General features: G+C 42.4%; 1 protein-coding gene across 1 annotated transcript; it reads left to right on the top strand.

Annotated features, from left to right (window-relative positions):
- Positions 1-66,224: 66,224 nt before the first annotated feature.
- On the top strand, positions 66,225-275,759 carry LOC146811157 (uncharacterized). The gene is made up of 9 exons (XM_085618219.1): positions 66,225-66,339; positions 69,337-69,422; positions 83,690-83,755; positions 93,544-93,603; positions 137,991-138,041; positions 146,749-146,802; positions 176,408-176,470; positions 219,921-219,990; positions 275,564-275,759. The coding sequence occupies exons 1-8, from the start codon at positions 66,291-66,293 to the stop codon at positions 219,945-219,947; spliced, it is 456 nt and encodes a 151-aa protein (XP_085474345.1). The 5' UTR covers positions 66,225-66,290; the 3' UTR covers positions 219,948-219,990; positions 275,564-275,759.
- The last annotated feature ends 12,599 nt before the right edge of the window (positions 275,760-288,358 follow it).

Raw genomic sequence — 288,358 nt, 5'->3', positions numbered from 1 at the left:
TCAGAGATCACCAAGTGAATCCCCATCATATCCTTCTCACAGGCAGTCTTCACCTGATGGCCTGGCAGGTTACAGGCAACATTGGAAGGTGTCAGGCCTATCGGCAGATGCTGCCTCGCTACTTGCGAAGTCTTGGGCAAACAGCACTTACAAGAGATACCGCTCAGCTTGGTCTAGATGAGGGAGTTGGTGTCTTCGATAACAGGTGGATCCGATGGGGGCCGAGGTTGTCTATGTCCTAAATCTTTTAGCCTCCCTGGCAAACGAGGGCTTGGCCTACAGAACAATCAACACCTTCCGATCGGCAATATCGGCAGGTCATATGCCAGAGGATGGTCATCCAGTAGGGGAACATCTACTAGTCTGTAGCTACTGAGAGGCATCTGGCTATCCATTTCCCCGGAACCTCAGTATTCCCCTCTTTGGGATGTTAACAAGGTTTTAACCCTGTTCCGATCTAGGCCATCAAATAAGTATCTTTCCAGAAAGCAAATGTCAGAGAAACTGGTGACTCTCCTAGGTTTGATATCCTGCCGCAGGGTGTCCGATGTATGGGCTTTAGATCTCACACGCCGAGTCTTTACTCCAGAAGGAGTTACATTTCATATTTCCAGAAGAACTAAATGCCATTCAAAGTTAGTGTCCTATCCTGCATTTCTGAATGTCCCCAAAAATGTATGGTCAGAGCACTTTAAGCCTGTGAAGTGGCAACGGGCGAGAGAGGTCCTCAGGGCATCAGGCAATTATTTATTGCTTTTACTAAGCCACACGAGGCAGTTACTTTCCATACCATTGTGAGATGAGTTTGATGGGCTATGCAGGAAGAAGGGATAGAAACCTCTCATTCTGGAGCTCATTCTGTCCAGGGTAGAATGGCAATAAAAGCCTTTTCTCTAGGGGCGCAGCTGGAGGATATCCTTAATGATGCAGACTTGTCTTCAAACTTCACCTTCAAGAGATTCTATTTCAAGCCAGTGCTATCACTGGCCTCCCTGGTGGTAGACAAGCTATAAACTAGCCAAATCTGAAGCCTACGGTCCTGACATAGAATATAAAATGTCCTAGTTATAGTAAAGGATAGTTTAAATTCTATTAAGGATGCGGAGGCAAGGATTAGCCCTCCCGATTTGAAAACCTCCCAGAACACCTACGTAGGCATGGTGAGTAGCTTGTTTTCAATTCCTATGGTTATTCTTGGTTAACCTGCTTGTTTTCTTGATTTGCGCTGGTTGTGAATATCACCGCTGTTTAATGATGTATATGTTGTACCATATTCTGGTATTACAACACATCCTTATTTGATTTAGGTTTGTACGCCAACAGCAAGGAATAACTCAAAGACTTGCAGGCTGAGGTAGCACGAATAACGAGGAGGATAGAGCGTCCTCAAGGGGAAGTCATAGGTGATCCTGGACACTTCTGTTGGACTTTTTTCTCTCTCCATTGTCCGTGGCATCATGGGAAATGTAGTTTTGTTTATGTTATTTATAATGGCTGCTGAAATGAATAAAGTAGAGAAAGAGCAGCCTAATCCTCGCCTCCGCGTCCTTAATAGAATTGAAACTTTCCTTTACGATAGCAAGGACATTTTTTATAGTGGTCTTGAAACCAATATTATGGCCTACAATAACAATATGATTTCCTCTGAAACATAAAGAAGCATGAGTTAGTCTCATGACAGTCTGGGGATTGATTGTGCTATCTACCCAAATGAAATCAGAAATATTTTCATCCTGGATATGTGATCATTTCCCTATTGCTTCTTGACTAACATCAGAACCTTTCCATAAAGACATAACCCTGCAGGAATTTTCAAAATTGGGATGCCATAAGTCATTGGGAAAGACTGGCCAGGTGACTCTAAATCCTGGCCTGTGAACACATCTGGGAGCAAAGGGTTCACAAAATACTTGTCACACTCGATGGACAGACTTGTCACTCCTTTTCAGTTTGGAAACATCATTATATGCTCGTAAGGAGAAAATATTTTGGAAAAGAGGGGAGCAAGTATGGGATCATCCCTTTAAATGGAAACGGGGACAGCAATAATTAGGCAAGGAATAAATCATTGTGAGTTGCTAAGAGAGGGTCATTGATGTCATTGAGACGGGTGTAACTAGTAGGGTTTAAAGGAAGGCATTACACTTTGTTATTGCTGTATTACGATGGTATAAAATGGCACCTTTGAGGGTATATTTATTGTTTAGGTAATGATACTCCAATGATTTATTTAAATAACAATATGGATGTTCATTCTTAAAGGAAACTTTTCTCTCTGTGTAACAGGGGAGGGGGTTCGGGACAGGGGGGAACTCTTGTCAATTTTAATAAAATAGATTTACATCAATAAAGGAAGCACAAAAAGCATGCAAGTGATCCTATGTGCTAAAACCATAAATATTTTTATACTTGCTAAACATGAGTTAGCTTTCAACTGAAAACACGTTCAGTTATTTATTCCACTGTGTCCACTAGTGACCTTTTCATCTTACCCTTTTCAGCGCAAGGCATGGGCTTAAACTGTTCTCTCCCCATGTACCGTTGTGTATTTTCTACTGGTGTCCTTTGTTGTGCTATGTTTTCACTGTTTACATTTTCTTAATTGTGTTCATGTTTTACCTTTCCTACACCATTCCCTAGTTGACATTTTAACTACTTCATGCAAACCCTGGTCTGTTCTTGGCACTAGGTGATACAAGTTGCCCTGGGAATCTACTACTTGTGTTGGTGTCCTAACTGAAAACATCCCTCTCACGTTTGCACTTATTTCCTAAAACATGCTAGGATTATTATAAAACAATGTTTCAGCAATAAGACCATAATTGTTGGAATCAAGGCTCCCAAGATTTACAAAAATCTGGATGGCAGTGATAAAACACAACCACGAAACCAATTGTCTTGAGCACCTGGTTTATCTGCCATTTTCCATTGTAGATTATGCAATATCTGTATAGCCTCTGACAAATTTCCATTATCTGCATTAGATAAAAGTGCAGCACACTTTTCCAATTTTCTTGAATACTACTCCTGCAATTACCACCGCAAGTTTAAGTACATAATGGTGCTGCGTTATCATAATTCTTATGGCACACAGTTTTTCCTTTGTGACAGTAAATCAATTGTTGGTAGTGTTGAGGACCTTACTTGTTTTGGTATTCACAGAAGGCATTTAGTAGTAATAAAGTTAGTTTTCTACTACTAAATGCCTTCTGTGAATAACAAAATTAGTACGATTAACCAAAAGTAGTAAGTTTAACCAAAAGTAGAAAGTGTAACCAAAAGTAGTAAGTGCATTCTGTGAATACCAAGAGTAGTAAGTTAAGGATTTTGTCTCAGATTAGTTCTGTGAACCGGGCCCCTTCTCCTTGGTTACCTGTTTAGAGATAAGTCTTGCACATTTCATGAGTTCACAAAGCTACATATGCATGTCATTGTTTAGGACCTCAGCAAAGCGTTCTCACTGTACATTACGTCTAGCGGTAGGGACTTGAGTATTTATGGATCTCCTTTCACTATTTGATGGAGTGTCAAGTGATGGTCAGATCTAGGTGTATGCCTAAGTGAAAAAAGTGCTATTGGTATGCAGTACAACCATTTCTAGTGCAATGTCGCACATAACTTACTGTTGTTATTCTTCAAGAGGCAATTCAGACACTCATAGATGTCATTACGTTGAGGATGGCACACAGAGGACAGTTTATGTTTTATCCCTAACAGTGTTGTGATATGCATAAATATTGTGTTTACAAAATGAGTTCCGTTGTCTTTTTTGGTATTCCCCATTTTCAAATTACTATTTAGAAATGTAACTACTGCTTTAACATCACAATAAATGCATGGTCCTGCTTCAATCCGTTTAGGAAAAGGACAAACCACATCTATGAGGTACCTGTAGTTACTGCACCTACCTATTGTATCTACAAATTCCATGTGAAGTAACTAAAAAGGGATCTTGTTGTCGTGGGATGGTAACACTTATTACTTCCAATGTGGGGTTACAGGAAAATTGCTGAAAAACAATGCAGTTATGAATAATATTATCAAAAATAATAATAGTAATAATAATAATAACAATAATATTTTCATATTGGTAAAGCGCAAACTTATCACCCTTAAGGATATCCAGGCACTGGTGGTGGTCAGAGATATTAAGAAAGCTATTGCCCAGAATCACATGATGCTGAACTGTGCTGCCACCGGTGATTGAACCGTGAGCCCTGCACTCCGGAGTCAGCCGCTCTGGCTGCTGCACCATGGTAGGTGTTCCGTGTAAATTGGGAATAAGACAGTTCTGTTCTATTTGCATAGACATTTTCTTGAAGTATGAGCTGGTAAATGGAACTGATCAAGAGCTCTCGTAAGCAAAGCCTGTGGCATCACTGGTTTACCGTTAGATTGTCGTCTATACGTAAAGTCATTCCCTGACTAGGCACACCCTCTATCCTCCCATAACTGTTTTTCATGTGGGGGAGCAGCTTTTTGCAATTCTTGCAGATGTAAGCACGTTGTCTCGGCGAAATTAGATGTGTCATTGTCTATGGTAGTTTTGGGCTCAGAATCAGGTGGTGAGGCAATCTTGGCCAGTAGAACAGGGACATGTTCTGAACTAGATTGCACAGACGGAGGTGTGCACCTCACTGCATCTTTAGCTGCCTAATCTGCAAGTGCATTAACCTGAGAAACCAAATCCTGTCCACTTCTATGTGCTGCACAGTCAGTCATTCAAAATCACTATATTCGGTTAATTAAAACCATAAAAGCATACTAAAAATATTTGTTTTCAAACTGTAATGAAGCATAGATAAAAAATGAAATATAAAAAAGACATTCATAGTACATCAAATAGACCAACAGTTCAGCATTGCAATAATTTTAAATATATTAAAAATGAGATTTATTAAATTATTCCAGATCAAGGTATCCTTCTCTTCCTTTTCCTTATTCTCACAGCCGCAGTTAAAAAACTAGCTATGTTAAAAATTTCTAAAATATTGGTCATCATCTGTAAATATATGAGCTGGCCTCACCTTTAAAAACCTTTGCCCATTAAAATTGGAAGTATAAAACGTTTTTGAATGTACTAAAAATGCTCTCAGAGCAAAACAAAGTGCAATGTGTCCTGGGTGGAGACATCATTGCATGTACAGGGACCTAAATCCTCCACCTTACTCCATCCCAGGTGTTCAGCAAGTAGAAAGTGCAACTGATGCAATCTAAATCTTACCAGAAGGAAGCGATGATGCGATTTGGTAACTATGTTTAAATAGGGTTCAATGGTATCTGTGGTTTTTAATAATTGATGGGCTCGCATCATGGGTTTCATCAGCTCCCTGGCCTCTCTGTCTGTATGTGTCATCTGTTGGTAAGATTTCTTGGTTAACAACTGTTCTTCCTTCCGCAGCTTTTCTGGAGAGTTAAATAGCTTGGGCGTCCTGATTGCACTGCTAACCTTTTGACATAACTCAGCCAGGGGATACTATTTGCTCTGTCAAGCGCTATGCAATCACACATAAATTTATGGTTAATTTCTAATTCTGGATTTATCCAGGTCGCTATCCATTTAAGTAGGGGTGCCATTCCAATTAAATTAGACACAAAACCTCTGCCAGTTTTTTTGGTGAATAATATAGGAAGATGTTGATTGTGGCACCGATATCAAATTTCTTTAAAAAAGACTCCACCACTTGGATGTCTTTAACATCTCTATATCCCCATATATTAGAACCATAGTTAGAGATAGCAACACATTTGGCTCTATGTATTTTTAACATGGCTTGTATTGACTTTGCCCCTAACCTGCATGCAAAGTCAAGAAAAGCTACAGTAGATTTGGCCATAACATTTCTTTTGGCCTTCCTTTGCGGGCCCCACATGCCCCTCTCATGAAATAGGACACCTAGGTAAGAAGATGTTGTCACCCTAGCTAATTCATTCCCTTCACAGTACTGCATCTTGATTCTTCTGGGTTCAATACCCAAAATCATTATATGAGTTTTACAAAAGTTTACATTTTAGTCCAATGATTTCATAAAATTGACAAAGGTGCTTCAAAGACACTTTAGGCCAATCACTGTTCTAGCTAACAAAGCATCATCATCAGCGTATAGGAGAGCTGGGATCAACCATTCCCCCACACGTCGAATGTCCTTGCTAGCACCCCCTAAGACTGAATCCAAGTTTTTAATATATAGAGTGAACAATAGGGGGGCTATAATACATCCCTGTCTAACTCCTTTTATGATGCGTATTCTCTGAGCGTGGTTAGCCCTTTGATCAATTCTCACTGTAGCTGTTAAATACTTATGAAGGTCAGCCAGGAAGTTTACAATATTCTTATCCATGCCAAGATTTAATAATAATGCCCATAGCTTAGATCTGTTTACCTGATCAAAAGCCGAGCGCAGATCCATGAGCGCCAAATGTAGCTTCCCTTTCTTGGCGATGGTATATTTCCCTACTAACAGATGCAAGTTGAGAAACTGATCCGTTGTGTCCCTCCCTTTCCTGAACCCATATTGTAGGCCTGAAAGTATGTTATACTCATTGAGCCAATCAGTGAGTTTACTGAGGACCACTCTACCTAGCACGTTAACTGCTGAATCAATCATCAAAATTGGCCTATAGCATCGAGGATCTCCTCTCTCCCCTTTTTTAAAAACTGGGATGATGGTTGACTGAGACCATGATCTGGGCGGGCCATATTTACAGGCCATGTTCAAAACATAGGCTAGTAATTTTTACCACAATGTAACATTCCATTTAAAAAGGTCTGACTGAACGCCATCCGGCCCTGGGGCCTTGTTACTAGTCATTTGTGTAATGGCCATGGATACTTCTTTAACAGTAAAGGCCAGGGTATAATCCTCGACTACAAACGGAGTACCTGGATCTCCTTGGTCTTCCTGGATACCATATATACGTTTAAAATAGTTTACCCACTGTTCCTCAGGGATATTACATTCCAATATTCTACCCTTGGTATCAGAAAAGAAAGATTTGTTTACTATTTCCCAAAATGTTGCACTGTCTTTAATAACATCTATGGACAATAGATTGTTCCAGGCATCATGTTTAATTTCAGATTTACGTGTATGTATAGCCAATTTATATGATTTCCTAAGGGCGGCTATTAACATTTTATCTTGTATTTTTTGCTTCAATGCAATAAGTAGCTTGTGGTGGTCAACTGTAAAGGCATCAACTGACAGGTTGCTCCTGTTGAAATATAACAGGAAGGTATTTGAGATCACACTTGAAACATGTCCTAATTTTTCTTTCTACAGCACTAACCATAATTCCTATGACACAATGAACCCCATCATTATGTTCCTTTTTAAATTAAATGTTTTAAGTGTTACCAGTTTATTCCAATCAAGATGGCTTCAGGTGTGCCATACTTTTGTCATAGGTAAGTCTGTTATCGCTCTAGTTGTTCTTTAGAACACTCTGAGAAGCTGCAGTAGAATACAAAGGAATCAACTGACAGTCTCTGCCCTTGTTGGATGTACATGATTTACTGAGAATGACAGACTTCATTCTCACATGACTGAGAAAGATAATGTGAATTTACAGAAAATATGCTCTCATTTTAGCTTCAGTTTTATCTCAAATATTATTCATGATATCCCAGCAGAAGTTTTTTCACAGGGAATAATCACCTTAGAACGCACCACAATTCCTGAAATTAGTATGGTACCATCAACAAATGAATTCTAATGTAACTAAAGTCTGTTATCACCCTTTATATTTCTCCTTTTGGTAACACTCAAAATCTTCGATTCACCACAATGCCTTTCAATGGGATACTGTCATGTATATCGGTCCCAAGATGGCTGCCAGCAATTCCAGGATGAAGTGCTGACAGCCAATCAGATCTCACAAAGAGATGTGTCATTAGGCTCCGCCCAGATATTGAAACCTTTTCTTTTTCTAATTTCTCATGAACTACTGAACGGATTTACACCATTTAACAAAAATGGATCTTTCTGAACCCCAGGGCTATCTTCTCGCCAAATTTGGTGTAATTCCGTTCAGCAGTTCGGGCTGTAGCTGTGTCTAAAGTTTCCTATGGGAATTAACATGGAGAAAACTCTTTTTGGGACCCCCCTTTTTATTGGCCCCTGCTTGCGGAATCACCCTGAAACTTTTAAGATAGGAGATGACCGGAGCGCCACACGAGTTTTGAAAATTTTGCGAGGATTTGTCAACCTACGCCAAAGTTATTGGGAAAAGAATGTTACGATTTTCCTATGGCTAATAGGTCCTAACTATAACTACCTTCTGGCGACCGCCAGTAGGTAATATATATATATATATATATATATATATATATATATATATATATATATCCACAGACAAAAAATGCACCTTCTGGAAATGCTGGGACCCGGGAGAGGTGGCGCACACGCCGGCGGAGCACGCCGGCAAAGACGATATTCACGTGAACAAGGTTCTGTACCGAAACGCGTTGTGTGAATTAAACACTCAGATTTATACTACCTCGCTGGCTGCCTGAGTCTCACTGAGAGTGCACGTTCTATTTGCTTTCTCGTTTGGATATATATATATACATTTCAGAAAGCTGCTGATCCAGCCTGCTACTGACGAGTGTCCATAGATAGTTATAGTTAGGACCGTGTTTCCATAGGAAATCTGAAAATTCTATTTTGAATAACTTTGGCGCCGGTTGACGAATCCTCACAACATTTTCAAAACTAATGGGGCGCTCCGCTCAGCTCCTACCCTGAAAGTCTTGGGGTGATTCGTCAAGCGGGAGTTGAGAAAAAAGGGGAGTCCTAAAACGCGTTTTCCCCATGCATTTTCCCATAGGACCTTTAGTCGAAGGTACAGCCCGAACGGCTGAACAGAATTACTTGAAATTTGGCAAAGAGGTAGTCCTCAGGTCAGGCATGTGCCTTTTGCATATATGGTGTCAATCTGTTCAGTAGTTCCTGAGAAAATTGCAGTTAAAAGCACATAAATATCTATAGCCGCGCACCATGCGCGCACCGTACGCACACGGTGCCGTGCGCGAGCGTAATTCTGATTGGTGGATTCATGTCAGTCAACATTCGAATCGGTCGAAATCGGGAAATATCGACCGCCATTGTGTGTTTGACTGTGAAAATGAATGGTTGAGAACGTGAAAAGGGGGCAGGGTACAGAGTTCCTGACCCCTTAGCTTTTGTCAGGTGGTCACTGAAGGACCATGAAGGGTAAAAAAAACATTTTTTTTTTTTTTAAACGCGAGGTGTGCGTACGGTGTGTCATCAGTGATGTCATTTGAGATGTCATCAGTGATGTCATGAGTGATGTCACTGACCATGTCATGAGTGATGTAATATGTGACGTCATCAGCAGTGGATTGCGGGCGTGCGAGTTATAGTTAGCTGAACTAACTATAATGGGGGAATTTCATTAGTTTTTTACGAGTGAAATGTCCAGCTAACTATAACATGTGTGAAACCTAGCTCACACTTCTCCATCAAAAAAGAAGATACTGCACTCTCGGGTGTTTATTCAACAAAAAGTGGGAAACGTTTCGGCTTGTGTCTTTTTCGACCACAATGATTACCTTAATGGGTTGCGCCATTTTTATTTTACATTAGCGCATGTGCTATATATATATATTCACTGAAAAAACCATGGGTTTCACACACGTTATAGTTAGGAATTAGCATTTTAAAAACCTTAGAAATTCAATGAAAAAAACAAAGGTTTCACACATGTTATAGTTAGCTGGACATTTCACTCGTAAAAAACCAATGAAATTCCCCCGTTATAGTTAGTTCAGCTAACTATAACTCGCGCGCCCGCAATGCACTACTGATGACATCACATATTACATCACTCATGACATGGTCACTGACATCACTGATGACATCACTGATGACATCATCCAGTGAATGTGTATTTTTCTGAAAATTAAATATGTTTTATATATGTATATCTCAAGGTCAATGGAAGAATAAATGGGTATATAAGTGTCTAAATGGATGATTTGTTTTTGAAAAATTGATTGTGTAACTGACTGATTAAGTGTTTCATAGTGAATACATGGCTTACTGAGTAATGTTTATATATGTAAAAATCTGTATTAGTCTCTCACTTTGTGTATAAGTGGCTGCATGGGTTGGTGAGTAGCTTCATGGGTGTCTATATAGGTTATTAGTTGTTTTTTTAAGTATCAGTCTGAGTGTCTGTATGGTTCGGTGGGGGGTATTATGTAGTGCATAGGTGCATGAATGAGTGACTCACTCTTTGTATGTGTTGAAGACAGCATGTGTGCAGGACTGTATGGGTGGATGAGTGTGTGTATGGGTGTATTAGTGAGTGAATGACTGTCTCAATAGTGTCTTTATGAGTAACTACATATCTATTTAACTAGTAAATGTGACTATTGGTGTATATAAGTGAGTATATGTAAGAGTGAGAGATTGGAAGAGTTCCTGTATGAATAAGTATGTGTTTCTATAAGTTATTGTTTAAAAGAGTAAGTATATGTAAGTTTCTGTAGAAGTAAGTGTGGTGGTGTGTGTATAACTGTATAAGCTAATAAATGGATGTTTGATTCTTTATTAGCATGAGTGACTATGTGTGTGAGTAACTCTATGGATGAGTGGCGTTGTGTAACAGGATGTATAGGTGTATGAATACATATGATGAGTGAGTACATGTATGAGTGACTGTTGAGGACTGTTGGTGAATGACTGTATGTGTATGTGGTTCTTAGAATTACTGAATAGGTTGTTGTAACTGATATTGATATGTTCATTATTTTGAACATTTTAGTTTATATTTTTGAATGTGTGTTTCAATGGTTATATTAGGGGAAGAGGAGGTCTGCCACTCTATCACAAGGATGATGTCATCAGTGATGTCATCAGTGATGTCATTTGAGATGTCATCAGTGATGTCATGAGTGATGTCAGTGACCATGTCATGAGTGATGTAATATGTGACGTCATCAGTAGTGCATTGCGGGCGCGCGAGTTATAGTTAGCTGAACTAACTATAACGGGGGAATTTCATTGGTTTTTTACGAGTGAAATGTCCAGCTAACTATAACATGTGTGAAACCTTTGTTTTTTTCATTGAATTTCTAAGGTTTTTAAAATGCTAATTCCTAACTATAACGTGTGTGAAACCCATGGTTTTTTCAGTGAATTTGCAAGGTTTTTTAAATGCTAATTCCTAACTATAACGTGAGTGAAACCCATGGTTTTTTCAGTGAATTTGCAAGGTTTTTTAAATGGTATTTTTTTTTTTCTTCTTTTTTTTTTACATATTTTTATTTTAATTGTCTATTCTTTTTTAAAGACTATGGTTAAATTTTAAAAATTCTACAATATGTTTTTATTTTACAATTTTTTTAAAATAAACAGGTAAAATTTATTAGCAATACGTTTTTTTTTTTTTTACCGTGCGCGTACCGTAAGCGCACGTCGTGCCGTAATTACGCTAGTTTTCTACGCTGTTTGCGTTTAATTTGCGTAGACGCGCGTCACGCGCGCACAGCGCGTAACGCGTACGCTGCACGCGCACGTTACGCGGAAGTGAAGGGGCGTGCCAGTTTTGCGCATGTGCGCGTGAGCGTGTCTTTTTTACGCGCATGTGTACTTTTTGCCGTAAGCGCACCGTAAGCGTACCGTAAGCATACGGTAGGTATTGTGATCATGAAACACAACTTTTGATTGGTTGAAACTACTTTCAGTTCTAGAACTCTCCTACACCACACCCATTCCCCTCATTTCTGCTTGTGATCCCTTAGGAGAAGGAGCTGGGTTGTCTTTGTGATACGATGGCAGAACAGCAGAGCTCTTCTGAGAGTGAGGCTAGCAGCACTACCTTGAGGCAGAGAGCGAGGAAACAAAAGACCTCTTATGTATGGGAGTATTTTACTTTTCCAGAAGGCCAGCAAAAGGTAAATGCACCCTTAGTGACTTGTAAGCTGTGTAAGCGTGTACTTTCAAGAGGGAATCCTGACAGGAAGTATTCCTTTGGGAATCATACCATGATGAGACACCTTAAGGATGTACACAGAAGGACACATGCTCGACTTACTGGAGGTAACCCTTCAGTAAATCAACCAAGCACATCCACAGCAGCTCAGCCTGGACCATCATCTGCAGGGCCGAGTCCTTCTTCTGCAGGTCATGTGAGCCCTTCATCTGTGGGGGGAGCATCTCCTTTTTCTGGCCCTCTGGAAATTAACCCTCGGTTTCTGAGGGTTGATATACGGTGCGCCACTTGTCATGATCTAATTTGTCATAGGGAGACCAGTATTTCCCTAGTGAACAATAAAATAGATCAGCACATTTGTCGTAGAGACTAATATTCCCAATCTTTCTTTCCTCTGTCCCTGCATGAACACAACGGCTCTTTTAGGAGCCAACCTTACCTTTCATCTATTTTTTATATATGTTTTTTAAAACTTTTTTTAATTTTTTTTTTACCGTACGCGTACGGTACGCGTAATTTTTTTTTTTTTTTTTTAAAAAACACTAAAAATCAATTATCACATTACAAGGTCCTTGAGAGACTACAATTAAAAACTGAAAATGTGATTTTAGAGAAGTAGAAAAAAAGGAACCATGATATTATTGACTTACCATACCCACTCAAAAAAATATTTATTCATTCATTTTTTTTTAAATTGCTTTAAAAATGGTTCTAGTTTTCGAAAATTTTCTATATCAATCTGAAAAAAAAGAAAAAAGTATTAATATTTTTTAAAACATTTTATAATACAGTACACATATTTACATATTTATCAAAAAATATTTTTGCCTTATTTTTGCTGTTTTCAGAATATATTGCATTTCACTATAAATTGTGAAAGCAATTGCATTCATCATTTAACAGCGGGCAAAAAAAAAATAACAATCTCAAAGATTGTATTAAAAAAGCCCAGAATCTCTTTTTACTTAAACATAACATTATAGAAATGCATAATATTCTAAAAAAATATCATCTGATATCAATACTTATTTCTTTAAAATACCGTCTGATATTTTTGTTTCAGAAGTATAATCACAATAATATATCTCAAATAACTCCACAATACATCTGGTTCCATTTCCTTTAGGCCAAATAGTAATTTTAAAATTCTTTTTTGATTAAATTTCCAATGGTAATCCAATAAAATTCTAAAGTTTAAATTGTACAGATCTCACCGATTCTCTGTAACATTTTGGTTTCCGAAAAATGTATTAATAATTAAATAAGTCCACAATAGAATTGTTTACTTTTCCTCATGGCCAAATAGTAATTTTAAAAATCTTTTTTGAAAAAATTTCCAAAGGCAATCCAATAACATTCCAAAATTTTAATTGTGCAGATGTTACCGTTTTTTTCTAAATTTTTGGTTTTCCAAAGTTTCCTTAAAAAATGGAAAAATTCCACATTACAATTGGTTACCTTTCCATTAGGCCAAATGATAATTTGTTAAATCGTTTTATTTGTAAATTCCAAATGGTAATCCAATAAAATGGTAAAATTGTTTTGTCCAGATGTTGCCAAGTCTCTCTAAAATTTAGGTTTCAGGAAGATTAGATAGGAATTTGCTAAATCAAAAGGCAAACGTTGCTTAAAAATCAATTGGGAATCATTACACAGTGTCCAGCCTTTTTCACATTTAAGATAAACTGTGTAATGACCAGAAGCTACAGTAGGTCCATCATGGAAAATTATTGCAACTGTTACAAAAGTTTTTCCTGAAATTGATAATTGCTGTCCTGTAAACTTCTTTATTAAAGTATCCAATTTTGAACCATCAGCTCTACATCGTTGCATCATTAAAATTACATACTGTCCGTATTCCTTTAAAATTAACGTTGAAAACATTTCAGATTTACACTCACCGCATTGCATGCTATGATTAGCATCTTTAACTAATTTAGCAAAAGTGACTGTTTTACTCTCTGGCAATGTTAAATAAATAAACCTTTCATTATCAACATTAGAGCCACATATATTATAACAGTTTTCACAACTATGTACCCATTTATAAGAGAGACCAAAAACATTTTCAATGGGAACCCCTTCTTCTTCCAGTACCTGAAGAAAATACATCAAGAATTCCTGTGCGTCTTGCTGTACATTTTGAGAAAACTGTGTTCGTCCTGAACATACATCTAAAAGTTTTCTAATTTCAGTAGCACTTTCTATTTGAGTTTTATCATTACTCAGCTTTTGAAAAAGGAGACTCAGCACAGAACACAATCTTTTTCCCTGATTTACTATTATCTGCTCTTGCAAACTTTCCAGATAAAATGCAACATTCAGCACTACATTAGCGTAGCAGTTGACACCAGAGCTATTTTCAAAATGACATCCTACAACCTGTTCTTCATTTTCCTTATTCTTTTTGCTTGCAATTACATCACTCCTCTTTTTTTTCCTCCTCTCTACATCTTCATTACAGATATTCTCATTTCTCCTTTTACGAGAAACTACACGTTTCTCCAACACAGGATACTGACCTAAATGAGGAGCATAGCTTCTTCTTAATCTATTATACTCCTTTACACACTCCAGCAGGGGCAACCAGCCTTAGTGATGCTGAATGTATTTGCATTACTGACTGAAACCTCAAACCCCAATCGCTTGTGAATACTGTGCATGATTCCACATGGTAACCAGCTGGGTGTGTGCTAAGAGTCTGCTTCTGCACCAAATAATGGCTCCCCCTTTCCTTCTAATGCAACTGTGAAATCACCATAGCAATACGCAATAAATCTCTGCCTGTAATTTCTCTTTGCACACAGAGTCATGTTTTCACATTAGTCACAAAACGTAATTTCTTTGCCAATTTGAAAGCACACTTACTACTCTTTTTTTTGGCAAGTGATAATCACTTTTACAGACTGACACATTATGAATCCACTTTTCAGTTTTTAAAAAAGCACATGTCCAAACTGCTTTTTCACACCAGTACCATTTGTAACCTGGGTGACTGCCTACACTCCAGCAGGGGCAACCAGCCTTAATGCTGAATGTATTTGCATTACTGACTGAAACCTCAAACCCCACTCGCTTGTGAATACTGTGCATGATTCCACATGGTAACCAGCTAGGTGTGTGCTAAGAGTCTGCTTCTGCACCAAAAAATGGCTCCCCCTTTCCTTCTAATGCAACTGTGAAATCACCAGAGCAATACGCAATAAATCTCTGCCTGTAATTTCTCTTTGCACACAGAGTCATGTTTTCACATTAGTCACAAAACGAAATTTCTTTGCCAATTTGAAAGCACACTTACTACTCTTTTTTTTGGCAAGTGATAATCACTTTTACAGACTGACACATTATGAATCCACTTTTCAGATTCCTAAAAAAGCACATGTCCAAACTGCTTTTTCACACCAGTACCATTTGTAACCTGGGTGACTGCCTACACTCCAGCAAGGGCAACCAGCCTTAGTGATGCTGAATGTATTTGCATTACTGACTGAAACCTCAAACCCCACTCACTTGTGAATACTGTGCATGATTCCACATTCTAAGCAGCTGGGTGTGTGCTAAGAGTCTGCTTCTGCACCAAAAAATGGCTCCCCCTTCCCATCTAATGCAACTGTGAAATCACCATAGCAATACGCAATAAATCTCTGCCTGTAATTCCTCTTTGCACACAGAGTCATGTTTTCACATTAGTCACAAAACGTAATTTCTTTGCCAATTTGAAAGCACACTTACTACTCTTTTTTTTGGCAAGTGATAATCACTTTTACAGACTGACACATTATGAATCCACTTTTCAGATTCTTAAAAAAGCACATGTCCAAACTGCTTTTTCACACCAGTACCATTTGTATCCTGGGTGACTGCCTACACTCCAGCAAGGGCAACCAGCCTTAGTGATGCTGAATGTATTTGCATTACTGACTGAAACCTCAAACCCCACTCGCTTGTGAATACTGTGCATGATTCCACATTCTAAGCAGCTGGGTGTGTGCTAAGAGTCTGCTTCTGCACCAAAAAATGGCTCCCCCTTTCCATCTAATGCAACTGTGAAATCACCATAGCAATACGCAATAAATCTCTGCCTGTAATTCCTCTTTGCACACAGAGTCATGTTTTCACATTAGTCACAAAACGTAATTTCTTTGCCAATTTGAAAGCACACTTACTACTCTTTTTTTTGGCAAGTGATAATCACTTTTACAGACTGACACATTATGAATCCACTTTTCAGATTTTTAAAAAAGCACATGTCCAAACTGCTTTTTCACACCAGTACCATTTGTTACCTGGGTGACTGCCTACACTCCAGCAAGGGCAACCAGCCTTAGTGATGCTAAATGTATTTGCATTACTGAGTCCAACCTCAAACCCTTAAACTATTCTTTTTTTATACCAGTACACCTTAATTTATCATGAAAACATAGTCCATATTATTTTACATGTTCCTCACATTTAAATTTCTCCCAAAACAGAAAATAATAAACACAACTTCAACAAAAGGAAATCCATTTCTATTATTCATTTCTTAATTTACCATATACATCCCCTCTCAAACTCTTAACTCACCTTTAAAATTAGTTAGTTGTGAAAGAAATGTGGCACTCAAACAGCAGATTATCAGAGCCAGGATCTCTGTTCTTTACACCTCTCTCCTCTCAGCAGAACCAGATAATGGCAAACTTTCCCTCTCTTTTTCCACACTTATACATGTTAATTTCAAATCTCAGTGCTTCCCCCTTTTTTTCAAATGTAATCACACATTTCTATTGGTTGAAAACCAACCCTTTTCCAAAAGTACCCTTCCCCCAACTTGACTTCTGCCTAGTACCCTTCCCCCAACTTGACTTCTGCCTGCTACCATAGCAACAGCTCATGGAACACTGCTGTGTGGAGTTAGGTCAGAAGTTCGCCAAACAATGTTTCAATTCCACAGAGCAAGAGTGCTTGACTTTTCAAACCTAACAGCAAATCCATAGTACTGTTCTTTGGTAACACATTTTTCTGTACCAATACAAAACATGCTTCTATAAATTTACACATACAGCCTAGTTTTTATTCTAGAATGGTATGAAACAGCCAATCGGTTCTTTTTTTTATGAAAAAAATATGTATGCCTCCATTTCCAAACTGTCTTTCATTTCTTTTTACCATTCTACTGAAATACACCTCCTGAGTGCATCCAGATCTCCTTGAAAGATGTTCACAGTGTGGATTGTAGGGCACAGCTATGTCTTCTGGAGTGAAAAGTACACAGAGAAAACAGGTATGGTGAGAGACCTTGCTTTGCCAAATGTAGACATTAAATGGATTGGTCAGAGAGGGTTAAAGTGGCACCAATTGGTGAAATCCTTCATGCAAAACCAACACCCTGACCTCATAATAGTGCACTGCGGTGGCAATGACCTAGGCACTTTGACTGGGGTAGGTCTGGAAATGCTTATGAAGGACACCTTTGCACAACTGTTTTCACTTTTCCCTAAAACCGCCTTTGTGTTTTCTAACATATGCCAAAGGCAAAAATGGAACTGGTCCAATCTTTTCTGTCCACAGATTGACAAAGCAAGAAAGCACGTCAAAAAATCTGTTTCTGCTTTCCTCCGTGACTATGGTATGGGTTCCATTTACCACAACAACTTGCGTTACGACATGCAAGACATTTATAGAGGAGATGGTGTGCACTTCAATGATGAAGGGAACAGAGTCTTCCTCTTGAACCTTAGACTCTGCATCGGTACTTACTTGTAGGTACCACTAAAAAATAACTTCATAAACACAACGGCTCTTTTTAGAGCCACATAATATATAAACTCTTAAATCTGCATTTCATTTCATTTTTTTTATTTTTTTTTACCGTACGCTTACCGTACGCGTACCCCGTGATTTTTTTTAAAATCAATAAATGTTTTCTTTGTACTTTTCTGTCCTTCTTTGACCCCCTTACAAATGTTAGGGGGTCTGTAACTCTCCTCCTTGCCCCCTTTTCTTGTTATCACTCTTTTTTTTCTGAGTGAAACACACGAAATGGCGGCCGCCACTTCCTGGTTTCGGCCGATTCGAATGTTTACTAAGATCTAAGAGCCAATCAGAATCGCGCTCGCGCACGCCACCGTAAGCGTACGGTAAGCGTACCATAAGCGTACCGTAAGCTGGCTCAGATATATATATTGATTTAAAGGCTATTTTCTCTGAATCTACTGAACATATTTACACCAAACCTACAAAGGGCACTTCCTTGACCTGAGGACTACCTCTCTGCCAAATTTCAAGTAATTCTGTTCAGCCGTTCGGGCTGTAGCCCTGTCTAAAGGTCCTATGGAAAAATGCATGGGAAAAACGCGTTTTGGGACCCTCCTTTTATCTCAGCCCCCGCTTGACGAATCCCCCCGAGACCTTCAGGGTAGGAGCGGAGCGTAGCGCCCCACCTATTTTGAAAAATTCGCGAGGATTCGTCGACCGGCGCCAAAGTTATTCAAAATAGAATGTTGCGGATTTCCTATGGAAATGTGGTCCTAACTATAACTACCTACTGGCGACCGCCAGTAGGTAATATATATATATTATCTACTGGCGGTCGCTAGTAGATAGTTATAGTTACAACCTAGTTTCCATAGGAAATTTCAAAATTCTATGTTGAATAACTTTGGCGCCGGTTGACGAATCCTCGCGACATTTTCAAAACTAATGGGGCGCTCCGTTCAGCTCCTACCCTGAAAGTCTCGGGGTGATTCATCAAGCAGGGGCAGAGAAAAAAGAGGGGTCCCAAAACGCGTTTTCCCCATGCATTTTTCCATTGGACCTTTAGACACAGCTACAGCCCGAACGGCTGAACACAATTACTTGAAATTTGGCAGAGAGGTAGCCATAAGCTCAAGGAAATGCCTTTTGCAGGTCTGGTGTAAATCTGTTCAGTATTTCCTGAGAAAATAGCATTTAAAAGCATATATATATGTGGGCGGAGCCTAACCACACATCTCATCCTGAGATCTGATTGGCTGTCAGCACTTCATCCAAGAAGTGTTGGCAGCCATCTTGGGACCAATATACATGATAGCACCTCATTAAAAAGCATTGCAGTTAATAGAAGGTTTTAAGACTTTAGTTACATTATAAATCATTTGTTGATGGTACCATACTCATTTTAGGAATTGTGGTATGTTCTAAGGTGATTTCACCATGTGAAAAAGCCTTCTGCTGGGATATCATGATTGAGAGAAAAATATTTTCTCATGCTTTTACCACAGAGGTTTGGAAGGTGATCTATAAGCTAAACTGAGTGCTTATTTTCTGTAAATTCACATTATCTTTCTCAGTCATGTGAGAATGAAGTCTGACATACTCAGTAAAACATGGACATCCAACAAGGGCAGAGACTGTCAGTTGATTCCTTTGTGTTCTACTGCAGCTTCCCAGAGTGTTCCAAAGAACTACTAGAGCGCTAACAGTCCTACTTATGATAAACGTATGGCACACCTGAAGCCATCTTGCTTGGATTAAAGTGGTAACACTTAAAACATTTAATTTAAAAAGGAACAAAATGAGGGGGTTCATTTTTCCATAAAAAGTATGATTAGTGCTGCAGAAAGAAAAATTAGGGCACATTTTGAGTGACTTCTCAAATCCTCTTCTATTTAATTAAAACATTCTGACATGCAGACTGAAACATGCACTTTCAATACCAGCAGCAGTTTTCGCTGGTGAGCAGTAGCTTTACTACAGTGATCTAATGAGCAAAAAGAGTGCTAACATTCTGAATTTATGGCAAATGTGTGACACATCTGAATGCCTTCTTGATGGAATCAAAGTAAAAAACTGAAAGTATTTCCTACTGAGGAGACTGCAGTAAATGAGGAAATTAGGAGACTTCATAACAAATAAGTCTCCCAAGATGGCCACCAGAGACAAAAGAGCCCAAATGTAGCCCAAATATCACCCAGCTGTAGCCCAAGTATAGCCCAATGACAGAATGTCCCAGAATGTTCTTAAAAACCACCAGAGCGCTTACTGTCTTCATTGTGACAAAAGTATGGCACACCTGAAGCCATCTTGATTGGAATAAACTGGTAACACTTAAAACATTTAATTTAAAAAGGAACACAATGAGGGGGTTCATTTTGCCATACAAATAATGATTAATGCTGAAGAAAGAAAATGAGGGCACATTTTGAGTGACTTCTCAAATCCTCTTCTATTTCATTAAAAAATTCTGACATGCAGACTGAAACATGCACTTTCAATACCAGCAGCAGTTTTCCCTGGTGAGCAGTAGCTTTACTACAGTGATCTAATGAGCAAAAAGAGTGCTAACATTCTGAATTTATGGCAAATGTGTGACACATCTGAATACCTTCATGATGGAATCAAAGTAAAAAACTAAAAGCATTTCCTACTGAGGAGACTGCAGTACATGAGGAAATTAGGAAACTTCATAGCAAATAAATCTCCTAAGATGGCCACCGGAGACAAAAGAGCCCAAATGTAGCCCAAAATCACACAAGAACAAATTCATTTTGGTTGTAGACATGGGGAGACTAAGTGATTTGACCAGAATCACAGAATGTCGAGCTGAAGCAGAAACTTCAACCTGGTTCCCCAGATGCAAAGTCTGCAGTTCTGGAAGTAACACCACATCCTCTCCCCTAAGTGCAACATTTAATCAAGTGGTCAACTGGATAAAAAAAACATAAAGATAACAAATAATTTAAAAGTGCTTTGTCGCTATTTGAAAACTCAGAAAATCTGTCCTTATTTTAGTCTTTTAGAGCACTAACCATAATTGTGATGCCAATAAGACCTTCTCATATATGTAATTTCTAAAGGAAATGCTCTAGGTATTACAGTTTTGATTACATCAAGATGATGTCAGGCGTTCCACACTGTTGTAATAAATATAGAATGTTAGCAATCTAGTTGTTCATTAGGATACTGTTGAGAGGCAGAGGCCAGGGGCACAGACTCTGAAAATTGAAGGCAGGTAGGAGGGTGCAAAGGCAACAATTTAACCACACTGAGCAGGCAGGAAGGACCGTGGAAGCACAACAGACTATGGAGGGCAATGGAAAGGGGGGCAGGGGCAACAAACCAACAATACAGGACTTACAAGAGAGGCTGTGGCAATGTAATAGTTTGGGCAGAAGGAAGAGGCAATGGTAGTACAACCATACATGCCAACAGACCCGATTCAGCCAGGAAACGTCCAATGTTTTTAAGCTCAAATGGGCTTTATTTGATCTGTCTCCTGTCAACAATCTCCTCTTTTTCAATGTAACTCAAAGGGGAAAATCAATACGCCAGTTTTTTTTCACAATCTCCCTCTTACCAAGTTCAAAATGTTCGCAAGTATGGTACATTGGATCATGGAAGGAAATGGGGTAAGGACATGGACTTGGATAACAGAGGACAGGAGGGACATGGAGAGGTGCACCAAACTGACCCTGCAGGGCAGGCATCAGGGTTTGCTGCAGCACAATACACCACACAGGGCATGCAGGACGGGAGTGCAGCACAACAATCCATAGAAAGCAAGAGGGAGGGGACAGGCCCATGCACATGGACAACAGAGAACAGAGGGGCAAGAGGCAATGGTAGCTAGCTGACCATAATGGACAGACAGGAGAGAAAGCTGCAGCATAACAGACCATAAAGGGCAGGAGGGACGGATCAGGGGCATTACAATGGAACTGACAAGCCAGGAGGGAGGGAGTAGGGGTCTGCACATGTAAACAGAGGGCTGGGGGCAAGAAGGCAGGGCAGGAGCAGCAAGATAGCCATGGAGGTCAGGCAGGATGGGCACTAGAAGCAAGACACACCATGAAGAGCAACAGTGAGACTGTGATGGCATACACACAGACCATGGAGGGAAGGTGGGAGGGGGTCAGGGGCAGCTAACTGACCACACAGGGAAGGTGGGAGGGGCCATGTCAGCACAGAAGACCATGCATGGCAAGTGGGAGGGTTAGTGGCAGCACAATGGCTATGATGGGCAAGAAGGAGGGTGCAGGGGCATGCACAAAGGACGATGGAGGATAGAAGGGAGGGTCAGGACCTGTGCACAGACAAGAAAGTTCAGGGGAAGGGGCCTCACAACAGACCACACGGGGCAGGCAGGAGGAGGAGTTGCAGCACAACAGACCAGGGAGAGCAGAAGGGTGTGGCAGTACAATGGACCATGTAGGACAGGAGGAAGAGGATAGGGGCATGGCATGTGGACAGGCAGGATGGAGGTGGCAGGGACAGGTTACAGTCATCTGACAATGCTAGGCAGGTGGGAGGGGAGTGGCAGCTCAACAGAACACTCAGAGTAGATAGGAGTGGCAGGTCCATGGAACATGGTGGGCAAAAAGGATGGAGCAGGGGCATGCACAAAGACATCGGAGGGCAGGGGGAAGGAGAATAGGGGCAGCAAGGTAAGCTCAGAGTTTAAGCAGGAGGTCAATGATTGGGCATAGAATTGGGCAATGGAGGGCAGGAGGAATGGACTGGTACATCATACTAAATTGAGGGCAGTGGCAGCACATCAGACCATGCATGGCAGGAGGGAGGAGGCTAGTCCATGGATTCACACAACAGAGGATAGGGAGGAGGGGGATGGGGCAGCAAGCTAACTGTTCAGAGAAGGCGGGTATTAGGAACTTTATTGTTTTTAAAACATTGTGTCTGTGCGAACTACTTAAAATATGAACAAGTATGCAGCATAATCTCACTTTTATTCAGGAAGAAGAGGACGTTTGTGACTGTGACTCTGGGCTCACTTGGCAGAAACACCCCCTGACCCTCCACCCCCTATCGCAAAATGTAATGTCCGTGAAAAGGGTAGGTGAACACAGTGTTATATAGAACATAGTCCTGAGAGCACGATTGAAAATGAAATCTAGATATAGTGTATGGTATAAACTATGCACCAAAAAGGGTGATATAAGATGAACCGGGCGTGAAATATAATATGCAATACATTGTGCGCAATGACAGATTCATTGGAGAGTGCGAGATAGCACAGGCACTAGCGCGTGCTATGCGATATGCGCCTTGGAGTGTAATATGCACAGGGCAGTGTTGTGTAACCTAACTAGTCTCTAAAGTTGTAATATAAAATATGTGCTGGGGAGTGTAAACGTTACATATGCACTGTGACAAAGATATGGATCCCAGATTGTAATATGTATGGCATAGCACTGTGCGTTATAACATAGGCATCGAGGAAGGGCAATATAACCCGTGCGAAGACAAGTGTGGCATGACATATTCACGGGGTGGTGTTAAAGTGCACATGGGCTAGAGAGTGTCATAGCATATGCACTAGCTAGTGGAATACAACACAGAGGTGTGTGGCACTCGGCAGGCAATGGCGGGTGTAACACAGCATTGGGCTCTGTCAGGAGCGCGCTGTGACTCTCAAGTGATGTTCGTCCCCTTTCCAGAGAGTAAAATAAAAAGTATTACACATCCGGCAGTGAATGTGTGTTTTATTAACCGTGAGGAGGGTTTCTTGCGTAGTTTTGGTCGAATTTTTTTCGAATCCCCTTTGAATGTCTTGGTGTGCATGTGTATTAAATGTGCCCGTCAATAGCTACCCATGTTTGTATAAATAAACGACAAGGGTGTCTACCGGGATAAGGAACGGTATGGCATCAGACATGTCAGAGCTTCACTAGTGGTGTAAATACATTCCACGTGGATTCATTGTATGCATAGTCGCCTTTTAATGAATATCACGCAAATCGTCATGGTGATAGGTACGTACGGTTTGTCCAGCATGTCCTAGGTGTGTCTATAAATATATATTTTTTAAAAATAATAAAAAACAGTGGCCGGCCCTGGGGATTGGGGTCAAAAAAATATAATTAGGAGACAGGCCCTGGGGGATGGGGTCATCAGGGCCAATACATTAGAATAAGAAGGGGAACCGCACAGCCCCCCTTCTTAAAAAATTCAAATAAATAAAAGACTGGCATCGTGCCGGAGGCCATGCCCCCTCCGTGCAGCACTCTGCAAACGCGCCCCCAACAGGCATCTCCAGTATGCGCCAGGGAGCTGCGCTGCAGACAGGTGTTCTGAGGCCAAGCTCCTTTTTACACCTCTCTGCAACGCAGCTCTGTGGCGCTTACTGGAGGTACCTAGTGGTCTAGTTTGACCCTAGGGACCCTTAGGATGCAAGAGGACTTAATCTCTCAACTTAGAACAGCCACAGGGCGCGTTTACACAGTGGTGAAGGGAGGGGACGGGGCCTGAGGTGACGTGTGCAAACACGCACTATGGCACATTTTGAATTGGGGATATAATTTCCCTTCAATACTGAGGGCCCCTGGGGGCTAACTAGCCCACCAAGTGCTTCCAATAAGCGCCACTGAGCTGCATTGCAGAGAGGTGGTCCAGGCCGTGCCACTTTTTACACCTCTCTGCAACGCAGCTCTGTGGCACTTACTGGAGGTACCTAGTGGGCTAGTTGGACCCTAGGGACCCTCAGGATTCAAATGAACGTAATCTCCCAACTAAAAACGGACACAGGGCGTGTTTACACAGTGGTGAAGGGAGGGGACGGGGCCTGAGTTAACGTGTGCAAAAACGCCCTGTGGCCTGTTTTAAGAGGTAGTTTTAATCCCCATGCCCTATTATATACTAGGGGCTTACAGAGGAGGTCATGCTAATCAGAGGGGGACCCCAACGCATAATGTTCCCTAGTGTATGTAGGTGTTTTCACTGTAGTCTAAGTGTCTTTTAACATAGCACTGGCTCTAGGACTGGTTAGTCAGACTCAGTTACCACCAGTATCCGTCTGAAAAAGTTGAGGGTACAGGATGAGTTTGCAACAAGGCTTCGTTCTGCTCTTCTTTTTGTTCTTTCTGCACGTTATCCTTCTTCCTGCACTTTTCTTCATCTTTGAGGACTTCTGTTGCTTCTTTCTGCACTTCTTTTGTTTCTTTCTGTGCATTTTTTCTTCTTTCTTCACATGTCCTATCTCTGTAGGCATAGTTAGAAATTAGCATTTAAAAAACCTTTGAAATTCACAGAAAAAACCAAAGGTTTTAGGCACGTTATAGTTAGGAATTAGCATTTAAAAAACCTCAGAAATTCACTGAAAAAAACATAGGTTTCAGGGGTGTTATAGTTAGCTGGACTTTTCACTTGTACAATACCATTGAAATTCCCCCGTTATAGTTAGTTCAGCTAACTATAACTCGCGCGCCCACAATGCACTGCTGATGACGTCACATATTACATCACTCATGACATGGTCAGTGACATCACTCATGACATCACTGATGACATCTCAAATGACATCACTGATGACATCATCCTTGTGATAGAGTGGCAGACCTCCTCTCACCCTAATATAACCTTTGATACACACATTCAAAAATAGAGACTAACATTTTCAAAACAATGGACATACCAATACCAGTTACAACAACCTCTTCAGTAATTCTAAGATCCACATACACATCCACTCATTCACCAACAGTCCTATACAGTCACTCATACATGTACTCACTCATCATATGTACTCATACACCTATACATCCTGTTACACAATGCCACTCATCCATAGAGTTACTCACACACATAGTCACTCATGCTAATAAAGAATCAAACATACATACTTGCATATACAGTTATACACACACCACCACACTTACTTCTACGGAAACTTACACATACTTAGTCTTTTAAACAATCACTTATAGAAACACATACTTATTCATACAGGAACTCTTTCAATCTCTCACTCTCACATATACTCACATATATACACCAATAGTCACATATACTAGTTTAAAACATATGTAGTTACTCATAAAGACACTATTGAGACAGTCATTCACTCACTAACACACCCATACACACACTCATCCACCCATACAGTCCTGCACACATGCTGTGTTCAACACATACAAACAGTGAGTCACTCATTCATGCACCTATGCACTACGTAATACCCCCCACCGAACCATGCAGACACTCAGACTGATACTCAAAAAACCAACTAATAACCTATATAGACACCCATGTAGCTACTCACCAACCCATGCAGCCACTTATACACAAAGTGAGAGACTGATACAGATATTTACATATTTAAACATTACTCACTAAATATATTCACTTAAAAAACCATAGGTTTCACACATGTTATAGTTAGCTGTACATTTCACTCGTAAAAAACCAATGAAATTCCACGTTATAGTTAGATCAGGTAACTATAACTTGCGCGCCCACAATAAACTGCTGATGACGTCACATATTACATCACTCATGACATGGTCAGTGACATCACTCATGACATCAATGATGACATCTGAAATTACACATTGTGGATTGCGGTCGCGCAAGTTATAGTTACCTGATCTAACTATAACGTGGAATTTCATTGGTTTTTTACGAGTGAAATGTACAGCTAACTATAACATGTGTGAAACCTATGGTTTTTTAAGTGAATTTGCAAGGTTTTGTAAATGATAATTCCTAACTATAACGTGTGTGAAACCTATGGTTTTTTCAGTGAATTTGTACGGTTTTTTAAATGCTAAGTTATGTATTTTTTTTTTTTTCTGGTTTTCACCGAGCACCCACGTTGCGCAGTCCATGCTGTGCGCGCCTCGCCTTTTTTTACAAAGTAACATTTGTTTTTTTCTCCCTTGTGGGTCCTTTAATTTATTTAATAAATGTGATTGTTACTTCTTTATTTATTTTTTTATTTTTTTTTGCCGTGCGCGTACGGTAAGCTTACCGTACGCGCACTCCGCGATTTTTTTTTTAATTATTAAATGTATTTTTCGTACTTTTGGGTCCTTCTTGGACCCCCTGACAAACACTAGGTTTGTCCCCTTTTCACGTTCCCCACCTTTGTTTCTCAGTGCGAGAGACAGAAAATGGCGTCCGACACTTCCTGATTTCGACCGATTCGAATGTTTACAGTTATGTAACCACCAATCAGAATTGAGCTCGCGCACGGCACCGTACGCGTACGGTAAGCTTACGGTAAGCGCTCGGAGCGCGCCCATAGATATATATATTGATTTAAATGCTATTTTCTCAGGACCTACTGAACAGATTTACACCAGACCTACAAAATGCACATCCTTGACCTGAGGACTACCTCTCTGCCAAATTTCAAGTAATTCTGTTCAGCCGTTCGGGCTGTAGCTCGGACTAAAGGTCCTATGGGAAAATGCATGGGGAAAACGCGTTTTGTGACCCCCCTTTTTTCTCAGCCCCCGCTTGACGAATCCCCCCGAGACTTTCAGGGTAGGAGCGGAGCGTAACGCTCCATTAGTTTTGAAAATTTCGCGAGGATTCGTCGACCGGCGCCAAAGTTATTCCAAATAGAATGTTGCGGATTTCCTATGGAAACACGGTCCTAACTATAACTATCTACTGGCGACCGCCAGTAGATAATATATATATATATATATGTATACCAGGATACCAGGGGAGTATTAGAAAAGATGTGCTGATCCAGCTGAATTTCTTTTTTGGGGGGCCTCTGAGACCCCCCCTAAGATTCCTATGGGTTCATGGTATTCCTGCCCTGACCACTTCTAATTTTTTTACTGTTTGTTGTGGGACTCGGCTCAAGCCAATTCCTAAGATGTCTGACTGCACATCCTGGTTTGAAGTGTTGGCAGCCAATCAGATTTAGGCACGGGGACTGTGGGTCTCCAGAGGATTCACATTCCTCTACATAGAAATTTGGATTTTGCTTAATATTTCCAAAATTACTGGACGGATTTACTCCAATTGATAAAATGTTCGCTTTCAGGTGATGTAATTCCATTCAGCGGTTTGGGCTGTAGTTGTGTCTAAATTTCCTATGGGAATTTTTTTATCCCACACCCTTTTTCTCGTGCCCTGGTTGACGGATCACCACAAAGCGTTCCTTGCAAAAAAGAATCACAAGTGCACTTTTTGGTGAAAAATGTATCCACACGAAAACTCCTGTCGGCCACTAGATCTGACAGAACCACCAGGCATGGACCTAAGGCATCCTCAATGAAATTGCGATTTACAACGCAACGTTGGTGGATAGGGCAGTGAATTTATTGGTAAATAGTCCACAAAGATAAAACAGGCATAATGCCTGCCATGACACGTTTCACTCGACACTGCAAGCTTGGTCACATATAAATATATATATATATATATATATATATATTGTAACAAATCCTCCCTACGGAAGAAGTAGGTCGCACTCCAACAGCTTTTCCTCCTTGCCATTCCATACAATTAAAAGGTCGTCTATGAACCGAACCCATGTAACTATGTGTTTGGTATATCGATGGTGTTACTGGCAAAAGAAACAGAAGGACAATAACTAACAAAAAAATTAAATGTTAAAATGTATCTCTGTTGAATGTTCTAATGCGAACCACAAGACCCATAAACCTGTGGGGTATCACAAGGGTGGGAACAGGAAATTGGTGTCATGGGACTTCCTTCAAATATCTTTATTTAAAACAGTTTGTTTAACATTTGTAAAAACGACGACCGTGAGCAAGGTAGCGGAGCTTACCGAACCGCGTTGGTCAATCTATTGGTTTTGCTAAACTATGGATTTTTGGAAATAAAGAAAAGTAAATTGGAAAGCTGTTGGAGTGCGACCTACTTCTTCCGTAGGGAGGATTTGTTACAATATTGGCGGTTTGGTTCAACCGCGAGGCAACGCACCCGCCGAGTAGCGCCCGGAGCAAAGTAAAACGGAACCACCTGTGAGGATATATATATATATATATGCAAATCCCTTACGTCTTGCAACAATAAGGTAAAGCCGCACCCAGGATTGAATTGTAGAGAGAAGTTTTATTGACTGACGCATTTCAACCACACGGTCTTTGTCAAAGTCACTTCCAAAACCGGAAGCGGCTGTATTTAAGTGTTTCCAAAAAACAATGCATGTCCTAGCATATATATATATAGACATAAAAGAAATACACCAAAGTTAGAGTCCAAAATAACATGAAGACAGACTCCAGTCACGTTATTCCTGCAAATGTAATAAGTATTAACAGAGACCTTAATGCAACATATATATGTATATAACGTAAAACAGCAATTCAGAACATTTTTAAAATTAAAAGTAAAATATACAAATTGAGAATGATAATGAACCATCTGTAAAGCGCAGGCATTGACTGATAAACTCAAAAGACGCCTCCCAGGAGTACTAAAAAACCAAGTGGTACTAAATAAAGGTGTAGGTTGATAAAGCCATCCACATGCAGTAGCAGCGGCAAGTGGCTGTGAGTATCAAAGATAAGGGGAAACAAAAGGTTTCACCCCTAATTATATGGCATTTATTAAAAGTAATAGCCTGTAGGTAAAGCAGTACTCTACTGGTAACGGCTGCCTCGGTATGTCTGCTTTACAGTCCTGCTACAAGATGGAACAAATAAAATAAAATAACAGTGTGAATAAAGAATAAGGAAAACAAAAATATTACTGGCCTACACTTTGAAAATCCACACCCGGTGCTATACATATAGAACCTGATGATGTGTACACTACTGGTCCAAGGAGCCGCTTGAAAAGAATTGCAGTCCCATAGTGTTAGAAAAAGTCTATAAACAAACGGGGGTAAGGAAGGGAATTACAGGGATACACTGAGGGTAAAACAGAGACTAATACTAAAGATATCAGTATAAACAGTGTCCAAGGGGGTGTTAGGGCATCATTTGTATATAGTATCTTCTCTATCCTAGATGGACATGAAGGTCTTCCTCACGATTGAGGTCTCCGGGAGCCTTGCTTTGCAGGTGAATGATGTACTCTGATTCCAGGCATCGCAGGTGGCATTCACGGTCACCTCGACGGGGATGCACTGCAATCCTGTCAATTCCAAAATAAGAGATTTTAGAGCTGATATCAGTAGTTTCCCCATGCTCCAGCGTGCAATGCTCAGCAACTGTGTAAGTCAAATACCTGTTCCTAATGGCGCACAGGAGTTGTAGTATACGATTTTCTCAGAGGAAACACAGTGCTACCAACATAGTTCAAGCCACAGATCCAGATCAGGACATAAACAACAAATTCAATGTTGCAGTTGATAAATGGAAGTATTTTCTCGCTTCTTCCAAGGGGCAGTTGATAGCTTTTCAGATTGTGACTGTTGGCGCAGGCCTTTCACAGGCCACATTTGTGAAAGCCAGGGAGTTCTCTTAGCCATGTGCCTGTTCTGCTGCACTGTTGCGTGAAATGACTGTGCACTAGTGGATCTTGTAAGGATTTGCATCTGCGGTATGTGATATGAGGTTTTGGACTGAATAACCTACCTATGACCACATCTTGTCTAACTAGGTGCCAATGTTTGCTCACAATTTTGTGGAGTGCCTGAGAAGCGTTGGAAAAAGTGGTGATGAGTCTCACTTCCTGTTTGCTCTTGTTATGTGTCTTGGGGGTCAGGAGACTATCCCTGTCCCTTGTGGAGGCCTTCCGTATTGCCATTCTAATGGTTTTCCCTGAATAGCCTCATGCTTTAAAGTGGCCAATCATGTTCCCTTGCTCCCTAGATAGTGTCTGTGATGAATTGCAATTGTGTTTGGCTCTGAGGAGTTCTTCATAAGGGATACTCCTCTTAAGTCCATCTGAGTGATGGCTCGGTGCATGTAACAGGCTGTTCACGGCTGTAGCCTTTCTGAACAGACTTTCGAACCTCCACTAAGACATCCAGGAATTCAATTGTTGTTGTATGTACTGCGCTCATGAATCTAAGATTTAAATCATTGGTAGATAGTCCTGCAATGAAATTGTGTAGCGAATCCTGTGGGCCATCCCAAATCAGAAAAATTTCATCAATGTAGCGAGTCCACAGGATGAGGTTATCTGAATAACACTCATTGCCTTGATGTCAGAGGTGCTCCGCCTCCCAACACCCCATAAATATACAGGTGTAGCTGGGGGCGAAGCAACTCCTTATTACAGTACCTGTGTACTGTTTGTACCATGTATCTCCAAAGAGAAAACAGTTGTTGTGCAGGCAGAAATGTAGCATATCTAGCAGTAACACAGTGTGGTCAAACATAGAAATAGATCAGTCACAGCTAAAGTATTTACATGCCTCCAAGCCTAAGTCATGTTTGATGCAGGTGTACAGGTACACCACATCTACTGTTGCAAGGACATATGAGGCTTTCCATGGAATGCCCTGTATTTTTTTTTTAATCCATGGTGTCCCTGCAATAAGAAGGTAAGTTAAAAACATAATCACAGATGAAGTAGTCAAGGTATATGGAAGAATTTTCTAGAAGGCTTTGGTTGGCTACGATGATCGGTCTTCCTGGTGGTTCAGTGACACTTTTGTGCACTTTGGGGAGCATGGAAAACACAGGGGCAACCAGCTTTTTCACCATCAGTAACAGAAATTCGTTGTGTCTCAGTGTCCCTTGCCTGTGCCACGTCTCTAAAAGTTGGTGATTCTGGTCAATGGTTCTGCTGTATTCCTCTTGGCTAGACCTCAGATAGCTACCTGAGTATTCTAGCTGCCGTGTGGCTTCCACCCTGTATTTATCAATATCCCATAGGACAACATTGTCCCCTTTGTCGGAGGGCTTTACAATAAAGGTCTGTTGGAGAGATTGTAAGCCCACTCTCTGTGCAGGTGTCAAGTTGCTAGCAAAATAATTGTTTTGTTTCTCCCAGAGTTCCATTAACTCAGTTAATACTGTCTCATGGTATGTGTCTATGCCATCATGTAGTGTGACAGGACTGAACCTGGATTTAGGTTTGAAGTCATTTCTAGACTTCTGATTGGTAGTAATCCCCATAATTGTCAGAAGTTTGCGATCCGTGCCCCAGTCCTTGCTACCCTGCTCAATCTCTCTGATTGTAGTGAGTGTCTCAATGTCACACATAGTCAAAGGGTTGTCATCCCCACTCACGGCACTGGGTTGTGGGGTCACCATATGGGTGATACCACCTTGTTTCAGAGTGTGCACTTTGAGGAGCTTTAGTTTCCTTGTAAACGAGAATATATCAATATGGGCTCTTGGAAAGTTAAAATTGGCAGTGGGGCAAAAAGACAAACCAAGTTCTAAAACTGCGCGCTCCTCAGTCGTGATGTTGTGTGAGGAAATGTTAATAATAGAATTTTTTTTATTGTTTTGCTCACCCATTATTTGTTGCGCTTGGATTGCCATTGTCCTATCCCATAAGGCGTCTCGTTGTCTTTGGCTTTTGCCTCCTCTCCTGGTTTGTCTTTTTCTTGTGCGTTGCTTACGCCTCTTCCTCTTCCCCGGGGTGGTTTCTTTTTGCCACTCACGGTTTCCCATAAAAAATTGTATAAAAGCGGCACCCTGCCCCTCGTCCAGGTCGGGTGGGGCATCTGAGCTGGACACCAAGGTTTCAGACTCCTGCATTCATGCTGTCTTGGTTTGTAGGAAATCCATCCTCATACTTCCGACCAAAGGTCAATATGTGTCCCTGCGCATAGTTGTTGCGGTCCCTGATAAATTTGCAGCATTTCTTGGACTTGATGCCTTCTTCCTACTTCAGTAGTCTTGCATCCATATCCTTTAAGAAGGATGTGATCTCACTCTGGGACTCATGCTTGTCTAGCATCTCATGGAGCACTTTGATCTCTGATTCGACCTGTTCCAACTCGAGAGATGCATATTTGGCCAAGAGATCCAACATCTGTCTGCACATGGATGCCATAACAGCTGGCCATTCCTCAAGGATCTTAGGGTTCAGATTTTGGTAGGTAGGTGTTATCAGGATACCAAGCCCTCGTGGGACCCGCTCAACCTTGATGTAATTATTGAGCAAAATAACTTCCCAACTCCTGTTAATTTCCTTCTTATACAGCTTTTCCAGCCTGTATAAGTCTTGCATTAATGTTGTTGTACCTCCGCTGGCTGAAATGCCTCCTCCGCTCCCACTTTGGTTTGTTTCACCGTTGGTCACAGTGAAGAGCCATTTTCTAATTGCCTCACACTTGGTTGGCAAGTCGTTGTATAGTCTGCTTTGGTAGTGACAAAACCAGCCACGTTCTCATAAATCAAAAACTCTGTCATGCAATCCTCCTCCGTAATCACGCCTCTGCCCAGTCAAACACAACTGAGCCGGACAATGAACAGAGCACCCCTGCCGCTTTCAAATGTAGACACGGGACATACCAGACGTGTTTGTGCTTGTGTAACAGGAGAGCCAGCAGCCGCTACTTCCGGATTTCCTTTGCTTCCACAAAACGCCCCTGTAGCAAGCTCCTCACATTGCCTGGCAACCAGTGCCGGTGCCTCAGTTCAAATATATATAATATACTTGTGGTCGCCAGTAGGTAGTTATAGTTAGGAACTAGTTTCCATAGGAAAAGCATTTTTTGTTTTCCCAATAACTTTGGCGCCGGTTGACGAAACTTTGCAAAATTTTGAAAACTAGTGGGGCGCTCCGTTCAGCTCCTGTCTTGAAAGTTTTGGAGTGATTCGGCATGTGGGGGCCGAGAAAAAAGTGGGGTCCCAAAACGTGTTTTTCCCCTGTAATTTTCCATAGGAAACTTTAGACAAAGCTACAGCCCGAACCGCTGAACTGAATTACACCAAATTTGGCGAAAAGGTAGCCCTTGGTTCAGAAAGAGTCCTTTTTGTCAAATGGTGTAAATCAGTTCAGTAGTTGTTGAGAAATTTGAAAAAAAAAAGTTTTGATATCTGGGGCAGCAGTGGGTTCACCTTCCGAGCACAAGCTTCACTGTGATTGGCTGCCAACACTCCAAACCAGGCTGTGTTGGCAGCCATCTTGTGACTCGGTGGAACCGAGTCACAAGAAAACAGTGAAATAACTGTTTACAAACAAGAAAAGGGGGCAGGGTAGAAACACCCTGACTCTCTAGACCTGCTCAGGGGGTCCAACAAGTACCCCCAGGGCCACAAAAAGCATTTTTTTAAAATAATTTCTGGGGTCACGAATACCGCCAAAGTTATTTTTAAAAAATGAAGCACGGGCTCCCGCGCTTCATTTAAACGGGGCCCTGGGTGGGCCGGGTCCCGAGGGCAAAGCCAAAATGAAATAGCTGGGCTATGATAATTATGACAGGGCCGCAAGGAGAGACAATATGGTGCCTGTAGCTCTGAAATAAACTCCCAGAGTGGGAGTTACGGATAGACCCCTAGGCAGAGAACAGTCAGCGGGGACGGAGTCGGACCGCGGGCCGGTCAGTGGAGCCCCGAGAATCAGTGCACGGGCTAGAGGAACATGCCTGCAGTGTGTCGAGTTGAGGAGTGTTGGGCGACAGCGGCGGCGATAGCCAGAGTGCTGTAAAAGTACCGGAAGACAGCAAAGGTGCAGGTATAGATCTCACACAGAGACAGTGCAAGGAGCAACAAGATGGCACTAGCGCCAGTGAGGTGAGCATGGAGTGCAGCCCCTAAGGCCCCCGGGCAGTGGCCAAGTGCAATCCACCAGAGATCCACAATCAGGCTCCAATGCCAAAGACTATATGGAAATCTTACCATGTTATAATGATGCATCATTTACATCCCATTTAAGAGACAAGTGCCTCTGATTGTTTGCTACTTGCTTATCGTTATTATGATTGCAAGGATAAGGCATACTTATATGACGATCTTCTCGAGGGACAATGAGCTTCATATTGAAAACCTGAGCATCACTAATGTTAATGTTTGGAAACACTTTAACACTTCAAGGGATGTTTCATGGATTATTAGGGAAATATATCTCAGAATTTCTAAAGTTAGTATATGAACTTTAGGCAAAGTAAATCGGAAACGGTGAGCAGAGATTGGGTCTCTCTCTGTCTGTAATGTCTAAAGTTCATGCATTAACTCGTAGATATTCTGAGGTATATTTGTGAACTTTAGACACCTCAGACTTCAAAAATGGGCATTTGACTCTGTGCTGAGCCGGCGCATCTCATCATGATCGGGCCCCAGGTTGTGGCATAGTTATACTTACGTACTATATGTAATTGACTTTTTAATTCTCTGCTCGATTATTGCATTGGTGAGTGGATAGAATGGAATAAATATGGTTAATTCATGTATTTCCAAGGGTTAAAATATTTGTCATTTGAATTCATAAATGTATATCTGCGTCTTTCAAAGTAGGACTCTGCAATCTGGTGTCAACAGTGAATCTAATTTAAATGTACCTCTGCAAGTATGGTAAGAGATATTCCAGACTTAGCTACCAAAAAGGAGTAGCAATAGTATTATTGTTGTATTTCCCTTGCCGAGCTCTTTGTTTCATGGTGTTAAGAACATCCCTATCTACAGTGCATCCAAAAGGCATCTCCAGGGAAAGAGACCTTGAAAGACAGAACCTCTGGGAGCCTGAAGGGAATGTGCTCTTTCGCTCAGAGTGAGATAGATTTGGTAATCGTTACTCCTTGGAGGATGTGTTTTTCATTTCAGTTTTAAAACAGGATTGCTGCATAGAAAAAAAGTTCAGTATGTTTATTATACAGACATACTTTTAATAAACCTCAGGTATAATATATGCATGTAATTAAGGAATGTGTGTACACAATGGAATTAAATTTAAATTGCATGCTATTACCTGAAATTGCCTTTAACAGCAAAACTGCTTTCCTGCACATACATTCAGACATCTCCTGCCTTATATTCATCCTACTTTAAATGGAATACCTCCAAATCTGGCAAATCGCACTTGACGATTTAGCCAGCACCAAGGAGCAGATATAAAGTGCATTACTTGTTCTGTTTTCAAGGAACCACGTGGCCTAATTTCACCATTTGGAGCCTGATGTTTGAATGTGACTTCACCCGCACAAGTCTCTATTGAACCAAGTGGCATATTTTGTCATGGTTAAAACACAAAATGTACCAAACAGACATTGCGAGTTGCAAACACGTTTTCAACTTACAATGTCAATATTTAGTTTCCTTGAGAATCTCAACGAAAAGGTGACAGCAAAGGCATGTGCCCCTCACTTCGCAATTCACAAGGAAATGTGTTAAGTAATGATATGCAATGGTTCTGCCCCTAGCAAAGCAGTGTAACTCTGTGACCATAGTCACAGCGGAAGCTGTCTGTGAGGGAGAACAAATGCCTCGGTGTGGGCACACAGAGGAAGCGATGGAGCATGACCAAAGCCTCTTGGCCATTAAGGCCTTCATTTTGAAACGTTGCAGAAGCAGAGCAGTCAAGAATTTGAGTAGCTCGGGTTGAAACGTGGTGGGATTTCTCTGACCCATTGTGTTCAAGGTGCTGTGCATGGAATCCTAAATCATTTTATGGAAATATTTCTCTTCCAGGTTTATCGTTTCAGTTTGTCTCCCAGACCCTCCATGCTCCTTCGTGCATTGCAATTCTTCAAAGCCCCCTTCTTTCGCTGTTGCACCTTCCCTTCGAACCTGGATAGCTCTCTTTCCTACACTTGCACACCTCACACTACAGCTGGAGGTCTTCAAACTGTGGGGCGCGCCAGCCCCTGCAGGGTTGTAGGTGTATTTCCGAAGGGGCACAAATGCCTCAGCAATGCCTAAAACTAAAGAGGCCTGGAAGCGCGACCTTGTTTATTTGCATGTTTCCAGGCAGTCTTCATGTACAAGCAGAGCTGAAGTTTATGTAATAGGGTAATGGAACTGTGACCCTCAGTTCAATGGGGGTTAGTTCAGTGCATTTGATGATGGGATCAAAAGAACAGAATTTTTTGTGACTATTTTGTTGCTAACACACACACCTTAAACAAAAAATAAATGCACGTTAAATTAATGTTTAGGAAATTAACTCCTATCTTAGAAAACCTCAATTGGCTCATGCGATCACTGCAGATGTCTGTGTGTGTGACCAGAGAGTCACCGAAGTGAATCCAGAATTGCTCTTTGGGAAACCGTGACTTGGATATTTGTTACAGAAAGCACTATGAATTTGAAAGTCATCGTTTTGAAATTTTATTATACACAGTTTAAGATGGGGTGCTACAATATGATGTAGTGTTTAGGATACAAGTGTTTTCAATAAATATGTTGTAGTAAAACACAATCAGGCTGCACCTAGTGCAAACATTTTCATGAGTGCCCATTAAAAGGACACACTCCGGAATTCTGCTGGTAGCACACTTGCATTACCTCTAAAAAGGAATAAATCTTTGTGATCATGAAGCTAAAGTGACTCCATCAATTGAACCTCTATAAGCTCATTAGCAGACTTTGCATTTGCTGATTAATAAATTGCACACACATACATTTCTTTTAGGCAGCAAGCAAACTGGTGAGGTCTGTCTTTTTTTTTGGTCTCTACCCCTTCCACACAGCCAGGAGCCCCTCTCTCCTTTCACTTTCAGGCAGAGGCACTACAAGGTGAGGCCCGGCTGTATTTTTCACAAAAAATACAGGGAACTGTTTTTGGAAAATTACAAAAGCATGGACTTGGGTCCGCCCAATATAATCTCTATTTATATGCAGATTTCCTTTCAGGTGATTAGAGTGGGTGGCAGGGAGGAGAAGTAGTGGTATGGAGGATGGCAGCAGGGTTGATATTGCGGACAATTTATGTTTTTTTTATGCATGTGCTCTTTTATAAGTCTCATGTTTAGTGTGGATTATGAGCTACATGAAATTAACTCCTGAAATTATCTGAAAAAACCCATTCCTACACTCAGCACTGTCCCTTCCGCTTCCACAATCCTTTCCATAAAGCTTTGAAGGAGGCTTTACATAAAAAAGAAAATATATATATATATATATATTCACTGAAAAAAACATCGTTTTCACGGACGTTATACTTAGAAATTAACATTTAAAAAAACATTGAAATTCACTAGAAAAAACCATAGGTTTCAGGCACATTATAGTTAGAAATAAGCATTTAAAAAACATTGAAATTCACAGAAAAAACCATAGGTTTCAGGCACATAATAGTTAGAAATTAGCATTTAAAAAACCCTAGAAATTCACTTAAAAAAAACATAGGTTTCAGGGAAAATTATCGTTAGTTGGACATTTCACTCCCATCCGATAACTTATCTTCCAGCGATTCCGAGGAACACAATATTGAAAGTCTGTTCAGTGGGACTCCATTTGCAGGTTAGACCAACACAGAGTGCAGGCAAATGCCACAACAAGCACAGATGGAGTTCTCTCTTGGCAGCCCACCAATTTCGTACTCCCCAAACTTTATCTTTCACTGGCGACACTTTATGTAGGGCTGATACACCCAACAATTTGCTAATTGACAATGTCCATCTCTTTTGGGAAGTTGACTTCCTTGAGCAAACTGTGTATCAAACAAATCTGCGTGCAGAACAATTTTTGAAGGAGTGTAGAGGCATTCTAGGACCTCGTTCTGGGGATCATCAGTTGACTCTACTTCGCTTGAGGTGTTAACGATTTTTTGAGGTCTTACACTCAAAATAAGATTAGTGCAAAAACCAACCTTGCAGTCCTACTCATATACTTGCATGGTTTGGGTAAGCCCCATCTTTGCACCGTACATGAGCAGAGATTGGTTTTTTGCTATTGCAGTGCATGCTGCATTTCAATGACAATTCTGCTGCATTACCCCAGTACCTATAAACCATGACAGGTTGTTCAAAATCTGACTAGTCGTGGAACTTTTGTATAACTGGTTTCCAGAGATTTATATTCCTGGAAAGACTATAGCCATTATTGAGTCCTTGATTATGTACAAAAGGTTGGCTACTATTCAGGCAGTACACTGCAAGCAAAAGAGCTCACTATAGCATCAATCTGTACAAGCTGTGTTAGAGCTCTACTGGGTATGTGTTAAACTTTCAGAGTGAGTTCAGGGAAGGACTCCACTCTAAACCCTGTAGAATAAAGATCTTTAAACTTAAAAATAAAAAAAAACTGTAGGTTGCCCTTCCAGTCTAGGAGTGAAAGGTAAGATTTGATGGTGCTGTCCAGTCACTCCTTCACAAAGGTTATAGCATTTATGGGGATGATTTCTATATGGGGTTAGAGCTGTTCGGTGAGCTGTACAAGTTGGCACTGTGGCCTGTGGTACAGTTCATTGTCACTGCAAAGCATTTCCACAGCAGCTTGTTTGTAAGAAGCTCCATAAATCCCAGAACACTGTGTTGTGCTCCAACAAACGACATGCAGTCAAGTTCTTGGATAGGCGTGATGTGTACATGTTCGCTACAATTCATGATGAAAGCACTTCCCCTGTCACAGTTTGGGGTCAGGTGGCTGAAGTTCACATGCCCACCCATATGCTTGATTGCAACAAGTGCATGGACAGAGTGGATAAGAACAACCAGATTCTTTAGCCATAAAATGCAAGTCGTAAAGTTTGACTTGGTACAAGACACTGTTTATCCACCTGATCCAGATGGCAACACATAATGCATATGTTGTTTATCATCAGAATACCACAGGAAGACTCATGTATTTTTTTTTACTTTAAATTGTCTTATATTGAAAGTTGTACTTGTATAGAAGCAGCAGCCGCCACTTCATGTGTTCTGGAGGATGTGGAAAGGCTACAGGAGTGACACTTTGCTGATTGCCTTCCTGCAACACCAAAAAAGGTTCAACCATGTCATCATTGTAAAGTCTGCTCTAAGCAGCGAAAGAGGCAGGAGATTCATGTTTACTGTCCCTAGTGCCCATCTTAGCCAGCCATGTGTTTTTCTGCTTGTATTATGGGGTATCATACTAAAGTGAAGTACTGGGAAATTGATTGAGGTGGAGCTGCCATTAGGTAAACCGTTCAATGGCTGTGAATGGATACCTACCATCCATAGACAACTACTTTTTCTAAACAAGCATCCACGGAATTTTAGTTCCTCTACTGCAGGAAATCACAGATTTCCTTATGGCCTGCTAGACACCTTTACCTGCTGTCAGAACGTGGTAGGTGTTCTGTTAGCCAGTTGACAATTGCATAAAGTCCACACACTGGACACATAGGTGGACAGAACATATGGCACTTTGTCAGGGAGTAACCTGCGTGGCAAAGTGTTAAAGTCTTGAATAGATTTTTATGTGCTTGTTAGGGAAGTTATGTATTCATTCACGATTTGTGCCATGTACCCCTTTTCAATAACATTGGTTATGATACAAGTTACTAATTGAGTGTGCACACTTTCAAAGCAAGTATACATCTTAGTGAATAAGTCCCACAGGACCTTTGTTTGACACATTACACTTACATGATTGTTTTCACATCTTTAGGATAAGATGTGAAGAAAATTATCAAATAATATATTGTGTCCTGTACACTTTTTCAATAACATTGGGCATGATACATGTTTGTAATAGAGTTTTCACACTGTCAAAGCAAAAGTAGAAGTGTCACCTGAAAGAGTCCCACAGGACATTTGTTTGCCTTATTCCTCTAGGGTACTTATGCAGTATTTCCCAGCATGTTTGCCTTAGTTTCAATGGTATATATACACACTCAGTTTGAGGAATGAGGCCTCAATTTGCATCCACAGACTGTAAGGAGTTGGATTTAGCACAGTAAGAGCACTAATAGTGCATGAAAGACACGGTTTCCTGCGCTTCAAGGAGCTGGGGCGGAAGGCATTAGTATAGGTTCACTTGGCAATTATACAGGATTCCTCTGGACTCTGATGAGGACAGAGACATGAACCAGTAGGAAAAGCTTATGGTAGGTGTGCTTTGCCAAGGTTACTGCATAGGTAGAAAGCAGATAGTAAAGGTGGTACAGATACCCATGCCATGACTTCATCTATAAATTCAAACCCATAGGTGCCTCTCTCACCCCGATACTGAATTACTATGAGACATATGGGTAAATGCCTGGCCCACTTGCCATGTTCATCCTCTGTCAGAACTTAGTAGATGTTCAGTTTGCTGTATGATTGTATTTCTTTTCCACAAACTTATTTGCATTTTTAAATTGCACACATTCAACATCATGCAATAAACATCAATAGATTATAACAGTTTATGAAATAGGTAGGATAATGGTCACAATAGTTGTCTTTCTTTACAGTAGAAAGCATGACATACTAGAATATAGTAGATTATTTACCTTTAGTAAGCATGTTATGCAAACTGTGACTGTATGAGAACTAATTAGACCCCAAATATCCTTCCCTGAACTGGACATCATCACTGTGGGCAGTAATTATGTCATATTCTGTAGATGTGCCTTGGTATTGTTGCCAAAAAACAAGAAAGGGCTTGATAAAAAACTTGGACCAGTCCTTAGCTTCAGTTCCACAATTTGCTTTTAAAAAAGATAGAAGCATTTCAAATCAAGTGGTAAGAGCTGCAATACCTTAAACAAGGAAGAGCACAGTACGGGATTTTGTAGGCTTGCCTCCAGTCTCTGGACACCATAAATGTGGTACCTGTGTATGTTACAAATCTACGCAAGAGGGCTCGTTGTTCACCCATAATTCCATTAATTAGAAACATGATTCTTTTACAAACTGTAAATCCAAAAATGTTGTCTATGGCATATTATGCCCTTGTATGAAATTATACATAGGCAAAACAAATCAAGAAGTGCGATATAGAATCTCTCAACACAAATCGAGGATACGTAAAAATGTCCAGACGACACCGTTAGTGAACTATTGGAGATTGAACGTACACTCTGATAAGGAATTAAAATGGACAGTTATCTCGAAAGTGGAACAAGACTGCCGAGGAGCGGATTTGGATGCAAAACTGATTCGGAGAGAGGTTACGTTGAATTCAATACAGCGGTTGATGGATTGAAACAAATTGTCAGAGATTTTTAAATTATGATTTGTAGACTTCTGCCACATATGAGATTAATCATATTATGATTCAAACCATCTTACTGTTCCAACCCGCATTTTGACATCGGAGAGAATAATATAGATTCCAGCATTTGCAAAGTAGGGCTTATAAGAATGCATCCACCTATGCATGTCATTGGAACCTTTGCATGTTACTTTGCATGAAGGAATATCTTTATGTGAAACATTGGCTTACAAACTAAGAGGCACTAGGGGTTTCACTAATAGAATGGATGACTTCATCATCCAGAATGCAGTGTGAAATCGCAGAACCTCATTTCCAGCGCTTCCGCAAAAAATCATCGAGTATTGCTCATGATTATTTATTGACCTCCTGATCTTAATGGTACCTACAAACCATGACAGGTTGTTCAAAATCTGACTGGTCGCGAACTTTTGTATACCTGGTTTCCGAAGATTTATACTCCTGGAAAAACTAAAGCCATTAATGAGTCCTTGATTATGTACAAAAGGTTGGCTACTCTTGAGGCAGTACACTGCATGCAAAAGAGCTCACTATGGCATCAATCTGTACAAGCTGTGTGAGAGCTCTACTGGGTATGTGTTAAACTTTCAGAGTGTGTCCAGGGAAGGACTCCACTCTAAACCCTGTAGAATAAAGATCTTTAAACTTAAAAATAAAAAAAAACGGTATGTTGACCTTCCAGTCTAGGAGAGAAAGGTAAGATTTGATGGTGCTGTCCAGTCACTCCTTCACAAAGGATATAGCATTTATGGGGGAAATTTCTATATGGGGTTAGAGCTGTTCGGTGAGCTGTACAAAGTTGGCACCATGGCCTGTGGTACAGTTCATTGTCACTGCAAAGCATTTCCACAGCAGCTTTTTTTGTAAGAAGCTCCAGAAATCCCAGGACACTGTGTTGTGCTCCAACAAACTACTTGCAGTCAAGTTCTTGGATAGGCGTGAAGTGTACATGTTTGCTACAATTCATGATGAGAGCACTTCCCCTGTCACAGTTTGGGGTCAGGTAGCTGAAGTTCACATGGCCACCTGTATACTTGATTGCAACAAGTGCATGGACAGAGTGGATATGAACAACCAGATTCTTCAGCCATAAAATGCAAGTCGTAAAGTTTGCACTTGGTTCAAAACACTGTTTATCCACCTGATCCAGATGGCAACATATAATGCATATGTTGTTTATCATCAAACTACCACAAGAAGACTCATGTATTTTTTTAACTTTAAATTGTCTGTTATTGAAAGTTTTACTTGTAAAGAAGCAGCAGCCACTACTTAATATGTTCTGGAGGACGTGGAAAGGCTACAGGAGTGACACTTTGCTGATTGCCTTCCTACAACACCAAAAAAGGTTCAACCATGTCATCATTGTAAAGTCTGCTCTAAGCAGCGAAAGAGGCAGGAGATTCATGTTTACTGTCCCCAGTGCCCATCTTAGCCAGCCATGTGTTTTTCTGCTTGTATTATGGTGTATCATTCTAAAGTGAAGTACTGGGAAATTGATTGAGGTGGAGCTGCCATTAGGTAAACCGCTCAATGGCTGTGAATGGATACCTACGATCCATAGACCACTACTTTTTCTAAGCAAGAAGCCACAGAATTTTAGTTCCTCTACTGCAAGAAATCATGGATTTCCTTATGGCTTGATAGACACCTTTACCTGCTGTCAGAATGTGGTAGGTGTTCTGTTAGCCAGTTGACAATTGCATAAAGTCCACACACTGGACATATAGGTGGACAGCACATATGCCACTTTTTCAGGGAGTACCCTGTGTGGAAAAGTGTTAAGGACTTGAATAGATTTTTAAGTGCTTGTTAGGGAAGTTATGTATTCATTCACAATTTGTGTCATGCACCCCTTTTCAATAACATTGGTTATGATACAAGTTACTAATTGAGTGTGCACACTTTCAAAGCAAGTATAAATCTTGGTGAATAAGTCCCACAGGACCTCTGTTTGACATATTACACTTCATGGTTGTTTTCACATCTTTAGGATAAGATGTGAAGAAAATTATCAAATAATATATTGTGTCCTGTACACTTTTTCAATACCATTGGGCATGATACATGTTTGTAATAGAGTTTTCACACTGTCAAAGCAAAAGTCAAAGCAAAAGTAGAAGTGTCACCTGAATGAGTCCCACAGGACATTTGTTTGCCTTATTCCTCTAGGGTACTTATGCAGTATTTCCCAGCATGTTTGCCTTATATATACACACTCAGTTTGAGGAATGAGGCCTCAATTTGCATCCACAGACTGTAAGGAGTTGGATTTAGCACAGTAAGTGCACTAATAGTGCATGAAAGACACGGTTTCCTGCGCTTCAAGGAGCTGGGGTGGAAGGCATTAGTATAGGTTCACTTGGCAATTATACAGGATTCCTCTGGACTCTGATGAGGACAGAGACATGAACCCGTAGGAAAAGCTTATGGTAGGTGTGCTTTGCCAAGGTTACTGCATAGGTAGAAAATCATATAGTGAAGTTAGTACAGGTACCCATGCCATGACTTCATCTATAAATTCAAACCCATAGGTGCCTCTCTCACCTAGATACTGAATTACTATGAGACATATGGGTAAATGCCTGGCCCACTTGCCATGTTCATCCTCTGTCAGAACGTAGTAGATGTTCAGTTTGCTGTATGATTGCAATTTTGTCCACAAACTTAATTGCATTTTTAAATTGAACACATTCAACATCATGCAATAAACATCAATAGATTATAACAGTTTATGAAATAGGTAGGACAATGGTCACAGTAGTTGTCTTTCTTTACAGTAGACAGTATGACATACTAGAATATAGTAGATTATTTTCCTTTAGTAATGAAGTTATGCAAACTGTGACTGTATGAGAACTAATTAGAACCCAACCATCCTTCCCTGAACTGGACATCATCACTGTGGGCAGTAATTATGTCATATTCTGTAGATGTGCCTTGGTATTGTTGCCAAAAAACAAGAAAGGGCTTGATAAAAAACTTGGACCAGTCCTTAGCTTCAGTTCCACTATTTGCTTTTAAAAAAGATAGAAGCATTTCAAATCAAGTGGTAAGAGCTGCAATACCTTAAACAAGGAAGAGCACAGTATGGGATTTTGTAGGCTTGCCTCCAGTCCCCGGACACCATAAATGTGGTACCTGTGAATGTTGCGAATCTACGCAAGAGGGCTCGTTGTTCACCCATAATTTCATTAATTGGAAACATGATTCTTTTACGAACAGTAAATCCCAAAATTTTGTCTATGGCATATTATGCCCTTGTATGAAATTATACATAGGCAAAACAAATCAAGAAATGCGATATAGAATCTCTCAACACAAATCGAGGATACCTAAAAATGTCCAGACAGCACTGTTAGTGAACCATTGGAGATTGAATGCACACTCTGATAAGGAATTAAAATGGACAGTTATCTTGAAAGTGGAACAAGACTGCCGAGGAGGGGATTTGGATGCAAAACTGATTCGGAGAGATGTTACGTTGATTATTAAATTCAATACGGCGGTTGATGGATTGAACAAATTGTCAGAGATTTTTAAATTATGATTTGTAGACTACTGCCACATATGAGATAAATCATATTATGATTCAAACCATCTTACTGTTCCAACCCGCATTTTGACATCTGAGAGAATAATATAGATTCCAGCATTGGCAAAGTAGGGCTTATAAGAATGCATCCACCTATGCATGTCATTGGAACCTTTGCATGTTACTTTGCATGAAGGAATATCATTATGTGAAACATTGGCTCACAAACTAAGAGGCACTAGGGGTTTCACTAATAGAATGGATGACTTCATCATCCAGAATGCAGTGTGAAATCACAGAACCTCATTTCCAGCGCTTCCGCAAAAAATCATTGAGTATTGCTCGTGATTATTTATTGACCTCCTGATTTTAATGGCCACCTCTTTAGGTCCCCATAACAGAAGGCACATTTGTATTATGTGTCATTAGAGGCTCCGCTTTACAGAGCCAACTCTCTGTCCCAGCATGCATTGCGACTAATGCTGAAGCCTGAGCGTAGATAATTACCGGCTTCCGCTTCCATGTCAAGTTATCACCAAACTTTCTGGTGATCCGCGGAGAGGTTTGGGGTGGATTGATTTGCGTTTAAGGTATGTGTGTCCGAGAGAAAAAGCGTTTTAGATCACATGATAGATTTCTGTGCATGACAAGCTAAGTGTGCTGTTAAAGACAGAGTGCCCTTGTATAATTCTAGCAGTTAGCATCAAGCAAGATGATGATTTTAAAACTGCAGGTGCCCAGTTTATGTGTTAATATAGGGCTCTGTCCTTTTTCTCCTTCACAGGAAAAGGGACGCGAGCCACACCCAACTCTAAAAAAAGTAACCCAGGCGTCTACGGGCGTTTTCAACTGAAAAGGTAGAGTAGTCTCTTTAAAAGTCTGGTTCCTTTCCATCCCGGCTGATGTGAATCCTAAATTCGTAAATATTCTTGTTCCTTTTCCCCTGGGTCAAATGAAGGATTCCTAGTTGAAAACAATTTACACAATGTATCGGGAAGAACAACTTGCGGTTTATGACCGACCGCTGTGAATAATGTAAGACCCTTTGGTTTTTTTAAAGATTGTTTATTAACACATTATGACCAACATACTTATTGGAGACATATTGTTGTTTTTTCAGACAAAGTTTGGTTTGTTTTGAAGCTTAGATCGGTTGATCTAGCGATTTGATTGAGGTAAGCTGATGGTGGGAAACGGGGCAGGGCAGAAGAGAGGGGCCATTGATGTTATTTAGTAACAACGAAGGTAAATGTTGTGTGTGTTTTGTTGCAGCTTTCTGGTCCTGAGGAGAACCCCGGATTTGGGGGGTTCGAAACACGTCAACCTTCGTGTGGCCAATTGAGTGTATCTAATATGTAAAGAATTGAAAAATGTATAGGAGTTCTTCAAACCTTTTCTTTTTTGGCCTTTAATTTAATTGTATTTTTCATTGGGTATTGTTTTGTTATTGTGTAAAGAGGGCAGGGTGTAGGGCTGCTGTAATGTGTGGGGAGTGCAAGTAGTGGATGTTTGTGAAAGTATGCTAGAAAAGGTTGGATGGAATGGGTGTGCAAGTGATGTGACGCTGGGTTGATGAATGCTGTAGTAAGGAGATTTTTGTGATGTGGTGAGAATTTTTTTATGTGATTTAATTGTGTCCTTGGAATTCATACATGTGATGATGTTTATGAATACATTCTGATTAATTTGTATGAAAACAGAGGTTTTGTGCCTACATTGTTTCATTTCATTGTGTGGCCATTGTGAGATGAAATTGTATATCAGTATTGGCATTCTGTTGTTTATTGATATTTTTGTAGCACAGTAACCAATGGGTGCAAGGAGTTAGCCAGATGCCTGCAGAAGTTTCAATGTGTGTTAGTGATCCTAGCTCAGTCCCAGGGACATTATAACAGGGTGTGCTTTCAGGAGGGGTGTAGGCACCTCTATAATTAAAATTAAAGAGCTTATCTGAAGGAAGGGTAGGTAGTGTAGTCTAAGTATCTGTGTTATCTAGGGCCTTGAAGTATTCCAACAATGTATCCCATTCCAGTGCTATAGGTTTCTTCCGAAGGGCCCAGTACTCTTCTCGGCGCAGTGCACCACTCTCCAATAATACCCATTTATCCACTTCCTCCTGCTGTTAGGAAACCATGGGCACCGTTAGGAATTTTCACCTCCTCATCAAGAGGCATTTTGCCAATAAGAGCGCTAAGTCTACAAAGCTAGACACCATTTTATTTCCCTTGAGCCTAAGGAACAAACCTAAAATACAATGATCCACCAACTGAATATGATTTTGCACAGTGAGTTTCAACAGGGTTGCATTGATTTGATTTCAGTAAGAGGATAATACTGGGCAGTCCCATAAGATATGTAGGCGGATAGTGTTAGGGGTGTAACAATGGAGACATGTGGAAGGGCCTGTGAGGAACATTGTGTTGAGTCGATGCAGTGTGAGGGAAGCCCAATGTAATATGGAGAATTGAATACATTTGAAGTGGGAGCTGCGTGAAATTTTATGGGGCTATTCTATAGGGAAGGCCCATTCCTCATCATGAAGACTGCCGGCCAGGTAATCCTTCCCTTAAGCCTACAAGGGTTCAGAATGACTATTGGGTGTGCACGGAGGCCACGGTATAACCAACGGACTAAGTGTCTGCCATGATGATTGTATACATTGCCTAAACTAACTCATGTGTGGGAGGTTCGGTGCCTCACAGTGATAGTTACATAGCATGTGACGCTAGTATGGGTTAAAACTAGTATATCTGATAGGCCCTGTGTATGTATAAAATCTGTATGATTCAGAAGACATCACCAACAGTGGTGAGCCCTCCCTGCATCCAGGGGTGTATCCTGTTTGCCATTAGAATCCCATGTGTTATGGGGAGGTTGAGTAGAGGTTTTTTTGGTGGCATAAAGAGCTTGAAGGTCAGTATAGCTTAAAGCCATCTTCCAATATGCAAGGGTGATCTGTAGTAAAGGAGGCTATCAGTAGGCAAGGCAGAGCCCAGGCAGATCAAAATGTGGAGTTTGACTCAATTAAGCATAGCATTTCTATTGCCAATCTCTGTCAGATTTCATCCATCTAGCCAAGAGGATAGCCTTTTCACTTGCCCTGCCAGCCAATAATTTAGAAACCTGGAGCACCCATCCCTCTCTTGCTGGCTGGTAATTTTAGTTTGAATAGTCTAACCCTGTGGTGTCTGCTGCCCCAACTTGAATCAATCAATAGGCTATTAAGTAGTTTAAAGATACAAACAGAGATAATAACTGGTATCTTTACAAAGTGGTAGAGGCACAGTAACATACCCATCCTGGTGGGGGCCAGTCAGTCCGATCCAGAAGTGGCAAAGTAACCCAGAAAACTAATCTGTGACTTGAGGGTTGTTATAGTTTTTGGGAGAATAACTTCCAGTATATCCACAGCATCTTAGTAAACTTGTATTCTCAAGTAAAGGACTGTCCGGGGAATGACTTGGATCCTCAGTTCACTGAAGGTTAAAAATGGTCTGTCATAGATGTCATCGAACGAGAATGCATAGGATTTTTCAACATTAATATATAGACCAGATATTGTTGGAAATGTAGTAAACAGTCGGGCCATTTCCGCCAGGTCTGTGTGAAGGTCTTTCATATACAGTGTGATATCATCGGCATATAATGATATTGCATGGGTCATGGGTCTTACAGGAATCCCTCAATCCTGCACATCCTGCCTTATTTGTTGTGCTAAGGTTTCTAGTACTAATACAAAAAGAAGCTGTGATAGCGGACAGCCCGGTCTGGTGCCGCAATTTACCAACTATGAATCGAGATATGTTGGCCTGTCTGCACCCTCAATGTGGGAGAGGCCAAAAATAATTGCACTGAGCAGATATAAGTAGAATGTGAATAGAAGCACTTGAGAGCAGCAATCATAAAATATCAGCTTAATGTGTCAAAGATCTGTCTAATGTCCAAAGAGAGACAACCTACCCACTAGAATCGCCCCCTGAAGCTGTATCCATCTCCAATTGGGTGGTGACCTGACTATTCTGTGGTGTAGTTATAGTGAGGATTGATTTAGACGGTTGTGTTGGCCTGATAATTCGAGCCAGTAATGCACTCAATTTATAGGCTCAGGTGTGGGTCTTCTGCAGATATGTTCTATAATCAATGATTTATAAGTGTTCCAAAAGCTCACCATATTCAACGCTGGCTTCTTGTAGCTTTGGGGCACTTGACCCACCCACAAAAGTGAGTTAGCATTTATACTAGAAGACTTGGAGGAATGCTGGGTTGTAGGAAATTCATGGCAGACCAGTGACCCCACAACTTTCCTACACAGAAATATGGAGAAAATGTGACTTTTTAGCTAAAGTTGAGGTTTGCACTGGATTCTGGGTAAGCAAATAATAGAGGATCCACGCAAGCCACATCTCCCTGAGCTCCCCCACGTATCTCGTTTTCAGAATTGTCTGTGTTTGGTAGATTTCCCTAGATGGCCTTCAAAAAGGGAAGTGTCCCCCTTGCAAAGACAGGTCCTTCCCTGCCTTGGACACTTGGCTTACCCACAAAATTGAGGAAGCATTTTTATTGGGAGACTTGCAGGGAACGCTGGGTTGTAGGAAATGTGTGGCTGCCTGCCGATTCCAGGATTTATCCTCACAGAAATGCAAGGAGAATAGGTTTAGGCAAATTTTTAGCTTTGCAGGGAATTCTGGGTGAACAAAACCTGTTGAGGGGCATGCAAGTCACCCTACACTAGACTTCCCTTGCTATCTAGGTTTCCCTAGGAGTTGGCTGAGCTAGGGTTCAAAGCTACCCACATTGGAAACAAGCGCTTGCAAGGCAATAGGTCTCACAATTGTGAGATTTTGAGCTATTGGCACTGTAGATGACAATGCATTTTTTGTGTTTAAAAAGCCTGCAATAATAAAAGGCATTATCATTTACAATACCAATAGGTCAAAGTTTCTAAAGTGCTAGGCCTATTGCATTGCAAATGCTTGTTGTGTGCAAGTGCCCCATGCTGCGCTTTCACATTAATGGAAGCCATGCCCCTTTATTTGGATGAGCCATCTCAAAAGAAAGGTCTGTGTCTGTTATTAAAATGAAAGCATGGTATGGGGTGCTTTTACCAAAAACATAATTTTTTCCAAAAGTGCCCTGCAAAAGTGCGCATGGCAAGCTGAATGTTGCAGGAAAGCATGTTGTGCCTGCAGTAGGAGAAACTCATTAAAGAAAATAGTGCCTACAGACGAAATAAGACATATCGTGTAACAACCAAAGTAAAAGGGCCAGTCCTCATGGGGGTTACAAATGAAGACAAAGCGGTACTAAGAAGGGACTAACAAGCCTACTAACGAATCAGAAGCCAGCATTTATGAAGGACAATGACTCAAGCCAATGACAAATATGGGTGGAGAGTGGAAGGGGCCTTAAGTCCATACTCCAACACAACATGCCAAGCAGAGCAACGCATGCGATGGCCAGGCTCAACCTAAAAAAGGGTCAATTTTCGGGAGAAAAATTAGATGCGTCCTTGATGCATTTTGGACCGTTTTCTGTTGCAGGCACTATTCCTACCCACACAAGTGAGGTGGCATTTGTATTGGGAGACCTGAAGGTACGCAAGGTGGAAGGCAGTTTGTGTCCTCCCGCAGTTTTCAGAACTTTCCACCACGGAAATGTAAGAATAATGTGTCTTCTTCGTCAAAGGTTGAGGTTTGCAAGGGATTCTAGGTAAAAAAAACATGGTGAGAGCCATGCAAGTCAGCCCACACTGGATACTCCTCGTTGTCTACTTTTCTAAAGTGTGCAGGTTGTATAGATTTCCCTAGGTGCCGGCTGAGCTAGGGTTCAAAATCTAGAGCTGTCCACATTGAAAAAAAATGGTGGGTTTTGGGAGGAAAAATATGATGCGTCCATGTTGCTTTTTGGGCTGTTTCCTCACGCTGGCACTAGGTCTACCCACACAAGTGAGGTACCATTTTTATTTCAAGACATTTGGAAGTTCTGGGTGGAAGGAAGTTTGTGGCTCCCTACAGATTTCAGACCTTTCCAGCAGAGAACTTTGAGGATAATCTGTTTTTGGAGTTTGCAATGGATTCTTGGTTAAAAAATAAAGGGGTAAGAGCCTTGCAAGTCAGTCTTCCCTGGATACCCCTAGGTTTCTAGTTTAAAAAAATGTACAGGTTGGCCAGGTTTTCCTAGGTGATGGCTGAGCTAGGGTGCAAAGTCTAGAGCTACCTACATAACAAAAGCATCTGTTTTCAGTAGAAAAATGAGATGCATCCATGTTGCATTTTTGGCAATTTTTGTTCCACCACTAGGTCTGCCTACACAAGTGAGGTACCATTTTTATTGGAAGACATGTGGGAGCTGTAGAACAGTTGTTACTACCATTTGGAATTTGCTGCATTTGTGATTTTCAAATGTAAGACTGTGTATAAAAAAGAAGAAATGTAGAAAAATACACACTACATCATATGCTAGTACTGGTACCAACAAGTTCAGAGAAGCACAAATAAACACGCTTCCTAAACTCCAGGTCTTGTGCCTATTTCAGAAATACATAGCTTTCCTATTTACCTGATGTTCACTCTGCCTATGTTGTTATATGAATTGCTCTATACCCAGTACTCATTGAAAAACCATTGTAAAGTGCAGCTCAGTTGTGGCTCTGTGCACCTTAGGTTCCTGGAGATTCTACAAACACTATATATCCCCCCAAAATTGAAGGGACATGGGGAAAAAATGGAATATAGATTTTTCAAATTACTAATTGTTACAAATGTTACAGATGAAAATGTTATCAAAAATACCTTTATTTCCTTCTCATTTTCAATATTTCTTAATTTCAACTATTAATTGCCCTAGAAAACCTTAAGGGATCTACACATATGACACCTTGATGTATTGGGTATTTTGTCTACTAAAAATCTATAGTTTGTCTAGATCACTCATGGATTTCACACTGGTTTCTACAGCAAAGTGGAAGTGGGTTGAGAGCAGCAAAAAATTAGAAAATAGACTACCTCTTAAAAATGCCTTATCTGGAACACTTTTTCCTATTTTTTTCAATAAACTCAATATTTGTTATTACTTTGCCTTTTCTCTCAGACAAACCCTGAGTACCTTTAGAATCCACAGGGTGTTGGAAAAAAGAACACAAATTTGGCGAGGAAAGCTTATGTGGAAAAGTTATGGAAGTCAGAACTACCCCAAATAGCCAAAAAAGGGCTCAACTGTGGGTGGGAAGGTCCAGCAGCTAAGGGGATAAGTATAAATCCTTTGAGCGAAACACGGGCATTTGTCAGAGATGCCAGCTGATAGAAGCTGGCTTTTTATGTAGCATACCAAAACGAGGTGTGTAGAAAGTCCAGATGACCCTTAATGGCTTACAAGGTTTACATTAATAATCCCAAATGCTCTCTTTTGTGGTAGTGTGGGCAGACAGTTTAGGCTTATCAGAGGGTAGTTCTAATGCAATTGTTGAACACACACAGAGTAAGTGGAGTTAAGGGTGTAGGGGGCCAAGGTAAAATGTACCACCCTGTATTTCAAGTTTACCTGCCCTGCAGTACCTGAGTGCAGACGTTCTGGATGGGTTGGTAGCCTTGCATACTACACTGTAAGAAAGAAGGGGGCACCTATAAACAGGCTGCAGAGGGGGACTTGGGGACAAGTCAGTGTGCTCCAAATGGGGGGGCTCTGTTTGTCGGGTCCAAGAAGCACGATGACCTCTACCTGGGAAGCTACTGTGTCTGTGAACTTAATGATAAGCAGAACGGTGAACCGGATATTGCAATTGTTTTCTGCAGCTTGGAAAAGTGCTGGAGGCCCTCTGAGTCTGTTGGAGGAAGCACAAATGCAGGAAGAGTCAGATTGTTGCAATTATAGGAACAGAAGCAGGTAGGCAGACAGGATTAGGCACCAAAGTCCACCAGTAGTCTGCAGTTCTCACTTTTTTGGCTCCTTTGTCCTCTTATATCTTCCGTCAGATGAATCTAAGGTCCTGGTGTCAAGGGGCCACCTAAATACTGTATTTAGGGTCACTAAGGGGAGTGCAGGGACTTGCCCTTGGAGTCAATATGCCACCTATATGACCACTTCCAGTGGGGAGTGGGCATAATCCTGGCCCAGAGCTCCTATTTCCACCAACATCAAGGTGGCGGACTCCTTATTTCATGGGGCACATCAGGCAGCTCACCTTAGGGGTATGACTGTCCTGGCAGGCTGGAAGATACCAGTCAGTCAGCGCACTAAGAGGTTGGAAGGTTTCAGGGGGCAACTTCAAGGTGCCCCCTCATACACGTTTTGATGAATCCACTATTGGCATCAGTATGAATGACAAGGTAGTTGATAATAAACATGTTCCCTTTGGATGCGATCCTATATCACACTATTCACACCTGATATAACAATATTCACACTTCACTCATACCTCACTTATCTTTTTGTTCAGAATGAATTAAGTCACTTATAAGTCTACGAATTCTTTAAAATATATATATGTATTTTAATCAATGTGAAACTGTACAGTACAGTGGCATATCTGCTCATGCAGATATGTCCTCACATAACCTGTAATGCACTCTGCCTTAGGGCTCCTAAGTACTGCTGTAGGGGTGACTTACATATAGTTCATGCAGTGTTAAGGCATTGCACACAGGCAGTGTGCACTGTTGTATTTTCAGAAGTGGTTGCACCCTTTCATGCATCGTGAAATGGTAGTTTTCATGTAGGTTTTGAGGGGGTCCCTGTGGTTTGCATAAGACATGCTGAAGCCCATAGGGAGCCGCTTTAGTACCCATGCACTGGCTACCACAGGTACCATTTGCTAGGGACTTACAAGGGTGCTAATGTTCTTGCCAATTGGGTTACAATTAGACATTTAGGTGCCGATTACGATCCGGTAAAAACCGGGTACGAACCGTCGGTCGGAGCGTTTTCCCCGTCCGACTCGTACCCGGTCGTAAAACTTTACAAACATGGAATTACGATTCGCACGGAAACACCATTTCCGTACGAATCGTAAAAAACACCGACCGACGAAAATATACATACGAATGTGATCCGGGAATGCTGTGACGTGACGTCGGGACGCTTTCAGGCAGCGATTCACGACCCAGGAATTACGATTCGAACCGACAGCAGTCCGGACGGCAATATTTTCACGGCACCCAAAAAGTGCCGCAAAAGCGAAGTACGGCGCGAATCGACCAGAGTAGGTGGCCCGGTACGCACCGTACCCCCCCCAGCCCCCGTACGTACGCGCCGACCCCCCCCAGCACCCGTACGTACGCGCCGACCCCCCAGCCCCCGTACGTACACGCCGACCCCCCCCAGCCCCCGTACGTACGCGCTGACCCCCCCAGCCCCCGTACGTACGCGCCGAACCCCCCCCAGCCCCCGTACGTACGCGCCGACCCCCCCCCAGCCCCCGTACGTACGTGCCGACCCCCCCCAGCCCCCTTACGTACGCGCCGAACCCCCCTGTATGTACACCCGTGTACGTTCGAGTCGAACCCCCCCGTGTACGTTCGAGTCGTACCCCCACCCGTGTACGTTCGAGTACACGGGGGGGTTCGACTCGAACGAACATGGGGGGTACGACTCGAACGTACACGGGGGGGTACGACTCGAATGTACACGGGGGGGGTACGACTCGAACGTACACGGGGGGGGTTCGACTCGAACATACACGGGGGGGTACGACTCAAACGTACACGGGGGGGTTGGACTCGAACGTACACGGGGGGGTACGACTCGAACGTACACGGGGGGGTTCGACACGTACACGGGTGTACATACAGGGGGGTTCGGCGCGTACCTACGGGGGCTGGTGGGGGTCGGCACGTACCTACGGGGGCTGGGGAGGGGGTCGGCGCGTACCTATGGGCGCTGGGGAGGGGGTCGGTGCGTACCTACGGGGGCTGGGGGGGGTCGGCGCGTATGCGGGCACGTCTCCATGGTTGCTATGGGAGTTCGGTGCGGACGGTGATTTTTCCATCCGGTTGTAACCTCAGACGCACGGGATGGATCGTGATTCCTCGGTCGGACTTCACCTTTCACGTTTGTACGGTAAATCGTACGAGGACGTGTCAGACACATTTTCCGACCCGAGGACGTGTGGGGAATGATTCCCTATGCGGTTCGTATGGACTTTTTACCATGCGAATCGTGATTGCCAGTTCGTACGGCACTTGTACGATTCGTACGGTAAAAAGACCGGATACGAGTCGCACGGGGATATTTTTTACCGGATCGTGATCGGCACCTGTGTTTTTAATGGCAAGAAAACTGGCACTGGAGCACTTTGAAACTGTCAGAATCCAAATCCATCTAGAAGTTCAGATAGGGGCAATGAGTGGGGGGACATCTGCAAAGGTGTCCAGCTTTCTACACCCCACCAGTTAAAAACTACAACCTCAAACTTTTTCAAAACACAAAGCTTAGCGAACATGGGGCTCCAGTCACCAGGGACATGGAGAGCTACTTCTCCTAAGTAGCCAGTGTGACCGCTGTATCATGTCCAGCCATGAGGGGTTCAAATGCAGCAGGGACTTGATTACAAGTGTGCATGAGAACCAGCAATGTTCTGGCAACACAGACAGGAGAAAAATGTTCTGTCCAAGGTATGATCCTGAAAAAACAGTGCACTCAAGTGCCCTTTCTTTACTGGCAGAGCAATCAGCTGAATATTTTCTCTTATGTTTGTTTTTGTCTCCCCGCCATGTGCAAAGGCTGATTTCAGAGCGCTACAATTAAAGAACCATGAGCATGCACAGCAATAGCCTCAGGTGATAAAATATGATAGGACAGGAAAGATTTACATATGTTTATGTGTGGCATCACCCCTGGCTCCAACTAGCATGCACTGTTATGCATTATATCATTGTAGAGGCTGTAAACAGGAAACATTGGAAAAGGGGGCCTCTACACCAGGGCTCAATATAACAGCATTTTTTAAGAAGATAAGCCACTTTGTCCATGAAGTAAGATACACTTGACCACCTCTGAGTTTATTTACCACACTAGAACAAAGGTCACAAATTAACTATTTGCCCACCTGTTCTTTCCTCCTTTCTCACCTCTCCAGAAGCTGTTCTTTAAAGGCGGAGTACCCTATCAACCCATCAAACAACCCAGAATGTAACTATCTCCACAGGGGAGATAACCATTGAGTGTTGACCTATATGATCCCAGACCAAAAGGAATGTGAACTTCTAGGACTACCTGTCTGAATTCTGAGGTGTACACAATTAAGAGGTTTCCCACTCATTTTCAAAATGTGACACACGTTTCTTGATTTTTGTTTTATATGTAGTGTCCTCCATAAAAGCCTGTAAGCCCTGAAGAAGACCTTCATCAAGTAAATGTCTGGCACACCTAGAAGGATGAAACGCGTTGGCATCAAAGGTTTGTTATGAGTGCACATACACCCTCACAAGGTAATTAAGTGGCAAAGGACAGTAATTAAGAGGCCTCATACATCTCTTACAACTGACTAAGAGTAAGTTACTGTGTCCCACCCACATAGGGCCACCTGTTGTTCTTACAACAACACACCAGGAGGATACTGTTGTATCTCCGCTGTCCAAATATTATTTATGTTGGACACTTTTCTATGTTTATATGAAAGTATTTAAATAATATTTTTGTAAATATGCAAATGCATATGTTTTATATTCATGTCTGTTGTTTGACTGTGGAGTCAATTGTCATTTTGATATGTATATTTAGTTGAATACACATTGTGGACAGTCTATATGCGCACAAGAAAGAACACCCACCTCTTGTCTATTGTTTTGTGTTTTGATCAATTTAGTATGCATCCAGTATAAGGTTGTAGCGCAGATATAGATATGTGGGATATGTGAAAACCCTTTTAAAAATTCAGGTAACATAGGTCTAAAAGAATAAGGCGGGTAACAGTAATGCTGCCTTGGTAATTTCTTAACAAATCCATGTTATGGGGTCCTCTCTTTTATATATTGACTGCTTATGGATCCCACCTCTATCTCCTTAACAGTATGTCTCTCTGTCAGGTTATAAACTTTCTGAAAGTGACATTTTCAGAACTACAACTTAAAATCGGACATTACCATTTAGGAGGAGGTTAAATTATGAGTTATTTGAGTCCAAACTTGACATTCATATCTGCTCCCAAAAAAAAGATAGCACTTCTTAAATGTAATAAGTTAATCCAATATTATTCACTGGGAGAGATAGTCCTTACAACAGTGAAAAACGAATTTAGGAGTTTTTGACTACCAGGACATGTAAAACTTAAGAACACGTGTCATGTATTTTAAATGCAATGCACCCTACCCGATGGGCTTGTAATTCCTACCTTAGGGGTGACATATGTATTAAAAAAGGGAAGGTTTAGGACTGGTAAAAGGTTTTGCTTAAGTGGTAGATTTATCAGTTTAAAACCACACTAAAGACTGCAATAGCAGGTCTGAGACATTTACAGTGCTACTCTAGTGGGAGGCACAATGGTTTCTGTAGGCCCACTAGTAGCATTTAATTTACAGGATCTGTGTACATGTAATATCACATACTATCATATCATATACTAGGGACTTACAAGTACATTAAATGTGTCAATAAGGTCAATTTCACCAAGTTTTAGGGAGAGAACAGTGGTAAAATGCAGAGACCTAAAGCCAACTAAAACTAATTAAAAAAACAGGATGGATGAAGGTAAAAGGTTTTGGGGAAGACCACACAAATGATGTCCCGTCTGAAAGAGACGTTTCTGGAAAGCCCAACAGCCTTTCTCCAAATTCAAATTTATGTAAATTCATTGTGACTTATCCTTGCCTAGATAGTAGGGGCACTAACTAAAGAATACATTGCCTAAAGTTAAAAAGCAACTAAAGAACGCATTACCCAAAAGCTAACTGACACTTCCTACAATCCTAGTTGCAGCCAGTAGAGCAGATGGTGATTTACGTGAGCATAACATGCACCTACAGTTGCTTGTAAATTTACCACTAATTTATCATGCGTCCTGTCCTCAAAATCTTTAAATGCCTGATGTTTCACCAGGGTGTTTTGTTTATTTGTTTCCTGTTTCAAACTTTGAACTAAATGTTTGATACCAGTCTTCATGCCAAAAGTCTACTTTTCATTGATTTCTTTGTTGCGCACTTTTTTACCTGTGGCCGGGCCCTTTAAGGGAACCTTTATGTGACACATGAAGGTTTAACAGTCACATCTCAACCAATGTCATAGAAGCTGTGAATCCCCTGTGCCTGGACCTCTCTGGTTGTAAATTGAGCGTTGGAGCTGTTTACAAGTGCCCACTCCTTGCGTGGCTGCTACGGGAGGGCATGTTGGCTGTTTCTTCCCCTCTCACACTCCGTTTCATTTACAGTGATTTCCTCTTCCTTTGGGTTAGAGACAGTAGCGGCTGGTGGAGGGAGTGCTGCGTAGCGGTGGGGTAGGGCGGGGAGGAGCAAGGTGGGGAGTAGTAAACAACAGAATAGGGCTGAACAGAGGTAAGTAAACAAATAAATAAATCAAACAAATTTCGTTGCGCATGCTGCATCGCATTTGGCATTGCAGCGTGCGCAATGAAATTCATTTTATTTATTTATTTGCTTACTTACCTCTGTTTGCCCGTATTTCGTAGTTTACTACCCCCCACCCTGCTCCTCCACCGCCCTACCACACCACTCCACAGCACTCTGTCCACCAGCCAGTGGCGGTGCGTCCATTAGGGCGTGGGGGCGTAGCCCCCCCCACCCGCACCGTCGCCCGCAGCATCGGCGTCTTCTTTGATCTTAAGTAAACTGAATCAGTTTACTTAAGTTCAAAGAGGAGAACTGACAATCATGTCGTTGCCCGCCCACCCGGGGGTGGGCGGACCGACGTCATGTTGACTGACATGATTGTCAGACAGACCAGGCAGGGGCAACAGGCAGCAGCACAAGTGCGCATGATTGGGGAAGGTGAGCAAATTTTCGCTCTGTGCCCAGTCATGCGCACTTGTGTCTGCTCTGGTTGGCGCATGCCCATTAGGAGACTGAGGGTTGAGCAAAGGCTCAAACCTCGGTCTCCTAATGGGCAGGCGGGCGAGCCGTAACCATGCCCTAAGCCAATCCTGGCGCTGCTGGCAGTGCCAGGATTGGCTGAGAGCCTGAGAGGGGCTGTACCGCTGTAGGCGCCAACGGACGGACCCGAGGCGGCGCGGACGTGCTCAGGAGTCAGACCTCAGGTAGGATAAGGATTTTTAAAAATGTATTTGCACCCCCCCACGCGCGATACCCCCCGCAAGACACATACCCCCCGCGCGACACATACACCACCCCCCTTCCCCCCCCCGCCGCAAGCCGCAACTGGGTGCACGTAGTGATTGATGGTCGAGAAAACTCAACTCTACTTCTCTGCCTCAATTTAAATGGCTGTGGTATGCAGTTTGAAATGAATGTTAGCGAGTTTTCCTGTATTAAAATAGCGGCACTTTTCCGCTCATTCACACCTTTGCTTTGCTGAAGATAACAAGACCGAGAGTGGGCGTTAGTGGTCCTGTCCTCCCAAAGTTCAGCCCCTCTCTTGGGAGCGCAGCGCGCTAAAGATAGAAGCCCAGCATGCATGGCTCCATCCTGTAACAATGGGCACCGACACGCGCTCCGGCACGCGCGCCTCCCGGCTGGCGCCTGCACGCAGGAAGCCCTCGGACGTGGAGAGCGGTCAGCATACATCACAGGCACCGTAGGTATCGGTGGAGAGCAGACTGCTGCAGTCTGACACGTTCACTACTGAGGAACACACGACGTAAACTGTGTAGGTAGGGAGGAAATGGGCCTTTTTTGGTATGTTTAGCTCCTTAGCCTCTCGGATGTGGCTGAGAGGACTCTGGCAGTTGGCACCACTCGGTCTGAGCATTATCATTGCTTGCGGTGGGTTACTTGGTGTTTTAATCTCAAGGTTTCAGAGCTGGCCGAAATACAGAGAGCGTGTGTTTATTTATATTGCCCTCCCCCCGTCCAGCCACTGATTCCCACTGGTGAGTAAATGTTGGTGGTAACTATATGAAAATCTATTCTGATAGCACATATGCAAGAGTATGTTCAGTTAATGGCACACTGCTGTATATAACTGCCAGGTATAAGCAGTTTGTAATAGGCAGCGCAGCCCGATACACAACTCTACACACCATGGAGTGCAGACGGCGCTAGACCTACAATTCTGTGCCTATACTACTTAATAGCCCTTGCTGGGTATAACGTTCTTCTGGGTACACACAGGTCAGCCCTTTACACGCTGCCGGTGCACAGCGCTGGATACACACACCTGTGGTAACAATTACTAATTAATCAGGATATTAAACATCTCTCCTGCTCAGCGCCTCATACTTTGTTATAAATGACAGCGCTATATCAATAATCAGGAGTGCACGCACCTGGAGAAGCGGATGGACTGCGGTATTGTGTTTAAACAAAGCCTTCTGAGATTTGCTCTGCTTTATTTAATCCTGTTGGTGCTACTGGCGGCGGGCACTTTAAAAGCATAAATAGTTAAGCAATGCACATGGCTGGAAGTCATGAAGCGCTGCAGCTGACTGCTGCCTTAGCTATGATCCAAGCAGGATATCTATATTCGATTTTATGATGTTGCACATGTAAATTATTTTTTGTCTGTTTCCTGTTTCACATAAGTTTATTTTTTTAAATAATTATTTTCCATAAAACCAACATTGGAATGACTGAATTTTTGGAGGACCGAATCAGAATGATATAAGGGTGTTATCATTTCCACTGTTGTTTTAATGCTTTGTCTATATGGCACATTATGGTCACCGTGAGCAATGTAATTGAAGGAATTCTCTGTATACTGTTAAAAAAATTTTTTTTTTTTTAAATAGTATCACAAATACCTAGACTGTAATAAATTAAACCTATTGAGTGCAGTGCAGAGAAGGGTGAGTGATGTCTATGTGAGTGCAGGTTGAGCAGTGTGCCTGTGAGAGTCCAGGGTGAGTGATGTGGATGGGTGAATGCAGGCTTAGTGATGTCAGGGAAGGGTGAGTAATGGGTCTATGAGTGTAGGGTGAGTAGTGTGCCTATGTGAATGCAGGGAGAGTAATGTATCTGTGCAAGTGCAAAGAGACTTGTCTGGTTACTCCCAGAAATGTGTTCGCCAAGCCACCTCCTTCTCAAATTTGCTTTAGAATGCAACATTTGCCCCCCACTTTTTTCAATATTTTCTCGGGGGAGACCCCCTGAAACCCACCGTAGGTGGTTCGGGCTCGCTCGCCCGCCACAGTATTTACGCCGCACCACTTTCAAATGTCACCAGCCGCCCCTGCCACCAGCCACTGCTGGTTAGAGAGCGTGGGCAGACAATGGTGCGGGGGTGCCAATCCCCGCTATAGTAAGCCACATCTGAGCGCATGGACTCTCTCTTGCCTGAGGGTGTCCCTTGGCTTATTTTTTGTGTCACTAAACGCAGGGTCAGACTGGGACTGAAAACAGGCCCCGGGCACCAAAATAAAAGTGGCCCCTTTAGCGAATCATACAGCGAAAGAGTGACCCACATTTGAAGATCAGGCCAGTTCTGAACTTGTAAAGACACGCTGGTTAAGTGTTTTGCAAGGTATGGTGAACTGCATGCATGTGTACTTGCTGTAGGCACTGTTTGTGGCAATTTCAGCGAGATCAAAGTAAAAACTGCCTCACAACACCACAAAATATGCCCGAAAGACTCAGAAAACGGGCGCTCACACTGACCGGTCAGAGAAGCCCTTCAGGCATTGCCAGATCGCCGGACAGGCCAGTCCATAAGAATTGGGCGCCTGTCCAGAGCTGAATGTGAGATGGAGGGCTGTGCTGTATGTGGCCTCAGAAGCGCATTCCCCGTTCGCTCCCTTCACTAGCTTTTGATCGCACGGGGACACTTCTGGCTTGTTGGTGCAGTACAAAACCATAGCTGACTGAAGCTACCCTGCATGTAGAAATAAATACAGTTGAAGCAGATTACGGAAAACATGTTGACAGTATGAGAGAAGGCAGATACTTTGCCACTTGTGTTGGCTTCTTCAGTTTGTTATTGTTCGCATTATTCTTTGCAAGTGTCTCATAAAGAAACGGGAAACTATGCTTTTGCGAGTATTCATTTCTCTGTAACCTTGGCCAGCAGCCGCCGTAATGCTGCAGCAGCGATCCTCACTATGCCAGCGCCATCTAGTGGATCCACGGCAAAAGTTGTCTCTTGAATTCTTCCTGAGGGTAAGTTATACATCAACATTGGCCCTCCTTGAAAATACTGCAAACAACGTGATCAAAAGATCCCGGATTCCTGTAAAATCAGTTTATAGCATCCTTTCTCAGACCAGATGAAAAGTGAGGATGCAGGGCAAAGTCAGAGATACAGCAACTGGTGTCAAAGGAGGCCTGTCACTAACAGCCCGTTTCTTTTAGGGGAAAAGGACTAGTTACAAATGTAAAGAGAGTAATCTGGTCCCTGGGGTCCATCAATTAAAAGGCCTCGGTTCAGAGCAAGAGGCCCTGGGCTCTTGCAGTGTGATTCCTATGAAAGGTGGGCATGCAGGATTTATACCTCCATGTCCAAAGCGCCCATCTCCTCCGAATAACCTGCGGCTTCAAGGCACAATGGGCAGACTACAGGTTTTCTGTCCTATTGTTACATCTAGAAAGGACTTATCGTTGAATTTCACAAGGGTACCGGCATTCCCGGGATCCCAGTCTCTTCTCCGGTGTCATTCCTCCTCGGTAACTCCGTGGTTGAGGAAACACGGAAACAAGGCCAACTCTCTCCATGTCACCCCATCAGCCAACCTCCATGGAAGGCCACTGTGCGTCATCCGATATATGAGGGCAGCAGGTCAAATGGCCATAGCTGACACGTGGAGTCACCTTGAAACCTCTTTAAATACTGACAAGTTCAGCTCAGCCAGATCATCAATGCGTCTGGGCAAAGTAACACGATTTATTTGATATAAAAATCTATATGAAGTTAGGTGTTATTAAGCACAATTTCCGTCCGTCATCTTGTCGTACTTTTATGAATGAAATGCATCCTCTCGTCCATTTTGGACACGAGAATGTATTTCACGGTGTTACCAACAGCTGCTCACATTGATTCATTTGTGTTGCTCCCCTGCAATAGTATGTTTCCCAAACAACATTCCAAATATGTGACTTTATTTATTATGACATTTTGCATAATATTCATAACGTAAGATTATGCGAAATTACACGAGTTTAAACAACAGTTCACCAAGCCTAATCAATCATTGAGTACGTGTAAACTGGGCAATTTGAATCACTGTTAATTACTGTAGTAAGAAATGTCAAAGAGCTATTTATTCATTGCTATGAAAAACAAATATGAGTGGCGAACTGAAGTGCCTGCGATCCAGATTCCAGAACCACACTCCATGTGTGCATTACCGTCTGATGATACTAGTGAGAGTCAACAACATACAGACTGGAGATTATGTCAAGAGAAGATGGGACATTTGCTATTATATATAACATTTCTCTAGATTTTTGGGTCCCAAATATAAGGTAGTGTGCATAAAGAACACTATGAGAAAGTGGATTATTAGTTGGAGTGGATGCTAGTCCAACATAAGTGACAATGTCCTTATTCTTGCTAGGTTCAGTAAAGGTTTCCGTAATTTAAACCTCAATCAACCCTTGTTAGCTAGAGCATACAGGCGTAAAGTAAGAAAATGTGTAAGTTAAAAAAATAAATAAAGCATTTAGTAGTACCTAAACAGTTTAAAAAGTATATTTTAATGACCAAAATGACAGAAATTCAAAAAGGGGAACCAAAGATATGACACTTTAAAGTTTTCAATAAAAACAGTGCCAACAAGTTTGCTACTTCTGCCCCTCTGCTTACGAAAAACAGGCTAGCCATCAGAACTAGAATGACCAGACTCCATTGCTAGAGCCAAGAAGGCCACACAACATGCAAGCATGAAAGAAATCACCACCTACAAAAGCTACAACACAAAAACACACCAACGAGCTTGGGCACATATGTTTGGGAAGAAAACTCAACGTTTAGACTGCTTTACCAGTCCATGGACTCCTGGGAAATGAGCAAACTAGGAGGGTCAAGATTTGATAACAGATTATTCTGAGCTACATATGACAAACAAAAAGGACATGCAGGAAAACTCAAAAGGAGATGCAGTCATGAGGAAAAAAATAGGTCATCTGGATATATTCCCGGAAAACTCCTATGCAAAAAGACTATTAAAAGCAATGCTAGGATAAGTAATGTTGAGAAAATCAATGTAGGCACAGCCTTCTTCCAAGTTTGAATCTCTCCAATGAAAAGATGGAGGACACTCTGGGAAAGACTGAAGCCCTTGCAGAGGTGTGTGGTACAGTAGTGGGCAGAGTTACTTAGTTCAAAGATATTGTGAACAGTGACTTACCATGAGGGGAGACATAAGACTGTTAAAAAGAGGCATGCAGATTGAGAAACTAGATCTGGATGCACAAACCTCTGCAGAGCTGGGATCCAGAGAGGTCTGATTGGCTTGACCCAGGACTAGAAGAGAGAGTGTGGTCATTTATTTGGTAGGGAGAGATGAAATGGGAGATGAGAAATCAAAATTTCTGCATTACTTCATTGCCTGTGTGCACCCAGTACCACTAAAAGCACCGAGAAACTGTTGACCTCCAAGAACATGTATTGTCTTTTCCATTATTTTTAATAGAGCTGTTAGCTAAAGCACAGGAATAAAGTCATTCAATTGTCCTTGCGCGTTACACCTTCCCTATAGTCGCAGACTTAGTATTCTGCACTGCCAAGAAGTTAAAAGACATGACACTGTTAATTTTGGAATGTGAACATTTTGTTTAGAGTTTCTGTTTCGATAGTTGTAATATCAAGCTAAAAGTCCAGTGAAAAGGTTCCTTCCCTCTAAAGCCAAAACTAGAAGAAAAGCTTAATCTTCTAAGGCAGATCCTAAAGCCCGGGTCTATAGGAGAACAGCACATTGAAGGGGAACAAACGCCCTCCATAACTCATCCTCTTCCTTCCCTCCCTCTTTGGCTCTCTTTGCCTTTCCCGATATTGCTTTCTAGAATTTGTAACTTTGGCATGGAGTGCAATTGAATAGGGAAAGGAGAAGATGTTAAATTGCCAGCAAGGTCTATTTAGACATGTGTAGCACATCGGGTGCAAGGGAATAAACCAGCTAACCACATAATTCCCAAGGAATGCAAAAAAACACTAGTAGGTTTTCTTTACTGGCAAACATTTGATAGAGAAACTTAACAATTAGAGTGGTTTTTACTTGGCTCCTGAAGGTGATTGAAGATCCTTTTGCATGAGGGTGACAGCAAGCTGACTTACACCATTTTAGGAACTAAAGCCTGAATATTTTTTTTGACTTTGGTTTGGCCATGCATGGCGTGCACTCACTTGGAGAGAGGATGTGGTCCGTCGGCTAGACTGCCGACCTTGGTGCTGGAAACCAGGGTTCGAGCCTCGGGGTCGCGTCCACATCCTGTGATTCTGGGCAAATCACTTAATCTCCCCGTGCCTGAATGTGTAATGTGAATACGGTGCTCATGTAAAGCGCTCCAATACCTTCGGGTCAAGTTGGCGCTATATAAATATGCAACAAAAAAACCTCACTGTACTGTCTTCTTTTCTGAAGCTCTGCATTAAGATTTCAAGTCCCAGGGGGTGTGCACTTCCGAAAGTGCAAACTTGTAGAACCTTTGCAATCAGGGATAGTGTTTAGCCCGGTAAACCATGGTTATGCATCCTTCCCACTGCAATGATGATATAAAGAAAATTGCAAAAAAGAAGAAAATTAAACAACATGCAAAGGAGATCGTTTGTTGGTGTAAATATAAATGTCCGCCTAGGCTTACGTGTCCTGTTCTTTAGAACAAAAAACAGAGACCTGACAATTAGAGTTTTTAGCTCCTCCCTTTAGATGGAACATGAGAAGGAAGGTGGCACCTGTTGAGTCAACATTGATTGATGCCACGGCCAAGAATCAAACTGGTTCAATTGTCACGTGACCTGACATCAGACCTGCTGGGAGGAGACTGACTGGTCGCTTCCAGTATAAAGAGAGGAGCTCTGGGCTGAGAGAGACACCTTGAGATTGAACCTTGTGTACTCCAGATCGCATCTCGATACCCAGCCATCTCTCAGCCATGAAGATCGCTCTCGCTTTTCTGTTGGTGGCAGTCAGCTGCCCCCTTGGTGAGTGTCCATTCTATGCTCAGGGAGTGGGGTGAGAGAATGTGGTTTTGAATGGAACTGTATTTAAAAAAAATAACTTCTATAAAATTCTTAAGCACACCTCCAGGACTCAATAATATCTGTGAAAGCGGGGGTCATCGAGAGCCCCACAGTTAGAATAATATATACAATGTCTGCTTGGAGCAGTCTATACACCACTATAACTGAATACCAACTGCAGAGGTCCAACTTCAGCTCAGAACTGACTCATTGTTGGAAGTTCCCCGAGTATTTCAAGAAGGACCATAATACTACTTCACTCTCCTCATTCGAAGCCTTAGGCTCGCATCACACTCTTTACGGACACTATTTGAGGCACCTTTTGTTGGGGCGGCTATTATACCTCTGCTGTGGGGCGGAAACCAGGTTGTCTGTCACTTCTTAGTGCAGAGGCCCCTGCTGAGAGAAATGCTCCGTTTCTGGAAGGCCAGCCGGTCCTCCTGTTTAACCCAATGACACACGCTTTTTCTTAGTTGTTTTTTGACACATTACTTTCCTTATAGCCTCCAGCTCCTAGCTGTCACTTCTGTGACACACAGAGTATTAGTGCTGCAAGAGCGTTGAAGCAACTTGTGCTGACACGGGCGCTTTTCACCTTAAAATTATACTTTGTGAGGAACTGGTGTCCCGTGTTGTGGCAACGGCTTTCAACTCCCTCACAAGGGTGGTTATTCCAGTAATTGCAGTGTCATGATTACATCGAGTCATCCAAGATTTACTTTTACTTCTCCTTCGTTTCATAATAAGCCACTGCTTCTTATATTCTTATTTATAATGATCAATAAATCCGACCCTTCTTTCTTTATTTTTCCCAACAAACACATACAGACATACCATGTTTGCTTGATGGCTTTATTTTTAAAAGTAAATAGGAAGCTCGTTAGTTTCTTCTCTTATATGTTTCTTTACATGTTGGAGTTCTCGTGTTTAATGTTCCATACCCTCTGGACTTTACGTTATCATAACTGATAGGGGAGTGTGGCAGGAGGGTGAGAGTTAGGGTGGGGATTGTGAAAGTGCATTGTTATTTAACCCTCTCTTTATACGTTTGCTGAACATTCTCAAGTGATTTTTTTTAACAATTTGGTAAACAAAATTGATGACAGTATTCTAAATCTAGTTTCAAAATCCACTCTGGAATCATTCCTTCTCAATCACTCTTTTAGGCGTTTGCCAAGCACACGCTAAAACGATTAGACTTTTTATGATCCAGAGATACATTGATTGCTTCAGGACTTTCCAGCAAACCGATTGTAATCAAGAGTCGCCAAGAAAACATACAATACGCTTCATTTAAGAAATAAGCAACAATGTAAGCAAGATAGCTTCCCACAAGCCCAAGCAAATAAAAATCATGAGGCAGGTTGGCAGTCTATTCCTGGAAGTCACCAAAACTATGTCTGAGGCCAGCTAACAGGTTTGAAATGAAAGACAGTGGAAAGCTCAGAGGGTTTGCTGTGGAGGAGGTATCTCGGTAGCTACATCCTAGGTTCTCATGGAGGCCAAACATGAGGTACTGGTTGAGCCGATAGGAAGACTTTTTCGAGGTACCTTTACAGATGGTTAAAGTGCTGGAGAGGACACATATGGGGCCTGATGGAAAATGTAATGGTATACAAGTGAATATGCAAATTAGTAACAATAGGTTTGCCTTGAATGGAAAGTTAAATATTAGAAGATAAAAAGGAGGATTATATTGTAGAACGTGCAACCAGTTACGTCATTAAGCAGGAGCTGCAATTGACTGATAAAAACACACAACAAACAAATGTGATTGCTGCCATAATAAAAACACGTAGATAGATTGCAATTTCTTTTTCTTTCGACAGCCTTAAAATAGTTGCTGACGGGTCGTCAGAGTAACAAACAGAAAGCATTTTCGTTACAACTTCCTTAGGAGTGGTTAAAGTGTGTTAGGCGGCCAGAATTGAAGAGCAATGCCAACATATCAGGGTCAAGCACGAGGCAACAGAATCATGAAAACTCCGATTCCTGGGTTTGCCACTAGCAACAATAGTGTTTAGCCTATGTAGCATGTGCTATCTAGGGTGGGACGCATTACACACCTCGTTTAGTTTGGGGTGCCAAGGCATGCAATCACTACTATAGGCATTTTATTGACCTTCCTTGAGGCATGTCCTTCAATGGTAACTGGGCACTGTCGCTCTCCTATTGGAGAACTTTGGGACACGTTTTTGCCACGGCTCCTCCTCCTTCTCCTCACCTCCATCATTAATCACTCCAGCAAAGCAGCCCCAGCAGGTGGCGCCTTTCTAGCCCGTCTCCTCAAGCACAAATCCAATCGCCCAAAGAGCCCTGAGTAAGACGAAATGGCAAGGTTGATATTTTTCCTAATGTATTCTCCCATAGTACATTATGTCTTTTTACGCAATTGTGAGTTGCCCCATCTAAGTATATTAATCATTGTAATGCTCCATTTTTGATTATTTCAAAATCATCCAATGGTGTGGGCTGCATAATAAACAGCAAATTTAGTGAAACGCAGATTATAATTTCAAGCCTCCTTTACATTAAAAACATTTTACATGGAATGACGGTGCCAAATACATTTGTTACCCCCCCCCCCCTTCGTAATCTCTGCCCTAAAATCTTCCTAAAACCTTTCATGCATTGGTCACCCTTTAGAAGCATTACATGCAAGGTGGACAGACACATCTTCAGGCCCCAGACACATAGAACAACCAGACCCATGTACAGCACCCCACAGAGCCGCCACTTATGAAGAATACACAGCACTTCAACACAGGGCCCCAAATGTAAAACACATTCTCACTCATGAAACATTGCAGTCATTTTGGCACCTCGAATAAGACATGTGGTAATTACAGGTGAGAAAGAGGAAACCACAGAAGGAAACACATTCTTCATTGTTATTTGTAAAACGGATTTCTGTTTGTGATTGCGCTAATTATGTGTTTTCCCTCTCTGTTATTCTAGATGTGTCTTCTCAATTAATTGGTGGTCTGGAGATACCTGTTGTCGGTGACCTCCTCGGTAAAATCAATGAATGTCTCAGTTTATTGGTATGAAATTTTAATTAAAATTTTATTTTAAAAAACATTCTTCTACTTTTAAACTGTTGACCTACATTTTTGGAAATGAAATATTTATTACTTTTTTGACAACCTGAAGTATTCCTGCAAGTGTTTGGGGATGGGTGCGGGGATAAGTACCTGATTGGCCTTCACGACAGGTGCACTGGAGGAATATCCTTTGGGAGGGGGGTGCTATACTGCTCTGGGCCGTATGAGTATTCTAGTAGTTTGGACTGGGAAATTACTGGTGCCACCAATACGGGACCTAGTAATCCTCGATTTGCAAACTCAGGGTGAGTTTAAAATAAGACAGGAGGCACCTGGAGAAGAGAGACGTGGCAGGTCTCTGTCTGCTAGCAATAGCAACAAATAGGTCCACACATCTACTGCAATAGTACGGGAACTAGTCATGCTCCCTCCTGCCTCCTCTCAATAGATGTCATTTAGGGGTCACCATGGGTAGCAACTGCAACTCCTGGCTTGCCACTTGCAACTCCTGGCACTGTCTTTGTGATCCCTGGCCTCAGACGTGACAAAGTCAGTGGCAAGAATTCCTACATTCCTTATTTTCTGTCCATTAATAGTTAATAATATTCTATTATTTACTATTAGTTTAATAAAAAATGGTGCACACTCTGGACCTTTGGTGGTAGCTGTGGGAAGTGCAAAATGGTTTTAAATGTATGTTGTGTGAGTGCTTGCGAATGAGAGTATTCTTAAGGGAGATAGTTTGTGTGAGAGTGCGTGTGTATGTGTAAGTGCGTGTGGATGTGTAAGCATGTGAGTGTGAGTAAATATGAGTGAAAATCATTGATTAGGTGAAACTGATGGCCAGATTTACTATTCTTTGACAAAAGGCAACTCTGCACCAGAGTTTCTCGATGCCTTGCGTCAAAGGGTGAGAGAAAAATTGTGCCCTATCTATTGAGATATGGTGCCTTTTTACTCTCCAACACACACACCCTTGCACCAAAATGCATGGGTGTGTGTTCTCTGAAACATAGGTTTTATACTGAAAGGTGACCCTTCCAGTACAAAACTATGCTTTAAGGCTTGTCACACTTTGTATGTATGCTGTACAGTGTAGCACATATAAAATATTTCTCCTTCTTAAAACTGCCTCAAGGAGGAATACGTGTTTGGTGCAAGTTCCTGTCTGTTTATAGATAAGGGTTTGTGTCAAACCTATTTCAATGCCCTCTTGATGCAAAATAATGCAAAGAAGCGTAACATTGTGTTACTTTGGGATATTACCCATCACAAATCCAGGATTCTGTTGGATAATACATCCTCCCCAACAATTTGTTCTATATTTGTGTCACAATCCTGACACAAAAGATCATATACCTGCCCCTGACTGTATGAGTGAGAGAGAAAGAGTGAGATTAAAATGTAATACAAGTGAGTGACCATAAATAAAAATGAGGGTAAAGGAGTGTAAGAGAGGGTGCGTGAGGATGAATGAGTGTAAGTGAGAGAATGGGTATGAACGTGCGAATGAGTGTGGAAGACAAGGCAAAATACTGTTCCTAGCACACTTGCAGCAATTCGTAGCGTGGCAGACACCCTTGACAAAATACTTCCACTGGCACACTGTGGGGGTAATTCTTGGTATAAAGGGCACGAATGGAAAATTTGCTGGTACTAGAAATGATTCATGGCACTGGGGCATCCATTGAAAAGTACTAGCATACTTGAGGAAATGCTTGGCATATGTACACCAGTTGCATAATGCTGGTACTAGCACACTGAGGGGACATTTGGCATAATGGTGGACAACCTGACATATGGAAGGGTGACAAAAGCTGGTTCTGACATACTGAGGACTTTTTTTACATAAGGGTTATCTATGGTATTTGGACGGCATACATTACTTAATTTTAGCACTGGCATATTTTATGTTATTTTTTATATAAGGGGGGTAGTCATTGAATATGGGGCATCAATGACAAAATGCTGGCCTGGGCACAATGGAGGTCATTTTTTACTTATAGGGGGCACCCATACTATATTTGGGATTTGCCAACAATGAAAGAATTTGAATATTTTGTATGGGCCCTTTCTGCACCTATGGCATTTTAGCAAACTTATGTGGAAATTGTTTTTAAAAAAGCGTGGTTTTACCTATGCTTTTCAAAATGTTCTAAGAGGGAGAAGCCTGCTAGAAACGGACTGCATTATTCACTTTCCTCGCTCGCTCTAAGTTAGGGCTAGTATCATGCCCCAGAACTTTCAAAGATAGATCAAGCCATCAGCATCATAAATATAGGTGGTATCTAAAATAGACATTTATCGTTATTCTGTTAAACTAATAATCCAATTATAATGGCACTTCCACGAGGTCACGTGTTGTGATGTTAGTATCACATGACATGTCTTCCTGGAAATAATCAGGGTCAAGGGTCATATAATGTCACTTCCTGTGATTTCATTAAGAGCAAAGGGGATGTGATGTCACTTCTGCTATCCCTAGCATTTTGATAAATCAACACGCATGCTCCTTTCCCTCATATATCCCCTGCACCAAATCCTCCATCCCCTTCAGCAACATTCCCAGGTACTGCCAAAGCCCAGGGATGAACAATGTCTTCCCTAACATGTGCCTCGTGCAGTGGCAGAGCCCAAGCCTGACACAAGACTATCTACTCCCTAAATGCTGTGCCTATGCCACCCTCCCCAGTCTGCAGGAACAGCTGAGTGCTGCAAACAGAAACCTTTTTTTTTGAGTTTAAAGAAAATGTTATTGGGTAGGAGCTTAGGATACATCAGTAATACAATACATTATATAATAATAGGAAAATGGAAAATATGTTGTAGACAACAAAGAAAAGAAAATAGGCAGGAAGGGAGGTAAAAGCAGGAAATAAACATATCTTATATTGATACAACTAAAATAATATACAAATATAACTTATATAAAATATTCAACTCACTGCTACAAATCCAATCCTATATTGATAATAAGAACAGACTGTAATAATAGTTAATTAACAATACTCTAAGGAGGTTTGGAAACTTCTTCTATACTTGGAATATGGGACGGTATTGATTGAGCAGACATATTTAGAAAATTAGTCACAGGTAACCATAACAAGTCACGCTTAATGGCAAGAGTAATCGGGTGAACATAAGCTCTATCCAATCTGTGATTATAACAAACACCATACCACCAGGCTTGAAAAGAGACATTTGAAGCATTTTTCCATGATTTAGTAATTTGTTGAAAGGCAACAGCAAGAAGCAAGTCAATGATAAGGGTATTAAGGGAAGTGGAAGAGGACCAAACTTCCGCAACACTACCTAGAAAAATATGAGAAAAAGAAGAAAGGATATGCGTGTGATAAATGTTGTTAATTTGACGCCATACTGTAAACCAAAACTGGTGTATAACTGGACATGTAAATAACATATGTTTAAGATCTGCAACAGGAGCTGGACAGGACCAGCAGGTAGAGGAAATGAGAGGGTTAATCTGATGCAATTTGGCCGGAGTGATTAAAAGTCTATTATATATGAAGAATAACGTTTGAGTAATAGTTGCTGCCCTAGAAGACTTCCTTATTTTGATCCAAATTTTATCCCACACTGACACGGAGAAGGATGTGCCTAAGTCAGACTCCCAGCTGAATTCTACAATGGACTTATCACAATTGTGACCAATGGTTCTCAATTTATTATACATTTGAGAAGCTGAAGTGGATAATTTCAAAAACGAAATTTGTACAGAAGAAGGGTTAATCTGCGTGGAAGAAGCCATAAGCTTATCATAAGAACTTTGAGCAGCTAGGGTTAATAATGTATATTTAGAATGATAAGAAGAGGGAAGTGAATATCGCATTTGCATTGTTGAAAAGGGATACAAGTATCACCTAGAAAGAGTTGATGAGTCCACTTAAGACCAAGATTGAACCAATCTTTCCAAAAAAGAGTCCTATTTTTAAACTTAATGTGGTTATTATACCAAATTGGGGATTGTAGAAAGCGATCTCGGTCATCTAGACCATCCAGCATAAGAGGGTGAAGAATTTTGCGAGAATGTTTAAGAATAGGGAGAGAAAATTTTTGAGGGGTATTGGATATGGAGAAAAATTCCTCAAAAGAAAGAGGGTGAATGAGATAAGATTCAATGTCTACCCACAAAGGTAAAGATAATGAGTCCGTCGCATTCTGTGATAGTAATGAAGAGGAGTTCTTAAGAAAGAAGGAAGTATGTTATGACGCAAAATAAAATTATAGGAACCAACATCATTTTTACAGAATCTAGCCTACCCCACCAAGATAAAAATAAAGGATGCCATTGGGATGTAGAATTAAATAAAGTTGACTGGAGGTTCTTAAGATTGAGTGATACAGTATCTTTAATAGAATGAGTAAACCATAGGCCTAAATATTTAATCTTAGTAGGGCTCCAGTGAAAAGAAGAAGACACAAAATCAGCATGAAAACAATATTTATTTAACGGTAGAATTTCACATTTGTCTACATTGAGTTTGTATCCTGAAACTGAAGAAAAAGTAGAGACCTCTGAAAGAAAAGCCGGTAGAGAGGTCTGAGGATTAGAAATAAATAAAAGTATGTCATCGGCATATGCCCAGAGTTTTAGATGCTTATCGCCATTAAAAAAAACAGTAATATTTTTGTTAGTTCGGATTTTGGATAAGAAAGGTACTAAAGCCAAAATAAATAAAAGAGGAGAAAGGGGACATCCTTGCCTAACACCTCTGGGAAGTGGGAATGAAGAGGAAACAAGGCCATTAGCTAAAATAAATGACCTTGGAAAAGAGTAAAGAAGTGAAATATAGGAACGGAATTTAGGGCCAAAACCAAACCAAGAAAGTGTTGAAAAAATAAACTGCCAATTGACCCTGTCAAAAGCTTTTTCAGCATCCAAAGCAACAGCTGCTAATGAGAAACCATGGCAGTGGGATTTACTGTGTACGTTGAAAAAGAGACGAGTGTTATCAGAGAGGTGACGACCCTTAATGAATCCACATTGTTCTCTACCTATTAATTGTGGTAAAATATTGTTTAGACGGAGCGCAAGAATCTTCGCAAAAATCTTATAATCCAGATTGATTAAGGAAAAAGGCCTGTAATTTTTGCATAAAGTATGGTCCTTATTCTCTTTAGGGAGGAGACAAATCAAAGCCTCCTGAAATGAACCCTCAGACCTCTGGGAAGATATAAAAAACAAGAATAGTTTATGCAATTTGGGAACAAGTAAGTTAGAAAAATGAGTATAAAATTCTATAGTAAAACCATCAGGTCCGGGAGCTTTCCCTTTTTTAAGTGATTGAATAGCTTTGATAATGTCTTTAGTGGATATATCACTTTCTAGAGAAGAGAAATCTACATCCAAAGGGGGAGGCGGGGTAATAGAAGCTAAATATCGATCAATGACAGATAAAGGGGGTTGAGATTCAGGAGTATATGTGTATGTATGTATGTATGTATTAGATTCTTGTTGAGCGCGACTGTCACCCCAAGGGTATCCTGGCACTGGACCATAGGTGAGTCATCAGATAACGATTTGTAAAAATTGGAGAATTCTAAAAGAATGTCCTCGTCTTTGTGGAGAGTAATATTAGAGGAGGATAAAATAGACTCAATTCTAGTACGTTCTTTTTTGACTTTGAGATATTTAGCAAGAAGGTTGCCAGATTTATTTTGTGCACTATAGAATTTAGCACTGGATTTAAGTAAACATAAATTCGCAGAATTAGTAGAAATTTTATTAAAAGAAAGTTTGGCGTTAATAAGCTCCTCTAAGGTAGATTGGCTTTTTGTTAGATAATAAAGATGTTCTAGTTTTTTAATTTGCAAGTTAAGTGACAGGGATGAATGAGAGGCTGCACGCCGCTTTTGAGCAACAAAGGAGATAATAAAGTCCCTAGAGGCAGCTTTAAAGGAGTCCCAGACAAGTTGAGGAGACACCTGAGGAGATTCATTTTCTACTAAAAATAAGGTAGCAAAATCAAGAAAGTCCGGTGTGAACTTAGGGTCTAATAAAAGGGAATTATTAAATCTCCAGCATCTAGTGCCTTTAACGGGAGGAAGTAGATCTAAGCTTAAGGAAGCTGGGGCATGAGCAGAAATTAGAATAGATCCGATGTCTGAGTGAGCAATATGCTGAAGTAGAGCTTTGGAAATAAAAAGGTAATCTAATCGGGATTGCGAAGAATGAGCAGTTGAATAATAAGTGTATTCCTGTAATGTGGGGTGACAGAGCCTCCATGAGTCCACAAGAGACCTTTGAGAGATAGTGGAAGTAAATTGAGAATGCATGAGGGAAGGGACGAATCTGGAATTGGAATTCCTGTCAATAAAGGGGTCTATGATCATATTACAGTCACTACCGAAAACCAAATATTCATCATTGCATTGCATTAAAAGGGAAAGGATTTGGGGCCAAAACAGCTTATCTTGAGTAGTGGGAGCATAAATATTAAAAATTGTAATGGGAATCTTATTAATCAATAAGGAAATAACAACCCATCTACCCTCAGAATCGTTATCCTGTCGTATGAGCTGGAAATCCAAACGTTTATGACAGAGAATAGCAACGCCATTGCGTTTACCTGAACCTGGTGATGCAAAAACATGGCCTACCCAATTCCATCTTAACTTAGCTACTTCAGTAACTGGTATATGAATTTCCTGTAGTAAAGCAATGTCTCCTTTTAGGTTTGCAACATGTGACAGAACTCGCTGACGTTTGATAGGAGAACCCAAACCTTTAACATTCCAAGTTATAATATTTAACAACATTTAAATCTTATAGAAAATTAATCACAACATTTCTTTAAAAAATGCGCCATGTTTAAAAGCAAAAACAGTGTGAAATATTCAATAAAATATGAAGAAGAAAGCTGGATTGTAGAGAAATAACAGTGAGAGAGATATAAAATCATAGAATAGAGAGAATAATGAGGGAGAGAGAGAAGATGATAGAAAAAAGAAGCATAAAGAAAATTTGGAGATTGAGATGAAACCGAAAAGTGGGGAGAGAAAGAAGGAAGAAGTGAGGATAACAAGAAAAAACAAGACAGACAAAACAAAATTAGCAATCGATAAAACAGTACAATACTAGAAAAACATACCACAAAAGAACGAAAATTCTGGGGTAGGTGGAGCCACATAGGAAAGGCCAAACACCGGGCGGGAGAACGCAGGATGAGAGGCACACAGAAAGAACATCATCCAGGCGAAATGAGAACACTGAGAGTAAGGGAGCAAAGAAACCACGACCTAGTAAAAAGGAAAAAAGAAGGTAATAGTTAATGGGAAAAATTACGATAACACCAAAACTTACAATATGACTGAGACAGAAGAAATTCACAATTGTGGGGAAACAAATAACAGACATGGAACGTTTGAAACAAAAATAGTCATGACATGTTTATGATTTAGAAATGTCCATAGAGACTCCTTTACAAGAGTCCAAAAATCTTTGAAGCACAGCAGGATCTTCATAGTTGGTTGTTCTGTTGTTATAAGTCACCTTGAAAAGGCAGGGGTGAAATAAGCCATAACGAGCGTTCATGTTACGAAGGGACGGTCTCATCTGGAAAAATTTCTTCCGACGCTCAGCAGTTATTTTGGCATAGTCTTGAGCAAAAAATAGATTGGAACCATTCCAAGAAATCCTTCCTCGCTGTTTTGCTGCCTGCAAGACTTTAAGTAGATCTGTGTATTCTAGGAAATACAGAATTACACCTCTGGGTTTTGTTGAGGAAGAAGAAGAACGGGGACTCTGGCCCAAACGGTGCGCACGTTGAATATTTAATGGCGGAGATGCTGGAAGACAAAGAAGGGTTGGAAGAAAGGATTGAAAATAGGAAATTGCGTTAGTTCCTTCAAGACCTTCTGCCAGACCATAAATGCATAGATTATTATGCCTATTACGGTTTTCTAACTGTTCAACTTGTTGCTTAAGATGTTCAACTTCTTTATGGAGAAGGGGAACTTGAACAGCGACCTCCTGAACAGACTCAACACGCCTTTCCAGACCATCAACCCTCTGCTCAGTGTGAGACCAATTATCCTCCAAGCTCTGCAAACGTAGGTTGGTTTCTTCCATATACGGTTTGAGGGCACGAATCTCTTCAAGAATAAGTTCTAACGAAAGGGGCGATGAGGAGTCAGTAGGAGAGGGCGGATTTGTTTTCCCTCGCTTTCCAGGTGTAAAGGGAGCTGAAGCTGGTATCTTGGACCCCTGCTTGGAGCCCAATCGAGACGTGGAGGGAGAGGAGCCCTTTATAGCCACAGAGTCACTGGGGATATCCTCTGCACCTTCCTGTAGAAGATTAAAGGGATTGAAATCTTCTAAAGATGCACCCTGAGGTTGTAAAGCTTCTTTACGATTAGTCCAAGATGCTGCCATGGTCTAAATCGAGAAAAAATAATCTTCAGCAGAAGTTCTAGAGAGCACAGTATAACTATATGAAGTTACTAAAGGCAGGCCAGTACACAACGCCACTTTATGAAATACACATGAGAGGATGAGACGTTGCTGACGGTTCCAAAAATTCTGCGTGGTGGCAACAGTATAAAGTCCTGGAAGACTGGTGCTATGACGAATAAGACACTTCCCTAATATAGAAGACGCAAGTGTGAGGAGAGCAAATGACAAAAATTGTGACCACGAGGTTGAAAAATAATCCAATATAATAAGTCAGACAAAAACAGTTCAAAAAGGAGGTAAAAAAAAACATTTTAAGGCAGGCCCTCCATTAAAACAGCGTCCCCTGAGGTAAAAGTGGCAGCAAACGCGAGGAGCTCGCTAAAAATGGAAACAAAATGGCGGCCGCTAGTACATTGCAGCCGATATAGAGCCAAAAGACATCCTTGAGCTCACCCTTCACCAAAAGTTGAAGTGCGTTAGATGGAGCAACACTTCATACAGCATTAGAGGCGGTTTCCGCATCCCAAGAGAAACGGAGAAAGCCTGGAAAGATGCCGCTGCCTCACGTCGCCGCAGAGCTCCCGTAAACGGCGGCCATTTCCGAAGGCGCCTAAGCCACGCCCCTGCAAACAGAAACCTGATGCTAACAAGGCTCCCATTCGAAGGCAGGACAAGATGGGCATTGCAGACAAATCTCCCCCAAGATGACTCCTATCCTGCTCTCCATCCTCCCATCTACCCACCTGCCACCACTGACCCAGATATTTACCCAAAGGCCCTGCACCTATACACCACCTGCCCCACAGGTGGCACATATATGCAGATTTGTGCTTGGTATACAAACTGTTAGGGGGTAAAACATGGATTTAGATCCTGTATTCCTGAGCCTGCATGATGTTCCCCTTTGCAGAGGAATATCTCATGTGCACAGGACATAGATGCAAGCATACTGTCCGACATTAGAGATTCCCACCCTCCTTCCCACACATCAGTTCCCTCACAGCTGAAACCATGGATGCCATAAGGATGCCTTGTGTGTTCTTCTTTAATATATCATCAGCACCATGTAAATGACAGTTTTCTTTCGACCCATTTACATCTGTTTTACTTTGGGAGCCTTATTCAAGGGCGCTGCTGCTTCCCATTTGGCTTCCTCTTCACATCTTTTGGTCCACACTTGCTTCCTATTTTGACTTTGGATGTAATGTATTTACATTACCTTATAGAATGTAGATTGTAGGGGTCTATATACCTTGGTCCTGATTCACAAAAGTAAACTTACACATCTTGTGTAACTTTACGCTTGTTTGAAGTTCATAAAAATGCATTTTATTCATAAGTTTACACGTGGTGGGGCTCCACAGTCAGGGCAGAGAACTCAGCACATAAAATGAATGTGTGTCTTATCTTTTTATGTGTGGAGTTCTCCGCCCCGAATGTGGAGTCTCCGCACTCATAAACGTATGACTAAAATATAGTTTTGGGAATTTTAAACAAACTTAAACTTACACAAGAGTGCAAGTTTAACTTTGTGAATCAGGCCTTGCATTCTTTACAAAACTAAGTAGTGGTAATGTGAAATAGTTATTTAATAAGAGAAGTAGTAAGAGATGTGCTGTGGTGAATATCCTTGTCCACAGTTGTGTAGGTATCAATAGTGCAGCTTATGCAGTTGAACCAAGGCCTTTAGATTTGATGGGCTTGAGCTACCACAATTAATGACAGGGGCATCTCAATTCTTACCACAAAGCCAGGGGATGAGGGGTGCCATTTTCTTACTTTCATTAGGGCCCCTGGAAACCTCACCACTGCTTGTCTATATGTGCTGCAGGCTGAAATTAATGACCTGGAAGGGAATCCAGTGTGTTGCCTTAAAGGCCGTCAGGCAAGTTCTCTGGGGGCTATTGCAACTTAGCAAAAATGCAGATCACGTGACAATGACAAGCAATGCCTGTTTACCTTAAGAATACAGGAGCAAGATGCAACCTGGATAACAATATACAGGAGCTTAGTTTGCATTTCTTATCTCACCTACATACACAAATGAAAACTGTTTCATTGCTAGCACAGAGTGGGAACCAGCTGGACTTCATTTCTGGTAGGCATTCTGATGACAGCACCAACTCATTGATGCCCCCAGCAATTCTTGCTCCAGTGGCATCCCAAGGCAGTGTACCAGCATCACTTTGGGTTGGCTTTGAATTCTACAATTTCTTTTTGTGAAATCTGTTTCCTTTTTCTGAGAGCTGGTTTTAGGATTCAAATTGAGCATCCCATCTTCAAAAGCTAAGCAACGGAAAACAAGATATGTCACTTAACAAATTGCCAGAAAAATTGAAATTCCAAAATGTTTTAGAATTTCTCAAGCTCTGTTTTCTGTGAAATGTGTACCCTAGAGCTGCCGGCACCTAGGCAAACCTATCAACCCTGTACATTTTTTAAAACTAGACACTAGGAGGAATCCAGGATGGGTTGACTTTTGTGGCTCTCACCAGGATATAATACCCAGAATCCCTTTCAGAGCTCAAACTTTGTCAAATATAGCACATTTTCTTCACATTTCTGTGATGGCAAGTTCTGAAATCTGCATGGATCCACAAAATTCCATGCACCTCACATTCCCCAAAGTCTCTCAATAAAAATGGGACCTCACTTGAGTGGGTAGGCAAGGTGCCCGCGGCAGGAAACAGCCAAAATGCAACGTGGACACATCACATATTTCGAGTGAACTCTTTTTTGGCTATGTGCCTAGCTGTGGATTTTGAAGCCTAACTCAGCCAGCACCTAGGGAAACCAAGCAAATCTTTATATTTTTGAAAACTAGCCACCCAGGGAAATCCAATATGGGGTGACTTGTGTGAATTTCACCAGGTTCTGTTACCCGGAATCCCTTGCAAATCTCAAACTTTGTAAAAACAAAAACAAAGTTTTCTGTGATAGAAAGTTCTGGAATCGGCATGGATCTGCAAACTTCCACACACCCCACATTACACACATTCTCCCGATAAAATTGGTACCTCACTTGTGTGGGTAGGCCTAGAGCCCGTGGCAGAAAACGGCCCAAAATGCAACATATACATATCACATTTTTCCACTGAAAACCAACCCTTTTTTGCAATGTGCCTAGCTGTGGATTATGAACCCTAGCTCAGCCAGCACCTAGAAAAAACTAGCAAACCTTTACATTTTTAAAAATTTGACACCCAGGAGAAAAACTGATGGGGTGATGTACGTGGCTTTCAGCAGGTTCTGTTACCCAAAATTCCTTACAAACCTAAAACTTTGTGAAAAAAAACACATTTTCCTCACATTTCTGTGATAGAAAGTTCTGGAATCTTCATGGATCCACAAACTTACACACACCTAACATTTCCCAATGTCTCTCAATAATAGTGATACATCACTTGAGTGGGTAGGCCTAGGGCCCGCAACAGGAAACGCCCCAAAACACAACGTGGACACAACACATTTTTCCAGTGAAACTGACCCATTTTTTGCAATGTGCTTAGCTGTGGATTTTGTACTCTTGCACCCGCGACACCTAGGGAAACCTTTCAAACCTATACATTTTTTAAGACTAGACACCCATGGGAATCCAGGATGGGGTGACTTGTGTGACTCTCACCAGGTTCTGTTACCCAGAATACCGTGCAAACCTTAAAATGTGTCAAAAATAGCACATTTTCCTCATATTTCTGTGATGGAAAGTTCTGGAATCTGCATGGATCTACAAACTTCCATGCTTCCCTTATTCCCAACATTCTCTCCATAAAAATGGTACCTCACTTGTGTGGATAGACCTAGTGCCCATGGCTGGAAACAGCCCAAAAAGCAACATGGAGACATCACATTTTTCCACTTAAAATGGAACCTCTTTTTGCACCCCCAGGTGCTGCAGCACCTGGGGGAAACCTAGCAAACCTATACATTTTTGCAAACTAGACACCTAGGCGAATCCAGGATGGGGTGACTTGTGTGACTTTCACTAGATTATGTTACCCTGAAACCCTTGCAAACCTCAAACTATGTCAAAAATAACACACTTTCCTCACATTACTATGATGGAACGTTCTGAAATCTGCGTGCATCCTTACATTTTCACCTACCCCGCATTCCCCAAAGTCATTCCACGGCAGGGAAGGAGACATCAAAATTACCTATCACAAAACGCCATGGTTTTACAAGGGGGCCACAGCCACCTGGATTTTTTTCCACGGCTTGGTGGTCATCTAGGGAATCTTACCAAACCCAGAAATTTCTGAAAACTAGATACCCAAGGGAGTCCAGGGAGGTATGGCTTGTATGGATCTTCCAACATTTTCTTCCCAGAATCTACTGCAAACCTCAAATTTTGCTAAAAAAAATCTCATATTCGTCACATTTCTGGTATGGAAAGTTCTGGATCTGTGTGCATCCACAAACATCTGCCCACCCGGCATTCCCAAAAGTGTCCCAATACAAATGGTACCTCATTTGTGTAGGTGGGCTAAGTGCCCATGGCAGGGAAGGGCCCAAAGCTTATTGTGGAGACATCAAAGTAGCCTATTACAAAGCAACCTAGTTTTGCAAGGGGTTCACCTGAGTTTGTCTGCCATCTAGGGAAACCTACCAACCCCAGAAATCTCTGAAAACCAGATACTAAGGGTAGTCCAGGGAAGTATGGCTTGCAAAAATCCCCCAACATTTTTTCTACCCAGAATCCCCTGCAATCCTCAAATTTAGCTGAATAAATCTCAGGAACATTCTTGCGTTGCAGATTTACTTTTCATGGTCACAGGTCATCATACCAGAGAACAGAGAGATGTATCTGAATGGGTCCCATCTAATTCCCAACTCTACAGAAATGCATGCGACAATAAGGGATCGACGCCTCTAGATCTCTGACAGAATTGTTTATAGGTGGGAACAGAAATGCTCTTTCAGTATTATTATTTAGAGAAAACTGCATACAAAGTGGTTTATGGGCAATTCACCTTCCTATTAATCAGATGTTGTTTCGATTTTCTGGTCATGGTAAACTTTTCCTGCAGTCTAAATCATTCAGGATCTTCTCTTACATCATGAATTTTGAGAAAGGTTCAGAAGTGTTCTGGCAGTTTCAGATATAGATCCTCATTTTGAGGTAGACTTACACAATTTTGACAAAATACAGAGCAGCACATAAAGCTGCTGACCAGTGTTGCGGCAATGGGAAAGGCAAAAACAGTGCTTGATCTTTCCAGCACCATAGTGAAAAAGTGTGCGTGTTCCTTGAAGCATTTGTTTTGTACTGGAAGGCGATTGTTTCAGAAGAAAATCATGCTTTAATACGTTTCCCTCTTTGTAGTTGTGCAGTACTTTCCAGCACACAAGCAAAGTTTGAAAAGTATCGAGAAAAGTAAACTTTTCTCTTACCTTACACTTACTTTAAGAGGCATACGTTTTTATCTCAAAACATAGTCTACCACTGTAAGTAGATAGGTTTTTACATCAAAACTCATGGCTGGTTAATTGTAAATGTATATGTACCATCCATTTGAATGAATTTAACAGAAAGTCGCCCAAAGTAGCTTTATACTGCTAATTTGCGTTACTTTAGCCACATTTCAAACACAAATTAGGAATTCATGGTGGTCTTGGGAGTCAAATACTAGGAGCAAACCCAACATGCAGGCAGCAAAATCTGTGCTCATCAAAAGCAAAAAACACTTTAAGTACCTGTTTCTGAAATAAAAAAAAAAAAGGTTTTGCAAAACATGAAGAATAAAAAGTACCAATAATGTTGCAAGGTAAAGTCATTGAACAAACAAACTGTTTCATATAATGTTTGGAGAATTCTTCTGACCACTTTGTTTCTTCATCTCTTTTGTAGTTAGGCCCTACCCTCCAACAGTTATTGTGCAAGCTCAGCGAGCTCGGCTGCGCACTTGAGGAGAAAGTAAGTTTGATTTTTATTTACTTCTATTTACGTACAGTCTCTAACTTTATTTGAAATGGTGCCTCAGATCATAGCGATTAGAAATCAAGCATGACAGGGATAATAAAATTAATGGATGGCCTTTACACAAATGTATGTTTTTTATACTTTTAACAAAAGAAGGGATTGATTTGGGATTGCACAGGTTGCTGACCCCCCCACCCTGGTAGAGGAGTGCCCTTCATGCCACATGTTGTTGGAGATCTCTTCAAATAAATTGCTTCTGCTAATGTGATGGAAGTACTTTTTGCAAGCCTGAATCTGGATGGCTGCCATAATTTGGCAAAATCCCAGCATTTTGTTCTTTAGAAATAAACCCAGCACATGCGTTTATTTCTGCAAAATAACAAAACAATGGGCCTGATGTACAAAGGACTTTCTACCTATTAAATTGTTATAGTTGATTTCTGTGCCCACGTCAACTATACTTTGCCAGGCCATAGCAATCACTCTGATTCATGCTAGTGGCAGGACTTGTTCTGTTAAATCTGAAGCAGGTCTTTGTACAGCAGTTTTTGCTTTGACATTCTGCTTGAGGTGCTATGTACCCTTTGACTTTCCCTGCTTTCCCCCCACTATCCAAACTTTTGCCAGTTATCATTATCTTCTTTTTCACTTTTTAAATACAAGACAATAGTCTGTCTTTGAATCTTGTAGTGAGTGCTTTGACAACATAAAAAAACATACTCTGTTTTTTTCTGAGCACACTGTCTTAAATCTTGTAATCACATCTTCAAAACTATCAACTGTAGTACCTGTGTCCTGTTCTGCAGCTCCTCCTATTATCAACTCTTAATTTTCCCTAGTGTCCTGTTCTGGACCAAAGAAACAAAACTGGGCATCATCACAAACCTTTCTCACCTCTGCCACATTACCATGCAAAAGTGCCCTCTTCAATTCTTCTAAACATAAAGCAGGAGTTTTCACAAAGTACAGCCTCCTAACAAAAGGTTGCATTGTTGAGTGGTGTATAGCTATCATCCTGAAAAGATAAAAGGTGCTTTGGCACACTTTCCTTGATAAACATGCAAGGTACTGTCCCTGTAAATTTGTAAGCTGTATAACCTTACAAGGATCCAATACTTGTAAAGTACTTATTTTGTGTTTGAAACTTCACCTTTGAAAGATAAGTAGAAATATTCTTAATATATCAATGGACTGCTGTCAAATACTACAAACAGTACTACAATTCCATTTGTATATAGGGGTCTTATTGTGCGATCCCTGTACCTCTTCTGCAATAACTTGTGTTACATTTCTAGGTACAATCACCTCTTTCACTATAGGAGTGCCATTCTTCATTTCATAATATTGTCCTGTTTTATCAATAGCATGAACTAATGTGTTATCCTGGAGATAGCTTGCTTCATCAAATAAATGCTCTATGCTAGAAGTATGTATATATTCCCCACTAAAACCTATACAAAAGTTGTTTATATTCACTAATCTTTTCTTCTGGTTTTGTCTCCTCATACACAACACAATTTTAACAAGTCTTCATTCTATTTATAATCCAAATATAAAGATTTCTCTTCAAAGCTAAGGCCTTATCACTTTTCCCTCAAATATTTCTTTCTGCTTCAGTGCCTCTCTCCTTCTACTGAACTTCTTCATATTTTTCAGTAGATTTACAACCATTCCAATACAAAACATCCTGGTTCTTATTTCCTTAAACTGATTCTGTCTCTTGGTTAAGATTTGTCCACCTTTGTTACATTATTTCCTGTCCTTGCACCATACAATTTTTCCACTCTTATTCTTTATCATAGTTTGGTTTTTACTTTCATTATTTTGTAATCTTAGCAAATGGCTGCGTACATTTTAAAGAAATGTCTTTGTTCTCTTACTAGTAGATCTTTTTTCTTTCACCACTTATTCTACATTTTGCCCCTTTTGTGTCTTGGTTCTGCATAGACCCTCTAGTTGCTTGTGTTGCTTTTCACTCCAAGTTTTTGTAGGCATTCTAACTGTTTGTAGTTATGTAGATATTGTTCTGTAAAAAAAGGATATTTACAATTTTATTCTAGCCAACACACCAACTACTTTACTCCTGACTTACACATAATACAAAAACAGTTTTTATGTTATCCTGCAGTTTTAAATATGCAGTTAAGCTAGCTATATAACTACATACGCTTACTTCAATATACCAAACACAAACCAAAACACAAAACTCAGGGGTATTTGTACAAGAACAGCCGCTAACTAACGCTAACGCTAGTTAGCAGAAGTTTTCTTAACGCGGCCTATCACCAAAAACTATCACCCTGTTAGTGATGTATTTACAATATGTCGCTAAATGGAGATAGTTTCAGGTAGCCACGGTGAAAACTGCCACTATTACTAGTGTGAAGGCGATACAAATTCTGATGTTAGTGGGTGAAAACTGACGAAAGGCCCAATAGCAGCAAAAAAACTCACGTTAGGCAGCCCAATGTGACTTTTTTTTTGCTTCTAAAGGCAAAAATAGCCTATAAGTCCACCTCCAAGTAAAAATAGGAAACAATAACAATGGAATGCAGAATGCAGCAGCTAGGACCAAGTGCAGCACAGATCAACAATCCCCCAAAGTCCACCAGCAGCCAGGATCACCAGCCAGAGTCCCAGAGGAAGAGGAAATGCAGGGCTACAATCATGGAAAGAGGTGCATCGCTGGGGAAAACACATGATGCATCACTTAATATTGCGCACTCCTTGCAACACCATAGCATCTAAAACCTTGAAAGGCCAGCCAGTCTCTGGGGTCCGGAGGCCTCGCTGGGCCTGCACATGGGACCTGGAGTAGGATGCAGAGGTGCTGTGGATTTGCTGGGCCATGGCGGTAGACATTGAGGCATAGGCAATCAACCTTACCTGGTGGTGAAGTCTGCCAGGTCTCACGGAGACACATTGCTGACCTGTGTGAGAAGACTGCCTGGTGCCTATTTGAGCTGTGATTGGTAGAGGTGCTCCTACGTACCAACATAGGGAGGTCTGCATCTCATACCACGCACCACCACCACACTGGGATGCATGGAGGAGATTACCAATGGTGGCCCGTGCCTCTCTGCATCACAGGCCGGAGTATGTTGCACTGGCTGGACGCTGGGGAGGGTGAGGCCACTGAGCTGCACCAAAAATGTGTGGCAGGAGCGCTGCAATTTCACACCTAATGGGGCCCTCTTGCATCACCTGCATTGGGAGGTTCCCCAGTGGACTTGGTGGTGACTGCTATACCGAGGCTTGTGAAATACCACCTGGCTGAGGCTCTTGCTGGGTGAGTCCTGCTGGCTGTTGGAGAGAGTGCTGCAGATTGCGCAACGATGCCAATGTCCAGGTGAGGAGAAGGCGGGACATGTAGTGGAGAAGGTCCGGGTGTCGAATCGGCCCCAGGCCAAGCACCTGTGGGTGACCACCCCCTGTGGCGGGTCCTCCCCTGTGGCAGAAAAGCGTCACCCCACTGCTTTCAAGCAGTGCAAGAAGAGAAAACATAACATGATTTTCTGATGTACTCATGCTATATTTACTTTGCTGGCAGGAGGGTGTGTGGGGCTGCTCTACTCACGGAGCAGGTCAAGGGCGGGGTGGTATGCCCACTCAAGTGTGCAATGACTGTTTGGTTGGCCCTCTCAAGCCGCCCAAAGCAGTCATGCACACTTCCCTGTTTGCAATGCAGGCTGCATTACAACTAGGCCTGGGCGGTAAATTCCGTTCCGCTCGTGGAATTTGCGGAATTTCGGTAATTTTGCGTTCCGCGGAGAACGCGAAATTGCCCAAAATTCTACTTTCCGCGACTTCGCGAAATTTTTTCTTGTTCGCGTTCTCAAAATGCGTGTTCGCGAGATATTTCTCCCCGAGCACGCAAACAGCAACTGTGAACAGGAAAAAAGCATCGCGAACAAGCAATTCCGCGTGTTCGCGGAATTTCTGCAACTATAAATACAGAGTACAGCTACAGCTATTTGCCACACTACATTAACTATTACTCGCCTCTCTACCATGCACTGTGTTCTGGCTAGAAATATAATTTCTCATGTCATAAGTGTTTTATGTTCTCCAATAACTTCACAGGCTATAACTTAGGTAATATCCAAGGGTGTAGGTAGTGCATGGAGAAGGGGTGAGCTATAGTTCATGTAGTGTGGCGAGTGAGGTGACAAGACTGTGTACGGAAGTGCGTGAATGATATTACCTGAAAGGTGGTGTGTAAGTATACATTTGAGTGGAAAGTATGGTGTACAGTAATATGAACATGGTGTGTAAATGCTAATTTCAACATTTGGTTGTGCATTGTAAGATGTGTCGGTTAGAAAGGAGTGCTGTGTCAAGTGAAAGTGCCTTTTCAACTCACTCATTTGTCCATATGAATTCTGCAATACCCCTTTATAACAGGTTTGCAACACTACGAAATCTGGAAGCATGCGACTGACTAAACAATTCCTTAAAAACACCATCTGATCCAGATAATACCAACAACATAGCAATAAATAGTTAATGATTTAAACTACTTAAAAATTATGTCCTGGAATAAAGCGGACTATAATCAGAAAAGAGCTGACCCTGATTAGCTAGCATTGGTACTACAGCATGATATCAAATGCTTCCAAGAAACATGGGAAATTGGTGACATCCATATAGATGGCTAGTCCTTCTACCTCACCCTTACACCACCCTCTGCTGCTGGTCGACACAGTGGGGGACTATTAACCCTTGTGTCTAATGCAGTGAGACCTAAGATAAAGATGTTTGTAGCCACCTCACCGTACTATCAACTACTATTATGTGAAGTATCTAAAGAGCAGGACTGGTGCTATTGGATTATTATCAATTTCTACAACAACAACAACTTAGGTATTAATATGCCAACATTATTTTCCCCCCTGGAAAGGGATATTAACCTGCTCATTAATTCCCATCCCAAAAACCTTGAAATAAACCGGGTGTGTGATTTTATTTCCCATAACTGTAGGCAGATGGCCACTACAGCCTGCAATATGATTGATAATTATGGGGAGAGGCCTCTTCATTTTAAACATAATGAGTATGGATATTGTCTTAATAAACTACTAATAACCCTCAATCTTGAGATTATTAACCCCCACAACGATACCACAGGCCAGTTACATTCTACGTTCTCTTCTGGGTCCTACTACTCAGTATAGGACTATTTACTGACCTCTGCGATTATTAGAGCATGTTTCTTGCATACAAAAATAACTTTTTATGCTTTTATTGACCATACGGCGATCACTACATATATCCAATTTGCCCAATGACCAAAATCCACTCAGAATCCTTTACCTCGACCCCTTATTGGTAAGAAAAATTGAGTCACTCTAAAATTGGAAAACGTTAATACCCAACATTTTATTGGAGTTGTTCTGTTTAAAATGAAAGAAGACATTTATTAGTGCTTTTGATTTAAATCCATTTGATATAACAACACTTTTAGCCTTTAATCACATTTTAGTGGAAATCAAATGAAAGTATTTTTTGTCCAAAAACACACAACCCACAAAGGTAGGCAAGGTAGTTTATTGGTGTTTGTTCAAAAGCCCTAAGATTACTCCATACGGCTTTGCGATCGATCTCACGAGACATCACCCTGGTGAGATCCCTTTGCTATAAATACAAATCGGCAAGATCAGCAAGAGTACGGGCATTGAAAAAGGAGGAATGGGAGAAATTACGAAAAACAGCCGTAATGCTAGATAGCAAAGGGTTCTGGAGTGTAATCAATGCAAATTTTGTAATAGTAAATACAGACATTACCCTAGATATGCATGTACCGAAAGATATCTTGGTGGCCCACTTCAAAACAGTATTTAGAAATGATGGTGAGGTACCCACTTTGCCTACACCTCTTACAAAGCCTCCTACCATTTAATCTTGAATTAATAAATCATGCCTTGACACAGTGCACTAGGCTAAAAGCACCGGGCCCTGATTGAGTCCCAGTAGATTTCTTCCTAGATAACCAGGAACTTTGGGACCCACTCCTTACTAATGTTTTAATGTCATAATAAGGATGGGTGTATTACCCTCTTGGAAGAAGACAGGTATAATACCTATTTTTTTTAAACGGGATATGGCCACCCCAAAAATCTACAGACCAATCTTGTTATTGGATTCTACGGCCAAATTATTGGGCTGGCTTCTTTTTAAACAGATTGGAGGACTGGGCTTCTGAAAGGAATATCATAATTCCCTCAAAATATAGGGTCAGACAAGGAAAGGGAACATTCGACCAATGTCTAAATCTTAATTTGATCATAGCTAAATATATCACAATCAAGACCGGCCATTTGTACATGGCCTTAGTGGACCAGTTGGCCTCCTTCGATTTTGTTGTCCATTCCAAGTTGTGAAGTGTTATGGAAGAAATGGAAGCCGAAGTAACAATATGCAATGTTATCCATGGTATGTATGCTGACACTACTGCTTGCATCAGATATGGTAGAGAGGGTGAGTGCATGAGACACTTTTAACATTACCCGAGGAGTAAGACAGGGATGCGTTCTTGCCCCATTTTTATTTGCCTTACACATGAAGACCCTGAAGGGATCCACTAGGGACGTCCCCACTGTAACTCATCCCCTATTTGCATCCTGCATTATGCAGATGACTTGGTGCACATACCGGCAGTGCAGTTAAAAAACTTATAGGGGATTATACAAACTTTATTGGGAACCTGGCCCTAAAATATAATGAATCAAAGTCTTTTGTTCTTGTTGCAGGCAAAAAGTTTAAGAATTATCCCAAAATGTGTATCAAAGGGGAAACGCTTGAGGTTGTGGACTCTTTTTAATTACCTGGGGGTGACGTTTGACCAGGAGAATAATTGGCAAAGTATGGTAATCAACAGGGGCCTGCAAATGGAAAGAACCATTGGAGGGCTCTTCAGCTTTATACAAAGACTTGGTTCAAAACCAACTGACACTATAAAAAAGATTTACCAGGCAAAGGTAGTGTCAGTTGCAACATATGGGGCAGCTATATTGGGCCTATGTGATATATCTAAACTCCAAATTTTAGAGGATAACTTTTTGCGGAGACTAGGTTCTCTTCCACAACCCTGCTCTTCATATAATATAAACTGCAAATGTAATTTCGCCTATATTACAGACCGGATTCGAATTGTCCCTATCTTACTTTGGCATTCAGTCTGGAAAAAAGAAAAACTCAATCTAACCAGGGACATTGTAAAAGATTGCCTGAAACCAATACCTTTTAACACAGAGGATAGATGATTTCATATTTTCATATTTAACATCAGTCTCCAACTATCAGCATAGATACATACTGCTGCAAATCCGGTTGCAATGTATTCCCTTGATGCTAGGCAATTCTGCCAACACATATTCTAGTAATGCACTGCCACCTTGTCTATGTGATGGTCAATCCTCCCAGAATGACCTCAATTTCCTGTTCTTTTGTGACTTATACGTGGATGAAAGGAAAAGATATATTCTACCACTCATGCGTAATCTCAATTTTAGCCAAAGACACCCAGCGTTGTATTATCTTCAACTATTGTCACACCCTTTTGTTTGATATTGTGTAGCCTCATTCCTCCTGTCTGCCATAAGAAGAAGAAATATAATAGCACATTAATTGAACATGGATGATTGTTTGTTTACATAGAGAGAGGGGCGATGCAAAGGATGAATGTCATAATTATGAGATACATTTTACAATTTGTACAATTTTAACATTGCTAACGCTCTGCACATCATTCGATATTTTAATATTCATATTGTAATTGCTCAATTGTTCTTAAAATACTTTTTATGCCATATTTAGGTGCCGATTCCGATCCTGGAGAAACCGGGTACGAACCATCGGACGGAGCATTTTCTCCGTCCGACTCGTACCCGATTGTAACACTTTACAAATATGCAAGTACGATTCGCACGGAAATACTATTTTCGTACGAATCGTACAAAACACCGACCGACGAAAATTAACATACAAATGTGATCCGGGAAAGCGCCGACGTGACGTCGGGATGCATGCAGCCTGCGTTTCACGAACCAGGAAGTACGATTCGTACCCACAGCAGTCCGGACGGCAATATTTTTACGGCACCCAAAAAGTGCCGGGAAAGCGAAGTACCCCGCGAAACGACCAGAATAGGGGGCCCGGTACGCGCCGTACCCCCCCCAGCCCCCGTAAGTACACGCCGAACCCCCCCAGCCCCCGTAAGTACGCGCCAAAGCCCCCCAAGCCCCCGTAAGTACGCGCCGAGCCCCCACCCGTGTATGTACACCCCCGTACGTATGCACCGTACCCCCACCCGTGTATGTACACCCCCGTACGTACGCACCGTACCCCCACCCGTGTTTGTACACCAGTGTACGTACGCACCGTACCCCCACCCGTGTATGTGCACTGGGGGTTTGTGCCGTACATACACGGGTGGGGGTACGGTGCATACGTACACTGGTGTACATACACGGGTGGGGGTACGGGCGTACGTACACTGGTGTACATACACGGGTGGGGGTACGGTCCGTACGTATGGGGGTGTACATACACGAGTGGGGGTTCGGCGCGTACTTACGGGGGCTGGGGGGGGTTGAGCGCGTACTTACGGGGGCTGGGGGGGTTTGGCGCGTACTTATGGGGGCTGGGGGGGTTCGGCGCGTACTTACAGGGGCTGGGGGGGTTCAGCACGTATACGGGCACATGTCTCCATGGTTGCTATGGGAGTTCGGTCCGTACGGTGTTTTTTCCATACGGTTGTAACATCGGACGCACGGGACGGATCGTACTTGCGCGCTCGGACTTCACTTTTCACATTTGTACGGTAAATCGTCCGGGGACATGTCGGACACATTTTCCGACCCGAGGACGTGTGGGGAAATGTTCCCAATGCGATTCGTATGGACTTTTTCCCATACGAATCTTACTTGGCAGTTTGTACGGCACTTGTACGATTCGTACGGAAAAAAATCCGGATACGATTCATACGGGGACATTTTTTCCAGGATTGGAATCGGCCCCTCGGTGTCAAATTAAAGTTATAATGACTGACCGACTGACTGACTGAGTGTGTACGTATTGCATAAATAATTCATTTAAGAGGCAAGTATAACTATTGAATTTTTAATGTTTGTGTAGCTTAATTTAGGTTTGTACACCCAACCTAACAAAAGCTTCACTAACTATAACTGATGTGTAATTTAGTTTTTTTGTGTGTGAAATGCGTGTGTGTGTGTGTAAAAACAAATTCCATGGTGGTACAGACATTTATATCCTATGAAGTATTTCAGCTCCACCGAATCTTAATCACATGGAGCCATGTCTGATTTCAAATGCTTAAATGATACATTAAACTACCACAGTAGAACAAATAGAGTACCATTTTCTCATAGATAAACAACACTGATTAGTGAATAAAGAACTAAAAAAAAATATCCCAGTGATATTGAAGCTTATAATAAAGTGATGCAAGTTAAATTCACATATATAAATAGAAATTGAAATACTCGCATAAATTATTCACAAAGAAAACAATGATATCAGCTCCACAATCCATATTGGAACATGTCTAGTACCCCAATCAGGATGAAGTATTCATATAAAGGCAAATGCATAAATCACCAAAACTCTCTCAGAAAATACGTATCTGATTACTTTTTATCTTTCCTGGTATCTCTCCCTCTTCCCTCTTTATAATATTATGTATAAGTATAGCTATGCATTGCAAAAATGTAATTTTATTCTTTATTTTCTGGATAGTCAACTCTCTTATCTTTCTCTTTAAGGATCCGGAAAAAGCAAAGGAAAGGACAATAGCAGTTTTGGAATCAATACAGGCCTTGATTGTAAGTCATCAATATTTTATTATCCATTCTTAAAGATTCAGTGTGCATATATGTCAATTGAAGGAATGACTCCAAGAGTCAGGATTCTCATCCAGACAATACTCACACCGTATTATGACTTTGATATCATTGAAATCTTGGAATTCTAAATGTTAGCTCTATTAAATGGAAAAGTACAATATTGTGCATTGGCCATTCGTATGATTTGTAATGCCATCCCATGCAAGTACTTTCACTAGATGTCATTACTGTAGCATATGTCTTTCTACTTTCATGATGTTCCATTCGTCTGCGTATTGCAGCAATACACACAGACTTTAAACAACCATTGCAATGCAGTCATTACAACACACTACCTTTACAACATGACTGCATTTACATTGCATGCCATTACAACGCAGGCATTACAATGCATGTCACTACAACGCATGCCATTACATTGCATACCATTACAACGCATGCGATTACAATGCATACCAATACCAGGCATGCCATTACAACGCTTTATAAGGTAAGTAATGGTGATTGTTTTTGTTTTAGGGTGGGTATGGGCTTGGGGGTATATGGGAATAGTGATTTTTACCCCTAAACTATCCAACACTTACCCTACTGTTACACGCACTCGAGTGGGAATAGTAATTTTTACCCCTGCACTATCCAACACTTACCCTACTATTGCACTCACTGGAGTGGGAAAAGTATTTTTTACCCCTACACTATCCAACACTTACCCTACTGTTACCCTAAAAGTATTATGCTTTGTAATGGTATACATTGTAATTGAATGCGTTGTAAAGGTAGTTTCTAAAAATGCGTAGTATGGCATGCGTTGTAAAAACATGCAATGTAATGGTAGTTGCAATGTAAAAACTGCATTGTAAAAGCATGCGTTGTAAATGTTTGCGTTGTAATGTCATATGTTCTACCCAGACACAAGCAAGCACAGTCACACATATTCACGGATGCACTTTTACACATTAATACATGTATTCACACAAATGCTGAATGAAAGGGTGAGTTACTAAATACTTAAATTGACAACCACTTGAAGAGTGGGTGATTTGTGTATGATTTCAGTAATTTTCTGAAAACACATGGCACATGGGTGTCATAACACCTTTCAGAGGGCTGGGGGCAAGCAGGAGCTACTGGGACCATCCATATGGGTTAAGGCCTTTTACTCCTGATGTCCTGGAGCTCGGGTTTCTATTGATCCTGATCAGCTAAGCCTAGTACCCCTTCAGCACTTGTCTGTCAATAGTAGTGTAGGTCGAGCCGCCCAAGGCTTTTCAGGGGCTAGGTAGATGCATCAGGTGAACACAGTCTAACAACTCAAAATATGTTCAATAGCAGCAATAAATGATTGTCCATACAAATCCTTGCATTTATATACAATCACAAAGTATAACATGGCATACACAAATAATACACACAGTCTCATGAAGTTAGGGCTCTAGTGTTCAAAAATGGGTCCTTGAGTCCACTTACCTCTCACTACTGGTAGTTGCTATTCCCCATTCGCTATAGGTGACATTCAAGTGAAGCCCCCATAGTAATCAGAGTCTCAGGAGTCCCACTCCGACTCTTCCAAAAGTCAAACATGTTCCAGCACCCAAAGCACTATGTAGCAGAACAAAGTTCTCTGGCGCCTTACGAATTAGTCTTCTAAGCTCCTACAGGGGTTGCTCTACTGGAGTCCTTAGAAGCATTTCTGCATCATACGTTGCAGAGGGCTGCAGCAGATGCTGATGGTGAGTAGAACTCAGCTCTGCATGGACAGAGGAAAGGCTTCCATGGTGCTTCCTCCGGTGAGGCAGTAAGTTCCTCTGATCCTCCTGGTGGGGGAGACAGTCACTTGGCTTTTGATCCTCTGTTGGAGCTCAAGCCCGCACATGTCAGCACAGCACCCTCTCACCTCGACAATAGCTCAACTAGGCAACGTCCCTTGTTCTTCGCAGTTTCCCCATCCGGTGTATGGTGTCAATGACCTTAATCCACACACTGGCAACAGCTCGATCAGCATGGCAGTACATTTGTTTTCACGGAAATCACTATAGCAAACAGGGTCCCTGGCTTCACTTAGCACATGGACTATGGCCCCATCGGCGTGACAGTAATCATCATGATAGCGCCCTCTGACAAACGGGGTCACTGACTTCACTCTGAACATAGGCTAAAGCCGCGATTGGCATGACAGTAATGTTCACAGCGGCCCCTTATGACATACGGAGTCACCAACTTCACTCTGCACATGGGCTACGGCCCAATTATTGCAGCAACTATTTACTCACTTCTCACTGTGGTGATCGCCTTGCCAGGATCCCGTCTGAAACACTCTCCCTCCAAGCACTCTCCTGATCTTCATTGGGCACATTGATCTTGCAAAACAGACATTGAAGGGTGCTCCAAGCTCCAGGGGTAAGTGGTCTTGGATTCCTTTAGTGATGTCCCAATACCCAGTTGGGAGGCTGGCAGGCCTTATCCTCCATCACAGGCAGAAGTATTACAGAGCTACCCTCCTCCACAGCCCAACTGACTGTTTGACATTTGACAATTTTGGGGGCATCAAGCTCCCCTTCCTATAGTCCATTTACAAACACAAAATGTGATTTAGAGGCTTTGAAGTTAGTATTGGAGGAGTGCTTCCCCAATATCTATCCTGCTTTTTCACCAGAAAGCAATCTATCACATCAGGAGTGACTCCAAATCTAATAGCAGCACAACACAGGCCATTGGAGTGACTAGAGGGTCATATCTGGATGTCGGCCAGAGTGGTATGTTCATCACAATGCTACACCAAGCCACAGCGTTACTTTTTATGATTCTTTTATCTACACCAGCTCCTCCCTCAGATGTGCCCAGGCCACTTTCCAGTCACATATCCCTGAACCAAAAGCTGTTTGAAGTGTACTAAAGAGCCTGGCTCTTCTTCTTCCAGGGTGTGTTTCTCCCAGCTCTCAGGAATGCAGTAATATACAAATCTGTCGGGGAAAATACTTCTATTTCTACATGCTTCTCCAGTCAGTCCTGGGTCTCTCAAATTTGAATCCAGTTTGTATCCTTGGCAATAAAGGGAAAGCTGAAGGTGACAAACAGTGGGGTTCCTACTACTCAGGGTATAAAACGTACCACCGTTGGTCACTCTTATTTGACATTGTTACATTTTTACAATGCTCAATACCACCCAAACAATCTAAGCACATTCAGGTTATGGGGTTGTTACTAAGAAAATTGCAGGGTACTAACATACTATCAGTGGACATTGTGGTGGCTAGAGACTTTAATGTCCTTTTGTGTGGGGATCTCAGGGTGAGGGGGAACAGGAGGTGGCTACAGCCTGTATGTTACTATCAAGCCATCAATTTGAACATACACCCCATGAATTGTAAATATTTCTTTATATTGTGAAACGTTTATGGTTCTTTGAAACAAAATAAAGGTATTTCTGACTTGACTTGAACATATACTTCAAGTTTTTTTGCTGAACAGATTGTTGATTGAGTTTAATCTAGTATTTATCCTGGAGAAGATTGTCCCTACTGTGAGAGCCTTATATACAACATTTATAGGGCAGGGCTGTGAGATATTTATTGACTGTTTGTACTTTGCTCTTCCCACTAATTACTAAGACAGAGATACCTATGAGCCCCTTCAGTGACAATAAACCAGTGTGTATGTGTTTAGGTCAGCCCACCTTGCTTCAAAAATGCCCAGTGGGATCAGGTGGTATTACTGCCATTATTTGGCAGGGGAGGAGATTGACATGGTCTCAGTTGGACCCTGATATTCTATAGGGCATTATATACTCGCTTTTAACTCAGTGTTTTTCTAGAGGATAGCAGTTTGCCTGGGGATGTTTTGGGGTATTTGCCTTTATTTCCAAAGTGACGTCTAGTTTTCTGGAGGCCCAGTTATCTTGTGGCACCAAGGAAGGGGCCAGATGGTTTGATAATGGGTCTATCCAAGCACAAAAGTGGCTTATAAATGCTTTGAGTACCAACCCTGGAGATCCCACCCTTGTGAAAAATAGTCATTTCCAATATAGAGAAGAGCTTGTGCAGAGGAAGAATGTCTTAAGGGACATGGGATGGGAAGAACTGCTTAATGCCAGTACCCTAAGAAACATTTTCAAATTCTGGAAAATTTGTAAATAGCGCATTCATGGCCTCTGATTTCTGGGGTTACATATCACAGAGGACAGTTGGGTTTCCTTTTATGAGTAGTGTTTTGTATCTAAGATGTGTCTGAAGGAATGGAGGAGGGGATGTTAGTTGGGACTTCCAAATTGGTATTCTCCCTTTAGGAAGTGAAGACGGGAATAGCAGGGTTAACTAGGAGGAAGGCCCTTGGTCCCAATGACATCTCGCATATGTACATTGAGGATGCCGAAGTATGGGCCCCGGTTTTAGCCGCACTGGCTAATGTGGCAGTGAGGGAGAGACGGCCGCCATCATGGGCTTGTTCTCTTACTATCCCATTCTTTAAAAAGGGAGATAGGGACAACTCGGTGTGTTACAGACTTATTTCTTTCCTTGATTCTGTTGTGAAGATAGTTGGGTGTATGCTCTTGGACAGATAGGGGAAGTGGGCTGAGGACAATGATGCCCTACCAGATGTGCAGTTTGGTTGTCGCACTAGGAGTTCATTAGTTGACCAGTATTTAAATATTTTTATGATCTTAACTAAATACACTATGATTCACCCAGATTCTATCCATTTAGATTGAGTTAATTGACGGAAATTATGTCGGTTTATATTGTCCAAGGGATTGGACCACGATATTGTCCTTGTCTTAAGAGATTTACATATGAATACCGCTGCTTCGGGTCATTATGTTAGTGATTTCAAATGTTCCCATAGATGTTTTATCAAAAGGGGGGTTAGCCTGGGCTGCATTTTGGCCTTATTTCCTTTTAATTTATATATCAATAGTTTGGAATAGGCCTTGATCGACACTGTTGCAATTGCCTGCATGTGGGAGCCCTGTGTTTGCAGGTGCTCTTATAATTCAGATGATACTATGCTCATGGTAAAAACAGCAAAGGGGTCATAGCCCCTGTTGGAATCATTTGCCAACTTCATGGAAGACATGGATTTGACAGTGAACATTCAAAAATCCTATATGATGGTGGTAGGTCCACGTAAGACTAAGACATGCTTCTTTATGTTGGGGTACAGTGCTATCCCAAAGACTGGAGTTCTTTCCTATTTAAGATTGCTCTTTGACTCCTAAATCGTTGGCACCCATTGGTGAACAGAAAAAAGGAAGATTTCATAAGGGCAAACTCAGCAGTGTGCAATTTTGCCTCTATACTTGGGAGGAGACCAATTCAGGCCCTATTACAATTGTATTTGGCTAAGAGTATCTCTAGTAGTTTAGGGAAGTGAAGTGTGAGAGTTTGTCGATCAGGCTGACTTGCAGTCTCTGGGAAATTCTTTTAAAAGATGTCTCCTATGTGTTCAGCACAGTGTTCTGCCATTTTCAGTTCATGAAGAATTAGGGTTGGGCTATATACAGACTTTGCGCCCACTTTCGTTGTGGTTAGACCCATGGCAAAACTAAACTAGGAGATTTTAAAAGACTCCATGTCCATTGATAGGTCTTTTCAAATTCATTGGCTCCAATATATTAAGGATCTTTCTCAGAGTTTAGGAAAGTGTGAGCTGTATAGCTCACTGTAGGGAATCATAAAGATGGAACGCAAATGGACCAAATCATTTGTTTTTTTCCATAAGTCTTCGGCTAGAGAAGAGGGCGCTCCTATGAAACCTTGTATACGCAACAATATTTTATTAAAGTCTACCCTTGTTATTAATCCTTATCTTTCTATTGGCACATACAAGTGATTTTTATTGACTAGATTTAAGTTTGGGCTTTTACATTTTTGTGTTGACATATCCCCGGTGGAAGAATTAGGGTCACTCCCTTGACCTCTGTGACTGTGACGGGTTGTCTCCACAGGATACCCTGCATTTTAAAATATTTTGTCATTTTTATGAGGTTCCAAAGAAGGCATTAATCATACCATTGTTAAAAGAAACGGAATTTCTGACAAGTGTGTACCACTTTCTTGTATTTACAATTGTTACCCGAAGTATTCATTTCTGTTGTGGTATGTTTTCTGAATGGCGCTATGAGATTGAGGAAAACTTTATCATCAATAGATTTTTATGAGCTTCTTTATTTATTTGTTTATATAAACATGTATTTTATTTGAAGTATTTTAATGTCTATGTTTGTGCATTTTTATGGATCTACTGTTGATTTAAGCTTTTATGGTTTTCTGCAAAGAACCGTATAAGGCGTGTTTTGATTTGATTTGAAATACAGTGTCTTCCATGTGTTGTACCATTCACAAGCATACATACAAACTGGCACATCCATGCAACCATGCAGCACTACACACTAAGTTGAAATAGGCTAAGGGTAAGTTAAGCATAGGGACGAGGAAATTTACATGAGAGAGCATGGAGGACTCTCTCCAGTGACACAGATAAAATGTCTTATTCACTTCTGGTGATCATTACAATCTTTGATGCATGGACTGCTTGTCTGTTCATTTTGTTTAAACTTAGCTGCACAGACTTAAAGTATCAAGCTTTTTAGTGTCAGAGAGAATGGGAGGATCAGGGGAAGTGGTATTATGGTTCCTGATGCATTTCAAGATACCGCTGGTGTTGATTTAGGTTGTTCTGAAGCATCCTGTTGGGATAGTAATGTCCCTACATAGTATATGAATATATGGGTGAGTACCTATGACCTGAAGGCCTCTTGCATCTCTACCTAGCACCCTAACTTCTACTTTAGACCCTGGCATCATGCTAATCTACTGGGTGTGCAGTGGCCTAGTCCAGTCATTGAAAAAGTGAGCTACTGTGCTGTGGTCCAATGAGCCACACTACCCGTACCCTCAAAGTGAACAGAGAAATTCTGTGCCTGTTTGGATTATAGCATGTAGGAAGTTGGTTGCATAATTTAATGTTTAGTAGTCTTATATCCTTGACCAGCTCTATATATCTGAGTAAAAGTCTGATCCAATCCCTCTAATGCAAATTTCTGCTGAAATGTTAAAACAAGCAGCCTTGCATTGACATCCTGTGTGTATGTCATTGTGTGTGTGATTAAGTAGTATGTGTGCAGTAGGATTTAACATAGCTTAAATGACGGAACAGTACAACATTCTCAGAGAGTGGAAGTGTATTGCATATTTTGCTGTGGCTCTGAATGGATATCCAGACATCAAAATAAGGAGGAATGAAACAGCGCTACCTTTCAAAAAGTCAATGAAGACTTTATTATCAAAGAGCTGCTCATTAGTTCTTCCTAAGCAATGCCATTTGGTAGATTGTTTGAATGAAGAGTGGACTGAAGTTTCTGCTGTTAAAAGCAAGTAAGTCTCTAGATCAGGTGTGCCTTTTTGTCTGTTCCTTATTGCTGCTCAGAGGGGCTGATCAAAGCAAGATGCAGAAACCTTATAGTTCTGTGTGCCTGTTTTCGGATTGAAGACCACCCCAATACAACCTGCTGTGAAAAACATTACTTTACATTAGATTGCGTCTGGAGAGTTGACTTAGTAGAACACTTTCAAGATAACCACCTCAAAACAGTTCAGAAGTTTGATATAGTGGATCCACATTGTGCTCAAGAAAAGGCATATGAAAAATGGAACCCAGACCACTGCACTTTGTTCTAGTTCCATATTCTCAGAGACCAAGAAAAGAAGGGATCTGCAGAGTATTCGAAAGGCTATCGTGAGATGAAGGTTGCTATTTGACTACTAGCAAGTATCCAAGAGGTGAGGATCATAGTCTGCTCATTTTTTGGATGATCTAGGTGTCTGCCTAAAGCCTAGGAACTTGGTTGACGATTGAGAGGGAGAAGGAATGTGCATGGCCTTGCAAGAAGAGAGACTGCCCAGTTGGACTAGCCCAGCATGTTTCTGCCTGGCAAACCCCATAGAAAGTAGACTGACTGAGAAAACAAAGCCAGGAGTGACCTGTGCTGTAGAGGGTCTCCTAGTTTCTCTCTATAGTTCCTGGTGAGAACTGTGGAAGTCTACGTACATCAACATATCAGCTGGAGGTAGCCAGTATCAGACCAGATCAGGGCTGCATCTACCTTGCTGTATATATTGGCTGGCTTCTATCCTTTCTCTGCTCACTTTTAGGGATACATTTTTGCCTTTTAGTCTAAGCACTAAGAGTGGGTGTGTTTTCCAGCTTTCTTTTTCTCCCCTCATCTTTCCCTCTCATTGTCTCACTCCCAACTCTTCTGTAGTATATTATTCTCTTCCATTCTTTTCTACTCATCTTCATCCTCTCTTTGCCTCTCACCTCTTCTTGTATCTCTCCTTTGTTCTCAACCTCATATTTTGTTTTTCTTTTTTTCCACTCAGCAGTTTTCTTATTTTGCCCCTCGCTTTCTTCTCCCTTCCTCTTTATTATACTCTCCCCATCTCTATTTTCTGTCTCTCATCTTCTTCCGTCTCTGCCTTCCCATTACCCGTCTTTCTGTATCTCCCCATCCCATCACCTTCTGATTTTTACTTCTGCACACCTCTACTTTCCTTGCTCTTTTCATACATACATCTGTACTCAATCCAAAAATATCCCCTTAAACACATGCCAAACATCATATATATATATATATATATATATATTTTTTTTTTTTCCTTTCTATCTCTAAACCAATCTCAGTAAATGCAAATAATTACACGTGACATGCTTAAGTTCTGACCATTGTAACATATCCCCCTATTTCCTTTCCATCTAAATATAGCACCTTCCATGTTTCATCATTTCCATCTTGTTACCTCCCAACTCCGCCCTCATCACCGAAATCCACCACAGTACCTCACATGGCAATAAAATCTACAACATACAATATCAGCACAATATATACCTCATCCAGATAGCACACATCTCTGACAATTCCACACATACCCCAATACCAGAGGGTATATTTACTAATGTTTCATGCAACGGATCACTGACAGAATATCAGAAACCAAAATATTGTGTGGACAGAAAATGGTGTCAAAAATATTGAGGACCAAACTATCAAGAAGGTAAGTGCAAATAAGTAAGTATAGATTTACTATTCTGAACTCTATGTACATAGAGTTGACTTTTCTGTGCAATATAAACAGAAAGGTTGCACATATCGTAACAATAGCTGCTACGAACCATGCTTGAGATACATACCCTCTATTTGGTTTAAGACAAGCCTAAACATTATATCTTACAAGATTGCCACCATAGGATCCCTTCTAGGACTCTGACTTTCAACTCCTTCACTTTCACTGTCACTGATTTCCATTTACAAACATTATTTAAATAAGGACTGAAATTAATGTATTGTTGACACTGAGGAAGGCGACCGAGCCGAAACATGTCCATCATCCTGGCTGTAGTGGAATAAACTATTGGAAGTTATAGTTGCTCCAGAGTGCGCTCAGTTCTTTCCTATTGTCAGGATGGACGATAGTGTTTTATATTATCTACTGGCGGTCGCCAGTAGATAGTTATAGTTAGGACCGTGTGTCCATAGGAAATCCGCAACATTCTATTTGGAATAACTTTGGCGCCGATTGACGAACCCTTGCAAATTTTTCAAAATAGGTGGGGCGCTCCGCTCTGCTCGTACCCTAAAAGTCTTGGGGGGATTCGTCAAGTGGGGGCTGAGAAAAAAGGGGGGTCCCAAAACGCGTTTTTCCCATGCAATTTTCCATAGGGACCTTTAGTCCAAGGTACAGCACAAACGGCTGAACAGAATTACTTTAAATTTGGCAAAGAGGTAGTCCTCAGGTCAGGGATGTGCCTTTTGCATATCTGGAGTGAATCTGTTCAGTAGTTCCTGAAAAATCAAAAGTAAAATCATATACATATCTGGGCGGAGCCTAACCACACATCTCATCGTGAGATCTGATTGGCTGTCAGCACTTCATCCAAGAAGTGTTGGCAGCCATCTTGGGACCAATATACATGATAGCACCTCATTAAAAAGCCTTGCAGTTAATAGAAGGTTTTAAGACTTTAGTTACATTATAAATCATTTGTTGATGGTACCATACTCATTTTAGGAATTGTGGTGTGTTCTAAGGGGATTTTACCATGTGAAAAAGCCTTCTGCTGTGATATGAATCATGTTTGAGAGAAAACTATTTTATCATGCTTTTGATGAATACAAGCCCCAGCTAGGCCCGCAGGACACAAGGGTTCGCTCTCCTGCAATGGAATCTATAAGGAAGTTGGCACGGAAACTGCAAAGTACAAAGACAAGGTTTATTAACCCTTAAGGGTGGTCCTACAATCCATACAATACTCTTCAGTATTGCATAGAGTAGCACAAAGAACTTACATACATGGTCCCCTTTTATACACAACAGAGGGGCTCATAAGTGGGTGGATACAACATAAGACAGAGAATATTACCTTTTATGGTCATTTTCGATACTGAATCAATATATGGGCGGAGCTGACACACTCCTTGAGCCCGCGAAAACATGGTCAAGCAAGGCTAACTGGTAACAGATGTGGTCAAGTCTGGGCATGCGCCAGATGGACAAAGGAGCTATTTATAGACTGTTACTAGGCAGATTACAAAAGCAACTAACACGGAGGTAGGATTTTTCTCGTGTTGAACACGTGGAGACATGACAATACAAAATGGAGTCCGAACTTCAGTCAACATAACAGAAGAGACATACGCTAAAGAAGGGGGAATTCATGTCTTTAGTAAATGCTTAATCACATCGTTGTTTCAATTTACAACAGACGACCCTTTCAGCATTTACTGAAGACATCCGGTTTGTTAGGATAATCATCATATATGTCAATTGTCATCATTTCTTCGACTTCTTTAGCTAAACGTTTCTGATAAGCGACATCGGCAATAGCTTTCTTATCGGGAATACAGAATGATACACATAAGGAACAGAGCAAGGGACCACATTGGACACAGATACAACAAGAAAACAAAACTGCTACAATGATACAGAGACCAGTTAAGACCTTCCATCCCCAGGCAGTGATCAATGCCCAGAACCATCCAGAAAAGGACCAAGTGCCGTTTTCTGTATGGATTTCAGCTGCAATTTTATGCAGCCTGTTAATAGCATTATAGACTGATGGCGCGTGATCAGGGATAAACACACAACAGCTACTTCCGATAATTTTACAAGCTCCACCTCGGTCGGCTAACATAACATCTAGCACCATGCGATTCTGCAATGCAACAATTCTAGTAATTTGCAATTCTTCCGTAAGATTCCCAAGAGCAGCAGCAGTTTGGTTTGTCACAGCCTCTACCACTCTTGTTAACCTTCGAACCTTCCTACTGTTTAGGGCAGCTCCAACAAAGAAAAACAATCCTAAATTAAAATCAATATACTGTTGCAGACTGGTGTCAGTCTGATCTACATCATCAATTGATAGAGTACGTTTATACCTATTTACAGTCACATTATTCAACAATTTCAGATCTTTATGATAGGATGCTGGTGCTAAGAATACAGGAGGTAATAGGAATGCCACATAGCATACCCCAGACCAACCAGCTGGCAAGCGGTAATAACCTTTATTTCCACATACAAAGTATGTATTATGGGAGGCTAAGAAGGTACTATTGTTCAACCCATCGATGTTCAAAACGGTAATACAATCACTAACGCTAACAGGAATAAAACCCACACTCTGGACACACAGGTTCGCTTGAGCTTGTGCCACTTGAATCACAAATTTGTCCTTTCCCACAGTGTCTCTGGTGTTCGTAAAAATATAGGGAATCGATTCATTGTCTGGTCGGTACTCTTCCCATTCCCAAATTGTCCCATTCGCTTGCGGATACCCGTTTTTATCCTGGTGACATTCTTTGTTGAGTCTGAAGAGTAATCGTCCCACTGTGGGTTTCCGAGTGGCAAAAAGCAAAGTGTACCATGCTCTACAAGAGCCATTATGAGAGAAAGGAAGTGGTATGAATGGCGTTCCTCCTTTCTTCTGATGAGCTGGCATCATCCCACATATCCAACAGTTCGTAGCGTTTGTAGCAATGTGGGTATGATGCAACATCTGGATGAAAGTGTTATTCAAATAAGACTGTCGATGCTTCAACTCTTGATACGGTAATGTATAAAAGTAGTGCACCTCAGGCACCGGGGTTGTCAACACAAGTAGTTTTCGAGCGGGAGTCACGTCCTCCACAAACCATGTGGTTATCCCAACAATAGCTACTGTCAGCATAAACCCTGACGCACAAAGGATTTTCTTTCTCTCCATGGCAGAATAAAAAGTCAATATCTTCCTGAAACTAAAAGTTTGTCAGAACTCTTCCCCTTGGGCAGCGGTCGATTTCTTCACCAGCGGGCCAAGACGGGTGTCGCTACACTAATGCAGGGCTGATCCCCCCCCCTTGCCTCATTGGCTCTCCGTTTCACTAACCCAAGGGCCGTTCTGACAACATGTCCCGGTACTAAAGAACTCACTTCCTTGGCCTGCCTGAGATGATATCGCTTTCCTCCAGGAGTCTCGTGGTCCGGGAAGAGCTCCTCAGTGGCGTTTGGCTCCGTAGCACGGCCTGTCTCTGCAGCCAGAATTTCTCGTTGATCGGTCAATACAGCGGGTTCCACCAATCCAGGCGGTACTTTCCGACAGTGCAGGGAATGGATCCAATTCTTTCTGTTGGAAACTCGCACAGCCGTCCTCGTTGCAAGGAGAACCTGCTCAGGACCCACCCATCTTGGTTCCAAGCTGTTCGTCCTGTCGAAAATCTTCACCATAACATAATCGCCAGGTCGGAGACTATGTCCTTCACCGGTAGACCGATCAGGGAGCGCCTCCCGGACCTGTTGATGAATAGAAACCAAGTTATCCGTTAACTGTGCCAGATAATCATTCATCATTACACAAGGTACATCGTACACAGTCTTAGGTTTTGGTGGACCCCAAATATTCATTGGGCGTCCAAAGACAATCTCATACGGTGTAAGACCGGATCGAGAGTGTGGTACCGATCTAATTGACAATAACACCAGCGGTAAAGCATCTGGCCAAGTCAAAGACGTTGAAGCTTGAATTTTAGCGATCTTGAGCTTCAGTGTACCATTATACTTCTCGACTAGTCCCGCAGATTGAGGGTGAAACACTGCGTGGAACTTCTGGGTGATGCCCAGGCCCTTCAAAACATACTTTATAACATCCGCTATAAAGTGGGGTCCATTGTCACTCCACAGAAGTCTACAAACACCATATCGAGGGAAGAACTCCTTCAATAGCAGCTTAGCGGTAGTCATTGCAGTATTGTCTTTCGTAGGGTACGCTTCAACCCATTTAATGAAGGCGCAAACCACTACCAGAACATACTTCAAATTATTACAGCGCTCAAGCTGGATGTAATCCATCTGCAAAACCTCGAAGGGTGCAGTAGGTGTCGCAAATCCTCCTGCTGGAGTTCGAGTACCTTTCCCTGGATTATACCTCAGGCAGATCATACAGGTCTGCACCACCCTCTTTGCCGTGCTAGAAATCTCTGGATGCTCCCAAACTTGAGTAAGCAATTTCACAATTGCGGAAGCTCCAACCTGTGCTAGCCCATGTGCCATCTGAACCATAGGTTGTACAAAAGCTGTGGGTAATTTCCATCTATCCATCTGCTTATTTCTCCAGCAGCCCTCATCATCCAATTCTCCCTCGCTGGACCATTGCTCCCGTTCTTTATCAGAAGCGGTCCTTTGCATTTCTCGCACTTCTTCCTTCGCCTCATGCCATCTTTCCACCTGTGACTTCACTACATACATGGCAGTAGCACCGGGCTGCATCGCAGTCTCCCGTGCCACTCGGTCTGCTAACGCATTCCCTTCTCCAACTTTATCGACTACTTTCCTATGGGCGCTACATTTAACGATGGCAATTTTCTTCGGATATGTCAATGCAGTTAAAAGGTTGTGAACTAACTCTCCATGCATTATTTGTACTCCATGTGACGTTAAAAACCCTCTCTCCTTCCAGAGCAGGTCAAAGTCATGCGCTACTCCGAAGGCATAGCGGCTATCTGTATAAACATTCACACACAATCCTGTACTGAGCTCACATGCTCGTGTTAATGCTATCAGTTCCGCTGCTTGAGCTGATTTCTGTGGTATGCGTGCTGTCTCTACTATCGTTTGCAATGTGGTAATTGCATACGCTGCTGAAGTCGTACCATCTGGTAGCTTCAGGCATGATCCGTCCACCCACAGTTCTCCATCTACATCTGGAAAGGGCGTATCCTGGAGATCAATACGACCCTTTGTTTGTTCCTCAGTCACAAGAATACAATCATGTGCTTTCCGTGCTTCAGACTGAGTCTCGGGGTATGGCAACAATGTGGCCGGATTTAACGTTACGCACCTCTTCAACTTAATATGAGGAGCCAAAAGCGTCAACTCATATCCCGTTACACGGGCACTGGTCAAATGCTGCGTCTTTCTTTGATTAAGCAGGGCATCAACAGCGTGGGGGACTAATACCAACAACTTATGAGATAACACAATTCCCTCGCGTTGGCGTATTGACACAGCTGTCGCCGCAACCGAGCGAAAACACCCTGGTAATGCTCGGGCAACAGGATCAAGTACAGCCGAAAAATATGCACAAGGGCGCTGCTTATCGCCGTGCATCTGCACTAAAACTGATAACGCACATCCATCTTTCTCATGCACATACAACGAAAAGGGTTTTGTATAGTCAGGGGTCCCTAACACTGGTGCTGAACAAAGGGCCTGTCGTAATTGCTGAAAAGCAGCGTCACACTCATTTGACCAAGGGATCGGGATAGGCGTGTCTTTTGTCAAAAGGGCTAATAATGGCTTAGCTATGTGTGAAAACCCCAATATCCACTGCCTACAAAAAGAAACAAGACCCAAAAACGCACGCACGTCCTTCTGCGTGGACGGCGTCGGCGTGTCCAGAATTACTTGGATACGATCTGGTGTGAGTGCACGCCCCTCCTTAGACAAAAGGTGACCCAGATAAGTCACCTTTGGTCTACAGAACTGTAATTTCTTCCGAGATACTTTATGATTGTGGGATGCCAAAAAGGAAAGCAAGGATAACGTACTCTTTTCACACAACTCCGGGGTGTCGGCCGCCAGCAAGATGTCATCGACATATTGAATGAGGGCGACCCCCTCGAGCAGAACAAAGGAATCCAATTGTCTTTTCAAAGCTTGACTGTAAATGCTAGGGCTTTCTGTATAGCCCTGAGGGATCCTACAAAATCGGTAAGACCTATTATTTAAAGTGAACCCAAAGAGGTATCGACTATCGGGATGAATGGGAATGGAAAAGAAGGCATTTTTCAAATCAATAACTGAGAACGAGGTCGCCGTAGGCGGGACCAAAGTAAGCAACGTCGTGATATCAGAAACCACTGGGTACTGAGGTATCACGATCTTGTTCACTTCTCTCAAATCAATTATAAACCGATAAACTTTGGCATCCGTATCCTTTTTCAAAATGGGGAGAATCGGAATATTACAGACGTTGTAGGGAACTTCCTTCACTACTCCCACCTTAATCAAATCCTGCACAATCTGTATAAGAGCCTCCTCCCCCTCCTGGGAAATACGATACTGTGGGAGGCGTGGTAACACCGCCCCCTCCTGAACACTAACGTGAACCGGCGGAATCACCATCTGTCCCACATCAGTATCCGAAGTGGCCCACAAAGCACGAGGGAGAGTAGCTAACAGAGCATCCTCTGCGACCACACACATCCGTTCAGACCGGGGGTAATTGTCATTCAATATCACCCGCACACCAGCAGGGGAGCAGCGGATCGTAGCTCTGAAATGCTTTAACATATCAAGGCCCATAATGTTGTCCGGCGTGTGCGGGGCAAGCAAAAACGGGCAGGGTGCAGAAAAAGAATCAACCTGAAATGTGAGGGGCCGCGAAAGAGGGCTTCGGGAGAGTGTACCATCAAACCCTACCGATGTAACCATTAAGCCAGATGGGGGAGCCCTCGGAACCAATTGTTTAGACAGCGCACTACGTGTTGCTCCTGTATCCACTAGGAACTGATCAGTAGAGCCCAAAACCTCAGCTGATACATAAGGACCCTTCCGATCAACCGGCACCTCAAGTGATTCTAACCCCCATCCAAAGCATTCCTATGCATGCTGAGAATCATGGTACCCAGAACGGTCAATCCCCGACATTTGATACTGGTTCTGTCGATCGAAAGCATTAGGTCTATCTCGTTGTTGCCTGGCAGGGTCAAAACGAGCGTGATCGTTAGAATTCCCTCTAAAATTCGAGAAACCGCCTCTACCTCTCGGGCCACCCTGACTATGCCCCTGACGCGAAGCATGCAACGCCGGGCAATCCCTAGCCCAATGTCCCGATTGCTTGCAATACGCACATTGATTCCTATTCAAATCAGATCGGCCCGAGGGAGGACCATAAAATCTTCCCCTACCTCTATTAACACCCCGTCGGGGCGGGCCATATACTTGTGCCAACATCACCTTTGTTTTTAAATCCTTCGATTTCTTCTCCTCCTGGCCCTTCGCTTCTTGCTCCTGACGTTCATAATACTGAGCTATAGTCAGAAGGGCTGTCGGGGTCGCAGAGGACCAAGAACTCTCACTCGCCTTTAGACGGGCCGCAACTGCCGGCAGTAAATTCGCCACATATTTATCAGCAAAAAGGTGTCGACCCGTATCATCCGTAAGCGACTGGCCACTAAAGTCATGAAACGTCTCCTCAAAGCGCGTAAAGAAGTCTGCAACTGACTCGTCAACTTTCTGCTTACATGAAGCTAACATATTCCAGTCAATCTTTTTAGGGGGGATGATTGTCTTCAGCTTAGTCAGAATAGCAGCAGGGAGATCTAAGATAATCTGTGGTGGTTTCTGCGCGGGCTTCCGCTCCCTATCCTCATCCTCAAGCTCAGACCACCGAGCCTTAAAAGCGGCTGGATCATCCACCTTCCGGACAGATCGCCACATATCCGGTGGTAGAATAAGGCCAAAGAACAGATCTATATCCGCTAAGGTCATAACGCAAGAATTCAAGGCCCCTTCGACTTCTTCGTAAAAGGCCGCTGGATTCTTGCGGGGGTCAGGTAATGCATTCTTTAATGCCATAACATCAGCTCTATGCCAGGGAGTATAAACCCAATTATACACAAAATATCCCTTAGCATCGGCGGAGGTAATGTCCGGACTAGTCCCCGCTCCTTTAGGAGGAACATACAAAGGCGCCGCCTCTCGCATTGGTTTAACATGCACTATATCACTCTTATCTGACTGGGAGGTGGATGAGTGGCCATCTGCGGTACACGAATCCGACTGCTTCTCCTCCCCAGCTTGTTGGCGCGCTTTTTCTTTAAGGCTCCTCACCGCGTCCCGCAATGCAAACAGCCGCCGAGCCGCATCAGGCGCCTTAGAGGGAGAGAAAACACCGTTACGCAATGCTTTAGCATCTAATACCACATCATCCGGCTCAAAGACACTGGAATATTTCCGGAAAGCAGTAATCACTTCCTCAGAAAAGTGGCCCAAAAAATATAATTTTTCTCTATCCTGCCACAGCTCCCAAGAGCGCAACAATTCATCCAGGGACACCTTGCCCTTGAGTGCACGGAAAGAAACTTGCCGAAGCTCACCCATTCGGTCAGTCATTAGCATGGACCGCGTGTCTACCTTACCCGGAACCGATTCAGAATCTTGTGGCCTCGGGGCAGACGCGCCAACATAAGGGGGCGGAGAGCGATCTAATAAATAAAAATCATCATCAAGATTATTAAGGACAGGATAAAGTGGCTGACGAACAGCATATTGACCCGAGACTTGCAGCCTACGCTCTTTCTCTTGTCTCTCCGTCTGTTCTCTTTCCTCCGACGCTTCGCTTCCTGTGCTCGCACATGATCATTCTTCCGCTGCTCTTTATCAAACAGCGCTTTCTCACGTTTCTCTCGCTCACGTACTTCCTTCACCCACAACCGCACACACTCAAACATATCCTGACGAGCACGCCATTTACACATACACTGTTCCACATACTCAATCTTACGCATATCAAACGATCCATACAAGGGCCATCGTAACTCAGGATCCTTCTTAGTATATTTCCTCCATACTGTGCTGTACATTATGGAAGAAAGACCATGCTTCACATACATATCCCTATTAGGAGTCCCCTCTGGGGGAGCCGGAGCAGATTCCTCGAGGTTCAACCGGTTTCCAAAGCAGCAGCACCACTTACGGAGTGCGCTAAAAGCAGGCATGCTCAGAAATAATGCAAAATATGCAATATTATAAAGAAAATGGCACTTAATCGTTGCGCCGTTCAAAGTTACAAAGCTCCGGAGAAATCTCTCCACATTACCTGCCTATATGTGTTGCAACGCATATATTTTCACAATAACCAATACAAGATATGACCAGTCATCACAAATCAAACTCAAATAGCCAGACCAGGCTTCAAAAACTCGGAGCAAGTACCGTACAACGGTTCTTACCAATCAAGAGTCCAGATTCCAACTGCCAAGCTCCAAAATTCGCCCAAACGGCTTTCACGGCAGGACCGACAGAAGAGGTCTCAGTCGAGGACCGGCGCCACCCAGACGGTCAGCTCGGAAGGGAAGGAAGAAAAACCTCGGGATGCCAGGGCTAAAAGACGCCGCTGGCAGTGATCACATCCTCGGCCAAATTCCTCACCTTCGTTGCGACCAGTCCTTCGAGCATCCGAGTCGCCGATGAGCCCCACGTGACGGGCGCCAATTGATGAATACAAGCCCCAGCTAGGCCCGCAGGACACAAGGGTTCGCTCTCCTGCAATGGAATCTATAAGGAAGTTGGCACGGAAACTGCAAAGTACAAAGACAAGGTTTATTAACCCTTAAGGGTGGTCCTACAATCCATACAACACTCTTCAGTATTGCATAGAGTAGCACAAAGAACTTACATACATGGTCCCCTTTTATACACAACAGAGGGGCTCATAAGTGGGTGGATACAACATAAGACAGAGAATATTACCTTTTATGGTCATTTTCGATACTGAATCAATATATGGGCAGAGCTGACACACTCCTTGAGCCCGCAAAAACATGGTCAAGCAAGGCTAACTGGTAACAGATGTGGTCAAGTCTGGGCATGCGCCAGATGGACAAAGGAGCTATTTATAGACTGTTACTAGGCAGATTACAAAAGCAACTAACACGGAGGTAGGACTTTTCTCGTGTTGAACACGTGGAGACATGACAATACAAAATGGAGTCCGAACTTCAGTCAACATAACAGAAGAGACATGCGCTAAAGAAGGGGGAATTCATGTCTTTAGTAAATGCTTAATCACATCGTTGTTTCAATTTACAACACTTTTCCCACAGAGGTTTTGAAGGTGATCTATAAGCTAAACTGAGAGCATATTTTCTGTAAATTCACATTATCTTTCTCAGTCATGGGAGAATGAAGTCTGACAGTCTCAGTAAAACATGTACATCCAACAAGGTCAGAGACTGTCAGTTGATTCCTTTGTGTTCTACTGCAGCTTCCCAGAGTGTTCTAAAGAACAACTAGAGTACTAACAGTCCTACTTATCACAAAAGTATGGCACACCTGAAGCCATCTTGCTTGGAATAAAGTGGTAACTCTTAAAACATTTAATTTAAAAAGGAACAAAATGAGGGGGCTCATTTTGCCATAGAAAGTATGATTAGTGCTGCAGAAAGAAAAATTAGGGCACATTTTGAGTGACTTCTTAAATCCTCTTCTATTTCATTAAAATATTCTGACATGCAGACTGAAACATGCACTTTCAATACCAGCAGCAGACGTCCCTGGTGAGCAGTAGCTTTACTACAGTGATCTAATAAGCAACTAGAGTGCTAACATTCTGAATTTATGGCAAATGTGTGACACATCTGAATGCCTTCTTGATGGAATCAAAGTAAAAAACTGAAAGCTTTTCCTACTGAGGAGACTGTAGTAAATGAGGAAATTAGGAAACATCATAACAAATAAGTCTCCCAAAATGGCCACCAGAGACAAAAGAGCCCAAATGTAGCCCAAATATCACCGAGATGTAACCCAAGTATAGCCCAATGACAGAATGTCCCAGAGTGTTCTAACAAACAACTAGAGTGCTAACAGTCCTACTTATCACAAAAGTATGGCACACCTGAAGCCATCTTGATTGGAATAAAGTGGTAACACTTAAAACATTTAATTTACAAAGGAACAAACTGAGGGGTTCATTTTGCCATAGCAATTATGATTAGTGCTGCAGAAAGAAAAATTAGGGCACATTTTGACTTCTCAAATCCTCCTCTATTTCATACAAATATTCTGACATGCAGACTGAAACATGCACTTTGAATACCAGCAGCAGACTTCCCTGGTGAGCAGTAGCTTTACTACAGTGATCTAATAAGCAACTAGAGTCCTAACATTCTGAATGTATGGCAAATGTGTGACACATCTGAATGCCTTCTTGATGGAATCAAAGTAAAAAACTGAAAGTTTTTCCTACTGAGGAGACTGTAGTAAATGAGGAAATTAGGAAACATCATAACAAAGAAGTCTCCCAAAATGGCCACCAGAGACAAAAGAGCCCAAATGTAGCCCAAATATCACCGAGATGTAGCCCAAGTATAGCCCAATGACAGAATGTCCCAGAGTGTTCTAACGAACAACTAGAGCGCTAACAGTCTTACTTATGACAAAAGTATGGCACACCTGAAGCCATCTTGATTGGAATAAAGTGGTAACACTTAAAACATTTAATTTACAATGGAACAAAATGAGGGGGTTCATTTTCCCATAGAAATTATGAATAGTTCTGCAGAAAGAAAAATTAGGGCACATTTTGACTTCTCAAATTCTCTTCTATTTCATAAAAATATTCTGACATGCAGACTGAAACATACACTTTTAATACCAGCAGCAGACTTCCGTGGTGAGCAGTAGCGTTACTACAGTGATCTAATGAGCAACTGGAGTGCTAACATTCAGAATTTATGGCAAATGTGGGACATATCTGAATACCTTCTTGATGGAATCAAAGTAAAAAACTGAAAGCATTTCCTACTGAGGAGACTGCAGTAAATGAGGAAATTAGGAAACTTCATAACAAATAAATCTCCCTAGATAGCCACCAGAGACAAAAGAGCCCAAATGCAGCACAAATATCACCCAGATGTAGCCCACATGTAGCCCAATGACAGAAGTGTGCAAAACACTTATTTTATGTGTATGTGCAGTTTTATATAGTGCAGACTTGTCAGGTATTGGAGTGCTTTACATGAGCATTGGTTACATCACACAAGATCAAATTAATTTTGGTTGTAGACATGGGGAGATTAAGTGATTTGACCAGAATCACAGAATGTTGAACTGAAGCAGAAACTCCAACCTTGTTCCCCAGTTGCAAAGTCTGCAGCTCTGGAAGTAACACCACCTCCTCTCCCCTAGGTGCAACATTTAATCAAGTGGTCAACTGGATAAAAAAACATAAAGATTACAAACAATTTAAAAGTTCTTTGTTGCTATTTGAAAACTCAGAAAATATGTCCTCATTTTAGTTTTTTAGAGCACTAACCATAATTTTGATGCAAATAAGACCCTCTCATATATGTAATTTCTAAAGGAAATACTCTAGGTATTACAGTTTTGATTACATCAAGATGACGTCAGGCGTTCCACACTTTTGTAATAAATATAGAATGTTAGCAATCTAGTTGTTCATTGGGATACTGTTGAGAGGCAGAGGCCAGGGGCACAGACTCTGAAAATTGAAGGCAGGTAGGAGAGTGCAGAGGCAACAATTTGACCACACTGGGCAGGCAGGAAGGGCAGTGGCAGCACAACAGACTATGGAGGGCAGTGGAAAGGGGGGCTGGGGCAACAAACCAACAATACAGGACTGGCAAGAGAGGCTGTGGCAATATAATAGACCATTGTGGGCAGAAGGAAGAGGCAGTGGTAGTACAACCATACATGCCAACAGACCCGTTTCAGCCAGGAAACGTCCAATGTTTTTAAGCTCAAATGGGCTTTACTTGATCTGTCTCCTGTCTACAATCTCCTCTTTTTTAATGTAACTCAAAGGGGAAAATCAATACCCCAGTTTTTTTTCAAAATCTCCCTCTTACCAAGTTCAAAATGTTTGCAAGTATGGTACATTAGATCATGGTAGGCAGGATGAATTGGGGTAGGGACATGGACTCGGATAACAGACGACATGAGGGACATGGAGAGGTGCACCAAACTGACCCTACAGGGCAGGCATCAGGGAGTGCAGCACAACAATCCATGGAAAGCAATAGGGAGGGGACAGGACCATGCACATGGACAACAGAGAACAGAGGGGAAAGAGGCAATGGTAGCTAGCTGACCATAATGGACAGATAGGAGAGAAAGCTGCAGCATAACAGACCATAAAGGGCAGGAGAGACGGATCAGAGGCATTACAATGGAACAGGCAAGCCAGGAGGGACGGAATAGGGGTCTGCACATGGAAACAGAGGGCTGGGGGCAAGGGGGCAGGGCAGGAGAAGCAAGATGACCATGGAGGTCAGGCAGGATGGGCGTTAGAAACACGACACACCATGGAGAGCAACAATGAGACTATGATGTCATACACACAGACCATGGAGGGAAGGTGGGAGGGGGTCAGGGGCAGCTAGCTGACCACACAGGGAAGGTGGGAGGGGCCATGGCAGCACAGAAGACCATGCATGGTAAGCAGGAGGGTTAGTGGCAGCACAATGGCTATGATTGGCAAGAAGGAGGGTGCAGGGGCATGCACAAAGGACCATGGAGGATAGAAGGGAGGGTCAGGACCCGGGCACAGACAAGAGAGTTCAGGGGAAGGGGCCTCACAACAGACCGCACGGGGCAGGCAGGAGGAGCAGTTGCAGCACAACAGACCAGGGAGGGCAGAAGGGTGTGGCAGTAAAATGGACCATGGAGGACAGGAGGAAGGGGATAGGGGCATGGCATGTGGACAGGCAGGGTGGAGGTGGCAGGGACAGGTTACAGTCATCTGACAATGCTAGGCAGGTGGGAGGGAAGTGGCAGCTCAACAGAACACTCAGAGTAGATAGGAGTGGCAGGTCCATGAAACATGGTGGGCAATAAGGATGGAGCAGGGGCATGCACAAAGACATCGGAGGGCAGGGGGGAGGAGAATAGGGGCAGCAAGCTAAGCACAGAGACTAAGCAGGAGGTCAATGATGGGCCATAGAATTGGGCAATGGAGGGCAGGAGGAGTGGACTGGTACATCATGCTGAATGGAGGGCAGTGGCAGCACATCAGACCATGCATGGCAGTAGGGAGGAGGCTAGTCGATGGATTCAGACAACAGAGGATAGGGAGGAGGTGGATGGGGCAGCAAGCTAACTGTTCAGAGAAGGTGGGTATTAGGAACTTTATTGTTTTTAAAATGTGTGTCTGTGCGAACTACTTAAAATATGCACAAGTATGCAGCATAATCTCACTTTTATTCAGGAAGAAGAGGACGTCTGTGACTGTGACTCCTGGCTCACTTGGCAGAAACACCCCCTGACCCTCCACCCCCCCATCGCAAAACGTAATGTCCGTGAAAAGGGTAGGTGGACGCAGTGTTATATAGAACATAGTCCTGAGAGCACGATTGAAAATGAAAACTAGATATAGTATATGGTATAAACTATGCACCAAAAAGTGTGATATAAGATGAACCGGGGCGTGAAATATAATATGCAATACATTGTGCGCAATGATAGATTCATTGGAGAGCACGAGATAGCACAGGCACTAGCTCGTGCTATGTGATATGCGCCTTGGAGTGTAATATGCACAGGGCAGTGTTGTGTAACCTAACTAGTCTCTAAAGTTGTAATATAAAATATGTGCTGGGGAGTGTAACGTTGCATATGCACTGTGACAACGATATGGATCCCAGATTGTAATATGTATGGCATAGCGCTGTGCGTTATAACATAGGCATCGAGGAAGGCACGTTAGATGGGGCAATATAAGCCGTGCGAAGGCAAGTGTGGTACGACATATTCACGGGGTGGTGTTACAGTGCACATGGGCTAGAGAGTGTCATAGCATACGCACTAGCTGGTGGAATACAACACAGAGGTGTGAGGCACTCAGCGGGCAATGGTGGGTGTAACACAGCATTGGGCTCAGCCAGGAGCACGCTGTGACTCTCAAGTAAGGTTTGTCTCCTTTCCAGAGAGTAAAATAAAAAGTATTACACATGCAGCGGTGGATGTGTGTTTTATTAACTGTGAGGGGGGTTTCTTGCATAGTTTGGTTGAATTTTTGTTGAATCCCCTTTGAATGGCTTGGTGTGCGTGTATATTAAATGTGCCCGTCAATAGCTACCCATGCTCGTATAAATAAACGACAAGGGTGTCTACTTGGAGACTACCCACCGGTGGGGGCGCCTGGATTAGGCACGGTAGGGCGTCAGACACGTCAGAGCTTCACTAGCTGTGTAAATACATTCCATGTGGATTCATTCTATGCATAGTTGCCTTTTAATGATTATCACGCAAATCGTCATGGTGATAGGTACATACGGTTTGTCCAGCATGTGCTAAGTGTTTCTATAAATATATAATAATAAAAAACAAAGGCCGGCCCCGGGGGATGGGGTCCCCTGGGCCATAAGTGGCCTGAGGAGGGGGGCAACGCAGCCCCCTCCTAAAGATTTTTTTTTAAAAAGGCCATGACCCGGGGGTTGGGGTCCCCTGGGCCGATTAAGGCCTTGGGAGGGCCGAATTTTTATTTTTTATTTTTTTTTAAATTAGGGTGCAGGCCCTGGGGGATGGGGTCCCCAGGGCCAGTAAATTAGAAAAAGAAGGGGGGCAACACAGCCCTCCTTCTTAAAAAAATAAAATAAATAAAAGACTGGCATTGCGCCGGAGGCCACGCCCCATCCTAGCAGCACTCTGCAAACGCACCCCCTGGCCAGTTGTAAGTTGGGGAATTAATTCCCCTTCAACACTGAGGGTCCCTGAGGGCCAACTAGCCCAACAGGTATCTCCAGTATGCGCCAGGGAGCTGCGTTGCAGACAGGTGTTCTGAGGCCACGCCCCTTTTTATACCTCTCTGCAATGCAGCTCTGTGGCGCTTACTGGAGGTACCTAGTGGTCTAGTTGGACCCTAGGGACCCTCGGGATTCAAGGGGACTTAATCTCCCAACTTAAAACGGCCACAGGACGTGTTTACACAGTGGGGAAGTGAGGGGACGGGACCTGAAGTGACTTGTGGAAACACGCCCTGTGGCGCGTTTCAAGAGGTAGTTTTAATCACCTGCCCTATTATATACTGGGGGCTTACAGAGGAGGTCATGCTGATCACAGGGGGACCCCAACGCATAGTGTTCCCTAGTGTATGTAGGTGTTTTCACTGTATTCTGAGTGTCTTTTAACATAGCACTGGCTCTAGGACTGGTTAGTCAGACTCAGTTAACACCAGTATCCGTCTGAAAAAGTTGAGGGTACAGGATGATTTTGCAACAAGGCTTCTTTCTGTGTTTCTGTTTGTTCTTTCTCCTCGTTGTCTTTCTTCCTGCACTTTTCTTCGTCTTTGAGGACTTCTGTTGCTTCTTTCTGCATTTCTTTTTTTTCTTTCTGTGCGTTTTTCTTCTTTCTTCACATGTCCTATATCTCTAGCCATAGTTAGAAATGAGCATTTAAAAAACCTTTGGAATTCACTGAAAAAACCATAGGTTTCAGGCACGTTATAGTTAGGAATTAGCATTTAAAAAACCTTAGAAATTCACTGAAAAAACCATAGGTTTCAGGGGCGTTATAGTTAGCTGGACTTTTCACTCTTACAAAACCATTGAAATTCCCCCGTTATAGTTAGTTCAGCTAACTATAACTCGCGCGCCCGCAATGCACTGCTGATGACGTCACATATTACATCACTCATGACATGGTCAGTGACATCACTCATGACATCACTGATGACATCTCAAATGACATCACTGATGACATCATCTGTGTGATAGAGTGGCAAACCTCCTCTTCCCCTAATATAACCTTTGATCCACACATTCAAAAATATTCCACATAACTAGTTGCATAGTAATACTACATTCATAATGCAGAGTGCAGATTTGTAAAATAAGGCAATAAGCACTAGCCCAAAACATTCTTTACATCAGGAGAGGGTAACGCAAACAAAACGTTTTGCCCCTAAGATGAAGAATACCAACCTTTGTCTCTCTAATATGCTCCAATAGTGCCCACCATTGGTAACCTGTGAGGGGGTACAGATGCCTTCCATTTGATGGCAAAACATAAGCGAGCTATGACTATTGCAATAGAGATAGCTACAGTAGTATGTTGACCTATATCTTCTTTTCTGTCCAGCATAATATCTCTAACAGTTAGCAGTACCTCAACCTGAAACAGCTGAGACAATTGTAATGCTGCATCACTTTAATACTGAACTAATCGCAAGGAGCCAACAAAAAAATGAACTATATCAGCAGCACATAGTCCATACCTTAGGAAGCTACAATTACTGTCAGTCTTGTTCGAAGCCCATTTAACTACCCTTTTCAGCATATAGTACAACATACAGGGGTTCTAAATTGTTGGAACTTCAAGTTGACCAAATCCACAGACAAGTAGATAGTTTTGAAGGAGCCCTTAATATCCGATACTTGGATAGGCAAACCATTCTTGGAACTCTATTTTTTCCAAGGGTATGAAGTTCCTCCTCCTTATATACAGTCATTAGATGATAAAGTATCCTTATAGTGAGTTTGTTATCACTTAAATATATATATGAGAGAAGCGCCAAATCATTATTAATGATCTTACTTACAACATTATGTTGGAAATAATTCCAAATCTTAGGATATTTAAAAAAATAATTATAAGAAAATCTATATTCTTGCTAAAGGGAAGCAAAATTGTTAAAACCGACTGTTCAAATACCTGCCCTAGGATGTTGATGTCATGGGTGTGCCAAGATCTAGCAAAATAATTTTAAAAGATAGACAGTAGATATAGCTTGCCCAAAGAGGTGCAAAGAAATGTAAAGAAGTGATTTGAAAAGAAGAACAGATATCTCCCCATATCCAATGGTCATCAATTGTCACCTTAAAAAGTCCTTTTTTTAAATAATTGTGGTTGGAGTGTCGACACAGGTAAACTTTCCAGTAAGACCCAGCCCCTAATTCATATACGAACGAGTTGCGGTCTATTTGACAATTAGTAAGCAGCAAGAAGATATCTAATACAAGAGACACAGACTGCCCAAAAACACATCTTAACATCCAGTAACAACAACCCCCCCTGATTGGGAGGAGTTTCAAGAGCCTGAGAGTTCACTGGGCCCATTTATACCCCCATAGGAATCTAGATATTCCTCCCTTGACCCAACTAAAAAATCTATTAGGTACACAAAGCAGAATGGCACAGAAAAGCTATAAGAACAGGAAGAATGTTCATTTTCATAATGTTGCATTGGCCGATAAGTCTGATGGGATGTTAATTCCATCAGTGCATCTTGATTATAGCCTATGTAAGTAACTGATCATAATTTAGTTTTTTGAATATCCTTGTAACAGCAAAGTGATCTTGACTCCTAAATAGGTAAAAATGGACATAACACTTTTGGAGCGGAAGTAAAGTTAAGAATGGTTTAGAGTCTTTTGATGATTCAAACAGTACCTAGAAACTGCACATATCTCGCACCCTCCTTAGCAATAGATTGAATTGCCTGAACTAGTTCTGAAGAATACACCCCTATATAGTCTACATAGGAAATAATCTTGATCTCAGGATTTGGTGCAGTGGCCTGAGCTGAAAGCTGGGGATCCAGGTATGAGTCTCTGTGTCAGAACAACATCATGTGATTCTGGGCAAATTGCTTAATCTTGGACAGCGCCTGGATACCCTTATGGCTGATAAGTTGCGGTATATAAATCTACAAACCTTACAAAATTTAATGCCATTCAAAGCTGCAGGCTTTATCGGAGGACTATGAATAAGAGACCTTAAGTAATGTTCAATATAAGAGCAAATACGAGCATAGATAATGGGCAGCCCTGGCTTGTACCACATATGATCTTAAAGACAAAAGAACTATGTCCAGCCAGAACTACATAAGTGAATGAGTATCGATATAAACACTGGTCACTATTGACATATCTATCTGCAAAGCATGTTAACTACAGAGTTCCCCCCAAAAAAGACCATGAGACCTAGTCATACGCCTTCTCAGCATCTAATAATATCATTCCAATATGGCTACATAGGATTTTTGTGGCATCAAATAATGCTATAGCAGCATTGATTTGATTAGTAGTGTCTTTTCTTGGGATAAAGTCACGTCAATGTGAACATACCAAATATTCACTACACGAGGCGAGAGTTTAGCCAATAATTATGCATATATCTTGGCATCTGCTTTAATTAATGAAATAGGGAAATATGACTAGGGTAAGCAAAAAGGTCCGCTCCACCAGCAGAGTTGCTCCATTGCTCCATTATATGTCCAAAATCTGGGAAAGTCTTGTCAATACCCAACTCAACTCCTTTCTGGAAGATAACAACTTGCTGGAGCCATCCCAGACAGGATTCAGAGCTAAAAACAGCACAGCACAGAGGGGCATATTTACAAAGAAAGTGGCAAAGCGATCCGTAAAGCCTATAAGGCTAACAACACACTCCATTACTTTAGAAACTCAGGGCTGCAACATATTTACTAGAATGTGCTGCAGCTCTGGATTTCCCCCTGTGCCGGTGCTAAATGTTGCTGCCTAGCACCAACGCAGGCTCCCTTGCACCATAGTGCAAGGATGCCTGCATTGTCTGAGGGGAGTGATTGTTTATGTGCAGGAAGGTGTCCCTTCCTGCACATAAACAATCTTTAAATGGTGTTTTGTAGCTTAATGCAGCACACATCAAAGTTGCAAAACATCATTTTTAAAAAAATTATTGTTTATGTGGAAAAAGGGACATCTTCCTGCACATAAACAATCATTGGCGTTTTGCTTTTTCCATGTATGCTGCACAACAAAGCACACATTAAAACAGCAAAAAGTGATGAAAAATGTAAAAATTCTCCTCATTGGGACAGGGTAAGACCAGGTTTTCCCTGGTCTTAATTTTGCCGCTGCCAGATATTTACGCCACCCTTTTAAATATGGGGCAGCATCCAATTCAATGGGTGCTGCTGTGCAACGCCCACTGAACCACCGATTGCCCTCCCGATTCAGGCCAGTTATAGCGTGAAAGGGTGCCCCTATTTATAAGGCAACGTTAAGCCAAGTTAAGTGGCTTAATACTGCCTGATAATAATGTGAAGTCCTTATCACCAGCACAACATCGTTGAAAGTAATGTCGCGGTGACAACAAGGTTTGTAAATATGCCCCAGAGTCTTCTCCCCTCACAGTTCTGGACAACATTAGACTAGAAGTAGATCAGGGCAAGGCCATTCCCCTGATTCTACTTGACCTTTCTGTTGCATTCAATATCGTCTCACATAGTCTAATGATTACTACACTGCATGAAACTGGACTACACTTAAAGCCCTACAATGGTTTGGTTACTTTTTAAGTAACAGAACTCAGCCTGTTTACCTAAAAACGTCTCAATCGTCCTCTCAGGGATGTAAATGTCGCTCCCCCTCAACTCTCGTCTGAACCTGACACGTTTTAATGTGCTTATTTCTTCCCTCACTAATCTGGTCAGATTTGAGTTTTACTCATATGCCGATGACACCCAACTAATTGATCCCACTGTACTGGCCGAGTCTGATTCTTAAATAAGCAGTTACAGTGCTCACCTTGTGTGAAATGGCCCAAAGAGTGATTTGTGAGCAACCCAGCTAGAAGTTGCATGTAGATAAGTGAAGCGAGTTGGAGAGAGCGTCAACAGAAGGGTCGGGGGAGTTAATAGATAAGGTCTCAATAAGCCAGCTTCAATCATCCTTACAAAAAGGCCCCATTCACTTTTTAACAATTTCATTGACCCAGGGCACTCCTTTCTAACTCTTACAGTCTCACAGCAGGGTATTGCCCACCTTGCCAAACAAAGGAGAAATAAGGATCAGTTTACCGAACTCCACACTGATGGTTTGTCTTCTGTCTTTCTTTACTAGTATCCTACTAATTAACATATATTGGATGTTTGCTTTTTGAAATTGAGTTTTTGTAACGAGGATAATATTGACTTTTCCTCCCTTGGTATCAATTCCTCACTTTTAGGTTGAGCCTACCAGACAGTGCAGATGTCTGGTTGAGCAAAACATATTGTGGACTAGAGAGGCCCACCCATTATATACCATTGGGTGGCTTTACTGTGAACCTCATTTGCCTGCTCCTTATCCGGAGGTTTGTCTTGCTCATTTTATGTTTCGCTTCCCTGGATCATTGAATATAGAATATTCCACAGTAATAACATTTCCATAAAAGAAAATATATAGAGAGTATATATATTTTAAAAACATAATCAATATAAAGCAATATAATTGTTGTATTAAATGGAGACATTTAATTTATAGCAGCTTACCCAATCAACTGTTCGTGTATCAAAATAACCCTCTGCAAAAATTTGGAGAAAGCAAAATGGACTTTATGGGAATGCAGTTGCAAAAAGAGCATTGCAGGTCTGCACTGTCTAAAATAAAATTTCTGTAATAGCGAAACACCATCACACTGAGTTATAAATCAATTTGGATGACCAATCATTTACTCGAGAGATAGAGTTAAAACAGTGAATAATATAATGTCTAAGAGGGTCAGCACAATCTGTGCTGCAGGTTGTAAACTTGTTTCAATTAAACTGGGTATTTTTATTTGTACACAACAAATTATAATCAACACTCGCCTTTGCACATTCCTTGGCAGACCTGTCCTCCTCGAAATTATTCATTGCTAGTTGTTTAATCTCAGCCTTGGAAATACCAAGGATGGATCGGTAAAAAGAGGGGGTCTTCCCAAACTATAAAGAAAGCCTTGAAATATTTCAAATATGGTATTCTTAAGGCATAATCCTGTTATAGGCAGTCTGCAATTTTTAGCCTATTTAGAAGTGCCTCAGGTTGTGACCAAATTCTTTGCCACAATAATATAGGGGCGAGTCCTAATGAGATCTTCTAAAAAAGGGAGTCCCAGCTCTTTATGGCAAACATACACAAATACAAAATTCAGAACTGCAAGGTACTTCCTTAAGCATGCATTTTCCGTGAGTTGACATATCCCAACACAACAGCCCCATATTGTGCCAAATGAGGTACATTTTGCTTCATAATTAGTGCAGAGTTCTTTGAGTGTTCCCCTCAATCTGGCTGCAAATCTATGAGCCCTGAAGCAGATCTGTTCATCAGCAAGGTTCTAGATGAAACAAGCTGTTTCCATGAGCCATGGGCCTCAACAATAAGCCCAGGTAACAGATGGTGGAAGATACCGCAAGCTTATTTTCTCCTATCCTAAATTGCTAATATTTGTCAGCCGTACACCCATATTTCATATGGAAAGATTTAGACAAGTTAACTCTTGGATCTATCTCGGCCACATATTCCACAAAATTATTCATCAAGTTCTGTAATTCGTTTGGGGTGCGTGCCATAATTACTACATCGTCCGCATACAATAATATGATTATGGCTTTTTGGTTGATATGTGGAACATCATGACCTTTCTCTCTAAGAACCTGCTAAGATTATTAATGAAAGGGTGAATAAAAAAGGGTCCGGACCATAGCCCTGCCATATCCCCAGTTTAACATACATTTTTCAATGCATTCTCCAAAGATTCCGAACCTGAGTCCGGCCTTACCATTTACATAAATATGCATACTGAAATTCAGTAAAGAGAAATCAACACCCATCTTGATCATTAAAGTCTATAGTTTATCAGAATTTACCCATTCAAAGGTACCGCAGAGGTCCATAAGTGGCAAATAGATTAGAGTGAGTGAAAGATTCTGCTCCGCTTGCGGAGTTTGTAATGTTTTACCCTTGGAGTGTGAAGTTTCGGCAACACTCCGCTAACCAACAGAGTTTTTCCTCGCACGTGGCTCACAAACATTAAGTTGGCGAGTGCACCCTAGAATTTACATCCTCTAGCTTGATTTTTGAGTGCTAGAATGCCTCCCACAAGATTCCTTAATGTAGGCAGTCACAGCAGGTCGCTACCTATCACGTTGAGAGAGCTACTGTTCAAGTAGAAAATCTTTGGTGCTCTGTTTGGTTCCCTTCACTAAAAATAAGTGTGAGAAGCTCAACATGGAAAAACTCCACAGCACCTCACAAATGTTTTAATTGGAATAAAACTTCACAAGTTCCACCCACCCATAAAACATCTCTTTGCTATTGCATATTTAACAATAAGTAAACTAAAATTAAGAGACTGTTCTAGAGTACCCACCCCCTTTCTAAAACCATGTTGATTAATTTGCATGAAAGAGTTTTCCTTTGCCCAATCCTCCAATTGTCTTAGTATTATTCTCCCAGCCACATTTATTAGTGAATACAACAGGGAAATTTGCTGATAACAAGTTGGAGCTCCCCTTATCTCCTTTTTTTGAAAAATTGAGTTATCATGAAGGAAGAACAAGATTCAAAAGGACCTATTCTGCAGATCAATCCTAAAACATTAATCAATTCAGTTCCGTTCAAAACTCTTCATTTCGGCCACCAGTGCCATTAAAGAACAATTCATCACATAGCCACATACGTGATAAAACATAATTTAAAACAAGTAATTTTCTTAAAAACATATAGGTTATGAATCTATATACAGTTATAAATGGATAAATATAAATAGGGCATATCAAAAAATAAAATGGGGTATTGCAAAAGATAACCCAAGTAGAGCACATATAAGACAAACTGAATGGTGGTTTGCTAGGCAGATAAGTGACCTAGGGCTTTCTTATGGAGAATCCACATTGTACCCAAAAACGTTGCGAGAGTGATGACCAGTTGTATGGAAGGGTCTGATCTGAGGCTGCAAAGGGCATCTTGGTTGTTCTGCATGCCTAGTAGCCTACATATCAGTGCCAGCCATTTTTTCTGGGGAATGAATAACCTGGACAAGTATACATAGCATGTGAAACACATTCCATCAGATGATCACATGAAGGGAAGGAGCTACCTCCTTCACCCTTCGAACCAGCAGTGAATGACCTAAGGGGCAGGGTGCCTATACAAAACTGGAAATAAAATTTCCTATGCAGTGGGACCAGTATTACATCCCAGAATAATTCCCGCCCACACCATAACTTGATGTCCATGTGGTCGCTTGCCAGCTTGGCACTAGCTGACTTCCGAACGACCTTGTCATTTCCAAGCGACTGGTATCTCTTTTTGAGCTCATCTTTGGATGTATTAGGTTGATGCCACAAATCATGATAGTCTAATTATTGCAAGGCTGACTTCATATTTGAAAGCCATGGAATTTAGGTGAATTGGTCATCCTTCATTACATTCCTCAGGCTGTCAGTATATTGTGCCAGCTCTGGAGTACGCCACAAGCACCTCCAATACAACAATGGCTGTAAACTGATTTTGTATCAGGCCCTTGTAACACCTAGGTCTTTAAACAATGGGAGTAACAGGAACTAGTTGGGAGGGAAGTCAGGTTCCTTAAAAAGACTATTCTCGTATCTTGTGATCTCATTTTGTTTGGCAAATCCCCACAGCTCAGCCCCATACAGGATTGTGCCCAGACCCTTGGCATCATAAATATTAAGTGCAGGAGTAATGGGTTTGGAAAAGGATGTCGAAAACTCCTTGAGTATTATGCCAGAGATCTGCTTTAGCCTAGTTGTGGCCTTGCTAATGTGTGGTTGCCAAGGCATACCCTTGACAATGATAACCCCTAGGTATGTAAAAGTATTGACTTGTTCAAGAGAAGAGTCACCCAGGATTAGGTAGCCCTTAAAAGATTTATGCTGTCTGAAAGACATCACATTATTCTTTGAAGTGTTAATTCCCAAGACTTGATCATCACAAAATTTATTGAGATGATCCAAAAGTTTTTGGAGTCCTGACGGAGTCTTGGAAATCAGCAAGTTGTTGTCAGCAAACAAAAGAACTGGAGTTTTAAGACCTGCCAACAATGGGGCATCTGCCTCCAGTTCAACCCAGAAGGAAGCTATGTACTTAATAAAAAGTGGGAACAGGATGGGTGTCAGCAAACATCGCTGTCAAACAACTTTGCAGACTGGTACTTTTTCTGTCAACTGAGTCTGGTTACCTCCCCATCTTACTTGCATAGTGGCCTTTGTGTAAGCAGATTAAGAAGGATAACATCCTGGGGGACATGTGCAAGTCGGACAAAATACTCCACAGTTTCGGTCTAGAAATCATATCGAAGGCCAATTTTAGGTCGACAAACACAACACAAAAGATGCCACCATGGATCAATACAGTTCTCCAGTATATTAACATGAATCGAAAAACCTGATCAATAGTTGAAACCTTGATGCAGAAACAAGCTTGAAAGTGACTTAGAATATTATTCTCGTATATCATTAGTCTCTAATGACCCTCACAAATCCAAATTACTTTTAAAGAGATTGATTGCATCCCATTTGGTCCCTGGGCCTTTCCTTAGCGTGATCCGCTTATAGCATCCAAAACGTCCTTTAAAGTAAAAACAAGGAGTGGTGTTCCCTTAGTATCCATGGATTCCTGGGCATAAATACTAGAAAAGTTTCTCACCCAGTCTTCTTGGTGTATGACAACTTCAACTGTTGGAATATCAGAATCTTTAAAATGGATTATTACAATTTGATACAAAGCACAGCTATCTTTACAAGTGCTGGCATTAATTAATGCTTTCCCGGCCACAGAATAAATGTATTGCTTCCTGTGTGCCAATGCAGTCTTTTTTGCCCACCTTCATGATACTCTTTCATTACTTACTCAAGGTAATCTGTTTAGTGCCTCTTTCAGTTTTTTTTATAGCTTTTGTACATTTGGAGTCAAACTATCCGTTATGGTTTGCAATTGATCTCAGTGGGTTGTGCGTCAGACTGGCTGTAACAAGCCTGCCATTTGAGAGGAAAGCATTTATAATATCCCCATCCTCAGCATTATCATCAAGGCATATATTCACTTGAGCATGATTTGCACAGAATAAATTTAAAAGAAAATCCTCAGTGATGACATTGCTCCATTTAATCCATATATAATTTCATGTAGCCACCTTGATATCATTGGTGCAAACTACGCTGCTAGTCTTTGCCTTGTTATCCGGACAAGTAATATCTATACATTGTGGATTAGGATTACTAAAACCATTTAGCTGTGTCCTGAAATTCATAATGAAAAATCTAAAAGCACATGTGACTAAGCTAATATCAATAGTTGAACTACAGTCTCCACTCATAAAAGTGCACCCAAAAGGAGTGTGCAGGTCAGAGATCTCATTAGCAAAAGCCAAATCAACATTTTTAAAATGCACTTTTTAGTTGCTCGCCATATGCATCATGACCACCTTGAGATAGACCCTGATGGTCTACATAGTCATATATTTCCCTACCAGTGATGGGACAGAAGCAGTTGTTTAAATTCCCCCCAGCCCCCAAGCCAGCAGATTATCCCTACCTTTCACATAGCAAACTGTCTCAAATTCTCTCACAATACTATCAATTGCAAAAGCTTTCTCTGGAGTAAAATTTTTATTATAATGATTAGAAATATAAAAATGTATGCTACTGCAAATTTTAAGACCAACAACATGATAGTAAGATCAATGCAGCCTTTTTTTTAAAAACGTTCCCTTATAGCACAGTGGTAATATACATTGAGAGGCCTCCCTTTGGTCTCCCTGCTAAGAAGGCAACTGCTGGTGTTTGAAAAGTGGTATAGCCATTTGATATGGTAATCAACAGTGGCCCATGATTCCTGAAAACACAGGATTCCAAAATGCTTAATAAAGGAAAGAAAAACATGGTTCTGGATTTTGTTCTTAATACCACCTACATTCCTAAAATAAAAGTCTCAATTTTTGTGTTGAAATCTCTTTTATTACTATTGAATGACTTTGCACACTTTTATCACACATACATCATTTTGATCAATTGTGCAGTAAGTTAATAACTTAGCGGATCCTGTCAGCATGCTTCTAGTGGCCCACAATGCGACCAAGTGTTCTTAGCACAGTGCACTGCTTATACACATATAATTATTTCCCTTGGGCTCATACAGATGCTCCATGTTACAAAGAGTTATGAATATAAATCAAAGCGTTACACAGTATAAGCATAAATTGTCGTCACCCCATCTTGACTAAAGAGGGGCCTGCAATCTAGAGACAGGTATCCGATTATGCCACTTAAAACAAAAGGAAGAGGGATGGAGGAAGGAGGGAAGAAAAGGGGAGGGGCCCAAGGAAGTCATTGTGTAAAGACTAAGGATCCTTAATTTATGTTAGAGGGGCCGGTGCATTATGAGGGGTCAACCACTCACAGAAGGAGGAAATTGTCAAATAGTTGTACAGCTCGGAGGTGGGGGTAAAGCTAAAGTGTTCTAGTGTCGAGAGGTGGGCAAGCAGTGGTTGCCATACAAGTGTAACATTTGTTTCAGAGTGCGTGATATGACAGGTTAGGAGGTCCACTGTCATAGTGCGCCATAGACGGGTGAACCATAGTGAGGTAGGTAGGGTCGTGGGCTTTTCCACAGCAAGGCTATAGTTTGTTTTGCTGACCCCACCATATGCAAGATCAGGCGCCAGTCAGTGTGCGTCACAACTATGAGAGATTGGGGCCGGATCCCTAGGATGGTTAACTGTGGTGTACTTGGTATGGGAAACCCCACCGTGTCCTTGAAGTGACTCAGTACCTCCCTCCGAAACAAGTGGACAGGACCACCAAATATGGAAGAAGGAGCCAGTAGTAAAGTTGCATCGGCAACACAAAGGTGAGGATGCAGGAAACATTCTCTGAAGCTGGACAGGCATATAGTACCAGTGGGTCATAACTTTATAGGCAGTTTCAAGTTGAGAAGTGCTTCGATAGGTCCTCAGAATGTCGTGCCATAACTGTTCCCACTGCTCCGTGGGGATGGCATCTGGAATGTCTGAGTGCCGGTGGGTCTGGTAAGGATGGAGGGGCAAAGGGTGCTTTAGGACCAGATACATATGCGAAATAAGCCCTTGTGAGACATCATAGGAGCGCACAAGTGTTTCGAAGGAGGTAAGCTGACATGTGGCCCCATGTGTATTGATGGGAGTGCAGCCAATGTCTGTGCTGGAAGTATTGTAGCCATGTGTAGCTGGGAGGCAATAGTCTCTTGTGCATTGGTTGAAAGTCTTAAAGGTTCCTCCCTCAAAAAGATCGCTGATTATGTGGCATTTTTCATTCCCCTGGTCCAAGAAGGAGTGACGCTGCAGTGTCGGCGGGAAGTCAGGATTCTGAAACAGTGGGGTGTTGGGAGGTGAGGTCCCATATGTCCACAACTGTTATTATTGGGGTGACAATGGTGGCACTGCGTGGTCCAAGCCGTTTAGGCAATCAGGCCAGATCTCAAAGTGGTCTGCATGCCATCACCCTGCCCATAAAAAAAACAATGATTTTTCTCTCGCGAACCACCCATTCTGGGATATATTGGATGGGGCATGCAAGTTTGCCCAATCTCGGGTTAGCATGAGTATCTTGTTGGAGAACCGTTGATGACCTTTTCTCTAGATAAAGGAGTTCACCTTCCTCTGGAGGCCTGTGATAGACATTTGGGGAAGGGGCGTAGGTAGTGTCTGAAAAAGATAGACCACTTTTGGCAGTAGTGACATCTTTACGTCGTTTAGGCAACCAAGTCACAATATAGGGAGGGTCCTTCATCGCCTCAGGTACTTTAAGACAGAGCGCCAACACTCCGGACAATTATTGGACCGAATGGGTTGGCCATTGGAACAAGGTGAGTGACTGCAACTGCAAAGCCTCCTGTGGTGGAAGTGTTAAGTTCAATGCTTGTGATTTGTTTGTGTTGATCGTAAGGCTCAAGATTTATTTGAATGCATGAAGGAGCAAGAGCAGGGTGGGAAATTAATCATTGGGGTTGGTCAAAGTAAGCAAAAGATCCTCCGCAAATAGCATTACTTTGTGCTCATTGGATCCTAAGGAGATACCTTTAATGTCGGGCGCCCGACGAATGGCTTTCTCCAGAGGTTCCATTGCGAGGGTGAAGAGTAGGGGGGAGAGTGTGCATCCCTGTCGGGTCCCCCTACGGATGTGCAGTAGGCGGGAGAGAAGACCACTGACCCGGCTTTGCATGGTAAGAGCGACATTGGCTGCCATTATTCAGGATATCATGATAGGTCTAATCACAATTTTCAGGAGTACCGATCTGAGAAAGGCACTGTCCACCCTATCAAAAGCTTTCTCAGCATTCAGGTAGAGGAGGCACGCAAGGATGTCTTGTTGCTGGACCTTCTCCACCAGATGGGCCAGGCGCTAGATGTTGTCTGCCCCGTGGCACTGCCAAATGAACACAACCTGGTTTGGGTCGAAGAGACCCAGTAGATAGGGCTCCAACCAGTTTGCCAGGAGGTTGGTGTATATCTTGGCATCTGGATTAAGGAGGGCGATAAGGCAGTACGATATGTAGAGCAACGGGTCTTTGCCCAGCTTGGGTATTCAAACTATCTCAGCCATGGTCAGTGTAGGCATCAAGCTAGTAGTGTCAGAGAAGGAACTGTAAGTTGGGGCACAAACAAGTGGTAGAAAGACACTGTAAGCCCGTCTAGGCCTGGGGCTCTGCCCACCAGAAGGTCTTTCAGTGCCCGACACACTTCATATAGTGTAAACGGTGCCTCTAGACTGTGCTTGTGGACCCACTCCAGAGGTGGCCAAGGGCACGAAGCATGGAAGGGGCCCACCTCTCCCCTTGGCTATATAGGACAGAATAGAATACGTGGAATGCCCGCTGTTTGTCGTTTGTGGAGATGGCCCACGTGCCATCCTCATTTTTGACCTTAGCGATGTGGGAGCGGTAAATTCAGGTATGAAACCAGCAGGCTAGAAGGGAGTGGACCTTGTTCCCACCTTCATAGTATTTTTGTTTCAATATAAGGAAATGAGCGCTCTGCTTTGTTTACCATCAATGCCCACAATTGACCACGTAGCAAGGCCAGCTGCTTCTTTTGCAGCCTCAAAGGTGCAGTATGGTCCACGTGCCCCAGGCCCTTTATGTCCCTAGCTAGCCCGTTTTCTAACAGCCGGGCCTCCCTGGTATGGGCAATTATGATTGAAGTGACAGTGCCGCAGATAGCCGCCTTAAAGTATGCTCATCAGTGTTGGTGAGGGCATTTGTCTCAAAATAGGCTTGAATCTCTCTCCAAATTTCTGCAATGTTCCCCGGGTAACTTAAGATGTGAGAGGGGAGCCGCAAATGCGGTGCAGAGCAGGGTGCCACCCCAACACCCGTCAGGGTTTTCTCAAGGTGTGCATAGGCTGAGATAGAGATATCGAAGATGCTCGCTGCTTCAAGGAACCAGACAAGTGAATGTGATAAGAAGAAATAGTTGATGCGTGAGTACGAGCGGTGGACATGGGGAAAAAAAAGTGTAGTCCTCTCCATCAGGGGACTTATAGCATTATGCATCTACCAGGCCTAGGGTCATAATGTCCTTCTTCAAAGCGGCCGACATCGCCCTCAAGCCCTGAAAGGAGTTCTCGCTACGGTTCAGCTCATGATCCTAAACCAGATTGAAGTCCCCCCTTAAGAGCAGCTGTCTATCTTCTTTTGCAGCTAAGTCCTTGAGGAGTGTCCTGAGATATGTGTCCTGAGATTGCTTGGGGCATAGATATTTATCAAGGTAAGGGATATGGTGTTATGCTGAGCTCTAATTTTAAGGCAACGGACCAATTTAGCAACCTGTAATTTGAAACCCACCTTAAACAGAATAGCAACTCCTGCCATCCTGGATGTAAAAGTCGTCCAGTATTGAGTTGGGTGCTTTGGATGTGCCATGCGGTGTGTATCTGAGCGCAAGAGGTGCATTTCATGTAAGAAAATAACCTCAGGGTCTTGCAGCAAGAGTTATCATCAAACCTGCCTGTGCTTATTGGGGGAATTGAGACCTTTCACATTAAGTGAAAGAAATCTGACCTGTATCATTGGTATTTGTGTGGGGTGTGTCAGAGTGGAGTGTAGTTTGCCAATTATTGGCCGACAAGAGAAAGCACTGCCACCCGCAGAGGTAAGGATAGGAGAAAGATCCTAATATGTTTTATCCCACTTATTTAGCAGGAGGCAGTCTGACAGGCCCCCATGACAAAAGAAAGTAGCAAGAAAAAGTTGCAGTAACCTTCTAGTTCACGTAGTAGCGCTACGCGTAGCTACGCGAAGTGCACTACGCGAGATACGCATAGCACTATGCGAACTGCAGAGTGCTCTGTTCGCGATGATTGCACAGTGCCGGATGCTTGTCCGCACTGTGCAATCATTGAAAATGGCATCTTGCACAGTGTGATCTGTCATTCTCTGCCGCTCTAGTAGATTTTTACTCGAGCGGCAGCTTTCTCAACGCAGACTGGTAGTTTCTCAGCGCGAGCAGTCGCGAGCATACGCGACCACTCGCAATGAGAAACCTGACCTCCCCGCATTGAGAATCTCGCCCGGAGGTTTATTTTCTATGCTTGCGATCGGCAACTTGATGTTGCTGATCACGAACGAGGAAAAAGTCTCGCTGGGATGTTGTTTTGTTTGCTCTCTGTCGCCAATTTGATGTTGAGGACCGCGAGCAAGCAAAAATTGTCAACTACGCCACGCTGTGTGATTTTTCACTGTGCTATGTGCAAATCGTGTAGCGCAAAGTAGCACAAACTACGCAAACTTAGTTGTCCGCCCAGGGTTACTTCTAATCCCAGGGCTTCAGGGACAAAATGGAGAGGAAAAAGAGGAGTAAGACAGCAAGAACAAATTCAATAATGCCAACAGGGCCATAACGAGCCATTCAAGTCCTGGAATGTTCCATTGGTGGAAACCAGGTCTATTCTGAGGAAGTCACTCCCCATGGGGACAAGTTGAACAGGGGCTGAGAAAATCTTCTTTGCAAGTCCCAGCCTCTTGTCCTGGCGGCTGACCACATAACACAGGAGTCCTTTCTTGGACCCAGGAGAGCATTGGGTCAGCTCCAAACATGAACCGCTCTAAAGATGGGAAGTGGAGGCAGAGGGAAAGCTACTGAGGCAGACCTGAAACCAATCAGGGGACAGCCCTGTCAGGTTAGGCCCAGGAATTCCAGCTTGTGCATCACTTGTCTGCATATCAAGATGACGAGGCCACCAGGGCAGACACCAAGGGCCAGGTGGAGCATGTTAGTTGGCTGCAACTGTACTCAAGGTGTTTGTAGGAAAGTTGCCACAGAGGCCAGAGGAGAATGAGTGGGAGATTGAGCGCCATCTATGGAACGGAGATGCTGTATGATGTCTTATTTAGCCTGGGAGGTCGACTTTTCCTTGGACTGGGACATGTGCCTTGAGCGCGGTACAGCTGTCCATTCCGGGCATATAGAGATCCTGGGTAGAGCAGTGCGCAGGTCAGGGCTGCTGGGGCAGGAGTCCATCATGAGGTAGAGCAGTTCCCGAGCCTCTGGCACCAACTATAGAGATCTGTCCTGAGCAGCAGGCCTCAGCTCCTTCGGTCACTCAGGAGGAGGCGGTGGGAACACCTGCCATCCAATAAGGCAGCCAATCACACCGCCAGGCACTGCAAGTCCTATGCCGCAAGCAGGTGCACAGATGACATGTCAAGGAAGTCTCTCACCTTAATGCTGGAACCCCAGTCCCAATATCAGACCCAGGGGTGGGACATCTTCAGACCCCGACACCAGCACACTCAAGGGGGCCCACAGGCTCACCACCGCTCCCTCACTGTACCCTGCAGTCAGGCCCAGACACCTTGGGGAAAGCCGAAGCATGGGCCGCCCACCCAGAGCTTTCCTATGCGAGCAACAGGGGGTCCGATGTGTGCCCAATCCTGGCCGGATGGGCCCCTCCTGAGCCCAACCTGGCCAGCTTCTTCCTGCCGAGACCAGGGGATCGAGGCTCCAAGCCCCATGGAGTCAGACACCCAAGGTCTCCATCAAACAACAGTCCCCCAAGATGGTGGTATCGCTCTCCGGCGGGCGGGCTACATCTGCATCTTAGGGTGGCCACAGCAGAGGGCCCGATGCACTTTAAAGATTGGCCCCTGGCCCTCAAGAGCCCCTTGCCCCTGCCTCAGCCTGGTTTCAAGATGTCAAACCCAGGCTTTTCTGGCTCCCAGGCCTCGATGTTTCAGGTCAGCAATTCACCCCCAGGGGCTCCAGGCACTCACAATGGGCAGCAGGCAACTAGTAGCTGGTCAGCACTAGTCCCGCTATCCCCTCCCAGGTCCCAATGCCATCAGATAAGTATAGTCCGGCCACAGGGAAACGGAGACACAGTGAGGTGCGTCCTATTTCATCGCCAGCCAAAGGCGCCATTTTTTATTTTGGTTAGAAATTGGTTCAGTGGTTCTGGAAGCTAACTGATTCAAATTACTTAAACCACAAGTAGCAGTTTTCTGACAGATAACCTTTTGCAATGCTATTGAAATCGGTTCAGTAATACTTGGAGCTAACTGATTACAATTGCTTTGATCACAAGTAAAAGTGTTCTGGCAGGTAGTGTTTTGTGATTGATGTTACTTAATCATGGCTAATACACTTGTAATTATTACACATGAACCTTTCCATTTCTTTGTTCCTAAGGCTCAACATAAGTACATCAAGGTCAGTTTGTTGGATCATTGAGGCAATCGTTTGCATCCAAATACCCCAGACCAGCAAATCGATTCATAATAGTGACATTGTATAGGGAGTAATCATGCCTCTGATCAACCATCTGCTTGTTGGCAAAATCACTTATCTCTGGAGTTTTATAAATGAAGCCCACAGGTAAGGCACTACCCTTGAATTTACCAGTAATGCCCCTCTGAGATAAGGAAAAACATGCCTGACCATATAACGTTTGTGCTGAAAATAGAGACCCTTGCCCCCGGCGACCACTCCACCCTGTTTTCCATGGTGTGGCTCATCAATGAAAGCACGTCAACTGACTGGCCCATTCTTTTGTGTATTTGTGTGAACCTTACCCTGAAAGCCCAGCATATGCTTAACTTTCTGGATCACTGTGAGACAGGTACTAGCAGCGTTTTCAACCACCTGGGTTTGTTGATACCGTCTCAGTCACAGCCTTCTTGCTACCAGGTAGATTTGGAATAGAGTTTATTGATGGAGTTTCGAACATTTCTTCAGTTGAGTTTTGCATTGTAGGTTTGCGCTCTTCAGTACTGCTAATTTCTCTTTCAATCACACCCTTAACATTACTTGAATTATTATTCATAAACTTAGATGCTTTGCAAAGGATGCTAGCATGGTACACATTAATTTTCCTTTTGCCCATTTTGAAGTTTTTGGGGGACTGTAGGCAAAGCTGGATACTGTAGTCAAGAGAGGGGGCCCAGTCTCTTCCAAGCTCCATTGGTGCAGGCGTGTCCCACGCTGTGGGTGTCACAGAGCGGGACAGAGCACAAAAGATAGCTGGCGCCCTTCCTCCTGTCTGTGGGCTGCTGGGTTATGTAGTCCCACTGCAACAGCAGCAATGCTGCTAGAAATGCATCCCCTGGATCATTGTCAATTTACTTGTGCCCATGTAGTACTCACTTTCTGGGCCCTACTTTTGCATTAAGCACTCCATGAGAATGCATGGAGTGCTTAAGTATATTTGACTTCCTCCTACATGCTGCATATTATTCTTACTTGCTAATGTACTTGTCCCCTTTATTCACTCTGTGATGTGCTTATCCTTATGTGGTTCTCCCCATATTACTTTCTTGCCCTGGTCCTTTTCCCCCTGCTTTCCACATTGCTCTCTACCTCTCCCTCTCACCCGTTTGCTTTGCATTGCCTCCTAACTATGGCCTCTGTGTTGCTTCCCACACTCGCTTTAAAAGTTAAAACTCTATCACATATTCTGTTTTTTTTTAGCGATTCAACTTGGATTAGCAAATGAAAAAAACAAGGCTATTGTAATTTTGTAGGCACATACGTGTTCTGCTTGCCTTTAAAATAAGTTGAGCTACAGCATCACAGGCTTTTAAAAATATTCTGCCTTAGCCATATTGAAAAGTATTGGGGAATGCTCTACAGCTTTGCTAAAACAGCTTGCATAGCCAATAGGTCCCAAAGACGGGAACTATTGGCTTTCCCAAACCTTGTTGCTATATTATCTACATGCCAATGATTTATCATACAATGTTTCATGCCCCCTTTCAGTTAGAGGTAAGAGGTATGTATCTAAAAAAATTAACACTGTTTTTGAAAACTGAAATGGTATCTTACACAAATGAAGTTGTCCTTTTTGTTCTTTCTTGTAACTATTTATTTTACATTGTCTTTTAGAAAGATGTGGGTTGTCTTCTTCCGGTTCTTGAAGCAGTAACTGAAGCTTTGGTAAGTGTATTTTTGTCAACTCCATAATGTAGTCCTTCATCTTTATTTAATCTAAGACCCTGGTCTTTTTTCAAACACATGGTATTTTTTCCAATAGATAGTGTAGTTTGTGTATGGCCTGCTTGATCTACAGATCCAACTGCCAAAACAATGAGCTTATGCGTTCTATCCTGGCAGTGCATTTGTGCATAATATACTTCACCCTCTCTCACTGGGTCTTCACAGATCATAGGAATCTATGTAAGTGTTGCTGCTATAAAACTGCTCTCCTCTGTTACCCATTTCTCACTTAGCTACCCATAGATGACTAACTGTACTGCACTGTGAAGTCAAAACCTTGTCCTGGAAAACATGACAATCTTTTTGACTAACCAGCAAAGTAAATTACACTATTAGATGTACATTTATGGTGATGAATAATCTTCCCCTATTTTGAGAGTCTCTCTGCGGTCTCTAAGGACTTAAGGTAAGTGGTAGATGGTAGAAAAGTGCAAGTGTACCCTTATAGTGTTCAACTCATTTCCACAGACTTGTTGGATATCAATGGAAGCATGAATCTCTGCTACCCTCTGTTTCTTCTCTATGTCAGAAGAAGGCTGTATGAAAGCATAGAGAAGGAACACCATTAGAATAATTTATCAATAGTCTACTTTAATTCAGGAAAGGCAGAGCTCACAATTAAAAGCACCCCCAGCATTTAGGCATTGAAGAGAATACAACCATAATCAGCAAGTAAAGTAACACATATGTATTTGAATATCTCCTCCCACTCCCCAGACAAATAACTCTTTTTCTTTCGGTTGGAAAGCACCCCCCATTATATTTAGGAATATGCCCAGGATCCTATTTTTTCATCTCTATGATCTCCAATTCTTTAAAACAAGCTTGGACTAACCAATTTGATGTCACTGACCAAAACACACACTCTGTTCATCTCCTATCGTGCAATATTGATAACCAATGTCTTCTCAGACACTCTCCATACCAATCTCAGTATTAGCTGTTTCAAGATCATTGGTGCTCCTATCGAACAAGTTTTTTTATCTTAAATTGCCCTTATTTAGTCTCAATAGTCAGTTTCAGTCCTGCCTTCTGTATCCATTTGATTTAAACTAGATGTACAGCTATCAAAAACAACTGTATTTTTAACTTCTCATTGTAATTCCACATCTTCAAGGTACCACATTGTCTCTTTCCCGTAATTCAGTTTGTCTGCATGTTCCCATGACCACCTAATAATCACACGGTCATATGTACATATTTCCAGCTTTCCCTTGCTAGTACACGTCTTCTCTAGTCAATGACGGAAAATAATAATCTAATAAACACGGAGGTGGGAAAGTACTCCTCCCTACAATTCATTGTCCCCTTCATATACTCCTAAATCTTTCTACCTTACTGACCAAACCACACATGCAGGCAAAGCGCTTTCACCTATCGAATATGGAACCTGAGGTATTTATGCCTTAACCTAGGCATTTTGATATTATTTTCCTTGACTTCCTCAGTCCTGAGAAGGCATTTAATTGCATTGCCTGAAACATGTCAACCTTTCTTGTTGGAAGGAGTCCTGTGAATTTTTGATTTAGATTCAAACAGCAATAGGAGGAACATGTAGTTTCTTTTGACTCTTGTCAAGTTAAGATATTCGATGTTATACATGCTTCCTGTGCATTATATCCTCATAGGCTTGCACTATATGGCCAGCCTTTGTGTAGTGTGTTTAGGGTGCAGTATAGTACATACTTTGTTATAGTTCTACTTTTCTTTTTCCTGTTGAAATAATAGACTGAGTAGGCTATTCACAAAGGTAGTTCCATTTGTGAGTAAGATATAAGAGTCATTTTACTGGTACCATTTTGAGAACATTACTACTTTTAGATATTCACAAAATTCTAGTGTAAAATAGTGGTTGCTTTGGCATATGGAGCACGGCCGCATCAACTCATACATATAATAATAGAGAAGTTGCCTCTCACAGCTAAAGGAGCAAACATTAATACAAGTGAACGGACAGACCTGTTCATTTGAGTGCTTTCATTTCTGTTGTCTCTGTGCTGACAGCATTAAGGGCCATCAGCAATGGGAAAGGAGTATGAATATAGTATTGTGAATTGAGAGCCATGCTACATGTGAGCTCCCCTCAAACATTTACAAGCCATGAACATACAATGCATGTCCAAATCAGTGCAGCATGCCTGAAGCTAGAGACCGGCTCAGGAGGTGATGCTTTTTAGATAGCACAGGTTGGAATTTGGTGAAGCAATGTCAGCCCCATTCCTATACTAAATTCTGATTGGGCTTTCAACAGACCCATTTTCAGTTGGGTTTGTTGCGCATTGTCCCTTTAGACTCCTGCAGCGAATATCCATGGAGGGCATGTTCAGCGGTAAAGGTAAACAGTACGAGTCGCTCAACAGTAAGAGATGTGAATGAATGGCATAAACATTATAACTGGAAAAACAAGAAGAGGGCGAGGGAAAGAAAAGGGGGTACGTCCTGATCCCCAATGTAATGCTAGACTTAAATAATGTGGATGAGCCCACTATGCATGTGTGTTGCAATCACTATGTGTGGTAAGTACATATACCCATTAGGTGTACTTAAAAGACCCCTCACACACCAACCTAGTTGGAGTCATGCATCATCATTGAGGTCCCAACCGGTTTGCCGAATGTCCCCGGGGTCGTGCTATAATGCCTGGTTACAGCGGAGCTGGTGCGGTGCAGATATGTGATGTGACGTGAATTGATTATGTTAAAAATATCTCTGAGAATCCTTGCCTTTAGACTTTAATATTGGCGGCTCAGTATATGGTTAAAAGATATATATGTGATGCAGCTATCAGGAGATTATTATCGTTAGTTGACTATTTGTTTAGGTATACATGTTTCAGCCCATTAAAGACGTGTGATAGGGCTTTATTCAGGACCAGGTGAGTGAGAGTAGTGAGTGGCAAAGGTGAAAAATGCCACATGAATCCAGTGAGGTACCTACACATGCGCTAAGGTGTGTGGTGTAAGTGTCAGCGTACTTAATGACACTTGTCAAAAAAACCTGTCGGGGGAGAAAAAGGACAAGACACATAGATTATAGCAACATAAAATGCAATCTTAAAAGGTGCTGTAGTCATTGTCTTGGTGACTACCACAGTTATTGTTATGCTAAAATGCGGCACATGCTGGCAACGACGTGCAATGACTCGTGGCATGCTGCACCTGCAAAAGAGTGGTTGATGGCTTCCTGTGCCACCTCGGTGAGTGAGAGCACGCATATGTCTAGACAGATGGTGGCCGCATTGAAGTAAGCGTTCAAGTGGCTATGCGCTCTAATGTGATATATTAATGGGGCCACCAAAGCTGACTTAATGTTGAAAAGTAGACTAACTATCCCTTGTTTCACAAAGGATTGAGGAAAGAGAAGAATTCATTTAAAATAAAAAATATATTTTCATTAAATATAACATAATGATACTAGTAAATTCAGATTTTTGCAACATATTTACTAGTGGCTATCATTACTAGATGGTTTCTTTTCATCATCTGCAACATATTTCAAACTAATTGTAGATAATTGGCACATATTTGAGTTGTAATTCCACATCATAAAGAGTTTTCTGTCACTAGAAGGTAACCAGCAGGAAGGGCAGATCTTTGGTGTAATTTAAATTTTACTCAAGTCTCCCGTCAACTGACATATTGGGCCACATGTGTTTATAATGCTCAGGAACATAATGTTTACACCCAGTATCTTTCATCTACACTCATCTCATTTTCTATCATGTGTGCGTTATCTACAGCACAAGATACATGCATCGCCAAGTAGTCCGATTACATCATGAGTACAAAATCTGTTTGAAGGGGAGACTTATTATTAAAAATACTTTACAGTTGAAAGATAAAGGAAATCAAAACCGCATTACAAAATAAATATGAATTTCTGTTAGTCCTGCCTGCCTCATTGTGGGCTTCCCTCCAACATTTTTCCTATCTCCTCTACTTTTTCTGACCTCGCTTTTGCTGGCTTTAGGACTCTGTTCACTTTATTACTAGTAACCAGTGCTAATGTGCCTGTGCTCTCTCCTGTAAACATGTTAACATTGGTTCTACTTGAAAGTCCTTCGTAAAGCGCACTACATGTGCCCAGGACCTGTAAATTAAATGCTACTAGTGGTCCTGCAGCAATTATTGTGCCACCCACTTAAGTAGCCCTCTAACTATGGCTCAGGCCTGATGTAGCAGGGCTTGTGTGTGCAATGTAAATTGCTATTTCGACCTGACAAGATAAACATCTTGCCAGGTATAATCCCTTCCCTTTTTAAGAATATTAGTCACCCCTATGGTAGGCTGTGGACAACCCAGGGGGCAGGATGCAATGTATTGTACCTTTAAGTTTAGCATTTCCTAGTAGGGAAAAGCTCTCAAATTCGTTTTTTACTAATGCAAGGCCTATCTATCATAACATTGGGATCACCTTATTACATTTTTAAGTGTAATTTTCAATTGCTAAGAGAAATACTTTTTGATTGGCGTGTCTCTGGACTCACAATTTAAAATCATAACTTATGGTAAAGTTGATTTTAAATTGCTAGTCTGAAAATGTCACTTTTAGAAAGTTGGCCTTTTCCTACTTTAGCAATTTGGTTGCTGGTGCCTGTCTCTGATAGATGTTCGGGGAGGGTGACAGCTGGGCTTTGTGTATTTTCCCTGGACAGCCATATGTAATGGGAGCTTAAGTGTGACTTGATGGGCCATCCTCGGAGATGGGAGAGAGGAACTGAGCAAAGCCTTACACGTACACCTGAACAGGATGTGTCCTGTCCCCACACAAAGGTCAATATACCCTCCTGTAGTGTGTCTGGAGCCAGGGCAGGAAAGGAGGACCTCTGTGCATTTCATACAAATCTCCTTGAAGTCTCCCCCACTTCAATGGAACAACTGCGCACAAGTACTGGAATTCTTACACCATGACTTGAGTACTCTTCTGGACCTGTGACCACTCTGCCAGGAAGAAGAACTACTGTGCTGCTAAAGGAAAGCCATTCTGCTGGACTGCTGTTTGCTCAATTCCTGCCTTGCTGTGTTGACCGGCTGCCTGCTGATCTCTCTTACCTGGGTGAGAAGGACTGGAGCTGCATCACTTGAATGCAGAGTCAGTCAAGGGCTAGCTGGCTGGCCTCCTAATCTGAAGTCTCGGGGATATAAAAAACTTTAAACCAGTCTCCGACGACATTTCGACAGTGCCCTGCCAAGGTGTGGCACCCCAGTCCTGGACCCTTTGAAGTGGGCCTAAAGTGACCATTGCATCGAGAGCAGAATCAATGCATCACCGCTGTTGCAGAAGCAGGATTGATGTATCATACATGGATCCTGAGTATCACCTTCAGTACAGCTGCTTCAGAACTGCTGCATTGCCACCACTGTGTGGAAAAGATCAATATATCACCCCTACTGCATGGAGAAACACAGTACATCACCTCCAGAACTGCCCCGTCTCAGAACCGGTACATCACCCTCAGCTCAGAACTGACGCATTGCTGCCCTCGCATGGAGCGCGGAAGCCGCCATCAGCGAGAGGCAGCACTGGAGCTACAGCCACAGCCAGCAGCACAATCCAGGGGGGACTGCAAGCCCCACAAGTTAAGCGCCGGGAGGTGCTGACATCACTGTGTTCACGCCCGAAGGTGTGTAAAAGCCCATCGCAGCTCCCGCAGCGCAGGAGCCACCAGCAGCGAGAGGCAGCACCAGAGCTACAGCCACAGCCAGCACCACAATCCAGGGGCGACTCCAAGCCCCACAAGCCAAGTGCCAGAAGGCACTGACATCACTGTGTCTGTGTCAGGCGGTGCGGAAAAGTACATCGCCGCTCCAGCAGTGCAGGACATGCGCGGGCGTGCCCGGGCCACACCCAGGGTGGGCCCATCTGCGTCCTTCAGCGACAGGAAGAGGCAGGGCAGTGCCACCCCCTTACGAGGCCTTCAGATGCAATGAGGTGAGTGCCCCCAAGTTCAAGTTTAAATTCCTGGCTTACCCTGACAGCTGCAAACTGTTTTATTTGTTTTAAAACATATCATGGGGAAGCGCATCGGGCAAACAAATGCACGCCCTGTCACCAGTAGCATCAATAGCATGCTTAAAACGGTGGTCACCATTGTGTCAGGGGAAATCAAACTCACCGAGTGTCATTTGTCTCTTGGTAATGATTAACTTACACACCAGAGGGGCCCCATCTGACCCTGACCCTTTACTTGAACTGGGCCCAGCTACCGCATAGGACCCCCGCAGCCCCACTTTTAAGGCACTAATAACAATAATAACACTCTGGGACATTCTGTCATTGGGCTATACTTGGGCTACATCTGGGTGATATTTGGGCTACATTTGGGCTCTTTGTCTCTGGTGGCCATCTTGGGAGATTTATTTGTTATGAAGTTTCCTAATTTCCTCATTTACTGCAGTCTCCTCAGTAGGAAATACTTTCAGTTTTTTACTTTAGTTCCATCAAGAAGGCATTCAGATGTGTCACACATTTGCCTTAAATTCTGAATGTTAGCACTCTAGTTAGTTGCTCATTAGATCGCTGTAGTAAAGCTACTGCTCACCAGGGAAGTCTGCTGCTGGTATTCAAAGTGCATGTTTCAGTCTGCATGTCAGAATTTTTTTATGAAATAGAAGAGGATTTGAGAAGTCAAAATGTGCCCTAATTTTTCTTTCTGCAGCACTAATCTTAACTTCTATGGCAAAATTAACCCCCTCATTTTGTTCCTTTGTAAATTAAATGTTTTAAGTGTTACCACTTTATTCCAATCAAGATGGCTTCAGGTGTGCCATACTTTTGTCATAAGTAAGACTGTTAGCGCTCTAGTTGTTCGTTAGAACACTCTGGGACATTCTGTCATTGGGCTATACTTGGGCTACATCTGGGTGATATTTGTGCTACATTTGGGCTCTTTTGTCTCTGGTGGCCATTTTGGGAGACTTATTTGTTATGAAGTTTCCTAATTTCCTCATTTACTACAGTCTCCCCAGTAAGAAATACTTTCAGTTTTTTATAGGCCTGGGCGGTAAATTCCGTTCCGTTCGCGGAATTTGCGAAATTTGGGTAATTTCGCGTTCCGCGGAGAACGCGAAATTGCAAAAAAATCTACGTTCCGCAACTTCGCCAAATTTTTTGCTTGTTCGCGTTCTCAATATGCGTGTTCGCGAGATATTTCACCGCGAGCACGCAAACAGCGATTGCGAACAGGAAAAAAGTATCGCGAACAAGCAATTCCGCGTGTTCGCGGAATTTCTGCATGTTCGCGGGGCTTTTTTACCGTTTCGCGGAGATTTGCGTAACGCGATTACGCAAATTCCGCCCACCCCTAGTTTTTTACTTTGCTTCCAACAAGAAGGCATTCAGATGTGTCACACATTTGCCATAAATTCAGAATGTTAGCACTCTAGTTGCTTATTAGATCACTGTAGTAAAGCTACTGCTCACCAGGGAAGTCTGCTGCTGGTGTTGAAAGTGAATGTTTCAGTCTGCATGTCAAAATTTTTTTAAACAAATAGAAGAGGATTTGAGAAGTCATTCAAAATGTGCCCTAATTTTTCTGTCTGCAGCACTAATCATACTTTCTATGGCAAAATGAACCCTCTCATTTTCTTCCTTTTTAAATTAAATGTTACCACTTTATTCCAATCAAGATGGCTTCAGGTGTGCAATACGTTTGTCATAAGTAAGACTGTTAGCGCTCTAGTTGTTCTTTAGAACACTCTGGGAAGCTGCAGTAGAACACAAAGGAATCAACTGACAGTCTCTGCCTTGTTGGATGTACATGTTTTACTGAGAAGGTCAGACTTCATTCTCACACGACTACGAGAGAGATAATGTGAATTTACAGAAAATATGCTCTCAGTTTAGCTTCAGGATCACCTTCCAAACCTCTGTGGGAAAAGCATGAGAAAATAGTTTTCTCTCAAACATGATTCATGATATCACAGCAGAAGGCTTTTTCACATGGTAAAATCACCTTAGTAGAACACACCACAATTCCTAAAATGAATATGGTACCATCAACAAATGATTTCTAATGTAACTAATGTCTTAAAACCTTCTATTAACTGCAATGCTTTTTAATGAGGTGCTATCATGTATATTGGTCCCAAGATGGCTGCCAATACTTCTTGGATGAAGTACTGACAGCCAATCAGATCTCACGATGAGATGTGTGTTTAGGCTCCGCCCAGATATATCTATATTTTTAACTCTAATTTTCTCTGGATGTACTGAACAGATTTACACCATTTAAGCAAAAGGCACGAGTCTGAACTGAGGACTACTCGTATGTGTGGTAAAAATTTGTGTGATAAAAAATGGATGGTAAAGGCACTGCGTGCTAATTAATGCAATGTAAAGGCTGTTTCCCAGGGTGGTTGCACCTTTGCTTTGAAGTATTTTAAACTCTTTCCCACCTACATAAAAACAGAAAATGCAAGGTAACTGCATCTTTGTGAGGAGCTGAACATTTCAGCAAAATCCCGGCCTGGGCTTTGGCCCAAGGTGCATATTATCTGATACTCTGATATGAATGTAGCCAAATGCAAGGAATGCTTTTATGCTGATTAGTGCACTTTTTGCAGATTGGGGGGAAAACTGTCAATATACTTGTTAGCTTTCAAAGTACTTTATAAACTCATTAATTGTTCGACTTTTTGTGTTTTAGGAAAACACAGTAAATAATGTGGAGAATCCAGCATCGAATCTGATCAAGTCACTGGTAAAAATCCTTTATAATTAATTTGTGTTAGGGATTTTTCAGCATAGTTTATTTTTATATATGAAGTGTTTGATTTACAAAATGTTTGAAACGCCGATCTAGAATAAATGAAGCAAATTGTTTATTTTAAACAGACAAATGCGTCAATTTTCAATATACAGCACATATTCCTATATACCCTTCTGTGGGGATGCTGTGTGTTACCAATCAATATGGTGGAAGGCATTGGCTTAACCCTATGGCGACTGATTGCACAGAATTGTTAGGAATGTTATCTGCATTAGCCCAATGGTAGAGGCTCAGCATAAGGGTTTAAGTTAGGCTTAACAGCTAGATGCTAGAAAAATGAACGTATCTATCAATCAATCAGGATTTGTAGAGTGTGGCTGCTTCACCCATGAGGGTCTTGAGGCGCTGTCAGATAATGCTGCCTGTTCTCCTATTGATTGAACATCCATGTCATGAGGTCCTAATTGAATTGCAAGAGCGATGGTGAGGCTCTGATATGCAGGGGGAGGTAATTCCAGGTCTTAGCACCTAGATGGGTGAAGGAGCAGCCTCTGCTGTATGTCTGGCAGATGCGACAGAGCAAGGAATCTGGATCTGAGTTTCCTAGTGGGCTGGTAAATGGTTTTGCGTTGGTTAAGGTACACCAGTCCTTATTTGTATGATGCCTTGCATGAGTGGGTGAGTAGTTTGTACTGCTATCGCTTCTCTTGTAAATCCTCTATGATAAATTTAATCAATCTTGCAAATGAATGACAGAAGAAAAGGTAGAATTTAGTTCTTACTAAGTGGAGATACTTGAGTGTATGAGCTATATTTGACTTAACCTTGACTCACCTATAAAGCAGTGATTTTAAAGGTGGTTGGCAATAAATATCTTTGATCCTCATCATGTGTATCAGCGGTTATCAACACTTGTCAGTTTTTGCTTTCTTTAATTTTGTATTTTCATCTAATGATTGGATATTTTTGCTCAATTAGGTGATTCTATAAATTCTAACCATCTTTATCTAGCACAACTTTGTCTTAAAAATTGAAATTCCGATCTTCAAATCTTTGGGCAATTAGTTCTGTTTTTCCTATGAGAAAATGTCAGCCCTTTACTCCTGTCTGTCACTTGATTTAAGGTGACAGATAGATTAAAGGTAATATGTTAGGATAAAGAAAGAGTTCAGGTTTGGGAAAGGATAGGGAGCAGTAGAGAGGGTATACTATTTTTTGTTTAAACAAGGGAAATCTCAGAAAAATGATTTTGACTAAAATTAAATGTCTGTGACTTCAAGGAAAAACTTAAGGAGATTAAGGCTCAAATTTGAGTATTGTTTACCCCAAAAGTAATCTTCTAATGTTAATGTTGACTCATCAAGATTTAATCTTCACGGATGAATAGCATTGTGGCTCTGAAGCTGGTTTGTAAGAGCCTTTTTACATTTGAAAAAATACCTTGAAGGAAGAACAAATAATAAGCTAGAAGTAGGTGCTGCAGTTACATATTGCTCCCAGGGTGTGTTTAGTTTCCTGAGAGAATTTGTATTGACAGTAAAACACATGCAGAAGGCAGCCTGTGCCACATTTCTAAATGCAGTGTTGCACTAAGATCTTGCAACAATATCGCATTACCTGCTTTGATTGTTATGCCCAAACACAAAAATGGTGGTTTTCTTAGTTCTTAACTCTGACTGGACATGCTTCAACATCATTTTTTAGCGAAAATACAGTGATAATTGGCAAAATGCCTGCAAAAAGAAAAGTTTTAGCCACTGGTAGTTGAGTCCACTTTCCAGTCCATGGTTTTTCACCTACTGTGCCACTTCAGACAGAGATAAGGTACCTGAAAATCAACCTTAGTCCAAAAGGAAATGTCCCATCCATAATAACAAGCCAGGTCCTCTCTGAACAAGAACACTTCCAATCCATATCAGTTTTAACATACATTTGCCTTGTTAGTAAAGAATTGTTTGAATCTTGGGGGGTATACAGGACTCACATCTGAGCATACTCGCCACAATTAAGTGTCACACTCATCAAAACACAAAGATAATGGAAATAATGCATGCAGAAAAAGTCTCAGACTCTGGCAGTCAACTTTTCAATTCATCATTTTTTACCCACTATGCCCCACCAGAGATCTGCATACAAATCATCATTGGTCCTGCTTTGATAGGAAAGGTCAAAACAAACTGTGAAGTCTCATCTTCAGTTATGGGAACACAAGCAACCCACGGCCTGTATTAGCTTAATTCGACATTAGCATTGTGGTATTGTTTAAGTGAGCATGAGACTCACATCCCCCTCCAGTGATGATATTACCACTAGAAGAGCTTCTGGACCAGATGATATTCCAGGTGACTTATTTGTCTATGATTGAGAAAATTGACCCAAGTATATTCTTGCCTTTGTCAATGCCAATGCCATAGTAGAGGGAGCTTCCATCTCGAGTTCATAGAAGGGAGCAGAGATTATTCTTGTTTCTAAAAAGGGGGACAGATCCTTACCTGCCAGGACCAATAAGGCTTATAGACTGTATCCAAAAAATTCAAAACCATGACTGGGTCGCAAAATACAAGATGATAACTCCCTTTAATCTGTTTTCACTAGAAAACTAGCACTATTGTTCAGGGTTTTCAATTCATTCAGAAATTTTGGAAGATGGTTCTTATCATCAGAGGCAGCTTATATATTGCCTTCATCGATCTCAAGTCAGAATTCAACCTAGTTCCCCACTTTAAATTATGGCAGGTTCTTCGAGAAATGGGTATGCCCCTTGATCTCATAGTTTTGGTCATCTGTCTGCAAAAAGAAAATTATGCCAGAGTATATCGGGGTAACCTGGGCAGGCTTACTGATTGGATTCCCGCAAATAAAGTAGTCTGTCAGGGCTGTGTCCTGGCTCCCACTTTGTTCCTTATATCTTAATGATATAGTCCACTATTTATATCAGCACACCACTACTGCCCCATTCTAGCGACACCTAAGACACCTATGTTGCTACTTGATGATGACACCTAATTGATCTCCAAAAATCTTAGTGGACTCCAACACTAACTAACTACACTGTTTTGAGTAGTTTGCACCTCCTGTGGTTTGAAGATCAAAGTAGCAAGGACAAAGTTATTTACTTTCAATCAGCATTAAACCTTTAAAAGTAGATTACTGCTATGGGGCATGACACTTGAGAGGGTGGATTCATTTAACTGTCTGGGTATCACATTGTCCTTATCCATGTCTTGGAAGCCTCACATTGAGAAAATGACTCTTAGACCCAAGCAGATCACAGGTGCTATTTCCAAGGAACATTCTGCCTCCTTTAGGAAACCAATAGCACCCTTTCCCCAGATATACAAAGCTAAGGCTGTGGGTTCTTCCAAGTATGGTTTTGAATTACTGTTCAGATATTGTAATATTGAACTCCAATATCAGTGTCCTAGTATAAGCAGCAAAGAATAAGCTCTCCTTCCTCTGAGCACTCCAACCTTTCCATTGTTGCTTTATACGGGTAGGAAGGCAATAGATGATAAGCCCATGTATCGCCCACAGCCATTCTGGAGGAGTATTTAGTTTTACTCCAGAACTTTTTCATTATGCTGCTGCTTTGCAGGTTGTTCTGAACACTGATAGTATCAACAAAATCATGTGATTCACCCATAGTAAAATAAATGCTGAACTGTTAGAAACGGGAGTCTCTAGTTGGCATAGTTGTGCCTTTGTCAAAGTAGGGACCCTTCTTCCTAGTCAGGAACCCCTGCTTGCCCCCTTGGTAGCTTGGCATGAGCAGTCAGACTTGCCTCAGAGGTAGTGTGTAAAGCATTTGCACATAACTAACAGTAATGCGGTGAAAACACTACAAAAGGACACCACACAAGTTTTGAAAAATATCCAATACTTTAGATAGTCAAAAAAGACAAAAGCGGTAAGAATCCACCATACAGTACTTAAAAATATGCACTTTACAAGATTAACCTTAAAATTCAGTTCCTTGGAGTCGGTCCGCGATACCGAAAATGACAGAATCCAACAGTTCTGTCTGACCACTCCAGTCCATGTGTTGGCAGACTAGTGAACAGTACCTTTTTGTTGTAGCTGACACGTTGGCGCGAGTCAGTTGTGGTAACTGTTGTGGTTGCAATACAAAGTATAGCGGTGCAGCGTGCAGTGCCCTCAAGGCATGGTGCAGGCAGCGGCTCGGTGATGCTCGTCCAGCAGTGTTGTTGATACCAGGGCTACGATGCAGAGTGTGGCGGTGCTCATTGCAGTGCTGACAGGTCATGGTGCAAGTGACAGAGCCGGTTAGCGGGAGCTGGCACCGGTCAGCCCAGACTGCAGTGTGGGACGAGGAGGTGCCTCATGAGACATAAAGCGGTGCCCCCAGCCATGATGCGTTTATAGGTGTCCAAGTCAGCAGGCAGCAATGGCATCGGTGAGACCAGTGTGGTGTACTGAAGTGAGGTGGTGCGGAGTACAGTGCCCACAGGTCACGGTGCAAGCATGGCTTGGTTGGCGACGGTGGCAGTCGTATTCAATGGTGAGACCAGGGTTGTGGTGCAAGATGTCTTGGTGCACTCTGCGGTGCCTTCAGGACACAGAGATGGAGGTGGTTGCTTTTCCCTCTCTGTGGCAAGTTAAACCATGGTTCCTGAGGAGGAACCCAGAGGTCGGTGAAGTCTTTGCGGTCCCTGAGACTTCAGAACAGGAGGCAAGCTCTACTTAAAGCCCTTGGAGATACTCATCACAAGTAAAGAAAGTTCAGCCCAGTCCTTTCACTGCCCAGGGCATAAGCAGCAACTGCTGGCCAACCCAACAAAGCACCAACAAAGCAAAGGGGCACTACTCCTCCAGTCCAGCTCTTCCAGCTCATCTTTTTGGCAGGTTTCTTGATTCTCTGAAATCTTCTATCTCCCTGAGACTTCCAACAAGAGTCAAGCTGTACTTCAAGCCCTTGGAGAGAACTCTAACAGCTGGATGATGAAAGTACAATCCAGTCCATTCCCTGCTCAAGACAGAAGCAGCAATCAGCAGGCCAACACAGCAGAGAACACAGCAAAGTAGCAGTTCCTCCTGACAGCTTTTTCAGCTCTTCTTCCTGGCAGGTTCCTTAGTTCAGCAGTGATCTACATTTCTGGGGTCTGGGCCCCAATGTTTATACTCAGTTTTTCTTTGTTCTTTTGGGCTCAGAGTATCTGTACTGGTCCCAAAACAGTTCTTTCCTCTTTGGACTAATTTCCTGGCAGGAGGTGGAGACAGCATTGTACAAGGCCGAGAGGGCCTATTCATGTGCTAGGAAAATCTCCTCCCACCACTCTAAATACAGATCAGGCCTATTCAGGTGATAGTGAAAACACCTCCCACTAGACTGAATGCAGCCCAGGTCTATTCAGGCCAGTCCTGACTTATTCAGGAAGGGCAGGACACACATCAACCCCCCCCCCCAGTGGCTGTCTGAGAAAATGCACATCTCCAGCCCCTGTCACTCCAAAGCCAGACAGTCAATCCACAAACCAACAGAGGCACACAGGTGGGCTAAGCATAAAAATACCTACTTTCTAAAAATTGTATTTTCAAACACACTATATAAAAATCATCGTTACTAAAATATTCATGTTTATATTCTGAGTTCTGGCATGATAAACTCCATCTTTCTATCTTGTCCCAAAGCAAGTTATATGTATAAGATGTTATAAGTATACTCCCATTCTATCCTATGACACAGATAGCCTTTCAATAGTGAAAAACAAAATACACTGTATTTCACTATCAGGACATGTCCTACACCTCAGTACATGTCCCATCTTTCACATGCATTGCACCCTGACCCTGGGGCGACCTGGGGTCTACCTTCGGGGTGTCTTCAATGTAAGAAAAAGGAAGGTTAGGGCCTGGCAACTGGGTGCACTTACCATGTGGACATGGCCGTACAAAACTGTGCACAGACACTACAGTGGCAGGTCTGAGTTACATTTAGAGGCTGCTCATATGGATGGCAAAATCAGTGCTGCAGGCCTACTAGCAGCATCTGATTACAGGCCCTGGGCACATACAGTACACTAAACTAGGGAATTACCAGTAAATAAATCATATATGGCAATCATGTAATCACCAATCCATAAACACAATTTACAGGGAGAGCATTTGCACTCTAGAACTGGATAGCAGTGGTAAAGTGCCCAGAGTCCTAAAACCAACAAAAACAGGGTCAAAAACAGGAGGTCAAGAAGCAAAAAAGTCTGGGGGGCAAACACGCTGAAAAAGCCAAGTCTAACATGAACTCTGCATGAAGGAGCTCTGGGAGATTTAGTCTCAAATTGCTGTTGAAAAAGCAATATTGGTCTTGGCTTATGCAGAGTAACATTGATATAGCTGCCCATATGGATAGCAAAATCAGTGCTGCAGGCCTACTAGCAGCATCTGATTACAGGCCCTGGGCACATACAGTACACTACACTAGGGAATTACCAGTAAATAAATCATATATGGCAATCATGTAATCACCAATCCATAAACACAATTTACAGGGAGAGCATTTGCACCCTAGAACTGGATAGCAGTGGTAAAGTGCCCAGAGTCCTAAAACCAACAAAAACAGGGTCAAAAACAGGAGGCCAAGAAGCAAAAAAGTCTGGGGGGCAAACACGCTGAAAAAGCCAAGTCTAACATGAACTCTGCATGAAGGAGCTCTGGGAGATTCAGTCTCAAATTGCTGTTGAAAAATCAATATTGGTCTTGGCTTATGCAGAGTAACATTGCTATAGATTCCAGAGCCATGTTGCCAGAAGGGTTTCTTGATTTTAAAATAACTAGTGTCCTGGAACACTGTTGGGACTGTATAAGTGTCCCACTGGTCAGGAAACTACTTTCAACCATTGAAAGCGTTTACCTGTAAATGGGCATCTTATGATAACTCTGCTCTGTGTCCTGTTTGTAATAATGCTGATCAAACCATAGCCCATGTCTTGTTCACCTGTCCAGCCTATGCTGGCCTGTCTCAAGAATGGATCAAGCCTCTTTGCAAGTAGCTGGGGACATGTAGTCATAGTACTGCATTAAGAATTCTTAGATCAGATTCTCGTGCAGTTGCCACATTTTTGGGTTGCATGTGATTCCTCAGAAGAAGGCTACTTTCTCCTTAGTATCACCAGAGGCTTTTTTGTAAATTAGGCAATGTAATGTTTTATGCACTGTACTGTATTTTGCATTTTAGGTTCTTATGTCTTATTGTTGATGATATCTGTGAGATCTACTGTATGCTTTGGAATCCCAACCCTCATCTCACTTATGAATTGATCCACTTTCTCTATCTTGTGGCGCTGTTTATTTCATTATGAAATATATATTTATAGAATTAGTTTATATTGATTGTATTGCCTAGTGGATTTTAATATTTTATTAATTCACACTGTGTGCTACTTTTCATTGCATACTTTTATAGCACAGTCTGCCAAAATAAAGGTATTTGATTTGACTTGAAAACACAACATTGATGCCATTTCAGACACAGATCAGCTATATATCAATCATCCTTGTTCCTGCTTTATGGGAATAGTCCTGTCCGAATGGCCACCTTTATAGGGGACATAGCATGTTAGTTCAACTGGACTGTCTCACTGTAGAAATACCAAGGCTAATTTGTATATGGCTAGATCCTGCCTGTGGTTGCATGGTGATCAACATTCGATGGACTGGAAAATGCACCAATAATTGCTAGTGGCTAAGATTAATTCAAGCATTCCATTCTTTATTAGTTCTATTTTCCTTAGATTCATTTTTTGATTAGGGGTTTCAGTAGTTATACAAAAATGTTTTTTTTTAAATGTTATTTGCTAGGGCATCTGCACAGGTGTTCACAATTTGAAAAACTCATTTATTGCAGGGCTTTAAGGCTGCCTTTTAGCTGCAACCTTCTTCCTTCTTTGTATGCTGCTGGCATTTTGACAGGCTGCAATGGACTTGCAAGTGAAGCATCTGAAAATAGTCCTGCTCTGACTAAACTTTTGCAATATGCAGTTGAAAAGACAGTGCTTTACCTCACAGGGTCTCTTCTACTTGCAAACCTCTCTCAAAATTGGATCATAAGAATTATGAATTCTCTCTCTGTGAAGGTCAGCGTTTGGGTTTCATGTGAGTTAAAGGAGGAAAGTAAATCAACAAGTGCACATTTGGTGCAGTACTATCTCTTAGCTATTCAAGCAGAGAGGCAGGGATCATTCTGTAGGAAGTGTGGAGGCAGAAACATGTTGGGGTTACACTAGGGTATGCATTACACAGGCTCCCTAACACAATGATTTTACTTATACCATAGGGAGAACTCCATCACTTTTTACTTGCATTTACTTTATATTTACAAATATAGAGCAATATTAAGGAGACCTTGGTATATCTGTGGAATTTGATTTTGATGCTCATAGTAGTTCATGTAATGGTTTTACATAAGATAAGAAAGGTAAGGGTCAGCCAAGAGCCACGAAGGCACCCAAACATGACCTTTTCTTGGAAGAATGATGTATCTCCTCTACAAGTTCTGACCAGCCCATCCCCTAAAAAGGACTGAACCAATGTATCTGTTCCCCCAGCAATCTCTATCAACTCTCTTATTCTTTTAATCAGAATATTGTGATCAACCTTGGTAAGGGCCTCCAAGAAATGTAGTAACATGAACAAAGCACAATCCCCACCATCCATAATGTCTAAGATGAGTAGATGTACATCTAACAGTCCTATCCAAGTCCTTTTGTTCATTCTAATGTTTGACTGCCACAACCCTCAATGAGTTCTTACCTCACTTTAATTGATGTAGAAATATATTAATTATAAATTCCATGTTATACCTCATTTCAAGTAAAAAAAAACTTCAATAAGTAGATATCTGCCTCACCCCTTAGGTACCTCATCACTGGGCAATGGTACTTACCAGGTCCTGTGAATACCTCAACAATGGGTAATTTTATTTACTGGGTACCGTAAATGCCTCAGCCATTGAGGTCTTAAGTTTGGTTGTTTGTCCTGAATAACACATAATTTAAAGCATCTACAATAATAGAATACTAATTTTGTGCAAAGTTAACCTCATGATATTACAAAAGAAAGCATCATGAATGCATCATTTTCACATACTGCTGCATTTACAATAAAGAATCATCTCATGGATAGTGAACATTTGCATTGTGAAAGTCACCACTCTTTAAAACATATGAACTTTGACACTTAGGGCTCTATTTACATAATACATTTACACATGTATATTTACTCATGTATAAATGTATGCAAACTCCCAGGTGTAAATCTATACTTTGTTGCTAGCAATCTTTTCCAAGTATAGATGTACACCTTAGTACAGACCTACAAGTCTCCACCTCCTTAAACCATAGGAGTGTTGGGTAGAGCTATCTAAGATTGAACTTTCGAGTGTAAAATTAGTACTAGTAGCTTTTTTCACTTGTAAGCGGACACAGTTCCGCCACCACCAGTGTGGGGAAGTCCCTATGATACATATAGGGAAAAATAATAACTGGCACTTATTTATAAAAAAATAAAATATTAAAACATGTTTTCATTAATTAAATAACTACTATTAACCTAGAACTAATCAAATAACATGTTTCAACATACTAACTGTTCATAAAATAATTCAATAATTAAAATATATTGTTTAATTTATATATATTATTTCATGATAAGTATCATTTTAAAAATGTTAATAATAGTAAAATATAAGTAAATATGTTTTTAATTAATTTAAAAAAATGTAAAGTGTATTTTTATTTGCTTTTTTCTAAGTTATCAATATGATGTTTACATTTAAATCTAAAATAACCATTTAAAATTTAATTCCAATACATATATCTACATTAAAAGTCAAAATAATTTAATTATTTACATTATTTCCAATAGGGTGATTTTTAAGTCCCTGTCACCATTATATTCTAAGGCAATATGTTGCAGTACATTTGAGTAGTACTAGACATACTGCAAGGTGGGACTGGATTAAATGTACAACTGCTTTGTTGTATATTAGGCCGTAGTTAATTTAAAAGTGCTGCCTCTGAATAGTAATGGTCTATTTTGTGACTGGTTGTTTGTATGACTGTGTCCCTACACAAATCCCTACTATTTTGTTGTAGGCATTCACCATTTTCCTGCCACAGTTCCTGGTCTCTCTCACATTATTGTCTAAATACAAATTTTACTCATGTGGGATCTCACCATTAAAAAGATGGTGGTGCAGATTTCCACCTGTAGGATTGTGGGATGCATTTTGTAGTAAATAAGTAGTACAATGGTAGTAATCCTTTCATACTACTAAATGCAGCTTGTGAATAAGGCTTTTCAAATTTTTGTTTTAAAAGACCTGTTATGTTTGAGACACGGAGGCATGGAGGCAGAAAGAGCAGAGTAAAGAGGACCTGCACAAGACACATAAGAAAGATACGGGAAACCACATTATTGCTGAAATTTCTACACAAAAGCCACGGGTTCAGGCCTGAAAAACAAGCTGTTTAAATAATGCTGTACCAAACCACTCTAATATGACAACAGAGTGGGGTATTGGTAGAATCATGGAATGCTGTGTCATCACCAGCAGCCTATGTGCGGACTAGAAGTTTCTACTTTAAATGTTCTGATCAATTGTGGAGCAATATGATGAGCATTGCCATGTGCTCATTACACGAAGTACGCTAAGTGCTTCTCCAAGGCCAATGACTGTCATGCTGGCAAACCAAAAGACAGAGACAGCCTGTGCTGCTTAGATAAATGTTAATTAGGCTCGCTTATTCCTAGATTTGATGTAAATGTTTTGGGATTTTAGCAAAGGGAATTGGCTTGCATCAATTTAGTAATGAGGTGGTTTAATCCTCACTGACTCTCAGACAACTATGAATATGTTGACTCTAAATGACCAGGAGTACGATAATCTCAATATGTGTTAACATTCTAAATGACTCACAGTTTCTTTTACTAAGAAAGCAATTTAAAATCAAACTGTTTTAACAATATAGAAGGTGTTTCAATTGAGAGAAGCCACCTGGCTCTGTTCCAACTTCCAAAAGTACAAGCCCAAAATTAAACCACCCTCCTTGTGGCCCTAGCAATTGTAAAACTAAGCTCAGACTTTATCTGTGAATGGCACAGTCCAGAGAGAAATCTGATGTCATCTCGTAAAACTTAAAAATCTTTCACTGATGACAATCTCACCACATTTGTGATGCTTGAAGGTGCAGCTACAGTATCCTCAACAGGGACTGACATAGCTGAAACACCTCAGGTATTTCTAGTTTTAAGGCTAATAGGGATAGTCACTGTTATTTAAATATGACATTCACTACAAATACTACTACAGTACACAAGAAAAACTCAAGAAATAGCATGTACATAAAAACCCATACCTGGCTTAGTTATCCCGCAAACTTGTCTGCCAACAATAATCCTACCTAGGACTGAATATATTGAGCATCTAATAGTACTTTCAACTATGCTAGCTAGCTCAGTCATGTGATTATCATTTCCATCAAACTAAGTTTACTTGAGATTGATCAAAAAGTGAAAGCCAGTTATGTTATGTTATTTGCACTTGTAGAGCGGGCGATTACCCTTGGGTGTCCTGGCGCTAAGTACTGGTTGCCTGGGGAAGCTGAAAGAGTACTACTGCGAGAAGAGCCATGTCTTCAGGCCCTTCTGAAATGAAAGAAGATCCGGGGCAGTCTTAAGAAAAAAGGGAATCTCATTCCAGGCTCTCGAGGCACAAAGAGTAAAACTCATGCCTCCCCAATTAACTTTTTTTGACATGGGGACTTGCACTTGTTTAGCACTGGTAGATCGTAACGTTCTACCAAGAACATACCAGTGGAACTTTTGCTTAAGAAACTCAGGACCAATTCCATTGATGGCCTTAAAAACAATACAGAGTGCCTTAAAGCGAGCTCTTTTTTATCGGAAGCCAGTATAGATTCTTAAGCTCTCCTTTCACAGAGACAAATTTAGGTGTTCCGGACAGCAGCCTGGCCGCTGCGTTTTGGACCAATTGGAGCCTATACATATGTTGTTTTTGTATGTTCAGATATAGGCTGTTACAATAGTCCAAACGTGACGTTATAAGGGCCATGACTACTGTCTTGAGATTGCTCTCGGTCAAGAAGATCCTGATTTTCCTTATGATTCTAAGAATCATAAAGCAAGTTGAGGTCACCATGCTTACTTGATCATCCATGGTGAGTTTGTTGTCCACTAATACCCCAAGGTTTTTGGCCTTCTTAGTGGGTATAGGGCAGGAGCCCAGTTCTTCCGACCACCAGTCCGGTGTCCACACTTGTGGATTATTCCCAAACTTTAAGACCTTGGTCTTGTTGGAATTAAGTTTTAAGCAATTGGAGGGCATCCAACAAGATATTGCACTCATGCATTCATGGAAGCGGTCCCCAGTTTCTTTCTCACCTCCCCTAGTCAATGACAACACTATTTGTGTGTCGTCAGTGTATGAGGTGAGCTGGAAGCCAAAAGATATCATAACTCCTGCCAATGGTGCCACGTATATATTAAAAAGGGTTGGGCTAAGAGAAGAGCCCAATAGCACCCCACAAGGGAGTGTAGATGGTTTAGATGGATTACCATCCAGGTCCACAGTTTGAGACCTGTCAGTTAAGAAGGATTGTAAAAGTATCCATGCTGGGCCTTCAACACCGATCTCAGACAACCGGTCCATCAATAATTTATGATGGACCGTGTCAAAGGCCGCGGACAGGTATAATAAAATTAGTACCGCACTACATCCTCCATCTACGGCCTCTCTAATTTCCTCCGTGGATTTCAACAGAGCCAGCTCAGTGCTATGATCTGCCCTGAACCCATATTGCGATGGGTCCAGAGCGTTATTACAATGGAGAAATGCACTGAGTTGGATGTTCATCACCTTTTCCAAGATTTTGGCAGGAAAAGGGAGCCGCGAGATTGGCCTGTAGTTGTTGGGGTCTTTTGGATCCAGATTCTTCTTCTTCAAGAGTGGGAGAACAGAAGCTTGCTTCCAGATTGTAGGGAATATGCCAGATGCAAAAACAGCATTTAACAGGGGAGTCAAGGCCATTCCTATCACTTCAGGTATTTGTTTAATGACCCAGGCAGGGCAGGGATCACTAGGGGCTCCTGAACGTATCAAGGTCAGGACCTTAATTGTCTCTGATACCTCCAGTGGTGAGAATTGGTCAAATTCCAATGAAGGACCACTCCTGCCTGATCTATTCATATTAGAGTTTAACTGTGCCATTTTATTGGCTTCAGTGAAGGAGGAAAATATAATTTCAACTTTATGTTTAAAAAAGTTAGCAATTTTTTTGCGAAATGATAGATTGCTATGGCTCCTGGGGGCAATTGGCGTAGACAATTTTTTAATAGTGCTAAAAAGTTCCTTTGAGTTGGACTTGGCCAATGCTATCTGAGTTGAAAAAAAACTTTCTTTTAGCTTCCAGTAACAATTGTTTGTAAATAGTGATGCAGTGTTTGTATTCTTTCTTATCTGCTTCACCATAATTTTTTCACCATGCCCTTTCTAACAATTTACAATCCAATTTTTTAGCTCTAAGTTCTTCCGAATACCAGGGAGCTGACAGTAAGGCTCGTTTAGGATTCCACTGTTTCCTAGGAGCTAGTTGATTGCAAGATATGGCTAGCCATTGATTATAGGCCACTGCGGCATTTTCCACTCCCATGGGAGGGGATCGCATCGAGCTACTGAGGGAGTTTCCGAATTTATTAATATCCATTTTCCCCAGGCTCTGGTCCCAATCTCCTGGGCTGGTTTAGTATTAGCTAATTGGCTCCCATAGCCATTCAATTCAAACTGAATGGCAAAGTAGTCCGACCATGAGATGGGAAGGACTGAAGTATAGACAAGATCATGGTTGTTCGAATATATGCCATCAAGGGTATGTCCTTTTTCATGCGTAGGGGCCTTCACCAACTGTTGAAGCCCTCCAGCCCCCATAATTTGCTCCAACCGATTAGAATCAGAATCCAAATGGCTTTCTAAATAAAAATTAAAATCACCCATTACTGTGTAGGATTCTAGACATAATCCTTCTTCAAGTAAGGTGCCTACTGTCTCCAAAAATCCATTTTTAGGACCCGGTGGGCGATATAATAATATGCCTTTAAAGGTCCTATGATTTATTGAATGAATGTTGAAAGCTAATGCAGTCTGTGTCTTTCTAATCCATGCATGTTAAATGCTGACAATTCTTTTCAAACTAAAACTTTAATAAAATGCTCTACATCACAAGGCACAGCCCCCCCTTCTACTCACCTAGGACTGATCCTCCGACCAGTCGAAGCCCTTCCAGATATGGCTTTTGTACCTTGAGGACCCCAACCAGCTCTTCCTGCAGCATTTTCTCACCTCTCTCACCCTCACTTGCCTCTTCTGGGCTCTTGGCCCTCCCCCTCAAACTGCCTGCTCACTCTGTCATTGTCGACTTTTCTCTATTTTCACCCTTGGCCCTCCCTGTGTGCTTTTGTGCTAATTTGTGTGCTTTTTGGGCTCTCTCGTGGTCTTTCTGTGCTCTTTTATGCTCTTTATGGGTTCTTTTAGGAGATTTTTGCTTTTTTGTGCTCTTTGACAACTACTAAACTTTTCCACTTTTCCACCTTCTACTCTTGTTCTCTCTTACTGTTGGAACTCTTTTGCAACATGTTCGCTTTTCACCTTCTCCCTCTTCTACTCTTTTACTTATCTTGCGCTGGTTTTTGACTTTACCTTTTCTCTTGTATATCTCTTGCCCCTAAAGCCCCTCCACCCACCTGCACTTTTTCTTCTTGCCTCCACAGCTAGTACCTGCTCTCTTGAGTCTTTTGTCTTCTTTCAGCATCTTCTTCCTGCCCTAGCCAGACCCACCAACTGCACCCTGTGCTCATTCCCACTCCAGGGACCTACTTAATAGCAGTAGCTGTGCAACCAACGCAAGCAAGCATGCCTCTGTTTGCATCTCAACCATGCCCACCACAACAATACCCCTGACACCCTTCACTCACTTGACCCAAAACAAAACCACAATCACTGCTACAGTGCCCCACCACAGATCACAGTAGGACCTTTCACCTGTACTCAATTCACCTACTGCAGTACTTCTACATGTGCCACCCTCACACAGTCTATGCCACACACCACACACGCACCATTAAAAGTCGAGTGCATGATTCTTAGCACACACCCATTTTGCGGACATGCCATTGAGGTCTGGCACCTCTTTGAGACTCACCCATCCAACCTGCTCTTCCTCACTGAAACCTGGCTCAAACCAGCATCTGCACCTGACATCGCCAAAGCCATCCCAATGGGGTAGAACACTGTGCACCAAGACAGACTTGCACAATCCAGGCAGAAGTCTCACCATCATTCACAAGGACACCATCAAATGTACCACCTCTGCAGACACCAACACACTGTTCATGGAACACATGCACTTCAAACTACAAACAGATGGTTAAACCACTATCAAAGGATGCCTCATGTACCGATCACCCGGACTCCGGACCAATTTTAGCAACTGCATCAGAGACTTCATAGCACCTCTCCCCATCATCTACAAGGATGTCATCCTTCTCAGTGACCTTAACTTTCACCTGGATGACCCCAGAGACACCCACCTCCATGGCCCTGCTGAAAGCCTCAAAAACATTGTCCTTTTCAGCTCATCCAGGGCCCAATGCACACCACTGGAGACACACTAGACTCCATTTTCAACAAAATAACAGAAGTGGACGCTCTCAGCATCGTCAAATACAACCAACCTGTCACAACCAACAACCCAGACAATGACGTAAGAAAATTCAATTGATGGATTTCTGACTGCACCAATACCTTTGTACCCATCAAGATCATCAAACAAAGGAGAACTAACAAGCAAGCTAGATGACCTCAGGAAATCCAAACACTACTGCATGCATATAGAGAGGAATTGGAGAACTAGCCAGGAATCCTTCAACAGAAGCAACTACATACCTGCACTCAGGCTCCCCGTTACCAACCAAGGGGATCAAATAAAAGGGCCCCGGCATTGAGAATTGAAACCAGCTCTGACAACTGCAAATAAGTATTCCCAATCTTTAAAGGATTCTCCAACCCTGCAGCCTCAACCAACCTCCTTACCCCCTCCCACTAGCTCTGTAACAACATCTACCATTTCTCACACAATAAAAAAGAGAAGATATACAGGGACGCTGATCCCTAGCCCCACCCAGATGACCTCACTGACCAGATGTGGACCACCACCAACAAGGACAAACACCTAACCAACTGAAGCCCACTCACCAATGAAGACACAACCTCTATAAAAGAAAGAAAGAATGAATGAATGAATGAATGAATGAATGAATGAATGAATGAATGAGCAATTATAATGTGCACAGCTACTCAGAAAGAGTATCCTGGTGCTCAAAGTCTCAATGAGACCTATTACTGCCCCACGGGGCAGGAGACCAGGGGTTAATTCCAAAAAAGCCAAGTTTTGAGCATTTTCCTAAATATGTTAACATCAGACAACTGCCTGAGTGTCAAAAGTAAGAGGGTCCAGGCATGTGCACTCTGCACTTGGAAGGAGCGGCTACCTGTGCGGACGTGGCATATCTTAAGAATAGAAGCCAAAGTCAGTGTGGAGGACCTCAAGGTTCTAGGAGGCACACAGTGGGTAACTTTCCTTCTGATGTACTGCATACCGGTTCCCTGCAGTGCCCTAAAGAAGAGAACCAAGGCCTTAAAACAAATGTTCTCTTTTACGGGAAGCCAATGTAAGGCCTCCAGGTGAAGAGAAATATTAATCCTTTGTTTGAGCAGGAGAACCGCCCGTGCGGCCATGTTCTGGACCACCTGTAAGCGGTTAAGCAGATATTCAGGATGGCCTAGATACAAGCAGTTAAAAAAGTCCAGTCTGGAGACAACCAGAGCCTGGACAACAGTCTTCCTGTGATAAAGAGGCAAGAGAGAAAGGAAATTCCTAAGCATCTGTAATAGCCCAAAACAGGAGCCAGCAACTGACAAGACCTGCGCTCTCATTGACAGGGCACTATCCATCATGATGCCTAGATTTTTGACTGTGCTAACAGCGGAGAGTGGAGCTGACATATCTGATGGCCATCACAGTTTCCACTCATCCACGGGTGGTGAGACAAAAAAGATTACCTCAGATTTCTCAGGGTTACATTTAAGCTGGTTCGACCTCAGCCAGGAAAATACCTTTGAAAGTCAGAGATTAATCTTTCCACCTTTGAAGTCTGCTCCCTTCTCGCAGGCGAACAGAAGCTGCGTATCATTTGCGTAAAAGATAATTTTATCACTGCACGCTTCTGCCAGAGGAGCCAGGATAGGCATGTAAATGTTGAAAAGAGTGGAACTCAATATCGAGCCCTGAGGCACTCACACTTTCAGGGTAGGGATGGAAGTAGCGAAAGGGGGAGTCCAAACCTCCTGGTGTTCGTCCTCCAGGAAGGAGGCAAACCACTTCAGAACCGTGCCGCCAAGACCATAGTCCTGCGACCTGTTCAGGAGTCTATCATGCAGCACAGTATTAAAAGCTGCATAGAGGTCCAATAAAATAAGCATGGCTCCCCCCCCCCGGTCGAACTTCTCCTTGATACACTCAGAGACTTCAAGAAGAGCTGTCTCTGTACTATGTATGGATCTAAAACACAACTGACTCTGATGAAGGAGATAATTGTTTTTCAGCGTAGTCAGAGATCACTGAGTTGACGTATTTCTCCAAGGTCTTGTAGAAAAAAGGCAAAAGTGAAATGGGTCTATAATTAGCTGACACCGAGGGGTCAGCTGAGGGCTTTTTTAGCAGCGGGAGAATGTTAGCGCTTTTCATTATGACAGGCACATGGCCAGTCGTCAGAGAAGAGTTAAGGACTTTATTCAATGAAGGCTTGATAGACTTGGCCACAGAGGCCAGCAAATTGGCTGGGCAGAAATCCAAGGGGGAGCTGAATTTCATGCTTTTTTTGATCCTCAAGGACACTTCCGGTAGGAGTGGGAGAAACTGTACTAGTGTTTGGCCATCTATGGGTGCCACAGGAGCTAAAATGATGGCATGGGCGGAGTCCGTTGGGGGCCCCCTGGCGAAGGGGTCCAGAATGGTCTTGAGCTCATTGTGAAAGAAAGACGCAAGTTGGTTAGCCAGTCAAAGGAAGGTAGAAGAGCCATGTCGACAGAAGATGGAGAGGAAAAGGCTTTCACAATTTAAAAAATGTCCTTGCCCTTATTGCACAAGGTCTCAATTTTGGCTGCAAAATACCTTTTTTTATCATCCCGTATTTTAGTGTGGTGGGCCTTCAAGGCTGTTTGTATTCAATTGTATCCTCTAAATGAAAATGTTTGCGCCATAACCTTTCCAGGCATTTGCAGGAGTTTTATTCAGCCTCAGCACCTCATTAAACCAGAGAGCAGAGAGTCTGGCTATCTTGAGGGAGTGGGAGGGCATAGGGACGAGCGCAGGAGTGCAGTGCTGCACCCAGGTCTCGAGATAGAGAGCATCACTCTCAGGATCACCACAAAGTGATGGAGGGTGGTTTTCCAGTGCATCACTCAAAGCAAATGGAGTGATCCGATGGAAAGGTCTTTGTGTATTTACCCATTTCGTGACTGAGGACTGGTGACCCCTTGCAAACCTGTAGACATTGAAACCGATAACGTGGTGTTCTGACCACACTAAAGGAAGGGGCGGATGCACCTCGATCTCAGAATTTGAAAACATTTGGTCAAGGGTATGTCCCTTAATGTATGTGGGATGGGAAATATAAGGGGACAGGTTGAAAATGGCAAGGGACTCGGTCAAGGAAATAGCCTCGGGCTTTGTGGGTAAGTCCAAGTGGATGTTAAGGTCTCCCAAAACCAAGAAGTGATTATATCTGAGAACCAGGGGGGAGATTGCCTCATTGATGGATTTCAAGAAATTTCCAGCTGCACCAGGAGGCCTGTATATTAGGACCCCTTTCAAGGATTGATCTACTGATACAGCACAATGAAATCCAAGGCATTCTGCATCTATCATGAAGTAAGTCCACTCTTGGTGCCCCATAGACCCATGACCCCACTACATCTATAACCTAGGAGAAACCATGATGAGCTATGCGCTCACATCCATCATCAACTCCTCCATCGAAACCTCAACATTCCTGGAGAGTTAGAAACATACAAAAGTCAACTCCCAAATTAAAAAACAATCTGGCAGCTAAAGTGAATTCAGCAACTACTGACCCAACTCGCTGCTACCCTTTCCAGCCAAGCAACATCTTGGTAAAAACGACCAACAAGCAAATCTTCAGCCTCCTTGAACTTCAAAAACTTCTAGATGGCATGCAGTCTGACTTCAGCAGCACCAAAACAGCCTTAATTGTGGCCAAAGACTACTTCCAGGCCACCCTCAACCACAAAGCACAATGCACCTGGTAAAGTAGAGAGTACAGATAGTCACTAATGAGTAGGTGTTGGGCACTTATGCAGACAAGAACACCAGAAAGCCTTGAGATGTTTCAGTAAGCAATGATAAAACAACTAACTTCATTAACTTCTGGATCTCTCACTTCATTGTGCACCTTCAGAATAAGGCAACACTTACTAAAACAGTTAGGCTAAAACAGCAGCATACAATATTGGTAATAAAATGGTAGCACATTAAAAGTAAGTTTAAAGTTGTAGTAATGCTAACACTTTAGTGTGTTTTAAACAGGTATAAAACAAAATTTACAATTGTTAATACAAACAGAACAGCACATGAAATGTTACATCCTCCATTATTTGAGAGACACCTCCCCACCACCCAGAGTATTTGCTTAAACAAATAAGGTAAAATTACTTAAAACTGTTGTTAAACAGAGACAAAATTCCAGCATTGTAAATCTCTGATTTGATATTGTCAAAGCACATATTATTCCTCCGTCCACACAAACCTTTGCACTTTCCAAAGACGTTTTCTCAAACACTCCGTCTTATACGGAAATCTGTCAACAAATTTGGCATAGTACTCTATGAGTCCAGAAAATTATATTAATTATATTTTTTTGTTGGAGCAGGTACCTTTCCCATTGCATTCAATGAAGAACATTTAGGTTTGACGCCATCATAGTATATAGTGTAACCAAGTGAATCTATTTTTCGGTCAAAGATTTACTCTTATCTCTATTAAGTGTCATACCAATTTCTCCCCAGTTCTTCAGTACCAACACCAACGTGAAGTTATGTTGCTCTACAGTTTTATCCATGACTAGAATATAATCTTGAAAATAGATAACATTTTTCACCTCCTCAAATATTTTCATCATCATCCGGTGCAATACACTCGCAGCCGCCGCTAAACCGAACAGCATATGAGTGAATTGATGCGTCCCTTCTGTAGTGAGAAAGGCTATCAACATTTAAGAATCCTCATGCAACTTCTCAAATCCATGGTTGAAAAATACTTGCCATCCTTCACCAATACCAGCAGCTTGCTAATATTTGGGAGAGGAAATCTCTCCATGACTATCTCCTGGTTGAGGGATCTCAGATCCACACAGAATCTCAAATGGCCATCAGATTTTTGGGCAATGACAACTGGAGATAACCATTGTCAAACCTATCCAGATTCAATTATACTCTCTTTTAGCATGTCACTCAGAAACTCTTTGACACCTCTGACAGGAAGAGGTACTCTATGACGTTTTTGATGCATTAGCACATCATTTTCCTTCAACATAATTTTGTGGATATACTTATTCAAGCCTCCTAGGGTGTTTCCAAACAACTTCTCTGCACCGTCCAGCACATCACTCAAGTTTACATCCTCCATAACCATTATTTGGTTGATTGCTCTGGGATTTATTACTATACTGACGTCAAAATGATACATCCACCCTAAAATTGTTTGCATCCCATAGTGCATGCTCCCCTCCATGTATCCCAAAATATCAGTGGGTTCCACTTGATATCCTCCAGGATTGATATCCTTTGCTGACAATGTCACGTTACTCCACTGTGCCTCGGAATGATGGTTTACATTGATCGCAAATCCACCATGAGCTTCACCTCTTTCTCACACATACTCTTCAACAGTGCCTTCACTACAACTAGTATTATATCACTGTAATCACTGTTCCTTGCCTCCTGCACCACTGCCACTTTTGATTTACATTCCTTGTTCCATATGTTGGTGTCTTTGTTGTTTTATATATATATATATATATGTATGTGTTTATACATACACATAGTGTCCTCTGCATCATCATCTGCATGCTATATTGATAGCAAAACACCGCTTTGAATCTGCAATGTGATATGTACAACTAACCTAGAGCACTCCTTAATTTTACCTTTGCCTGTGGGCACTGTTGTTCCCTTCCCATCTTTCTTTTTCACAACAAAATCCTCCTCGTCCTCTCCATTATGACTTCCATCATTAATGACGGAAATATCACCCCCTTTCTCTTTTCCGTTAAGTTCCTTCAGATATATTTAAGGCTCCTCAATAACCTTTGCCAAATCCATCACCTCCTTAGGAGAGGGGTTCATTGCTGCCCATAACCTCTCCTGAATTTTCTTGTCTTTGCACTGTACAATGAGCTGGTTCAGAATCAACTCATCTGTCATAGTGCCAAAGCATCATTTGATCAAAAGCTCTCTGAGTCATGCTACAAATTCATCTATCGATTCATGTTCTACCTAAGGGTGACTAAAAAACGTATACTGTACCATGACCAAATTGAGTTCCTTTGCTAACCTGCCCCCGAAGGCGTTTAATTGCCTCTATGGACACATTAGCAATGGGTTGGCCATAGGGTCCCACAGCTATTGGCAAATATTTACAAATCCTTTGCTCCTTTTTACCTTGTGCACTTATATATAATGCCTTCTTCCTTGCTGGCAAAAAGTCATGTCCAGCCAATGCTATTATAAAATTCTCCATCATTTCCACCCAATCCTCCAAGGTATTGGTGGCAACCCCGTTTGATTTACAGAAATAGTGGAGTTATAATGTTACTGTGAGCAGCCATGCCAGCTGAAACAAATCTTGGGGATTTCTGTGACCTTCAAATGATGTTGAAATGGTGTGCAAATCACTGCAAACGATGTATGCACAACACTGCCATGGCCCACTACTTCCGGGAATGCACATCTTATGCCACTGTGACTGATTCACTACATTGTTAGATGGCAAAATACGGTCTTGTGCAGCGTAAGGTGTGTTGCAGCGACGCGCTAAATCAGGGACTCAGATTGCATTCCTTGAGTGATGCAGAGAATGTAGGCAACACACTCTATATTACAGCAGCAAGTTCCAGGCCTGTGCTCTCACGGCTGCATTCAAGCATTCACCCCATCCGTGAGTTTGAAAATTAACCTTCCTGTTGGTATTTAAAAAACCACAGTACCTGGGCTTGCGTTGAATACTTCCCAAATATTCATCCAACTTCAAACGTAAACTGACGACGGTCCACTCGGCACTTCAAATCCAATCCGGTGTCAGTCCAATCAGCACCATACCATTGCCTCCCGCAGTAACATCTGCAGGACCACCCAGGTTATGTCTACCACCTTTCTCCACATCCCATCCTCATTGCCAAAATGTTATGATGAAAAGATGCCACTGCACACTAGGGTAGGTTTTCCAATTAGCTTTATCGGTGACACAACATGGTGTCAGCCCTCTCCAAGGTGCCAGCATCAACTGACCAAAATAGAATTCCTCCCACCTTACCATCTATACAAGAAACTTTAGCATAGAACTCAGGCCGATGAGATAATAGAACACATGCAAAGACACCCACCACATAACACACTCTGCACTTTCCTTTGCTAGAAAAAAACAGACAGGTGCTAAAGTCTGTGGCACAGAACCCAGGTACCAGAGGGTGCTGTTGAAGTGGAACAAGAACCAGGTCCTTAGGGGAGCAGAGAGCTAAAGTAAAGGGACTCTAGGTGCATGTGTAACCGTGGTGTCAGTGGGACCAAAATGACTCTTCTATATGTCACAAGGATCCCACCAAGTTGTCCAAGATAATCAGAAGCTGCTAACAAAGTTAATGTCCGAAACCCCTGTCTCAGTGCACCTTTTGCTCTTTGTTTAGCCTTCCTCTAAATGTTTTCCCATTTCTTTCTCCCAAATCAATTATTCTGCTTTTACTTCTCCATTGTGCCTCTCTTCCTCTTATCTCTATTTAGTTCGGTTTCTTAATTGATCTTTCCTCTCTTGTTTTCTTCCCCACTGATAAATGCATTGTCCAGTTGCTGGTTGGGTCTGGGAGCTGTGAGTTGGATTTGGCAATGTGTGTGCTGGGTTTCTCTTGGATAAATACACACTCATACCTCAAGCAAATATACCTCTTTACCTATAAGGCACTTGTCTAGACCAGCACATCCTTTTACTCCCACTCCACAAGGAAAGGATAAGCAAAGGCAATTATTAGAATCCATCAAGACCTTATGACTCTAAAATCATTTGATGTAGCAAAACTCTTCCCAGGTCAAATAGTGCTTCCCACTCTTTTGACACTAAGAGAAGAAATCTTCACTTGTTTATTTTTTGATCAGGGGTCTTATAGACTATTCAAAACATCTTAGCTGTGAATTGAAAGTGGAGAGCAGGGTAAATATCAATGAGCTTCTGTTCAGTATAACTTATGTTTTCTGGGAAGAGAGGGATTTGGAGTGTGAGAATGTGGGGGAAAAGTATGCTGTACCTTTATGTTTAAGTCAAACCACACACTGAAGGGTCAAGGCACGCTAGTCCGGCACTCGTCAACATGAAGTGATAGGAGTAATTATGAGCTATGCAATGGTGTAAAGAACCAGAGATGTGACCCCCTACGCCTCTAAACAGGATCAATGAGTTTCCAAGCAAATTTCTCAAAATGGTTCAGCACTCATCTATTCAGTCAATTATGTTTGTGACACATTATTTTGGTCCATATTGTACAGATATGAAAGATGAGACAATTTTGTTTCAGAAAACAAATGAACCACACTGAGACCTGCCATGTCTGTAACCCATTATAGAGACAGGGATCCTCTGTCAATGCACACTTATAACTTGTTTTTTATAATGCACTTTGCATATTTCTGAGCACTATAAAAACATGATAGTAGCACATTCTACATAGCAATTGGTTTTTGCAACATCAGAGGGATGCTTGGCAGATTTGAACTCTTAACTCCTAACACTCTTCATAGTAAGTGGTGAGCATTCAGAGTATTAAGTTGTTGAGACATCCTGCAGCTAGACATAGTACTCACCTTTTGGACTTGGCCCTTTTGGCAGGTTCACCCCGAAACTTTTTTGCATTCTGCTAGCCTTTTTCTGTAACCTGGTGGTGGTGATTTTAGGCCTCTGAGCACTTCAGCACTGTGGTCCAGTGTAAAGTGTGTGCGCTCTCTGTGTATGTGTGGTGAGATGGGCCTGCCCTCCCATAGGAATGCATGGGGGATATGTGTGTCCATGGTAATTCCTGGTATGAGAGGAGTGCAGGGTTGGGTTTAGTATGTGCGAACACGTGAGAATAAATGCTGCGCAATAGTGTGCGCAGATTTAGGGTGACTGGTGGAGAACTGCCAATTTTAGAAGTTGGCATTTCTGTGTGCTGCCTGATGTGGAGTGCATGTCTGGCTTGTGATTGAGAGGTGCTGGATGGTGTGGGGAATTCCAGGAGCCAGGGTGAGTCAGCCCAGTGGTGAATAGAGAGATCTGCATGCAGATGGGAGGGAGGAGTTGCACCAGGGACCTGAATAGGACTGTGCCTTCCCTCCACAATGCTGGCTCCGCCCCCTGTGGTGCGTCTAATCACCGAGCCCCACCTGACAAAGGAGAGAGGAGCTGAGCAAAACAAAGTGCTCCAAAGCTCCCCTATACCAGTACTAACTGGTATCCCTAAACCCTGTGCTGTGACACAAAGGGAAATTAAGTATAAATATAGAGGCTGTGGCCCCATTAAATTGTTCAGTTCTGGAGTGCTGTTCCTGCCAGGGCATTCTGCTGCTGGGACCCAGGGGGGGCTACCATGAGGACTTGCCTCCCTGGGCCCTGCATTGCTCTTTTCATCTTTAAGGACATCTTGCTGGACTTATGCTTTTTACTACAGGCACTTTGCCAAAGAGCTGTGGCTCCTAGCACCTCGTGAGCACTATATCTTAACTGATCAGGGGAGAATAACATGTGGGCCTTGCAGTGCACCGCTTCAGAGAGAGCAAGAGAGGGAATCCCCAGCGTAGGGATTCCCCCGTGCTGCAGTAGTGAGGCAGGAGTCCACCCTGCATTGTGAGGTATTTTGCGGGTGCCCACCCCGCCTATCTTCCATCACGGTGGGTGCCCACCCCACTAATATCTTTATGTGAAAACGGGAGTCTACCCCATATTGCGGAGGAAAAGTCACCGAGGGGAAACCGCCGGTCCGCTGCCAAATGCGACCCGGAAGTCAGGCAATCCTTGAGCGACGTCGGCGGGGCGGCGGCAGGACCGGGCGTTGTGGCTGTGTTGGTGCGAGGGGAGAATGGGAGCCCACCCCACCACCCGAAGCACCAAAGAGAAGTCCCGGGTCCCAGGAGGGGGCCCGAGTGAAGAGTAAAGGTGGCCGGGGATGCCAATGCAGCGCGGGGCTCCCAGGAGTGAAGGGAAGCCCCGCGCTGCAAGAGAAGTGCAGCCGGATCCCCCAGCGAGGCTCTCATGAGTGAGAGAGACCCACCCGCTGCCCAGTGGATCATGCGGCCCGAGTAGAGAGGAGAAGCGACCGTGCCATAATCCAGGCGGGGCTCCTGTTGTGTAAAGGGAGCCCCACATGCAGCAGTGTGACCGGGCAATGCGAAGAGTGGAGTCCAGGAAAAGAGAGCGAGACCTCCCAAGGAGCGGGGGCTCTCCTGTGAATGCCGCCTGAGACCGGGAGAAGTGGTGCCAGTCCCGCCAGCAAGGAAGATCCCAGGGAGTGGAGATGGCTGGAGGGAGGACACAGGAGGAGTCCAGCAGACCCGGTGAGTGGGGGGCATTCCTGACCCAGAGAGCCGGTGAAGGATGGCTCTTTGTTGTTGGGGCACAGAGACTGAGCAGTCCCGCAAGGACAGTGGGCTGCTCCAACGTTACTGGCATAATTGTTTATAGTGGGCCTAGAAGGGCCCATGCTTCTCCCTGTGTTGGCCAGTTATGCAACAGCTGCCCCGCTGGACAGTGGGCAGCTGCAACGGTGGGCATGTTGGTTAGGAGAGAGTACTAGTAGGGGACTCAGGGCAGAGGAGTGCCCCTGCCTACAGTTTTCCACAGCTGCCCAGCAACTAGTGGACAGCTGCAACGTTTAGGCCAGTGCCTGTGCGCACTTTCTTCTGCTGAATGAGCAGCCGGCCCTGACATTGGGACATAGGGCATTCAAGCCCTTTGAGAAGGCCAGTTGGCCTGGGGGCAGTTTGGTGACGTTGAAAGAGCGCCAGGCTCTACCAAATTGCGTAATATGTCTATTACGAGGAGTGTTGCCAAAAGAATGATTTAGGCCCATGATATCTATGGTAATTTGTTTATGCTGGGGATACCTAATACGTACTGGGTTTATGCTAATGAGGTTTGGGCCTAATGTGTTTATGCCTAATGTCATGTTATGATGTTTCGGGGAGTGCCTATTTGCGTAATGTGTTTATGCTTATGGGGTTAGTGCATAATGTGTTTATGCTGGTGAGGCCCATTGCGTAAGGTGTTTATGCTGATGAGGTTTGGGCCTAGTGTGGGTTCATGTCTAATGTGATACTGCTTAGGTCATTATGGTACCAGTATTTACTGGTTGTGTTTTAGATTTACTTACCCGATCTGATGGTTCTGACCGTGGCCCAATGGGCCCCGTCTTGTATATAATCACCTGTAAATATTTCCTAGTGCCGGTTGGCACAATGTAAATGGGTGATTATGTTTCTAATGTGTTTATGGCAATACAAAGGCTATTTCTTATATAACCTTGTGTGGAGTTCCTTTTGTAGTGTGCCTGAGATGTTGTTGCTGTGTGCGTGCGCAAATGCTTTACACATGGCCACCGGGATAAGCCTGATAGCTCATGCCAAGCTACCAAGGGGGTTACCAGGGGTTATCTTTGGCGTGTAACTCCCTTGTCCTGACTAGAGTGGGGGTTTCTGCCTGGCTTTGGCTCAAGCCTTAGCCAACCAGAAATCCCATTTCTAACATCACCGCTCTGCCTTCCCTAAGCACAGCACACTTCATCTTAGGATGGTGCAACACAACTGTTACAGTTTACTTTCAAGCACCTATTTGTTCCATAGAAAGTGTAGCTGATATTGGGAGTGATTAATTGTGGCTGCTTTAATGAAATATGATTTTTAGGCAACAGAAAAATATGGGATCTGGTGAATTTACTTAAACACTGGTTTTAATCCTAGCTTTGGCACATTAGCATACACATAATCTTTTTCCCCCTACGCCTCAAGTTGTAAATACGTGAAATGTAAGGAGGAAAATACCTATACAGTACATTTCATAGTGAGTATATTTCACAGTACCTCCTCTTTCAATTACATAAAGCGTCCCTTAGTCCACTCTAGCTGCTCAACACGCTGTTCCGTCTGCAGGGCCTTGCAGTCAAGACTGTAAAATGTATTAAGAATTCCAGCCTTTAGTTCTCACCTATAGGCAGCTTTTAGGAATCTGTTGTCGGAAACCTATGGTGGACAATGGCAGAACCTATAGCACATGTGGCTCAGCCATTGGTTGGCTTTCTTCTCAACCTCATTTGCTTGCTTCTCATTTGACGGCTTTCTGATCTCTTCTTGTGTTTATACATCTCATGGAGCACAGCTTTTTATCATCCTTTTGACTGGATGTCTTGCATTTTACCCCTGCTCATACTTAGGGAACTTCTTATTTCTAGTTCTGTCACCACTCCATGGTAGTGCATCTGTTTTCTTGCTATCTCTGTTGTGTGCTGCTTTTCCCTCAAATACCCATCACCTCACTTTCCGTGTTGCTCCCTCCCCCTCCAGCTAACATGTTGCTACCCGCCCTGTCTGTCCTTTTTTACTTTCTTGCCTTGGAACAGTAAACTAAATGTTCCAAAAATGAAAATAAATCATGATGCATCATGATACAGACATCCAATGCGGTCCCGCAAGCAGACATGTTTTATTCTTTTTGTGGATGCACAACAGAATTGGCAAAAAGCACCAGCAAAGAAAAAAGGTAGGATAACACAATTGAAAGGCACAACCAATTACCTGAACCAATGTTTGTTCTACCAAATAAGGAAGTAGAAACGTGGCAGAATCTATCACAGCCTTCATGGCTAAGGTCACATTTTGTATCCTGTATGGGGCAGTCTATTTTACGCCACAAAATGTACTTGCAAGTAATGCAGTCCTGTGAGAGAGCAGAGTCCACATGTTCAAGGTTAAGCTTGGAGCACAATCATGTGAAGGGGTGATGAGTTAACTTGTTTCAACTTTAAACAATACTTTACTACTTTATTTGTAAACTATAATCTTGGCACACCGGATTTTTTAAGAAGTCTATCAAAAACAAACGTTCAAATCAATTTGAAAAAAATAATTAAACAAGTCTCATTTGTAGTGTACTTACAGAAATGCAGAGAAATTAAGAATTGTTGTTATTTGACTGAAACTTATTCTAGTGCGAGTCATCAAAGTATGGTGCCAATTTTAGGTACTATTGTGATTTAGGATTTTCTTCCTTTTCGACTTTTATACTTTCCAACACTTGGGGCCAGATTTACGACCCTATTTGAGAGTCTCAAACTTAGACACTGTTTGTGATTCCTAATGGGGTCGCAAACTGCCTGTCTAATTAATATTCATGAGGCAGGTGCAATTTACGACCCCATTGGGAATGGCTAGCACTCCCAGGGATGGTGGCTTGCTGGGGTCAGCAAATCACCATGTCTGTTACTGCTTTCTTAAATATAGTAGTTTAAAAAAAAAGAAAGAAAAAAGAGATGCATTTAAGAAAGACAAATTAAATGTAAGTAGGCAATAGTCCCTGGGACCAATACCTGCTCTATAAATATACTTCCAGTGCCAGTCCCATTTTTGAGTGGCTTACCACCCATTTAAAACTGGTGATAAACAATCTTACATCTTACATGCAACTCGCTATTAGGAAGGGTCACCCTTGTCACTGCTCTTCCTAACAGCGAGTCGCAAACCCAATTTTGTGAATCGATCATATGTTACTGACTCGCAAAATAGGGTATGTACATAGGGCAGACCGACTTTGCGGTCGCAAATGGGCGATTACCCGTTTGTGGCCACAAAAAATGGTCGCACATCTGGGCCCTAGTTTGATAAGCAAGAGCAAAAGTGTTGCTCATGTGCAATTGTCCTGAATCGTTAGGCCACTTGACTTGTATCTGTACTGGCCTATTAGACGCCAGGAGGTAATATCAAAAATGTATATTTAATTGTTCAATTTGAAATGATGCTCCTTTGCATGGAAGTATTATGTGCAACAAGCACTTCTCCTAAGAGGTCTTATGGAATCCAATTTTCATGTGTACTAAAATAAATGTACAGATATAAAAAGGTGAAGGTATTATCTTTTTGATGTATGAAGCTTTGCCTTAGAGGATGGATTCCTGTAACGTTTTCTTTTCTTTGTTTATGTTACAGGTTGGAGTAGAGCTTCTCAGTACTGTTCTTGGTGCGGGAGGTTCCTTGATTTGCCCTCTGACCGTAAGTCATGTGCTTGTCTTAGAAATACTGGCATTGGCTATCCTGAAAATGTAGGGGATTCTGATGTTGCTTTTTTACATATTTGATTTCCACTTATTTCATTCAGAATTAATAGTTTTGACTTTAAAAATTAGCTACTAAATCCCTGCATTTCCGCCTGAATGTAGTTCTGTCTCAGCTGCCATGAATCACCTCAGGGTTTGACTTGGGCAGATAAAACAAGGGAAGAAGGCTCTGTTGGCCGCACTCTTCATCTTTGGCTTTTCAAAGTCTTTTCTGCTCCAATCCATATTTGTCTGGTGTAAGAGTTGAATAACTAGGTCTGTAGTTTGTAATTGATAGAGAAAGAAAGTTTGTGAGCAGCAGAGTAACAGAAGTTTGTTCTCCCTCTTTAAAGTATTTCGAGGACCCCATACCAAATCACTCATATTCCATTATGTGACAGTAACCTAATGCAGCCAGTAACCTCATGATGTTAGAAGGAGTTCCACCAGCACAGTTAGCATCCAATGAACAACAGATCTCCGAGTTACTGCTGTCCATAAAAAGGGTGTAGTACCTCACAGAAACTAAGATCAATTGAGCCGTTAAGAATCTTTACTGGGCAACCACTGTCAAGAAAATTTGGACAAAAATTGAGCTAACAGTTTTTTCTTGCAACACAGTTTTTCAAAAAAATCAGTGCGTAATCTCAAGATTTTACAAACAGTTCTGAAATGGCACTTCCAGTTTAGTCCACTACTTCAGAGTCTGCCTTAGTACCCATAACCACCAGTTTAGTCCACTACTTCAGAGTCTGCTTTAGTACCCAGAACCATTATTTCCTTTGTTACAGTTCCAGATCATGTATGTGCCAGTGTAAATTACTGGATGCACAAAAGACATATATTTGTACCACAATAGAAGCAATGGCTGAAACTTTTTGTTTATCTTGCTAATACCTATATCAGAAAATCAAATACAATCAGATTTATGATATCAAATCAATCAACCAATTAGGATTTGTAGAGCACTGCTTCATCACCATGAGGGTCTTGAGGTGCTGGGAGCGCATGTTGAATGTTCTCCTATTGGTTGAACATCCAGGTCTTGAGATCCTTCCTGAACTGCTAGAGCAATGGCAAGTGTGAGAGGTTGTAGGGGGAGGTTTGTTCCAGGTCTTAGCCACTTGGTGGGATGGTGTTCGTCTGGAGGATGCGTCTAGTGGCTACTAGGGAGAGGGATTTTGAATGGAGTTTCCTGGTAGGTTGGTGGAAATACATTTGATTGCTGAGGTACGCCGGTTCTATGTTGCATAATGCCATGTAAGCATACACCCGAAATGCATTGGAAACACCAAATCTCGAGCTTGTCTACTACATGCAAATGCAATGTGAAGTTCAACATTCATCATTGAATCACGCTTTTGAATAAAAGAAGCAACAAAATACGTTGGATTGAGAATTTATTTTCACGCTTATGCTCATTGGTTTATTATGCAATGTTGAGTTGGTTTGCTTGATGACATTTTGTTAACGATTTTAAAACACACTCATGTGAGTGTCATTTAGGTAGTGCAGGCTTCGTCTAGGACATGCAGTCTTAGAAATTTTTAATGTAAGCATGGGTGAGCATCTTGAACTGGCATCTCATTGCCACTGGTAGACAGTGGAGTGACCTGAGGTTTGGGGTGAACTGGGTCCATCTGGCGGGGTCCAGGGTGAGTCTGGCTGCTGTGTTTTGGATAGTCTGAAGTCGCATCATGAGTTACGCTGTTATTCCTAGGTAGAGTGAGTTGCCATAGTCTTGTTTGCTGGTGATGATACCTTGCTTGACTGTTTGCCTGGTGTTAGGTGGTAGCCATCTGATGACCTTCCTTAGCATTTGGAAGGTGAGGAAGCAAGCGGAGGAGACAGCGCTTACCTGCTTCTTTGTGGATAATGAAACTGTTTGGTAGGTGGATCTATAGGGTATTGGCGCTCCTGGGCAATACGCAGGTAAGTATACTCTGGCACTGAATGAGGATTGTGGTGCATAAGGGTAGGGAGAGCCACCCTTCTCCCATCTGTGTGGATATCCACTGGTAAAACAGAACAACAGTCCCCTGCACACGCTGGATAGCTGAGGAGGAAGCTGATTTTGTAGGCATGTTGGGTGGGTTTGGGCTCAACTTTGGTGGCCACCATACGTTGTTCCAGAGTGTGTCCTTTCCTTTTCCGAAGATGAGTACCTCTGCTTTGTCAGTGTCAAGTTTGAGGCAGATGTTGTTCATCTATACTGTATTAGCACCAAATCTAGTTGCTCGAAAACAGAATGACATAAGGTATTGGCATCCAATGTCAGAGTACTTCCAATATACGTCTGACTTGCATGAATAATCTAGAGGGTTGGTCAAATATCCTGGGATGTTGGTATTATCATATTTTTCAATGTCCCAAAAGCCTAGCAACTTAAGGTGTTCCCCAGTTGAAACATAGATGTCCACTTTGTTGGAGGTGCTGCTGGAATATCATGGCTAGCAACATTTATACATTACTCCTGTGTTACACATTTTACAGGAACCATCAGCCTCCGTATCCATTCTGTCACATATAACAGCATGAATCTGCTTTTCACCCCAATATTCCACATAAGGTCTTCCACTTTTCCCCAATGAATGTATTGTACTTAACATGGCTTGGTGCAATGTCGGAAGAGTACATTAGAATGGCTTTTAGCTGTGGACACCACAGAAGATTAGAGTTTCAACTACGTTATTTACACCACACAGAAGTTTAACTTTGTTGTTTTTTTGTAAGATTGTGGCAGAAGCTGTCAAAGTTCAACTGTGCTTTGTTTATTGCTTCTACTGGACAACAGTGAGTGTAAGCTCAGTATTCTGGGCAGCATGCAATATTTTACTACAGGCGCAGAACGTGGCTGCCTGTATGCTTTTTGCACTACCTAAGTACTACCATGCCTCAGACCTTCTGAGCCTGCTTCACTGGCTGCAGATAGAACAGAGAGTCTATTTTATGACTCTCTGTACAACACACAAGATCTTGCATGGCCAAGGTCAAATTTTGAACAGGTTGTGCTCACCGTTTTTTCTGGCTCGAGCCCTGTGCTTCGCGGACCTGCATCTGGCCTGTGTCCCCCGGGTGCGCAGGGTAAGAGCAGGTGGGCGCTCTTTCAGGGCTATGGCACCAGTCCTATGAAATTCTATTCCTCTAGCTGCTCAGGGCACGCAAGACCACTGGGCTTTCAGAAAAATGCTCAAAACGTGACTTTTCTCTAACCTTTAGGTGAAATTTTTCCCTGCATGCTCCTGTCAGTTTTAGCACTGGGATGCCCCGGTGCTGGGGCAGCCACGAGCTTTATAAGAACTTATAACATATATACACCTACAAAGAGGAGAAATCCCAGGTGAAGTGTTGACTGTCCCTGGAACAGATACAGATACAGCTATACACACCTAAAACATCCCAATGATCAATAGTGCTTCCTCTGTGCAAAATGTATTTTCACTGCACTAATGCACAGATGCATCTCCGACAGCACCAACACCATAGTCCCCCTCAAGAAAAACAACAACACACACGCCAAGAAAGCTAGATGGTTCACCACTGAACTTCAAGGGTCCTGATGCACTTGCCGCCACCTTGAAAAGGCCTGGAGGAACACCAAATCCACAGAAGCCCACTACAGCTTCAGAGCTGCCACCAACGCCCACCACCACCTCATCAGAAAAACGAGGAATAAAGCAATTGAAGAAAGAATCTCCACTCATGCACACAGCAGAAAAGAACTCCTCAACATCATCAAGAAGTTCGCCCAACCCACCAGCGAGTCCACCGACATCCCTCACTCAGAAGACTTCTGCGACAAAACTCAGCACCTTTTTTCACCACAAAATCAAGAGCATCTATGACAACTTCGACGAAGACAAGCAACACACTGAACCCTCACCAAACACCCCGACACCCTAAAGCCAGCGATCAACACATGGAAGACTATAAAGTCAATCCACTCCAGGGCCCCCACGGACCCCTGCCCCCACCACATTTTCAACGGAGCCGCTGAATCCATCACACCCATGATCTGCCACACCATCAACCGCTCCCTGGCAACCGCCTTGTTCACTGACGACTGGAAACATGCTAAGATCAACCCCCTCCTGAAGAAACCCTCGGCGGACCCCACCGACCTCAAAAACCGCAAACCCATCTCCTTGCTCCTATTCCCAGCGAAAGACATCGAGAAAGCCATCAACAGCCAACTCGCCACATTCATCGAAGAGCACAACATCCTTGACTCCTCCCAATCCGGCTCCAGAAAAAAAACACAGTACCGAAACCGCCCTCCTCACCACAACAGATGACATCCGTACCTTACTGGACAAAGGAGAAACAGCAGCCCTCATTCTCCTTGACTTCTCAGCGGCATTCAACACAGTCTCTCACTACACCCTAATACGCAGATTCCACGATGCAGGGATCCAAGACAAAACGATACCAAAGGGGATGATGGATGGAGCATCTGAGTGAATCAAACACTCAACCCCAGTCAACTGATCTGGGTTTAATCCATCATCATTCTTTAGCTCACTCCACCACCCCAGTTCAGACATGACCATATGCAAATCAGTCTGACCCTGAGCCTCATGGGAACAGTCCAGCCCAAACTGCCAAGCCATGTCTTCCCTGGACCGGAAACAAGCATCCTGAGACCGGATTCGGGTTCATAACCCTCATCAGCCAGGCTATCTTGAATCCAGTGGCAAAGTGAGCAAGGTACCCACGTCTGGGCATACCCTGCCAACTTAGAGCGAACAAAGCGATACCAAAGGGGATGATGGACGGAGCGTTTGAGCAAATCAAACACTCACCCCCAGTCAACTGATCTGGGTTTAATCCATCATCATTCTTTAGATCACTCGCCCACCCCAGTTCAGACATGGCCATATGCAAATCAGTCTGACCCTGAGCCTCAAGGGAACAGTCCAGCCCAAACTACCAAGCCATGTCTTCCCTGGACCGGAAACAAGCATCCTGAGACCGGATTCGGGTTCATTACCCTCATCAGCCAGGCTATCTTGAATCCAGTGGCAAAGTGAGCAAGGGACCCACGTCTGGGCATACCCTGCCAACATAGGGCGAACAAAGCGATACCAAAGGGGATGATGGACGGAGCGTTTGAGCAAATCAAACACTCACCCCCAGTCAACTGATATGGGTTTAATCCATCATCATTCTTTAGCTCACTCCACCACCCCAGTTCAGACATGGCCATATGCAAATCAGTCTGACCCTGTGCCTCATGGGAACAGTCCAGCCAGAACTGCCAAGCCATGTCTTCCCTGAACCGGAAGCATGCATCCTGAGACCGGTTTCGGGTTCATAACCCTCATCAGCCAGGCTATCTTGAATCCAGTGGAAAAGTGGCAAAGTGAGCAAGGGACCCACGTCTGGGCATACCCTGCCAAATTAGGGTGAACAAAGCGATCCAAGACAAGGCCCTCAACTTGATCTGCTCCTTTCTCTGGCAGAACGCAGTGGGTCTGACTCCCCCCTTTCCTCTCGGATCCTACACCCACGACCTGCGGTGTCCCCCAGGGTCCTCCCTCAGCCCTACGTTCTGCTCGCCCCCATCGTCAGTCCCTACGGACTCAACATTGTGTCATACGCAGACGACACCCAACTCATCCTCTCCCTATCCAACGAACCCTACACCACCAGACACAACTTTCGAGAAAACAGCTGCCTACAACTAAAGACCAACAAAACGGAAGTACTCATCATGGGCCCAAACCCCGATGCCTGGAATGACACCTGGTGGCCCTCCGCCCTCGGAAGCCCGCCCAGCCCCACAGACCACGCACGTGACCTTGGAATCATCCTGGACTCTGAGCTCCAAATCGACCGCCGGATCAACTCCGTCTCGTCCTCCTGTTTCCACACCCTCCGCCTACTACATAAGACCTTCAAATTGATCCCTATCAAACACAGAAAGACTGTCACTCACACCCTGGTCATGAGCAGGCTCGATTACGGCAACGCATTCTATGCCGGAATAAACAAAAACCTCACCTGCAAGCTACAGAACGTCCAAAATGCCACCGCAAGACTGGTCTTCAACCTGCCAAGACACTGCCACATCTTCCAGCACCTGTGCACACTTCACTGGCTCCCCATCGAAACTAGAGTCAACTTCACGATGCTAACCCACGCTCACAAGGCCCTCCACGACACCAGACCAGCATACCTGAACAGCCAACTCAAATTTCACGCACACCAAAGGACCCTACGATCAGCCCAACTCTCCTACGCTTTGGTCCCCTGCAACAGAAAGACCAGATCAGGAGGCCGCTCCTTCTCCTTCTGCGCGGCCAGAGCCTGGAACGACCTTCCGCTCCACCTCAAACAGATAACATCGCTCCCCATCTTCGCAAGAAACCTCAGAACCTGGTCTTCGACAGACCCCCTCCTTGATGGACTGGAACCTGTAACCCCCCACGCCCCCCAGCGCCTTGAGACCCTTCTGGGTGGGTAGTCATGCTTAACAAACTCCTGATTTGATTTTGATTTGATTAATGCACTTTGTAAGAGGTTTTATCACTACTATTCATTTATATCAATCCCATGCTGTGTCGCCCTCATATCTATCTCACAATTTTGCCAATCAATCTCTTGTTCATTCACTTTCTATTCTACTCATTTTCTCACCAACATCTCTACCTCAGTACATCTCTCACCATCACTGCAATCTTCTCATCACCTTACATTTTAGCCCTGGTCTTACCTCCATATCTTCTTTTATCATACCTATGTTAAAATGTACTAGTTTGATTTCCCTATCTTCTCTTGCTTCCAGGCTGTGTCTTTTACCTCTGTGTCTGCACACTGTTACATCTGTTAATTTCTGTTTATCTTCAAATATATTACCCTCACTCTAACACTTTTATGCTATGTTCTGTCACTCTCTGACCTCTGATGGTCTCTCTCCTCTGTCTTCTGGTTTAACTTGTACCTCTACCTCTTTGATTTGTTTTCCCTTCTCTTAAGGTTTGCTCTTATCACCAGTTTTCCCACTTTTATTTTATTCATTCACACCTTTCTCTGTCACTCACTCACTCACTTCTAGCTCTTCTACCCACCTCTATATCTCTTATACCCAGCCTCAGTTTCCTGTGCCCTGCATATCTTAAACTCACAAAACTCTGTTCCATATTATCTTGAACATTCTGCTGCATCTTTGGTATTATCTAAATCTCTTTAGTATCCCTCTTCAGTTAATCTCATTCACATTCTCTTACCATTATAACTCTGTGTCATTCTCATTTCTATTTACACCACTCTAATCTACTCAACTCTATATCGTTCCATCTTTCTCCGAGTTCTTCCAAATCTATGTATTCTCTATGACCACTGTATCTTTCGGGTTCTCTCTCGCCAACCACACTCATTCATTTTGAAGTTTTCCTCTATCACTCTTTCTGTATTTAATCAAGTTTCTTTCTACTACTCCAGGTTCTCCATTCACACCCGTATCTTTTCATTTCATGCTTCATACCTGTGCCATCAGTCTTCAATCTCTCTTTGTCTCATTCTATCTTTCAGTTCATCTTGTTGTGTTACAGTTCACCTCTCTCACAGTCTTGTCTTCTTTAAAAAGAATAGCTGCATTTCACTCACTCCTTCACTATCTGCTTTTTGCTCTCTTTTTGTTTACCTTTCTTGGGCATCATCTTTTGGCTCTTTGTCCTGTTCTTCCACTTTTTTCGTACCCATTCTCTTGATCCTCTATGTCCCTCTCCTTTTTCTTTTTACATATCCACCATTTCTTTTGTTCTCTTTGTTACCTATTGTTTATTTATATCTTTCCCTCTACCGTTCCTTTCATTCTTTTATTTCTATTGGTCTCTTTCACCTTTTTCTCGTATTAGCTTTTTTATTTCTATATTTCACATAAGCTAATATTGTAGCCTCTTAATATATTTCTTTTTTTGTTGCTACACATTTTGTTCCCAAATCTGCTTTGTTTCTTTCTCATATAGTTCTACTCCTTCTTTATATTTTTGCCTTTTATTTTTTCTCTTCTTTTCCTTACCAGGTCATTCATGTTTTCTTTCTTTTCTTTTTATCAAATGTTTGTTCTTTCCTTACACTTTATTGTTCATCTACAACCCCCCTCTAATTTTTCCTCTCCTATTTCCCTTTATGTTACTTATCTTTTACTGCCACCATGGTCAGTCCATAACACCCCATCAAATGATGAATAAAAAAGCCCTTGGTAGACAGTTCTTCACTCAAGGTAGTTCCCCAATACATAGAAGATTATGCTATGAGGAAAATATGATCTAGTTTGCCATACCGGTATAGCATACCTGTCCATGTTGGGTTAATCTTCAGAAATAACAAATTCATAACTGTGCTGTGAAGGGATGTTTTACCAACTTGTGTGGAACATTTCAACAGCTTTTTTGTTCCAGTGACCACATCCACTGAGTTACAACTAGTTCTCACAAAACAGGTATAGAACAGAAAACAGCTGTACAGAATGTCTCAAACAAAACAGATCTAGCATGAGAATCAGCCCCCATTCCTTTTTTTAAAGGATGTGCATTGTTAAGTGTCATCAAGAAGATCATCAACACCCAACTCTATGAGTTAATCGAAGAGACCCAAGTCATTGACATGTGTTTTAATTTGCTTTCTTGAGCTTCTGCATCACGGAGTGTGTTTTGCACTGATTGGCTGCCACTGGCCAATAAGACGCGACGGGAGGAACCTGTTTGCCCACCGATATTTTTAAACACATCGGATGTGGACGCACAGCGGACGGGCGCAGCGGGCGTGCTAAGGCGTGCCTAAGGCAAGCCCGTCTGCCTCCGTCCACACCTGGACGTCGCCAGACGCCCGCCAGCCAACCCGCCCGTCCCCTAAATGCTCTACGATCAAACCTACCACTCCCAGGATCACGCCATCAGACACGGGGTACATCAGAGTTCGATACTGAGCCCGATGCTCTTCAATATTTATGTACAACCCTTGGCTGTGGTAGCAAGAAGCAGAGGGTTGTCGTTGGTGTCTTATGCCGACGACATCCAATTGGTCATTGCGTTTTCTAAGGAGTGCAAAGATAACCTCGTTAAATTTGAAGAAGATATGCAGGTGATTGCCAACTGGATGACAACAAATTGCCTGCAGCTTAATGAAAGCAAGTCGGAGATACTTTTGCTTGGGAAAGTCAGTGATATGTGGTCAGAGCAATGGTGGCCAGACAAATAAAAACCTGCACCATTGCCTAAAGAGGCAGTCAAGAACTTAGGCTTCTGGATCGATACACACCTGTCCTTTGACACTCAATCTAAATTAGTTGCAGGGACTTGTTTTGGACTCCTGAGGGGAGTAATAATCTTTATTGGGTTTATTTGACCCTAAAATTTGTCAAAACATCCTACAGGTCATGATCTTGTCTAGGCTAGATTACGGGAACTCCCTATATCTAGGTGCCAATAAATTCTGTATTCAGTGCCTTCAAAGAATTCAAAACGCGGCAGCCCGCACCTTGCTGGCACTCCCAAAGTCATGCTCAGTGTCCAAGCTCCTACCTAAATTCCACTGGTTACCCGTAGAAAAAAGAATTCAGTTTCAGACATTTTGTGTTGCATATAAAATCATGACCCAACAAGCACCTCCGGTTCTAGCAGCTTTGCAACTAACGAACGTTCCGAGACGCTCCTTACGCTCAGCCAATCATGGACTCGCATATACCCCCGAGTGCTAAGAGCGAGAGCGGGTGGTCGCGCTTTTAAAGTTTTGGCAGCTAAACTCTGGAACTCTCTTCTAATTCCCATCAGAGGGCTCTAGAATCATCTGGCGTTCCGTAAAGCCGTAAAGACCTGGCTTTTCTCGACTTAACTTTCATCTTCTGTCTGGGCAGTTTTTAGTCACCTGTACCTCGGGTAGCGCTGGGACGCTGGGGCAGCTATGCGCTGTATAAATCCAAATCAAATCAAATTAAATCTCCCAATCTGGCTTCTGAAGCAACCACAGCTCAGGGAAAGGTACATCCACTATCTCCTTGACCAAGGCAAAACAGCAGCCCTCATCCTATTGGACTTCTTGGCCATCTCCGATACCGTCTCCCACTGCCTCCAAATCATGAGACTCCACAATGCCAGCATTTGTGACAAAAGTCTGGACTGGATCCACTCCGTCCTTACTGACCGAACACATTGAGTCAGACAACTTCTGTTCCTCTCAAAAGATACAGAGATCATCTTTAGAGTGCCCCTGGGCTCCTCCCTGAGCCCTACCTCTTCAACCTCTACATGGCACCCCTCGCGGCTATTGTCAGCAACCAAAGACTTAACATTGTCTCCTACGCTGATGACACTCTGCTGATCCTCTTCATCAACCATCCCACACCCTCCAGAATCAACTTTCACAGTGGGATGAAGGCTGTTGCCACCTGGATGAAAGATAGCTGGCTCAAGCTCAACTCAGACAATACCACAGTACTCATCCTGCGACCCGCCCCCTCAGCCTGGGACAACTCCTGGTGGCCCACTGCACTGGGAACCCCACGGACCATGCACATATCCATGGCATCATACTGGACTCCTCACTCACATTGAAGTGCCAGATCAATGCTTTATCCTTCTCCTGCTTCAAACTGCTCCGCATATTTGAAATACATTCAGATGGATGCCCACAGAATCCAGAAAGAGATTCACTCACGCACTCATCACCAGCAGACTCGATTACGGCAATGCACTCTATACCGGAGTCACCCAGAAACAGCTGAGGAAATTACAGAATATTCAAAATGTAACAGTCAGACTGGTCCTAGACATCCCCGCCACAGCCACATCACAGAACACCTTCGACAACTCCACTGGCTCCTACTCAAAAAGAGGATCACCTTCAAGCATCTCACACATGCCTGCAAAGCTTTCCACGATGTAGGATCAGCATATATGAAACACCACCTTTCATTCCACATACCCACCAGAAAACTGCACTCCATCCAACTTGCCCTGGCCATGTTCCCACTGATTTACAGGACCAGAACTGGAGGAAGATCCTTCTCCTACCTCACTACCATGACCTAGAACACCCTGCCCCTCCACTTCATGCAATCCCCATCACTGACCCAATTCAGGAAGGAACTCACGACCTGGCTCTTTGACTGCTGATCCTCCATGCCCAGATGGATAAGCAACCCCCTCCCTCAGCGCCTTGAGACCCTCCGGGGTGAGTAGCCATGCTATACAAACTCCTGATTGATTGGTTAAGTGGTCCATGCCAGATTTGACACCTTCAGCCATTGTTGCTGTTTAATGCAAAACACTCTGGAAACCCAGATTGTTAGGCTCATGTTCGCAGTGGCAAAACAAGAACTATGAATTCCAGAATGCAGAGTAATATTGGCCAAAAAACTAGGACTTGTTGAAGATGCCAAATATGATATCGGGTCTTTTGGCAGATATGTGCACTTAATTACTCCATGAAATATGGCAGACAATGATCCTTAATGTTGACAATTAAACTGTATTGCCAAGTATTGTTTATTTTCAAAGTACCATCACATGCTTGTGGCTTTTAATGTTGAAAGTGCCTGTTTTGAGCTCCAAAAATTAGATCTTGTAGTGCACACTTAACAGCTTCTTATTGATCACAGGATTAAATAATGCATTTAAACATTATTTTTGCTTTGCAAAGTTTATTGTAATCGGAGCTGTTTTGCTATCAACTTTAAATGTTTTATAATCGTCAGTGAGCCTTTGGATTTCTGTCCTTCCATGCTCTCTCCTACTCAGGTGAATGCAGTGGCTGAGAAAGTAAAACTAATGCTGTGGTATGAGGAGCCTGAACTACACCGCCAGTGCATATTGCAGATGGTTAGAAGGCCTCACCTTGAAAATGGTACATTCCAGAAAACCTCAACTATGAGGGGCCTTCCACATTCCTTTGAGAGATAGAGCCATGGAATTACCCTAGCCCTGCTATGATAGTGAGCTGAGCAGTTGAGTCATAACTCCTGTGAATGAGTTCCTTTTCTGCAAATGAAGGCCCCTGAACCTCAGTTTCACCTGTGCCGTGGGGTCCCCACAGCTCCAGGGGGATTTGGGGACTTAGGTTATGTCGCTGTTTTTAAGTGAGGTCGACTACTTTTGCCACCAATGCTTGTCTTACAAACACAGTTTTTCATGTATTCAGTGGGCTTTGGTGTTACCTAAAAAATATTACTTTTAACACTTTTCTGGTGAGGCATGCCAGCTTTCGGATGGAAGAGGTTTTAAAGCACACAAAAGAGAAAACTACTTTTGATTTTTACTTTTATTGGGAAACAGGGAGGATTAGGAGCAATCTTGTTTAAAACCATATCAGTTTAAGAACATTTTATCTCTAAAAGTGGCACTTTGACTACCAAGTAAACAGAGTTGTCATTGTTATATATATATATATATTTTTTTTTTTCCTGCAGAGATTTGCTATGAAAAGAATGCAATGTGCACGGGCAGCGCTACAGCACTATGGAGCATCTGGATCTTAATTATTTTCCCACACTGTCTTCCCTTCCTTCAACCAATTATACCTCCTGCTATCTTCTCTCAAGATGTCAACCTCTTGGCCATGTACCCATGTTTTGAGGTTATTGTGTAAGGACTGCAAAACTGCCCTGGTTGTTCTTGCAACCACTTACCTCAAACTCTTTCCCTTCTTTAAAAATCCCATGCTCATGACCTGTCCCTTGTCCATCATCATATTGTGGTTTAGCTCACAGGTATTGCTAGGCTTAAATTTAAGTCACTGAATTATAGGCTCACCATATTTGCAAAAACTTGCACCACACCATATCCCCACTAGAAACCTACAATCTATATTGTCACACTTCAATTTAATGGTTGTTTGTTGCAATTTCAACCACATTTATTTCAAATTGCATTTATTTCGGATCTGTAATTCTGGATTATCTATATGTGAACCTTAAAAGTGTTTTTACAAATATTTTACCTACATTTATTCAAACCTTTATAAGTGTTGTATTTGTCCTATTGTTTTAGTTTTTGATAATAATTACTATACATGTAAAGTTTTATAAGTATTTACACTATAACTTAATCAAATGTTTTTTGATAATTTGGGGGCGCTGGAGGGTGGACTAACAAGATGGCTGCACTATAGTGAGGCTCCGTCAGCCCTTTAGAAAACATCCATAAATCATCCTGAACATGTGGAGTAATCTCACTGTACTCTGCCCCAACAAGCAGCGGAGGGTCGGCAGGAGTGACGCAACCCATTAGAAACGAGCCAGAGACAGCGGCGGACCAGCTGGGCGCTTTGCAAATTTGCGGCCAGTGAGGTGCGGTGCTACTGGCTGGGCTGAGGGAGGTGAGGGCCCGCTGCCGCCCGCAGAGACCATGAGACAACAGCCGCATTGGACTGCCGGGACTCGACTGTAACAACTCTGCACACACGTGCAGACATCCGAGTGAGGTGACAGTGCCACCGCGGAGACCGTGTGACCAGGAGCCGCCCCTGCACCTGCGGACTGCTCACCACCCAGGGGGAACCCCTGCGCTGGGCAGCGCAGCGTGGGGCGGGGGTCTGGAATTGCCATGAGCAGCGCACAGTTCTGCTGAGCCCCATCTTGGGTCATAATCCCAAAATCTGCAAAGGAGCCAGGTTTGGTGCAAGCATGGCGGGGCTGGGAGACACACAAGTGCTTTGCTGGACAGCAGGCGACAGACTGCAAAGAAAGCTGCACGGGTCTGGGAGATAGTACGCGCGAGAGCCGACTCCAAGCCAGACCGGGGATCACAGCCTACTGCCCCATAATAAATACCTTTGCTGTTGATTGACCGAGCGCCACTAACTGTGACCTGCTGGAGCGAAAGTCATCAAGTACACCCTGCGGAGCTGAGGGCCACGGTGACACCCTGCAGGAATTAGTGCCCATCCCGCAATGCTGTGCTGCAAGCCTGCTGCCTACTACCACGGCTCACCTGGTGACTGCAGTAGGCCTCATTTGTATGGAGCTTTCTTCTGGCGGCCATAACATCCCAACCTGAGCACCCTGACACTCTTTCTGGACCATGGCAGTATTGAGTAGGGCACAGCCTAGGCCCTGGTCCGGGACCTCCTCCACATGGCGTGCCATACACCTCGCTCGTGCTGCAGCCCTGCACCAAACTAAAGATCGTAGAAGTGCCATTTTGCCCACAGTGACGTGGTGCCAAACAGGAGTGGGGCCTTGACAAACCACTTTTTAGACAACGCCTGCCACCCCACTCCAACATGGGATGAATGCATCACCCGCAACATTCGGTGCTGTACAGTGAGGAGTACATAGTCTTCACCAGAGCGCCCAAGCACAAATCACGGAAATTAAAGGGCTCTTTGCCACCACCGCCGTATTGCTGAGGAGTCAACCCAGGAAGGGTGGCTGGGGGCAAGACGAGGGGTTGGAACGAGGCAAAGTATGCCTGCATAACCAACCGCACTGTTTCGTGGGGCCCCCACTGCCAAGAACAGAGACGCAATGCCTAGCCAAGAAAGAACACGCTCTCAGTCAGACACCCGATAGGACACGAGCTGCTGCGAAAGTGGGAACACCGAAAACTCGCCAGTGCACCTGCCTAAACAGATGGGGAAATGGGAAAACCGGATGGCAAACAGGCCAAGCTTATGTTCGACACCCGCAGAACATCCAGAGGGCAGCCATCTGATGTGGAGCAGGTCAAAACTGGTCAGGCGGGCCAGAGCCCTGACAACGTTGAAATGAAGGCACTACTCACAATGAAAAACAGCCTTGTATCCATCGAAGGGAAAATGTACTCAATGTGCACCAGAATGAAACAGATGACCCAAAAGCTCGAGAAAAAGGACAGCAGAATAAAGGAGGTAGAAACGCAAATCTCTACTCCTGAGGATGACAACACGCAGGCGGTAGGGCAAATTACAGACATGGGCAAACTGCTCAAAGTGATCGGGGCGAAGAATGAAGACATCGAAGCCCGCTTGAGGCGGAATACATTCCGCATTACTGGCATCCCTGAGACAACTAACACAGGATGGCTGGAAGACGTATGTAGATAGACTGCTCACCACCTGTTTTGGCCAGGAGGCCTTCTCCAAGCTGCTTATTGTGGAACAGGCGCATCAAACACTGGTGCCGAAGCCCCCACCAGGAGCACCTCCCAGACCCAAGACTACTTAATTATAGAGACCGCGATACAGCTCTCCGCAAAGCGAGGGAACTGAAAAATGTAATATATGAGAACAATGCCATATCATTATATCTCGACTTTACACTCAATGTCCAAGAAGGGTGGAAAAAATATGTGCCAATCAAGAAAAAGTTACAGCAAGTGGGAGTGGAGTATGCCATGCTCTGCCCTGCATGTCTGCGGCTCACCTACAACTGCAAGCACCACATCTGCAACAAACCACAACAGGCAGCGGAATTCTTCAAAACAACGGTGCAGGCTGCCAAGGGATTAGAGCGCTCCTCTTCGTGTAGTAGAGAAGACCCTATGCACCACGATGAGGACTGAGAGCAATCGACAGGGTCTAGATGGACACCTTCAGCAGGCTTGCTAATGGACCCCGCCTGCACAGGCGTTAGCTCTATTGGCAGGTAATGCTCTAGGTCTTTACTATATGGCCTTCCGACCTATCACCAGATTGACTAAAGACAGTGAGAAACCTACTGGACATTAGGCATGCATTCCAGGGTCCCCTTCTCTATGCCAGAACCATGCAGGAGGTGCTGCCATGCCCCCTAGGACACACACCTCCAAGGGACTTCCCGTTTCTCCGTTAGTGGGGAATGTTTTTCTTACGAATTTACCTTTATTCTTTTGTTGTGGGAATGTTGAGTTTGTTGTTCGCCAGCAACCCAGTGACTCAGACTCACTCCGTTTTTCACATTGTAAGTGCCAACATGCCAACAAGACACTATACACCTATGCCGCTAGCATGCTATAAGCACCCAGCACGGACCGCGCACCACCAACATGGGATAGTTGCGCAGAAGGCTAAACAGTTTCTTTTAGATCTATCGGGAGGGTTTAAGAGGGTGGGGATGGTAAAAGGTCTGTTGGGGTCGCTGCTGTGGGGGGAATTTTGGGGTACCAAAGAGGGCATTGCTAGGATTTTAACGGATTTTAGGCTATACATGTACAGAAAACACTTAGACATAGAAGCATGTTGGCAGGACATATATACCCCCTCAGCACCAGCAGATGGCAAGTGATGGACTACGAGCTAACACTACTGCGCGAGTGGGACTCCTAACTTGGAATGTTAGAGGGCTGGCTGACCCCAGAAAAAAACAACATATGTTGGCCTACCTGGTCAATCATTATGTAGGCATAGCTAAGTTGCAGGAAACACATACACTCCCTTCAAAGCATCGTCAGTTCGCGACTAGGTGGGTTTCCCACCGATACTTTTCCTTGTACTCAGCCTACTAGAGAGGCATGGCTAGTCTAATTAAACAAACTGTGCCTTATGTAGAAGAGGGCACCATACTCGACCTGCAGGGAAGGTTCTGCAGAACTTGGGACAGGCTGGCATCGGCATCAGTCACAGTAGTATGCAGCTATGGGCCCAATGTGGACGACAAGGATTACTTCATTAAACTATGGGCACAAATAGTGAGCATAGACTCGACTCACCTCATATAGAGGGGAGATTTTAACCTAACGCCCCACCCACCATGCGATCGCTCACACCCCTTGCCACATCACTACACCAAAGCACAACACCAACTCCAGAAAATAATTGACAACAACCTGCTAGGGGATGTCTGGTGGCATCATCACCCCACTGAAAAGGAAGGGACGTTCCACTTGCCAGTACACAACAATTGGTTTAGGTTAGACATGTGGCTCGACTCACAAGACATAGCGACACACGCCCTAGCCACACGTCATTTAGCGCACACTTACTCCGATCACTCCCCACTGCTAATGCAGCTGACTCCCCTGGTACGTCGCCCCAGACCAAGGTCTGCCATTTACAGCCCACAACAGTCTTGGACATGAGCGATAAGGCAAGATGAGACAGCACAATATTTGCAGCATATAGAACTTGCCTGGCTTAGTAATGAGCAGCGGGAAGTCCTAGCGGCCGAGATTGCAGAGGAAGAAATATGAGGGGCCATCATGCAGATAAGGAATGGGAAGGCGCTGGGGCCTGATGGCCTCACTATTGAATTTTATAAGACCTACTTAGACACGCTCGCCCCCGTCCTGAAATCGGTATATGAAGATGCGGCCCAAATGGGGACACTTCTGCCCACCATGCGAGAGGCGATGTTTGTTTTCTTGTTGAAGCCAGGGAAACCCTTGTCTCTACCGATTCATTTAGGCTGCTGTCCTTAATTAACAGCGAAGTCAAGATATTGGCTAAAGTGTTGGCCAACAGACTTACGCTATTGCTTGGCAACTTAATCAGGCCAGTCCAAGCGGGTTTTATACCTGGTTGGTCTACCTCGCACAATTTACGGACCCTATTCTCTATTATGCATGAGATTGACCAGAAAGACCAGGCGGTAGCGGTCTTTCTAGACGCCACCAAAGCATTCGATTCACTGGAATGGGGCTACTTATTCACAGTATTGACGCATATTGGGTTCCCTCCCGGGTTCCTCATGTGGATCAAGTTGCTGTACCACCACCCCTGTACCACCCTGCTCCTGAATGAAGAGCGCTCTCCAGCCTCAGCATTTCCAGAGGCACGTGTGTCCCCTCTCACCCCTGCTGTTTGCGATAGCAATGGAGCCGTTGGCTGCCATGCTTTGGCAGCACCACAAGAGGTATGCGATGGACTACCCCACAAGGCCAGTCTTCATTTCCCTGTATGGGGATGACATCATGCTTTATGTGCATAATCCTGGAGAAGGATAGAATGTCATGATCAGCGAAATATTACAATTTGGGGCCTTCTCGGGCATCACCATAAACTGGTGCAAGTCTCAGATAATGCTGCTCACTCGGAGCACCACTCCCTTTCTGATAGACTACCCTCTACAGTGGTGCGATGATGAGGTCTGGTATCTTGGCATAATCGTAGTCAAAGATAAGGAAGAACTCATGAGAGCAAACTATTGGAAGATCCTTAACAACATGGAGGACTCGATCACTAGGTGGATAGCCCTACTGCTTTCCCTAGCAGGCCGAGTAGCCTTAATGAAAATTGTTATCATGCTGAAATTTTTATATCTGTTCACAAACATTCTCTTCACCCCAGGCCACCCTTTTTTCACAAGACTTAAGCGTCAGCTCATCCATCTGGAATGGGGCGGGAAACAGCCACGGTTACATGGAGCACCCTTAGACTGCCATTTGCCCAGGGTGGGTTTGAAGCGCCCGATCCAGAACTCAGTGCTCAGGCACACTATGCTGCATACTGGTTTGAGCCTCCGCCTTTCATGATACACTTAGTGGTGGAACAGGGGTATATGGCACCTGTCCCCCCAACAGGATCTTTGGGAGCTGATGATATGACAGTCGGAGGACTACGGTCAACAGTAGCCTGCACTAATAGTGCGTGGTGAGCTCTCGCTAAGCAGTCCCAAATTCCCATGCTATACTCCCCGCTGCTTCCCCTCTGAGATCAACAAGGCCTGCAAGTCACACAGTAAGGTATCTGCAAGCGTTTGCTCCTCAACTATGGCTTCAACACCTGGGGGGGATATGTATGATCTCGGGCAACTCAAAGGAGCAGATAGATTTTTGGGGGACTGCTCCCCCACAACTATGGAGCAATTCCTATACATACGCCTAAGACAGGATGTTAAGGCTGCCACTCCTGCGTTCCCTGTGGAACCCCCCACATTGCTTCCATTGCACCAACTGTTACAAGCCGGGGCGCCTCACGCAGTGTCTCATATATACATGGCAAGCATAGGGGCAGGAACACAAAACACACTGAAAGAGAAGATGGGTTGGGAGGCAGAATTAGGCTATCAGAAAACGGACAAGGCCTGGACATATGGATGCCAGCAAACAGAAAGCATCACAGGGAGCAGCAGATTTAGGATAATACAATTTACATTTATCCACAGAATGTACTATACCCCTGTAAAAGTCACAGGCTCCAACTGTGCGATAATGACAAATGTGACTGCTGTAAGCAAGAGGGAGCGGGATGTTTACATCTTGCATGGGAATGCAGGTTCATAGCGAGCTACTGGGCAGAGGTGCAAGTGGCCCTGAGGGACATGGTTGGGGACCAGCTGGTCCTAACACCTGAAATGAGCCTCCCAGGATACCTGCCTGGGTATAGAGGCCAAATAAAATGCTTACTAGCTGTGGGCCTGCTCATCGCAAAGCGAAATATTGCATTTAGATGGGGGAGGGGCAGGGTCCCCACTTTTAAGGAATGGCTGACAGATCTGACTTACTGCCAGGAGCAAAATAGTATATATGCTGAGCTGCTCCCTCCACGCTCTAGACCATGTGACATTTGGGAACCTCTCACAAATTACCTGCTACGGGCAACTGCTTCACTTCCATGGACTAGTTGGCTCGCTGTGGCCGTCGGGTCACAGACTAATGAGGTCGATCGGCACCATGCTCATCGTGTAGTACTGTATTCCTTTCCTACATAACAAATGTACTATGTAATGTGTCCATAATGCCTATTAAGTACTGTACTTGTTATGTTCTTGAAACTGAAAATGCCAATAAACAAAGTTATAAATAAACTTTCCACTCCTACAAAATATATATATATATATACATTTTTTGATAACTTCCCTTCCTTTCCAAAATCCGAAATTTAATAAGAATATAGTAAATAATTAATCATTAAAATAGCAACCAAATATGACTGGAGTTTGTAGACAGAAAATTGAGTTGTTGAATCCATAATACAACTAAGTGAATAGAATTGTCCGAAAATTTCACGTGAACTCCACAATCGCTGGAAGTGGTTGGGAACCCAACTTGGATCTAAAGGTTCAAAAAATCTTGAGCCAGAGAATAGACTTCTCAAACTATGGTAGGGACCCACATTAAGTCCACAGATTTCATATTTTGTAGAGCTTTTACTTTCTTGGCAAATTTCTTAACATAGTCATGGAGGGATTTTTACCCGTTTGGGTTTATAAACCTTGTCTTGAATTCACAAACCAAGAGTGACACATATTTTTTCCGATTTCAAATTTTGCCACTGGGGGATTTCTGGGTTGTTCCTCTATCTAGGTCTGAGGGTCATAATGTGTCGACCCTCACCCTTATGTGGCCACAGTGAGCAGAATGGAGTTTATCTATCAAACTTCATATGCAGCAGGCAGCAAAGGTTTCTGAATGGTTGCAGGAAACCACTGGTTCATATGAACAATGGCTATATGCAGTACCATTAACCTTTACAACATGCTTAAATGCCACGCAGAGCATTACAAAGCATGCATTTACACCACATTGTAAAGCTATATATATATATATATTTTTAAATGCAACTCATGTTGCGCTTGCACTTTTGCAACTAATGCATCACATTAAGTGACAGCATTTAGTGATAAAATGATCCAGATTTAGGAACATCTAACATGTCGCACTGAGTTTGCAATTTACAAGTTACATTGCACCTGTGGCATGGAATATATAGGAAGCACTTATCTCCATGTGCATAAACGGATTTTACAACACATCAGAGCAATTATTAATTCAGACCCAAATTATCCTGTCGCCAGACATTTCAAATAGGTACACCAGAATAAACTCAAGGATTTTGAGTATTCTGTGTTAGGGGCAGTTCCTATTCCCGGCCGGGGTGAGAACATAGAGAAAAGCCTGTGCCAATTAGAAACCCATTTCATTCTGGCCCTAGAGACTAAGATGCCCAACGGCCTCAACACAAGTGAGGACATGCACAATTTCCTCTAGGTGCTGTTCAGATAGTTGAACCTGTATCAGTAAGCTCATACTCTGTAAATAGATAGAAACGGCTTTGAGGTTTCTCAGGTTGTGGGAAATGATTATCAAATCATGTCTTGTTTTTATGAACAGTAAGCTTATATATGCCCTCTATTTATATCACATTATTAGCAATTGCACTATATAGTATTATTGGATAATAAGTAATGTCTATGCTGCTATAGAAATCATGAATTGCACAATACTTTTTGGTGCTGGTTATTTGGTTCTTGTACTCAGCACGGCACCTTATAAATACAGACTGTTTTAGATAGAAAATTATGACTCATAGTTATACTGCTGTGAACAAAATCAATTTGATGTGTAATATTATTATGTGTACTTGCTTCTTTATACATTAATTTATGGTGTAGTAATAATTTGGCACTGAAAGAAAGTGTTGGTTTACTATTTGGCTTTAACTTTCTCAGTTAGAAGATCAATTGGAATGTGGCTTTTTGCACTAGCACTTTATATTTATGTGAGCCAAACAAAAAGATCAATTGGATATGTTATTGTGCACTTGCACTTTATATGTGACACAGTTCAGGTAACAATGAATTAGGGTACCTTTTCTTTTTATTATACATTATGCATGATGTGCAAATTGAATGAGGTACTAGCATTTTATTTGAAATTCCGAGAGAAATGTCAAACGAGACAATTCTGTTTGATTATGTGTCTCATTGGTGCTATAAAGGACATTCAGTAATTCGTGCACTCTATAATTCAATGTTGAGTTTTCCAAGCATTGCGCATATGCACAAAATTTTCTGATGTTTCACAGTTGTAATATGTACCCGTGTTTTAATTAAGGTTTATTTATCAACTGTCATATTTATTGTAATGACTATGTAACAATTGATATGAGACAATAGTGTTTAGATAACAGTCTGTTTTTCAGTTCTACTCATGAGGCAATCATTTTTCACAGTTATTAGTGCACACTTTTCTATTTATTTTGTTCCCTGTCATGTGGCATGTCATGTGATCAAGCTCTCGTGAGGCAAGCGAAACGCATCATGGCAGGCAATATGCCTGAACAGCTTTGGAATTTATTATTTAATGTGTGAATAATAACCACAGCACTGCAATATATATATATATATATATATATATATATATATATATATATATATATTTATTCACTGAAAAAACCATAGGTTTCACACATGTTATAGTTAGCGGAAATTTTACTGATAAAAAACCAATGAAATTCCCCCCGTTATAGTTAGTGCAGGCAACTATAACTCACGCGACCGCAATCCTCTGCTGATGCTAATACTGTATTTAGACACTTATTTGCCCATGTCTTCTTCCATACATTTTTAGCTATACATATATTACAAATATTTTTTTTTCATAAAGACACATATGTCATCAGCAGAAGATTGCGGTCGCGTGAGTTATAGTTGCCTGCACTAACTATAACGGGGGAATTTCATTGGTTTTTTATCAGTAAAATTTCCGCTAACTATAACATGTGTGAAACCTATGGTTTTTTCAGTGAATTTGCAAGGTTTTTTAAATGCTAATTCCTAACTATAACGTGTGTGAAACCTATGGTTTTTTCAGTGAATTTGTACGTTTTTTTTAAATGCTAAGTTACTTTACGCCATTCGTGGCGTGCGCACCCACTTAACGCAGTTTGTTCCGTGCGCGCACGGTGCGCTTCGCGCACCGCGCGCCCACTTTACGCAGTTAGTGCCGTGCATGCACGGTGGGCCATGGGCCATGTACGCACGCGCACCGTGCGCACATGGAGGACATATGATGCACTTCGTTTTGAAAGGTAATATTTTAATATTTCACACCGTTTTTTCTCAGAATCTACTGAACAGATTTACACCAAACCTACAAAAGGCACTTCCTTGACCTGAGGACTACCTCTCTGCCAAATTTCAAGTAATTCTGTTCAGCCGTTCGGGCTGTAGCTGTGTCCTATGGAAAAATGCATGGGAAAAATGCGTTTTGGGACCCCCCTTTTATCTCAGCCCCCGCTTGACGAATCCCCCCGAGACTTTCAGGGTAGGAGCGGAGCGTAGCGCCCCACCTATTTTGAGAAATTCGCAAGGATTCGTCAACCGGCGCAAAAGTTATTCAAAATAGAATGTTGCGGATTTCCTATGGAAACGTGGTCCTAACTATAACTACCTACTGGCGACCGCCAGTAGGTAATATATATACATATATATATATATATATATATATATATATATATATATATATATATATATATATATATATATATGTTCCAAAACACCTCCATTTTACTGGGGGCCCCCAACTCTGCAGGGCGGGCTTTGTAACAGGAACGGAGAATCCTGGTAAAGCAACACCACAAAGAAAGGAAAGCCCAACTCAGTCTTGCTTGACAAGCTGACTTTATTCGTCGCATGTAGGCAGCCTCACAACACTCATTAGTTCCGACCGGTTTCGGCGTCCTCCCCTTTTTCACAGGTGAGTGTCTTTATGTAACTCCCAAGTGGTCACATGACCCGTGGCAACTACTACGGGCCCCAGAATGCACCAAATTGTTAATCACATTGTCCCAGAAAAATTAGGTTTCTCAATGAGGTGCATAACTTTAAAAATTAAACGCACAGTGCACTTAGCTGCCTTGCATGAAAAATAGGTGCTTGAAAATGCGAAGTCCCAGAGAGAGAAAACTCCCTCTTCTCCCTTTCTCCTTTACTTTACCAAATGGCCTTGGTCAATCCTGTGGCTGGTACGCAATGAGAGCGAGTCATGCCCCCTCATTTCAATGTTCCAAAACACCTCCATTTTACTGGGGGCCCCCAACTCTGCAGGGCGGGCTTTGTAACAGGAACGGAGAATCCTGGTAATATATATATATATATATATATATGTGAGTGTGTCTGTATATATGTATATATAGCTTTACGATGTGGTGTAAAGGCATGCTTTGCTAAGTTCTGCTATAAAAAAAATATATATATACAGACACACACTCACACATATATATACACATACATACATATATATATGTATATGTGTGTGTATATATATATATATATATATCCCACCAAAGAAAGATCTATTTTCAAGGCTCATTTTATCCAGTAAGTAGCCATACCCAACACATCACAAAACTAACGCGTTTCGACCAGATTGGTCTTGATCACGCTTATCGATGATCCACTGTTCATGCGTATTTATACACAATTACCCAAACAGGCTATAATGATGCATTTTGGGAGGTGTAGTTTACAATTTTATGTGAAGCAATAAACATGCAAAAATAAGCATATTGTCTCTTGTGAGTCCCTCATTAGTCTTGTTCACTTTACAGCTATTGCTGTTTGTTTCAGAGCGTTGTGGATTGGGTTAAAGATATTTTGGGCTAGGTGCCCTGGGATGACTTAAATTCTCTTTGTCTTCACGGATGCATTCCAGCTGTTGCTGTTTGTTTGGTGACAGGTCTAGTGCATACTTTCAGCTCTGTAACATGAATTATGTACATGTTGGCCTAAGTGCCCATGATGCTACTTTGACTCTCTATACATCACAGTTGAGGAATCTTTGTGGATTATAGACTGTCATTAGAAGCCAACTTTTGTATTTGTATGTACATATTTACAGGTGAACATGTAATTCTTCCCCATGGAATCTAATTAGCAGTCTTGACTCCAGGCGCCTCAAGTTTTTGATCCGGTCTCCGCCTCTTTCACTAGCCAGGATCGTTGCCAAACCCCAGTATTTCATTTGTTGCCAGCTATAATTCTGATGTATTTTCAAGTGTTTGGTCATGGCATAGTTTGTATCTTCATTATGGATCACATGAATGTGTTCCAAGATTCTTTTCTTCAGTTTGCTGATTGTACTTCTGATGTATCTGCGGCTGCAGTTGCAACCAGCATGTAGTCCTTGTACGTGCTCTCACAATAGATTTTTTAATTTGTTATGAGCTTTTTTCCTTTGAAGTCAGTGATCACTTGCTTATTTTCCCCTCGCGACATTCCCTGGGCTGATGAGCTGGTTGACAAGTTAGGGGCTGCTTAGTATCTCAGTGCCTTTGATCTTACATCAGAGTGCTAGCAGATTGCCCTAACAGATTGAGCAAAGGAGATGTCTGCTTCTCCACTGAAGAAGGCCACTATCAGTTTAGGGTGATGCCCGTTTGATTAAAGAATCTGTTGCCACATTCCAGATGCTGGAGAACCAGGTCCCGCCGGCTTGGAGGCCTTCTCTGCCACTTATCTGGATGATATGGTAGTCTTTTTCACCTTCAAGAAATTCTTCAAGCTCTGTAACAGGCATACATGACTATCAAGGCAAGTACATGCCAGATAGGGTAGGGGCCTGTTGTGTACTTAGGACACCTGGTGTGCAGGGAGAAGGTACAACCTCTTCAAACCAAAAGAGAAATCATCATGGCCTGGCTTCCCTCCAAAACCAAGACTGAGGTCAGAGCATTCTTGGGCTTGAGTGAGTACTATAGGAGGTTTGTCAAGGAGTATGGCACCATTGTTTGTTGTCCCCTTGATTGAGCTGGCTTCCAAGAAACAGCCGAAAAATGTGATTTGGACAGAGGCATGCCAGATTGCATTTGACTCCCTTAAGCAAGCCATGTGCACAGCTCCTTTGATTAGTCCCCTGACTTATCTAAGGAGTTAATCATTCAGAGAAATGGCTCAGACCATGGCATATGGGCAGTACTATCCCAACTTACTGAACCTGTCACCCTCATCTCCAAGAGGTTACACCCCAGAGAACCAAGGTAGAGTGCTACTCACTTCCTGATTCAGACTGACCACAAGCCCAGGTGGCTAATGCAAATGAGGGGTGAGAACATCAAGTTGGCAACCGTGAGCGAGCAAAATGACATCCAGGCGAGACTTTTTCCTCGTTCCCGATCAGCAACATAAAGTTGCCGATCGCGAGCGTGGAAAATAAACCTTCCGGCAACATTCTCAACGCGGGGAGTTCAGGTTTCTCATTGCGAGTGGTCCCGTATGCTCACGACCGCTCCCGATGAGAAAATATGAGTCCGCATTGAGAAAGCTGCCGCTCAAGTAAAAATCTACTCGAGCAGCAGAAAACGACAGCTCGCACTGTGCAAGATGCCGTTTTTAATGATTGCACAGTGCGGACAAGCATTCGGCACTGTGCAATCATCGCGTCGCGTAGTGCTTTGCGTATCTATATATGCTCCTACCCTGAAAGTCTCGGGGGGATTCGTCAAGCGGGGGCTGAGAAAAAAGGGGGGTCCCAAAACGCGTTTTCCCCATGCATTTTCCCATAGGACCTTTAGTCGATGGTACAGCCCGAACGGCTGAACAGAATTACTTGAAATTTGGCAAAGAGGTAGTCCTCAGGTCAGGCATGTGCCTTTTGCATATATGGTGTCAATCTGTTCAGTAGTCCCTGAGAAAATTGCAGTTAAAAGTACATAAATATCTGTAAGCGCGCACGGTGCGCACACGGTGCTCACACTAAATATCCGCGAGCGTAATTCTAATTGGTGGTTAGATGTCAGTCAACATTTCAATCGGTCGAAATCAGGAAGTGTTGGATGCCATTTTGTGTGTGACAGTGAAAAAGAAAGGAGGAGAACGTGAAAAGGGGGCAGGGTAGAGTTCCTGACCCCCTAGCCTTTGTCAGGGGTTCCGGAAGGATCCCGAAGGGTGAAAAAAACATTTTATTTTTTTTCAAAAAATCACGGGGTGCGCGCACGGTGCGCGCACGGCGGCAAAACATTTGTAAAAAAAATAGAATTAAAAATCAAGTTTAAGTGTTTAGATGTTGGTTGGCTCTAAAAAGAGCTGCTGTGTTCATTGAGTGTTTTTTGGTACCTACAAGTAAGTACCGATGCACAGTCTAAAGTTCAAGAGGAAGACTCTGTTCCCTTCATCTGTGAAATGTACACCGTCTCCTCTATAAATGCCTTGCATGTTGTAACGCAAGTTGTTGTGGTATATAGAACCCATACCATAGTCTCTGAGGAAAGCAGAAACAGATTTATGGACGTGCTTTTTTGCTTTCTCAAACTGCGGACAATATTGGTTGGACCAGTTCCACTTTTGCCTTTGGCATATAATAGAATATACAAAGGTTGGTGGGTGGTAGGTGGAAAAAGTGACATCAATTGCACAAAGGTGTCCTTAACAAGCATTTCCAGACCTACCCCAGTTAAAGTGCCTAGGTCATTTACACCACAGTGCACAATTATAAGGTCAGGCTGTGGGAGATGTAGAAAGGATTTCACCAAAGGCATTAATTGGTGCCACTTTAACCCTCTCTGACCAATCCATTTAATGTCTACATTTGGCAAAGCAAGGTCTTTAACAATACCTCTTTTTTCTGCATACTTTTCACTCCAGTAGACATAGCTATGACCTACAATCCACACGATGAACATCTTTCAAGGAGATCTGGATGCACTCAGAAGGAGTCTTTCAGTAGAATGGCAATATGAAAAGAAAGATAGTTGTAAAATGGAGGCTTACATACTTTTTTTTAAATAAAAATAACTCATTGGCTGTTTCAGACCATTCAACACTAAAAACTAGGCTGTATGTTTACATTTTTACAAGCATGTTTTGTATTGGTTCAGAAAAATGTGTTCCCACAGAACATTACTTTGGATATGCCGTTAGTTTTGAAAAGTCAAGCACTCTTGCTCTTTGGATTAGAAACATTGTGTGCTGAACTTCTGACCTCTCTGCTCACACCAGTGTTCCATGATCTGTTGCTATAGTAACAGCATAAGTCATGTTGGGGGTAGTAATCATTTGGAAAGGGTTGAAATTTGCAACCAATAGAAATGTGTTTCCATTTAAAAAAATGTGGGAAGCAATGTGATTTGAAGTTAACATGTATATGATTGAAAAAAGAGAGGGACAGTTTGCCATTTAGTGGTTCTGGTGAGAGGAGTACAGCTCAGAGATTCTGGCTCTGATAATCTGCTGTGTGAGTGGCACATTTCTTTCTCAACTAACTACTTTTAAAGGTGAGTTATGAATTTGAGAGGGGATGTATGTGGTGTATTTTGATATAAATAATAGAACATTGTTTCTTCTTTTAAAGTTGTGTTTTACATTTTATGTTTTGGAAGATATTTAACTGCCTTGAACTTGTAAGATATTATGGAGTATGTCTTCACCATAAGTTAAGGTGTACTGCTATCACCCAGCAATACTATTGTCTGCCTAGAATCACACCATGAGTCTGTGTGCACACAAGAATTGTTGTCAGAGATTTAATTTGTGTTGCTCTTGTTCTTTAAGACTTGCACTCGTAGGAAAGGGGCAGCTTGTTTTCTTGAACTGTGATGGTTAGCATACAGCACACATCACCATCTCACAGATGAGAGGCAAATGCTAACACATTTGAAAACAACAGGGTAGATTTTCCTTGCAGTACTGTAATGAGTGAGGTAGTTCCTACTTGTTCATAAGCCCAATTAACCCTTACCACATGTGCTCTTACATACATCTCTGCAGTCTTCATGCAGTTGTGCAAGCGTCCATGCAGATCTCTCTTGCACCTGACAATACACAGTCTCCAGAAACACACTTTTAGCACACAGGCAGCTGCCTCTCCTGCACTCCCATGCTTACTATTCAGCACTGTGTGGTATTTCAGATAGCAGTGTGTAACGCTAACACATTCAACATCACCAAGGCTCATTTCCTTTGCTCTAGTCTAATCACTCACCCAGGTTCCACATGCTCATGGTCTGAAGTAGCTGTTAGGACATGTGCTCTTTTCTGCCTCTCTAAACTATAAGGAAAATGTGTCAGGCTGTTACAGTAATTATCACTTGCTCTACCACAGTAGTAAATGTGCTTTGAAATTGCCAATCAAATATCGTTTTCTGCCTAGAATCACACTATGAGTCTGTGTGCACACAGGAATTTTTGTCAAGGATTTAATTTGTGTTGCTCTTGTTCTGTAAGACTTGCACTCGTAGAAAAGGGGCAGCTTGTTTTCTTGAACTGTGATGGTTAGCATTCAGCACAAATCACTATCTCACAAATCAGAGGCAAATGCTAACACATTTGAAAACAACAGGGTAGATTTTGCTTCCACTCCTGTAATGGGTGAGGTAGTTCCTACATGTTCAAAACTCCAAATAACCCTTATCACATGTGCTCTTACATACATCTCTGCAGTCTTCATGCAGTTGTGCAAGCGTCCATGCAGATCTCTCTTGCACCTGACAATACACAGTCTCCAGAAACACACTCTTAGCACACAGGCAGCTGCTTCTCCTACACTCCCATGCTTACTTTTCAGCACTGTGTGGTATTTCAGATAGCAGTGTGTAACGCTAACACATTCAACGTCACCAAGGCTCATTTCCTTTGCTCTAGTCTAATCACTCACCCAAGTTCCACATGCTCATGGTCTCAAGTAGCTGTTAGGACATGGGCTCTTTTCTGCCTCTCTAAACTATAAGGAAAATGTGTCAGGCTGTTATAGTAATTATCACTTGCTCTACCACAGTAGTAAATGTGCTTTGAAATTGCCAATCAAATATCGTTTTCTGCCTAGAATCACACCATGAGTCTGTGTGCACACAGGATTTGTTGTCAGAGATTTAATTTGTGTTGCTCTTGTTCTGTAAGACTTGCACTCGTAGGAAAGGGGCAGCTCATATGATAGGATTTGAAAAGCTCAAAAAAAATATAGTAATATATTTAAATTACATAAAGTTATTTTTTTGTAGTTTCCTTTAGGAAATAAATAAAACATGCCTATAAAACCAAGAAAGAGAAAAGAACAGCAAAAACATCTATATTTGAAGACAATTGGACAACAAAAATTAGTTGAAGAACCTCATGTTGGAAAAAAAAAAGTCTTCTGGCAAGCAGATTAAGGATTTGTTTTAAAATATCCTCAAACATAGAAATAATTTAAAAAATATATCCACTGCAAATAGTGTTTCAAGAAGAAAACAACAAGACAATAGAAAGAAAATGCAAAATGCTAATGTACAATCAAAAGCAAGAAAGAATGACTTAAAAAGAAAAACAGAATTTCAAAACATTCGTAAAAAAATGTTTCAGAGAAGAGTGATGTTCAATTTGCTAAAGGATGTGAAAAAATATAGGAAGAAAACAATATTTTATAAGAAAAAGAAACATATTGAATCAATTGTTGCAAAGGCTTTGGAATTAAAAAGTAAACTATTCATTTTAATTTTGAACAGGATCCGTACATTAGATAAAATAGTCAATGTAATGAAGTCAAAAAGCAAAAGGAAAAGAGTAGTGAAAAAAATAACTTTTGTAATGTGTTCTTAGGAGAATGGAAGCATAGTTCAAGTACTGAACCTGTTTTTTAATGAAGAGAGTTATCTTCAAAGTAATAGTTTGCTGCATGCAGTTGACACCAGTGGTCGAGCTTATGAAGTTAAAGATGGTTGTGTAATGGAAAAGGAGAAAATGGTTCCAAGAAATGAGGAAGAAGTGTTAGCTGATGAGGTTATGGGGAAACGTCCTAAAGCCCCAGTGTACACTTGGAATTGAAGTATTATTTGTACTGTACGACAAGAATCTATTCACAAATTACGTGACTTTCTAAGAGAATATAGTAAAAAAAAGTGTTAAACAGAAGATTAAGGTGCTTCAAAGACTAGATCCATGCAGAGTGAGAAAGAATACTGGTTTTCAAGGACATTCTCTGGCTTGTCTTTCTAGGAAAGTTTGTCAAAGTGTTTTTCACCATTTTAGGATGCTGGCAGTACATCATACTGAAATGATAAAGTTTGTGAGAAGATTGTATTTTGCTAAAAGTCCAGCACTAAAGTTAAATGAGTTGAATAGTGCTCTGTTGCGTGGATCTGTATCAGAGGTAGAGAAGGTTACTGATGATATTCAGTTTTGTTACTTTGGTCCAGAACAAGAAAGTGCAGGAAATTACACAGTTATTAAGGACAATGTGGAAGAGAATGTAGCACCCACTGTTAGTAAAAATTTTGAAGATCAAATGACAAAATTTACTATCATCTCTAATGAAAGACCAAATATTACTTGTATTTGTTGCCGGAGAAGCCATTATAAAACTCAAACAAGGAATATTGATCTCTATAAAAAAAGTGAAAATGAAAATAATTATGAGTGGAAGGATTTTGCTACATATTTATTTCTGGAAAATTGTTTTGATTTGGGTGAAGATCAGCGTATTTGTAAATACTGTTATAACAAGTTGGAAGAAAATAAAATGCCAGCTAGAGCTGTACATAATAATTTAGAATTGGTTGATATTCCTGCAGAACTTTGTGATTTAAATACGTATGAGTCTATACTCATTCAATGTGTCCATCCGTTTCAGACTTTAGTTCGTATGGAGCCCAAAACAGGTAAATTACCTCCTTCAGATTTACAAAGAGATTTAAAAGGAAGAATTGTCTATTTGCCATTAGATTTGAAAAAAAATATTGAAACAATTGATGCAGATAGTTTGGAAACTGACCCATCAGTTATTCTGGTTAATGGTGTACCTACATAGAATAAGAAAATTTGGCAGGAGCTAGTAGATGTACGAAAAGTACAAAGAGCAAATTTATATTTGAAAAGAAATAATAAATAATATGAATCAATTTATATGGATGAAGATGAAGAAGTTTTACTAGCAGACACAGGAATACCAACTGGGAAAATTGAAAAAGTGGATAAGTCAAAAGAAGAAGAAATTTATGAACATTTTAGCATACATCCTCTTCATTCTAAAGAAGTTATGGGAAACACTATTGATCTGTTTCAGATGAAAAAAGCAAAAGGAACTCCTGTGAGTGTATGGGAGGAGAGCTTGGAAGCTCGTTGTTTTCCCCAGCTGTTTTCTTCAGGAAAAGGTGGATGATATGATGAACGTCCAGTACAGATTCCTGCTTCTGAGTATCGGACTCCAAGATTATATGCAGAAGATCCAAGATTTTGTCAAAGTATTCCTTATTTGTTCCATCTTTTATTTGAAAGTGACTTGTCTGCACTATCTTATGCAGTAAATCACATTTGAAAAACTGGAGTACATCTACGTAACGTGTCTGCAAATGATTTTATGAACAAAGTGCAACAGCGAGATGATCATTTGGAATCTCAATTGATTAATCTGATGGCTTGTCAGCGTGAAACTAATGAATATTGGTACCGACACCATGGAGAATTGAAATGTATGTTACGGAATTTAGGAACTCCTACATGGTTCCTTACCCTTAGCTGTGCTCAGTACGCTTGGGATGATTTACTGGATTTTCTTCGAGAGGCAAATTCAAATATTGAAAACATCCAATACAAGACAGCAGGAGAATTGTGCTCATTGGATCCGGTTAATGTTTGCAGATATTTCAATCATAGATTTGAGGCTATGATGTCCTTCATCTGCAATAAAAAAAATCCACCTGTTGGAGAAGTTGTGGATTTCTTTTGGAGAAAAGAGTACCAAGCAAGAGGTGCTCCTCATATTCATATGTTGTTGTGGATCAAGGATGCCCCAAAATTTGGAACAGATTCTGATGATGCAGTTTTATCTTTCATTGAAGATTATGCAACATGTACTATACCTAAAAGCACAGAAGAAAAAAGTTTTACGTTTCCAAAGTCATCGGTGTGGAAAATACTGTCGACAAAAGTACAAGAGTAAAGATAAATTCTACCCAAAATGTTGATTTGGATTTCCACAACCTGTTCTTTCAAAAGGAAGAGTAAACAGTTTTATGTCAGCTGTGCGACATACCATTACAAGAAAATCTCCGAAAAATACCAACAACCTAAGAAGAAAAGAAGAGTCAAAATATATAAATGACTACAACCCAGTCATTTTATCCATGTGGAATGCTAACATGGATATTCAGTATGTAGCTGACAATTCTATTGCTGTTGCTCGGTATGTCACATCTTACATCACTAAATCTGAGAAAACGGAATTGAAAGAAATGTGGGAAGAGATTTCTCACGAGAAGGCTGTCAGTAAAAAGCTATACAGTTTCAGTTTAAAGATGTTATCGCATCGAGAAATTGGGTCATACGAATGCTCAGATAGGTATCATCTGCAAGTCTGTACTCCAAATCCAGAAGAATAATCTGGGTAAGTTTAGGCCTTGCAGGAATGTGAAATCAAGTACTGAAATCTTTTCGAGAAATTGAATATTTAGCAGAGAACGAACCAGAAAGTACAGACATTTTGAAAACAAATATGTTGGACACATATTACCCAAACAGAAGTCATCATCTTGAAAACATGTGTCTCTATGAAGTGCTGCAGAACTACATTTTTACACGGAATGCCACAGAAGACATCAACAATGGAAAATATAAAGTCATTGGTGAGGAAGGATGTTTGGTGAGACAAACAAAAGGAAGTTTGATTAATCACAGGAAGCTGAGTTGCGACACTACTGACAAAAAGGAATTTTACTACTTAGCACTTTTACAGCTGTTTAAACCATGGCGTTCAGAGGATAATTTACTTGGAGATTTTCAGAGCTATGAAGATTCCTTTAATGCATGTAAAGATAGCATAGAATGCAGTACTTTCGCAAATTATGTACATATGTTAAATGAAGAAATTGAACAAGAAGGTACAATTGCGGCTGAAGTAGCTAGAGACAGTTCTCAAGACAGTCAAAGTTCTGGTACGCTCAGTCAAGATCCTCTAGGACAACCAATCGTAGAAAATGAAGCTGCAATAGCCATGACGGAAGTGGAAACAGCTATGAATCAAGCTCAGGAAGATTTAATAAACTTACCAAATTTGGAACAACAACTGAATGATAAACAACAACAAATTTATGAAGAAGTCACAAAACAAATTGATCATGGATTACTACATGAAAATAAAGAGTGCTCATGCACATCATTTGACCCAATCAGAATGTATGTGAGTGGACAAGCTGGACCTGGAAAAAGTGTCTTAATTAAAGTAATTAGAAGCTACCTACAGAAAAAAACTGATTCAACTTTGTCTTGTGTTGTTACTGCTCCAACTGGGTTAGCAGCATATAACATAAAAGGAATTACCTTACATCGTTTGCTAATGTTACCAGTAGAGCATGAAAACAAAATAGAATACCACAAGCTGACAGGAGAAGCATGTTTTGAAGTTTCAAGAGTGTTGAAGAAAATGAAAGTTCTCATTATTGATGAGGTAAGCATGGTATCAAACTTAATGCATGCCTTTGTGCATTTAAGAATGCAGCAAATTCTAAAGACAGACTAAGACGTGTTATTTGGAGGAAAACATGTTATAGTTTTTGGGGATCTACTGCAGCTCATTCCAGTTAAAGGACAACCAGTATTTAATACTCTTGCACATGAAGACACGAAAAGTCATTAGGAAGTATAGGTAATGTGAATATTTGGTCATACTTTGAGTACAAAGAACTCATTACCAATATGCGGCAAGCAAATGATGATGATTATGCAAGTATTCTCAAAGATATCAGAATTGGACTACTCACAGAACATGGCAGAAAAGCTTTACAGAGTCGATTGCTATGTAATTTGTTTCCAACAGTACAAATAGTTCCAGAGAAAATATACAAGAAAATTGCAGAAAAAAATACTGTAATCTGCTTAATGCCAACACTACATGAATGCTCTATATTCAATGAAGAACTTTTGAAATTGGAAAATGAAGAGATTATAAAAATGGAAGCCGTGGATAAAATACAGCATGAAGGAATAACTATTATATTGACAGGCAAATTGAAAACTAAATTGGATTCTCTTGAGAAAACAGCTGGTTTAGAAAAGAATCTTTATGTATGTATGACTTGTCGAGTAATTTTCAGACGTAATTTGAATGTAGAAAAAGGTTTAGTGAATGGAGCTATGGGTAAAGTTGTCGGTTTTGTTAATTACCAGAAAAAAGATGGAATTGAATTTTTAAAAATAAAATTTGATCAGATTGAAGAGGTTAAAGACATTAGTCGTTGTTCAGTTCGTTTTTTGCTTGTGAAAGACATATATGTACGTAGGAAGCAGTTTCCGTTTTCTCTAGCATATGCTGTAACTATTCACAAATCTCAAGGATTAACTGTAGATAGTGCTTTTGTAAACATTGGATCTAGTGTGTTTAAAGAAGGAATGGCATATGTTGCTTTGCCACGAGTGAAAAAATTATCTGGTTTATTCATGATAGACTTTGATGATTCAAAAGTTAGTGCTGATGCAAATTGTGTAAAGGAGTATAATAGATTAAGAAGAAGCTATGCTCCTCATTTAGGTCAGTATCCTGTGTTTGAAAAACGTGTTGTTTGTCGGAAAAGGAGAATGGAGAATATCTGTAATGAGGATGTACAGAGGAGAAAACAAAAAGAGAGTGATGTGATTGCAAGCAAGAAGAAAAAGGACAATGTTGAAGAGGTTTTTGGTTGTCATTTTGAAAATAGCTCTGGTGTCAACTGCTACGCTAATGTAGTGCTGAATGTTGTATTTTATCTTGAAAGTTTGCAAGAGCAGATAATACTAAATCATGAAAAAAGATTCTGTTCTCTGCTGAGTTTCCTTTATGAGAAGCTGAGTAATGATAACACTAAAATAGAAAGTGCTTCTGATGTTAGAAATCTTTTAGATGTATGCTCTGGATGTACACAGTTTACACAAAATGTCCAGCAAGATGCACAGGAATTCTTAATGTATATGCTTATGGTACTGGAAGATGAAGGGGTAGAAATAGAAAATATGTTTGGTCTCTCTTATATATGGGATCATTGTTGTGAAAACTGTATGAACACATGCAGCACTAATGTTGATTCTGAAAGATTCATACATTTAACATTACCAGAGAGTAAATCAGTGACTTTTAGTAAATTAGTTAAAGATGCAAATCACAACATGGAATGTTCTCAATGTAAATCAGAATTGTTATCAACGTTATTTTTAAAGAAATATGGACAGTATATAATTTTAATGATACAACGTTGTAGAGCTGATGGAACAAAATTGGACACTTTAATAAAGAAGTTTATAGGAAATCAATTATCAATATCAGGAAAGACTTTTGTTGCAGTTGCTATAATTTTCCATGATGGACCTTCTATAACTTCTGGTCATTACACAGTTTACCTAAAATGTGAAAAAGGCTGGACACTGTGTAATGATTCTCAATTGATTTTCAAGCAATGTTTGCCTGCAGAATTACCAAATTGCTACTTAATTTTTCGAAAACCAAAATTTTAGATACAAATTGTAGCATCTGAAGAAACCATTTTATAGGATTACCATTGGATATTTCACCTAAAAAGGATTTAAAAATTACCATTTGGCCTCATAGAAAGGTAAATGTTTCTATTGTGGACTTCTTTGACAGATATTATTTTGGTGTATGTGCTTAAGCAACAAGATTTACAGACGTTATTTATAGTAAATAGTTATTGTTCTTAGAAAATATTTTTAATATATATGTTACATTTCTATCAAGGTATGTTTTACTGAGGATAGATTCAGGGCTTTTTGCCCGCTGTTAAGTGATGAATACAATTGATATCACTATTTTCAGTTAAATTCAATATATTCTGAAAACGGCAAAACAAGGGCAAAAAATTACTTTGTTAAATATGAAAATATGTGTACTGTTTTTTAAAATGTATTTTTAAATATTACTACTTTTTTCTTTTTTTTCAGATCTAGAAAGAAAATTTAGGAAATTGAATCAATTTTTCTTGCAATTAAAAAAAAACATTTATTTCTAATTAAGTTATTTTGTTGGTCAGGTAAGTTTAAATATCTGTATTTCTCACCCCTTCACTTTCATGCTCCCTTTTCTTCACTTCTCCTCACTCTGCTTTTCTCATTCCCCTTCCCTCTCTCTTCTTCCTTTACTGCTCTTTCGTAACTCCCTCACTCCTTCTCTACCACTTCCCTAGGTTTACTGCCTCCATCACTATTTTTTCAACCATGTTTCCCTCCCTTTCTCCATATGTCTCAGTCATTCAAACTGCCTTACTCCTTCTCAGTTCCTTGCTCTCTGTCTCTGTTTCTGTCTCTCTCCCTTTGTCTGTCTTACCCTTAATTACCTTAACATCTCTGTTTCTACCACTCCTCCTCTCTCCATCACTCATTTTCCATCTATGTTAATTTTTTAACCTTCTCCGTCATTCTCCTTCCCTCACCTTCCCTAACTGTCACTATCCTTTACTCATAGTCACTCCTATTCTTCTACTTCACTTCCTCCTGTCTGTATCTCACAACCCTTCACCTTTTCGCATTCTTTCCTTCACTCTCCCTCACTCTCCTTTGCTCATTGAAATCCTGACTCCCTTTCTCTCACTCCAGTTTCCTAAATCCCTCCATCCCCTCACTCCCCATCTCTCACTTTCCCTTACCCCCTTTTCTAATCCTCATACCCCTTATCTCGCCATCGCTCCACTTCTCTTACTTTCAATCCCTTTACCCTGCTGTACTTCATCAGCTTCATCTGCTACTCCCTTTTCCTATCTCCGTCCCTTACTCCCCTTTTCTCACTCCCCCTCCCTCACTCTCCATTACTCACTGCCATTCCCTTACTTATTCACTCTTCTTACCTGTATCCTCTACCCTTAGTCCTTTTGTTGCAGTCAGTCTTTCACTTCCCTTTCATGACCTATGAACTATAACTCACGCGACCGCAATCCTCTGCTGATGCTAATACTGTATTTAGACACTTATTTGCCCATGTCTTCTTCCATACATTTTTAGCTATACATATATTACAAATATTTTTTTTTCATAAAGACACATATGTCATCAGCAGAAGATTGCGGTCGCGTGAGTTATAGTTGCCAGCACTAACTATAACGGGGGAATTTCACTGGTTTTTTATCAGTAAAATTTCCGCTAACTATAACATGTGTGAAACCTATGGTTTTTTCAGTGAATTTGCAAGGTTTTTTAAATGCTAATTCCTAACTATAACGTGTGTGAAACCTATGGTTTTTTCAGTGTTTTTGTACGGTTTTTTAAATGCTAAGTTACTTTACGCCATTCGTGGCGTGCGCGCCCACTTAACGCAGTTCGTTCCGTGCACGGTAATATTTTAATTTTTCATAATTTTTATAAGCCATGCACAAATGGTGCCCTTTGGGCACCATTTGCACACGGGGTGGAGAGAGTGTGGATAATTTTTTCTTTTAATATTTTTGTTTAAAATATTTATTTTTTGTCAGCTCTAATAAGCCCTGTACTTTTGGTGACCTTCGGCTAACAAAAGCGCAGGGGGTGGGGTGAGTGTGGATAGTGTTTTTTTTATTTCCATTTTTTTACCTTACGCGTACGGTAAGCGTAATCGGCGAAATTAGCGAAAAAATAAAAATTGCATTTTTGCCCTTGGGGGGTCTTTGGGGACTCCCTCAACATGGCTATGTGTGTGGGAGTTGTCTAAACAGCCCCTTCATATGATTTTTGACTTTATTTTACAATCTAACTCTCAGTGCGAGAGAGAAAATGGCAGCCGCCGCTTCCGGGTTTCGGCCGATTCGAATGTTTACTAAGATCGAAGAGCCAATCAGAATCGCGCTCGCGCACGCCACCGTACGCGTACGGTAAGCGTACCGTAAGCGCACCGTAAGCTGGCTCAGATATATATATTGATTTAAAGGCTATTTTCTCAGAATCTACCGAACAGATTTACACCAAACCTACAAAAGGCACTTCCTTGTCCTGAGGACTACCTCTCTGCCAAATTTCAAGTAAATCTGTTCAGCCGTTCGGGCTGTAGCCCTGTCTAAAGGTCCTATGGAAAAATGCATGGGAAAAACGCATTTTGGGACCCCCCTTTTATCTCAGCCCCCGCTTGACGAATCCCCCCGAGACTTCCAGGGTAGGAGCAGAGCGTAGCGCCCCACCTATTTTGAAAATTTCGCGAGGATTCGTCGACCGGCGCCAAAGTTATTCAAAATAGAATGTTGCGGATTTCCTATGGAAAAGGGGTCCTAACTATAACTACCTACTGGCGACCGCCAGTAGGTAATATATATATATATATATATATATATATATATATATATATATATATATATACATACATACATATATATGTGTATATATATTTATAAAGTCCAAAGCTCAACCCAGATAAGAATGAGACCGACACACCATGGGAAGGACAACGGGATTTATTTCAGCAAATTGTTGCAGCGCGTTGTATGCACGATTCAGGAAACGCTGTGGCAAACACGTTTCAGCTGCTTAGGCTGTCATCAGTGCCTGGTTTCCAAGAAGGTTCTTTCGCCTGGGGCTGGTTTAAATCTTGTGATACAGTTGTAGCCACTCCCATTATTGCGATGTTTTTTGGCTCCTCCTTTGCTTTACTGCATTGTTCACCGTGCTGGCCTAAGATCCGCTGCATGCTGGGAATCGAGGTCCGATGCGGTTACCCATACAGTGAGGGGTTCGACCAAACACCCAGTGGCGTCCCAATTCCTATTGGCATCCTGACTTCACTCACCACCAGCGACGAATCCTGGGAAATCAGGTATTGCAGCTGAAACCAGTAGATTCCCCTGTAGTGAAACAGAGCACACATATAACATATATATACTACAATGTTACCCAAAGCCATGAAACACCAGTAGAAAAATAATAGATGAATTAAAAATAAATTAATATCTATACATATATATTTGTATCTTAGGGGAGACAGAAATGCGTTTATCTTTGAAACAAATATAAAAATAAAATAAGGAACTTATTTACAACCTCTCGTGAGTGTGACCTAACTCCTTTTTGTGGGGGGACTTATGGGTATATGGGTATATATATATTAAGCTTACAAAATATCATATCCTCAAAAATGCACAAGGCAAGCAAAATCTCAGCAATACCAGTGTGGATTCATCTAGCCAGTCGGAGGTTTCTATGGCGGATCTCTCCCTTGTTCGGGAGTTAGAGGACCTTTGGGATGACAATCCCAGCCAAGAACTCACATCTACCCCTGGTTTGAACACGACTGGCATAGTTATAGAAAAGAGTAAATTCACCCACTTCAGGCCCAAATCCACCTTCACACCTATCGCACTACACGAATACATCGATGCGTTCCATGATATAGTGACTACCAAAATTAAAAAACTCAACAGGTCAGTCAACATGGCCAAACGACATTATTGTGAACAAGATCAAAAATATCATAAACTAATGACTAAATTGAAAACCAAAAAAGTTCTAGTCATTCGCAACCGCGACAAAGGGGGAAACATAGTCCTGTGGTCCCAGCAGGACTGCAAAACTGAGGCTTTTGGTCAACTCAACGATCGTGAATGCTAAACTCACTCGAACATGGCAACTCTTAAATTGACATATCAGACATTTCACAACTAACTTACAATGTGGAGGAAAAAGGACCTTATATGTAAAGATGAGTACAAATTTTTAAAGAAAGATAAAACAACTACTCCTTCCATTTACTTTATTCCGAAGGTCCACAATAACTAAACCGCCAGGTCGTCCCATCATCACAGCTACGGACAGACTTCTTGAAAACACCTCCGTTTATATTGATTTCTTTTTGCAAGATTTTGTAAAAGCATTACCCTCATATGTGCGGGACACCAGTGACTTCATTAGAAAGATCACAAATGTTAATTGGTGTACAGATTATTTGCTAATGGCACTCGATGTATCAGCTCTCTACATGAGTATCCAATATAATGATGGCATCAATGCAGTTCAGTTCTATCTGTCCCAAAGATCTGCACTTTACAGGTCACACAATGAGATGCTTATTTCTATGATTGACTTTTGTCTTCATAATAACATCTTTATGTTTAACTACCTCCAATATCAACAAACTAGGGGGGTTGCTATGGGGGCTATCTTCTCCCCCAGCTATGCTTGCTTACACATGGGCTGGTGGGAGGAGCTGGTCCTGAAGGCGGTGTACACTAACATTATGAAACACAATGTACAAATTTGGCTCCGCTTCATCGATGATTTGTTTTTAGTATGGCATGGGACCAAACAACAGGCTTTGCAATTTGTTGAACAGATTAACTGCAATTCCCTCAATTTGCATTTCACAGCCACGATCAGTGAGACTAGCGTTAATTTTCTAGATACACAGGTATTTGTACAGAACAACAAACTACAAACCCGCCTGTACCATAAAGAAACGGCTGGAAATTCTACACTGCACGCAACCAGTTCTCACCCGCGACATTTAGTGAATAGCATCCCATATGGTGAGATGCTTCGACTCAAAAGGATTTGCAGTACCGAGGTTGATCTTAAGATTGCACTGGAATTGAGCAGGCAGAGGTTTTTGGAAAGAGGTTATTCACCCAAAACCATTAACCAGGCAATAGCTAAAACCCAGATGCTTGACAGGAAAGATCTACTTAGAGATAAGCAGGTGGTGAATACCCCCATTGCAACCAGAACTGATTTAAACCCCAATGCCATGCAGAAATTCGGCCTTATCATAGGATACAGTAGATAGCACAAAGAAATCCACAAGATCATACAATCAAGTTGGCCACTAGTACTGAATGACCCAGTGTTAGGACCCCTGCTTCCTCAGAGGGTGTCCATCACCCATAGCAAAGCTCCCTCCATGAGGGACCGTTTTGTCACAACTAATCCAGAGATCATTGAAAACACCTCCTGGCTGCAGACACACAAGGGTTTTATTCATTGTAAAACATGTAAAGCATGCATTCATGGTGTTAATACTGTATCTTACATTGTCCGTTTCTGCCAAAGAAAGTATAAGATCACAAAACAGTTAACATGCAAAACTGAATACGCAGTTTATGTACTCACATGCTCGTGTGGCTTAAAGTATATTGGGAGTACAAAACTTCAAGTACACAAGCATATTCTCCAACACCTTCGCGCTATCACAAACCAAGACAGCACTTATCCAGTAGCCAGGCACTTTAGAGAAGTACATCAATCTAACAACAAGGAACTGAGCTACTATGTGATAGACACAATTTCTCCCAGCAGAAGGGGTGGAGATAGAGATTACAAACTCAGGAGGCTAGAAACCAGATACATCCTGCAGTTTGACACCAAGCACCCCAATGGGCTCAATGTCACTGAAGACCTCCATACATGTTTTTAAGATTGTATAGTACGATAGACAATTGGGTATTTTTACTTATGTGTACAATAAAGCTTGGTGAGGACAATATCAAATGTGCATATGACATTACATTGCTACTATTTATTATAGATAACTGTACTATTTATTAGGCAAGTTCCATTTGTAGTGGATGATTTTAGCTAATAACTCAATTTTATATATGCATTTATATAATTATATATTTATGATGAACATACGATTTTATTCATATTCTTTGTATAGTTTTGATATGGATAATCCCGTATTTATTTATTTATTTATTTATATGTTCATATATCCCTGCTCTATGAGTTAGCGTCGAACTTGTGAGAAATCCTGCCCACCTATCTTATACGAACATATAGGATGCATGCAGTACATGTCCTTTTTCATGTATTATACATCTATTTTTTGCACATGCTCTCTTGCACATATTTATACCCACCTGAATACACATATTTATTACCTGCCAGTCTGCGCAACAACAGACAAGTATATCAGCCGCAAATGTACTTTAAGCTAACTAGGAGGCAGTACCATTTGAAAAAAAAACATAATGGGGAGTCTTTGAGCCATGTGACTTTCACCAACATAACTCTTGTTCTGACATGGATCTACTACTTCCTATGCCAGGGAATCACGGGTATTTTACTGTAACAAGCCTGAAACGCAGAATGGCACACATCCCCCAGCAGATTCCTTTTCCACATCTCCTTGTAGAGTGTTCCTATCATATGAAACCATATTTGGCCTCAAACACTCTTTGATACTATATGGAGCTATGAACTTAAACTCTGTTTGGTGCCATTTTGGTGTGATTCATAGTCCATAATGTAACTGCTGTTTTTTATGAAATCAACTATTTATTTTGCACTTTGCACTTCTCAAACACTTTTGCACTGATTGTTGACCGCGTGGCTTACCAGTACGACCCTATTTTCAAAAACAGGGACAATGTATTAAGTTTATGTACCTTACTATGTGACAGGACTGTTGATTGAAATTATGATTACCAGCCCGTACAGCATTTTATGATGTATTTTACTGCCATTCGGTTATCGCTATGTACAAGTTTAGTTTGCCTCAACATTTTATTGTAAATATTTGTATGGATAATTTTATCTTTACATATCTATATCTATTGAATCATTGGAGGCTACACATAGAATGATGTGTTAGGTACTTAACTTTGTGAGTATTTTCTCCAGTTTTATTGTACTGCCGGTCACGTGGCCATCGGATTTCTGTTGCACTGCCACTTTAAAAGCACTGAAAAAATGTCTTGCCATGCCGAGTGAACAAGGCTCGTGTGAGCTGAAACGCGTCTTGACATCCGGAAATAAAAATAATTGAGCACGAATCTGGGTCCGTGTCCGCCATTCTTGATTCCAGAGAGTTGGATTCAGGCTGGAACTATGCAATATATATATATTCCTGAAGCAGCTAACTCACAGTTAGAAACTTACAATTGCAGGTTTAAGTAGGAAAAATGGCACAGTCCGGTATTTGTTCTTCATAAATATTTTTTTTTTCTTTTTTCAGCCAGCTGCATCGTGTGTGACAATATAAGACTATGTGTAGAGGCCGGACCCTTCAACTGGACCATAGAGTGGTAACTATTAGATTGTCTATTTAAATGACAACATCCCTTATTCTCTCCACCTACTTTAAAATCAGCACAAACCTACATATGTTATTTCCTGTTTTAAATCAGTGAACACTGCGTGCAATATGTTTCGAGTAATTCACAATGGAAATGCATTTATACAGAATCAAATTATATACAACAAATTTTCCACAGCAGAGTTTATGATATTTTCAAAAATGCAACAGAAAATTAACTTTTCCATTAATGCCTGTTAATTATCAACCTTTAACATTTTGATAAATCTTTGTGGTAAAGAATCATGCTTAAAAACAACAATAGGGCACATTTTTTCATTTTTAATGTACGCTTAAATGTCCAAATAATTAATGGTCTAATTGTTCATTTTATATTCAAATTGTAGCTTTTGGACATTATTGTTTGAGAGGTTTTAAATCCATTATGTGTCTTGTTATTTTTTCTTGTTTATCTTTTCGATAGTCTTAGGCACCAACAAATCCTCTCTGTTTCATGCTCTTTCACTCTTCAATGCATCTACAAAAACAGATACAGGATAGCCTTGTGTCTTAAATCTTACAAGCATCTCTTGTACCTAAGTTTCAAACTCCTTCTCCTCAGAAGAATCTCTTATGAGTCCTAAACGTTCTCTGTAGTGCAGTTGGTTGGTTTACAATGCAGTTATGGGCATTATATATTCTGTCTTCCAAATAATGCCATTAATGTGATTTAAAAAGCCCATTAAGTCCCTGATATAAGATGTGAGGTTTGCTACATATGGAACAAAAAGATATCGACAAACCTGAATGCATTGTCAAATAAAGCATCATAGGAACTCACAATCTGTCACCCTGGGGGATTTTATACCTTTAATAATATATATATCGTTGGTGTGGTGGGCTGGTTCTTCTTCAAATATTGGAATTCCTCATCTTTGAGCAGCCCTATTTTATGCCAATCTTGCAGTTGTTTATAAAATTCCATCATGATTTTATTAATCAGATTCTCTTCCAATCTTTCATAGTAGTTAGGATCAGTAGGCTGTCTTTTTACTTCCTCATAGTATTTAATGTGATCCACTATGTTTCTTCCCTTATCAGAGGCTTTTATGACAATGTACTTGTCTTTTTGCAGATCTTTTAATCCCCATCAGTCTTCCACAGCCATATTTCTCCATTGTTGGCAACAGTTCTTTCTCTCTTTTAGAGATATATCTTTTAATTCCTCTGCCATCAATTTCTGAAATAGATCTAATGCATTGCCTTGTGGAAGTTGTGAGCATAACTTTGATTTTGGGATACAACTACTGATGATCAATTTATGGGTTTGTGTTCCCATTATTTAATAATACTCCTGATCCGATATTTCTTCCAAATGGTCAACTCTCTGTGATGTGCATGACTCCATTTCTATGCTAGATAGAACTTTCATGGGGGCAATATCTTCTGTTATCAAAGTTATACATATTTGAGGAGCACTAGACCTTCTCATGTATGTTTTCATAGCAAAGTATTTTTTAAATTTTCATTTTCTACAAAATTTGTATCAAGCCACTCTTGCTGTGGCGAAATTAATTTCTGTACAGGACCAAAATGTGATACCTTTTGTTTAGCAAATTTCTATACTTATTGTTCAAACTTTTTGTTGATAAGTTGATTACCAAATCATCCTCTGAAATGCATATGTTTGTGCTGTACACTTCTTTGTACCTCTGACACTTTTGTCTTTGACTTTTGCTGCTCCCCCTTGTTCTTTTTGATTTCCAGTAGTTGGAGCTCTCTTGCCTCCCCTCAAATTATCATTCGGAAGAGGCGCATTTCTCTGGGCAAACACAATTTTAACTGCATTGTAACTGGTCCTTCATCCCCTGAACTGACTTCAGAGCTTTCTAAGCTTGACGGGGGTCTACTATTATCCTGCATTTGATCCATTGTTTGTCTGCTATAAATTGCATCAAAACATCTGGAAAAAGTGAAATTCTTCCAGTAGTGTAGTCTGTGTTGTGTTGAATGTTTTACATTTTTGAAGTTGTGCTTCTTTTTCATGCTTTTCTAATTTTTTTCTCTAGTTGCTCAAAGGCTTTTTTTCCCCTCTTCTTTTTCTTGATATTTTTCCAAGGAGTTTTCTAAATCCTAGATCTTCTCAGTTGTTGCCAACAACCGGCATGAATAATGAGTGTGTTTATTGATTTCATTGAATAATCTGTGGTATCAGTCTGTCATTGTTTAAGCAGATTCTGATCCATATCGCTAAGTGTTCATAGAACAAAAATCCTTGAGGCTGTCGGAATCTGACTCCATTCATTATACTTCTTCATATATATATATATATATATATATTTATATATATATATAACGTGGATTCCGCTGTAGGTATCGTTTCTTTACCAAATGACGGACACGGACCCAGACTGGTGCTAGAAAGTGTTTATTCCACCGTCGCCATAACGCGTTTCAGCTCCGTAGAGCCTTGATCACATTACGTGTCTTATTTAAAGTCATGCACAACACTTTGGGAACATCACATGGTCATAGATATAAAAGACAGACATAAAAGACAGACATCATTGTGTTATCGTAATCGGCATATTTGTAAACCCAGTGTTTAAAATTCTACTTAAAATTATACACACAATGGATGCCTCATTGGCAATCAAAGTTATATATATTTCTTTTATACTTGCTGTTACAGATAGTAAATGATATTTATATCCCATACTGATTGCATTGTCACATTTTATAGGGTTAAATCCCTGTTTGCACACAATATATAATCAGACAGTCCGGACCCCTACGTGTCAACAAAGTATGTTGTGCAAAATTATGCTGTGCAAAACCGTGCATTGTATGTACAAAAAGTGCAATGTGCTTAAGTGCAATGAGAGTTGGGCATATCAGCAACCTAAAACCATAAAGAATAGCATCTAAGTTCTCTATGATCTTACAGACATATTCAATAATTTTCTATTTTGAAAGTCTCTTACATGATTTAAGGAAGATATCTATGGATACCGGAATACCTCAACATGGTTAACCTATTTAGCAGCTTTAAAGTGCAATGTGCAGATTCCAATAAGTTACGGCATATATAAATACAATATCAATACAATACAATATAGATAAATATATAAATACATAAATATATAAATAAATACTTAAAATATATACATATTAATATGTATACCCCATTTTAAAGGAATCAATTTAAAGCATTAATTTGTGTTTTTATGCAGTTTCTAATTCTTGCCATTGTGTTTCTTAACTTGCAAATTTTACTAATAATACAGTGATAGTTTTCAACTTAGACATGTATGTAGATCTTCTCAGTTTAGTGATACTGTCTCCTCCTCGTCTGCTAGGTGGTACTGAGTCTACAACAAAGTATTTGAGGGCTGTGTTGTCGGAGTAGTGTTTCTCTTTAAAGTGACGTGCCACAGGATATGTGTTATCTTGATTTGTTATGGCACGTAAGTGCTGAAGAATGCGTTGATGCACCTGCAACACAGTGCTGCCTACGTATTGCAGGCACAAGTGAACTGCAACACATACACAGCAAACTCCGTTTTACATGTTAGTAATTTGTCTATTTTGTATTCCCTATCGCTGAAAGGGGTGTTATAAGTGTTTTTATTAATACCATGTGTGCACGCCTTGCACGTTTTACATCTAAAAAATCCCCTTCTCATTTGTAGCCAGCTGCTTCTGTCAATGATTTCAGGATTTGTCTTGACGACTTTGTCCCTGGTTGATGGTGCTCTACTATAGGTGATGGGGACACTTCGAGGCACTAGAGGGCCTATAACAGGGTCACATAGTACCATCGCCCAATTTTTGTGAATAATTTTCTTAATCTCTTTGTGCTGATTATTATACTTCAAAATCATACAAAAATCTGCAGCCCCTTGTGTTTTTGTATCCTCCTCTGTTCCTTTTTCTTTTACTTTTAAAATGTAATTTCTACTTTTCTCGCGTGACCTTTCAATGGCTCTGTCTATTGTTCTTTCCTGGTACCCTCTCTGTAGGAATCTACCTTTGCTCTCTTTCAGAGCTGCCACCAAGTCATTGTTATTACTGCATATTCTTCGCAGTCGTAACATTTCACCATACGGTATACTGTTGACCAGATGTTTTGTATGCATACTGCTTGCGTGAAGCGTTGAATTGCCTGCAGTTTTCTTCCTAAATAATCTGGTTTGAATTTTGTGATTGTCAACAAATACCTGGGTGTCTAAAAATTCCACAGAACTAGAGCTTATAGTGGCCGTAAATTTGAGATTGATATCATTGTTGTTAAGATTTTGCACAAATTCATGGGCTTCACTTTCTGTTCCCTGCCATATTATAAAAAGGTCATCAATGTAACGTCGCCACATTTTTACATTAGTCACCATATTATGTTTATGTACGTCCATGAGAGCCAGTTCCTCCCACTTACCCATATGTAAGCATGCGTAACTAGGAGAGAAACTGGCTCCCATGGCGACTCCTCTCGTCTGTCGATATAGTTGGCTATTGAACATGAATATGTTGTTGTGTAAACAGAATATTATCATGTCAATTAACATATTGCTATGACATTTCAATGAGATAGATCTCCTAGACAGATAGTGTTTTATTGCTGCTATACCATCCATGTGTTCAATACTCGTGTATAACGAGGTTACATCCAATGCCATCATCAGATAATCGTCTTGCCACTCAAATTCAGAAATTTGTCTTAAAAAATCGCTTGTATCCCGAACATAGCTGGGTAGGTCTTTGACAAAGTCTTGAAGGAAAAAGTCAATATATCTAGTAGTATGTTCTAATAATCCATCCATGGCTGAGATGATAGGGCTGCCAGGGGGATTATCTCGGTTTGTATGTATCTTTGGGATGAAGTAAATTAAAGGGGTAGTTGGATGTTCATTCCTAAGGTATTTATATTATTCTCTTGTGATTAGACTCTCCTGTTTCCACCCAGGAAGTTTCACATAGTATTCCTTGTATGACATAGACAGTTTTGCTTGATTGCTACGTTCATAACGTGATCTGTCATTCAGTTGACTGTATGCTTCTTTGTCATACATGTTTCTAGGCCATAGCACAATGTTACCACCTTTATCGCTACTGTGTATTACAACATCATCATTTTCTTTCAATTTTTTGATTAGGTTTCTGTATTGCAAGTCTTTGTTATTGGAGGTGGTTATTTTGCCTGCCACACTTTTGTTTAGTTTTTTTTATATCTGCTGTTGTTGATTCATGGAATAAGTCAATCGAGTCTCTCATCATTATTGGGTTGAAGGTAGATTTTGTTCTAAATGGAGTAGATATAATTTCTCTCATAGTGTCAGTTTGTCTTGTTTCAAAATCAGTGTTATTTGCCGAACTGCTAACATTTTCGTTCCATAGCTCTTCCATTGTCCGAAGGAGTGTTTGATCAATTTGTGACATGCATGAACTGCTGCTTCCATCATTAGACATTTGATTTACTTCAGTTACCTTTTTTTTGTCATCATTATCTTTTTTGGTTTTCATAAGATAGTAATATTTTTTTAATTTCAATTTTTTTTGTAGATGTCCAATCTTGTTGTAGCATAGTCAAAGTTCACTTTATGAGCAACTTAAAATGTGCCATAGGGCGTGTGTGCACACGTCACCTAAGGCCCCGTCCCCTCCCTTCCCCACTGTGTAAACACGCCCTGTGGCCGTTTTAAGTTGGGAGATTAAGTCCCCTTGAATCCAGAGGGTCCCTAGGAGCAAAATAGCCCACTAGGTACGTCCAGTAAGCGCCATTGCAGAGAGGTGTAAAAAGGGACACGGCCTGCACCACCTCTCTGCAACGCAGAGTAGTGGCACTTACTGGAAGCACCTGGTGGGCTAGTTGGCCCCCAGGGTCCCTCAGGATTGAAAGGGAAGTATTTCCCCAACTTAAAACGCGCCACAGGGCGTGTTTGCACACGTCACCTCAGGCCCCGTCCCCTCCCTTCACCACTGTGTAAACGCGCCCTGTGGCCGTTCTGATACTACTAAATTGAGAAAAATCCTAATTTTAAGACTTTCGGTATTCACAGAAGGCATTTAGGAGTCCTAAAGTTAGGAGTCCTAACTATACTACTACTAAACTGAGAAAAATCCTAATTTTAAGACTTTCGGTATTCACAGAAGGCATTTAGGAGTCCTAAACTTAGGAGTCCTAAATTTAGGACTACTAAATTGAGAAAAATCCTAATTTTAAGACTTTCGGTATTCGCAGAAGGCATATAGGAGTCCTAAAGTTAGGTGTCCTAACTATACTACTACTAAACTGAGAAAAATCCTAATTTTAAGACTTTCGGTATTCACAGAAGGCATTTAGGAGTCCTAAACTTAGGAGTCCTAAACTTAGGACTACTAAATTGAGAAAAATCCTAATTTTAAGACGTTCGGTATTCACAGAAGGCATTTAGGAGTCCGAAAATTAGGAGTCCTAATTATACTAAAACTATACTGTGAAAAATCCTAAAGTTAAGACTTTCGGTATTCACAGAAGGCATTTAGGAGTCCTAAAGTTAGGACTCCTAACTTCTGTGAATACCGAAATGAGTAAGTGCCTTCTGTGAATACCAAAATGAGTAAGTGCCTTCTGTGAATACCAAAATGGTAGTAAGTTTAGGATTTTGTCTTAAGTTAGTTCTTTGAATCGGGCCCCATATCTTTGTCACAGTGCATATGCAACGTTACACTCCCCAGCACATATTTTAGATTACAACTTCAGAGACTAGTTAGGTTACACAACACTGCCCTGTGCATATTACACTCCAAGGCGCATATCCAATAGCACGCGCTAGTGCCTGTGCTATCTCGCGCTCTCCAATGAATCTATCATTGCGCACAATGTATTGCATATTATATTTCATATATAGTTGACTGTATGCTTCTTTGTCATACATGTTTCTAGGCCATAGCACAATGTTACCACCTTTATCGCTACTGTGTATTACAACATCATCATTTTCTTTCAATTTTTTGATTAGGTTTCTGTATTGCAAGTCTTTGTTATTGGAGGTGGTTATTTTGCCTGCCACACTTTTGTTTAGTTTTTTTATATCTGCTGTTGTTGATTCATGGAATAAGTCAATCGAGTCTCTCATCATGATTGGGTTGAAGGTAGATTTTGTTCTAAATGGAGTAGATATAATTTCTCTCATATTGTCAGTTTGTCTTGTTTCAAAATCAGTGTTATTTGCCGAACTGCTAACATTTTCGTTCCATAGCTCTTCCATTGTCCGAAGGAGTGTTTGATCACTTTGTGACATGCATGAACTGCTGCTTCCATCATTAGACATTTGATTTACTTCAGTTACCTTTTTTTTGTCATCATTATCTTTTTTGGTTTTCATAAGATAGTAATATTTTTTTAATTTCAATTTTCTGACACCTTTGTAGATGTCCAATCTTGTTGTAGCATAGTCAAAGTTCACTTTATGAGCATATGAAAGTCCTAGATTTAACATGTTCATTTCTTGATTCGTCAAACTGATATTTGACAGATTGATTATAGTATTGTTGTTATCATTTAGTTGTTGTGTAGGTATTACCAATTTCTTCTGCCACCTTTTCTGTATGGTCTGCGAGTGCCTCTTGTCTGCTTTTCGCCTCTGCCTGCGCTTGTAGTTGGAAAATCATCTGCGTTGTTCATTTGTTGAGCTCGTGGCCGTAAGGTTTGTCTCCTCTCCTGGCAGATAAAATGTAATTCTTCCCCCGGGGAGGGTTTAGATATGTATGTATGTATGTATATATTCAGTGAAAAAAAACATAGGTTTCAGGCACGTTATAGTTAGGAATTAGAATTTAAAAAACCTTAGAAATTCACTGAAAAAAACATAGGTTTCAGGGGCGTTATAGTTAGCTGGACTTTTCACTCATACAAAACCATTGAAATTCCCCCGTTATAGTTAGTTCAGCTAACTATAACTCGCGCGCCCACAATGCACTACTGATGACTTCACATATTACATCGCTCATGACATGGTCAGTGCCATCACTCATGACATCACTGATGACATCTCAAATGACATCACTGATGACATCACTGATGATATCATCCAGTGAATATGTGTTTTTCTGAATATTACATATGTTGTTATATATGTATATCTCAACGTCGATGGAAGAATAAATGGTATATAAGTGTCTAAATGGATGATTTGTTTTTGAAAAATGTATTGTATAACTGACTGATTAAGTGTATCTTAGTGAATACATGGCTTAGTGAGTAATGTTTAAATATGTAAATATCTGTATCAGTCTCTCACTTTGTGTATAAGTGGCTGCATGGGTTCGTGAGTAGCTACATGAGTGTCTATATAGGTAATTAGTTGGTTTTTTGAGTATCAGTATGAGTGTCTGAGTGTCTGTATGGTTCGGTGGGGGTATTATATAGTGCATAGGTGCATGAATGAGTGACTCACTGTATGTGTTGAAGACAGCATGTGTGCAGGACTGTATGGGTTGATAAGTGTGTGCATGGGTGTGTTAGTGAGTGAATGACTGTCTCAATAGTTTCTTTATGAGTAACTACATATGTTTTAAATTAGTATGTGTGACTATTGGTCTATATAAGTGAGTATATGTGAGAATGAGAGATTGGAAGAGTTCCTGTATGAATAAGTATGTGTTTCTATAAGTGGTTGTTTAAAAGACTAAGTATGTGTAATTTTCTGTTGAAGTAAGTGTGGTGGTATGTGTGTAACTGTATATGCAAGTAAATGAATGTTTGATTCTTTATTAGCATGAGTGACTATGTGTGTGAGTAACTCTATGGATGAGTGGCGTTGTGTAACAGGATGTATAGGTGTATGAGTACATATGATGAGGGAGTACATGTATGAGTGACTGTATAGGACTGTTGGTGAATGAGTGGATGTGTATGTGGATCTTAGAATTACTGAATAGGTTGTTGTAACTGGTATTGATATGCCCATTGTTTTGAAAATTTTAGTTTCTATTTTTGAATGTGTGTATCAAAGGTTATATTAGGGGGAGAGGAGGTCTGCCACTCTATCACAAGGATGATGTCATCAGTGATGTCATCAGTGATGTCATTTGAGATGTCATCAGTGATGTCACTGACATGTCATGAGTGATGTAATATGTGACGTCATCATTAGTGCATTGTGGGCGCGTGAGTTATAGGTAGCTGAGCTAACTATAACGTGGGAATTTCAATGGTTTTGTACGTGTGAAAAGTCCAGCTAACTATAACACCCCTGAAATCTATGGTTTTTCAGTGAATTTCTAAGGTTTTTTAAATGCTAATTCCTAACAATAACGTGCCTGAAACCTATGTTTTTTTCAGTGAATTTCAAAGGTTTTTTAAATGCTAATTTCTAACTATGCCTACAGAGATAGGACATGTGAAGAAACAAGAAAAAACGCACAGAAAGAAAAAAAAAGAAATGCAGAAAGAAGCAAGAGAAGTCCTCAAAGACGAAGAAAAGTGCAGGAAGAAGGATAACGTGCAGAAGTCTTGTTGCAAAATCATCCTGTACCCTCAACTTTTTCAGACAGATACTGGTGGTAAATGAGTCTGACTAACCAGTCCTAGAGCCAGTGCTATGTTAAAAGACACTCAGAAAACAGTGAAAACACCTACAAACACTAGGGAACACTATGCGTTGGGGTCCCCCTGTGATTAGCATGACCTCCTCTGTAAGCCCCTAGTATATAATAGGGCAGGGGATTAAAACTACCTCTTATAATGCGCCACAGGGCGTGTTTGCACACGTTAAATCAGGCCCTGTCCCCTCCCTTCACCACTGTGTAAACACGCCCTGTGGCCGTTAGCCCCCAGGGTCCTCAGGATTGAAGGGGAATTCATTCCCCAACTTAAAATGTGCCATAGGGCGTGTGTGCACACGTCACCTAAGGCCCCGTCCCCTCCCTTCCCCACTGTGTAAACACGCCCTGTGGCCGTTTTAAGTTGGGAGATTAAGTCCCCTTGAATCCAGAGGGTCCCTAGGAGCAAAATAGCCCACTAGGTACGTCCAGTAAGCGCCATTGCAGAGAGGTGTAAAAAGGGACACGGCCTGCACCACCTCTCTGCAACGCAGAGTAGTGGCACTTACTGGAAGCACCTGGTGGGCTAGTTGGCCCCCAGGGTCCCTCAGGATTGAAAGGGAAGTATTTCCCCAACTTAAAACGCGCCACAGGGCGTGTGTGCACACGTCACCTCAGGCCCCGTCCCCTCCCTTCACCACTGTGTAAACGCGCCCTGTGGCCGTTCTGATACTACTAAATTGAGAAAAATCCTAATTTTAAGACTTTCGGTATTCACAGAAGGCATTTAGGAGTCCTAAAGTTAGGAGTCCTAACTATACTACTACTAAACTGAGAAAAATCCTAATTTTAAGACTTTCGGTATTCACAGAAGGCATTTAGGAATCCTAAACTTAGGAGTCCTAAACTTAGGACTACTAAATTGAGAAAAATCCTAATTTTAAGACTTTCGGTATTCACAGAAGGCATTTAGGAGTCCTAAAGTTAGGAGTCCTAACTATACTACTACTAAACTGAGAAAAATCCTAATTTTAAGACTTTCGGTATTCACAGAAGGCATTTAGGAGTCCTAAACTTAGGAGTCCTAAATTTAGGACTACTAAATTGAGAAAAATCCTAATTTTAAGACTTTCGGTATTCACAGAAGGCATTTAGGAGTCCTAAAATTAGGAGTCCTAATTATACTAAAACTATACTGCGAAAAATCCTAAATTTAAGACTTTCGGTATTCACAGAAGGCATTTAGGAGTCCTAAAGTTAGGACTCCTAACTTCTGTGAATATCGAAATGAGTAAGTGCCTTCTGTGAATACCAAAATGAGTAAGTGCCTTCTGTGAATACCAAAATGGTAGTAAGTTTAGGATTTTGTCTTAAGTTAGTTCTGTGAATCGGGCCCCATATCTTTGTCACAGTGCATATGCAATGTTACACTCCCCAGCACATATTTTAGATTACAACTTCAGAGACTAGTTAGGTTACACAACACTGCCCTGTGCATATTACACTCCAAGGCGCATATCCAATAGCACGCGCTAGTGCCTGTGCTATCTCGCGCTCTCCAATGAATCTATCATTGCGCACAATGTATTGCATATTATATTTCACGCCCTGGTTCACCTTATATCACACTTTTTGGTGCATAGTTTATACCATATACTATATCTAGTTTTCATTTTCAATTTTCAAATCTGCGTCCACCTACCCTTTTCACGGTCATTACATTTTGCGATGGGGGGTGGAGGGTCAGGGGGTGTTTCTGCCAAGTGAGCCCGGAGTCACAGTCACAAACGTCCTCTTCTTCCTGAATAAAAGTGAGATTATGCTGCATACTTGTTCATATTTTAAGTAGTTCGCACAGACACACATTTTAAAAACAATAAAGTTCATAATACCCACCTTCTCTGAACAGTTAGCTTGCTGCCCCATCCACCTCCTCCCTATCCTCTGTTGTCTGAATCCATGGACTAGCCTCCTCCCTCCTGCCATGCATGGTCTGATGTGCTGCCACTGCACTCCATTTAGCATGATGTACCAGTCCACTCCTCCTGCCCTCCATTGCCCAATTCTATGGCCCATCATTGACCTCCTGCTTAGCCTCTGTGCTTAGCTTGCTGCCCCTATTCTCCTTCCCCCTGCTCTCCGATGTCTTTGTGCATGCCCCTGCTCCATCCTTTTTGCCCACCATGTTCCTTGGACCTGCCACTCCTATCTACTCTGAGTGTTCTGTTGAGCTGCCACTCCCCTCCCACCTGCCTAGCATTGTCAGATGACTGTAACCTGTCCCTGCCACCTCCACCCTGCCTGTCCATATGCCATGCCCCTATCCCCTTCCTCCTGTCCTCCATGGTCTATTTTACTGCCACGCCCTTCTGCCCTCCCTGGTCTGTTGTGCTGCAACTGCTCCTCCTGCCTGCCCCGCGTGGTCTGTTGTGAGGCTCCTTCCCCTGAACTCTCTTGTCTGTGCCCAGGTCCTGACCCTCCCATTCCATCCTCCATGGTCCTTTGTGCATGCTCCTGCACCCTCCTTCTTGCCTATCATAGCCATTGTGCTGCCACTAACCCTCCCGCTTGCCATGCATGGTCTTCTGTGCTGCCATGGCCCCTCCAACCTTCCCTGTACAGTCAGCTAGCTGCCCCTGACCCCCTCCTACCTTCCCTCCATGGTCTGTGTGTATGCCATCATAGTCTCACTGTTGCTCTCCATGGTGTGTCTTGTTTCTAGTGCCCATCCTGCCTGACCTCCATGGTCATCTTGCTGCTCCTGCCCTGCCCCCTTGCCCCCAGCCCTCTGTTTCCATATGCAGATCCCTATTCCCTCCCTTATGGCTTGTCTGTCCATTGTAATGCCCCTGATTCGTCCCTCCTGCCCTTTATGGTCTGTTATGCTGCAGCTTTCTCTCCTGTCTGTCCATTATGGTCAGTTAGCAACCATTGCCTCTTTCCCCTCTGTTCTCTGTTGTCCATGTGCATGGTCCTGTCCCCTCCCTATTGCTTTCTATGGATTGTTGTGCTGCACTCCCGTCCCGCATGCCCTGTGTGGTGTATTGTGCTGCTGCACCTCTCCATGTCCCTCCTGTCCTCTGTTATCCGAGTCCATGTCCCTACCCCAATTCCTCCTGCCTACCATTAGCCAATGTACCATACTTGCAAACATTTTTAACTTGGTAAGAGGGAGATTTTGATAAAAACTGGGGTATTGATTTTCCCCTTTGAGTTACATTGAAAAAGAGGAGATTGTAGACAGGAGACAGATCAAATAAAGCACATTTAAGCTTAAAAACATTGGAAGTTTCCTGGCTGAAACGGGTCTGTTGGCATGTATGGTTGTTCTACCACTGCCTCTTCCTTCTGCCCACAATGGTCTATTATATTGCCACAGCCTCTCTTGCCAGTCCTGTATAGTTGGTTTGTTGTCCCTGCCCCCCTTTCCACTGCCCTCCATAGTCTGTTGTGCTGCCACTGCCCTTTCTGCCTGCCCAGTGTGGTCAAACTGTTGCCTCTGCACTCTCCTACCTGCCTTCAATTTTCAGAGTCCGTGCCCCTGGCCTCTCCTCTCAACAGTATCCCAATGAACAACTAGATTGCTAACATTCTATATTTATTACAAAAGTGTGGAATGCCTGACGTCATCTTGATGTAATCAAAACTGTAATACCTAGAGCATTTCCTTTAGAAATAACATATATGAGAGTGTCTTATTTGCATCAAAATTATGGTTAGTGCTCTAAGAAACTAAAATGAGGACATGTTTTCTGAGTTTTCAAATAGTGACAAAGAACTTTTAAATTATTTGTAATCTTTATGTTTTTTATCCAGTTGACCACTTGATTAAATGTTGCACTTAGGGGAGAGGATGTGGTGTTGCTTCCAGAGCTGCAGACTTTGCAACTGGGGAACCAGGTTGGAGTTTCTGCTTCAGCTCAACATTCTGTGATTCTGGTCAAATCACTTAATCTCCCCATGTCTACAACCCAAATGAATTTGATCTTGTGTGATGTAACCAATACTCATGTAAAGCACTCCAATACCTGACAAGTCTGCACTATATAAAACTGCACACTTCTGTCATTGGGCTACATGTGGGCTACATCTGGGTGGTATTTGTGCTGCATTTGGGCTCTTTTGTCTCTGGTGGCCATCTTGGGAGATTTAATTGTTATGAAGTTACCTAATTTCCTCATTTACTGCAGTCTCCTCAGTAGGAAATGCTTTCAGTTTTTTACTTTGATTCCATCAAGAAGGCATTCAGATGTGTCACACAGTTGCCATAAATTCAGAATGTTAGCACTCTAGCTGCTCATTAGATCACTGTAGTAAAGCTACTGCTCACCAGGGAAGTCTGCTGCTGGAATTGAAAGTGCATGTTTCAGTCTGCATGTCAGAATTTTTTAATGAAATACAAGAGGATTTGAGAAGTCACTCAAAATGTGCCCTAATTTGTATTTCTGCAGCACTAATCATACTTTCTATTGCAAAATGAACCCCCTCATTTTGTTCCTTTTTAAATTAAATGTTTAAAGAGTTACCACTTTATTCCAATCAAGATGGCTTCAGGTGTGCAATACATTTGTCATAAGCAGGACTGTTAGCGCTCTTGTTGTTCTTTAGAACACTCTGGGAAGCCACAGTAGAACACAAAGGAATCAACTGGCAGTCTCTGCACTTGTTGGATGTACATGTTTTACTGAGAATGTCAGACTTCATTCTCACATGACTGAGAAAGATAATGTGAATTTTCAGAAAATATGCTCTCAGTTTAGTTTATAGATCACCTTCCAAACCTCTGTGGGAAAAGCATGAGAAAATAGTTTTCTCTCAAACATGATTCATGATATCAAAGCAGAAGGCTTTTTCACATGTAAAATCACCTTAGAACACACCACAATTCCTAAAATGAGTATGGTACCATCAACAAATGAATTATAATGTAACTAAAGTCTTAAAACCTTCTATTAAGTGCAATGCTTTTTAATGAGGCGCTATCATGTATATTGGTCCCAAGATGGCTGCCAACACTTCTTGGATGAAGTACTGACAGCCAATCAGATCTCACGATGAGATGTGTGGTTAGGCTCCGCCCAGATATATCTATCTTTTTAACTCTAATTTTCTCAGGAACTACTGAACGGACTTACACCATTTAAGCAAAAGGCACAAGTCTGAACTGAGGACTACCTCTTTGCCAAATTTGGTGTATTTCCGTTGAGCAGTTCGGCTGTAGCTGCGTCAACAGGTCCTATGGGAAAATGCATGGGGAAAATGCGTTTTGGGACCCCCCTTTTTTCTCGGCCCCCGCTTGACGAATCACAGTGAAATTTTCTGAACCGGAGCGGACCGGAGCTGGCCAAAAGTTTGGAAAATTTCGCGAAGATTCATCAATCGGCGCCAATGTTTTTCCAAATAGAATGTTGCGGATTTCCTATGGAAAATAGGTCCTAACTATAACTACCTACTGGCGTCTGCCAGTAGGTAATATCTATCTATATATATATTCACTGAAAAAACCATAGGTTTCACACATGTTATAGTTAGCGGAAATTTTACTGATAAAAAACCTGTGAAATTGCCCCGTTATAGTTAGTGCTGGCAACTATAACTCACGCGACCGCAATCCTCTGCTGATGCTAATACTGTATTTAGACACTTATTTGCCCATGTCTTCTTCCATACATTTTTAGCTATACATATATTACAAATATTTTTTTTTCATAAAGACACATATGTCATCAGCAGAAGATTGCGGTTGCGTGAGTTATAGTTGCCAGCACTAACTATAACGGGGCAATTTCACAGGTTTTTTATCAGTAAAATTTCCGCTAACTATAACATGTGTGAAACCTATGGTTTTTTCAGTGAATTTGCAAGGTTTTTTAAATGCTAATTCCTAACTATAACGTGTGTGAAACCTATGGTTTTTTCAGTGAATTTGTACGGTTTTTTAAATGCTAAGTTACTTTACGCCATTCGAGGCGTGCGCGCCCACTTAACGCAGTTCGTTCCGTGCACGGTTTTTATCAACTTTAATAAGCCCTGTACATTTGGTGGCCTTCGGCCACCAAAAGCACAGGGGGTGGGGTCAATGTGGATAGTGTTTTTTTTATTTCGATTTTATAATTTCATGTTGCCAAATTTTTTTTTTTTTTACCTATTAATAAGCCCTGTACATTTGGTGTCCTACGGCCAACAAACGCACAGGGGGTGGGGTAAGTGTGGATAGTGTTTTTTTTTTGTTTTTTTTTTTACCGTACGCTTACGGTAAGCGTACGGTAAGCGTACTCGGCGAAATTGCCGAAAAAAAAATAGAACCGTTTTTGCTCTTGGGGGATGTTTGGGGACTCCCTCAACATGACTATGTGGGAGGGAGTTGTCAAAACAGCCCCGTAACATGTTTTTGGCCATCATGTTTGATAAACAACACTCAGTGCGAGAGACAAAATGGCGGACGCCGCTTCCTGGTTTCGGCCGATTCGAATGTTTACTAAGATCTAAGAGCCAATCAGAATCGCGCTCGCGCACGCCACCGTACGCTTACGGTAAGCGTACGGTAAGCGTACCGTAAGCGGGCTCAGATATATATATTGATTTAAAGGCTATTTTCTCAGAATCTACTGAACAGATTTACACCAAACCTACAAAAGGCACTTCCTTGACCTAGGGACTACCTCTCTGCCAAATTTCTCGTAATTCTGTTCAGCCGTTCGGGCTGTAGCTTGTTCTAAAGGTCCTATGGAAAAATGCATGGGAAAAACGCGTTTTGGGACCCCCCTTTTATCTCATCCCCCGCTTGACGAATCCCCCCGAGACTTTCAGGGTAGGAGCGGAGCGTAGCGCCCCACCTATTTTGAGAAATTCGCGAGGATTCATCGACCGGCGCCAAAGTTATTAAAAATAGAAAGTTGAGGTTTTCCTATGGAAAAGGGGTCCTAACTATAACTACCTACTGGCGACCGCCCGTAGGTAATATATATATATATATATATATACGCGTGTGTGTGTGTGTATATATGTATGTGCATATATATATGTGTGGATATATATATATACACACACACACACACACAAAACAAATCTCCCTAGGGTAGTGAAACTGTACAGGAATACACAGGCACGTTTCTCAATTTGTTTCAGCAAAACGCGATTCGTCACCATTGCCTTTATCAATTGCTGAAAAAGAAAAAAAAGAAACATGGTTGAGTGATGCATTTAAAATATCCAAAAGATACTCCTATTGGCTGGTGACAGGGAGGCAAAGAGAGAGCTGTGCCATCTAGGTGCAATACCATATTTTGGCTGCCATTTTGGGTGTAATATTACAATTTTTGCTATGTCATCCTACTGGCTTCCTTGATCTATAACCTTGACCTTCTATGATTCAATCGATATTTGAAACTTCACAGTTATAGCTGATCGAGACTAGCAGGATTGGGTGTCTAGTGCCCGATGAACAGCAGCAACTATTTTGAATAGCTGCTCCTGGGAGTGATGGGGAGGCGGCTCATACAGAGCATGATTGTTACTGAGAGGACTAATATTACTTACTTACTTTTAACTTTATTTCGATTGAATTTACAATCATAAAAAGTACATTTAAAACATTACAACATTATAAAAATTCAGTTTGCTCATTGACTGCTAAGAAAGGCAGGCATTTTACATGTAAACACTAACACTCTAAATACAAGAATAATAACACAGTAGTCAGTAAAAATTCGGTTTGCTCATTGACTGTTAAGGAAGGCAGACATTTTAAAAGTAAACACTAACACTCTATATACAAGAATAATAGCACAATAGTCAGTAAAATCTTAGGAAACAGTTGCCAATAGTTGAGAATGAGTTTTCAAGCAGGCTTTGAGAAAGCAGGCTACGGTTTTGGCAACATATGGGGTGTCTAGGTATTGAAGTGCCAAAAGGGCCGGTCTGCATCTTCTCAGTCCTAAGTGTCGGAGCAATGGAACCAGCCATCGTTTCCGCGGAGATTTATAGAAACCGCAGAAAAAGGTTACGTGCAGGGTTGACTGGCGAGTAAGACCGTCACAGGGACAGTTTGTTAGTTCCCGTGACCAGTCAAAGGGCACAGGCAGTGAGACAAGGCGATAAAATACATCAAACCGAAATCTGGTTAAAACATACCTCTCATAATTTGACAGAAAAAATGACAAATAAGGTTGAATGCCATAAGAAGATTGGACCATCGTTAAATGAACATTTGACTTTTTGACAAGTTCAGAACACAAACGAAGATCGCTTAGGTGGTCAGCACATAGCTTTTTCAAAGATTTTCTGGATATATCCAATAGAGATTCAGGGTCAGTGAAATAAGCAGGGTGATTCAAATCTGTCAAAAATGTTGAAACATATAAGAGCCAAGGAATCTTTTTCCAGTGGGACAAAGTGAGACAGTCAGATATTAGTGACCTAGTTAGATGGCATTGCTCCTGAGTCCATATACGGTGCCATAGTAGAATCGGCTGGTAACTAATGATGTCAGTCAGATACTCCCAACCGAGTTCCACATGGGTGCCGAAAGTAGGAGCACTACGGGGGAGGGCTAATATGTATTTCAGAAAGTAATTTTCTATAATTTGTAGCTCGTCTGCGGGCACATAGCCCCAGACTCCGGCGCCGTATGTAGCCACACTCATGCATTTAGCTTGGTAGATCTTCAAAAGCACAGTAGGAGCGGGCTTACCCAGTTTCCTAGAGAACGAAGTCAGTGCGGATGTTGTGCGTTGAAACTGCAGTTTTTTGCTGGATATGGCAGGTTTCCAGGACAGGTGGTTATCAATGAGGATACCTAGATAGGGGTAGGTAATGGCAGTTTCTAATCTGGTCTTCTCAATAAAGAGAGATTTACATTTTTGGGCTCTCTTCCCGATATTCATAACGAAAGTCTTGGACTTATTGACTTTGAGACCAAGAGAAGACATAAATTTGCAGTATTTTTCTAGTTGGATCTGAAGTTGATTAGGTGTCCTTGCTAGGATAACTGAATCGTCTGCATACAGTAATGCAGGGATAGGGCGGGAGCTTATGCGGGGGAGATCTTTGCTATCAGCTAACATCGCTTGCTCCAGTCCATTAGTATAGATGTTAAATAGGAATGGAGCAAGGACGCATCCCTGCCTTACGCCTTTTTCGATGTTAAAGGATTCAGTAAGCTCCCCTTTGATACCGTATCTCACACAAGCTTTTGCATCCGAGTATAGCTCTCGGAGAAAATTCAGCAGTGCAAGATCTATGCCCAGATTTTTCAGGATCGCCCATAGCTTGGAATGAATTACGCAATCAAATGCGGAACTCAAGTCCACATAGACTAGATGAAGTTTACCGCCTTTGGCCCCAGCGTATTTGCCTATGAGTAAAGTCAGATTTAAGGCCTGTTCCACAGTGCCCAGGCCCTCCTGGAACCCAAACTGTAAGTCAGTTAAGATCTTATTCTCTGTGGCCCAGTCCCTTAATCGCTCCAGAATTAGTCTGCCAGCAACCTTGCCTAGGGAATCCAAAAGGGAGATGGGCCTGTAACAGGCTGGGTTGTCCCGATCTCCCTTTTTAAAAATGGGCAGGAGCACAGAAGTAGACCAAGAGTCAATAAGGCCGATCTGGGTAACTGCAGACATGACCTGTGTGACAATTGGAGACCAAAGATCTATGTTGCTCACAAATATGTCTAGGGGGACCCCGTCTGGACCGGGCGCCTTACCGGTCTTTGAGGCAGTCAGTGCTGTGATTATCTCCTCTAGATCGAAGTGGAGGTCAAGATGTTATTGCTAGTGGAAGCTTCCGCATCTGGTCTGGGAGCCTCGGTTGTCAAGGGGTTGTCCCCGAAGATCTGCGAGTAGTGTGCTACCCATTTATCGGCGGGTACTGCCACATCTAGATGCTGTATCGCAGTTTCATCAGCTAGGAAAGGGGCCTTAACTGTTCTCCAAAACATGGTGGAGTCCTTGGTTAGAGTGCTCTGGTGTAGTTGGGCCCGGAGATTATTTTTTATTTCCCGTTTACGGGATTGCTGTGCCATCTTATAGTTTTTCCTTAAGGAGGCGATTTGGGGCTGGTCCCTAGTCTGATTGTGTAGAGCATTTTTCAGTGCACGCTGCGCTTTACGGCAACGGGAATCAAACCACCCTCTTAAGTCCTTATCATTGTCGTGAGTCCTATGGGGACGGGTAAGCTCTTGTCTGATGACTTCTAATATCTTGATAAAGCTGGAGAGAATCAGCTGGGGGGAAGATGACGTCTCCAGACAGTGGTGGATTAAAGGAAGGGTTTTTTGGATAATCTTACTAGTGATCTCTGTGGGGTTGGTCATCGTCCACTTAACAGTATAACCGTTAATTTTATTCATCTCCAGAGAGTGCTGTGCTAAGAGGCTTGTTTTTGGGCGGGCTGAGGATGGAGTATTTAATGCTATGGTTATGCTATTTGAGTAGTGGTCGCTTGAGGGGTCTGTGCCAGTTGTAAATTGCTTCAATAGGTTGTTTAGAGATTGAGAGCATAAAATAAAATCGATGGTTGTAGTAGCACCTCTACCATGAAAAGTCGTCTTGAACTCTACAGCAGGACATACTAAAATGTTCGCGAATTCAAGTTCTAGTGCGAAAATACAGGTATTTAGTGCGTGACCCACTGTACTGTGGGTGAAGTGGGCCAGGGGGACATCATGCTCGTCTAAAAGCCCACAAATACCTTTGCTATGATTGTTACACAAATATACATTGAAATCCCCACCCCACACAATATGACAATTTAACTCTTGACTCATAGCTTTTTGGTCTTGTAAATACAGGGTAATTTCCGACAGAGATTTTACACAGTCGCTGGGTGAAGAGTTATTATACATATTGATGAGATAATAACAGGAGTTATTGTCTGGAACTATTTTAAGGATTTGAAAAATTGACGAGACTAACGGAACTTCCGTGATCGTAAAGGGAATTAAGTTGGAAACATAGATGGCTAAGCCGCCCTTGGATCTACCATGAGTGGACGGTAAGGAAGGGAGGTGAAATGTTTTAAAACCCTGAATATGAATAGGGTCAATTGCCCAAGTTTCTTCTAGGCAGATTAACTTAAATTTGTTAGTTACTTCCACCCAAGACTGAAGATGGATTTTTGATCTTAAGCCAGCTACGTTCCAGAATAAAATTGGAAGGTCCTGGGTTGATGAAAAGGTAGAATTTGGAGGCTGAGGTTCAGCAGAGGAATGTGGGAGTTGGAACGGAGACTGAGTGGTTATAGCAGAAAGAGGAGGGTTGGGTTTAGGCTCACTGGGTTGGGGAGTAGTAGATTGTAGATTGGGGAACGGGTCTGCGGGGGTAGCTGACATGGTGTAAAACGTGACCTGGTGAGGAGAAGATGACTGCTGTTGGGTCAGGGTGTACTGGGGAGGGGAAGACTCAAACTGGGTACCATACAAAGATGACGAGAAGGAGTCAACCGCCCGAATGCTCTTACAGGGGTCTTTTGGGTTAGGAAAGACGCTGTTGTAACTGCTGTCTGTCATGGGTGGAGATGGTAGTCAGTCCACCATATCCAGGCAATCATATCGATTGGATAGTAGTGGACCTCTCCAATTGCTAAAGTGGCCTGGTGGTGGGTTGCTAAAGCCATACCCCGACCACTGGTTTCGGTCTCTGATTCCGCCCCAGTTTCCTACCCTCGTCCAGGACCACGGAGGACCTGCGTTACGTCGTGTATTAGGGGGATAGAAATACGACAAATTATGGGTAGCTATCCCTTCAGTAGAGATTTGATCACCCCAGGAGCAAATATGCTCGACTGTATTTGGATCTTCAAAATTTACTATAATACAGTTGCCCTGTGTGTTTTTTGGTAGGTTGCCTAACCAAGGCACTCTACGCACTGTAGTAACTCTGTTGTCCATAAAGATTGGAAGCGGTCTATTGTTGGACAACCAGAAGATTACTTTATTTTTTAGGGACCAAACCGGTTCATCTTGGTTTGGGGGGAGTTCCGGAACCCCAGTCATTATTACTACATATGGAGAGGCCTCAGGTGGGAGATGGATAGGGGGAATCCTTCTCTTACGATTATTAGGAATGGTGTTGAATCCAGTAGCATTATTGGATTGGACAGGAGCGGGAGTGGGGGCTGTAGAGGTGAGAAGGGAAGAAGGAGGGTTTGGTAGGGAAAGTGCTGTTGGTTTAGGATTGGTTACGGGGCGGGGTGGTAAAGGATTGGAGGATTTAGGAGGTGGTTGCGGCTTGTTTGTAGATACTAGGGAATAATTTTGAGTAGGCTTCTCAGGGACTTTTTGTTTGTTAGAATTGGGGTTCTGCGCGAAGGTTCCAGGTTTTAGCGCTTTGGCGTTTGGAGTGTTTGAAGTAATGGGCCTGCCTTTCGCCAAATTAGGATCCTTCTTGTTTCCTGTACTTTGGGATAGTGCAAGGGACAGTTGGGTAAGTTGAGACTGAACCATGTGTAAGGCCTTTTCTATGGGTTCCAAGTGAAATTTAAATAAATCGCCAATTCTGGTGAGCAATAGGCTGTCGTTGGTACATGCATTGATTGTAAGATTACCATTCACCATATCTCCTCCGCTGTAATTGCTACTTGAGCTGGTGCAGCTGATGTTCAGATCAGCAGGAATAGAATCCACTATTTGAACATTTGACAGTGAAGGAGAATGATGGAGGGATGAAAGGTTAGGGTTTTGTGGGGGAAAATTAGAGGCAAGAAGAGTTGCAGGGATGGTTGTGACAGGAGGAATGGTGGAATGGGGGAGTTTAGTGGTTGTCTTCCTCTTTGGTTTTTTAGGGATAGCTCCTTCTCGTATACCCCTAGCCATTGAGGAAGAGGGGGTGTTATCTAGTTGAGTAACAAAAATAGCAGGAGATTTTTCCAGGAATAGATGGGAATCAGACAAGTCCAAAGATGCAGAAAGGTCCACTGTGCAGGGAACATTGTGCGTTTCTGCATGCACTGTCACTGGAGGAGGTAGATCAGCAGGACGTAAGGGGGTTTTTGCAGTGGCCAGTAGGCCCATCGAAGAGCGTCTGGCAATCATCAGGTCCTGTGAGATCCTCCGATCCAGTAAGATAATGCCCTGCTCAATAGCGTCGTTGGCTTTAGTTATAAATTGGTCAATTGGGCCAATGACCTCGCCAGCGGATTGAGCCTGCTTTTTAACTGTGTTCCTAGTGGTTCTCGGGGACATTGTACCGAGAAAATTATTACGATAGTGAGGAACAATGAATATTCTCAAGCCAATAGTAAAAAGTTAATATGAAATGACAATGGCAGGATATTAAAACACGAACTGCAAATGGGGTGGCCCAGTCCAGTCCTGCCCAGTCTTGAACGGGCTTAAACGGGCCCGCCCTTGGCCCGGGCTTCGCCCGCGCTTCTCCCCGCGCGCGTCCCGCGTTGCGTTTGGGGCTGGTCAGTTTATAATAAGACAATTAGGGGGCGTAGCCTCCGGGGGAAGAGGCACCAGCTGTTGGATGTAGGTGCTGCTGGTCCTCGCAGTCCCCCGGTGAAGCCAACAGGTAGCCCTGGAGTCTAGTGCACGCTGGGAGCGTGCAGGCTGTCCGCCGAATGCGGAGAAGCTCCCACCAGCGGCACGACCCTTCGTAATCAGAACAAATGGCAATGCGCCCTCCGTGGGCAGCGTTCCGTGATCCTTCCTTGGCAGGTAGAGTGATTACAAAATGAGCGGCACCCGCGAAGCAGGTGTCGCGAAAAGTAAGTAGGCGTCTGAGGGGGGCGTGGCCTCCGGGGGAAGAGGCACCAGCTGTTGGATGTAGGTGCTGCTGGTCCTCGCAGTCCCCCGGTGAAGCCAACAGGTAGCCCTGGAGTCTAGTGCACGCTGGGAGCGTGCAGGCTGTCCGCCGAATGCGGAGAAGCTCCCACCAGCGGCACGACCCTTCGTAATCAGAACAAATGGCAATGCGCCCTCCGTGGGCAGCGTTCCGTGATCCTTCCTTGGCAGGTAGAGTGATTACAAAATGAGCGGCACCTAATATATAAAGCCAGTGGAATGAATAAGTGTAAACTGTCCATCCTGGTAAGCAACTACAGCAAGTGTACAGTGTGCAATTTGGCAGGTCAGTGATAAAACAGTTATTACAGCGTAAGACAATCAAACATACATTAAAACATTATAAGAGAAGAGGAAGGGGTGTTGCAAAGCCTCTGCGTGTGGGGCCTCTTCAGTTTGACACAGTTTGCAATCCCCAGCAAACCTTTTAAGATTTTTGAACCCTCCTCAGGACAACATTGTGTGGAGACTAGAGGCAATAAAGTGCACATGCATAGCATATACGTAAAACATGAATTACCAGGTTCAGAGCACTGTAGCAGCTACGTGTGGTCCTCATACTGCCGAAAGCTGTAGCATTCCCATTAGAGCCTTCTGCCTTATGAGCCATGCATGGCTTAAAAATTTGGCCATGCTAGAGGCAAAGAGTGGTCTAGGAGCTGTTCTAAGGATGCGCAGGGCAACCTGGTCGTCCCATATGCCCAATTGCTGGAAGGTCGGTTTTAGGCATTTCATCCTCGGTGTATGCCTGGCAAACAAACATAACGTGGGCAACACTTTCTACTGGTGCCTTGCAACATTGGAAGTCCCTTGGTGTTGGATTGCATGGGTGCCATTTAGCTGTTGTCTCACAAAAGGGAAATGTGACAAACCTAAAAAGGATATATAACATCCTGTCCCGAGGGACCGTTAATTATATCTGAAAAGAGCTCTAAGTATCTGGTCTGCTTGTGGAGATCCAATTCTGTGGTTTGGTTTGCTAAATTTGTGTTGTTCCACACCAATTCCAGTAAATAAGTTTAAGGTCTTCTTTCCTAAGTGGGTCCAGCTTGACCCAATGTGCTTGGAGCCCTAGTGCTGACATCATCTTCATAACGATGGAGATCCAGCCTACTTTGTTACTATGTGTCTATCCGGATGACCTCAGATAAGGCTTCTGCATAATGTAGGATATCTGGGATCCACCTAATGTGAGCCCAAAAGATCAGGGGACGAAGCCTCGCAATGCCACCAATGGATCGCCTACCCATGTCAAGCATGAGGGAGGTGAGGGGAATCTATTGTGGCAAAATAACTAGATCCTTTAAAAATGAAGGCTCAGATCTGCATAGATTGTGAACCCTATCAAATCCCCACAGCTCTGCTCCATACAGTGCTGTACTGACTGCCTTTGCATCGTCGGCCTGGAATGCAGCGGCCACCGGTCTGCTATGTGAAGAGCAATGTTCCTTTCCACGTAGCCCTGTTACCCTCTTGTGGCCATTCAGCATCTTTGTTAGCTGGGGCTTCCACAACATTTTATCTGATATTCGATCACCAAGGTAATCAAAAGTGCCAACCCTTTACAAGAGAGTCCCACCTAACAAGGGGCTGCCTTTGTAGGACATATGGGGATTTAAGGCCATAAATGTGGTTTTTGAGGTGTTGATAACCAATCCCCTGTTATTGCAAAAGAGTTGAAACCTATTGAGTAGATGCTGCAACCCCACTGGGGTCTTTGACACCAGCAGGGTGTCATCTGCGAATGAATGGGTCGGTACCTTATCACCTCTGAGAGTTGGTGCATCAGTTTGTTCTTCTTGCAGGAAGCTGGCCACTCCATCCGTATAACCTCTTCAGTGCCCATGACGAGATAGTCTCGTCATGGAGCACGGTAGCGCTGTGCCCATGACGAGACTATCTCGTCATAAACCCCACCCACTAATAAAACGCCCGGCACAGGAGGGGGAAAGGGCGTGGCACTGAAGGGGTTAAAGGGAGAATAGGGTGGGAGTGAAAACACAACCCTTTCTAACTCCCCTACTGACAGGAATGCAATTGGTCAATTGCCCCTGCACCCCTCATCTAATCTGTGCTAATTGCGTTATCACCCATTGTGGATTTTATATCAATTGATATGTTGAAGTATTGTTTTTCATTGCTGAATGTTGTATGCATTTATACACTACCTATTCATGCACATACATTGTTACAAAATCATCATGTAAGTTCAAGCCACAATCAGTGAATACAATGGGCCTGGAAAAATCATCAGCAAATTTCAAGCCCACTAATTTGCATTAGAGTCAGAAATGTGTGAAAAATTAGAAGTGTGCTGTTTGCACCTGATTACAATTTCCATAACCAGTAATTGCACATCTGCCTATTTACATATGATTCTGTTTAATATTGACTTCACAAAATGCCATGTGGTACAATTTTTTTTTTGCAAATTTGCTTAAACTTTTCCTTGTCTTCCATGGTGGGGTAAAGTGTAGCCATATTGTAATCATAATTTATATGCAAATGGAAGTCTGAACCCAAAACAAGGAAACAAAGCCCATTGTAATCATAGCCTTTGTGTTTTTAAAGTAGGTTTAAAGGGGGCTTTGCAGGAGCCATTCTAATGTTTGATGTAGGCTGGTTCACCTCTCTCTTCTGGCACAGTCATTCTGTGCACTCAAAGCTCCATCATACCGTTATAATATCAAGTGTGGTGTGGTGTGGGGGCAATGGTAGGCCTGAGACATGTTTGAAGCACTACTTATGTTAGTGCACAATGAATGCTGCAAACCTATTAGTAGTACCACTTCATTAGGGACGTTTAAGTAAATTAAACATGCCAGTTGATTATAAGGTAATCCTACCATGTTTTAAAGAGAGAGAACAAGAGCGTTGGTGCTGGTTAGCATTGGTAAACTGAGCAGAGTCCTAAAGCCAGCAAAATCAAATTCAGCAAACAGGAGGGTTGTAGGCAAAAAAGGGGGAAAAGATCCAAGGATGCTAGGTGTAACATTTATGAAATACGCAGGCTTATACATTTGCTGTACATAAGAAAGCAATAAAGCATGCATTCGGAAGCTAACCTCAGTTTTAATATTTTCTGTAAACACTGTCCTTTATCTCCATTTTCGTCTGGTTGTCACTAAGGATAGTATGGTTGCTGCAATCCAACAAGTTAAGGTGAAATTAAGATATCGTCTTACATTTGTGTACTTCTAAGCTTTTATTACAGTTGAAAGCCACAGATCAATAAGCCTTGTTTCAATAATACCTGCCTGTGAAGATCATATAGTTCTAATAAAGACCTTGGGTGCAATGGCAGTACTAGAAGGGGCATGTGGGACCTGAGCCCTAGTCATATTTGTCCTTGCCCCCCTTGTGCCCCACCATCACAACTGCTAATGATACCAGGAGATGACACAAGCAATGCACTGCACGTTGCCACACACATTAATTTGCCCTATCACTTTTCACTGTAAAGCAGAGTTGCTTATTTAAAATATTTAAATCTGACTTTGTATGTGTTTTGGGTATGTGTATATGTTACTATCATACTATATATATATATATATATATATATATATATATATATATATATATATATATATATATATATATATAAACATATATTGTTCATGTGAACAAGACCTCTTGAAGGTCGAAACGCGATGTGCCAGAGGTGCGTGAGATGAAATAAAAATGTACGAACTGAACATTGGGTCAGTTTTCGTCTGTATCCAAGAAATGGATGATGTGTGGCGAAGTCCTAAAAGGAAAAATATATATATATACACACATGTGTATGTATGTATGTATGTATATATATGTATATATCTGGATAATTGGATATATCTGTGTGTATATATTACCTACTGGCGGTCGCCAGTAGGTAGTTATAGTTAGAACCTAGTTTCCATAGGAAAAGCATTTTTTGATTTGCTAATAACTTTAGCATCGTTTGACAAATGTTCGCGAAATTCTCCCCAAAAAGGTCTATCCAGGTCAGCTCCTATCCTGAAACTTTGGGGGTGATTTGTCAAGCGAGGGCTGAGAAAAAACAGGGGTCCCAAAAAGTGTTTTCTCTATTGTAATTTCCATAGGAAATTTTATTGGAGGCTACAGCCCGAACTGCTGAATGGACTTACACCAAATTTGGCACAAAGGTAGAGCTTGGTTCAGAAAGCAACCTTTTTTTTTTAAAAGGTGTAAATTCGTTCAGTAGTTGCTGAGGAATAAAAAAAAAAAGTTTCTGTATCTGTGGCAGTGGTGGGTTCGCGCACCCTCCCGACTGCATTCTTCACTGTGATTGGGTGCCACGACCACGGGCTTCACTGTCGTTGGCTACGAACACTCCAAACCAGGAAGTGTTGGCAGTCATCTTGTGACTCGGTAGAACCGAGTTACAAGAAAACAGGCGAAAAAAGATTAAAAGAGAAGAAAAGGGGGCAGGGTAGAAACACCGTGACACCCTAGAACTGCTAGGGCCACAGGCCTAAACATTTTTTTTTTTATAAATAAAGCATCAGAATTGACCCAGGGCATAGTTCGCGAAGTAGCACTACGCGAAAATACGCAAAGTGCACTTTGCACTACGCGAGCTACGCGTAGCACTTCGTGAACTGCGTAGTACCCTGTTCGCACAGTGCAAGATGTCGTTTTCAATGATTGCACAGTGCGGACAAGCAACTGGCACTGTGCAATCATTGAAAACAGCATCTTGCACAGTGCGAGCTGTAGTTTTCTGCTGCTCGAGTAGATTTTTACTCGAGCGGCAGCTTTCTCAACGCGGACTGGTAGTTTCTCATCGCGAGCGGTGGCGAGCATACGCGACCACTCGCAATGAGAAACCTGACCTCCTCGCCTTGAGATTCTCGCCAGGAGGATTATTTTCCACGCTCGCGATCGCCAACTTGATGTTGCTGATCGCGAACAAGGAAAAAGTCTCGCCGGGATGTCATTTTGCTTGCTCGCGGTCGCCAACTTGACGTTGAGGACCGCGAGCAAGCAAGAAATGACCGCTGCACTATGCAACCCTACGCTACACGTGTTTGCACTGTGCTACGTGCAATTCGCGTAGTGCGAAGTAGCGCAAACTTCGCAAACTACGCGAGCGTAGCGTAGTGCTTTACCCAGGATTAATCAGAATGAGCATTCGTGCTCAAATCCGGAAAAAAAAAAAAATGAAGCGGGGGCTCCCTCTTCATTAAAATGATCCCCCGGTTGGGCCAGGTTCCGGGGGCAATCCTATAATTATATTGCTGGGGCCTGAGGGGCCTCTGCAGCCCTGGGGACCACCACCTCCCATGTAAATTAGGTGCGGAAGGGCACACGGCCCTCCCGCAGCACAGGGGATTGACACCTCCCCAGGGCTTGTTTTGTAATTGTTCAGGGGCCTCTGAGGCCACCCCAAGTCCCAGGGATTGCACCCTCCGGGGCTTTAATTAAATATGCAGGGTGGGCCTCGTGGGCACCCGAAGACCCGGGGACACCCTCTTTCCCAGGGCTTTGAAAATAGAGGGAGAGGGGTCATGCCTTCCCCCTCCTGGAGCGCTTGATGGCCTTAGGGATAGCCACCTCCCAGGGCCCGCTCCTGCAATGTCCCAGGGTGTGCATCCCCGGGACATTGCCATTTGCTATGACAGGGCATGACCATGGCTTCCACCCAGTGATAGCAAACCCTAGTTTGCGTTGTTGAAGCAAGAGGAGGAAAACCTTGTCTTGCTTCAATAAAGGAAGGAGAATTAATTTTGGGCAAGGGAAGCTGCATGTTAGCAGCTCCTGTTGACCAAAAGCAATGCCGGCTTCCGTAGGAGTCGGGGAGCCGGGAGAACGTGGGGACATTGGGGCTCCCCCCACAGTCCCCAACAGAGAGGCCAGGCCCTAGGGGGATGGGGTCCCTGGGGCCAGAAGTGGCCTGGGAGGGGTGCCACGCTGCCCCCTTCCCCTTTAAAAGAAAATTAATGAAAATTAATGAAAATGAACGTTTGAAAAAAAAAGTTTGGAGTCGCGACCCCCCATGTCCACCCCTCACAAACAAATGTGATAGCAACCTTTCTAAATCTGGAACATAACAAATTGGCTGATGTCGTACAATTATATAAGTCAAGATGCATGTGAGGTTGGCCAATTGAGAATGATAGTCATCTATGGATTTACATATAAAACATTTTATTTATACAAAACAACAAATTAAAAGTAGGTACAGCCACGGCGTGTCATCCCGTGACAATCTGTGAATCACATCCTGCAAGACAAAAAGTAAGGTAAGATTGTGTGTTATGAGTCCATCAAAAGAGAGAGAGAAACAGAGAAAGAGTGAGAGAGAGAGAGGAAGAGAGAGAGAAAGAAAGAGTGAGAGAGAGGAAGAGAGAGCGAAAGAGAGAAAGAGGGAGAGAGAGGAAGAGAGAGAGAAAGAGAGAAATTGTGAGAGAGAGGAACAGAGAGAGAAAGAGAGAAAGTGTGAGAGAGAGAGGAAGAGAGAGAGAAAGAGAAAAAGAATATGAGAGAGAGAAAGGAAGAGATGGAGAGGGAGAGTGAGTTCCGAGATTGCGGACAAAACCCTCACAGCTCACCTTTCCGCCACCGGTGTGTCTCCAACCACGTGCTGGGACATACTCTAGCCCTCAAGCTCGCTCATCTGAAACATAGTTTAAAATCAGTAATGGCAGAGTACATACAACTGCACACGCCTTCATCACTGCCTGCCCCTGCGCACCCAAGCTGCTATACACCATCCACTCCCACCGCCCAGTGATGACTACCCGCCGCTGCGCAAACAAGCGTCTCTGCTCACCTTCCACCACCGGCGTGTTTTCAAGAGAGCCTATGATGTGAAGGTTGCACATTTTATTCTGGGTCTTTATATCGCAAGGGCCGAGAACATATCAATGCACAGCGACGAAGAGTTTGTGGCATACCTGCGGTCCAGCCAAGCTCACAATTCAGATCGGGTCTTTATTGCCAGTATGGTGTATCGGGGCCATGCATCATCGCAGGCTGTACACCCGGTCAGCTCTGGTGGCACTAACTCAGTGGAACTCAATTCATCGCCACATGGCGGGAGGCCCGTGTTGGGGTGGGTCGACAATCTGTTAATCACAGCAGGCAAGACAAAAAGCAAGATAAGATTCTGTGTCATGCACCCATCAAAGGATAGAGAGAGAGAGAAAGAGAGACAGAGTGAGAGAGAGGAAGAGAGAGAGAAAGAAAGAGTGAGAGAGGAAGATAGAGAGAAAGAGTGAGAGAGAGAGGAAGAGAGAGAGAAAGAGTGAGAGAGAGAGGAAGAGAAAGGTACAGAAAGAAACAGTGTGAGAGGAAGAAAGAAAGAGAGAAAGAGTGAGAGAGAGAGGAAGAGAGAGAGAAAGAGTGAGAGAGAGAGGAATAGAGAGAGAAAGAGAGAAAGAGTGTGAGAGAGAGAAAAGAAGGGATGGAGAGGGAGAGTGAGTGCCGACACTCCGGACAAAACCCTCACAGCTCACCTTTCCGCCACCGGCGTGTCTCCAACCATGTGCCGGGACATACTGCAGCCCTCAAACTCACTCATCTGAAACATAGTATAGAATCAGTAATGGCAGAGTACATACAACTGCACACGCCTTCATCTCTATTCCACAAATGCGTACCCAAGCTGCTGCACACCATCCACTCCCACCGCCCAGAGGTGACTGCCTGCTGCACAAACCAGCATCTCTGCTTACCTTCCACCACCGGCGTATGTCCAAGAGGGCCCATGACGTGAAGGTCGCACATTTGATTCTGTTGATTCTGGTTCTTGATATTGCAGTAGCCCGAGAACATTTCAATGTACAACGCCGAAGAGTGTGTGGCGTACACGCAGTCTAGCCGAACTCACAATTCAAATCCGGTCATGATTGCCAAGATGGTGTATCAAGGCCATGCATCATCGCAGGCTAAACACCCGGTCAGCTCTGTTGGCACTAACTCAGTGGAACTTAAGTCATCGCCACATGGCGGGAGGCCCGTGTTGGGGTGGGTCGACAATCTGTGAATCACAGCCTGCAAGACAAAAAGCAAGATAAGATTCTGTGTCATGCACCCATCAAAGGAGAGAGAGAGAGAGAAAGAGAGACAGAGTGAGAGAGAGGAAGAGAGAGAGAAAGAAAGAAAGAGTGAGAGAGGAAGATAGAGAGAAAGAGTGAGAGAGAGAAGAAGAGAGAGAGAAAGAGTGAGAGAGGAAGAGAAAGATACAGAAAGAAACAGTGTGAGAGGAAGAAAGAAAGAGAGAAAGAGTGAGAGAGAAAGGAAGAGAGAGAGAAAGAGTGAAAGAGAGAGGAAGAGAGTGATAAAGAGAGAAACAGTGTGAGAGAGAAGAAGAGAGAGAAAGAGTGAGAGAGAGAGGAAGAGAGAGAGAAAGAGAGAAAGAGTGTGAGAGAGAGAAAAGAAGGGATGGAGAGGGAGAGTGAGTGCCGACACTCCGGACGAAACCCTCACAGCTCACCTTTCCGCTACCGGCGTGTCTCCAACCATGTGCCGGGACATACTGCAGCCCTCAAACTCACTCATCTGAAACATAGTATAGAATTAGTAATGGCAGAGTACATACAACTGCACACGCCTTCATCTCTATCCCGCAAATGCGTACCCAAGCTGCTGCACACCATCCACTCCCACCGCCCAGAGGTGACTGCCTGCTGCACAAACCAGCATCTCTGCTTACCTTCCACCACCGGCGTATGTCCAAGAGGGCCCATGACGTGAAGGTCGCACATTTGATTCTGTTGATTCTGGTTCTTGATATCGCAGTAGCCCGAGAACATTTCAATGTACAACGCTGAAGAGTGTGTGGCGTACACGCAGTCTAGCCGAACTCAAAATTCAAATCCGGTCATGATTGCCAAGATGGTGTATCGAGGCCATGCATCATCGCAGGCTATACACCCGGTCAGCTCTGTTGGCACTAACTCAGTGGAACTTAAGTCATCGCCACATGGCGGGAGGCCCGTGTTGGGGTGGGTCAACAATCTGTGAATCACAGCCTGCAAGACAAAAAGCAAGATAAGATTCTGTGTCATGCACCCATCAAAGGAGAGAGAGAGAGAGAAAGAGAGACAGAGTGAGAGAGAGGAAGAGAGAGAGAAAGAAAGAGTGAGAAAGGAAGATAGAGAGAAAGAGTGAGAGAGAGAGGAAGAGAGAGAGAAAGAGTGAGAGAGAGAGGAAGAGAAAGATACAGAAAGAAACAGTGTGAGAGGAAGAAAAAAAGAGAGAAAGAGTGAGAGAGAGAGGAATAGAGAGAAAAAGAGTGAAAGAGAGAGGAAGAGAGAGATAAAGAGAGAAACAGTGTGAGAGAGAAGAAGAGAGAGAAAGAGTGAGAGAGAGAGGAAGAGAGAGAGAAAGAGAGAAAGAGTGTGAGAGAGAGAAAAGAAGGGATGGAGAGGGAGAGTGAGTGCCGACACTCCGGACAAAACCCTCACAGCTCACCTTTCCGCTACCGGCGTGTCTCTAACCATGTGCCGGGACATACTGCAGCCCTCAAACTCACTCATTTGAAACATAGTATAGAATTAGTAATGGCAGAGTACATACAACTGCACACGCCTTCATCTCTATCCCGCAAATGCGTCCGCAAGCTGCTGCACACCATCCACTCCCACCGCCCAGAGGTGACTGCCTGCTGCACAAACCAGCATCTCTGCTTACCTTCCACCACCGGCGTATGTCCAAGAGGGCCCATGACGTGAAGGTCGCACATTTGATTCTGTTGATTCTGGTTCTTGATATCGCAGTAGCCCGAGAACATTTCAATGTACAACGCCGAAGAGTGTGTGGCGTACACGCAGTCTAGCCGAACTCACAATTCAAATCCGGTCATGATTGCCAAGATGGTGTATCGAGGCCATGCATCATCGCAGGCAATACACCCGGTCAGCTCTGTTGGCACTAACTCAGTGGAACTTAAGTCATCGCCACATGGCGGGAGACCCATGTCAGGGGGGTCGACAATCTGTGAATAGCAGCCTGCAAAACAAAAAACAAGATAAGATTCTGTGTCACGCGCTCATCAAAGGAGGGAGAGAGAGAGAAAGAGTGAGAGAGAGGAAGAGAGAGAGAAAGAAAGAAAGAAAGAAAGAGTGAGAGAGGAAGACAGAGAGAAAGAGAGTTACAGTGTGAGAGAGAGAAAGAGAGAGGGAAAGAGTGTGAGAGAGAGGAAGAGAGAGAGAGAGAGTGTGAGAGAGAGAAAGGGAGAGGTGGAGAGGGAGTGTGAGTGCCATCACTCCGGACAAAACCCTCACAGCTCACCTTTCCACCACCGGTGTGTCTCCAACCACGTGCAGAGACATACTGCAGCCCTCAAGCTCACTCATCTGAAACATAGTATAGAATCAGTAATGGCAGAGTACATACAACTTAACACGCCTTCATCGATGTCCCGCTCCTGCATACGCAAGCTGCTGCACACAATCCACTCCCACCGCCCATACGTGACTGCCCACCACTGCGTAAACAAGCATCTCTGCTCACCTCCATCACCTGCGTGTAGAAAAAAGGGCCCACCACGTGCCGCTGCAAGCACCAAGCCCGGGGTCCACGGACAGGGCACCCTCCACATCATGCAGCCCCGCTCCGCAGGCCACCAGGTCTCACATTTGGTGCTGTGTCTTGATTTTACCATGGCAGAGGACATACCAGTGCACCCGTCATCATCTCAGGTTGCATACCCATTCAGCTCTTGTGGTGCCACTAACTCTGTGACCAGCGAGGCCATGCCACATGGCAATAGGCCCCTGCTGTTCAATGGCTCAGGCCTACACTGCGGTCCAGCAGGGCACACAAAACCTGACCTGTCCAGACTGCCGGGACGGAGCATCATCGCAGGCTGCACACCCGCTCTGCACTTACGGTGCCCCTACCTCAGTGCACCGAAAGTTACTGTCCCATGGCGGTGTGCCTGTGTCGGCCGTAGTGCATCCGGTGCCAGCAAGTCTGAAATACAATGGCAATGGCGTAGAGCTCATGCGCATGGTCTTTTTTATTGGCAGGGTCACATGTCCTGTAATGCCTGTCCTTGACGGGTGGGGTGTGGGTGTAAACCAGCCGTGAGGGAGCGGCTGTGGCGTACTGACAAATAGACCTGTGACCAGCAGATCACTGCAATGAAAACCTGGACCATGTAGTGTTGTCATCCCTCGCTGTAAGTGTAAGCGGAGTGGGCTGGCCTGGTTTATGCCAGTCTTGCGTGAGGGAGTGAAGAATCACTCCGGAGCTATTGGCGTGGTTCCGTCCTGGCCTGTATGAGGAATCAACTGATGTGGGTGTCCCTGTTATAGTGCTGCCTCCACCCAGGTCGCAAGTGCCAATGTGTCACCCTCTGACCCAAGTCCCACAACATGGCCAACATGGAAGGTAGGGGGAATCACAGACCCTACATCCATCCATACTTCTACACATGAAAGATGGTGGACATGACACATCTGTGTGGATATGAATGTTTATTGCACATTCAGTGGAGTGTTGCAGCTGCAGCAATTCAGGGCCATACAATGTCCAAATTTCAGTTTTTGGCACATGGAGGGCAGCCAAATAGGGCCAAATCGTGCTCGGGGTTAGGCTGCACCAACATATATACTTATCCAATCACTCCACAAATCCCTAAGCACTTATAAATTCACTATATACTCTCCTTGCAATACTGTAATGATCCAGTCTATACACATGTACTTATAAAAATGACCGAGACAAAGTTACATAACCAAAGTGTTCTCCACTGTCAGAGGTAACATGGTTGCGTACGCTGTCCACAGCACAATGTAATGTGGTAGGGCCCAGGGCCAGCATCATGCATACATAATGAACACACAGACTGAGTTAGAAAGATAGTGGAACTGGGTACGGGCATGTGCGCTCAACTCATTTTTATTACCAGGGTCACATGTCCAGTAATGTCTGTGATGGATGCGTGTGGGGTGAGTGTAAGCCAGACCTCAGGGAATGGTTGGTGCTGGCAAAAAGTACAACAGTAATCATTGGATCACACAAAGAGATTCAATCATAAAGGGTCAATGATTTGTGCTGCACTAAGGTAGGGGCACCAGATGTGAAATAATACACAAACGATTCAATCGTAAAGGGTCCATGACTTGTGGTGCACTGAGGTAGGGGCAGCAGATCTGAAAATATACACAAAGGATTGTATCATAAAGGGTCCATGAGTTGTGGTGCACTGAGATAGGGGCATCAGAATCATTCAGCATATGCACAGGCAGCGATGATGTGTGGTCCGGGAGGGCTGCACTGGTAGCATTGTCTGTTGCCTACTGGGCTGCGTCATCTGCAATCATAACTCAATCTGAATTGTGAACCATGCTGTCCATAGTGTTGATGGAAGGTAGTAGTCAGCACAGACATCGAGGAATGCTTTTTGTCACTTCCTCTTGACAAAATCCGAGGACATAGAGTACAATTCTCTCTGCAATTAATAAATGAAGGTTCAATTCAAATTGTGAGCCCTGCTGACCGCAGTGTAGGCGTATGGAACAAAAGATGAAATATGTATAGAATACATTGTCGAAATGTGTAGGTTTCAGGGACGTAATAGTTGCCTACTGGATTGTGAAATTACTGAATCAAGACTGAATTTTAATGGTGAGCCCTGCTGACCACAGTATTGGCTGGAGGCAGCAGTCAGGAAGGACCCACAGCAACTTGGTGTTGACTTGAACTGCACAGTTAGTGTTACCTGAAGCACTCAGTGTGTGCGCAGCCAGCGATGATGCATGGTCCGGGCAGGCCACACTGGGAGCAATGTCTGCTGCCTATTGTATTGCGCCATCTGCAATCGTGACTCGATCTTAATTGTGAGCCCTGATGTCCGCAGTGTAGATCCAAGGCCGTAGTCAGCACAGACATCGAGGAATGCTTTTTGTGACTTCTTCTTGACAAAATCAGAGAACATAGAGTACAGTTCACTCTGCAATAAATAAAGGAAAAGTGAATTCGAATTGTGAGCTCTGCTGTCTGCAGTGTAGACTGCCATTCAGTGTTCCTTTGGAGTTGCAAGATGAATTAGGTCATTGTACTAAAGCTATAATTGATATAAAACAAGTTCTTGAAGCAAGGATACTAAAAGGGTATTATGTAGGTTTTAGGGACGTTATAGTTAGTTACCTACTGGACTCTGTAATTAATGTATCAAGACTCTATTTTAATTGTGAGCCCTAATGACCACAGTGTAGGCCAGAGGCAGCGGTCAGCAAGGGCCCATAGCCACGTGAGCTTCACAGTTAGTGGCACCAGAAGCATTCAGCTTGTGTGCAGCTTGAGATGATGCGTGGTCTGGGCGGGCCGCACTGGTAGCAATGTCTCTTGTCTAATTATTTCTGCTTTAATAAGGCTACCTGGTGATGACGTGTGGTGCACTAAGCTAGTGGCACCTGAAGCAACATGCGTGTGCGGGAGGCACTGGTAGCAATGTCTTTTGTCTAATTAATTCTGCTTTAATAAGGCTACGTGGCGATGACTTGTGGTGCACTGAGCTAGTGGCACCTGAAGCAACCAGCGTTGCCAACTGGATTGCTTCATCTGCAATCGCGAGTCGATGTGAATTGTAAGCCCTGCTGTCCGCAGTGTAGGCCGGAGGCAGCAGTCAACAAGGGCCCGCATACACGTGGCATTGAGTTGAACTGCACAGTTAGTGGCACCAGAAGCATTCAGCGTGTGCGCAGCCTGCGAGGATGCATGGTCCAGGAGGGCCAAACTAGTAACAATGCCTTTTGTCTAATGAATTCTGCCTTAATAAGGCTATGTGGCAATGACTTATTGTGCACAGAGTTAGTGGCACCTGAAGCACTCATTTTGTGTGCAGCTTGCCATGATGCGGTGTCCGGGCGGGCCGGACTGTGAGCAATGTCTCTTGTCTACTCGACTGCGTCATCTGCAATTGCGACTTGACCTGAATTGTGAGCCCTGCTGTCCGCACTGTACATCGAAGGCAGTAGTCAGTACAGCCATAATTCTGCGGTGTTGTGCTGCTGGGTTCACAGGGGGCCTTTATGGAGGAGGTTGGCGATCACGTTGGCGGCCTCGTGGCAGGGTGAGGGCCTCTGCTGTGGCATTCCCAGAATTGAACCATGCCTAGAGCCCCGGCCTATTTATTCACACTCCTACGCTGGAGTGCCGTACTTTGGACCAGCCCACTCTGCTTCCGCTTACAGGGGGGACAACACAACTACATGACCGAAATCTTCCCCACTGCCTGAGGTATCATTGTTGCGTCCACTGTCCACAACACTACAAGCACCCACAGCATATGTCCACATGAAGAGGTTTCTGCTCTGCATAGTGAGGTCTGTCCAGCACATCACCTCTACACTTGGTATTGTGTGCATTGTTATTGATGGGTGACTTGCGTCCTTCACACATACTTAGTTGCCACATCTCCCAACATTCAGCTATTGTGTGGCTGAGGTGCCATGCCGTTTTTGGAAGGCCTGCTGTCCTGTTCTGCGCTGCCTCAGTGGTAGTGGCGGGGTGGTCTGGGGGGAGCTCCTGTGGGTGGTAGGGGTTGTGGCCTTCTTGGGTGTCAGAGCTGCATGATCAGTAGCTCTATGACATGTTTTGTTCTTCAGATTTGGTTCTGGGCTGGGCTCCCTTTCACAATGTAGGTAGTCGTCCTGCTTTATACCAGTAAAAGGCAGATGTTTAATTCTTACTGCTAACGTTGGTTATCGCCTGTTTTTGGATCTCATCGCAGATTTGGCTGGTCATTGAAAATATCGGGAAGTGGTGTTTTTGTGGTATTTTTGCACAGGAACGCCTACTCTGCATATCGTTAGTTGTCAATCTCATTTGTGGCGATTTTTTTGGCGGAAGCTATTGCTGGAAAACTGGCGATATCGGCTGGTTTTGCCAGTTTGAAAAAGGAATAATAATTTTAAATCACTGAAAAACATAGGTTTAATGAACATTTTAATTAGAAATTAGCATTTAAAAAACCTTTGAAATTCATTGAAAAAAACCATAGGTTTCAGAGACATTATAGTTAGAAATTAGCATTTAAAAAACATTAGAAACTCACTGAAAAAAAACATAGGTTTCAGGGATGTTATAGTTAGTTATATATTTCACTCGTACAAAACCAGAGAAATTCGGCCGTTATAGTTAGAAGAGCTAACTATAACTTGTGCCCCCGCAATGCACTGCTGATGACGTCAAATATTACATCACTCATGACATGGTCAGTGACATTACTGATGACATCACTCATGATATCTCAAATGACATCACTGATGACATCATCCATGTGATAATTGCATGCACCTCCTCACTCCCTAATATAAGCTTTGGTACAGCCACTGTAAAATACAGACTACCATTTTTGAAACCATAGACAAACCAATAGCAGTTACTACATACCACTGACTAATTCCTAGGTATACACACACATTCATTCATTCACCCATACAGTCACTCATACATGCAGTCACTCATCAATACAGCACTATCATATGCACTCATACACCTATACAGACACTCACACACTGCCACTCATCCATAAAGTTATTGACACAACTAGCTAGTCATGTAAAGAATCAATAACACTGCCATTTACTCACCTATACAGTTATACATTCACTACCTAACATATTCATACAGATACTAACATATACTTACTCTCTTATACAATCACTGACACAAGCACACACTCATTTATACCGCCGCTCTCACAATCACTCACTCTCACATATAGTCATTTATATACTCCAAGACTCACATATACTGCCTTTTACATATGTAGTTACTCACACATGTACCACTGAGACATCAATTCACTCACTGACACACCCATGCACACACTCACTCACCCATACAGCTATTTCCACATGCACTATTGAACCCATACACCCACCCAGAAAATCACACACCCTCACCCACCCTCACACACAAAAACTGAGGCACCCCTACAGATACTCATGCAACCAATAAATAACCCATAAAGACACTCATGTAGGTACTCACCAACCCATGTAGCAGTTTACACAACAACAGACAGACTCATACAGACATTCACACAGTTTAGTCACTAACCAATGCATTCAGTAAGACACAATGAATCGATCACTTATACAGTCAGTTACACACCTATTAAATCCTCCACCCAGACACTTATACGCCAACTCATTCTTCAAAACACCTTGGCATTAACATATCTAAAACATATTTAAATTTTACAGAAACACACATTCACTGGATGATGCCATAAGTGATGTCATTTGAGATGTCATCAGTGATGTCATCAGTGATGTCACTGACTATGTCATGAGTGATGTAATATGTGATGTCATCAGCAGTGAATTGCTGGGGAGCGAGTTAGAGTTAGCTCCACTAACTGTAACAGACAAATTTCTCTGGTTTTGTACGAGTGAAATATCCAACTAAATATAACGTCCCTGAATCCTATGGTTTTTTCTGTGAATTTATAATATATATATATATATATATATATATATATATATATATATATATATATATATATATATATATATATGTGTATGTGTATGTGTGTGTGTATATATATATATATATATTATATATGCAGAAATGAAACAGAGAACTCTGGGTGGTTCTCAAGTTTAGGTGGAAAGCAGCTCCTGTATAGAAGACTCTCAACACCAGTGACACTCTAGATCTGCTCACCTCAAATGTCTGCTTTTCTCTCGAAGTCTTTAAGCATGGGAGGAGTACACTGCCATCCATACCGAGATATGGCCATTTTTACAGCAAAGTCTTTAAGCATAGGACTAGCACAGTGCTGTCCATGCCGAGCTACAAAATGACACAAGTCTTTTACCACTCCAGGCACAGTATTACAGTTTTGAATTCCTAAAATACCAACCAAGCCAACCTGAAATGAGTACAAGCAACTGCTGACACAGTGTTATGCTCTTCTTAGAGCTTTTCAGAGAGGTATAGCTTTGTCCAGAAACATTTTGCAGCTATTCAATAAAAAAACAAAGGTTAAAGCTTAGTTATAGTATGTTTCAAGCAGCCTGTACATCAAAACAATTACCTGCAGATGCTTAACATAAGGATCATGAAAATCAGAACATGTCAATCATGCCATTATGATTCCAATATTAACATAATGGATAAGCACAATCCCAAAAATGAAAAAAAAATGAAAAAAGCCATCATCTCTGCTCAATCGCTCATGCCCAGCTCCATCCATTCTCAAAGTACATTAGGAGTCAGAACCTTAGAACACTCCAATAGGCAGTAAATTACTCACGGCTACAGCCAACAAGCGGCCTTATGTCTAAGATGTAGTAGCATTGTCTGTGAGGGAAAGAATTACATTTTGCCTGGCTAAATACTCATTCCATTGCTCCTTGACATTACATCTCCCATCCCGTGCTCTAGCATCTATCCAAACCAATAGCTCTGCATTTGCCCATGGAATCACTTCCCTTTGCTACACAATCATGGTAGGGGTGAGTGCACTCCTCCATGCCATTGTGATATGCCATTTTGCTCATACCAATGTCAACATTTGGAGACCCATCAGCAGTGTCATGAAAGCATCTGACACGCAGGCAAACACTGTCTGCCAGAAGAACTCAGTTGTTGGACACAGCCATACCATTTGGAGGAGGTGTGGATTAACCTGTTGGCATCAAGGAAACCTCTTCCCAGTGCCGTGGAAAACACTTTCTATTCTGTCTGGATAAAGGTATGTGTGGTGCAAATAATTGAATTACGTAAATCTAAACCTTGCGTTCGGCATAATCATTTTTATTGAACCCAACCTCCTCCATGTGGAATCTTGTAATTCCACATTTAATTTCTCCTCCAACTAGACCTTGAGCCCTGGGAACCTCTCATCAGTGCTGTGATCTTTGAGTGCCCTGCATGTATGTGAGATAGCCTGTCTGATTCCAGTCAATGTCAGCATCAGGTCCAGCGGGCCAGCAATCTGTGAAGGGTTCCCCTCCAATCTCCTCAGGTTCCCCACCACTCTCCTCAGTGCAGAGTACAAAAGGAACAGCCCTGGATCGAGTCCATCTCCGGCCATCAATTGTTCGAAAGTGCAGATACTACCATTCACTATTATATCCCCTGAGGTCTTCAACCCAACAGCTGTACAAGAGTCCACCGGGAAGGTCCTGGTTAAGTGTCTGTTCTGTGGGAGGGGCCAGAGTGGCAGGCCAGGCATATAAGGAATATTTTGTTTGCCCCAAAATATATATATCTTCCAAGTCCACGCTGGCATATTGGTGACTGCAGTATGGGGGGAAGTCAAAAGCCACTCCAAGGGTGAGCAGGCCCCAGAGTCCCTGTCAGAAGCTGTTCTGGGTTGGCCTCATCCAGTATCCATTGGAGGGGCCTCTGGAGTTGGACTGCGGCTTAACAGAACTTGTAACTGCTAGCTTCCAACCCAACATCCTCTAGTGTGGCATATAACGTCTCTAGTTTCACTTTATGCCTTTTATTCGTCCAGATCAAGGCGGCCAGTAACCACTGAAGGTCCACAAAAAAGGCTCTCTTCAAAATCACCTGCACCACTATCAAGAAATACGGGAGACACAGAAGGACTAAAATTTTAGCAATGGACATCTCTCACCCTAAGTGATAGAGGTTGTTGTGTCCAGAAGGGCAGCGATTGTCGCATCGAGGATCATGCCCTTCCCAGGTTCCCCTCCACCAGTTTTTGTCATACTTCCATAACAATGGGGCATCAGGGGTCTGCAATAATGGGAAGAGACATAATTTTCCCCAGTTAATTTGCAGTCCGGATATTTGGTCAAAGGTGTCTAAAGTCGACATTCACATGGGAGAATGAAAGAGTCCGCTTACAAATATTTTAGTATGTCATCCGTGTAATGGAGACTATGTTAGGATGGCCTCCAACTGTATATCCTCAGTCACGCACCCCCTTATGGAGCATAAACACCAGTGGCTCCATGGCCAGGGTAAACATCAGGGGGGACATGGACACCCATGACTGGTGCATCTCTCAATCCTGAAACTCTCAGAAACGAGCCTCCTACTGCGTACCGTAGAGATGGGGAGTTCATACAACACCTGTGTTCAGTTACAAAACTCCTGGACCAGGCCCGGCTTTCCAGGGCTGCCTGTATACAGTTCCAATCCAGGGTGTCAAACGCCTTCTCTATGTCAAGAGAGGCCCCTCATCCCTGATTATTTGTCTGGTGTGCCCAATCCATAATCCCAAATTACTGATGCAAGTTGAAAAACGTGTTCCAGCCTGGAATAAACTCATTCTGGTCTAAGTGGATTACTGTGTGGACCATAGGCATCAATCCATTGGATTGTGCTTTACTCAATACCTTATAGATAAGATTGAGTAAAGAGGGAGTCTATATGATGTTACCTCCAGGGGTTCTCTACCAGGTTGCAGGGGTACTTCTATTAAGGCTTCCCTCATGCTGCCTGACAATCTTCCAGCTTCTTAGCTCCACTATACATTTTCAACAGACAGGGCATGCCACGCCCGGTATGTGGAAGAAACTGATCCATGCCAGGTATTTTCCCTCTAGCTATCTGGTTAATAGCCAGGATAATTTCTTCCAGTGTCAGTGAGTCATCTAGTTCTTGTTTCAAGAGCGGGTCACGTCTCGGCATATCAAGGGGTCGTAGGTATGCCACTATGTCGCTGGGGTGTGTTGTCACTTGTGCACAGCAAATTGTTGAATAAAATGTCTCACATTCCCTGTTGAAGCTAACTGGGAATTCACCATTTGGATGGCCCATATGACAAATTGGGGTCACTCAGAGATAAGCAACCAGTCCAGTAAACTGCTATCCTTATCTCCCAGTTCATGTTGCATTTTTGTGAATTACCTGCAGTTGAAGATAGAGAGGCATTGCAGTGTCTAATGTCCTGTAGTGTATAGAGGCACTCCGGATCTGATTCCTATCGCTACTCCGCTTCCCTCAGTGGACCCCCCAGCTTGAGTAGTTCCCGTTGAAAACTCCTCCTAATGCCGAAATGTGATGACATACATTCCCCTGTATCGTTACCTTGAATTCATCCCATTTTACTCCTACATTTGTAGCTGTGTCTTTGTTTTCCATGATGTATTGAGTAATCTGTTCTACCACCTGTGTCCTGTATGGTATATCATCTAGTACCCTGGGCTGCAGTCACCACTTAGGTATCAGTGATGGAGCTCAGCCCCATCCAAATATTACCCACAATGGGTCCAATAATGTCCCTGCTAAATATTTGGCCCCTGTACAGGCAAGCTTCAGTCCCTTACTAGCATACATCAAATGAATACATGTGTGGAATACATTTAGATGAGAGTAATAGGAAACGTCATGGTGCAAAGATAAAGGGTATGCCACACATCCACAGCTTGCCTTTTCATGGGCCCACTGTTGCAGTTGTCTGGAGTTTATGTGCAATTGAGCAGCCGGTATTGGGGGAATCAAGCTGTCCAGTACCAGGTCTTGATCACAATTAAATCCCCACACCACAATGCCAGACCCATGGCTGACTGCAGGATTGCAGGAGTGAACCAGTTAAAAACCATGGGTTATCCCAAGTTAGGAGCATACAGTACCACCAATGTGAAGGGTTCACCATCCACCATACCCTTTACAATGACATAACGGCCCTTTGGATCAATCAGAGTGTGCCCGAAAACAAATGGAACTCCCAGAGCAACCCATAGTAGCTCCCTCTGGCGCATGCTGAATATGTGGTGCCCAACACCTGTCTCCGCCACCTTTTACGTAGCCTGATAAGTTTCTCCTTGATCAAGTGAATTTCTTGAGGGAAAGCAAACTGAGCAGTGCGCCTCCGCAAGTAGAAATAGATCCTATGACGCTTAGTAACATTTCCCATGCCCCTCACATTAAAGATCAAAACCATGTATTCTCTGAAGGTCTTGTTCTCCCTATTAAGTGCAGTAATGGCGCTACAAATCATCATTCAAAAAGTGAGCAAGACCACAGAGGACCTAAGCAGTAAAGCAAATGAACACCAACAAATAAACTTTCAACTATCATGGAACTGTTTCCCGCAACTCCCACTCCTTGGGTGCACCCTCAATCGGTCACAGCCATTTAACACTGGTAATTATTTGGCTATTACTACTGAGCTTCTGCACTGCTGGTGGTAATCTATCCCAGATACAAACACAGCCAAAAGCCTCCGCTGCTTCATCTCCCGCTATCATCATTATGTCGAAGCACACCCTCGCTCACAAATATTGGTGCAGGACTGCAAGTGTCTGCCCTTTAACCACTGCCTCTATCCCTCCCCATCCCCACTCTTGCACGCATGCCACTGCACTGCATGCTCAATGGTTAGGAAGAGCTATGGAATAAGAAAGGAAGAAGAAAAAGAAGACATATACCATACTCAAGTAGAATGAAATAAGTCCACAGTCAGTGGGGTGATCTACGGACCACTCCACAATTCCTCCGGCAGCTCCAGCACCAGTTTGTCTTCTCGCTGAGTCTCATTAAGGTCCTCAGAGTTCCTGTACATCTGGTCAAAGGCCAAGGTTTGTCCCACCACTGCTATCACCTCCACTACGCCCAAGCCAGCCTGCGCCTTGGAGGGACTGCCTCGTGCGGGCTACCTTTTTTAGTGGCTCATCTCATGCACCTCTGGGGCTGCCAGCCACCTTCATTATCCGATGGAGGTGTGCATTGTTGATCCTCCCTAGACTCAAGCCAAGACCACGTTTCCTCAGAAGTGGTGAAAAACAATGTCTAAGTGTCAGATACCACCCTCAACCTTGCTGGAAGCAACAACGTGTACGTGGTTTTCAGTGTGCAGAGCCAGTGATTCACTTCACAAAATGCATCATGCAGCTTGCGGACATCCATGGTGTAATCTGGGAAAATAGTGATCCTGCTGTTCTGCAGCATCCAGGGCCTTCAGCACAAGAATGCTACCACCGGTCTCAGAGGTGCCTGATGCTAGAGGGTGGCCACGTTTATAGGTACAGGTCCATGCTTGGTTCTTCTGCCCCCTCCAGCAGAACACCTACCCTGATATTATTCCATTGTGAGCATCATTCAAAATCACCTGCTCGGGCCGGTGGTTGTGCCACCTACTTCTGCAGCAACTCTATCTGTGCTTGATGATCTGTGACCGTGGGCTGGGCTATCTCCAGTGCCTGCTCCACATGCTGCACTCAGTCTTTCAGTTTTTTATGATCATCCTTCAAAAGCACCATATCAATTATAAAAGAGTCCAGTTTTGGTTCAATGGAGGACTTCAGGCTGCTGACCACCGCCAGCAGTTCTGAGAACTTCTTTGAAAATGGAGCTCAACCAGGGACAATGACAGTTCCACCACAGCCTGGGCCTGTGAGATATCACCACCTCTCCCTTACTGGGCTTTAGCTATTTGCGAAGGATAGTTAGTGAGTCCAGGAATACAGATCTAGCTAGAACAACCTGCATTATTAGGGGTATAAAAGTCCCCCCTCAGTCCTGTGGCACACAAGGGGGGGCCAAACTGCAGCTACAATCTCTGTGACTATGATGACATGTTGGTACATATAGCCCCATAGGCAGCAGGCCAGCCCAGGTACTTCAGGGTATATGCAGCACCGCACCTCACAATTTGCTGTCTCACCAGGTATTGGGAGGAGATGTCCTGAATGACCAGTGGGCAGGCAACAGTAACTATGCGTCCCCAATCCTCCAGGCAGCTGAGAGGGGGATAGAATCCAGTGACGGGTTATGCAGGACAGCCATAGGGCAAGCAGGGCAAAAAACAATTAGACACTTTCCTCTGGGCTTCAGCAGAGCCCCCACCTTCTGCAGCCACCTCATGCTACACTCAGACTCTATCGGGGAGGTGGTCTGCTCCTTCTGTCACCATCTCCATCACTTTCCCTGCAGGAGCCTCATTAAGCCGGCAAGCCCGCATCGACCACTACTGGCGTTCCCTGCTGGGTGAAGGATTTCCTTGGTTGTGCTCCGCAGCACAGCGTGCGCCGACCACCACATTCCCCAGGGATGAGGGTACACCTGTCAGAAAGCCCAATCTGCCACCTCTACCCTCCACCTGGATCTCCTCCTCTTTACAGTGTGGCTGGGCACAGCCGGATGCCTCAGTATCATCGTGGTCCCGGCCAACCATCAACCGGTTCCTTCATTGGTTCCAGCCTGCCATCTAGTGGCCACCCTCCTGTCACAAAACATACTCCTCCCCCGCGTCTAAGTGACCATCCCGTTCGCCATCTTGTACACGCCCCCCCAAATCACCCGTCTAAATAATGCAGAATGAGTGTACTTCATTTTTCCCAGGAATGTTCTCCTGCCCATATCAGTTTTATTACTAAAGACCTCAAGTTATCAAAACACTAAAAGAACCTAGTACTACCATCCTAATATTGACGATACGAGACCAGCGAGGCTGATCCATTGGTCACCTTACTCAGTCAGCTTGTCAAGTGCTTCATCAAGTTAGCTCTTAATCCTGCCAATGCATTTAGATGTTCTCAGCGGTGTCACTATGGGGGTGCGGGGGGTGCGGACCGCACCGGGTGACACCCTCACATGGGGTGACACCCAGCAGGGCGCAGGGGGAGGGCGAAGGCAGTGTGGAGCGAGGTTGCCTGCCTCTGATCACCAAATTGTGGGCCCATCTTTTGAGCTGTCGGAAGGCCTGCGAAGACGACTTTCAGGAACAGCAGCTTTGTGAACAAGCTGAGGCCTCTCGCCTGCTTGCCCGGCAGTTCTTCTCTTACTGAAACAGTGGCTGCAAGACGGGGTTCTCACTCTCTTTCCTCTCCTTTCTTTTATTTGCTACCCTGTGAAATGGATCCAAAAAAGAAAATCACTTTTGCTGGAAAATCAATGTCGTATTTTTCTGACATTTAATTCCAAAGTGCAGCATCGGGAATAAAAGTTTAAAAATATGAAAAATAAATAACTAAATAAAGTAAGACAGAGTGGTAGCAAACTGGCCAGATTGATTTTATACACACCCGAACACATTAGCGCCACTTTTACAGAGTTTGCAGTGAAGCGCTATTTTTGTTGTCTTGGCTTTGTTTTCCCAGGGCTTGGAACTAGTGCACCAATCCTGGAGGTACTGCAATGTGACGATTGAAAAACAAAATTTGTACTGCTGCTCTGCATCTAGGGATGTTGTCTTTTTTTACCATACTGCTTACGTTTTGTAAGGATATAAGCAATGGTCATTGAAATAGGTCCATTCAGGGCCCTGTTGTTATGACCTTAACTTATCAGGCAAAAGCACTCACTGTTTTCTGAACAGTGAGTGTAAAAACGTTAAGGTAACCATGTTGTTCCTGCTTACATTTCACATGGTTTGCAAAATTTTGCATTCCCTATGATTGTTTGCTTTTTCCAGGATGCTGTCACTTTTTACTTGTAGGCCACATATTGCTCTTGCCCAGTGCGTAATTTAAATTGAACCGCATCCAGGTGTTTATAGCTGGCAACAATTGGGTTGTAGTTGAAGGCAGTCTGAGATTTTCTCAGTGGGGCAGTATGGTGTTCAGTGGGGGAGAGGATGTGGCACTATGGCCAGAGCTGCTGAATTTGGAACTGGGGAACCAGGTTCAGCCTTAATAACCAGTCCACTAGGCCACTCTCCTGAGAGAGCACTATCTCATGCTAGACCTTAGAAGGCTTCGCAAGACATTAGAATCCCTGGTATCGTAGCACCAGAAGGTGGACCCTAGCATGACAAGTGTAGGTTAACCTTCAAGGCTTGTCCACCACTATTCATACTGAAGTTCACCTCCAGTCTTGCGGGCAGGCCTGTGAAGCAGCACACCCTAGAACAACAATGACCCTGTCACTGAGATCACAGGACCCTTGAGAAGGGCCAGCTCTAGGGCGGTGCAACTGGTGTGACCGCACCAGGTGCTGACTTTAGATGGAGGCATCATTTTTGCAAGTCTGTTATGGTTTTAAAGGCGCTTGCTGCCTCCTTCCTGGCCTCCAGCAATTTTCAGTAACAATAAAAATGTCATGATGACTCTGGTTATTAATGTTCTTCCTAGAGAGAGATCGGAATTTTGTCTAATGGAAGATTTGGCTCATGGAAAGGTAGCTCAGAGGGTTAATGTACCTGCTGCAAAGAACATGTACCATGCAGATCACAAAGTGCACATAATGTAAATAGGCCAGTGGGCTACTGCTTTTGTCAGAGAGATCCTTTTGTTACTTGCAGTTTATAAGTTAAAATCCTAACATAGAACAGTGAGCTATTAACTGTCATTTACTCCGCAGCAACACAAGTCACATTTTTTATTAACTTTTGATACGTTTGAGCTACAAACAATTTATTAGTATAAATGGTCAGATCATGCTGCAGATCTTGCATTATGAGGTAAATATGGAAGAGCCATTATTATTTAGAAAACATTTGCAAACTAGGATTGTTAGCCATTCATGTTTGAACTGCTGTTTTGGAAAAGGGAGAAGTGCTGATGACAGAAACTCCATGGCTCGGAGACAAATGGCTTGTGCTTCCACATTTTATCGTATTTGGGGACATTCTGTGATTCAAAGCATATCCCACTTTGTGAATACGTTTTACTGTCAATAACTCATTAATACCTTAAATATTCATGTGTATCCATTGGTTGATAAAACTGGGCAGTGAAACCAAACAAATAAAAAAAATTGGGATGTTTGCGCATTCTGGCCACACCTAGGGCTCCGCCCACTGATCCAATCCTTGGATTATTCCCGCCCTCTGATTCTCCACCCACAGTTCCCCTACTTTTTTACCTCCACTTCGACCACTGATATATAGTGTTGCTGGATAGTGGGAACATCACACCAGTACAAAGTACCATACCTATGATATTATAAATTCCAATAAACTGTTGACCAGCAGGCAGCCCACTGTACAACCTGATTAATGAGTCATTATCACACTGTTGTTAACAGGCACATTTTGTAAATATAGGACCTACATTTACAAACGTTACTAAGGATTCTGTATGGTCCCGTTATTTGCCAACTGTGTCCACTGACGGACTCGGAGCGGAGGAGGTCCATGCGGTAAGTCGTGAGGGGGTGACACCATGAGTTACCCGCACCTGGTGACACCAACTATAACAAAATGTAATCTGCCTAGAGAGAAATGTTGATGCACATTTTGAGAGGGGAAACAACCATTATAACACAGTCATTACAATGCACTACCTTTACAGTGAATCTGCATTTACATTGCATGCATTACAGCGCAGACATTACAACACATGTCACTACAACACATGCCATTACAATGCATACCATTACAATGCATGCCATTACAATGCATTTTAAGGTAAGTAATGGAGAATTTTGTTGTTTTAGGGTAGGTATGGGTTTTGGGCTACATGGGAATAGTAAGTTTTGCCTCTACACTATCCAACACTTACCCTACTGTTGCACTCACTGGAGTGAGAATAGTAATTTTTACCCTTACACTATCTAACAATTACCCTACTGTTACCCTAAAAGTATTAATGGTATGTGTTGTAATGGTATGCATTGTAATGGAATGCATTGTGAATCTAATTTCTAAAAATGCATTGTAATCATAGGGATTGTAAAATCATGCAATGTAATGGTAGTTGCGATGTAAAAACCACGTTGTAAAAGTATGCATTTTAATTGTTTGCATTGTAACGTCATATAGTCTTTGCGAGTTGTGTTATTTTAATGCACACACTAGTGGCTCTGTTGCCAGTGTCAGACTGACCTATTGACAGATCAGCATGTGGGCAGGCTGTGTAGCTGTTTGTGGGCCTGTTTTATGGCCCTGTGTGTTGGATTTTACGTTATAGTCCCTAATATTACCACAAACATTTCCCATAGCAAACACAAATGCATGCAGTGTCCAATACCTTGCAAAATACCCATACAGCATGACGTTACAAGTTCAAAACTGGCATGATTTCCAAAGGTGGCACTATATTTTATCTATCTGATTCGCTTTGCGTGTCACTTTTATTTTGTTGCCCGGGCCTCTTTTTGGTCCTAATCTGACCCGGTCTGTAGCTAATGCATAAAAGTGCGGACAGTGAGCAACAATGGTGAGTTTCTTGCAGCATAATATACACTTGAGGAAAAGCCCCATTATTTTTGTTTCTGGCGCTGGGGATAAAGTACAGGAGTGAGATCCAGGACAAAATCAAATCTCCCACTCTTGTTATTCTTAGCACAGTGTGTATATATATCCACATTCAAGCAAGGTTGAGGTTCCAAGTTTGTCTAAAAGAAAAACAACTCCAAAGCAGAGACTGGGGATTTATAAGAAATAACACAAGACTACAATGTACTAAATTCCTGTACACCTTCATCAAGGAAGGTGTTTATTATATCAAGAATATACCCTGTCAACATTTTAGGTTACTAGGAACATATCTTTATGTTCCCATTATAACTTTCTGCCACATCAAATAATTATTTCAATTTTTGGGAAAGGTAAATCAGCATGGGGGTGAATGTGGAAGTTAGAAGGAGACTGCCAGAAGGTTATGTTCATTGATACAGTGGGAAATTATTTTGAAGAGTTAATTCTGTCAATCTTGTCCACAGAGACTATTAAAGGACACTCAACATGCCTCTTACTTTTAAATTAAATAATCATATCAAACACATCTATAAAGTCCATCATAAACCTTTCTTGGTGATGTATTCTGTTGTTTAATCAGGTTGCCAGTATGTTCCACTCTCATCCTTCCTCAGTAGATGGAATCACAGCACAGCAGGCCAGAAATGTTGGCATTGAAATCATCAGCTAACAAAAACAAATCATTAGCACAGTATTATTACGCACCCGGCCAACCTTATGTCTATGCCAGACACGTCTGACAGCTGTATAAAATGGATACATTGAGAAGTTCTAAAATAATTGCTGTGAAAGTTGTCATGCAAGATCATTTTTCCAATGGTAATTTTTAATATAGTATACTGTTTTTGTTAATACTCACAAGTCCAACTTTAGGAAAGAGTGTGCAGCAACACAGTGCAAATGCTGAAGCCACCTTTAGCTCAACCCAAAGTTGAAAGTGCAACTAAAATAAATGATGGATACCGTCTATATGTTAAGGTGTGGTGATCTATGGCTGTGAGAGCAACATAATATCAGTGACCCACCAACATTATCTAGTTTAGATTATCCTGCAAAATACTGTAGTAAAGCGGGTGGTGTTGGTAAGGACAAAATTGTTTGGGGTATCATTATATTTAATTTTATTGTTGCCTTTGTACACCACCCAAAGGATTAATAGAGTGCATTTTCACTCATCCATAAAGAGGCAGAGTCGACATGTTTCAGAACTACAACATATATGCCTCTTTTCACAACTAGTAAGTGTCCCAGTTTGTAAGTGCCCAGATGGTATGGAAAGGTTTGCCTTTAGCATTTGCAGAAAGCTGTGAAAATTAGCTATATTCCACAAGTAATGTATAGACTGCTCCTTTCTCCATAGGACCAAAACTTCTGATGTATATAGCAGAGAAAGATGAAAGGCTTAATTTGGTCAAAAACTGGTTGTCAACTGGAGGTTAACACCAGCCAAATGTGGTTGAGATGAGAAAAACACAACTATGATACCAGCAATGCGATGCAGCGCGCGCAACGAAATTCGTTTTATTAAATGTTTTCGTAACTTACCTGAAATCGGCCATATGCCGCATTTTGCAACCCCCCACCCTGCCCCTCCTCTGCACCACGTCACCGCCCCACCAACACGCCCTGCACGGGCCGTGGCTGTATGATACTGTTCAGAACTGTCAGTGTGGTTTTCAGTGACCCCAGGCATAGAGCTGGCTAACTGAGTTTGAATGGCTGCGGTAGTCACATCAGAAAGAGCAGTCATCTTGTTTTGGGCCTGACTGCCAATATAAAGATTGCAAGCATTTCTCTAACCAATCTCAGGGCAATTTCCATGAACTAATCGAGTTTCACCACTCTTTCACATCAGACATTGATCAGATCAAATATAGTCCACTACCCGGAACACAGATGACTGCCGTGAGGAGTTGACAGCATACACGCTTCGGATTACCCTAAAGACGCGATCTCAGTTTTAATCACGTTCCCCCTCAACCTAACGAAATTCACCACCATTGGTCACTATAATAATTCTTGAGTCCAGCACCTTGGGACTTTTTTCTAGCTAGCCTGTGAGCTATTTCACCAGCAGCGCGGTCAACATCTATCTTCTTTGGTCATATTAAAGAACACTGCTGTGGCATGCCGGAGAACCTCTGAACCGGCAGCCCGGCGTTCCTTCAAGATTAACTGTGCACAGATACTGCTTAGGCCCAGTCGGGTTGGAATTATCACCGGCAATGCGAATACAAAGATTTAGACTTCAATATTCAGCCATGAGGAAGTCGCGGAATTGCTTTCCACATGCGACGAAACACGGGTTGGCTGGTTTCTGTTGTGGCTTAATGAAAATCGCATTAATGAAACAGCAACACTACTGCAGCATGATTATGGATCGTTCTTGATTGAATCAAATTGTTGTAATAATATTACATACTGTTTATTATCTAGTTGTGTGCCTAGGTCTTGTTAGAAAATTGATCAGAATAAATTAGTTTGTTCAGATATTTAAAAACATCCAATAAAATAAAAAAAGACAACAACATATATACACTGTTCTAAATGAATAATAAATCATTTCAAATGTTCAATAAACATCAAATTAAAACAAAATTGTTTATACCTGCTAGAAATGGTTCCAAGTCGTGACATCTCCTATTTTGCATAATCATTGCCATCAGGCAAGTGGTGTGACGTGACCTTTTATACAAATTAAACCACGTGACATTATACAAATTCCATGTTATATAAATTCAACATCATATGAATTTTTGTGACTTGCGCTGACTTGATGTTACCTACATGCTATACATAGAATAAATAACATACCATACCATAATGTAACGTCAACATCAACCATTTTTGCGAGCGCAAACTGTGCGATTCGCAAAAAATCGTCCGTTTGCATCCGCAATAAGGGCTTCTGCGATGCATTAAACTGTCAGCCTCTCACAATTTGAGAAATCGCAATTTTTTTTAGATTTCTTAAATTGCGATTGCATTTAAGGAATCACAAATTGCTAATCCTTAAATGCAATGCATGATGGAATAGCAAATTGCAAATTTGCTAAATGGGGGCGCAAATTACCATCAATTTGTACTTGATGGTAATTTGCAAAAACTTTTAAAAATGCCTTAAAGTGCTTTTTTCAAAGTTGTAGGTTACACTCACACATGCTTTTGGGGCATGTGTATGCGCAGCATGTGTGCACAGGTCAATTTCAGGGTGCAACAGGGTGTCCTTTTGACTCCCTTGCACCCTTGAAATTGCACACGCAATTTGCGAGTAACATTGGTACTCGCAAATTGCGTATGCAATCTCCCATTCATGAATAGGAAGGCATTCCTTATTTGCGACTCGCAATTTGCGAGTCACAATTAAGGAATGTTTAGAAATCGCTAATTTCATAGCGATTCCTACATGCATTGGCTTTTGCAATTGCTTAATTGCGATTCCTTAATATTCGCAATTAAGGAACCGCAAAAGTCTACATTGATGCATGTGCCCCATAAAGTTACTGTTTAATGGCCACCACAACAACATCAGGGTTCTGCTGTTTAATGGGTGGTTAAGTCACAATCAAAGGGAATAAATCACGTGTGTCAGTTTTCCAGAGTCAAAATGTCTCCGTCAAGGGTGCAGTTTATGTTTATACCCCGTTCCTTCAGTTAGATGAGCAGTGTCATTATCGGGTCTTAATCACCTGGGTTCTCCAGGTAATCTGTTGTCCTCCACCAGGAGGGAGACTGTTTGGTTTAGGAAGCCTTAAGTGATAGGTAGATAGTGAAAAGTGTGAGTTAAACTTACCTCAGTTCAGGTAGGAAGTATTTTATTAGTCAGAAAGGAATAATATTAAAAAAGAATAAAAATTGAGCTTTAGTTGACGTGTTAGTGATCCAGAGCACCTAGTGGTTGGTTGACCTGTTTTGCCCTAGGTCGCCCTTGTGGTTCAGGGGGTCTTCATCAGGATCAGTGTGAGAGTGACTTTTTGGGGGGATCGCTCAGTGTGTGTAGGTAGATTGACTTACGACTCTTCGTCTGTGAGCTTGATTGCTCAATCTCTGACGGTGTGTTATAGGTCCAGACTCTGCCCATAAATATGGACGACAGAAAAACAGAAAAAGACACTACATTCTGACTACATGCAATGATAGGTACTGTCTTGCCCAATGTGGTGCTACAATGAATAAAAACCTAACTAAGGAGCAGGGGTGCACATACAGACTCTAGTAATCTTGCAAAGGATTTGTGAATATACTCTTTATGTATCCAATGTTGTATTGGTGTCCTCTAGGAGCCTCACAAATTGTTGTTGGAAACAACGGTGTCATCATAAATGAAGCTGTGTTTGACTAGGGTGGCTAGAGCAAAGGGAAAAGGGAGCGTATAGGCAGCACCCCCGATGCTTGGTTAATTCAGAGAATAACACAGCTTCCCATCTTAGTACGCAAATGTTAGGTGATTACACACCCCGCTGTCAACAGCGGACTATCGCTCAGAGGCAAGAACAATATATGGCTTGGACATGCCCAATCGTTTTCCTCGCCTCATGTAAGCAAAACTGCAGGGTAGAGGTGTCACTGTGAGGCGGCGTTTTGTGAATAAATATAACCTCTTCAGGGCTGGGACAGACAGAACACTGCCCTGTTCATAAATGTTGCGAAGGACTGAACACACGCTTTTATGAGCGGGCTGTCACTTTAAAAAGCCACTTATAGACTGAAGAGTCTCAAGGCAACTTCCATGTGTGTTAAACCGAGTGCTTGCTCCCCTCCCCCCGTAAGTGTGTGCGACCTTAATTGGGTTAAGCCTAAATGATGATGTTTATTAGGGAACTGAGTCAAACACACTAAGAACCCGGTTTCATAAGTGCACACGACCCAAAGTTCACTCATTTGCAGGTGTGCATTCACAGGGCTAGAGCGTGAACTAAAAATGACAATCTCTTCAGTAGGCAGCATGCACACTACCACTACAAGCCATCGATCAATCTAAACAAATACAAAGGCTGGTATATTAATTTTCAGATCAGGACACATTTCCTAAGATATCCGGTTAAATGCCCCTCTGAACTGTCATTCCCTGTCTAATGTATCAACTTGATGAAGGGCAAAATTATGCCAGCTTATGTTGACACACCATGCACAAAGAAGTCTGCTATCACTGCATCAGTTGGTTTTACAGTGATCTGCTTAGAGGGGTTTGCATTTCATTCATACAGTAGTAAGTTATTCATCATTGTCTGTTTTTCTCTCTTGCAGGGTAGCACTGCCCCTGGTCTTCATGCTACTTGATGAATTCTGCAACAACGCTGATTGGTGGAAACAGGCCCTTTCCAACTTTCTACACAAGGGATCAATTTCTCTTTCTTCGACTTAACACGTTATTCTCTAGGAACCTCTTGTGATTCTGCTATTCCTTGTGCCACTTTTCCAATAAAGTAGAAAGAGCATCACAGTCACTGTCTCGACTCCATCATTTATTAGATCTAGGAGGATAGACTGAGCAGCCAGAGACTGCATTTGAGAGCGGACGTTGGACTTTTACGCAAACTTTGTAAAATATTACTATCAGTGGTAAGAAACCATCCAACACATCATGGTTGTTCAGCACTGTTCCTTGTGGAGGCGGGAATTCTTCTGCCAGTTTCAGCTCTACAGACATTGCTGGGGTCACTTGGGGACTTACTGAGCAGAGAACCTTTACAATACTAGCACAGCTACTGGGGGGATTCTGAGCCAATTGCACACCAGGAAACACATTCAAACTGCACCGCACAGCCAATAGGACTGGCCGTCACACTGCTTATTAGTGGATATGTTAGTTAAAGTAGAGTAAATCTAACTGCCAAATAAAACAAACATTGTGTTATAGCTCTTAAAGTGAAGTGATTAACATAATGACCTTGGCATAAAGCAGATGAATTCATGATAAAATACAGTGCCTAAAGCAAGATGAGGCACTTTTATCACGTGTGTATTAAAACAGCAAACTTAAAAGAGGCACTGCTTAAACTGTCTCCGTACCATGCAGAAAAGAATGACATTAACCACACCTATTTTCATCAAAATCTAGATATTCAAATTAAAATCTTTTGTGATCATGACAATATGTAGCACGTCATACGAATACAATATGTTTTTACCAAGTGTGCACTATGATAACAACTGCATGACAGGTAATAGTTCAATTATATCTGTAGACAGCAAGGTAAAAGCATATACACTGCCATATTATTGCTAAGAAATTCAAACATCCAGCTGTTACCAGAGGAATAAGAACAGGATGATGAATTAGAGCGGGAAAAATTAAAGTAGGTTCTAAAAATGGGCTGAACAACAACAAAAAAACACAACCGCCACCATTAAATGCTTTTTTGCAAGTAGAAAACAGTACAAGTGAGCACAAAAACCAAGAAGGCATTGCCACTGTATCATAAAGTATTAAAATCTAACGTTATATTTTCATATTAAAAGTCATGCGCTTCACATTGCCTAAGATAGGAACACGAGGCGCTTTCACCATCCATGCATTGGCGCTGCAGCATCGACAGAGGCACTTGCTAACATGTTTGCTTGCAAAGTAGAGACGAGGAAGAACCCTGACCGATAAGTGCTATTGAAAGTCAAGCATTCCGCGGGTGATGGAGCCGGCCAGTCTGGAAAGCATCAGTGCTCATCTGTCACCCAGCTCCGAGATGCCCTTCGGGTTGAACGTGAGCTTTACAAATGTTTATATAGATTTAGGTAAAGTCCGACACAGTTACGTTTTTTTCAAAAGTGCTTCGCCTGGACTACTGTGTAAACTCAAGCAACCGTTTGGTGCATACATACATGTTTTGTAAACAATTTCAAAAAGTGAGCAGTACAGTTGCCAGTAACATGCCATATATCACAAATGTCTTCACAAATTACATCTTAAAACATGGTTGTTCTCTAAATTGCTCCGAATGTTCCCTCCTTTCCTCTTGAGGTAAACTTAGAAATGTCTATTTCATGGTCCGTGACTGGCTACCCTCCCCTCCCAGCTTCCCACACCACACCTTGAAGGATTGACATAGGCAAGTTGTCTTTGGAAGGCGGGGGGTCAGGGACCCCCCGGCCGTATTTATTATACAAAACAATAAAGGATGAATATCAGCATTACATCAATATGTTAAGAACCGCAAAATTCATAACATTAGATCTACAGTATTGAAGACAAATATCAAAGGCTAACCTTAACAAAAGTCTAATACAGCGTGTTTCCTATCCGAATCTAACATCCTGCCTGAATTTTGCATTCTAACATTTCTGGCCCGACGGCAAGGTCGCTAACCGGTGTCAAGTCCTACTAGCCACGCCCTTACCTACAGGTGCGCATGTGCGGCAGGGGACCGCCTACCCCGCCGGCATCGTGAACTCCATTTAACCAACAAGGAGGGCCCTTACACTCTGCGTCATTTGCTGACGTCATGATGTATGTGCGGGGTGGCTACCAGCCTAAGGAAAGCGTGATTCCCTCCCCCGCATTTTAAGCAGCTAGCGGATATTCCTGCCCCTGAAGTTCTAGGAGGGACCAGTGGCCCCTCCCCCTGGGCCGCCCCCTCCGTGGATGGTGACGCCCCCCCAGGACCTTAAACTGCTGCTCACCGATCATGACATTACCGCCTGACCAACCCTAATAAATACGACGATGAACCTAGGGAAAAAGGGAAAAGAACTCGCTAAAGGACAACTACACTAACTAAAACCAGACCATAGTAATACAAAGCATGCTGTACTAATGGGAAAAAAGGCCTAAGTACACACAATATTACACTTTTAATGACAACATAATCACAGCCATAACGCGAAAAAGGCCTAAGTACACACAACATCCATATTTGATCACAACCAATCACAGCTAAAAAACGGGAAAAAGGCCTAAGTTCAGATATGACCAAGGAGAAAAATGGGGGCCTATGTAAAACCATACAATCACGTCAACTTCCTACACATGTAACGGGAAAAAAGGCCTAAGTCAACTTACATAGTACCTTCGACTAGCATTGTTTTGTAGCTTGTATTTTAGGGCTGGTGGGTGGGGAAAATTAAATGCCCCGAACGTGGGGCACACGAGGTATGCGGGGAGCGAGCCAGGGGCAAGAGGGCGCCCAGCTTGCTCCTCGGGCCTCTTAAGGAGCTGTGCCACCAGTGGGTGGCCGGCCCAGTCGGCCCGCCCCCCCTCCTATTTTGCATAATCATTGCCATCAGGCAAGTGGTGTGACGTGACCTTTTATACAAATTAAACCACGTGACATTATACAAATTCCTTGTTATATAAATTCAACATCATATGAATTTTTGTGACTTGCGCTGACTTGATGTTACCTACATGCTATACATAGAATAAATAACATACCATACCATAATGTAACGTCAACATCAACCATTTTTGCGAGCGCAAACTGTGCGATTCGCAAAAAATCGTCCGTTTGCATCCGCAATAAGGGCTTCTGCGATGCATTAAACTGTCAGCCTCTCACAATTTGAGAAATCGCAATTGTTTTTTAGATTTCTTAAATTGCGATTGCATTTAAGGAATCACAAATTGCTACTCCTTAAATGCAATGCATGATGGAATAGCAAATTGCAAATTTGCTAAATGGGGGCGCAAATTACCATCAATTTGTACTTGATGGTAATTTGCAAAAACTTTTAAAAATGCCTTAAAGTGCTTTTTTCAAAGTTGTAGGTTACACTCACACATGCTTTTGGGGCATGTGTATGCGCAGCATGTGTGCACAGGTCAATTTCAGGGTGCAACAGGGTGTCCTTTTGACTCCCTTGCACCCTTGAAATTGCACACGCAATTTACGAGTAACATTGGTACTCGCAAATTGCGTATGCAATCTCCCATTCATGAATAGGAAGGCATTCCTTATTTGCGACTCGCAATTTGCGAGTCACAATTAAGGAATGTTTAGAAATCGCTAATTTCATAGCGATTCCTACATGCATTGGCTTTTGCAATTGCTTAATTGCGATTCCTTAATATTCGCAATTAAGGAACCGCAAAAGTCTACATTGATGCATGTGCCCCATAAAGTTACTGTTTAATGGCCACCACAACAACATCAGGGATCTGCTGTTTAATGGGTGGTTAAGTCACAATCAAAGGGAATAAATCACGTGTGTCAGTTTTCCAGAGTCAAAATGTCTCCGTCAAGGGTGCAGTTTATGTTTATACCCCGTTCCTTCAGTTAGATGAGCAGTGTCATTATCGGGTCTTAATCACCTGGGTTCTCCAGGTAATCTGTTGTCCTCCACCAGGAGGGAGACTGTTTGGTTTAGGAAGCCTTAAGTGATAGGTAGATAGTGAAAAGTGTGAGTTAAACTTACCTCAGTTCAGGTAGGAAGTAATTTATTAGTCAGAAAGGAATAATATTAAAAAAGAATAAAAATTGAGCTTTAGTTGACGTGTTAGTGATCCAGAGCACCTAGTGGTTGGTTGACCTGTTTTGCCCTAGGTTGCCCTTGTGGTTCAGGGGGTCTTCATCAGGATCAGTGTGAGAGTGACTTTTTGGGGGGATCGCTCAGTGTGTGTAGGTAGATTGACTTACGACTCTTCGTCTGTGAGCTTGATTGCTCAATCTCTGACGGTGTGTTATAGGTCCAGACTCTGCCCATAAATATGGACGACAGAAAAACAGAAAAAGACACTACATTCTGACTACATGCAATGATAGGTACTGTCTTGCCCAATGTGGTGCTACAATGAATAAAAACCTAATTGAGGAGCAGGGGTGCACATACAGACTCTAGTAATCTTGCAAAGGATTTGTGAATATACTCTTTATGTATCCAATGTTGTATTGGTGTCCTCTAGGAGCCTCACGAATTGTTGTTGGAAACAACGGTGTCATCATAAATGAAGCTGTGTTTGACTAGGGTGGCTAGAGCAAAGGGAAAAGGGAGCGTATAGGCAGCACCCCCGATGCTTGGTTAATTCAGAGAATAACACAGCTTCCCATCTTAGTACGCAAATGTTAGGTGATTACACACCCCGCTGTCAACAGCGGACTATCGCTCAGAGGCAAGAACAATATATGGCTTGGACATGCCCAATCGTTTTCCTCACCTCATGTAAGCAAAACTGCAGGGTAGAGGTGTCACTGTGAGGCGGCGTTTTGTGAATAAATATAACCTCTTCAGGGCTGGGACAGACAGAACACTGCCCTGTTCATAAATGTTGCGAAGGACTGAACACACGCTTTTATGAGCGGGCTGTCACTTTAAAAAGCCACTTATAGACTGAAGAGTCTCAAGGCAACTTCCATGTGTGTTAAACCGAGTGCTTGCTCCCCTCCCCCCGTAAGTGTGTGAGACCTTAATTGGGTTAAGCCTAAATGATGATGTTTATTAGGGAACTGAGTCAAACACACTAAGAACCCGGTTTCATAAGTGCACACGACCCAAAGTTCACTCATTTGCAGGTGTGCATTCACAGGGCTAGAGCGTGAACTAAAAATGACAATCTCTTCAGTAGGCAGCATGCACACTACCACTACAAGCCATCGATCAATCTAAACAAATACAAAGGCTGGTATATTAATTTTCAGATCAGGACACATTCCCTAAGATATCCGGTTAAATGCCCCTCTGAACTGTCATTCCCTGTCTAATGTATCAACTTGATGAAGGGCAAAATTATGCCAGCTTATGTTGACACACCATGCACAAAGAAGTCTGCTATCACTGCATCAGTTGGTTTTACAGTGATCTGCTTAGAGGGGTTTGCATTTCATTCATACAGTAGTAAGTTATTCACCATTGTCTGTTTTTCTCTCTTGCAGGGTAGCACTGCCCCTGGTCTTCATGCTACTTTATGAATTCTGCAACAACGCTGATTGGTGGAAACAGGCCCTTTCCAACTTTCTACACAAGGGATCAATTTCTCTTTCTTCGACTTAACACGTTATTCTCTAGGAACCTCTTGTGATTCTGCTATTCCTTGTGCCACTTTTCCAATAAAGTAGAAAGAGCATCACAGTCCCTGTCTCGACTCCATCATTTATTAGATCTAGGAGGATAGACTGAGCAGCCAGAGACTGCATTTGAGAGCGGACGTTGGACTTTTACGCAAACTTTGTAAAATATTACTATCAGTGGAAAGAAACCATCCAACACATCATGGTTGTTCAGCACTGTTCCTTGTGGAGGCGGGAATTCTTCTGCCAGTTTCAGCTCTACAGACATTGCTGGGGTCACTTGGGGACTTACTGAGCAGAGAACCTTTACAATACTAGCACAGCTACTGGGGGGATTCTGAGCCAATTGCACACCAGGAAACACATTCAAACTGCACCGCACAGCCAATAGGACTGGCCGTCACACTGTTTATTAGTGGATATGTTAGTTAAAGTAGAGTAAATCTAACTGCCAAATAAAACAAACATTGTGTTATAGCTCTTAAAGTGAAGTGATTAACATAATGACCTTGGCATAAAGCAGATGAATTCATGATAAAATACAGTGCCTAAAGCAAGATGAGGCACTTTTATCACGTGTGTATTAAAACAGCAAACTTAAAAGAGGCACTGCTTAAACTGTCTCCGTACCATGCAGAAAAGAATGACATTAACCACACCTATTTTCATCAAAATCTAGATATTCAAATTAAAATCTTTTGTGATCATGACATTATGTAGCACGTCATACGAATACAATATGTTTTTACCAAGTGTGCACTATGATAACAACTGCATGACAGGTAATAGTTCAATTATATCTGTAGACAGCAAGGTAAAAGCATATACACTGCCATATTATTGCTAAGAAATTCAAACATCCAGCTGTTACCAGAGGAATAAGAACAGGATGATGAATTAGAGCGGGAAAAATTAAAGTAGGTTCTAAAAATGGGCTGAACAACAACAAAAAAACACAACCGCCACCATTAAATGCTTTTTTGCAAGTAGAAAACAGTACAAGGGAGCACAAAAACCAAGAAGGCATTGCCACTGTATCATAAAGTATTAAAATCTAACGTTATATTTTCATATTAAAAGTCATGCGCTTCACATTGCCTAAGATAGGAACACGAGGCGCTTTCACCATCCATGCATTGGCGCTGCAGCATCGACAGAGGCACTTGCTAACATGTTTGCTTGCAAAGTAGAGACGAGGAAGAACCCTGACCGATAAGTGCTATTGAAAGTCAAGCATTCCGCGGGTGATGGAGCCGGCCAGTCTGGAAAGCATCAGTGCTCATCTGTCACCCAGCTCCGAGATGCCCTTCGGGTTGAATGTGAGCTTTACAAATGTTTATATAGATTTAGGTAAAGTCCGACACAGTTACGTTTTTTTCAAAAGTGCTTCGCCTGGACTACTGTGTAAACTCAAGCAACCGTTTGGTGCATACATACATGTTTTGTAAACAGTTTCAAAAAGTGAGCAGTACAGTTGCCAGTAACATGCCATATATCACAAATGTCTTCACAAATTACATCTTAAAACATGGTTGTTCTCTAAATTGCTCCGAATGTTCCCTCCTTTCCTCTTGAGGTAAACTTAGAAATGTCTATTTCATGGTCCGTGACTGGCTACCCTCCCCTCCCAGCTTCCCACACCACACCTTGAAGGATTGACATAGGCAAGTTGTCTTTGGAAGGCGGGGGGTCAGGGACCCCCCGGCCATATTTATTATACAAAACAATAAAGGATGAATATCAGCATTACATCAATATGTTAAGAACCGCAAAATTCATAACATTAGATCTACAGTATTGAAGACAAATATCAAAGGCTAACCTTAACAAAAGTCTAATACAGCGTGTTTCCTATCCGAATCTAACATCCTGCCTGAATTTTGCATTCTAACATTTCTGGCCCGACGGCAAGGTCGCTAACCGGTGTCAAGTCCTACTAGCCACGCCCTTACCTACAGGTGCGCATGTGCGACAGGGGACCGCCTACCCCGCCGGCATCGTGAACTCCATTTAACCAACAAGGAGGGCCCTTACACTCTGCGTCATTTGCTGACGTCATGATGTATGTGCGGGGTGGCTACCAGCCTAAGGAAAGCGTGATTCCCTCCCCTGCATCTTAAGCAGCTAGCGGATATTCCTGCCCCTCAAGTTCTAGGAGGGACCAGTGGCCCCTCCCCCTGGGCCGCCCCCTCCGTGGATGGTGACGCCCCCCCAGGACCTTAAATTGCTGCTCACCGATCATGACATTACCGCCTGACCAACCCTAATAAATACGACGATGAACCTAGGGAAAAAGGGAAAAGAACTCGCTAAAGGACAACTACACTAACTAAAACCAGACCATAGTAATACAAAGCATGCTGTACTAATGGGAAAAAAGGCCGAAGTACACACAATATTACACTTTTAATGACAACATAATCACAGCTATAACGCGAAAAAGGCCTAAGTACACACAACATACATATTTGATCACAACCAATCACAGCTAAAAAACGGGAAAAAGGCCTAAGTTCAGATATGACCAAGGAGAAAAATGGGGGCCTATGTAAAACCATACAATCACGTCAACTTCCTACACATGTAACGGGAAAAAAGGCCTAAGTCAACTTACATAGTACCTTCGACTAGCATTGTTTTGTAGCTTGTATTTTAGGGCTGGTGGGTGGGGAAAATTAAATGCCCCGAACGTGGGGCACACGAGGTATGCGGGGAGCGAGCCAGGGGCAAGAGGGCGCCCAGCTTGCTCCTCGGGCCTCTTAAGGAGCTGTGCCACCAGTGGGTCGCCGGCCCAGTCGGCCCGCCCCCCCTCCTATTTTGCATAATCATTGCCATCAGGCAAGTGGTGTGACGTGACCTTTTATACAAATTAAACCACGTGACATTATACAAATTCCATGTTATATAAATTCAACATCATATGAATTTTTGTGACTTGCGCTGACTTGATGTTACCTACATGCTATACATAGAATAAATAACATACCATACCATAATGTAACGTCAACATCAACCATTTTTGCGAGCGCAAACTGTGCGATTCGCAAAAAATCGTCCGTTTGCATCCGCAATAAGGGCTTCTGCGATGCATTAAACTGTCAGCCTCTCACAATTTGAGAAATCGCAATTTTTTTTAGATTTCTTAAATTGCGATTGCATTTAAGGAATCACAAATTGCTACTCCTTAAATGCAATGCATGATGGAATAGCAAATTGCAAATTTGCTAAATGGGGGCGCAAATTACCATCAATTTGTACTTGATGGTAATTTGCAAAAACTTTTAAAAATGCCTTAAAGTGCTTTTTTCAAAGTTGTAGGTTACACTCACACATGCTTTTGGGGCATGTGTATGCGCAGCATGTGTGCACAGGTCAATTTCAGGGTGCAACAGGGTGTCCTTTTGACTCCCTTGCACCCTTGAAATTGCACACGCAATTTGCGAGTAACATTGGTACTCGCAAATTGCGTATGCAATCTCCCATTCATGAATAGGAAGGCATTCCTTATTTGCGACTCGCAATTTGCGAGTCACAATTAAGGAATGTTTAGAAATCGCTAATTTCATAGCGATTCCTACATGCATTGGCTTTTGCAATTGCTTAATTGCGATTCCTTAATATTCGCAATTAAGGAACCGCAAAAGTCTACATTGATGCATGTGCCCCATAAAGTTACTGTTTAATGGCCACCACAACAACATCAGGGTTCTGCTGTTTAATGGGTGGTTAAGTCACAATCAAAGGGAATAAATCACGTGTGTCAGTTTTCCAGAGTCAAAATGTCTCCGTCAAGGGTGCAGTTTATGTTTATACCCCGTTCCTTCAGTTAGATGAGCAGTGTCATTATCGGGTCTTAATCACCTGGGTTCTCCAGGTAATCTGTTGTCCTCCACCAGGAGGGAGACTGTTTGGTTTAGGAAGCCTTAAGTGATAGGTAGATAGTGAAAAGTGTGAGTTAAACTTACCTCAGTTCAGGTAGGAAGTATTTTATTAGTCAGAAAGGAATAATATTAAAAAAGAATAAAAATTGAGCTTTAGTTGACGTGTTAGTGATCCAGAGCACCTAGTGGTTGGTTGACCTGTTTTGCCCTAGGTCGCCCTTGTGGTTCAGGGGGTCTTCATCAGGATCAGTGTGAGAGTGACTTTTTGGGGGGATCGCTCAGTGTGTGTAGGTAGATTGACTTACGACTCTTCGTCTGTGAGCTTGATTGCTCAATCTCTGACGGTGTGTTATAGGTCCAGACTCTGCCCATAAATATGGACGACAGAAAAACAGAAAAAGACACTACATTCTGACTACATGCAATGATAGGTACTGTCTTGCCCAATGTGGTGCTACAATGAATAAAAACCTAATTGAGGAGCAGGGGTGCACATACAGACTCTAGTAACCTTGCAAAGGATTTGTGAATATACTCTTTATGTATCCAATGTTGTATTGGTGTCCTCTAGGAGCCTCACGAATTGTTGTTGGAAACAACGGTGTCATCATAAATGAAGCTGTGTTTGACTAGGGTGGCTAGAGCAAAGGGAAAAGGGAGCGTATAGGCAGCACCCCCGATGCTTGGTTAATTCAGAGAATAACACAGCTTCCCATCTTAGTACGCAAATGTTAGGTGATTACACACCCCGCTGTCAACAGCGGACTATCGCTCAGAGGCAAGAACAATATATGGCTTGGACATGCCCAATCGTTTTCCTCACCTCATGTAAGCAAAACTGCAGGGTAGAGGTGTCACTGTGAGGCGGCGTTTTGTGAATAAATATAACCTCTTCAGGGCTGGGACAGACAGAACACTGCCCTGTTCATAAATGTTGCGAAGGACTGAACACACGCTTTTATGAGTGGGCTGTCACTTTAAAAAGCCACTTATAGACTGAAGAGTCTCAAGGCAACTTCCATGTGTGTTAAACCGAGTGCTTGCTCCCCTCCCCCCGTAAGTGTGTGCGACCTTAATTGGGTTAAGCCTAAATGATGATGTTTATTAGGGAACTGAGTCAAACACACTAAGAACCCGGTTTCATAAGTGCACACGACCCAAAGTTCACTCATTTGCAGGTGTGCATTCACAGGGCTAGAGCGTGAAGTAAAAATGACAATCTCTTCAGTAGGCAGCATGCACACTACCACTACAAGCCATCGATCAATCTAAACAAATACAAAGGCTGGTATATTAATTTTCAGATCAGGACACATTCCCTAAGATATCCGGTTAAATGCCCCTCTGAACTGTCATTCCCTGTCTAATGTATCAACTTGATGAAGGGCAAAATTATGCCAGCTTATGTTGACACACCATGCACAAAGAAGTCTGCTATCACTGCATCAGTTGGTTTTACAGTGATCTGCTTAGAGGGGTTTGCATTTCATTCATACAGTAGTAAGTTATTCACCATTGTCTGTTTTTCTCTCTTGCAGGGTAGCACTGCCCCTGGTCCTCATGCTACTTGATGAATTCTGCAACAACGCTGATTGGTGGAAACAGGCCCTTTCCAACTTTCTACACAAGGGATCAATTTCTCTTTCTTCGACTTAACACGTTATCCTCTAGGAACCTCTTGTGATTCTGCTATTCCTTGTGCCACTTTTCCAATAAAGTAGAAAGAGCATCACAGTCCCTGTCTCGACTCCATCATTTATTAGATCTAGGAGGATAGACTGAGCAGCCAGAGACTGCATTTGAGAGCGGACGTTGGACTTTTACGCAAACTTTGTAAAATATTACTATCAGTGGTAAGAAACCATCCAACACATCATGGTTGTTCAGCACTGTTCCTTGTGGAGGCGGGAATTCTTCTGCCAGTTTCAGCTCTACAGACATTGCTGGGGTCACTTGGGGACTTACTGAGCAGAGAACCTTTACAATACTAGCACAGCTACTGGGGGGATTCTGAGCCAATTGCACACCAGGAAACACATTCAAACTGCACCGCACAGCCAATAGGACTGGCCGTCACACTGTTTATTAGTGGATATGTTAGTTAAAGTAGAGTAAATCTAACTGCCAAATAAAACAAACATTGTGTTATAGCTCTTAAAGTGAAGTGATTAACATAATGACCTTGGCATAAAGCAGATGAATTCATGATAAAATACAGTGCCTAAAGCAAGATGAGGCACTTTTATCACGTGTGTATTAAAACAGCAAACTTAAAAGAGGCACTGCTTAAACTGTCTCCGTACCATGCAGAAAAGAATGACATTAACCACACCTATTTTCATCAAAATCTAGATATTCAAATTAAAATCTTTTGTGATCATGACAATATGTAGCACGTCATACGAATACAATATGTTTTTACCAAGTGTGCACTATGATAACAACTGCATGACAGGTAATAGTTCAATTATATCTGTAGACAGCAAGGTAAAAGCATATACACTGCCATATTATTGCTAAGAAATTCAAACATCCAGCTGTTACCAGAGGAATAAGAACAGGACGATGAATTAGAGCGGGAAAAATTAAAGTAGGTTCTAAAAATGGGCTGAACAACAACAAAAAAACACAACCGCCACCATTAAATGCTTTTTTGCAAGTAGAAAACAGTACAAGTGAGCACAAAAACCAAGAAGGCATTGCCACTGTATCATAAAGTATTAAAATCTAACGTTATATTTTCATATTAAAAGTCATGCGCTTCACATAAGATAGGAACACGAGGCGCTTTCACCATCCATGCATTGGCGCTGCAGCATCGACAGAGGCACTTGCTAACATGTTTGCTTGCAAAGTAGAGACGAGGAAGAACCCTGACCGATAAGTGCTATTGAAAGTCAAGCATTCCGCGGGTGATGGAGCCGGCCAGTCTGGAAAGCATCAGTGCTCATCTGTCACCCAGCTCCGAGATGCCCTTCGGGTTGAACGTGAGCTTTACAAATGTTTATATAGATTTAGGTAAAGTCCGACAGAGTTACGTTTTTTTCAAAAGTGCTTCGCCTGGACTACTGTGTAAACTCAAGCAACCGTTTGGTGCATACATACATGTTTTGTAAACAGTTTCAAAAAGTGAGCAGTACAGTTGCCAGTAACATGCCATATATCCCAAATGTCTTCACAAATTACATCTTAAAACATGGTCGTTCTCTAAATTGCTCCGAATG

This window comes from Triturus cristatus, chromosome 7 (assembly GCF_964204655.1).
Source record: "Triturus cristatus chromosome 7, aTriCri1.1, whole genome shotgun sequence".
NCBI lineage: Eukaryota > Metazoa > Chordata > Amphibia > Caudata > Salamandridae > Triturus > Triturus cristatus.
Note: the sequence above shows the minus strand (reverse complement) of the source record. Positions and strands in the feature narration are given on the sequence as shown.

Excerpts from the sequence above, each read along its gene's own strand:
- LOC146811157 (XM_085618219.1), top strand. The coding sequence starts at position 66,291 with ATGAAGATCGCTCTCGCTTTTCTGTTGGTGGCAGTCAGCTGCCCCCTT. Across the intron at positions 69,423-83,689 it reads ATGAATGTCTCAGTTTATTG|TTAGGCCCTACCCTCCAACA; the intron begins GTATGAAATTTT and ends TCTCTTTTGTAG. Across the intron at positions 83,756-93,543 it reads GCTGCGCACTTGAGGAGAAA|GATCCGGAAAAAGCAAAGGA; the intron begins GTAAGTTTGATT and ends TTTCTCTTTAAG.